At 49.3% G+C, this 243,793-nt stretch overlaps 1 protein-coding gene and 1 long non-coding RNA gene across 2 annotated transcripts; one reads left to right on the top strand and one right to left on the bottom strand.

Moving 5' to 3' along the window:
- The first annotated feature begins 18,081 nt into the window (after positions 1 to 18,081).
- LOC140595106 (uncharacterized) lies at positions 18,082 to 215,213 on the top strand. The gene is made up of 6 exons (XM_072733705.1): positions 18,082 to 18,369; positions 18,982 to 19,257; positions 19,337 to 19,769; positions 208,907 to 208,968; positions 210,301 to 210,438; positions 214,369 to 215,213. Exons 1-6 carry the CDS (start codon positions 18,082 to 18,084, stop codon positions 214,483 to 214,485), a joined length of 1,314 nt encoding a protein of 437 aa, XP_072589806.1. The 3' UTR covers positions 214,486 to 215,213.
- Positions 73,050 to 79,373, bottom strand: LOC140595204 (uncharacterized). The gene is made up of 2 exons (XR_011996680.1): positions 79,237 to 79,373; positions 73,050 to 73,445 (listed from the first exon to the last, which is right to left on the bottom strand). It is a non-coding gene; the product is annotated as an uncharacterized lncRNA (long non-coding RNA).
- Positions 215,214 to 243,793: the final 28,580 nt, after the last annotated feature.

The raw sequence follows: 243,793 nt of genomic DNA, 5'->3' as shown, positions 1-243,793 counted from the left end.
AGTGCAATTTACAAAATTAGTACCTTCCGGCTGACCCCACCCCGTGCCGCCTTCCTGGTGGCCCTGTGATTTCATGGGTGATGTGTTTGGCAGGATCCCTGCAGCCCACGCACTGCTGAGAAGTCAGAGCCCTTAGGGCTGGAAACCCAATGGAGTTCTGGATCCCTCCGCTCCCCCGACCTCAAATCCTCCCAGGGAGCCCTTTAGGAGCACCACGTGTGCACGGAGGTGACGCTAGGCATGGGCAGGGGGCGGGGGGAGGTGGCTGGATGAAAGAATGATCAAGATCTGATCACTATCCTTAAAGTTTTCTTGAGCTTCCTTCTTCTCCAAGAGTCCTGTGTGTTGGGTACTTTCCAGTTTCCAAAGCACTGCCCTGTTGACCCTCATACAACGTCCCTCTCGAGGAGGCAGGGAGGGTTTTGTAGATCCCATTTTACAGGTGAGGAAACCAAGCAATGTACCCACCAACCTGGTGCTGGTGAGGAGCAGGCTCAGGAAGGAAGCAGGATCTTTTAGTTCTCAATGCAGAGCTATAAAGCCTCAGAGAGGAGGAAATGTCCAGACTGCAGGCTGAATGGTCATCATGACACATGCCACATCAGTCTTTTAGACGCTGCAAGTACTTCCTTCATCTCACATGTGGCTTTTGATACATCATCTTCTTTTTCGAAAATTTGTATTTATTTATTCCTGAGACACACACAGAGAGAGGCAGAGGTACAGGCAGAGAGAGAAGCACGCTCCATGCAGGGAGCCCGATGCGGGACTCAATCCCGGGACCCCCAAGGTCATGCCCTGAGCCAAAGGCAGACACTCAACCATTGAGTCCCCCCAGGGCCCCTGGATTTTGGTGTTTCTCAAGGAAAGAAATTGAAAAGGCCAAGAAATGAGACATAAGTAAGCACTTGTGAGCACTGGGAAGATAGCCCTGTGCCCACCCGCTCTGTCTCTGTCTCTGTCTCTGTCTCTATCTCTCAAAGTTCTCCCACGCCCAGTATTTCTGGGCTCCTGCAGCCTGCAGGGTGATAGCTGACATACACTGAGCTCTTACTCCAGGGAGGCACTGTTCCACACGCCCCACCCGTGCATTCATTGCATCCTCGACAATCCAATGAGGTAGGCACTTTCTTATCCCCATTTTGCAGTTGAGGCAACAGAGATGTGAGCCATGCACCCAAGGTCACGCAGGGAGGAAATCGGAATTTGAAACCCAGGTGGTCAGCCTGCAGGGTCCTGGCCTGCAAGGCCGTGGAACAAGGGGCGAGAGAGGAAGCATGCAAGATAAGAGAGGTGAAGGGTCTTCTTTGAGGCTCTGTACTCCGCCCCAGAAACTGGGGCTTCATCTGGTCTTTGTGCAGCAAACGCCTTCCCTCCGTGCTGGAGCCCGCGGGAGAGAATGGAGTGTGTGTATCTCATTCCAGCTTCATGCCATGGGGCTCAAAGCTGTAAGATGTCGCAGTGAGACAACAGGCGTGGGCAGAATTGTGTCCCCAGATCGGGTTACACTGTCACAAACACTCACTGAGGCCTAGACTGTGGGTTGCACGCTGCTAAATTTGTGGGATCAGCGGAGAACACAGCAGTGGCCACCTCAGTGCGGCTCATGTCAGGGGCCTCCGCAGCCTGCCAGGTCTGCCTTCCACAGCTGTGCACAGAGCTGTCCGGCGCCACACGCTGTTCGGACACCTGACCCTCATCACTGAACAGAAGAGATGAACAAGACTGCACTGTGGACTTCACTCTAGTGGGAGACAGATCATAAAAATAAACATCATAAATGAATAGCTCATAGAGTGCGTTAGAAGCTGGAGAATGCTCCAAGAGCACAGTGGGGTTGTGGGAGGACAAGGAAGGGCCTTAAGTGGAATGGACAGATCCAGCCTCCCTGAGATGTCGCCACCCAGTTAAACCACTTGCAGTTGACTCCTTCGTTTGGGGTATGATTTGGGGTGGGAATGGGGGATGAATTTTAAAATGTCTAATATGGTTCCTTTGGTCATAGAAAATGAACCTGCTTGGAACCTTTGGGGGACCTTGAGTTGGCTTTTGGTCACACTGTGTTTGAGATGCTCGTAGCCCCCCCAAGTATAACGTCCAAGAGATGGTGGGACATCTGGATCCTTGGCATCAGAAAGCAGCTGGGGCTGGAGGGGCAGACTTGGGGTGTCAGCACAGGAGCTGGTCAAGTCACCTGGGGAGGGCCTGCTGTGTAGGAAGCTGCTGTGGAGGGTGGAAGGCGGATAAACACATTCCAGATCAGGTGGCTGGAGGCGGGTGCACAGAAGGGAGGGGGCTGGGCACAGCCTGAGAGGGAATGACCAGAGAGGTAGTAGGTGGTGCATGGAGTCCTGGGAGCAAGGGGCAGAGGGGCTTGAGGAGGAGGGAGTGGTCGGGGCCTTGTCAGATGGCCTCCTGTGTGGGACTTAGAGCTCCCAGGGCTGTCAGTGGGAACTGTCTCTACAGGGGCATGCTGGGGAGAGCCAGAGGGCCCAGAGGTGAGGGGGAGTCACCAGGTGGAAAGGGGCCCTTTGGGAAAATTGCCCTGGGTGGAACACAGAAGCAAAGATGCGAGGGTGGCAGAGATTGCTGTATGTTCATACCCCAAATGGAAGAAGCCACCATGGTGGAAGGGGTGTAGAATATTTAAGGGTGAGTACAGAGGGGGAAGCAGTTTTCAGGACAGAGGGGTTGTGTTGATGGGGGGGGCAGGGGGAGACACGTGAGTACCCTGTGACTCTTCAGGCCCCTTCACATGCAGTCAGGACCCTATAACACCATGAAACAGACAGGACCAGGCCTCTGTTTCCCAGATGGGGAACCAGGGCACAGAAAGGTGCTGCACATGGCCAAGGTCACACGGGGGGACACCTGCAACTTATGATGCCTCGTCCTGCCTTCTGAATTTCTCCCTGCACTTTCCAGATGCACCTTGGACCATACAGGTGCCTCCCAGCCTCCCAGATGCCTCGGAAATGAACACTTGAGACAGTGAGTGACTTCTAGAGGCAGGACGTGCGCTGATCCTGGTTGGCAAGAAGAGCCTGAGGACCACGAGCTGGTGAAGGGAAACTGAGTTTCTGCCAGATGTGATGGCAAGAGGGCTCTCCCCGCAGCTGGCACACTCCACTGGGGGCCACTCACTCATGCTACAGGCATCTGCTGAGAGCCTCCTGTGCGCCTGGCTCTGCACCTGGCGGGACTGGGAGGGGAAGTAGCGTGAGGGATGGAGAGCCTGGACGTCGGGAGGGCTATGCAGTGGGAACGACAGGGGTGGCAGGGTTGGGTGCCGATTTACGGCCTTGCCAGCCAGGGCAGGTGGAATCGGTGAGGTAAGGGTGAGATCCCTGGGCTGGGATTCCAGAGACCTGGCTTTGGCCTGGACAGAGCCGACTTACTGGATCAGCCTACCCCTCAGCATCTGCCCGAATACAGTGCTGCCCAACAGAACACTCTGTGAGGATGGGAATGTTCTGTTCTGAGCTGAGCTGTCTGGGATAGTGGCCACTGGCCACACATGGCTACTGAGAACATGCAATGTGGCTCTCTGGACTGAGGAACTGACTTAAATTTCATTTAATTTTAACCTTAATTTTATTGTAATAGCCACATATGGCCAGTTGGCTATTGTGCTGGTTGGTACAGCTCTAAGTACTTGGTGACCTTCTAGTGACCACATTCACTGTCCATGTTTGTGTCTGGATCTCACTTTCGGTCCATGCAGCATCCTCACCCCCTCTCCTAAACACCATATCTCATCCCTGCCCTTCTTTTTGGTTCCTGTAACTTCAGATACCTTCCATACACCTACCATCCACAAATCTGTTTCTCTCAGACTTCCTTCCTGGGCTTCTGACCTAATTTCCAAGTGCTTTCTGGATGTCTCCACCATAATCTCAAAATAAATATGTCCCAAGATAAGCTCATTATTTCACCCCATTTTTCCAAACCCCTTTACAAAAATGTCTTCTTTCTCTATTTCTGGGTTAACAACTGGGGAGGGGTGTGTTCTTAAAATATTCCCTCTCCTTCCATAGGTAATAAGTCACTAACAGCTATCGAGTCCAGGCCAGATCTTTTCCTGAAATCCCTTTCTCTGTGTCTCCATCATTCGCACTATTATATGTGCAGACCTGGTTTTAAAAGTTGTGAGTGAGGGCAAAATGCAGGGCCCCAAGGGGGGATGGGGAACCAGTATCCCTTCTCAGGAGACTGCACCCCATCTACAGATGGGTGGGTAATCCTTAAGGAATTGCAACCAAAGAGAAGCTCCGTGCCTGCATTCCTGGTGGGCAAGAGGGTCCTGCTGAGTCCCCCTGGTGGCACTGCCAGTCCCAGAGCAGTGGTAGCCACTGCCTTGCCCTACCCCAAGATGCCAAAGGGCATGTGCCCAACCCTGGACCTCCCTGAGCTTGCCTTGGCCTCCAAAGGGGATGGTGGCCAAAGTGGAATGGGCCCCCTGCCCCCAGCAATGAGATGGCAGTCAAGTTAATGGGGGTGGGGGAGTGGAAACTGGGTGGAACCAGGGGCCAGGGGGCAAGGAGTCGATGGCTGAGAACCCATCCTAAGGAGGCCGTGGCAGGTGGGGCCGCTCAGGAGCAGAGGTGCCAGGCCCTCTGTATGCCTCTGTCATCCCACGGACTCTATTCACAAAACACCATGTTGAAGATAACAGGATGGAGAATTTCAAGCTGGTGCCCTCCGAGCACTGAACTCCACTTGTGGGACCCACCTGAGTGCAGAGTCCTGGGGTGGTTGCTCTGGTCTGGTAGTCCCCCTGCACCTGTCCCAACCCTTCATGCTCATGGTCAGTCTCAATCTCTGTTCTTTCCCAACTGCTCAAAGCAACCAGATCCACCTGGAGTCACTACCTAGGGTTACAGTTCTATTCGGAAATGCGCCAGTGTGTGATGTGGCCACAGTGAGGGGAAGTGCTCATGGAGTTCTGCAGCAGGAATTAGAGGTGCTAGATGTCCTGCTGTTCCTGCACCAGTCCTGAGCCAGGTGGCAAGAGTGGCCCCAACAGAAGCACTGCCCAATGCTGCTGCGGCCTGGGGAGCGTGCTGTTCCCCCCCAGGATGGCTGTTCCAGGCTCCCTGCCTTTTACAAATCCTTAGCTCTCCATCCCAGAGCCTCCTGTGGTCTAGCTTCCAAACAGAAGCCGGGATTCCTGTGTGCTCGCCTTCCCGAGAGCCCCTGTTTTGCTGTGCTGCAGGGGCTGGCCCCACGCCCTCTCCGCACAGCTCTCCTCAGAGTTTCAGTTGGAAGGAAAGAGTGGGCACTGGTGGGGGGGAGCAGCCCTTCCCTGGCCGCAGTCCTGCTCATGGTAAGTCATTCCTCCCCTCTGAGCCTTCCAGCTCCGAAGTTCGATTCCCCTCATTCTGCCATCATCAGAAAGCCCTCAAGTGCTTCTCTGAAAACAACCCTTCAACCGGTGCCATAACCTTGATGGATAACACCACATCCTTGCCTTCATTTCCTCTGTCTTTTTCTCCCATCCAGCCTTGAACTGAAGACCTAAATCATCTTCACTGTCTCAGGACACACACACCTCTAGGAGGAGAAGGAAGGCAGGGGAAAGAGGAGGGCATGAGTTAGCATTTGCACCTGTTTAAAGTAAATTACTATCATGGTAAAATATACATAATATAACCTGTAACATTTTAACCACTTAAAAATGTATAATTCAGTAGCATTAAGCACATTCCCAATGTTGTAGGACTATCACCACTACCCATGTCCAGAACATACTCATCGTCTTGAATACAAATTGTATAACCGCGGAATATGGACTCCCCATTCGTCCCCTCCATCATCCCTTGGTGACCACCAACCTATGTTCTGTCTCTTGGATTCGTCTCCTCTAGGAAGGTTATGTAAGTGGAATTATTCAGTATTTGTCCTTTTGTGGCAGATTTATTTCACTCAACATAATGTCTTCAAGATTCACCCGTTTTGGGGCACCTGGGTGGCTCAGGCATTGAGCGTGTGCCTTTAGCCCAGGTCATGACCCCTGGGTCCTGGGATCAAGCCCCCGCATCAGGCTCCCTGCCTGTGTCTCTGCCTCTCTCTCATGGATAAATAAATAAAATCTTAAAAAAACGTTTCACCCATGTTGTAGCACGTCAGAATGTCCTTCCTAAGACCATATCACCTTCCATTGTCTGTAGAGATGACACTTTGTTTACCCATTCATCCACAGATGGATGTTTGGGTTGCTCATTTGGGTTGCCTACCTGTTCTTTTTAAAGAAAAGTGTTTCTGGATAATCCATTTGAGCCTGGGGTGGGGTGGTGTTGAGAGAAGAATAAGCATTAGACCCCCCCCCCCCCCCCGCCACAGTAGATGGGATCTCTCAGGAGCCTTCCATCTCAGGAGTGAATCCAGGAAGAGGCAGAAAGACAGAGGCAGTGGCCCATGGGGGCTCCAAGGCAAAGTGCCATGGCTTTAGGATGCAAGAGGGGAAGAGCAGTGGGGGCAGATGGGCGAGTGGCATGGGCACAGAGTGACCCTGAGGACCTGGCTCTCAGCTAAAGGAAGGAGGGGGAGGCACAATGTGTCCAGGGAGGTAAGTGGAGAGATGTGGTAGTGACACCCTTGCTCTTGGTTAAGAAAAAGCAGGGGGCCAGGAGAAAGTTGGTAGGGGAGTGTGCAGAGGGCCCACTACATAATTTTCAGGGCCCAGTGAAAAATGAAAAAGCAGAAGGAAATGCAGTTTACAGGGACTAAAATTCAGAGCATTCCCCTTTCTTCTGCTGTGTCTCTCAACCTAGGGCTTTGGGTTTCTTTTTAAGACTTTATTTATTTATTTGAGAGAGAGCGAGAGAGAGAGCACACACAAGCAAGCGATAAGGAGGAGCAGAAGGAGAAGCACAAGCTGAATTTGGGCTAAACATAGAGCCCAACAAGGGGCTTGATCCCATAACCCTGAGATCATGACCTGAGCTGATACCAGGAGTCAGACATTTAACCAACTGTGCCACTCACACGCTCCTCTCAATTTAGGTTCTATTTTTTTTTTCTATTCAATATTACAAATAAGGAAAAAATCAGACATTGAAATTATTTGCACAGATTTTGCCAACCATCTTTATATTGTGCCAGTTATATATTCATTCATTTACTATTTTTATTTTTTGAGATTTTAAAAATATTTTATTTATTAATTTAGAGAGCTCGTGGGAAAGGGCACAAGGAGAGGGGAGAGAGAGCATGGGGTGAGAGGGGCAGAGGGAGAGAGAAAATCTCAAGCAGATTCCCCGCTGAGCATGGAGCCTGATGCAGGGCTCAAGGAGGGGCTCAATGGGAGGGCTCGATGCAGAAAGGGGCAGTTCCACACAGAGCTCGACCCCATGACCCAGAGATCATGACATGAGCTGAGATCAAGAGTCAGATGCTTAACCCACTGAGCCACCCAGGCACCCCTGTTTCTGTAATTTGTCAAGGCTAGATGCTTTATTCATGCACCGATGGACGCTTGGTTTATACCCAGCTTTTGGCTGTTGTGAATAAGCAGGGACAGTTTCAATGAAAATGTCAAAACATTAACTCCTATGCAAAATCACCAAAATTACCTAATTCATAGTTCATAGCCTGTATGTGTATGCCTATCTCATTCTTACCACCAGCAGGAAATGGTGGATGGAACCAAATCAACAATGTTTATTTCACTTTTGAAAAGACAAATCTACCTCTACCTCCAGTTTACCAGTTGATGGAGGAAGGAAGGGAGGGCTGGAAGGAAAAGGAACTTCGGTTGCCATTTCTTTTCCTTTCTTTTTATGCCACCATTTACATCATAAGTGGCTGGCTAATACAGAGAAGTAACACAAAGAAGGAAAGGATATGATAAGGCTCCTTGGGCATTTGTGTTTCCTAGAAATGCCATTGTCATCCTTCTGTATTTGAAGCAAGCTCTGGTCTGGACGGGAAGAGTGGCCCTTTGGGCCATCAGGGCCCTGCTCATTCAGCTGTTGCCGTGTGGACACAGGACGTGAGCATGGAGCACAATGTGTGGAAGCTCAGCCAGACTCGAAGACAGGATGAAGTGAGGGCATCATGGAGCCACACAGTGGGCATGGCCAACACTGCATGTGTGGCAAAGGGCAGAGACACACACATTCAACATGTCTCCTCTCTTGTGACCACGTTCCACTGCCCCATTGGTCTTCACTTAGAACACACAAATCCATAGATAAATTTATTAAGAGTTTCCAGACAGTGATAGCAGAGCAGTGAACCAAGTGTGGGCCCTTCTGAGTGTGGGGTCTTAGGTAATTGCACAGGTCTTGGAGGAGGATCCAGTAAAAAACCCACCCAAAAAGAAGGAGGGACGGACAAGCACGAGGGAACCAAGGGTGTATCCAGAGCAACCCTCCAGAGCCCTAAGAGCATGAGCTGAAAGACACAAGAAGAACAGCGAAATGAAGAAATGACAACCAATGGTTTATAGTAAGAATGGAGGCAGAAGTACTCCCAAAATTATATAGAAGAACTAAAATTCCATGGCTTTCCAGGGCCATTCAGTGTGACAGAGACCTCCCTCCTCCCACAGACCTTGAGTGCTCCAGGGCTTTGGAGCTGAGCCCATGAATGCTCAGAAAGAGACCTTGCCATCCTCAAGAGCAAGTGGAGTTACAGAGAGTATTTTTTGCCTTAAGAACATGTATACAAGGGGCTCCTGGGTGGCTTGGTCAGTTGAACATCTGAATCTTGGTTTCAGCTCAGGTCATGATCTCAGGGTCGTGAGACTGAGCTCCATGTTGGGCTCCACACTGAACATGGCACCTGCTTCAGATTCTCTCTGTCTCCCCCTCCTTCTACCCCCCCACCACTCTCTTTCTCTCTCTCTAAAATAAGTACATAGATTTTCGAAAAACAAATAAACACATAAAAACATGTTTGCGATATGTTTTAGAAAGCTTTCTCTCCAATGTATGTGATAATATGCATATATTTTAAGTTCCAGTGGCAGGAAAGTGAACTTCACATTTCTAGAAACCACAAAAATGAGAGGCTATTGTTGTTTTCACAGCCCATAGACAATATTTAAAGCTCTAGATAATTGCAGAGATAAGTATTTGGAGAAGAGGAGCTGTGTCTTCTATTTCTCTTGTGTAACCAGTGGTGCTTGGTTGAGACGCACCTTGGATGTTGGTAAATTGTGTTGAAGGGCTGTGTATGGCTTGGGGAGGGATTCAAAGTGAACCTGGTGGGTGGTCTCACTAATTCTCCTTCATTTAAAGTTGGTTCTCTCGCAAAGCTCATAGAAACATAAAAGAGATCTCAAAACACGAAGTATGGCCTGCTTTGTGTTCTTCTAAAAACTACTTATACTAAATCGTTTCCATTAAATGTTAATTCTAACAAAACAGTGTTGAATGAATGAATGTAAGAGGTAGAGGAAGGAGACAGTAATTCCTCTTTCCGATTCCTCACCTTTAACATGATTGTTGTAAACTGTATGGTGTATTCCAGCTTCAAGCTCTATGACTCTGGTAATATTTATAAATGCAACTAAGATGGTCACTACTTGATAAGAGGAAATTAAGTACGTTTGGGTAACATGGCAATTTATTTACTACCAGGTATGAAACCCAGTACAGTGGTGTTTACCAAACAGAAGAGTAGGAAGACACGTTCATTTCTTTAACCAGGAATCGCTAAATGCCTACGGTTGCCCCATGCTAGGCCCAGCGTAGGTTAAAGCAGAAGCCACCATCACCAACCTCAAGACATATGCATAAAGCTATTGGACACAATGTCATCTAGAATAAGATTACAGGAGAGAAGGTGGGTGCCCAGAAGAGTGGTGTCCCTGAGGGCTCTTGGGCAAGTGAGCTTGCATGATTCCTAGTTGTCAAGCGCCGGGGGTGGGTGAATCTGCTTGTCCACTCAATGGGAAGAATTATGGAATCTTTTAATGAATCATTCATTCAGCAAAATATTTCTTGAGCACCTACTAAGTGCCAGGCACTGTGCTAGGAACTGGACATACAAAGGGGAGCAAATGGAGTCCTATCCCCAAATTGCTCGAATGGTGATTAAGGACAGTCAAGGTGACCAAAGGCAGTGCAGTGCGGCAGTCAGGGTTGGAAGCACAGCTGCATGCTCCCTGGCTACCGTTCTACTGCAACTGCCTTTCCTAACTGGTGTTGGCAAAGCTTCCTGTTGCATCTAAATATGGCCTCGGCATTCTTTTTGACACAGCAACCAAGCAATTACGACCCATCAGTCAGACCTAGACCAAAAGATGGAATCTATTTGCTTCCCAGGCAGCAAAGGACTAATAACACTGCACGCGTTTGTGGTGGGAGCACAGAGAAGCTGTTGGCTAGCACTTTTTTGGGTGGGATGGAAGTGAGAGGTCACAGAGTTAACCTCAAAGAATGAATGGATTCTGTAGGTCAGAAACCACCCGCTCCCTTTTCACTGCCTGCGTGGTTGCTGGCTTCTCTGCAACGTGGGGAGAAGGTAATGGTCCCTGGAAAGCATGACTTCCTTTTCTGTAACGGTGGAGTCTCTCAGGTAGACTCTGATGGAAGTAGCACCCCTGGGAGGAATGGAGCCTTGAGGTAGGTAATGTGGCTGAGCCAGCCTTTGGAGGAAGTCCAGGTTGCTGGCCCAGCCCCTGGGTTTTCTTTGGCAGAAGAACGTCCAGCCTCTTCACGGAGGTGGTGCCAAGCAGGCCAGGCACAGTGAGCTCATGGCGTTCCCTGGGTCCTGGAGCTAGAGACCTAGGGCGGAGGGAAGTGGAGGGCTGGAGATAGCTCTGTTGGCTTGGGGTTTGCAGCAGGCAGGGCACTGGGCCAATGGAGACAGGAAATCTTCTGGGCTTTCAGACATTGTGTCATATGATTGTTTATTTGGGAAGAGGAAGCCATCCAGGGAGCACTGATGCCCATCATCACCTCCTGGGAGAGAAATCCAGCTGGCGCACGTGCTACCTTCCTCACCTACATGCCCAAGGAGCACATGCATGCGTACACACACACACATGTGTGAGGCACACATTCCCTCATCCCCTGCGCCACCACCCTCAACCTGGTGCACACAGGTGAGGTGACTTTGCCACGTTCGAAGAGACATACCAGAGCGCCAGAGCCCTGTGCCTACATTTCTATCCAGATTGCACTACAAGGGATCCAATTTTCTAGTGTCTCATTGGCAACTCATGACTTGGTAAACCTCAGTTTCCCCATCTTTAAAATGCAAAAAGGAACACTTTTTCCACCTTCCACCTCAGAAAACAGACAGGAGCCTCGAGGATCAGAACAGCCCCATCTATATGATGAGTAAACGTTTGTCCTCATGACAGCCAGGAGGCTAGATCCTTCCCGAGTCGCAGCATACCTTTCCTCGTCTCCATCGTCCTGCTGGACTCTTCCAGACATCCAACAGCCATCACCTCTCCATTCTCACTGCTTCTGTTCTTAGACCTGGTTGTATGCACACCAGCCTCTGCAATGGCTTTCTCCCCATCTCCAGGCACTATGCGCCCTAAAGGTTGGCTCTGATCACATTTCTCCTCTCTTCAAGCCCCTGAGACTTCCTCCTTGATCACAGACTGAAACTCTAATTTCAAATTCCCTCCTGATCTGAATTTACCTACCTTTCCGTTTGTACTTTCTATTTTTCCCATATCAGCTACATCTGCTACAGCTGCACTAGATTGCTGCTTCTGCAAACTAACTTTGCAAATTCTTACCTTTGTAGATTTGTTGCATTGCCTTTACATTGGGATGTGCTTTTTTTCAAGACTTGTCACATCTGTTTAACTATTTGGAAAAACAACAGGGTAAGTTCCTTGCTCTGACTGAAGGAGTCTAATGAAAGTTTGATCAAGGAGGGAGTCCTTGTCAGACCCTCACGAATAGGATCCTGCCCCATATGTGAGCTCCCGGAGGCCCCTGGCTTTGGAGTACCTTCATCAAAATTTCCTAAATTTCTTCATGTGCATGAGATCAGCTGGGTACGCTGCCCACAACCCAGACCAGAACAGCCAGGCCCTATTTTTCCCCTTCAAGAACTCCCTGACCCTCTACCCCACACATGGGGTGGACTAGAATGTCCCAAAGAGCTCCAAGACTCACACCAATAGAGTGGTTCCCGCACTCTAGGGTAAGATGGCCTGGTAAGTAGATAGCTCCTACTGAGGAGTGTGGTGTTTGTTTTGTGTATTTATGTGAGATTGGGCCACCAAAAAGGTTCAGACATGCTGATTTGTGGTGGCTCTTAAGGATGCACGGTGAGTTTGGGGCTCTAGGTTACTGATGGTCCACTGCTGACCCTTGGCCTTGAGCCATGTCTATGTACCTGCATATCTAGCTCTCACTCTTATATGCAATCAGGCCACGGTGCTGCTGCAGCTGCTGCTACTATTGGTCTATAACATTTGGGGGTCATGGGTCCGGTGGCAGGCACCCTTTATCCCATGTGTCCCCACCCCAGCATCCAGGGAAGCCACCCTGTGTTCTCAGTAGGCTCTGTGCCACAGAGCAGAAAGTCGTCTAGGGATGGGAGTGTTTTTTGAGACCACTGCTCTAGAACGCCTATGGGCATTTCTCATCAGTGTCTCTCTAACCTCTAATTAATATGCAATGTCATGCTTTTCCAGATCAGTCTTATCCCATGTTGGACAAAGGATAGACATTCCTTGCATAAGTAGTTTCTCTTCTCATTCCACCCACAGGCTCCCACTTTCCTTCCCGCTGGTGGCAGTCTGCAGAAAGCAGGACATATTACTTTTCTAGGGTTGCTGCAACAAATTACCATAAACTCAGTGTCTTCAAACAGTAGAGATTTATTCTCTTACAGTTCTGAAGGCCAAAAGTCTGAAATCAAGGTGTCAGCAAGGCTGGTTCCTTCTGGAGGCTCTGAGTGGAAACCTGTTCAGTGCTTTTTTGTTAGCTTCCATGTTGACAGCAATCCTTGGTATTCTTTGGCTTCTAGATGTATCATTCCAATCTCTGTTCCATCCTCACGTGGCATTACCCTCTGAGTGTCTCTGCATCTCCAAGTTTCCCTCTTCTTATAAGGACACCACCCACTGGATTTCGGGCTCACACTGATACCTGATACCTTATCTTAACTTGATCACATCTGTAAAAACCTTCAAATAAGGTCACACTTACAAGTTCCAGGTAGACATGAATTTTAGTGGTGGGGGTGATGGGGGTGGTTGGGGGGAATATCCTTCAACCAAATATACATCCATTTGGTTAACAATAAAAGAGACCATGTGCTAAGAATGCAGTGATTACAGCCTCAGGAGTTTAAGAGAAGACAGGGGTGGAAAATGTATTGTTTTAGATTCATACTATATAATTCCAAACAGGAAATTTAACATGATCTGGAAGTGAATGATGGCTCACATTTGCCTGCATACTTTGGGTAAGACTAGCATGAAGTCCTCATCAACAAAGCACAGTAACAGCTTTTGAGAGTCATTGGAAGTCAGTGTTCTCAGACCAGGGGATGGATGATGCAATGCTGTGAGTCCATGGTATTAGGGAATTGCAGAGGCAAGAAGAGCTGCACTGTTTCAACACAAATAGGTTCTGAAGAGACATGGCATTATGAGTACTAATGACATTACCACCTTTTTCTCAGGGTGGAGAATATGAAATAAACTAAGAACGGTATATTTGGCGCTAGCGAACACGAAAGGAAATGAAAAAGTGGATTCTGGACTTGAACAGGAAGAGAGGGTGCCTGGACCCTATGGAGAGTCTTTATGTGCACTGATGAAACAATAAATAAATATGTAAATACCTCTTCTCTACCCATCATTCTAAATCTCCATCATTAAGTCACTATACTTCACATGGGCCATGGATTTTGTAATGCATTTTGAAACCAGGTTGTTTGTGTAGACAGGCACATTCCAACAAATATTTGCCTCGTGCCCTGCACATCCTAAATAAAAGCAGTCCTCTTCTTTCATGCAGCCTCTGAGCAGAGTGAGGGCTCTCAATTAAATCATATCCTCAGGATAATTGCACAGCACTGACCTGGTGCTTGGCTAACTAAGGGAAATTCCAGGTGCGGGGGCCCTAAGTGATTTCCACCTGGGAATTCTCAGGAGAGGAATGAGGCATGAAGACAATACAAACTCAAGGAGTGGGGCATGGAGAAAAAGCATAAAAGTATTATTATATAATAATATATATACTATATAATATGTATATGCGATATACTAACTGCAGAGAAGTAATACAATGGCATTTTGAAAAATTTGAGGTAATTAGCAAATTGTTTCTCTGATCCTCATAGATTTAGACTGAATCAGCTCTGAGAATTGTCTTTGAAGATGTGTGTGGGAGTGTGCATGTGTGCACACTGGCTTCAACAATTACTCGCACACCTGCAACTCAGACAACTGGGAAGATCTTGAAGGAGGCTAAAACTGCCTGTGGACCTCACCTGCCCTGGCTTGCTCAGCTGCTCCGCCATACTTGAAATGCCAATGGCCATCATTGAAGAGCCCCATTGGTGACCACTCAACTACCACCACCCCAGAGTGTCACACAGATGTCTTGACCAACCGAGGCTTGTGAACTATATGTTGGGAAAATGATGGGATAGAGGCCCCAGGGAAAGCCCATCCCCTGAGGTCAGGGTCTAGGCTTTCCTGTGGAGAGTCATATTGAAGGGCAGATGAACAAAGTTGGCGCCAGGTTGGAAGCGAGGTGCACCTTCAAGGGACCCGCTGTGGAGGGTTGAATGCCTGGTGGCTCTTCCCTGAAATGTGGGGTAAGTCATCTCTTGCAGTTTTGGTTGTCCAGTCTCACATTTTAATTCTCTTGAGCTACTGCAATGCTTTATCAAATCTGTTAGCTAGTAGAGTTCTGTAAGCCCTCATGTTGCAAACAAAAGAGATAGGTATGCAGGGTGTGGCTTGCCCACATCAGCTTCTTCTTAGGGCTATTAGGGGCTGCAGCATTTTTTCAAGGGAGGTAGTAACTGGGGTTTTGGGTTAGGAGCTAATGGGCAAGGTGGGCTATGGCCAAGCTGGGACATTGAGGAAAAATTTCTGGAGGAATGATAAATAGAACTTGTATATCCTCAATATTTTCTAGGGCAAGCTGGCCCCTGGAAGGGGGTGGTGGTTGTGTGCTTGGATTACACATGTACATTAAAAAGAAATCGACTATTAATACATTTGAATTAACCACGGATTAATTAAGGTTATATCTGGTGGGCAATTACAGATGGGTTTTAATTTTTTCTATATTTTCTTTGGTGCTGTTAAAGAAGAAATTGTTCTAACACTTGTTAAAGTGGTAAGTAGGACTCCTCGAGACTACTCAAAAGGGGTATTGCAACAGGGGAGAGAGATCAGGCCCAACCACGACAGGAGAGGAATGAGGATTTGTAGCCAAGAAAGGGTAGGGGTCAGTGGATGGAAAATTATTAACATCAAGGGTAGGTGGATTCTTGCTCAACTGATCTAACAGGATTCTTGCTACAGGCAAGCTGGGGCTATCCGAAATCAAGGGTGGGGGGATAAACTGACTTAGCAGGATTCTTGCTACAGCTGGGTTTGGCAGGCTGAAGATGGGGCCCAAGGGTGAGGCCTCACCAGAAAGAGGGATCAGAGGAACCTGTGTAAAGGTTGAGCAAGGAGATTGTCTTCATGACCCCATATGGACCATTACACATATGACCATTTAAAAGAAGAAATTAAAATTGATAACATTTATTTTTAATAATAAGAATAACCTCCTAATAGCTATGACAACTGAATGCAATATACCATCCTGGATTGAATCCTGATCAGAGTTTATGTCTTTCATTTTTGCCATGAATGAGATAATTGGCGATAGCTAGGAATGGTTTAGATGAGATAATACTATCGAAGGCGATTTCCCGATTTTAATTATGTAAGAATTGTTGGTAAACCTTCATTGAAGGCTTTATCAGTAAAAGACCATCATCTGTTCAGCTTACTCTCAAACAGTTTAGGACAACCATGCATATATAGAGAGACAGCAAGATAAAGCAAACATGGGAAATGTTCGCATTTGCGGAATCTAGGTGAAGGCAGATGGGAATCCTTTGTATTAGCTTTCTAACTTTTCTGAAAATCTGGAATTATTAAAAAATTAAAACAGGGAGATGTAAACCATCCAAACATAAAGGACTGAGTCATGTGCCACCTCTTCCAGTCTCAGTTTCTCTCCACTGAGACTGGGTCCTGCCCCACCCTGCCTCGTGGTGACCTGGACCATGGTTATCTTATAATTCTCTTCAGCCTTGACTTCCTCAAAGCCTCTTCTTTCTCCTCTAGAGGCAGCACGGCTGGGTAGAATGCAGCCGAATTCCTGAACTCACAAACCTGGGTCCCAACACTGCCTCCATCACTTCTCCTCTGTGGGACCTTGGTCCTCACCATTGCTACTGACGCCAGATTTCTCATCAATAAATGATCACGAAATACATTTCGCATGGTGGTCAGGAGGCACATACAACAGCGCCTGTCATGAGTTCTGCTTCTAGAGGGAGCTCTGTAAATGCTAATTCCCGTCCTTTCCCCCTTCTCTGGAACCAGCCCTTCACTATCCTTGGGACATAGGCAAAACTTGGAACCCACTTCTCTGATCATTTCTATGACGTTGTCCTGACAACTAATATTGATAATTTACTATAATGTACTCCACCATGCTCAACACACAGTAGCTCCTTAATGCATGCTGTTCACGGGGCAACACCTGCCCGCAGCTTTTCTCATCTGGTCATTCCAGGATCTCTATGGGATTGAAAATTTCCCATTATTATCCCTTTTGTATAGATTTGGAAACTGAGGAGATGAGTGACACGCTTTTCTACGTCCCATGGCTAATAAGTAGAAGAGCCTGTAAATCCCATCACTTATGGCAAAGTCCACCGTTGCACTTACATATAGACAAATAAACTGCCAACGACTCTTCCAACGTTCTCTGGATCTCTGTCCTTATGTGTTACCACCATCTACTCAACCGTTCTAAAATGACGCTTCATTCATTTGATTTATTAGTCTTTTAATGAGCACCTATTAAGTGGTAGGTGTATTAGGCGCTGAGGATGCCAAGATGAGGAAGGAGCTCAAAGTCTTGTGGGAAAAAAAATCAAATGAACAAAAATCATAAAGGTGGCGTAATAGCTGCTTTCTTCAAAGACATTCTATATAATATCACCAATGCAGACCATTCTCATCCTGATTGCTCTTCCGTTTATAAAACTTTTGCCTGTGCGATTAGGCTCAGTAACACTGAGGCTCACTGTCAGGAACATGGAGCCCTCCTCCCGTAGCTCATGGCATGGAAAGCCATTCAGTGGCCAAAGCAAAAACATCTGCTTGGAGCCACCTGTACCCAGAGAAGGAAAATCTTTCTGATTTAGAGACATTTCTAATTTAGTGCAAAATCCCTCTTTTGTCAAAGAAAACACCCTTCACATGGCTGTAGCTGCCCTCAGCCCCAGAATCGCAGTCCTACCGTCTGCAGGTGCCTTGCCATTCCAGGGCTGAGATCCTCAGGTACTCCCCAGAAGCTCCCCCCCCCCCCCCCCCCCCGGTGCTTCTGGCTTAGAAGCTTCCCCACACCGGCTGGGTCAGCAGTACCCCAAGTTGCCAAAGGCCCTTTGATGAAAGGAAAGGAGCGTGACAACCTAATGTAGGAGGGTGATGGCTTCTAGGGCTTGGAAATCTGATATCCTGAATCTGAAACTCTGTTTCTAAGACTGACTTCCCTAGACAAGCCCTTGGACAGTTTGGATACGGTTGTTATTCAAACTGTTTAATGAATGACATTTACTTGTTAGGAAAAGTCAGGTCTCTCTAGCAAATGAAACATGATCTGCACAACCCGATGTCCCAGATGCCCCTTTCACGCGTGCACCTTGCTGTCCAGCGTCACATCCCGTTCCAGAGTGTTTTCCTCCTCTCCTCGATGTGGTGCCTAACAACGTGCATTTATCACACGACGAATGAAACGGTCAACAAAACAAAACAAAACAAAACAAAACAAAACATGCCAATGAGCGACCGTCGCAATCAGTGCCAAGCAAAAGGTCCACGCATTTATTTTTGTGACTTCTGTGATGGATGCCCTGGCGCATCTCCAACTTAGAAGACGTTACCCGGACGGCGGCGGCCCCGCTGCTCTCGCGTCGGTGGCCGGAGCAGGGAGCAGGGACGCGGAGGAAGGGACGCGTTTTCTCGCCGTCCCGGACGCCCGGCGCGGCTCGGGAAAGCTCAGCCCCAAGCTGGAGCCTGGGGGCCGCAAGCTTGCCCGCGGCGGGCCTGACGGAGGGGCCCGGAGAGGACCGGCCGACACCCGCAGGTGGGCGCGCCCGGGCCCCGGGTGCCGACGCCCCAGGGCGCAGGGGGTGCGGGCCACCGCCTAGAGAGGAGAGCCGGTCCCTGGCTGCCCCGGGCTGCTGGCGGCTGCCTCAGCGTCCCTCCCCGCCGAGGCCCCCGCCCCCCTTCCCCGGGGCCGGCCCCTCGCGCTGCCCGTCAGCGCTCGGCGCAGCGGGTCCCACCTGGACTCTCCCGCGAGCCCGGGACCGGCGGGGGCGGGGCCGGGCCGTGGGGGCGGGGCCGGGGCGGGGCCGTGGGCGGGGCCGGGCCGTGGGGGCGTGGCCGGGGCGTGGCCGGGCCGTGGGGGCGGGGCCAGCATCGGATGCCTCGCGAGGCCGCCTTGTAAGGCCGCTCGGGGCAGTGACCCGGGGCCGCGGGGTGCGGGGCCGCCGCGCGGGAAGGGAGGGAGACGCCGCGTCCGAGCGGCCCCGGGCAGGGCTCTCCCGCGGGGTGCGGCGCCCCAGCGCCTGCGAGCCCCGGCCGTCTCCGGCGGAGACCTGCCTCGCTGCCTTTCTGAGTCGCCGGGATCCCGAGAGCACTGGGGAAACTTCTCGCCCTCGCTCTTTCCTCCCCGCTTTCGGGTGGGAAAGCATCTGCCGAGTTGTTTGATTTCCTCCCCCAACCGGACTCTGTAAAAATAGCCGAGCGCGGGGCGAGCGAGCCAGGCTCTGCCGCCGCGCTGCCCCGGGCCGGGTGTGGACCTAAAAATACCCGGCGGCCGGGAGCCGGTGCTCGGGCGCGGGGGCCGGCGGCCGCAGAGGGCGTCTGGAGACCGGAGAAACGGCGGCCGCCGGGCCCTCGCCTCGGCCGGGGCTGTCCCTTTAAATCCTGGAGGAGGCAAAGAGAAAAAAGGAAAGAAAGAAAAAAAGCTCCGAGCGGATGGCGGCTCTGCCCGGCCCCCCTCCGCCCCCGCGCCGGTCCTGCCGGCCGCCCGCCGCCTCCGCGCGCCCCGGGCGCCCCCGCCGCGCCGCCCCCCCACAGTTGCTGTCGAAATAGAAATTCCGCGGAGCCGGGGAGGAGGTCGGGGCGCAGCAAGTGCGAGCGTGGCGGGCGCGGAGGGGGCGCCGGGGAGGCGGCCGGAGACATCCGGGCCCTTCCGCCCCGTGCGCCCCCGGAGCGGGTGGCGCGGGGGCGCGGGGGCGCGGGTGGCGCGGGGCGCGGGGCGCGGGGCGCGGGGCTGACAGCCGCGGCGCGGGAGGCGGGGCGCGCGGAGGGCGGAGGCGCGGCGGGAGGGAGGAGCTGCCCGCGCGCCCGCCGCCGCCGCTCGGCTCCACACCCGCCGGCGCAGCCCCGCCACGAGACTCTGACAGCGCGGCCCGCGCTGCTCGGCGCACAGGCACGGACCGCGGCACGGACCGCGGCGGCGGAGGACGCGGGGACCGCGGCCGGCGCCAAGGGCGGGAGGCGCGCGGGGCCGGCGCGCGCGGAGGTGAGTGGCTTCGCGCGCCGCGCTCGGGCGCCGGCGCTGGGGTCACGGTCTCCGCCGCACCTCGGCGGCCCGGGCGGGGCGGGGGTCGCGGGGCTCCCGGGCAGGGCGGCTCCGCACCGCCGCAGCGGAGCGCCGCCTCGGGGCTGTGGCGAGGAGGCCGGCGGGCTGCGCGCCCCGGGGCGCCGGCGGGGGCAGGGGCGCCCCGGCGCGGCGGGCAGGAGCTGGGGGCTGCGCTGGCTATTCAGGGGCTCCGAGCGGCGGCCATGCGGCGGGAGGAGGCGGGGGAGGGGGAGGCGGGGAGAGCCGGCCGGGAGCGAGCCAGCGAGCGGGCGCCGCGCCTCCTGGCTGGCACCGCGGCCCGGAGCGAAGTGGCGCGCGGGGCGGCGGGGAACTTGTGCGGGCGCGTGCGGCCCCGGGCGCGGCGGCGCCTCCGGGCCGGGCCGGGGCGGGCCTGTCGGCAGCCACAGGTGGTTTCTGCCAGAAGTTTTGCCGCACTTCTGCGGGGAGGGCGCGGGAGCATTTTGGAGAGTGACGGTTTACCGGGAGTTTGGCATCCGCGCCTCACACCGGCTCCTCCTGGAGATTGGGGAGGGGCCCGGAAAGTCGGGGACCCGCACCCCGCGACGCGGCTCCCGGGCTTCGTGGCGGGCCCTTCCGACCCGCGCGGCCGTCGGGCGGGAGCTGCGAGAAAGGGGCTCAGGCGCAGGGCCCCCGCGTGCCTCGGGAAGGAGCCGAGGCCAGCCCGGCCGTGCGCCCGGCCGGCAGCCCGCGCAGGGCCCCTGCCCAGGAGCCGCGCGCCGCGCCTTCGCTCCAGCCCTAGCCGCGCGCCCCTGCCCCTCGGAAACCCGAGGGTCCCTGGCCGCTGTGCTGCTCTGTTGTTCGCGCTGCCTGTCTGATTTCATTAGGCGGAGAGCTAGGAGGAGCCAAAGAAAAGCAAAGCGGCAACAACGCTTTTCCTTTGAAACCAGCTGTGGAGGCCGATACCCAAACTAGGCGAGGAGGGGCCAGGGACGAGGGGAGCCGGGCCTGGGGTTTCTGGGGCCTCTGGGGGCAGAAAGAAGAAGATGAAGGTGGGAAGGGAACACGCCTCAGAAGAGGAAGATGTGCAGAGAGAGAGAGAGAGGCTCCAAGAAGTCCGGTGGTTTGGCCCAGTTCCCCATTGGCCTGCTGTCGAGCCCAGGGTAGCGAGGTTAGAACCACCCTGGTAGGTCGGTCCTGGGCTGAAAGAAATCTTTATCCTCGGCATGGGTCTGATACCCAGCTGGTGCAAGTCTGCACAGAAATGCCTGAGAGTTGGTTGGAAACACGGAGTCCTTCATCCCTGCTGCCCCTGCACCCACTCCCTGCTCCCCCAACCCCACAGAGTACCGGAGTAGAAAGCAAGTGTGCCCTTTGCTTTAAAAGAAAAGGTCACAGGATTTTGGAGCAGAAAGATGCCCTAAAGATAGGAGGAACGCTCATTTTACAGTTGAGCAGCTTCAGGCCCAAGGGAAAGTGACCTGCCATGGCAGTTAGTGATCCTGGGAGACAAAAAAAATGACATCAGCCTCCCAGACCAGGGTGGACACAGTTCCCTCAGCAAGGCCTCGCAGGGCCTGAGGTCCGAGATGCCACCCCACACCCCGAGCCCATCATGAGGTCATTATCTGGTACTTTCTATGTCCATGCTTGCCAACTAATGTGGTATATTTCCTATTCTCTGCCCTTGGCTTAAGAAAATAAAAAAATGAGGACTATCACTGAAGATTTCAATCTGACTCTATTCCAACTTTTCCTGCTCCCTCCTCACCCCAAATTCCTCAAACTCCTTTTGTAACATAATGCAGCTTGATTGGCCAAGATGAGTTTGCAGCTTGTCTCATTGTGAAGCACCCTCTTTCCGTAGGATGCCAGAACTCTGTTTTCCTGGTAATTAGGTTTTACAGATATTTTTGAAAGGGAGCCCAATTCTGGATCAATTACACTTGGACACAAATGTTGTGCTGTTGTGGATACCAAATGAGAAAGATGAGCAATTATCTGGGGGTGTTGGAATAAATGTTGTTATGAGTATTTGACACAGCTATTAGACATCAATGAGTGGGTTTTCAGTAAATGCTTTTTATGCCGTATTTTATTGAGCAAACAAAGTGTCTTAATTAAAAAGAACTAGGAGTTGGCCACTTAGATCTTAGCCACTTGTTTCTTACCAGTGTGTATGGATGGGAATGGTTCGAATGGTAAACAGAATGATGGTTGGGAGCTTTCCCAACCCCCACCCCACCCCACTCCCACCCCTACCCCCACCAAAATATTCTAGGGCAACGCTCATCCTTGGGATCCACTGTCGTGTGCAGTCCAGTGGAACCATATTAAATCAAAATACGTCTGGGTGCGGTGTATGCCAGCCTGTATTAGTCAGAAATGTCTGGTGAGAGAGAATGTTTTGTAAGTTTTATCGCTGTCAAGGGCACGCGGTATCAAGAATTCGAGGCCAACACAATGCCACCAAATATAATTCTTCTGCTCTTGTGAACAGATAAGAATCAGTGTCCCCACAGCTGTTCTTGGGCTCCTGTGGGAGAAACCAAGGTCTGACGTCATCACGACAATGCAGGGTTACAGTAGACAGTGCCTTTTGGCTTCCATGTATCTCAGGTCATGGCCATCCCCACAATGGTAGGGAGTTCCGCTGTTTGTCCATCTTACAGGTGGGGGAGCTGAGGCAGAGAGGAGAGGGTGCATTAACACATTCTGGACATGTAGCTCAGGGTTTCTGGGGTGGCCAGGTGGGTAAGAGGCCCCCCTAATCATATTGCCCCCCTGCCTCTATCCAGTGCTGCCACTGCAGCAGGGTGCGGAGGTGTGGCGGGGCTTATGGTTATAATTGATGGGAGGCCACCAGCTCTGATGGGGGCCGGCAGGGCTTTCTGCCCCACCCCCACAGTGGGTGAGCCGTTTCCTCCCTCTTATAGCAGGCTGTGGGAACTTGGGGGAGGAGGGACCAGCTGGCTGAGGCTGGGACGGGGGTGTGGGATCTGTGCCTGAGGAGGGCTGAAAGAGTCCAGGCTATTTATAACCCCTCTTCCCCTCCTGGGAAGAAGAGACTCAAGGGTCTGGAGCCACCCTCTGTGGTGACTCCTCCCCAGGATGGCCGTGCCCTACTGGAAGAAATCTGCCACCCAACTGCATGGTGGGTATTGGTGCGAACCCTGACCCGTGCTGAAGAGGCCCCCCAGGAGGGCTCTGGGGAACTTGAGCTGCTCTGAGGTTTTAAGATACAAAGATTTCCTAGAGTCTCTATGTGTGCACTTTTTCTCAGGCACTGACCTCTCCCGCCAACCCCCGTCACCACTGTTTGCAGAGAAATGAAGCATACCCCAGAGATCTCACAGAGCAGAACTTAAGAATCTGCAAAAGTGGGGGTCCTTGGCTTTTCTGCATAACGGTAACAGTGATTTTTATGCGAGAGGAGATTGTGAAAGTGGCGTATCACATGTGGTTCCCCCGGACCGTGAGCTCAGGCGGTCGTGTGTGGTGCTGGCTGGGCAGGTGTGGGGCTCTCCCCGCCCCCCCCCCCCCCCCCGCCCAACCCTACCCTGGACCAGCCCCTCACAAACACCCGAGTCTCTGTTGTCTTCAGAGAAATAGTATCTGCCATTCCACTAGTCATAGCCTTGTCGCTGCAATGGGGCATGTTTCCTCCCTGGGCTGGTGGTCGGAAGAGTGAGGGTGGGCTGTGGGGGAAGCAGCGAGGCACAGTGCTCATCTCTCTGTGTAGCTCCTCGCACTGAATTAATCCTCCCATCGGAACCATTCCAGGGGCTTGCAGCAGGTTTTGCCAGGGAGAGAAGGCAGGCGGGAGGCCCGGGGTGCAGAGGTGGCGGGGGGGGGGGTGGGGGGGGGTGGGGTGGGAGGCAGCTCCGGGACCACGGCGGTGCCCGGTGAGCCTGGCGCGGGCATCACAAGCGGGGGGCTCCCGCCGGCAGGCTGGTGGGATGCTCACTGTCACATCCTCAGCATGCAGCACTGTCCTGGGTATTGCACACGTTCTCTAGGCCAGTGCCGGGGTCGGGGGGCACTGGTGGCGGGGTGGGCGTCGGTCAGGGTTGCTTCTTCCTTGCCATCAGCAGGGTTCCTTGGTGTCGGGAGGGCGGGGAGGCACGATCAGAGTGCATGTGAGAGGAGCCCTGGACCCAGTGGGTGGGCTATGGTGCTGCCAGAGATGCCGGGAGCAGGGGACAGTGGTGGCCCTTCCCCAGTCCCGCCTCACCAAGCATGCACAGTGGGTTTCCTTTCAGTAGGCAGGTGAGATGCTCCTTTGCTCACCCTCCTGTGGCTCCCACCTGCCTTCCGACTCTCCGCTCCCGGGACAGCACCTGCTGGGCCCCGGGGTTCCTGGAGCACACCATCATGCTCCCGCGCTTGTCCTCGCTTGTTCTTTCCATCTGGTGCGCTCCTTCCCTCTGATCTCCCCCCATCTGGTCCCCGGCCTTGACGTTTGGGTCCCCCCACCTTCCTCCCGTTGTCAGATGCTTCACAGCACCCACCTGTGTCTGGGATGCGATCTTGGTTCTCTTCTTGTTTATCGCTTGTCTTGCCCACTGGAATGTAAGCTCCAGTAGGGCAGGGGCCCTGCCTGTTCTGGTCCCCCATCATCTTCCCCACCCCAAAACAGTGCCGGGCAGGGAGTGGTGCCCCAAGAAATGAGTGGGTCTGCCCGTGAGTGCTGGGGCTCTGTGATGACGAACCAGCCAGGTGCCTCAACCTTGGGACCTCTTCAGCCTGGAGGCAGGAGTGAAACCTGCTCCCAGATGCTCTGCTCATGGCAAGGAGGGGAGGTGGCCCTGACAAGGCACAGCCGGGGGTGGGGGGTACAGTCAGGCAGCTGGTGGTAGCCCTGACTCCACAGGGCTGGTTGGCTTTAGGCACAGGGCTCCTTTTTCTGATGCCGTGTGAGGAGTCAGGGGCCCAGGCAGCTGACCCACCTCCAGGACTGAAGTTCCTCTGGCTTTTGCTTGGCTGCCACCTCTCTCTCTGTTTATTTACTTCTTTGGTGAGCAAGAGTTCCAAGCAGAATGCCATCCTTGGAGAGTCAGGAATGTTGTGTTTTTCCATCAGCACCATTCATTTGCTGCCTCCTCAGAACAGCTGTGGACAGCTGGCTGCCAGCGTGGATGCAGGGAGGGCTTCTCTTCAGGGCCAAGGGGTACACTCAGCCCTGCAGGAATGGGGGATTTCATCTGTGCTTCACACCCTGCTGGTTTCCAAACCCCACTGAAATGGTGCCTGTAAAAACAGATTCTTGAGGAAATTAAAAAACGATTAGCATTCGGTTTACTGCTCCTTCTCTGATTATAAAAGCAACGCGAGTCAAGGTAGAAAATTCAGAAAGTGTAGAAACGTTGTAAAATTAAACTCCCAAACTGTGACAACACCGCGATCTCGGTGCATTTCCTTCCAGTCTTTTTTCTGTTCCCGCCAAAACACACACACACACACGCCCACGCACACGCACACGCCCATCCCCCTGCACATTGTTTTCTGAGCTTCTGTCAACCCAGGCCATCTCTTAATAAACAGAAAGGCTTCTTCTCCTGAGAAGCCTGAGCCATTCCCACTGTGAACCACTGATATTTAGAAGAAAATCTATTCTCTGCATCTTCTCCATTGATGGGGAAGATTTTAGTGAACTTTACCTAATGGAGTTTAAATGAGGAGAACAGTCCCTGCCTCCAGCATGTGGAGGATGTGCTTTGGAAGGGACCTCTCATTCCTGGCCTCTCTTGGTCACCGGGTGAGGAGCTACTGGTTTATGGTGTTTATGTCTCCGGTTTATGTCTCCTTACAGAGCATTCAGTTGCATTTCTCAGCGCCATCAGGTCTCTAGAAATGTATTTTAATAGATGTGTAGCCTTCTCTCAAGTCACATGTCACACTTTAACCATTACACACCTGTAAGAAAATGAACCCAGAGCACATGAACTGATCATTCATTGACCCCAAAATAAGAAGAGCAGGAGAATCTTGAGAAATATGAACCCATGTCATTGACTTAGTGTGTTTAGGGCATGGCTGTTTAGAGACAACCTTTGCTTCTTCGGGAGCCTGGGGGCTTTGTTGCCACGCAGAATCCTTCCTGTGGGAGGAGGGACCACGATTAGGCCGGTCCATGTCAGGGCCTCTTTTGGGACTGAGGTTGGCTGGGAGGGAGCGCAGGGCGCTGGGGGTAAAGGGATGAGGAAGAAGATCATTACATCCTGGGAAGCAGGAAAGGGCCACATGAGAGGCAGTTCTCTGACTTGGTAGTTTTGGTGGGTTTTTGGAGGAGGTGATGTTTAGATGGAGTCTTGATATAAGGGACTGGAGGGACCTAATTCCCTGAAGGCAAGAAGTAGAGGGCACCCAGACAGGAGAGTTGGCTGTGGGCAGACTCAGAGTTGACACAACAAGGGTTCGTGAGCCCAGGAAGAGGGAATGGCAAGAGCTGGGGGCCCTTCAAAATGGTGGCTCCTCATGAGCCCAGAATCTAGTTCTAGGGGAGGACAGGTCGCCTTGGGCCCCAGGGCTCCACTCCGTCTCTTGGCTGGTATCATCGCCATACAACAGGTTAAGAAACCGAGACCTCAAGAAGTCAAGTGATGGTGAGGAGCATGGGGCTTGGAACTGAGGAGACCTGAATCCTTATGGCTTGGCCACTTTCCTGAGGTCACCTTGGTCATGGTGTCAAATCTCTTAAAGCTTTAGTTTCTTCATCTGGAAAACTATGAACACCAACTTCATGAGGTGGGTGGGAAAGGAGAGGACATGATACACCACACAAAGCCCTCAGCCTGACTCCTAGCAAAGACAGGCATGCATCCATGAAAGCCACTGTTAGTCGTGGGTTCTGTGAATTCTGCTCCTAACCTGAAGGGAGGAGAGTGAAGAATGAGGTTGGGGGCACCCAAACATCCAAGAGTGTATCCTTCTTCCTCCCCAAGCTACCACTATACTTGAAGAGCTAAAAATCCTGTCTCTAGGAAAGACGACCGCAGGGAAGCCACCGCTCATGTAGGTAGAGTCTGTGTCACCTGAGGGCTTCCAGAATCCCTTTCTCTGTCCCCGCTATGGAAGGGGAGATACACTTGTGGGAACCACCCTGAGACTTTAGATGTCGCTGGCAGGGGTGCATTCTTTACTCCTTCACTCCTGGACATGGGTCGGTCTTTAGAATAGAGAATGTCTGGCCACACAGAGAGTGGCACATAGGGCTGGTTGGTTTTGCTGATTGGGAGCTAACCGGGTAAGACCATATGACCTGGAGCAGCGCAGCCTGGTGAAAATATAGTGCGAGTCATCTATGTAATTTTAAGTTTCCCAGTAGCCACATTAAAAAAAAAAAAAAAAGTCAAAGGAAACAGAAGGAAAAAGGAAATGCATTTAATTTAACTGAATGTGTCCAAAGGATCGCCGTTTCTGCAGGTGCCACCAGGCACACTGTGGGGGCTCAGCTGGCCCTGGGGCTACCCAGTCAGCCCATGGCCTGGGCCGGGGGTGGAGGGGGAGCAGTCTGGGGAGGCTGGTGTTCCCCAGGCTGGGAGTGGGGTGCACACCGCGGGCAGTGCGCCAGGCCTCTGGACAGGACGGCAGGAAAGCCAGTAGTTGGGGAGGAAGCAAAGGCCCTCGAGTCCTGGCTGGAGCCCGGGCCCGGGGCAGCCCTCTCACCTTCACCGGCCTGAGTTTTGCCATGTGCAAAATGAGCTACCCCTGTGGTTCCCATGAGCAAAAGGCAAGCAGAATAAATTCAGTGCCTTCCCGAGTTGGAAGAGGGTGGAGGTGGGCTTGAAGAGAAATTTAGGGCAGTGGAGAGGATGTCCAGGCCCCCACGTTCTCAAGCATCCATAGAAAGTTCTGTCCGGACAATTTGTACACGTAAGCCTCTTTAGCAATGCCAGGACCCAATCACCACCAGTCAGTTGCCCTTGTGATTCTTTTTGCCTTAGATTCTTTATGTAAACGCTGTGTTTTGGGGATAGAAGTGGCCGAGCATGACTATTATTATTGTTTATTTATTTATTTTTAAAAGGACATGTTTTCATTGTCTTTAAGTCATGAAGCGTCTTCTTGTTCCTGGGTCATCCCAGATGGCAGTGTGAATGGCAGCCATAAAACGGGGGAGGGTCCACGCAAGAAATATTAGAACAAAAAAGGAAATATTTCAGCTCTGTCATAACTGGGCACTCGGCCTGTCCAGAGAGGATGTGGGAAGAGGAAAGAAAAAGGCAGCAGGTGTGTTTGGAGGGAAGGGTGTGTCTGCAAATGTATTTTAAGCTCCTGAAGTGAGACACATTGGTTTTATTGCACTCTGGTAGGGAGGGATTTGAGGTTTTTATCTCCCTGCCACAGACTCCTATGTGGTGGGTGGGGCACTCTCTTTCTCCTTTTATTATTTTTTTTTTAAAAAAGGTTTTTTAATAAAATATTTTATTTATTTATTCATGAGAGACATGGAGAGAGGGGCAGAGACACAGGCAGAGGGAGAAGCAGGTTCCCTGCAGTGAGCCCTATGCGGGATCCTGGGACTCTGGGACCATGCCCTGGGCCGAAGGCAGATGCTCAGCCACTGAGGCCCCTGGGCGTCCCTCTTTCTCCTTTTAAAGGACATCTTTTCTTTTTAAAGTAGATTGTCACCAAATAACTAGGTGTATCCACCCGAGGGCCAGCTCCTCCTCCCATGTGGGGAAAAGGCTGGCCTGCACTAAGAGCTGGTCCAAACACTCACCTTTCACAAAGGAGGAGACTGAGGGTCAGAAAGGCCCCTCCACTCCCAGGTCATCCAGGAAGGCAGCAGGGGCGGCCACCCCTGCCACGGCATCCTTTCTGCCACAGAAGGGTGCCTCCCAGATTTTGTCTTCACGTTTTACAGATGACTCAACAACAGGCTGCCTTAAACCATTTTTTAAAGGAGGAATTCTCTCTTATGTTTTCCTAAACTAGATTTTTTTATTACTCTTCCACACATTGTTTGCTTTGAATTTTTAATTTAATTTTTTTGAATAGGTCAACACTTACATGGTTTAACATTCAAAAGGTACAAAAGGGTATTCAAAATGGAATATCCTTATCTCTCCTCCTCTCCTGGTTCCCCCACATGGAGGTAACCACTGTCACTGGTTTTTCAGTGTGAAGAGATGTCATGAATATACAGGAAAATATATCTCCGTGTGCCCATGTGTATATCCACGTATGTCTGTATTTTTGAAGTTTTTTACCCAAATGGGAGCATTCCATACACACTATATTTCACTTTCTACTTCACATGCAACACTAAATTTCTGGGACATCTGATTATCTGACTATAAAGAACTTCTTGATTCTTTTTTTGCTTGTTTGTTTCAACTATGTAGATTCCATTGTTTGGGTCTTCCTTGACTTTGTTAACCAGCCCCCTCATAGATAGTCATTTTGGTCGTTTCCAGTCTTTTGCTTATGTAATAGTCTTGGTTTTTACCCAATGGTTTTTATAAAAAAAGATTCTATTTAGTTATTTATTTGAGAGAGAGAGAGAGAGAGAGAGAGCATGAGGAGAGGATAGGGGCTGAGACACAGGCAGAGGGAGAAACAGGCTCCCTGCGGGGACCCCGATGCGGGACTTGATCCCAGGACCCCAGGGCCACGACCTGAGTCAAAGGCAGACACTTAACCCACTGAGCCACCCAGACGTCCCCAATGATTTTATTTTATTTTTTAAATTAAAGCAGTCCTTGGAGTTTTTTGACTGCAGACAGATTGATAGCATTTTAAGTTTTCTGATTTACTGTTTGCAGGATGCCTGGAAGATGTTTACATGTTTAAGGGTTAAGAGTAGAATAAATAATTTTTACATTGAACTTTCTGGAAAAATGAATCATATGGTCAACATTCATTTATTAAACCAATGTTTCTTGGGGTACCCAGGTGGCTCAGCAGTTAAGCGTCTGCCTTCGGCTCAGGGCATGATCCCAGGTTCCTGGAATCAAGTCCCACATCGGACTCCCCACAGGGAGCCTGCTTCTCCCTCTGCCTGTGTCTCTGCCTCTCTCTCTGTGTCTCTCATGAGTAAATAAATAAATAATCTTAAAAAAATACTTCACACCAGTGTTTCTTGAGTTCTACTCTGTGCTGGGCACCGGGCTCTGGGCCAGGCAGTTGGTGGGGTGGTGGGAACAAAGAGGACAGGGCACACAGGTAGGCCTGGCATTTGGGCATAGAGTGTGGGGGTGGGAGCGGTACATCTGGGGGTGACTTCACTAGGAGAAGAGAACAGTTAATGCAGCCTTGGGGGCAGCCTGGACAAAGGGACACAGAAATCATGGAGGGGGAGTTGGTCTCTTTGGCTTGGGGCTAGAGGTGCAGAGCACTAGGGAGCAGGCTCTGGGCTGCCTGGCTGCATGAGCAGCACGGTTTCCTGACCACAGCTTGTGGTACCACGTCCTTGCTTTTTCTCTGCTGCCTCTATAAGTCACTGCCCATCTGTTCAGATTCCAGAGCCTGTCTTCTTTCTACTGCACTTAAATGGACTCCAAGTTTCCTGGAGATTATTCCAGGAGGGAGAACAGCCTGTGCAAAGGAATGGTGGCAGTACCAACATGACCTGTGTCATGCTCATCGAAGAAGTAGCTCCTCAGTGGAAAAACCTGTGTAGGAAGCAGGAGGAAATACATTTGGTGAAGGGGATCAGACCTGGAGAATTGAGTGTAGCGAATCTTAACTGTTACACTGCTTTTCCCCTCTGTTCAGTTTACTTCAGGTGGTTTTTTTTTTTTTTTTGGTTTTTTGCTCAGTTCTGGTACACTTCAGGGGATGCCATACTATAGAGATCCACGTTAAATGATAAGAATTTAGGAAGAAATAATCCACGTCATACTGACTATTAAAAACATGTTATTTCAGTCTAGAACCAAACTGGGATTATTTTTATTCATTGACCAATATCTTAGTCTTAAGGCATTTTAGGAAATTGCCTTCGGAGCTACTTAAATCACTGTTGTAAAATTGCAACTCCCAGCACATAGGAATACCAGGTCACTAAAATAACAGGGGTGTGCATTTATCCATGTTTTAGAATTCAATGTAGATGGAGCGTTCCATATTTCAACTTCTTTGAGAGCCGCTTGCTCACAACCCTGCGGTTCATGGTCAAGGATGAGAATTCCTCTTTTGTTATTTTCTGTGTGATGTGGGCCACGTAATATGTGTTGTTGGGGGTGATGCATAGACAGAAACAGAAGAAAGGGCTTGGGGGCCAGTGAATCCTGTATAATGGTTAGGTTGTGAGATGTGCTAGAGAGATTCAAGGACCCCATTCCAAGGCCCAAGTTTGCATAGGCTTCCCCTGGTGGATTTATATCCATCTTTTTAATCTCAAGGTTTCTCTGTCCTAGTGTTAATTTACACATAAATACAAGCCACTTGAACAAAAAAAGCCTGCCTGTTATTTTTCTGACAGTTAGGAATCTGTGCCTTCATGAAGACTTGGTAGATTCAAGGCTCACTGTTGAGCAATGTCCATCTCAGGCTCCTGGCTTCAACTTTGCAAAATATAGAAAGCTCCCCAAGGGAAGGGAGATGCTTCCCATTTCCCGCTAACTTCCGATGTCAGACGTGCCTGTGTCCATTTTGTAAATTATCTCCTAACTCAGATTTCAGCGGGTTTCCAAGAACTCAGAAATTGTGTGCACAAGCTGGGTGGCACAGATGAGAAGGTGGTAGGAGGGGTGTGGGGGTGGTGGGTGGGGCGAAATCCCAGGCACTGTCCTGCCAGCCACTGGAAAACCAGCGAGCACATGCTTGCCTTTGTCTACCTGAAGCCCCGGATAGTTTCCTAAACTGCTTTTAAGGGGAGGTGGAGGTGGAGAGAAGGATTGTAAAAGTGAATTATTTGATAAAATAATATTTCTGCTTACATTATAGAAAACTAAATCACACTGCGTTCTGCCTTCGTTGCTTTGCCAGAAATTTCTCATGAGAGATTCTGATGCACCAGACTGAGCCACTTCGCTGAGCGTCACTTATTTGCAGAAGTCATTAAAAGCCATTGTTTAACTAAAGGCTTTTCTTTTCCTTCCTTATGATTTTCAAGACCCTGCATTTGCACAGGCCTGACTCAGCAACCTTCTATTTTGGGAATTTGTTACCTCTTCTCAGATTCTGGACTGCAGTTCCCTAGTTTCCTCTTCTTTGCTCAGGACGGGCTATTGCCTAGACTTTGACTCCGGGTCTGAAGTCGTCTCACCACAAAAGGACACATCTTTTTACTGGGACTCTGCCCCAGCCCCCGGGGTACCTGGGTGACCTAGTTCCCCTTCTTGCCGGCCTCAGGGACAAACTCACATTTCCACCCTAGTAAATTGTCACATTCCTTGGGAAAGTCGCCGTGTAACAGAGCGGTCAAGCCTTTGAATAGGACACACCCTGTGTGTGCGCCCACGTGTGTGTGCGTGTGCATGCGTGTGCACCCATGCCCACCCCTCGTCCCCTCCCATCTCTCCCTCCTTCCCTTCTTAGATGGGATCAGAGGAGGTAAACACCCAGTATAGTGGCTGTCACAGAGCCCGGCGCTTCATAAATATTATCAACTATGAGGAATAATATCACATCATGTTCAAAAGGAATGTGTAGCGCCAAGTTCCTTTGTAGTCGCGCCTGAGAATCCGAAAGCTCTCTTAGCCTAGTGACCCATTCTATTGTTTTTTTATACTCCACCCATACACACACAGCACATTAAGAGTCTGTTCATTCTTGGGATGTGTGCGAAATTCCAATTCCTGTCAGAAAAATTTATGTGTGGTTTTAGAGGGGATAATCGACCAGTTAGTATGTGCGCGTGGATTTTATACACATACGCGGCGCCGTTTACAGCACACATTATAACATCTTCAGTCTCTGCCAAGAATGTGTATTTCTTAGCTGTGTGCATTTGCATATTATGGGTTCATAATTTCAAATAGCTGTAAAGATCTCTACAGAAAAATGTAGTCACTGTACTCTGATGTTCTAAATCTCGATGTAGTAGTAGAACTTGGCTAATTTTTGCCCTTGCTAATGTACCAGCCCTATAATTTTTACACACACGCACACACACGCACACACACGCATATCCTTACCTACCTCTGACTTTACCCTACTTCTAAGCAAAGATTTACTAGCTGGGAGCTGAGTTATGCTGCCTATCCACCGGACTTCATTACCTTCCCCAAATATATCATATGCACGGCACAGTGTACTGTGGTCTTATTATAGATGATTACAAAGAAAAGATTTGTCACAATAAATGAACCCTCTGCATCTGATATTTTCCTGGTTTGGGTCCCTTGCTTCCCACCCTCACCCCCCTCCCTGCAGCTTGAGTCATCAGCCTCACCCCTGGTGTAGCTGAGCTCCCAATAAGCGGAGAGCTCTTCACAAATTGCTCCTTCAAGCCAACATCACCAGAACACCCAGCTACCCACACCCCACCCTCTATCAATCATTAGAGAACTTGCCATTGGCAGTTGCTTGATTTGACCAAACAAAACAGAGCAGCGGGAAGTAAAGAAACTGAGATAGTTTCAAGGTCTTCCAGGTATAAGTCTCCTGAATTTTAAAAATGGCCTGACAGGAGATTTTCTTTTTGGAGTTTATGAAAAAAAAAAAAAAAAGGGTTGCCAACCTGAAGTCTGTTCTACCCCATGTCAGAGTAGGGAGTATTACATAGTAGAATCACAAAAGTCTTCAAAAGTGGTCGACACAGGGAAAGTGCTCTCTGCGCCCACTGTTGCTTGGCTAACCTGGGGATTGCTGGGCCGCGGACCGGCCAGGGCTGCGAAGGGGTTCCAGCGGCTTCTTCATTGTGTGGCCTGATTTGCTCATTTGATGTTCCATCAGAAGGTAAATGCTGTAAAGAGTGCCCTGAAGAGTGGGAACCGGATGCCTTTTTGGGTGTCTAGGAGGGTCGCCACTTCCTAAAGGCCCAGGAGTATCATTGTCCTGCTAAGTGGCGTCATCCATTGACTCAGATGCCCCTAGTTGCTGCTTATGATCACTTCGCTGCCTCTTTGGTTCTGCCCTTTGTTCTCATTTCTGCTTAGGAGCATTTGCTTTAGTCCTGTGTGTGTGTGTGTGTGTGTGTGCACGCGTGTGTATGTGATCATCTCCATGTCCTGACCAAAGTTCCTTTACTTTTGATTGCAGAACAATCAAATAAAGTCTTTACATTTAACAAACTATTATTATTATTTTTATCATCATTATTATTATTTTTAAGGAAGCTCCACACCCAGCGTGGATCCCAATGCAGGGCCTGAACTTACAACCCTGAGATTGAGACTCTTGGGTTAAAATCAAGAGTCAGACACTTAACTGGTTGAGCTACCTAGGTGCCCCTAAATTTTTTTTTTTAAGATTTTATATATTTGTTCATGAGAGACACAGAGAGAGAGTCAGAAACATAGGGAGAAGGAGAAGCAGGCTCCCTGCAAGGAGCCTGATGTAGGACTCCATCTCAGGGCCCCAGGATCACACCCTGAGCCAGAGGCAGATGCTCAACCACTGAGCCACCCAGGAGTCCCCCTAAAAAATTATTTTCAAAGAATATTTTTAACTGCTTTATCGAGGTATACTTTCTATGCCATAGAATTCAGTTTGTTTTAGTTTTACAATTCAGTGGTTAATTTTTAACAACATATGTGTTAAATTAGTATGCATATGTTAGGAGAGGGGGTGTCAGGCAGAGACTGGGAGGGAGAGGAAATGGGAAAGGATTCTTTTTGTCCAACGCAGCCCACCCTGGGGTGTTCTCTCAGTCTACCTTCCGTGCAGAAGGGAGCCCTGTGGCAGGAGGTGTGGTCAGGGTGGGCCCATGGGGCATTGGGGGACAGCTGCTAGGAAGCACCCCCCCCCCAGCTGATTCCACAGGGTCCTGCCCTGGCAGGTGAGGCTTTTCAGCTCTTGGACAACAATAGTTCCTCCCTGGTCATGCCCAGTTCACCAATGCCAAGGTATTGTCACTTCAAAAGCTTATTCATTAGCACATTTGGCCAAAACCATTTCCTGTTCTTGCTAACAGACTGTGCCGAAGTGGATGTCTGAGGTCATCCAGGCCCATTGCCCAAGATATACATACAACCAAATATCACCCCTGGAGCTCCAGTAAGTGGCCCAGGGACACTCATTGTTCACTGGCCGGGCTGGAACTAGATCCTGGTCGCCTGCCTGTGTAGCCAGTGGCAGGGCCCTCTCTTTGCTGCCCTCCCAGAATGGCCTCAGGTGGGCACAGGAGAGGTAGGTGGAAAGGCAGTGTGGAGGTCACCGAAGGCCCTTTTAACTCCTTACAGGGGTCTGGTGGAGCAGCCCCTGAGCCTGGCTCCAGAGCTGTCTGTTGCTGCTTTAAGGCCCTCTCAGTAAGGACCTCACCCTCTCCCAGGCTGATTTTCAAGCAGTTCTCATCAACCAGCAACCCTGAAAGGGGTACAGATCAAGTGAAGAACCGCCCAACTTAGACCTGTATTCCAAAAGCAGCCAATCCTTTGATTATACCTGAAAACTCCAATTAGGCCAAACAGAGAAACACAGCCATAGCTCGCACTTGGACTTCTGCGCAGAAGCCACTGTTTAAAATCCTGGTTGCATTCTGTTGGGGTGTGTGTGTGTGTGTGTGTGTGTGTGTGTGTGTGAAAAGTTCTGAAAAAGCTGTATTTTCAGATTTAAAAAAAAGCATATCATCTTGAAGAATTCAAAGCTTTGAAAAAAAGATAAGCGAAGAAACCAATTGTATGTAGATGTAAGTACTTATTAGACACCCAATGTATGGCAGAAAGGGGAGATCTTATGCTTTGAAAGGGGAACAGCCTTCCCTCTGATCCAAGGGCTCATCATAGGGAGTTCTCCCTGCTGGGATGCTTACTTAGAAGGCCTTTTCTTTCAGTCTTTGCCAGCTGGTGTGGAGCAGAAAGCCAACTAATGGGGCAGAAAGCCAGCCCTCTCTTGTGCAGAGAGCCAGAGGGGGAGAAGTAGGTAGATGGCCTACTCTGAACACAGGAGCAAAAAGTCGTGATGGTAAAACAGTGGATTTACATCCGGGACACTTGAATGCTTGAGCCAATAGGAGCTAGATGCGCAAGAAGACAGGAGTGAGTCTCTAAATAGGGTCCTTGTACCAGTGACCTCAGCGTCTCCTGGGAACTTGGGGGAAATGCACATTATCAGGCCCTACCCTACTGAGACACCCTGAACCAGAGACTCTAGGGATGGGCCTAGCGAACTGTAGTGTAATGAGCCTTCCTGGATAGTCAGACTAGCTCGCAAGTTCTAAATGGGGGTTCTGTTAGGCCAAGATCCATCGATAAAAGATGGGGGTCAGAGTATTGATTCTGTATTGTTTTTGTGAATATGGTAATTTAGTAAAAGAATTTTTATTATCCTATAGTATACATAGTTGACTGAATGGCATATCAAACATCCAGTGAATTGGATATTATCCAGTTGGCCCTTGAACAGCATAGGTTTGAATTGCGCAGGTCTACTTATAGGCCAGATTTTTTTCAGTAAGTATAGTATAGTACTGTAAAGGTATTTTTTTTGGAATTCTTTCTTTCTTTCTTTTTTTTTTTTTAAGATTTTATTCATTTATTCATGAGAGACACAGAGAGAGAGGCAGAGACACAGGCAGCGGGCTCCACACTGGGAGCCCGATGTGGAACTTGATCCCAGGACTCCAGGGTCACGCCCCAAGCCAAAGGCAGACACTCAACCGCTGAGCCACCCGGGTATCCCTGGAATTATTTTCTTTCTTTTTAAAGATTTATTTATTTATGATAGACACAGATAGAGAGAGAGAGGCAGAGACACAGGAGGAGGGAGAAGCAGACTCCATGCCGGGAGCCCGATGTGGGACTGGATCCCGGGATCCAGGATCGTGCCCTGGGCCAAAGGCAGGCGCCGAACCACTGAGCCACCCAGGGATCCCCTGGAATTATTTTCTTAATAGCATTTTGTTTTCTCTAGCTTACTTCATTATTCTTACAAAATACAGTATATAATACATATACAAAGTATGTGTTAATCAACTGTTTCTATTGTTGACAAGGCTTCTGGTCAACAGTAGACTATTGGTAAAACTTTTGGGGAGTCAGAAGTTATATATGGGTATTTGACTGCATGGGGCATTGGCACCCCCAACTACTGTGTTGTTCAAGAGTCTACTGTTCTTTGCGTTGTAACATGTGAAGTCTGGAATATTTCCATGCATTTCTGATAAAGTCTTATCACAGGTGCTTCAAAAAACAAAGCAAAAAGTAAAAATCCCACAAACTACCCTCAGATCACAACAGAGGCCTTGCAAGTCAGACTGACTGGCTCTACCTCTCACCAGCAGTGGGAAGCTGAGCAGGTTCTGTAACACTTTGAAGCCTCATTTTTCTTGTTGAGTAAAACCAGGGTAGGGACACCTGGGTGGCTCAGTGGTTGAGCATCTGCCCTTGGCTCAAGGTGTGACCTCGGGGTCCCAGGATTGAGTCCTGCATCGGTCTCCCTGTAGGGATCCTGCTTCTCCTTCTGTCTGTGTCTCTGCCTCTCTCTGTGTGTCTCATGAATAAATAAATAAAATCTTAAAAAAAAAAAATCCAGGGTGAAAATTACCTGTTTTATGGTGTCCTTGAGAATAAATAAGACCACAGGTGCCACCTAGGCCGAGTTTTACTCAGAGCCCCTGGTAGGCAGGCTCAGACAGAGAGGGTCCCTTCCTGGGGGCTGGCTCCAACCTGAGGGCAGTGCCATCATGAGGTGACAGTGCCCCCAGACGACTGTGGTTTGGCTTGTCGGGAATTGAGTGCTAGCATTGGAGGGGATTTGGGTGACCTGGGCCACTCACTTTCATTTTATAGAACAAAGAAATGGAAGGCAGAGATTTGAAGTGGGTTATGGGCAGAGAGGCCCAGGGCCCAGGTGGGCGGCAGCCCAGCCCAGTGGCTTTCTCGCTCATGCTGTTCATTCATGGTCCTCGCACGTTTTACCCTGTACCCCACGAAGGCCACAGAAAGGCTCCTTTGTTCAGCACAAAGGGCCCTGCACAGAGAAAGAGCCCAAGGGGTGGCCAGCTCTCACTGGGGATCGCCACTCTAATGTGCATGGGTTTTCCCTGTGTGGAGAGTAAGGCCTGCAGAGGGATTCGGGGGCTGCCCCTTTGGAGACGGGCGTGTGCCTGGCACAGCTGATTGACCTTGGAGCTGGCGGCGTGCTCATCTCATTCCACCCTGGGGGCCAGAGGGGCTTGGTATTTCCTCTGAATATGAGGCCCTTGGAAGATTTTAAGTAGGTGAGTGATTACAAGTTTTATATAGTTAATTTAATTTATTATTGTTTTTTTTTTTTTTTTAAAGATTTTACCTATTTATTCTTGAGAGACACACAGAGAGAGGCAGAGACACAGGCAGAGGGAGAAGCAGGCTCCCTGTGGGGAGTCCAGTGTGGGACTTGATCCTGGGACTCCTGGGTCACATCCTGGGCTGAAGGCAGGCGCTCAATCACTGAGCCCCCCAGGCGCTCCCTGTGATCACAAATTTTAAACAACCACCAGCAGTTATAAAACCTTGGCCTCCAAGACCAATAGTTTATATGTTACCCCTGGGACCCTGACTGGAGTGGTAGTGGGTTGGTGGGGGGATTACTTTGCATTTCATTCATTACTCTTTGTTACCGTGTGCATTACTCTGGCCACGTCTTACTTTTCTTCTGTGTGTATGTGAAGAAAACGAATTAAAAAGTGAAGCATTTCTCTAGACCAAAGAAAAATAAATTTTGTGGAGAGCACATGCTACTTTGGAAAAAATGATCAAAATAAATCGCTCAACAAAAGAAGGCACTGTTCTTTTGGTATGATGCCATTGTGATAGAGATGTATCTATGTGTAGAAAAAGTCTGGAGTAACAAATATTAAAAATATTATGAAGATTAAAATTTTCTTGCTCTAGCCTATCTGTGTTTTCCAGTTTTTCTCCTATGAACGTAAATTACTTCTGTAGTTGGAAAAAAAGAAACATTATTGATTTTAATTAAAACAGGAAAGAGTACCAGTATCTTTGGACAACACAGCGACCCTGTCTAATAGGGCCTCCAGTCCAGCCTTTGTTCCTGAACGTCAACAGTTTCATCTAACATCAGTGATGGGATCTTTCAATACACTAAAAATATTTTTCTGCAGGAACTCATCTGACCCCAGCTCACCAAGCATAGGGCATACCCCCATGTGGAGAAGGGATTCTAGAGAGTCCTGCAGATCGATAAGACAGATAATTCACTCATTTTGCCATTCATCTAAAAATCCGTATCAAGGGTCTTCTGTGTATCGGGTACTGTGTTGGGCTCTGCAGATTCAATAGTGCATTAAGGAACATGGCTGCTTGCTTTTCCTCTGAGCTCTCCTTTCTGGCAGAGGATCCAGTTATTTGATTCTCATTAGGAGAAAGCCTCACTGCACTTGAACGTGACTCCAGCAGGCCGCTCCTGCAGGGTTTGTACCTAGGGTAGCGGGGAAGGAGGTGAGGCTGGGGGCCCACTCTGGGGAATACTCAGAGGCATCTTGACCCTCACTGCCACTTATGAGGTTTCTTAAGCCAGGCACTGTGCTAAGTGCTCACGCTTATTTTTGATTTTTGCAACAACTCTCTAGATGGGAGAAAAACTGGTGTCAGGAGTAAAGGACCTTGTTCAGAGGATCACGCACCTAGGAAGCCCCAGAATCAGGGATGGAGTCTATGGCTCCATAGACATTTCATCTGTCCCAGTGTCCCTACCTTGCTCCTCCTCCTCCTCCTCCTCCTCCTCCTCCTCCTCCTCTTCTTCTTCTTCTTTTAAAAAAAGATTTTATTTATTTGAGAGAGAGAGAGAGCGAGATGGTAATAGACATATCTAGTGAGAGAGAGAGAGAGCACAAGCAGAGAAGAGAGAGAGAAACAGACTCCCCGCTGAGCAGAGGGCCTGACTTGAGACTCAATCCCAGGACCCTGGGAGCATGACCTGAGCTGAATGCAGATGCTTCACCGACTGAACCATCCAGGCACCCCCACCCCCACCCCCTGCTCTTTTATAACCCAATCTACAGAGGTGGCCCGGGCCCCTAAGCGCTTGTAAGGTCCTCAGGCAGGCCCACCACAAACACATACATGTGCACAGGTACACACACACCCACAGAGGAACAGTTAAAAGACCTGAGCATCATTCTATGAATAAATGACAAAATGCGCTTGTGCAACATGCAGAGTTCACCTGCTGCCACCAACCTGAGGCCCGCACAGCACATCAGTTCAGATTGCAGAGCAATTATTTAGAAAGCGTGATGACTCAGACAGGGCTGGGCTGAAGCGTAACTTGGTCCAAATAAAGACTGGAGGCTGGGGGTGGGGGGCGGGGGGTAGGCCAAATGAGTCCTGTAAACAAGATGAGAGAGTGCAAGGCTTGAACTCTAGGAGAATGTAGTTTTGAGCACCTAGGTGCACCTCCAGACAGCCCTCCATCCCCGCCTGTTCCAGATTAGTCATACCAAGTACTTCATGAGAGATGGAGTAAGTTACCCAAATGTCCCTCTCCTACAAACAACAGCTCCTATGATATCAGTTGTTTGTCAGTCTACAGAAGGTATTCTCAAATCAGCTTGCCAAAGCCAGCTTCTTCCATGGATTTCCCAGTATATGGAAAAGGAAGTGGTAGCAGCACTGCTGTATTTTGTAAACACTTAAAAAAAAAGTCAGCAGCAGTTTATTCTGCTCTTTCTATGTGCTCAGCCCAGTGCTAGGTGCTGTGGGGAAGTCTGGGACAAGACAGGATACCCAACCTTTATTTTTTTAAATTTTTTTTTATTGGAGTTCAATTTGCCAACATTTAGCATAACACCCAGTGCCCATCCCACCAAGTGTCCCCCTCAGTGCCCCAACCCCAACCCCCCCCTCCCACCTCCCTTTCTACTACCCCTTGTTCATTTTCCAGAGTTAGGTGTCTTTCATGTTTTGTCACCCTCACTGATATTTTCACTCATTTTCTCTCCTTTCCCTTTATTCCCTTTCACTAATTTTTATATTTCCCAAATGAATGAGACCATTTAATGTTTGTCCTTCTCCGATTGACTTATTTCACTCAGCATAATACCCTCCAGGTCCATCCACATCGAAGCAAATGGTGGGTATTTGTCATTTCTAATGGCTGAGGAATATTCCATTCAGGATACCCAACCTTAAGAAAGTATGTTCCCTCATTGGGGAGAAGATGTGAGTGTCGGTTGGAAAGATGGAAAAAAAAATACAAGACAGCAATGAAATCAGGTGGCACACGGGTATCGTCGGTATCTAGGAGGGGGATAGCAGGGAGGGTGGATGATGGGGGCAACTCTGGGACTGGCGTGGGGTTTGAACCGTGGCTGGGATTTTGACTGGAAGGAGGCATTGGGCTTACAGAGTGAGGCTGCACAGCTAATTAGAGCAGTGTACAGAGTGCAAGCCGTGCTCTCGTTCTCCCTTTGTCACATGGTGCTATTTATGAGAGCACGCTATCAGCTGACATGCCACCTCTGATCAAGTGACCCTGCTTGTTGGCATCCCAGACACAGGGGCTCAGGCCCACGGCCTCTTCCTGCTGTCCCTCCCTCTCCAGCCATCTCCCTGCTTGTGTCTCTGGCTGGAAGGAAGACGGAGGCAGAGATGAGAAGATCACAGACCCGACTGTTGGTGCAGCTTCCCGAGTTTCCGGCAAGAGATTCAGTGGAGGAGGCAGCTGGCTGTATGGCAATGCTAGGGTGAGACCTGAATCTGCAGCTGGCTGCGGATTCCAGATGACCACGTTTTCTAGCTGTCTCCATTACAGAGGCCTCTTTGGAATAAATCCCATTCGTTTTGAGCATCTACTGAAATGGGGGCTGGCTCGGTGGCTTGATGCAGTACATTTCCTACTGGTCTCTTCCTCTCTAACCCAACCTGTGGGTTTTCCTGGAATGCTGTTTGCCTCACCCTGCCTTTCTACCAAAAGACCTCCAGTGAGTACAGATTTCTGTCCTCTACATTCACTCTTGACCAGGCCCTTGAGTCTCATCATCTCTGCATCTTGGCATTCCCTGGCCTCAGCTGGTTTGGTATGCCTGAACATGGCAGGGCATTTCATTATAGCCTGTCAACCCAGACTGCATGTGAATGCGGCTCCTGTAGCTTCTTTACCTGCTCCTTGTCTGGTAAAATCCGGCTTATCTTTTAACATTCGCCATGCATGCCTCCCACTCCAAGAAGTCTTCCTAGATCATCCCACAAGAACTAATTGCTTCCACTGCCCTATAGGCTGAGAAAGGAGAGAGAGGATGGAGAAGGCGCATGCAGGGCATCTGGGAGGGTTTAGAAGGTTGGGCAAAGAGAGGCTCCAGAGAGGTGCAGGAAATTTGGAGTAGGGGGTGGGGGTGGAGAAAGAGCCCCTTGAGAAATATTTCTGTGAGTTATCACGTGGTGTCTGATGACATTCAAAGCAAGACAAGACTGGAATCTCCCTTCCGTTATTGCAGGTTGTTGGACTCTGCATGTTTGAGAGTCTCCTCACCGAGACTGGGTGATGTGGGGCCCTGGATATATTCAGGTTACCTATCTCACTATCCCAGCGTATGTACACTCAGGCCTTACTGCATCATCCCACATACAAGGTTCTTTTGTGTATTTCCTGCACTTCTATGACCTGGGTTTTCCAGAACAGCTCTGATTTGTGGTTTGGAAAATATGGAGACTGTGAGTATACCCAGCCTCTGCAGCTCAGATCATCTTCCCCTCCATGGTAGGCACCCTTGCTTCTCTGTTCGCCTCTGCTGCACTAGCTAGGGTTAACCCTTGTTGAATGGTTGAGAGGAATGGGCTTAGGATCCAAGTTCACCTGGATGTTGCATTGGCACATGTTTTTCCCCCCCGGGGACTCTCAGCATCTGTCCTCTGCTCTTCCCTCCATTTCCCCTTTCCACCTTTCAGCATCTAGCCCAGAAGATTCCTGCGGGTGGTGGGGGAGGGGGCAGGGCTTGGTCAACCTGGGCCAGCATTGATTGTCCGCAGGGTGGATGAAGGAGCCTTCTCAATCAGAGTGCAGCCACCGGATGTTAACCGAGAGAACAGCCTCTGCTTAGGAGACACCCCTTCCTGATTGCATCAGACAGGGGCTGGGATGGCAGGAATAATGGGCAAGGACTCAGAAACAGAGAGGGCCAGGTCTCTAAGATCCTGGCCTCCCCGGGCAGGTAGGATATGAATCTTCAACTCAACCACAAGGGGTTGGAAGGACTACATCTGTGGGGGCCAGTTGGGGGAGGAGAGAGTCTCGTCTTCATGGCCTTAGGGTAACTGAAAGGCCACTCTGAAGGGACTCTGTGGAGACACATGGGCCGTGTTGTCAGCCGCATTGGCTGCATGCAGTCTGGCCGCGTGGGCTGGCGAGGGCTGAGGAGCATGCAGCGCTGTGCATGTTTGAAACCACAAATCACGAATCTGCAAATATCAAGGGTTTCCTGTGTATTTCTGAACTGCTAGCTGGAAGAGGTTAAGGGGACTTTCTGTATGCTTCTGTATGTATGTCAGTCACTTGCCCTTCTCCCTTCTGCTCCAAATGGTGAGTGTTTGCTGGGCCAGCCTGCCTCGGTGTAGGGCATATTTTACCCCCTCATAGAAGCACTTGCATTTGAAATTGTAATGGGGGTGGTCTTGTATGGGGCCACCCATCCGCTCTGGCTATACCCCAAAACGGGATCTGTAATTGCTGGGCTGTGTGACACCAGTTGGCCAGGACGGGCACTGAAACTCTGACCCTAACTCCTCACCATGGTGTTCTAATCCACTACCCTCCATCGGCCTCAGCGGAGGTTGCCGGGGGCTTCCTGACTGCCACACGGTGCAGAGTACTGGGGTTGCCACCAGGGCCTACGAATGTCTCCAAGGCCTATAAGAACACTTGAGACGCAAAAAAGGAAAACTATGAACTTCGAACTGCAAAGAGATCTGCAAGCCAGAGAGTAGTAAAATTGTACAGAGTATAATATGACATCTGCAGCAGCTCACCTCGGATCCTCGGTCATGGCAGCACACCTACTCAGCGAAGGATGTGGGTACAGTTGATAACGGCAGCTAGCTGGGCTGTGGGGTTATATCCAGTACCATGACCTGCCATCCAGCTGTGTCTTCTGGTCTTCCTCCATCCCTTTCCTGGCTTCCTGACTATACCCTCCAGGTTCACTGGGCTTCTCTCTTGGGGGTGTGGCAACAGGGAGTAGGGGCGGTGCTCTTATTCTCCACCCCGATAAAGCCTTACCCATGGTATTTTCAATTCCCCTGCTTCCCGCTTCCTGGAGTGGCAGGAGCTCAGGGGACAGTCTGACTTGGTAATGCTGCAAGCTGAACTGGCCAAGCACACTTACCTCAGTCAGACAGTGGGGAGACGTGTCCTACCATAACCGGGGCTGTGGCAGGCTCATCCCAGGGCGGGAGTTAGCCACAGCTAACCCTTATTAGGCCTTGTTTCCTATTTCTATCCTTCTTCCCTTTACATTCCTCTTTGCAGCAGTTCCCTATCTGAATTCAGCCATCTGCGTATGTTTGACCTCAGCCCATTGGATCTACTTCCATTGATTGAAACTCGAGATAATACAAAAAGGGCTGAGGGCACAAACTGATCCCTCCTCCCCACTAGTTCTGTCCCTTAGGGTTATTCAGCCCCCAGCATTATCTTCCTAAGACCCAAGTTTAAAGTCCAGCCCCTGTATCATAGCATGAGACTTTGTTCAGCCTGGCTCTGGGAGCTCCCTTCTAGCCTCACCCAACACCACATCCTGGGCATATGCTGCTGTTTCCTAAAGCATGGTAAATTCTTCTATGCCTTTCTCATTCTACCGCCCTTCCAACACTTTAAAAATATTTAAAAGATTTTGAACAATTCAGATGTCAAAAAGTATCACAAGAAATGCAGTGAAAAGTATGCTCTTACCCTTTAAGCCACACTAGTTTTTAGAAGATTGTAGTTGAATTGATTTTCTACAAAAGTTTTTTATTTTGGGGGCGGCTATATTAGGAGTTATTAATGAGGGAAATTCTGTGTTGACCTGAGCCAGTAACCTGGTATGAGGGTTGACAAGCTGACAGTTGACTGATGATCTTTTGAGACTAAGATACTGTTGTATCTCCAGTTTTGATTATGTTATGGAAATCAGTTGTGATGTAATGCCTATAAATGAAAGGTCAGGCCAAACTTGAGTTCCTATGAAACACTGATTGGCTCCCATTTTTACATCTTTCAAGATGGCAGTGTATGCCTTGTGAATATAGATGGAGAAAAGGAAGGTTGGCTTTTGGTCAGCTTCACTTTATATCAGTTTAGGCAAATTTATATTTCCAAGGTCTGTTATCCTGAGAGCTACTAGTACAGTTTTTCCTAAATTGATCTGTGCATAGGCAAAAATTTTAAACGTTATTTGGAGTTATGCGTAGTTGGTAAGGCCAATCACCCACACGGTAATAACACGGATGCATTCTCAAGTCATGTGTGTGACTTCTGAATTATATTCTGTTATGGGTTTCCATGTTATTATCCTTTTGTGGCTTGCATAATACAGGGTTGACTAAAAGAAAGTGGAGAATACTTAGGTTTTACTTATGTAGGAAGTAGTGTCATCACTGTGGATGTATGACACTCGGTGGTGGGTTTTGAAGGAGTATTAATATAACAGTAGCTGTCAATTTCTTTGTTTTAAAGTAGAAAGATTTATACACTCTCTTACTATCAAAACAGAGTGAAAAGTAATCATGGCACAGTGAAGTTTAGCAATTAAGAACTGCTTGGCCTCATTGTTGTTATTTGTCATCTTTTAGTTATTTTAATCAAGCGGCTTTACAACTTATTATAAAAAATACTAGGCCCTTGCTCCCCCAACCTCCATTTCCTCATCTCTGCAGGCAACTGTTTTCAGTTCTTATTCCTGAATATTACACTAATGTCCACATTTCTAAATAACATGCAAAAATTGCTACTTCTTGATTTTTAGGTTTGAGACCTTCTCTGCTGGCTTCTGTTTGGTGCAGGGTGAACATTTGGCTCTCTTTCCCTGCACCTCACCTTCATCTGGCACTATAATACATATATGCATTCACTAATTGTATTATTGTTCCCAATCGAATCACTGCCTCCCTGTAAATGGATAATATGCCTGTTTACATTGTCATGTGACCAGCATCCCTATGGGAGGAATAATATAATTGACGTTGAGCTTGGCCATGTGATTAGCTTGGTCAATGGGATGTGAGTGGGAGTGATTTTGCCACTTTTGGTCCGAAGCTTTAGGAGCCATGGTGTGGTCTATGTGAGTCATTTTCTTCCCTCCGCCAAGCAAATGGACATGCCCTCAAAGGGGCAAATGGACATGTCCTCAAAGCGGGCTGATCCTTCAGCCTACATCCTACAATGAAGGAGACAATGTGCTGTAGCCATAGCTGACATACATGAGTTAGAACTGCAATGTTATATGAGTTAGAACTTTTGTTTTTGTAATGCATTGAAGCTTCTTTTGTTGTTGCCTTATAACCTAGCAAAATCTGACTTCTGAATATTTATATCAGAATATATATATATATATTCATTTCCTTCATCCTTCCAAAATATTTATATCATAGTTTTTGTGAGATGAAAATGGAATGTTTACATTGCTATGAGTATATACATCTCTTTCCAGGTGAACCATCTAGTATCTCTGTGATGCTGTTCCTTTCTTGAATCACTCTTTGTTTTCCCTAAAGTTGATCATTGCATTATTTTTCATTTGTTTATGATTACATGTTCTTGTTACTAATTCAACCCCTAAATTCCTGCCAGTAGTCTAAATCTCTTCTCAGAATGTTTAGATTTAATTTCATTCAGAAATCTTTCTTTGCATCTCTGAAGTTCTCCAATCTGGACTGATTGATCTCTAGACTTGGTGCATAGCTATCATCTTGGGGTCAACTTTCACCATCCTCCTTGAGATTCCCTTGGACTCTCTCCTGTGTTGAATTTTCTGTTTTCCATTCTCTGTGGCTTCCTGTTTCTTGGTTTACACCCCTGAATGTTGGATCACATCTTTCAGTAGCTTTCTAAGAAGAGGTGCATGGGACATACTTCATTTGAAACTTTGAATGTCTACAGGTGTATTTATTCTGCCATCACACTTGATTGACGATTGACTGGGTATAGAATTACGGAACTTATTTTTCTTTACAATTTTGAAGACATTTTCTCATTATCTTTTAGATTTCACTATTATTACTGGGAAATCTAAAACTATCCTAATACCTGATCCTCTATGTGGTCTGTTTTTTTCCCTCCACTCTGGAAGCTTGTAAGAGCTTTTTTAAAAAATAAACTTCTAATTTTAGAACAGTTTTAGATTTACAGAATTATTGTGAAGATAGTAGAGGGAGTTCCCAGATACCCCATACCTAGTTTCTGATTTTGAGCGATTTATATTAGTATGGTTTATTTGTCACAATAAACTAACCAGTATGTATACATTATTATTTACTAAATTCCATTCTTTATTCAGATTTCCATAGTTTTCCCCTAATGTCCCTTTCTGTTCTAGGAGCCTATGCAGAAGACCACATTACATTTAGTAGTCATATCTCCTTAGATTCTTCCAGGTTGTGATGATTTCTCAGATTTTCCTTGTTTTTACTGACCTTGACAGTTTTAGGAACATTGGTCATGTATTTTGTAGAATGTCCCTTAATTGGAATATAGCTGATGTTTTTTTCATGATTAAACTGGGGTAATATGTTCAGGGATGAAGAGCACAGATGTAAAGTGCCATTGTCATTACATCATATCAGAGAGGTACTTATTATCAGTATGACTTGTTATTGTTGATGTTAGCGTTGGTCATCTGATTTGAGATAGTGTTTGTCAGGTTTCCCCACTTTACTCTTTTTTTCCCCTCCCTTTCCATAATTTTCTCTTTGAAAGAAAATCACTTTGTTCCCTTCCTTAAGGACAGAGTATCTACATAAATGATTTGGGATTCTTCTACACAGGAGATTTTTCTATTTTCTCCCATTTATTTACTTGTCAAATTATTTGTTACTGTGTATTCATCTTATACTTTGGGTATAATCCAATGCTACATTATTTTTTTGCTTAAATTGTTCCCAGTTTTTGCCACTGGGAGCTCTTTCAATTGTTTCCTGTATTCCTCTGACATACCCCCATCACTCTATGTGTGTGTGTGTATGTGCATGTGTGTATGTATGTGTGTGCATGTTTGTTTGTGCTTCTGTGTGTGCATGTTTGTGTATCTTAGCATTTTCTTACTCTCTGGAATTATAAGATGCTCCAGGCTTATTTTGTGTTTTTCCTGTTCCACTCCTTCAACCAGTCACTTTTCCAAGGAGACGTAGTTCCTTTTACTGGAAAATAGTATTAGTAGCCAAGATCTTGCTCTAGATTTGCTCATTGCTACTGGAGTATCATTGTTGACAGGCCTTCTCAAATGTCAGAGTAAGAATATATATTCTGTATACTAACCCAAGATTATATACATATCTGTAAATATTTCTATATTAAGGTAACCATGAGTTCATACTGATATCTAATTACCACATGGATCAGTCTAGCCTTTGCTTATTTGTAACTTGGTGTTCCAACAGTGAGAAATTTTGCTTCCATTTATTAGTACTCAGTTACAGGATACCTGTGTAATAATGTCAGAATTACTAACCTATACTCTTGTGGGAAACAACTATATTAGCTAGAGTACAGTGCTTATGTATAGTTTCTTTTGCCTTTAGTCTCATGTACTCTTACTTATTTCCAAAGCTGCTTAGGTTAGCACCTTATTCCTCATCCCCTTTAGTGAACTATATATAAATAATACATTTAGATTCTGTTGTCACATTCTGCATTCCATCATTCCATCCTTGGATAGCTCCATCTCCGAAATGATGAAAAAAAATGATTTTTATACCTTAAATTTTACTTGTCATGCTTGTAAAGTTCTGTAGGTTTCGACAAATGCTTAATGTCTTGTATTTATCATTAAAGTATCATACAGAAGGGTTTCAGCATCCTAAATATACCCTCCACCTGTTCCCCTCTCTTTCCCCCGAACCCTTGGTAATCGCTGATCTGTTTACTATTCCTATAATTTTGCTTTTTCCAGAATTTCATATAATCGGAATTATATAGTATGTAGCTTTTTAAAATTGGCTTCTTTCATTTAATGATATGCACTTAAGATTCATCCATATCTTCTTGTGGCTTGGTACTTCCTTTCTAATTGTTGTTGTATAATATCTCCATTCTATGGATGTGGTACAGATTGTTTTTCCCTTTACCTATTGAAAGACATGTTGGTTGCTTCCAGCCTTTGGCAATTACAAATAAAGCTGAGTAAACCTTCATGTACAGGTTTTTCTGTGGGCAAAACTTCCAAATCAGTTGGGTATACTCCTAGGAACATGATGATTTGTGTTTTTTTAAATATTTTATATACTTATTCATGAGAGACACAGAGGGAGAGAGAAGCAGAGACACAGGCAAAGGGAGAAGCAGGCTCCATGCAGGGAGCTTGATATGGGACTCGATCCTGGGGCTCCAGGATCATGCCCAGGGCCGAAGGCAGGTGCTAAACCACTGAGCCAACCCAGGGATCCCCTGAACGTGATGATTTGATTGTATCGTAAGACTATGTTTAGTTTTATAAACAGATTGCCAAAACGTCTTCCAAAATGGCTATTCCATTCTGTATTCTCTGGCAATGATTAAGAGTTTCTTGTTGTTCCACATCCTTGGCAGTGGTTATTGTCAGTTTTTGGTTTTAGCTATTCTGATAGGTGGGTGATATTATTTCATTGTTTAAATTTGCAACTTCCAATGACAAATGATGTTGGGCATCTTTTCATACACTATTTGCCATGTGTATACATACCTTCCTTGGTGAGATGTCTGTTCAGATCTTTTGCCCATTTCTTAATCAGCTTGTTTGTTCTCTTATTATTGTATTTTAAGAGTTTTCTGTATATTTTGGATATAAGTCCTTCCTCAGATATGTGTTTTGCAAATATTTACTCCCAGTTGAGACTTGTCTTTCATACATCAAAAGTTTTTAATTTGAATAAAGGCCAACTTAGCAGTTTTTTTCTTTCAAATATCTGTGCTTTTCAATGTTTTTGTGATACTTGTTGTATTTTAAAAGTCATCAGCAAACCCAAGTTCATGAAGATTTTCTACTGTTTCATCAAGAAGTTTTATAGTTTCACATTTATTTGAGTTTATGATCCATTTTATTTTTTCATGTTAGGCATAAAGTCTATGTCTATATACATATGTTTACATATATATGTCTATATGTATTTCCAAACATTGCAGCATCCTTTGTTGACATGACCATCCATTCTCTATTAGGTTGCATTTGCTCTTCATCAAGGATAGTTGACTACATTTGTTTTGGGCAATCTCTTCTGTTCTGTTGACCAATATATCTTTTCTTTCACTAGTATCATTCTGTCTTGATTATTATAGCCTTATAGGAGGTTTGGAAATCAAGTAGCATGAGTCCTTCAACTTTGTTCTTCTTCTGTATCATGTTGGTTATTCTAGGTCTTTTGCTTTTTCCATATAAGCTTTAAGATCAATTTGGCAATGTCTACAAAAGAGCTTTTGGGGATTTTAATTAAGATCGTATGAAATCTGTAGATAAAGTTGGGAAGGATTGAGATCTTAATATTGCGTGTTATAGTCAAAAAACATATTTTGTTCTTGATTTTGTTTTTTTTACGTCAGTATTCTGAGATGTTATAATGATGTTCTGTGCCTTGCAGTGGATCTATTTTTATCAGTTGTGCTCATATTTTTACTCAAGGCCCACTTGGCAGGCCCCTTCAATCTGTAAACTCTGGGTCTTCAGTTCCAAGACATTTTCTTGATTTTGTAACTGATTTACTTTTCTTGTTTATCTCTCCCCTATACCTCCCACACCTGCCCTGTTTCCTCTTTCTAAGATTCTCATTTGGGTAGTAGACCTTCTGGACTGAGTCTTTAGTTTTCTTAATTTCTTTTTTCCATCTCTTCATCTTTTTGCTTCATTTTCTGGGAGATTTTCTTAACTTTACCTTCCAACCCTCTATTGACATTTCATTTGTTATATTTTTAATTTACAAACATTCTTTTTTTTTCTGAATGTTCCTTTTTATAGCTTCCTGTTTTATGATTGCAATGCTGTTTTCCTGAAAAAAAATTAATATATTTTTTGCAGGAAAGGTTTTTTTTTATTCTGCATAGTCTCTGTTTCTTCCAAGTTGTTTGTTTTGCTCTTTATTGTTCAATTTTGAAGGTTTCTTCAGTTGTCCAGTTATTCTTGTTTATCTGCGCATATTTAAGAATCACTGTGCAGGTGGGATTTGATAACCATGGGCTTCATTGGAGGATGATCTAGCTGAGCCTTTTTTTCTTGTGTAATATTAAATGTTATGAAGTCTTTCTTAAATCATGCGATTTTTCCATGAAGTTAGGTTGCAGCCCTCAGAGACGGCTCATCCTGTGTCTTGCCAGGAGGCTGACATCTCGAGAGTTGGTGCATTGAGTGCCCAGTGGAGGAGGATGTGGAGGCTCAGTCACCAGAATTCAGTGTTCTGTAATCCCAATGTTCTCAGCACGGTAGGTACATTCTCAATTCTTCCTGCTGTCTCCCAGTCCAGAAAGTCTCTGTTTATTTTGAAGAACAGCCTTCCATCTTCTGGGTGAGGCAGGGCTGTTGCTAGTCAAGGAAGGAACTTGAGTTTTAACTGCTTCCTAAACAGATTGCCAACCAGCCTTCCTTAACTCTTTTCTCCTGCTTTCAAGACAGATGAATACCACCAATTTCCAAGCTGTGAAGAGGGTTTTGCAGGATAAATTAGATTGGTTTCAGCTTCCCCTACTGCTGACTTAGAATGCAGTTTTTTTGGGATTCTGGGGCTATTTACTACTTGCCCATCTGATTTTCTAGCTTCCAAAATTCTGTTACTCTTATCTCTTCTCTGGTTTTCCCCACCCCTGTGTATTTATGCTTAATTTTTAAAGTAAAAGTTATTCTGCCAAGGTTCGGGGAGGAAGTGGAAGTAGATGCACATGACTGGCCATATTTACCTGATAAAGGGCCAGCAACTAACCGTTCTGATTGGGCCAGGCTGGGGCCCTAGCAGTTGTTAAAGATTTTGTATATTCTCCTTGTCCAGATGCACTTTCTCCCATTCACCCCTCAGGCCCAGCTCAGATGCCACCTGCTCTGTGCTTTATCTTTTCTCCCCTCTTCTGCTGTTCTTCCCTCTACAAGAAGAGTTCACCACCTCTTCTCCCAAGGTCATATAGGCTTTGCACTTCTTCCCCTCACTGCCTTTATTGATGGTAACTTGTGCAGCTGTCTTGCCCTCCTAGGCCGGGAGCTTCTGGGAGCCTACCTTGTGTTTGTTTTAGATCTTCACCACTTGACCCAATGGTCAGATTTCAGTAGATTTACAAAAGGATTGTGGCATGAACAAAAGCAGAATCAGATGCTTTCTGGGGTGATGGGATGGCTTGGACCATCCCTCCCCCATCCCCTGTGATTGGCCTGCTGGGCCAGAGTCCTGGAGGACTAGATCTCAGCCCTGCTTTCAGCTCCTCGATTCTTCTTGGGAACCCTTTTTCTTAGCACTGACCTTTTCCCTAAAGACTGTCCACATGCCTAAGTTTGTGATTAGGAATACTGAGAACACAGTAGGGCTGAGTGGGGTTGCTACATAATGATCTCTGCCCTCTTCTGTTTCTGTGCACCAAAGGCAGGGCCGTGCTGCGTGGGGGACTGGTGCAGAGTGTGCAGGAGGGTGTCATTATTCTGTAATTGATGTGCAGGGCAGCTCTCTTCCCTGAGGCAGGCCCAGAGCATTAGCAGAATGACAGCAGCATTACAGAGCCCAGCCACCTGGCTGGACAGGTCTTCCAGTGACACAAAGGCAGGGGGTGAAGCCGAGAGGGACTCTATCCCCAGATGCGTAGATGTACTGTGACAGCCTCTGGGGCTGCAGGCGCTTGGCTCTGCTGTACTCCCTGGGCGGGAGGCTGTTCTCCTGGGCTCTGACAGAGGTGGGAAGGACCCAGAAAGTCATGCTGACTGACAGCTCTGCTTCCAGCAATGGGGCCTGGCCTTGGGCTGATTTCAGGCAACTAGGGCCCTTTCCTCAGCCTCAGACTACATGCCCCCAGATGGTAATTAGCCAAGTGCAATGGAGCCACCTGGGATGCTGGAGTTTTGCAAGCGATCTTCCTTTCAGGTCATACCTGCATAGTGTGGCTGGAGAGGCCTGGGAAGCTCTTTCCCTTCCAATCATCCTCCTGGTCATATAGGGTTCTCTTGACAGCCCGTCTAGAAGTGGATGACTTTGGAGGGTCAAGACATTATTCTATTTAAAACACAGATAGCCTTAAGAACGCATTATGTGAGTATCAGTCACTAACACCTTAGCGTGGATTGGTTTAGCATACTCATTAAGCCAGGGGAACTGGCAATAGGTGTTAGATTGCCTGAGTCCAGTGTTTTTCAAGCACGGCTCCAGCGCCAGCAGCATCAGCATCACCACGGAGCTTGTTAGAAATACATTCTCCTGTCCCACCCCAGAACTTCAGAGTCAGAAACTCTGGGGCTTGGGCCCAGGTATCTGTATTTTTATGAGCCCTCCAGGTGATTCTGGTGTACGCTATGGTTTGAGAAACACTGCTCTTCAAGATTAGGAAGCTTCCAGAAAGCCCAAGAAGGTAACGGACTTGCCTTAGGTCATGAAGCTTGTTGACGGCAGAACTGTCATTTTCAAAAGACAGCTGGTTGCCAGGACCTGGGGAGGAATTTACACTGATGGTGGGGGCAGCACGGGGGGCGGGGAGGGGGACCTTCTCCATGCAAGTCCCATAGCAGGAGCATTATCTCATTTGAACCTCACCACAATTCTGCAAATTGCTCTGTTTGGAGAGGAGGAAGTTGAGGCTTAGTGTAGCTGAATAATGTAACTCCAATAGAGACAGGATTTCAATCCGGATTTTTCTCTTCTACACTTGTCTGCGTTTGTGGTGTATATGCACGTGCCCATGCATAGACGCTGGAGAGTTTATGTTCAGGCCCCACGGGGTCAGGGTGGTCACTGTGGCATTCCAGGGGCATGCATCTCTTGGGGGGCTTCTCTCACCTGCTACCTTTCCAGTCGTGCTTCTGGTTGGGTTGTGACTCCCGTCTAGAGGGACAGCAGGAGAGACTCACCTGGGCTTTCTTCCCACTGTACTTCCAGCTTTGCTTGGGAATTGGATTTCCTGGTTGGTCTCATATTTCTGAGTGTCCTTGCTGCTCAAGGAAGGGCCAGAGCCATGCCACGTGTGGCCAGCGTATCAGTCAGGAGAGACTGGGGTGAGTGAGGGCTTTCCCACACATCTGGGATGGGAAGCAGTGCTTCTTTGGAGTCGGAGCCCAAGGGCAACAGAGCGTCCAAGTAGGGTGGGTGGGGGAGCAAAGGCAGAGCCAAACAGAAGAGGAAATTAAAGAGAGGCTTGAGTCTCCCTCCAGCTTCCTTTGCTGCATTTTTGGCAGGGATCGGCAAAGCTGGCCTGTAACTTTCCAGGCCTTCTGCTCATTGTCTTGCCCAGAAATACCAGATAAAAGAAACCAAGGAATGAAGAGCGAGGAGCCTGAGTCCCACCCTCAGGCTGTTCCACCAACACTAACCCTCTTTCAGGGCAGCCTGGTATCTGCCAGAGGCCAGCTGTCCCTACAGCTCTAGTCTCTGCAGAGGGACGCAGGGGTGTGGCGGGGGTTGCAGTGAAGGCATGTCTCCAAAACTGCCCTCACCACTGGCCAGATGTCTATCCCACTGCTGTCTTGGGCCTGAACCCCCACCTCCCACGCCCCAGGAGCATCGTTCCATTGGGTCTTTAGTCATCTCATAGTAAAGACGGATGCCTGAGGAAGGGTAAACCCTTGCTGGGATTTTAGTTCAACTCCCAGCCAGGGGGTGTCAGTGGAAATGGGCCAGGCAGTCTGAGTGGAAGCTTCTGGGGAAGAGAGGGACCATGAGAGGAGCAGATGGGGAGGCAGAGATGGCTTCACCAGGCTCAGGACCATGTGACTAGGATGATGAAAAAGGGATTACCTTGCTCAGAGACACTGGGCCAGTGGGGGGCAGAACCAGCCAGACCTGGCCTGTGGGCTTCCAGAATAGAGCTCATTTAGAGCCCAGTGTAATGATGGGTCAGTCATTTTGTTCCTTACCTCAAGTCTCCTCTTTTTGTGAAGAGTTCTTGCAACTTGTTTGAATTTCTCCTTCGAGAAGAGGTGACCTTGGGGCACCTTGGGGGCTTAGTGGTTGAGCGTTTGCCTTCAGCTCAGGGCATGATCCCGGGGTGCCAGTACTGAGTCCCCCATCGGGCTCCCTGCAGGGAGCCTGCTTCTCTGCCTGTGTCTCTCATGAATAAACAAAAATCTTAAAAAAAAAAAAAAAAAGAAGAAGAGGTGACCTTCTCCAGAAGGAGTTTAACGTGGGCTCTATTTGAGTGGTTGTTAAACATCTTCTGAAGATCTCCTGGGAGTCGGATGCTGAGGTAGGCTTTAGGGGGGAGAGAGGTGAAGAAAACCCTTTCCTTGCTCCTGTGGAGTTCACAGCCCAGTGGGTAACACACACACACACACACACACACACACAAAAGCAAAACAAAGCTAAGGTGTAGCTGCACACAGAGGCTCTCTAGGATCTGTTGATGCGGTACCTGTGGTCAGGAGGAGGTTGCCCCCAGCTCATGTTGGGAAAGTCGGAGCTGGGGATGCTTGAGCTGGGAATTGAAGACCGAGTGAGAGTTTGCCAAGCACACACAATTGAGAGTGAGGAGACCTAAGGGCATTCCAGGTAAAGTGGACATCTCAGGCAGGAGGGGACACAATCCTTCCAGAACCTGCAAATATGGCTAAATCACAGTACCTGACAGGGTGTGTTTAGGGGTGGGCCTGGGACCAGGCTGGGGTGAGGGTGGGGGTTCTGGGCCAGGCTGCAAAAGGTGTTGAATGTAGCCTACCCTAAAGGTTTCCGCTTTATATCCTGAGAGGAGCCACTGCAAAGTTTTATTAGCCAATCACTGCTAACTGTCCAGAAAGCAGCCCCTAACATTTTAATGGTTTACCCTCAATAAAGGTTTTAATTCTCCTCCCATAGGAGGGAGAGAAAGCCAGCGCAGGCAGCCAACCTGGGGCCTGGAGGTGACACCTGCACAGCTGCTGGCGGGAAGGAGGCCCAAGGCCCTGGCCCACCTGCACAGGTGGCGGGAAACCTCGGGGGGCACCTACGTGCCTAGGGGCCCAGGGCCCCTGCCCCGGGTGTTAGCAAGACGCTGCGGTCCGACGTGTGGTTCGGGAAGTTCACTGTGATAGTGAACAGATGAAGGGCTGCAAGCGTGGAGATAGGGAGGCTCTTCCCCTTATCCGGCAGGCTCCGCGGCTCTCTCCGATGCAGCGGGGTCAGCCGGGCGGCCCTGAAGGAAGGGGGGTGCAGACAGCAGTGAGGGGGGGCGGTGCGGCAGGCCTGTAGGGCGTGGGCCCGAGCCGAGCGGGTGGGCGGCCCCCGCTCGGGGTGAATGAGCCCCATGTCCCCTGCCCTCCGTGCTCTGGGCCCTTTGGAAGTCCTCCGCTAACATCTGTGGAGCGAGTGGGCAGTTGCTGAATGAGCCAGGGTGTGAGGGAAGGAAGGGGCTGGGGGGGGCTGGGCGGCATCCCTGGGAAACCGACGGCGGGCGGCCTGTCTTCCAAGGTTGTGAAATCTCCCGCCTTCCTCCCCTTCAGGGCCGCCGATTTGTATCTCTGAGGGGTAATGAAAGCTGCCACGTTGGACGGAGCTGTCAGGTATTTTCAGAGGAAGTTCTTGCTCATTAACTTCTGCATATCTGTGCTCATTTTAATCTGGCGCCTGGCTGTGTTCCCGCGGCCAGCTACCTGGCTGCGCCGTCCTGCCCAGCCGCCACCCTGCCGCACGTCAGGCCCTTGCCCGAGTTCTGGCTTAAACTTGGCTCCCATGGGATGATCTGCGGAAGTCATCCTGTACCCCAGGGTCTCAGTTTCCTCCTCTTTTGGTTGGGTGTGGGTTTTTAGGTGATCTTCAAACTCTGATGTTTCCAGCTCCACAGGATGTATCCTTAGGGTACAGCGATGTTCAGAACAGTGCTTTCTCACCCAGCGGCAAGAATGCTGTGAGGCTTACCTGGGGTTTCCAGAAGGTGGACTCGGGCTCAGCAGCGCTCACCTGGGGCTACAGAAACTGGGGGGTGTAGGTATCAAATGTGGGCCTCCTTCTGTCACCGTTTTGGGAAAGGACCCCTTTGAGAAATGGGTGAAAGCCGCAGTGTACCTCTGGGTAGACATGTGACACTACCACATCCATACCCCCTTTTGCATTTAACTTCATAGGTTTGTGGCTCCCCAAAATGCAGCTTGGATCATCTCATGCCACCTGCCTGCTTTTCTTTCCCCAGTGGATTCTGCATTGATTGATTGATTGATTGATTGACTGATTTTACAAATTCTGTGTTTTCTCCTGAGCCAAGCTGTGGAAAAGCCTCTGGAGGCCAAAAGAAAGTCCTCAGAGCTTTTTTCTCTGACCTCCTAAGAGACTGGGATAAGGCCTCTCCAAAGAGAGGCAGAAAATCACATCAAACTTAAAAATCAGTGCAAATTTATATGGCAACACCTGAAGGCTGTTGGTAGGCGAGGGGTGTGTGTGTGTGTGTGTGTGTGTGTGTGTGTGTGTGTGTGAGAGAGAGAGAGAGAGAGAGAGAGAGAATGTATCAGCACTGTTACCTTCATAACACACCTTCTGGGAGGGATTCTTTACTTTTTTAAATTAAGCTTTTTATTTTGAGATAATTGGAGATTCCCATGCAGTCGTAAAAAAATAATACAGAGGTACCTCATGTGTCCTTAATCTAGTTTTCCCTGATGGCAATAACTCTCAAGACACTAATGCAGTCAAGATGTAGAACATTTCCATCGCCACAAGGATCATTCCTGTTTCTCTTTTAAAGCCACACTAGCTTCCCTCCCCTGCCCTCCTTCCCTGCTCATCCTCTGAAAACCACTCCTCTGTTCTTCATTTCTATGATTTTATCATTTCAAGAATGTTAGATAAATGGAATAACGCAGTATGTATATAAACTTTTGAGATTGGATTTTTTTTTTACCCAGCAGAGTTCTCTGAAGATTCATCCATATTGATAACGTGTATCAATAATTTTTCCTTTTTATCACTCAGTAGTATTTCATGGTGTGAGTGTACCACAGGTGGTTGTAACCAGTCACCTGTTGAAAGACATCTGATTCCTCTTTTTTTTTTTTTAAGATATTTATTTATTCATGAGAGACTCAGAGAGAGAGGCAGAGACACAGGCAGAGGGAGAAGCAGGCTCCCTGCAGGGAGCCCCATGTCGGACTTGATCTTCAGGCCCTGGGATTACACCCTGAGCAGAAGGCAGAGGCTCCACCACTGAGCACCCCTAGGCGTCCCTGGATTCCTCTTTGTCTCCTGAATTACTTAGACATAGGTTGATTTGTTTCCAAATGTATGGAGGTTTGCCTGTTATCTTGCCCTTACTGATTGCTAGTTTGATTCCACTGAGATCAGAGGGCATGCCTTCTGTGGTTTAAATTTTTCTAAATTCATTGAGGTTTGTTTTATGGCCCAGGATACAGTCTGTCTTGGTGTATGTTCTATAGGCACTTGAGGAGAATGTATGTATTGCTCTCATTGGGTGGAGTATCCTAAAATTTTGATTAGGTTTTGTTGGTTGATAATGTTTGTTGAATTATTCTATATCCTTACTGATTGTCTAGTTATCTTATTAATTTTTGAGAGAGGAGTATTGAAGTCTGCAAATATAACTGTAGCCTTATGGACAGTTGGCCCTGGAACAACATGGATGTGAAGTGTGCGCATCTGCTCACATGTTTGTTTTTTTTTTTTTTTATAAAGACAGCACAGTACTGTAAGTGGATTTTCTCTTCCTTATGATTTTCTTAGCTACTTTTTCTTTTCTCTACATTACTTTCAGAAGACAGAGTATGTGGTACATCTAGCATACAAAATACCTAGCATGAACTGTCAATGCTACTGATAAGGCTTCCGGTCAGCAGTGGGCCATTAGTAGTTTACTTTTTAAGGAGTCAAAAGTCATACTTGGGTTTTGACTGTGTAGAGTGTTGGCACCCCTCCTCCCTACATTGTTTAAGGGTCAACTGTGTTTCTCTTTTCAGTTCTATCAGGTTTTGCTTCACATATTTTGTGTCTCTACTGTTTGGTTCATGAGCATTTAAGACTGCTGTGTCTTTCTGGATGGTTTGACCCTTTATCATTATATAATATCCCTCTTTCTCTCTGGCAATGTTTTTGCTCCAAAGTCTGTATTGATATAACCACTCTTGCTTTCTTTTGATTAATGTTTGCATGATATACGTTTTTTCATCCTTTTACTTTCAACCTGCTTATATTGTACAGTTAAAGGGAATTTCTTGTAGACAGCATGTAGTGAGTCATGTTTTCTAATTGGTGGCTTCAGGTTATTTATATTTAATGTAGTGATTGATATGTCAGGCCTTCATTATACAATATCATTCTCATGTTTCTCCTTTTCCTCTTTTGTTTCTGTTTTCCTTTTCCTTTTCCTGCATTCTTATGGACTACTTAAACCATTTTTAGAATTCTATCTTGACTTATCAATAGCATTTTCCAGCTTATAGTTTTTTGTATGGTTTTTGTTAGTGGGTGTTTTATGTCCTACATTATGTGTGTATAACTTGTCTCTGTCTACTGGTGTCATTATTTTACCAATTCCAAAGAAATGTAGAAACCTTACTTCCCTTTAAATCTTTTTATCTCTTCCTGTTGGTAATGTCATTGTCTTAAACATTTCCTCTATATACATTTAGAACTACAGCAGACAGTGTTAGAATTTTTGCTTTAACTGTCAAATATAATTTAGAAATCCAAGAGGGAAATAGGGTTTATTTTATGAACCTATACTTTTGCTTAGCATGTTTTTTCCTTCCTGACATTCCAAGGTTTCTTCTTTTATTTAAGTTTATTTTTGGGTTAGCCATTCTTTGGGGAGCGGGGGAGGCCTGTTAGCAACACATTCTCTTCATTTTCTTTCATCTTGGAATGACGTGGTTTTCTCCTCATTCCTGAAGGATACTTTCAGCAGATCTAGGAGTCTGGGTTGAAAGTTCTTTCCACACTTGAAATAGAATGTACTACTTCCTTCTGGTCTCCATGGTTTCTGATGAGAAATCTGATGTCATTCTTGTTCTTTCCCCCTATAGGTAGGTGTTGTTTCTCCCTGGCTGCCTTCACAATTTCTTCTTTGTCTTTAATTCCAGAAGTCTAGCTATGATAGGTATTAATGTGGATTTCTTTGAGATTCACTCAGTTTCTTGAACTTGTAGATTTATGTCTTTTTCCAAATTGAGGTGGTTTTCAACTACTGAGCTCTGTTTCAGCCTGCCCTCTTTCTCCTTTCCTTCTGGGACTTAAGTGAGAGGAATGCACTTTTGTTATGGTACCACAGGTTCCCAAGCTTTTGTTTGTTTTTCAGTCTGTTTCCTATTTTTCAGACTGGGTTCTTTAAAGATATATTGTTATTAATTATTAATTAGTTGCTTATATTTTATTGATTATTTTTATTTATTGAATATGAATTATTGATTGTTAAATTTTTTTGCTCCATCTTACAGTGCAATGATTCTTTCCTCCCCCTTCTCCATTTTGCTATTGAGTCCACCCACTAGATTTTTTGTTTCAATTACCATATTTTTCAATTCTAACATTTCTGCTGGTTCTTCATTATACCTTATATTTCTTTGCTAGACTTTGTTTTTTTTTCCATTGGTTTAAAACATATTCATAGTTGCCTCTCTTTTTTTTTTTTTTAGGGGAGGGTGAGAGAGGGGCTGAGGGAGAGGGAGAGAGAGAAGCTTAAGCAGGTTGTATACCCAGTGTGGAGACTGACATGGGGCTCAGTCTCATAACCCTGAGATAATGACCTGAGCCAAAATCAAGAGTTGGATGCTTAGCCAACTGAGTCACCCAGGCACCCCTGTAGTTGCCTCTGAAGCACTTTTATGATAGTTGCTTTAATATCTTTGTCAGATAATTCTAACATCTCTGTTTTCTTGGAGTTGGTCTCTACTAATTATATTTTTCCTTTGGTTTGAGATCTTCCTGATCCTTGGTATGATAAGCAATTTTTGGTAAAACAGTGGACATTTGGGGTAATTTATTTTAAGACCTCTGGATCTTATTTCAGTCTTCATTTTAGATTTTTTTTTTTTTTTTAGTTTGGGGACACTGCCTCATTACGGTGAGGCTTGAAGTCCTGGTGTCCCACTCAGCCTCCACAAATACTGGCTGGGAGAGGTTGGAATGCTTAGTTACTGTTCCTCATGTGACTTTCACTAACAACATGGGTGCTGGGGGTGGCCTCATCATTGCTGAGCAACGGTGAAAATCCTGAGTTTCTGTCAAACCTCCTCTGGCACCACTCCAGCAGAGATGGGTAAGGGTGCCTCTTTACTGCTCAGTGGGGGTGAAAGTCAAGGCTCCACACTTAGCCTTTGCTAACATGGATATGAGTAGGGCCTCAGTTTCTCTTCAATGTTTGGCTGGATTGGAGTAGTTACTGTCTAGAAATGTCTTTCTAGGCTGCCCCTTCTCTAGTATTTTGGCTAGAAAGAACAGACTTTTGTTGTTGTTTTTTTCTCTCTGTGCCCATTGATATTTACAGGTTGCCAGCTTCTTCAGCTCTGAATCTGGGATATATGAAACCAAAACGAAACCCGAGAACCTCATCATCTTCTTGTTACTCGGGTCCCAAGTTCCTATACAGCTGCTTCTTGTTACCTTTCAGATTCATCTCATGTTTGTTTTACGTACAATGCCCCAGGTTTTCAGTTGTGTTGACAGGGTAGTGTGGGGAAAAATACATTTATTTCATCTTTCCAGAAGTAGAAGTTCTCTCTATTTCTTTTTCTTTGTTAGTTTTTGGAATTGTTGAGAATGTAGAACAGGTACTTGGGAAGATTTTAAACAGTACAAAAGGGGTACAGTGAGACATTCCCTTTCATTTCTGTGCCCTGGTAGCAGCCACATGACTCCTTTACCAGAGACAGCCAATGCTACCTGTGCCCTTGTGTCCTCCTCAAGAGAGTCTGCGTGTGTGTGTGTGTGTGTGTGGGTGCATGTGTTCACACACACATGTGTGTTCTCATACGTGGTCCTGTCTCCAATTTAAACTTCCACCAACCATGGATGGAAGTGGTTATGCACACTCTGGTTCAGCAGCACTGTGTTATTTAAACAAATTTGCTAATCTGACATGAGAAACTGGATTTTGTAGTTTTAATTTGCATTTCCTTCAAATTAATGAGTGAGGATGAGCATCATTTCAGATGTGTGAAATGCATTTGTGTTTCCTGCTTTGTGGACTGACAATTTAATTTCCTCTTTATTGTACATTTCTCTATTGGGTTGTTGGCCTTTCTTCTGGACTTGTACATGTTTGCACATGCACATTATTTATGTAGTAAGGAAATTAGCCCTATGCCTGCCATATATGTTGCAAATTTTCCCCCTCACTTTTCATTTGTCTTTTGAATTTATTTTATTTTCTGGTGTTAGGTATTTAAAATTTTTGAAATCAGATGTAGTCTTTTAAAAAATATGACATTTTGATTTGGGTCATTCTTTGAAAATCCTTCCTATTTAATACGAGCATTTGCCTACATTTTTCTTCTAGCTCTTTTCACAGTTTCTTCTTTATTAATTTCTTGTTTTGATCCTTGTTGCACATGATTCACTTTTTTTTTTTTTTTTAGGTGATTCCCGAGTTGTCTTAATACAATTAGTTGAAATGTCTATCTTGTCCCCAGTGGGTTGGAATGCCACCATGATTTATTGTGGGTCTTCTCTGTGTAGGTGCTTATCTGCCTTGTCAGCAAGTTGCAGATGGCAGCTGGTGGCCTGGGGAGGCTGTGCTGTGATAATCTTGGAGTCATCTGCAAGAGAAGGAACACTTTTAGAAAGGAATAAGGAGCAAGCATGTCTGCTCCACCTTACCTCAGACTGCTCTTTGGCTCGATCTCATGCAAGTGGGCTGAGTCTATTTTAAGGATGTTGTCCAACCATCTTGCCCCCTGATGGTAGGAGGTCCTTCTGTTTGTTCCTCTCATGAGCTCACAGGTCCTGCTTTTTTTTTTTTCTGAAATCTCTCCTACATCCACCATTCAGTCCTGCTACCCTCTTCTACCTCTGACACCTGTGTACTTCAGGCCTTCACTGATGTAGCCTATTTTTTGAGCACCTTCCTATATGTTTGTTTTAGTTCTCTCTTGTTGCCAAACAAATCACCCCAATCCTAGTTACTTAAAACAACACACATCTGTTAATTTACAGAATTGTTATTTCTGTGGGATAGGAATCCCAGCACAGATTAGCTCGGTCCTGGCCTTAAGGGTCTCCAGTGAGGCTGCATTCAAGGTGTCATTTTCCTTGATTGGATTGGGTTCTCATCTGGAGGCTCAACTGGGGAGGGATCCATTTCCCTTCTCAAGTGGTTATTGGCAGCATTTAATTCCTTGTGCCTAGAGAATTCATGGCAGTTTGATAAAGGGAGCCTCTGATGCCAGTCTAGTAGCAAGGCAGATGGAGTTTTCTGTAACGTAACATGATTATAGGAGTGACGGCCCATCCCCTTTGCTGTATTGTATGGATTAGAAGTCAGTCACAGGTCCCACCCACACCTAAAGGAAGGGACCTACTTTTAGATAGGACCTTTAGGAAGCAGGGCTCACAGGCACCCGTAGAGTCTGCCCTAGTGGCTCTCCTTCCTTTGGCTCACCATGGAGTCAGATTAATTTTCCCAAAGCACAGCTCTGACCTCACCAGTCTTCTGCTTAAAAGCCTACAGTAGTTAAAGTTTGGGATTTCTTATATTCACATTCAGGACTCCCTGCAAGAGCGGTCTGGCAGTTATCTGTCAAAATTGCCAGAGTACAAAGCCTTTGACCCAGACTTTATCCCAGAACTATACTGCCACATGAGTGACATAATGAATGCACAAGTGTAATCACTGTGAAACTATTTGGAATAGCAAAGGATTGGGGGCAACCTAAGTGAAAGGACTGGCTAAATATGTAACCATATAGCCCAGCAGTGGAACACGACCCAGCTATGAAGCGGAATGAAGCAGCTCTTTATAAACTTATGTAGTGTGATCTTTACAGTGGTTCTCCAGGTGTGGTTCCTATACCAGCAACAACAGTAGCAGCTGGGAACTTGTTAGGAATGTACCTGCTCAGGCCTCACCCCTGACTTACTGAATCACACTCTGGAGTGGGGCCTGGCAATCTGTGTATTAGCAAGCTAACCAGGTAATTGTGGTGCATGCTCCATTTTGAGAACTGTGGGTTTACAATATTTGTAAAGAAGCAGAAAAAGGCAAAAAGTGTATATATTATACTATGATTTGTGCACAGAAGGTAAAAGAGGTATGTATTTATTTGAATGTGCATGAAATATCTCTATAAGGATGCATAAGACATGGCTAACATTGGTTGCCTTTGAGATGGGGAGTTGGATAGTGGGGAGCAGGGATGGGAAGGTGACTTTTCACTGTATGTCCTTTTGTACCTTGTGAATTTAAATCATGTAATGTGTCACTTCTTTAAAATATTAAAATACAAAGGCCCCCATCAATCAAACCTCAGCCTTTCTCCCGAGCGTTCTCTCTCACCTCTCATGCGGCTTCTTCAGGCCAGCCAAACTTGTCTCTTAGCTGTTCCTGGGGTTTGGGTTGCGTTTCCTGGCCATAGACCTTTGCTTAATACTGTACCCACATCTGGAATTCCCTTTACTCTTCTCTGCATAATCAAATCCAGTCTCAAAGGTCAGGCCCAGATGCTGCCTCCTTTGGGATATTTGTCTGACCCCTCCCTGCAGTCAGGATGAACTGGCTCTTCTCTTTGGCTCCCCACTCTGTGCCTCCCCATCCTCACCACATGTCTGTCTTCTTTAATGGACTTTCAGCTCTCTGCAGGGAGAGACTTGGGACTTGGCCTTGCACATCACTGTGTGCCCTGTGCTTGCACAGCTTGCCAGTTGATATCTAGGAATCTTTCACCAAATAACTGAGCGATTGAGTAAATGATGGCTGTAGAGATGGGAGACGTGGAGACGGGATGGCATGGACAGTGGACAGACCTAAGGAATGGTAACTGCCCAGGGAGGGGAAGAATGGATCTGGGCAGGAAAGATGGGGATGAGGCTGAAGGAGAAGCCAGTAGTGGCTGGGTTTCCCCCTAGGTTGGATTTGGGGCTGAGCCATCAGGGGTGGGGGGCACCCTTCACTTGGGAGCACATGGGATTTATTTTGTTTTATTGGTGGAGGGAGAGTTCTTTTCAAACAGCAGATGTGCTGTTGCAGGAGGGGTGGTGGGTGGGTAATTGGAAGGTAGAATGTGGGTCTTAACGAGACTGCACCCAGGCTGGCAGAGGGGCGGGCTACCCTACCTAGGGAGGGTTTTCGGAGTAAAGCTAAGTCAGGGTGAAGCTATTTTTTAATATTAAAAAGAATATGTGCCCCCTTGGCCATGCTGTTCCAACCCCCCATCCCCCATCTCGAGAAAGCATCTGACATTTCCTGCACATTTTAACTTTCTAACCAAATAATGAAATAATCATATTGGCTCCCAGTCACAGGATTCATTTTCTCTCATTCCTGGGCTTCAAAATTCATCTCATATTTTAATCTGTTTTGAGCTCTTTTCAATTGCCTTGGAGACAGAGCCAAAGGTTCTCCGAACTCTTGTTGCCTGGAGTTGTTTGGTTTCGGTTCCTGTGGGGTGTTGGCTTTAATAACATGGACCATCCTACGGCGGCAGCAGGAATTCTAGGGGGGTCAGGGTGGGGTGCGGGCCTCACACTCCTTGGCTCCTCGACAGTGAATTAATATCTAGATTCTGACTCTGGGGATCCTCACTTTCTGTCTTCTTCTTCTTGAATGTACCCTCTTTTCTCAATTGCATTAATGCTTAAAATCCCAACTTCTCACTGAAATTTTCTCACAGTTACTCTAGGCCGCATGGTCGCTCCCTCCTCTGGACATCGAGCAAACGCAGAAGCACCATGGCAATAGCAACCAGTGGCATTTCAGAGCACAAATATCTTTGAGGCACGTTCTGAGCACTTTACGTGGATTAATTCATTCAATCCCATGCTCCCCTGAAAGATAATTTTCCTGTTAGTGTCCCCATTATTCTGATGAGTAGCTTGAGGTAAAGAGATGAAGTAATTTGTCCAAGAGCCGGAGTATACCTCAGGCCACTTCCAGCCAGTTTAACTCTTGGTGTCCCTCTTGGTGTGTAGCATGCCCTAGCTTCCCAACCTGCCAGTGGGCCCTAGCGGTGGGCGCTGCACATCTGTAGGTGCTGTGCCAGGTGCCACAGAGGTCTCACCGTTAATTACCTGTGGGTTGTTGGAGCTCCTTGTCTCATGAGAGACCAGAGAGGGGTGTTGCTTTAGAGCAAGAAGCAGGGAGCCTTCTCCTTGTCCTTCCTTAGAGCCAAAAGGCTGTTCTAGGTGTGGTGGGTGGAGTGGCCCAAAATTTACCCATGGTTCTTATTTTAGAGGAAAGTGATAAGGTGACACAGTGATGCAGGTGACAAGGCTCCCCTGGGGGACTTGAATCCTGCGTGTTGCAACATTGTGAGGGAGAGCCATCAAGAAGCACCCTGTGACCAGAAGGGGAGGAGAGCTCACTGGAAAGGGTCCTTTTTTGAAAATGAGGGAGACTGTCTAGGGGGAGGTCTTGGCAATAGGTAGGGACCAGAGTCAGCCCTCCTCCATCTCAGGGCTCCACACTGGCAGTGGGCTCTGGTCCTCCAGTTGGGCTATTCCTGTTCCATGAAGATGACCAATCTTGGGCATCTTGAATCTTTGAGTATCATTTACTTCCTCTGTAAAAGGGGGAGGAATATCAAAATCAACCTTCCCTTTCCCTATGGCAGAGCCTTGGGAAGGTGAAATGGTAGTGTGCCCATCAGGGGTGACTACTTCACAGTTGACGCAGTATTGCAGTTCAGTGATGGCAGCCACTTTCTCTCTGGTTTTCTCCTCCTGACATCCTGGCCGATGGGCTTGTGTGTTTGACCCACTCCAGACTTGCTGAATCACAGCTTCCCACCCCTGCCCTTCTCCCTGTCATGGGCTTGTCCCATGAGCCCTCCTGGGGTGTCTTTTCCTCTACATCAGAGTTCTGAACCATCCCTGGGCAGCCTCCCTTGATGCCTTCAGGGCCCAGACCCCACCCTAGAAGTTCTTTTTTTTTTTTTTTTTTTTTAAGATTTTATTTATTTATTTGATAAAGAGAAAGAGTCCACACATGCATGAGTGGGGGAAGGAGCAGAGGGAGAGAATATCCAAGCATACCTCCACTGAGCATGGATCCGGACTCAGGGCTCAATCCCATGACCCATGAGATCATGTCCGGAGCTGAAACCAAGAGTTGGATACTTCACTGACTGAACCACCCAGGCGCCCGTGCATTCTGATCCCACGGTTCTGGGTACAGCCCGGGTTTAGTAGGACTTTAAAGGCTTCCCCAGGGGTTCCCGTGTGCCCTGGCTTGAGGCCCACCCACCACGGCACAGCAAAGGGCATGCATGAGTGAAGAGATCTGTCAGAGCCACAGGGCAGCATCCATACCTGGGAAAATTCTAAAAACATGGTTACTAGAGGCTGTGCGATGTATTGGGCCTGATCCTCGGTATATTTTGCAAGGTCACAGCAAACTAAAGGGCTACACTAGGTTTTCATGTGGAGCAAAATGTCCTCAGGGCCCGAGCCTGAGGCCGCAGGGCCGTGGGCAGGGGCGGAGCTCAGCCCGGAGCCCTGGCTGCCGGGGCTGCCTGCTTTGCTTGCCTGCGCTCTGAGTCGGGGCCACCTACCCTCTCGGCCTTCGGCATCCGCATCTGTCACTGGGCATGGGAGTGCCCGGATCACGGACTCAGTGTGAGGAATAAGCGACATCATTCATGAAAATGTTTTGAGAAACCAGGACTTCTACACATGGAAATACTGCATGAAAACAGTTGTTGCTCTGCATTCTGTCAACCGTGACTCTCTGGACACCATCCCTGAGGAGCTTGGCCTGACACGAGGAGACCAGATGTCCCAAATTCCTGGTCTCATGCCCACCATGTGCATTCCAGACCTCATCTGCTCCTGGCACCCTTGACCAGCCCCTGCCCCCGGCTCCCATTTTCAAATTCCATCACCCTCCACCAGCTTCTTCCCCTCAGGACAGAAACAGACTCCTCTCTCTGACAGGAAAAATCAGGCACACCTGTGACCTCCATCTAGCTTCCATCCTGCTACCCCTGCCCTACAACCAGGCTTCTGGAACGTGGAACTCATGTGGAGGCCTCCCTTGTCCTCACCCCTCTTACCCTTGCCTAGGCAGAGGCCCCCAGTGTCCCATGGCCAACGAGCTGCTGCATCTGTGTCTACCAGAGGTCTCTGCAGTGGGTGTCCTATGGACCACGCCCTTCGTGACGCTGTCCTTCCTCAGGCTCTTTGTTCTCCCTCGCCCTCTCATCCTGACCTTTGCCTGACTGTTCGGTCCTGGGGTTTCCACTTTGACGTGTTTCTCAGACCTATAGCCTCCTTCCAGAGCCCACAACCACAGCCTCGCTCATCTGGCACCAGGGCCAGCGGTCCAGCCTCTTAAGGAGTCCTGACCTCCTTCTCCAGGCTCCCTCTGCTCCCCAGCGTCAAGTCCAATACAAAGCCCTATGTGACCTGGCCCCTGCCATGTGTCTCCAGGCTCATCTCCTCCAACTCCTTTTTCTACGTTTACGTTCATTCCCCGTGTCATGGTGAGTTGTGGCTTTGCGACTTTCCACATTCTCTAACATCACTTCTCAGACCCTCCCTGTCCGCCATGGCCCCAACCACATCCTGGAGAAGGGCTCATTGAATAAATCTCAGCTCAAGGCCAGATCCCTCAAGAAGCTTCTCTTGGCTCCTCTGCACCAATCCCAAATGAGATTAAGTCTCTCCTCTCTCCTCGCCTTGCTCTAGGGCCACTGTGGCTCCAATATGCTGCTTTTAGAGCTCACCTCATGCTGTGTGAGGCATGCAAGCTTTTGTCTCCCCGGGACCTGGGAGGTCATTGAGAGAAGGGTTCATGGCTGGGGCTGTCTCTTTCAAGCTCTCATCCTCAACTGAGTAGAGCTGAGTGCAGAATTGGGACTCAACAAATGTTTGTAGAATTGAATTGACTGATCTGCAAGGGATAACTTGAAGTGTTGTGATGGGCCACAGTGACTTCTAGATGCTCAAGAAAGGGTCCATTTAGCTTCATATTGTTCCTGTATTCCATTGCTTGGAAAAATAGCCTCACATGGGCTGTGTTGCTAATTCATAGTTAGCTAGAGTCTTGAGATTTCCAGATTGCTGTGTTCTGATCTCGGCAGACTACAGGAGCTTCCTTAATAGAGGATCCATTCAAGACAAATTCTAGATACATACACATCCCAAGATGCTGTGGTTGGGCCTGTGGAAGGAGCCAGAACACTCTAGCTCTGAGCCAGGGAGAAGCTCCAGTGTCCTGTGTGCTTTTCTGGATTCTTTTTTCCTGGGTGTAAATCCCTTTCCTGACAAGCACCCTAGAAGGGCAGTGGTCCCTGGTCTCTGGCCTCGCTCTGCCCCTCCCCCACCCCACCTCAGCCCATATTATTTTTTTTGTTCTTGTTTCACACCACCCATGGCTTCCTTTCCAGTCCTCTCCCACCTTGCTGTGTTTGGGCAGAAGGGAAAGGATGGTTTGTTGAAGTCACAAAGCATCCTTGTAGAACGGATGCCGTCAGCTTTTGATTGGTTTTCAGGGGGCCAAACTGGCAGGGCAGGCCTTCTCTGGCCTCCTTTTATACTATTGATATGATGGAAGGTCCGAAGGTCCGGCGTTTGTTACATTCATTCTTGAAATTTCCCTTTGTGCGTTCAGCCTTCTCACCCCCTGTTCCCCACCCACCCCACCCCCCCGCCCAGGGGCAGCTCACAACTGTCACTTTGCCATTACACTAAAACCTTTACTTTGAACTTCCTGTTCTATGGAAAAACGTGTAACATTATACTTGAGGATGTTGTTATATATTGTAAGACTGTAATGTTCTACATTGTAATAATGTCCCCTGTCATTTTCTTTGAAAATCCTGTTTTGATCGTCTTCCTGGTTCCCTGATCTGAAAGCTTTCCTTCATCCCAGGGTGAAAATGACAAATAAGGGGAGGCAGTTTGGCCGTCACAGGGTAGGGAAGGGGATGAAGCTCTGCTGGAGGAACGTTGTGCACCAGTGCTGGGTGGCTGTGGGTATGCATTTCCAGGAGCTGTGTCCTCTGGCCCTTGGCAGGGTTGCTCCTTCCTGTACTCGTCATTGTGGGCTGGGGCCACGAGATGAGTTCTGGCCAGTGGGTCGCGAGGGGTGTGCTGGGTTTCACTTTCAGGTGGCAGCCCAGGGCCCCTCCAAGCTGGCAGGACCGTGGGCCCCGTTCAAGATGCTGGCCACTGCATCAGCTTGAACCCCGAGTGGCTGCCACAGGCACAGTGTGGTGGCCTGTCACGGTTACTGAGGCACAACCTAGCCCATCCGGCTGGCACAGAGGTTGGTTCTTTGTCTGGAAGAGCTGTGCTGTGTAACAAAAATGCAAACAGTGCACCAGTTGCTTAGGGCCATAGGAACACGAACAGGTTGGAGCATCACTGGACACCTACTGGGAACGTGAAACCCACTCTTGATGTGTTGGGCCCCTGAGATTTCGGAGTTCTTTGTTTTACAGCCTGCCTGCCAAATCCTGGGAGGTGGGGAGAGCCAGGTCAGGGTTGGGTGGAGCGAAGTTTGAACATTGGTAAGACCTTTCTGGAGCCCCGAAAGCTCCTCATTTTGGCAGTCACCTTTTGTGCCACTGGGGAAGGCCAGGTGGGTGGATGGCACCATCCGGGGGACCCAGCGAGGATTCCCTGGGCCCATGACCCACAGACCCAGCAGGCTTGTTTCTCCTTGGAGCTCTTCTTTGTCTCTGTCTCATTGTCACCTTTTCTATGTGTCAGTATCGGGGCTCTAGAGAGGCCGAAGTGGGGAAGTGTGAGCTCTGTGTCCCGTTTCCCAGTTGTGTTTCTCAGGGGGTTGGGTCTGAGCAGAATTAGCAAGAAGGTGAAGTGTATCATTATGACACTCCCTCAGGCCCCACCCAGCCTCTGCCCCCTCTCCACCTGTTCTGCAGGTGGCTGTTTGCCTTACATCAGAATGTGTACGTTCTCATGTCCCCATGGGACACACCTTCCAGGGTGTTTCATGGTGACAATCTGGCAATGTGGTGGATCGATCCCAGGGCATATGCTAATGCAAGAGTGCGGGCTAGCTGGGGGCTTGTTCCTCCTCAGACAGTTTTTGAGGCTCCCGTGTGCCCAGCACCGAGCACTAAGGACTGAGGGGAGACAGAGGGCTCTGCCTCCAGACCCTTGCAGCCCAGTGGGGGAGGGGCAGGGCTGAGCAGGTGCTGTTTAGACGGGGAGTGTAGGGTACTGTGTGTTAGAACTGGGGATGGGATCTAGGCTGTGAGTGCTGTGGGGGCCTGGATGAGGAGGAAGTGCTATATGGGCAGGAAAGGTCAGGGAATGTTGAGTCCCTGACCGAGCCTCAGTTTCCCCGTCTGACAAATAAGGAATGTGTGCTCACTGCTTTTCAGATTGCCGATGATAAGAGTTACCAGAGACTTGTTCAAAAGCAGGATTCCCGGAGATTCAGATTCTGGGAGTCTGGAGTGGTGCTGGGAAGGGTCCCCACTCCCAGTTCTGCTGCAGGACCCGGATGCTGGAGGCTTAACCCTGGGTAGCCTGCAGAAAGTGTGGGGACTTGGAGGAGGGTCTCTGAGATGGCCAAGTGCTTGGTAGGGACATAGGGAGTCAGGGACACTCTGTTAAACTCTAGCTGCTTGCTGGCCGGGGAGCAGAAGCAGGGAAAGGATTTTGGGACAAGAGCGTCCTTTGGAGGAGAGCGGCCTGGCTGCTCCGTGGTGCATTTTGTGTTCCGCATTGGCACAGTAGAGATGAGGCTTCAGGCTGCCGGGGAGGCTTTCTGAATGAGCTCACTTCGTGTCACTTAGTGATGCTTCAGCACAACCATGGAAGTTAGCTCTACAAGACACCAGTGAAGTGGGCAACCTCAAATGGGCCCCGCTCCCTTCCTGCTTGGAAAACCCTGCTAATCAGATTAGTTCAGCAAACCCAGGAGGGTGGCTGAGGATCCCGTACCTTGGTGGTTCTCACCCTTTCTGTGTGTCAGAATTGCCTCTGGCTTCTAGAAAGGGTGCTGGGGCCCACCTCCAGAATGTCTGATTCAAGAGTTTGGGGGCAGCCCGGGTGGCTTGGCAGTTTAGCGCCACCTTCAGCCCAGGGCGTGATCCTGGATACCCGGGATCGAGTCCCATGTCGGGCTCCCTGCATGGAGTCTGCTTCTCCCTCTGCTTGTGTCTCTGCCTCTCTCTCTCTCTCTCTGTCTCTCATGAATAAATAAATAAAATCTTTAAAAAATAAAAAAGAGTTTGGGAGGGTGGGAGGGTGACGGTGGGCAGAAAATTTGCATTCCTAACAGGCTGCCAGATGCTGTGCTGCCCCTGGGCCAGGACCACACTTGGAAAGCCAATGCCAGATTCTCAGCTCCCTAGCCTGGGCCTGGGGATGGTTTCAACAGACTTGGGACCCAGTCACTACCCTTGGGGTACTTATATTCTCACTGGGGATCTACTCCCACCCACCCTGATCAAGAGAACAGTGAGTGTCAAAGTCCTGGAGTACACCAAAGACAATAGGGTGGAGGGCTTTGGGGAAGAGGAGTGTGCAGTGGTGGTGGTGGTGGAGAGTGCCTACCAAAGCCACCGGGAGGTTGGGCAGACCTGGGTTACCGTGACGTGCACTGCATGCACAGGACCTCGGTGGGAACACATGCCCCAGAGCTGTGCGGCAGGTGTCTCCAGCCAACAAGAGGCCTTCCAGGCTGGGCCCCGGGTGTGGGGGCCCCAGATTGAGAAGCCCAGAGTAGGCCTGGAGCACAGTCAGAAGGCAGGGGCTGAGGAGAGTTCTCAGCCGGGGCAGGAAGGAAAGAAGGCTTTACAGGAGCAGGGCCCCATGGAAGGCCTGAAATGCCTCAGTGAGGAGCTCAGACTTTATTCCATGGTGAACTAGGAACAAATCAACAGCAATTTGGCTCCCCAAAGCAGACATCTGGAAATTGACTGTTTTACATTTTGAAAAACAGATTTTCAGTAGTAGCTCGTGGCCAGTCTGTGTGGCATTATTTCAAGGCTGCATCTCAGAGATTTCTCTGCTGCCACCTCTATCCCGCCCCCCCAACTCTGTTTCTTCCCCTGCAGTTCTTGAGATTTCACCATTAGAGGTTATGTCCTTTGGTTCAGAAATATTACTCTCTCCATAAAATTTTCATGCTCCGAACCAGAAATGCTCAAGAAGGAAAGAAACTCATGTCAGCATGTTATGCCAGGTCACTTTGGAGGAGGTTTCCACGGTAGTCTTCTTCTGGCACCTGTGGGAAGCAAACATAGGACAGGTAAACTTTGATGAATCTGGAGGCAGTTCGGGGAAAGGCTAGGTGTGGCTGAGGCGGACTGTCACGGTTTGCTGGTCAGAGAGGAAGCAAGAGACACAGCAGGTATAGGGAGTGCCCTTTTAAGACTGGTCAACAAGAATGTTCTGGATGGTGTGAGGCCAGAGGGGCCTGGAGGCCCGTGGCATGAGAGAGGGTTAGTGTGCTCAGGAGGCTCACAATAGCTCAGCCCAATGTCTTTGGTCAACCCATTTCCCTTCGTTTCCGTGGAACACCGAGGGCCGTGTCCTGCTCTGATTCCAACCAACTCTGACACAGCAGCCTTTTCCTTTCCTGCTCAACTGGGCAGTAGGTTGGAATTGGTGCTAGATTGGCCGTCAGGAAGCAGGAAGTAGCTGTGCCTCTCAAGCCGTGTACCCAAGTTCATTGGCTGTGAGTGCTCTGCAAACTATGTGGGAAGAGGAGCGCCATCCTAATTGTATTTGGGAATGATGAGCTGACAAGGAGATCTCAGGTGAGTCCTTCTGCCAGGTGATTAATCACCTTATTTTCCCATTTCAAAGTTGGGTTCGCATATCAGATGGTCTCTGTAAGGGAGAACGGTGTCTACAGAGCACATAAAGCTCTAGCACACAACAGTTAGGAGCCAGGTCATTAATTGTGTTCATGATGAGATTGGTATGTCAACCTAAAACACCTGTTCATTTAAATAGGCCTTGGAGAGAGGCGGCGTTTTGCCTGCAGGTGTGAATCACACAGGTGTATTCCTAGGCAGTCCCATCTTAGTGCTTTTGTAGAATGACAGTATCTCAGAAACGGGAGCCTGATTTCTGCTACCATTGAATGTGTCTTGTTCCACATAATTCACTGGGCGAAGGAAAAGCTTAGAGGCCTGGGAAGTGGTTTGGAGTGCAGATAAAGCCTTTTTTGGGGGGGTGGAATAAGAGGTCCAGCCTGGTGGCTCTGCCTTCACCTCTCCCACCCATGCTATGGTAGGAGATGCAAGGATGGCCCTTAAGCCTGGCCACTTCCAGGCTCTGTGATGGCTGTGGGCAGGTCGTGCAGTCCTTCTCCTCCTCCTCTCTGCTGACAGTGACCTGCAGTTATCAGGGGCCACTAAGAAGATATGCATGGAGCCAGGAGCAAGTAGATGCCTTGTCGGTGCAGGTCAGCCCTGCCCAGCAATCCGTGTTGTCACAAACGACCGCCACCCTTCAAGAAAAGCCTGAGTGCACTTTCCTGGAAAAGTCCAGATTAGGGTCACTGCATGGTTTTGACATCAAAGATACGAAGAGTTGGAGGAAACTGGGGGACAGGGACTCTCCTACCACCCCAGAGCAGGTCAGAGGCTGAGCCCAGGCTGCAGCTAGCCCCCCCAACACTGCTGGTATAAAGAGCCAGGGGAAGCTCATTCATCAATCAACAAATCTGGGGAAAGGGAAAGATTGAAGAAGGAAGAGGGTTTTCTGCACAGCTTGAAGCTGTGGTTTTAGGCAATGCTGGAGCATCTTGCTGTGGTAAACAGAACACTCTGCTTGGAGTGGGAAGACCTGGACACAGCTGTCAGCTCAGCCCCTGTCATCTGGGTGATTCAGGGCTTGAGCTATCTGCACCTCTGTTTTCGTGTCTGTGAATTGGGTAGGACTGTCCTTACTTGTCTCAGGGTTGCTTTGAAGATCAGGGGGTACTAGATAGGAAGCTCTCTGTAGACTGCAAGACACGGGCACAAGCAAAGGCTTATCATTGTAACCGTTTCTAATTCCATACTGCTTATAGGATTTCAGAAAAGTTCCTCACCTTGCCTGTTATGTAGCATACGGCAGGGTCCTGGATCTACCTGTTCCACTCACTGCCCCACTGCTGGCTGGCCGAGGAGCTAAAGAAGACTGCTCCGTGACAGTGTGACTCCTCTTAGGGGTGGGCATTTCCTCAAGGTGAGACTTCCACTAAGAAGAGTGCCTCAAACCATGGGCCTTTGGGGCCAGGGTGGCATTTCAATTCAAGAAACCCTGTTGCAACCCGATTGCCTAGTATGAGGAGAAGGCCTACTACAATGACCGGCCCCCACTAGGACTATGAACACCTGAATAGGTGACATCATCAAGGCAGGAAGCTATTGTGACTATTTCTGGGACTCCGTTTCATTCACTCATCAAACGTGTGTTGAACACTTAGTAGGGACCAAACCTCAGAGTGCTCACCGCCCATGGATGCCAAGCCAGGTAGACAGACAAGGTTACGCTTCAGGTCAGAAATGCTCTAGGAACATGCTTTGGGGTGCCTGCTGAATCCTGGTCTGTGATCTCCTGGAAGAGGGGACGCTTGAGCTAAAGCTAGAAGGCCTAGTAGAGGTTGGATAGAGGTGAGGAAGAGGGGCTGGGTGGAGGGCATGGCACCTCTAGTTCTTGCCCCTCTGGCCAGGCAGGGCCCCTCAGGCTCACCTGTGGGGACTTCGATCTCTGCTCTCTCCCCTCTCACCTCCTCTGTGCTTCACCAGAGAGAAATCTCCCAGTGGGTAGGATTCCAGGTCCTGTGCTAGAGCCTGAGCTCGCTCTACTGGTAGGACCAAGGCTGCCCACCGGAATGGGGACTTTTGGGGCTTTCCTGGTCCAGCAACTGCTGCTGTGAAATCTTAATCAATCGCTGTGATTGAAGTTTCATGTTTTCTGGAATAAGTGATTTATCTTTGAGATATCATTTGACTTCAGCACATAAAAGGGTCATTCAATTTGAAGCAACATTTCCACCAGGAATGGATTAACAGCAAGAATACAGTTCTTTCTTAACACGGGTGCAGCTGGGACTTTGGAAACCCAAATACACTTATAATCTCCTCTTGGAGCACATGCTGGGAGTCCCTCCTTTAGATGGTGTTAATATGCTTTTCTCATGGGGAAACCTGTTGTCTCTCAGCACAGTGGGATGTCTGTGTAGGAGGGGCAGTTTGGCTCTTCAAGATGCACAAAGCCACTATTCTTTTAAATCCTTTGAACTTGAGCCCTCCCTTTGCTGGCTACTGGCTTCATCCTCCTCTCTCGTCCAGCCCCGCCCCCCGCCCAAGAGTCTAGGTGATTGTGAGCAATGATGATCCCCAAAAGCTTTCTGAGTCTACCCCTGGAATGAGCACCATGGGGACAGGGAGGAAATGTAAGCCTTGGCGTCCCTGCCAAAATGAACTCATTCCTATATGGGCCTGGAGGAGGGACTGTATGTGTAAATTGGTTCAGCTCTAAGGAGGGCAATTCAACAGTAGCTGTGAAATTTCCATGCACACATCCTTTGACCCAAGAGTTCTACTTCTATCCTGCAGATCCAGGCACCTACAGGAAAGGGCATATTTGCAAGACTGTTCGTTGCAGGGCTGTTTGTACAAGCAGGAGGTTAGAAACAACATAAATACCCATCAGCAGGAGCAGGGGTTAATCAGTTATAGTGCAGCCATATGATGGAATAGTATGCAGTCATAAAAAAGAACCAGGATGCTTTCATATACTGGTCTGGGATGATTTCATAGGTATTATGATAAGAAAAGGGTGCAAAACAATATAGTGCCGCTTGTGTAACAAAGGATAAAAATAATACAAATTGCTGTTTATTTATATGGGCATAACATCTCATGGGATAGAAACATGAGGAAGTTATTAACAGGAGCCTCAAAATGAAAAAGAAATGGTCTCTGCCCCGCAGGCTTCCTGGCAAGTTTTGCAGTATCTCTCCTCTCTTTAAAACTAGCTTCCAGGAAGGAAAAAATAAAACAAGATGAAATCAGATAACAAGACAAACTATAAGAGATTCTTAACCATAGGAAACACACTGAGGGTCGCTGGAGGGGAGTGGGGTGGCAGGATGGGGTAACTGGGTGATGGGCACTAAGGGGGGCATGTGACGTAATGAGCGCTGGGTGTGATATAAGACTGATGAGTCACTGACCTCTACCTCTCAAACCGATAATACACTACACGTTAATTGCTTGAATTTAAACTAAAAAAGCAAAACCTGGATTGGGAAAATAATGAAATAAAATAATAAAATAAAATTGAAATGAAATGAAATGAAATTAATAAAATAAAACTGGCTTCTGGGATGTGTGTGCTATGTCACCCCCACCTCCCACATTGGCCTGTTGGTCGTGGCATTTCTAGGACTTTTGTCATCCTCATGGTCTTGGGCCCCAGTGGGCTGGACTTGCCCTCATTGCCCTGCCTGTGGCCAGCCTGCCTTGAATACCTCTAGAGCTGGAGAACTCACCAGCTCTTGAGAATTTTGGTTCTACCCTGAACGTTCCTCTTAAAGCACTTAGCGTGGGCACCGTTCATCTGGGCATCACTCAAGGATTGGGTGACTTTGGGCCTCTGCTTTGGGAGGTGTTGTCCGCCTCCCCTCCTGAGGCTGCACACTCCCTGAGGGAGGGGTCTGTTGTCTGCTCATCATCTCCGGAGGGCCAGACGTCTAATAGAGACTCACTGCAGACCTGTTGAATGGGGGACACCTGGGGGGCTCCATGGTTGAGCGTCTTCCCTAGGCTCAGGGCGTTTCCCCGGGTCCTGGGATTGAGTCCTGCATCGGGCTCCCTGCATGGAGCCTGCTTCTCCCTCTGCCTGTGTCTCTGCCTCTCTCTGTCTCTCATGAATAAATAAATAAAATCTTTTAAAAACACACACATACTAAAAACCTGTTGAATGGAAGCACGTGTGCCGCGTCCAGCGCTTGCCCTGGGCAGTGCCAGGCAGCCTTTAGGAAGGATGCAAGAAACAAACAAACAAACATACAAATGGAGGCTTGGTCCTGGAGCCTAGTTTATAAACAGGAAATCTGTCATTGTTCTCTGCCATTTCCTGTGTCCACGGCCATTCGTATAGGCAGTGAGGGCAGCGTGCCTTCCTCTGTGTCACGAATGCCAGGGTGCGGCTGGCCTTGCGTTGCAGGCCCCCCCAGCTGCTCATAGGTGCCTCTCTGGGGCTGCCACCGCCCCCAGCCACCACGGGGCAGACCCAGCGCCTGGCCCTGCCCCATTCCCCCTCCCGCTTCCAGCACCCGGCTCCATCCCTGCCTTCCTCTCCTGGCCCCACACAGCCCCACCTGAGGAGCCTCCTGCCCCCACCTCCTCCTCCGCCTCCGCCACCGCGACACCGGGAGCCAGGCTCTGGGGCGAGGGGGCACGGCCGAGGACGTGAATGCAGGCCCCCGGTCACGAGTGGCGACACCTTGCTGCCTTGCCCTTTCTGAACCGCAGCGTGTCCCCTGTAGACGTGGGGGCCAGTCTCAGGCCTGCGGGCCACGGGGATGTATGGAGCTGAGAGTGAACCCAAGCCCACCTTCTGGTCTGGGCCCTGTGCCCACGGCGGTGGCCGAGAGGAAGTCCTTCCGGGGAGACCTGTCCACAAAGCCAAGTAGGGCCCAGTTTCGGCGGGGGGGGGGGGGGGGGGTGGCTGTGGTGACTGACTCGGCCCATCCTTGGGAAGTGCCTGGCTCCTGGCCATCGTTATTTTGCAAGGTTTGTGCTCTTTTATTCTCTTGGCTCACTTTTTTGTGGTTGCCAGCCTTTTCCCCAAGCCTGACCAGCAGGGATGTTGTAGGTTTGCAGAGGCCCCTGCCCAATAGGCTTCAGGGTGAAATGGTGGGTCGGGGCTGTTGGTCAGGCAGGACTGGTAAGCGTGCCCTCGTACTGATGCCCAAGTTGTCCATCACCCCACCTTCTCCCCTCGGCCTCCCCCAACGTGCGTCTCCCAGGCCGCCGCAGCCCCCATTCCCTGCCCACCTTCTTGCTGACCTCAGCATTTTGGAGGCCATCTCCCACCGTGGTCTCAAAGTGGCTTTGATGCTTCCTCTCCAGCAGCTTCCTCCTCCTGTTGTGGGCAGCCTGGCCTTGCCATCAAGGCCGTCTTTCAGAACCATCCTCCTCCAGGCTTGAAAACTGAAATCCTCTTTTCTAACCACCTCCTCTGGGCTTTCTGCTGGTATCCCCCAGAAGATTAATGCTGGCGTGGGCTCCACCGTGCCCGGGACAGGAAGTTCACATGTTCTGGGGAAGATGCATAGGGTTGGTGACAAATATAGAGTTGCCTGCTCGGTGGGAGAAGAGGCTGCTGGGATCCCGGTGTGCAGAGGTGACAGTAAGATCTTGTTGAGGGTAGCTGGCTCCCACCTGTCATGGAGGGCCCAAAGGCAGAGGGCATCGAGCTTGGCGATACCTTGCCTGGGAGAGGATGGGAGGGGGACGTGGATTGTTCCTCTAGATATTTCTGATCTAGGGATGAGCTTTCATCTGGCTTAGTGCCTTCAGGTGGCTTCCTGGGGGAAGCAGGGAAAATGAAATACATTTTGTTGCCTAGAAAATCTTTGCATGTGAAATACCTCATCTGTGTTGCTAGGTAAATGGTGATTTCTTTTGGCCTCCTGGAGCATTAGGACCAAAAAAAGACCACCAGATTCCATAAACCCGTGTAAAGATGTGTATAGCTGACATACTTGAAGCTCAGAGATGTGAAGTGACCTGCCCACATCTCCACAGCCAGCCGCTGGTGGAACCGGGCCTTGATCTTGGATCACGAGAGAGCAGAGTGGATTTAGGAGCTGGGGAGTAGGCTTGGGTTCAGACACTGAACTTTGGGCAGGAGTGGCCAGACCAGAGCTGGGGCCTCCTCCCACCTCCCAGTGGCAAGAGCCAAGGCCCAGATAGGAGACTGGGGGGCCCTGAGACATCTACCCAAGAACAAGTCAAAGAGATGCTACACAGATTGGGATGGAGGTCCGGGTGGATGGAGGGCTACTCTTGCCAGGAGTGCACAGGGCAGTCTGGGGGCAGGGAGCTGGGAGTGGCTTGAGCATGCCCAGTACATAAGTGAGCCACAGGCATCCCCTGGCTGGAACGTTTGACTCCTACTCTAGAACAGCCCACCTCCCCGTGTGTTAGGAATTGGTTTGAAAGGCAGCTCATAGCCCTGACTTGGGAAACACAGAAGGAAATGCTAAGTGCACCTTGTAATCTTGCAGGAATCAGCTCCTAGCATCTGATTTTTGCTTTCTCTTCCCTGCAAGAGAGGCAGAGAGGGCTCCAAGCCTGGCCTGTCCAGCACAGCTTCTTACTGAGCATCTATCTACAGGCTTCCTATTTTTATTCTTAATAACCGTAAGCTCAGGGTCACCAGGGTCTCCTTGTTGCTATAGTGAGAGGTGATAGCGCCAGCCTTCCGAAGCACTGGACCCTTGGCTTAGAGGAAAAACAGAATCTGGGTTGCTTTATTTTTGGGTTTGATGGAGAAGATTTAATGCACTGTGCTCCAGCCCTTGCAGCAAATGGCAGTTTGTGCTCGAAATACATCAAACCTCCATAACACAGCATCACTGATGATTGGGGGAAGCGGGCAAATAAGAATACATAGAAGATTAGTTTTGATTTGCAAATGTGGTAAAACTTCATCTAGAAGACGACAAAGAAATAAACATGCACCTGATGGTGTGTCATCCTGCCCTGGTGGTCCGGCACTATAGCCTTCTTATCGTGTTTCTTAGATGTGCCTTTGGCAGAGTTGAAGACACAGTGTGCATATAATTGGCAGCAGTCCGCTTTTTCAGTTAACATGTAGTAAGCATCGTTCTGTATTCCTACGCTATGCCAATCAGTGTGATTTTCATTGTTTGGATCTGGTCACATAATTTCATCAAACATCCTCCTGCTTTTCCTCTTCAGCATCTCTTGAATCCACCTTTGGTTTCTCATGGTTGAGATGGTTCTTGTACCATCTCAGTCAACATTTTATTCCTTTTTTTTTTTTTAATTTGAGTAATTGGTCTGCCTTGTTCATGTCCCCTACACACACACACACATACACACACACACAGACACACACACACACACACACACACACACGGATTTCCTCTACTCTCCAGCCTTGCTAATCAAAGGGTGGTTCCAGACCTGTGGCATGGGTGTCCCGTGGGAACTTGTTAGAAATGCAGAATCTTAGACCCCACCTGGGACCTCCTGAATCAGAGTCTGCATCTGTATTTCAACAAGATCCCCAGGTGATTTCTAAGCACATTAAAGCTTGGGAAGCACTGATCTGAAACACACATTCCCCTCGTGCCTCTGGGATAAAATCCACACTCCCTGCCAGGTGTGCAACTTGCTGAGCGGAGACCAAATGGAGAAAAGGTAGGCGTGAATGAGGGAGGGCCAGATCGGCAGGATAATCCAGGTGGTGGGCTACAGTGGGCCAGGAACCCTGGAGAGGTTGGGGGGGGCGGTGCCTGGGAAGAAAGTCCTACATGGTGAACCCATGGAAGATGCAGGATGGAAAGCTGAGGGCCCAGTTGGCTAGCAGAGGTGAGAGTGTGGGCTGGGGCACTTGCAGCAACCAGCTGTGGCTACTCCCAGTTTATAGGGATGCAAGCTGAGGCACAGAGAAATTAGGGTGCCTGCCCAGGGTCATCACCTAACAGGCGGTGGAGCTGGGACACAAGCCTGATCTGGGGCCCAACCCTTAAATTTCCCTGCAATGCAGGGTAGAGTGAACGACAGGAGAGAGAAAATAATAAAAGGATATTAAGCTCCTCCCATGAGCTGGCTACTATTGCATTTTATTGCATTTAATATTCACACCCATGTTGGATATGGGTATTCTTACCCATGTTACAGAGGAGGGAGTTGATTTGCACTAGTAATAAGCAGTTTCCTAAGTTCACATAGTTGCTGACAGTGGAATTCAGGATTTGAACCCAGGACATGGTGGTCCTGAAGTGATGCTTTTTCTACCTTGCATTTCATCAGTGAAGGATGGAGTCAGTCTCTGCTCTCAGAACAGCTTCTCTCCTTCCTACCTGCTTCCTGGTTCCAAAACCCTACCCCTGGCCCAGGGACACAGGGGAGAAATACAGGGCAGGTCTTAGATGTTTTCCCCTCAATACCTAAAAATGGTGGACTGCCAGGACTAGAAGGTACCTGGTTTAGCATTTAATCCAACTCATCTTATAGGTAAGGGCACTCACGCCCAAAGAGCTCAATGACTTGTCTAAGGTCACACAGCCAGCTAGTTACAGACCCAAGGCCCTGATCCTGGATTCAGGGCTTTTTCCACAACTCTGGGCTGTCTTTGTACCTGTTGCCCTGGGTGCCGAGGAGTCAGGGCACTGCCAGGCAGTTAGCACCAGGCCAGGTCAGTGCAAGCTCAGCGTTAAGCTTTGACTAGAAGGTGTGATGGGTAAACTTTCATTAAAAAAAAACAAGAAAACAAAAAACCTAACCAATAAAACTAGTGTCTGCTTATTGTTAAAAACCCAAGCAGTGTCTCTAGAACCACCTAAAAGCACCCTCTCCGGGCCCTCCCCAACCCTGCTCCCCAGGGGTAACCACTTAGCGCTGTCTCCAGTGGCTCCTTAATTTCCCTGCCAACCATTGGGTTTTGTAGGATCCACGCCACATCGAGGCTATTTTTAACGAGCATCCCAGGCTTCAGGGGGTTGAGGAGAGGGGAAGAAAAATATTCCATTTGTATATTTTTAATCCGTGTGCACATTTGAGCAAGGCAGTGGCTTTCCTGTCTCCACTGCCAAGGGTTGCGGGCAATTGATTAGACTTTCTGGATGCAGGGCAATCCTTTCTCTTCCCTTAACGAGGCTGGAAGGCCAGGGAGGGGTGCAGGCGATATTTCCAGGGCTGATGGCTGTCTCAGCTGGCTGCCTCCTGATCCTGCCTGCCCCCAGCCCTCTCCCTCCCGGCTGCCTCAAAAATCCTGGCTGGGTCTCCCAGGGCAGAGGAGGCCTGGGAACCTGACTCTTTGTGCCAGGCTCATATTTAGAAACGTCTCCAGCCAGAGGTTGGCGTCTGTCCCGCTTGGACTCTAGGCAGGGGGTGCAGTCACATGCGCTGCCTTCGAGTGGGCAGATTCTGAGTGGGCAACAGCCCGCTTTGAATATAAACACACTCCTTTTATGCCGAGGAGCTGGCATCCGAGCCTGTGCTCCTGGGCCCTGGGTGAGGGCAAGCACCGGTAGCCGGGTGGGCGATGGAGAGGGAAGGAGGACAGCACAAGGCTTCAACTGGGTAAAATGGTGGTGGAGGAGGGGCCCCAGCTCCCCACCCCGCCCCCCCACCCTGTCTGTCCCTCTGTCTCCTGCACTCCTTTTGGGGGGTGGGGGTCAGAGCACTGCCCCTGTCTGAGTAGGGGGTCTGGCAGTGTCCTGACCTGGGCTTTCCTTTATCCCTGGGCGGTGAGGGGAGTGGGGGTCCCTGGTCTATTCAGGGCTGGTCTTGGGGGGCAGTTGGGTGGGACGAGAGTGCAGCTGGATATGGAGCCGCCATGGCAGGGCCTTGCTCCATCTCCCTGTCTGACAGCAGCCAGCCCATCAGCCTTTGCGGATGGCACCTGTAAAATGTGGCTCTCATGGCCTCAGCCCCGAAGGCTTGCTCAGCACTGACCACAAAGGTTCCACAATTTCCTGCTCCCCGTTTCCTCTTCCGCAGCAGCATGTGAGGATGGACGAATTAGACTGAGTGATCCGGGCCTTAAATGGGAGCCTCCTGGAGAACAAGCCTCATGCCTCAGCCCTGTAAAAACTCCTTTTGCTTTTAAAACAGTTCCTCGGGAGAGGGGCTGTCGGGCTCATTCAGCTCACCTGATACTTCTTGGGTGCCTGGAAGTGCAGACCCTGTGCTGTCCCAGCCCCGCGGGAGCAGCGCTGGTGGGGACCCAGGGCTCTCCCTTCATCCCACCCCTCCGCCCTCTGCAGGCCTGCCACCGGCCTCCCAGGACCAAAGTGGCTTGCTCAAATCCAGCTCTGCCTCGCTGCCAAGGGGCTGCAGCCGAATCTTCTGAGAGAATCCAAATGCAGCAGCAGGATTTCCCTCCATCAGCCTGAAACCAAGGCCCTGCCAAGTACTCAGGCAATGGCTGGCAGCCCCCACCTCTCCCTGCCCTGTCCTCCCCTCCCCTCCCCACGTCTCAGGGAAGAAGGGCTCCAAGCAGTGGTCAAGAAGGCTGAATAGATATTTTCTTTGTATCTCCTGGGAGCAACATGGTAAATACGCAATAACTGGATGAATGAACAAACAGATGAATAAGCAAGCGGAGCAAATGAATGAACAAACGGAAAAGCGGTCTCAGCTCCAAAGGAACTTAGCATTTGGAGGAAAACACCAGGGCTTGTAGAACGGTAGCACTGTGGGGCTGGGGGGACACCTGGGCTGGGGCTCCCCACCTTCTTTGGGGAAAAAGAAGTGCGGGCTCCGAGCCTGGAGGGGCTGGTCTCCCGGAGACCACGGAGGTCAGAGGATGGTGAAATTGCCCAGGGTGAGTGAGAGCCAGAGCCCCGTGCAAGGCTGCCCTACTTTCCATCCGCTGCTGCCCTAAGTGTCCCTCGTCCTTGGGAAAAATTGCCTTTTCATATGGTTGGGAGTGGACGGCGCAATTTTTCTTCGAGGGTTAATTGTTTTGCTGACAGCACAGATAATTAGGAATGAGAATCCTGGAGTGAGGGCGACAGCACCATCTGCTGTGAATGTGGTTCAGTCCCACCTTGCAGGAGGGCCCTCGAGCGTGCCTCTCCTCGTCCTCCCTACCCCCAGCAAGAATTTATGAGCTTTAGCTGCTTGCCTCTGGAGCTATAGCTGCCAGATGACTGTGCAGCCGGCGGCAGAAGCCAGTGACTGGTTTCTGATGGGTTCAGCTGGCTCTCCGTCTCCCGCACATAGTAGGACTCACTGAATTGCTCTAAGGGTGGCTGGAGACCCACTGGGCTGCCTGGGACTCAGAGAGCTAATGCCAAGGGAACAGTGTGCTGTTCTTCCCAAAGCCTGGTGTTCGGAGGTCTGGCCTGCTGTTGACTCGAGGTGGGTGTGTGGGTCTGCCCTGGGCTCTGTGGATGTCGTTGGTGTTTGGTCATTGTCCTGCCTAGTTCCATGGTTTGCCACCTGTCCAGGGTTTTCAGGCTTGTGGCCTGTATTGGTTAACTGCTCTGGAAGGAGCTGGGTTGGCCCCACCTTCTATTTCTAGGTAGGAATTTCCAAGTGGCAACTTCCTCACTGTCAATAGGAGCAGAGCAGCTTTGGTATCAAGCAAGGAATCCCATTGTCCAGGAGCAGATCTTTCTTTATATGGGTGGAAGAACATTGTGGGTTTTTTTTTTTTTCATTTTTATTATTTAGGAATGTGTCCCCTGTAAAAAAAGAACATATAAAAAAAGAACATATAAGAACATGTATATGCTTTTTGTAAATGGTGATAGTAATTGCCTTGCTTGTTCCACGTGATAAACAAATAACACCCCCAGTGATGCCTTGCCCAGAAATGCCTTGGAGGTCAGAGCTATAGAGGTGGGTTCCCCAGGAGGTTCAAGGTTGGCACAGCCCGCACACCCCAAAGCTGTGGCTAGTTATCACGGCTAGTTTCCTCTTTGCCTGAACTGTGCCTGTTAACTAGAAGCCTGTTCATTCCTGTCTTCCTATTTATCACTCTCTTCTCTGTGTGCTTCCTCCTCCCAGACTTTCCTCTCAGGGAAGAAACCAAAGGCATGACTGTCCTCATCTTGTCTCCGTCCTCCCACAGCAGGCCGAGTGTGTCTGTTCCTTCCCCTTCCCGTTCCTGTCGATCCCCCCCCCCCCCCCCCCCCCCCCCCCGCCGAGGTGCTATGAAGTTAACCTAGGACCAGGGGAAGGATGACGACTGGGAATCAGGGGTTCCTGTCTTGGTTCTCTCACCCTCTTACAGTGTGCCCTTTAGCAAGGTTCTCAAAATCTCTGTGCTCTGTGTCCTCATCTTTAAGATACCCCTTTACATTGCTTTTCTGATACCAAAGAGGGCCAGTGGACATAAGGGCAGCTTGAAGGGTATGAATCATTATGTGTGTTGTCAGACATTGTCTTCATCATGCTGAAGGATTCATGGGACCTGGAGGTGCCTGGGGGGGGTTCTCCACCTGCCACAGCTCCTTCTTAGCTGTGGATTCACTGAGGCTCAGGGGAGCCCAGGGTTGGGGCGGAGCTCAGGATCACAGCCATCTGGAGAGCAGGAACCCTCCCTCTGCACCTTCAGAAGTGGAGGCCATGACTGGTCAGAGGTACAGGGCTGTGGCTGGTAGGGACCCAGTCTCCAGAGGTGAGCAGACCTCCTGCCCCTTAGAGTGCAGGCCATGGTCTTGGCTCAGAGATATAGTCACTCTGCAAAAGCCAGTCTGTGTCCCTTACTCCAAGAGGCTTTCATCTCCACCCTTGTCTCTTGCTCTGAGCCCAAGGGGGTGAAAGGAGGTGCATGAGAAGCCATAGGTGGGCGGCCTGCCTGGAGCCCCCAAACCACAGCAGGCTGGAAGCCTCACCCTGGGGGCCTAGGCTGCAAGAGTTAAGGAATGTCCCCTTTAGATGTGGCTCTGCCTTTTGTGATCTCACCAGTGGCAGGAAAGCACCCAGTTCCTTCTTCTTTCCTGGGACGGTGAGGTTCTGTTGGTGTTATGAGCTGAATTCTGAATACTGTGTAGCATGAAGGGTGGGTCTTTCAGGCAGACACAACGAAATAGAGGTAAGAAAACAGGAATGAAGGACATCCTGGGGGCAGGGCTGGGGGGTGGGACATTGGCCATGAAGACCCCGGTGGAGATAAAATCCGTATGGTCACCAGGAATTGCAGGACCTAATAATAAAGAGCAGAAGAGAATGGCTGGAAAATTCTAGCATGGTTAAAACTTGGGCATGTGTTTCTGCTCATGGTAGGCAACAGAGGCCTCTGTTCTTATTGCAGACCCCTTCTGAAGCAGCTGGGAGCTCAGAATGTGTTGCCACCTCTGAGCAGCAGGCCAGCCAGGAAAGCAGGAAGGGATGGTTTGGAGCCCAGCCAGGGCCTGAGGAGTGAGCATAATCTGCAGACCGCTGGCCCTGGAGCCCCCGAGAAAGGCAAGCTCTACCACTGGGGAGACTTGAGAAGAATCGATGCTTTGGCCCCCAGCAACATGTACATGGTGTAATGACAGGTAATGAACCCGAGGCTCATCTATCCTCTCTGAATGATATGGCAGGTAGGAGAATGCATCAGCCTGCCGTAGACATAAAATGTCAACCCTTAGAAAGATAACTATGCAAACAAAGTGCCGTGAGTCCTGATAAGATGATAGATGGGTGCTTTATAGTTATTAGTTTCTGCCCCATGCACTCGCTGGAGCCAGGCATCGGAAGATTTAGCATCAGGTGGGTTCACTTCCTATGCCTTATGGGAAGACATGATGCCTTTATTTTTTTTATTTTTTTACATGATGCCTTTATAGATGTAGCTAGCACCTCCCATTTGAAGAACTCGAAGTAACACATCAAAAAGTCATTCCCCACAAGCTCCCCTGGGAAGCAAGGACTTGGTGCCAGTGGTGAAACTGAGGCAACGAGGGGTGCAGGAGTGCTTTCATATATCCATGAAGTGGGGACACATGAGGGATAGATCGGGAGACCTCACTGGCTGGGAAGCCTTCCTGATTGAGATTTCTCCAATGTCAGGGTGAGGCGATGGGTAGTATTCCTTGTAGAATATAGGGAAGGGGGACTTTATGGAACCCTCCATCCCTCCACAGGTGCTAGGTCAAGTAGCGGACGATCGAGGGTGGCTGGGGAAGTCATGAGTGCAGGTTTGGGAGCACAGGAAAGGGCTGGCAAATATCCTGGTTCTAGAAGTCGACCCTGGGAAGTCAGCCAAGCAGGAAGCATCAAGCAGGTCCCCAGAGCCTAGAAGGCAGAGGCTTGAGGCTAGAAGAACAGGGAGCCAGTAGGACTGGAGACCCCAAAGGTGAATTCTGATCTGATGGAGGGCCTGTTCCCATTGGTCATCTGGTCTTTATTCTGTGTGTCATACAGGGTACCACTCCGGCAACTTCTAGGGCAGCCTAGGGAAGAAGCAAAAATAGCTTAGGGCCTTGGGAAACTGACCAGGGCAGGGGAAGGACCAATGGCCTGGGGCAAGAGGCCCGAGGGTGTGTGGCAAATTCCATTCCAGTGCAGGCCAGTGTCAGGATCCATAGGGTCAAGCCAAGGGTGGGGAGGGGCAGAGTATTAGGACTTCTGGGTGGCCTTGTTCTAAATCAGGCAGAAAGAATAAGATGAAGAAGGAATTTAGAAAGCTGAGCCCAGCTCTAGGAAATGGGTCAGCCACAAGCACCAGGCAGGCCCAGGACTTAGCTCCTGTGTATAAGGAAGTAGAAGGGGGGCTGAGCTCTGGGGAGCCAGCAAGGATAGTCAGGGGACTGCTGTGCTTGGAGGGGCTCAGCCAGGGCGGCAGGCAGCTCCTCTGGGTTCCCCAGATGCCAGCACACTGGCCCTGGACTGTTCACAAACCCCCCTCTCAGTGGGGAAGGAGGTCTTTATGTCTCAGACTTGACTGGGGACCTAGGCAGGGCTGACCCCAGAGGGCCCCATGGTGACAGGTGATAGGGGCAGAAAAGGTCCAGCCCCACAGGGTAGTGTGTGAGGATTTTCATCATGTGTGTGGTTTCATGAAGGTAGCGGCAATATGCTTCCTGACCAAAGCAAAAGAGAGCAAAGGATCGGGTCTGTGAAGAGGTTCTTGGCCTAATTTATCAATATTACCAAGTACCTGTTGTGTACTGGGCACTGTGCGAGGTGCCAGAAATGCAAAGAGGCGTGAGGCATCTTTGCTGCCAAGGGAAGGAATATGGGGCACAGGAAGAAGCATGGCAGTGGGGACAGAACCAGGACTATGGGAGCCTTGGGCTCCCATCTCCAAGACAGGGACAATACTTTCTCACTCACAGCCTGGTTGGGAGAATTAAATAAAAGAAAATATGCAAAAACACTTAGCACAGCAGCTGGCACCGTACTAAGTGATCAATAACTTGAGTTTACTTGCGTTGTGCTGCTCTTGGCAGGGGTGCGAGTAAAGGAGGCTGGGAGAAATGCATCCTAATTCCCAGCACTTCCAATTGCTAAAGAGGTCTGAGGTCTGGACTCTGAAAACCTGGTTTTCAGGATTTGTCTGGCCATGGAAGATGTAGCTCAAGGTGGATTCAAACACTCAGAAATGGTGACTGTGTTCATGTGCTTTGGCAGTTTGCTGGGCCTAGGGTTCCTTATGGGTGTCGAGTAGGATGGAGGGCGGGATGGGTGGGTCCAGGAATTTCCAGAAGCGTTGAGAAGAGAGGACATTCTCGGAATGCTTGGAGAGTCTTGGCTCCTCGGCTCGCAGCGCTGTTCCTGGGAGCGGGGCAGGGTGAGCCGGGTGTAGAAACCAAGGCAAGCCTTGGGTCCTGCAGCAGGGCTGCCCAGGGGAGTCTGGGCACCAGTCATAGATGTACACACATCTGTACACACATGGGATTTTAAATTTTCTAGTAGCCACATAAAAATGGTAAACAAACGTAAGAGAGTAAAATTAATTGTAATATTATGTGTTTCGTTTAACTCCAGGGGCCCAAGTATTATTATTTAAATCTATAACCAATATGCAAATTATTAATAAGATATTTTACATTCTTCTTTTCATACAAAGTCTTTCGAGTCCAGGGTGTATTTGAGATTGGCAGTGCCCCTCAGTTTGGACTAGCCACATTTCAGGTGCTCATGTCAGGTGGCTTGTGGCTACTGTACTGGACACCTCAGGTCTAGAATCTAGAATATCTTGCCATGGGGCACCTAGAGGCCAGGTGTATCCTGAGCTTAACAATAGGACCTACTATTATGTCCTCTTCTTACGGCATGTCTGTAATGCATCCGAGTGGAAATTGGCTTCAATAATCCGAGATGTCTTGCATCACTTGTTCTAGATGGTGATTTATATTTTCTGGAACCAGCGCTGGCTGTGGGTCTCCCCAGCTGGCCCTTAGGACCCCAGCACCTGCCAGTTTGAGGCTGACCTCAGGCAGTTCCTAAAGCTTTCGAGCTTCCAGAGGCTTTGTGGGATGCGGTACTAATCATTTGTATCGTGCTGGGTAACGATGAGGACTTAAATACCATCACCAGTGATTACTCTGTGACATTCGCTGTCAAGATAGAATCCTTGCTCTTTTTCTAAATCAAATGGAAACCAGTTTGAGTTCCCCAAAGTTTGGCAGAAGTTTCCTAGCAGGCATTTCTGTAGTTCTGTCCATTGTATGGTAATTATAGGGCTTTGCAGGTCAGGAAAAATGGGGTTGGAGGGTGAGGCCTGGACCCCAACCCATGGCACCAGTCCTGCCTGGGGCCCCTCCTTCTCCAGATCCACATAGTCGCCTTCCATAGGGAATGTCGGAGCCCCTAGGCCTTCATCTCTAGGGCTTGGACACCACCACTGGCTCTGTTCAGCAGTGAGGGTTGCCGGCCACTCTAGGACCTCTTATGTAAGCTGTCGTCCTAAGTGTCTTGGGACCCACCTCAGGGATCCTGCTCCAAAAGCTGCATGTCCTTCAACTCCTCTGTTTCCATTCCCCTTTGAGACAAAAGCCCACGTCTGCCTTTCCCCAGTCCTCGGCATGCAGGTAACTGCCTCTGAGGCAAGGGAACCCACGGCCGCAGAGTGTGCTGCTCTTTCTGGGGACAGGGAGTCTGCATTTTATTATTTTGTGAATGACATCTGCTTCAGCCACCGGCCCCCAACCACAGCAAGAAAATGGAGGTTTGGGGCGAATTCTGCCGGAGAGATGGAGGTTTAAAGAGAGCGTGTGAGGCAGATCTCATGTCCTCCTGGGCTGGTGTGGAAGGTCAGGGGGTGTCTGCTGCGCTGGAGTCAGTGCAAAGTCGACGGGACAGATAGAGACTCCAGGCCTGGGGGCTGAAGCACTGTTTTCAAGGTTGGATCAACACTTGGTGGCGTCTGATGGGGTCAGCAGTCCTCTGATGCTCACTCCAGTGGCCCATGGGTCCCTGTGCTGCTGCCTCTCTAGACAGGAGGTCCTGTCCCTGGGAGCAGCTGGCTCCTGCCTCCTGCTGCTTCTCCCTGGGGCCCGAGTTCTCAAAGCTGTCACGAATCTAAAAGGATCCTCCAAACCGGTGTCACTGTGACTTAACATCTATTTTAAGAGGTAGTCTGTGGCGCATCTGGAGGACAGTGAAGAGGATGTTTCACAGAATCAAGCACATTTAGAGACAGAACCATGGCTCTTTCAAAGTTTGCTGGGTGATCCTGTGCAGATCGCTCACCTTCCCCGGGCCTCAGTGTCCTCATCTATTCAGTGGGCATGAGAGAGCGTACTGCAACAATGCCAACTCCACATGCATTTGAAAAGTAAGAAGTGCTTAGGAATCTTAGTCACCAAAGATCGAAAGTCTTACAGCGGCACCTTTTCTTTCCCTCGCCAGGCCAAACAGTGTGCAATTCTATTAAGATTGGCGTCTCTGTTGCTTCCTGGGGGCCCATAAGGAATAGTTTCTGATATATCCCTTTACGGTTTTGCAGCAGGCAGAGGCAGAAAGCCACATTGCCCTTGCCTGACAACCTTCATATGGGTATTTAACAATTTTAATTTTTCATGATTCCTCTGATAAAAATAGTGCCTGACTAAAAACAAATACGTTTGTATTTTCCATCTCCTTAATTAGTTTCTAATTTGGGGGTTCTTATTAGCTTAAAATCATCCTGCCGAAATGGTCCTTGGATGATAAAAAATGTGAAAACCACAATCAATTCTAGAGAGATCTTGGTATTTAATTATGCTGATTGGAGCACTAGAGACCCCTGGCAAAACGAACCTCTCAGAATAAGCTTGATTTGTGTAATTTGGTTTTTAAAAATTTTGGATGCATATTTATCATCTTCAGCTATGTGTTCTTGTTCTCCTTGAGATTCTGACTCCTCTTCTAGGAGATGGATGGAGCAATCTACATGCTGCTTGAGACCTGGGATTCCAGCTGAGTGCATAGAGTTGCTGATAGGGCCTGGCCTGAAGGGAGCACAGTGCCCCCAGCTTGACTGGTCATTTAAAAATGTATTTTCTTAAAAAAAAAAAAAAAAGGAAAGGAAAGGTTAAACGTCACAGACAGCCTAAAAAAGGATATACTGATAGAGTACTGGACCTTGATAGGGAGAGTCTCCATGAAATCTTAGAAAATGGGCAAATCACAATGGGTTAGAACCAAATTTTAGGGTGTGATATAATTTTGGAGGCACTGGAAAGATCTAGTTGCTCAAAAAGTTACCCACACCCATGGATCAATATTAGCTTTGCTAAAAGTTGGACAACCAGGTATAATAGGAAGGACACAGCATCACCTATGATATTCACTTGCCGTAAACCTGAACCTAAATCTGCTCAAGCCTGTAAATCTAACTACTATTTTATGCAAGAACTAGAGGAACATGCAAGACACCACAGCAGGGAAGCCCTCACCAAGCCACGCCAAGACCTCAGGATAAATGCCCTCATTTTGCTAATAGTAGAGTCTTCTTCTTCTTTTTAAGGATTTATTTATTTGAGACAGAGAGAAAGAGAGAGAGAGAAAGCATGCATAAGCAGGGCAGAAGGAGAGGGAGAGAGAGAGAAAAAAGCAGATTCTCTGCTGAATGCAGAGCCCGCCATGGGGCTCAATCCCATGACCCTGAGATCATAATCTGAGCTGAAATCAAGAGTCAGATGCTCAACTGACTGAGTCACCCAGGTGCCCCGATTAATAGAGTCTTAAGGAACACACCAAGCAAACGCACTCTGTGGATCTGATTTGAGTCCTGATTTTGGGCCTTCCTGCTGTAGACAGACCAATCTGAGTGCATCAGGGATGTTAGGTCCAGGATGGGCATTGGATATCCAGGAATTATTATGGACTTTTTAAGGCATGTACTACTGTGGCAGTGTTAGACCCTGACATGATATCTGGGATTTTCTCTAACATATTCCAGAGAAAAGAGATGAAGCAAAAATGGCAGATTGTCGTATATTGTTGAAGCTGGTTTTGTGATTGGTGACGGACACCTAGGGTTTTATTATGTTCTTCTATTTGTGCATATCTGAGAAGTTTAATAATGAAAAGTAGAATAATAATAGAGTAATAATAGAATAATAGGAGGAGGAAGAGAAGGAGAAGGAAAAGAAGGAGGAGGAAAGGAAGAAGTAGAAGAGGCAACATCCCTCCTAGCTGGCTGAGCCCTGAACTTTCACCATTAGAGGTTTATTCATCCAGCTAAAGCCTCCTTCTCCATATATCCTGCTTCTCCTGGGAGTGTGAGTTCCACTTTAGAGTCACAGCAGGTCAGTGGAACGTTTCCCTAGTGCAGGTTACTGTAGGTGTCTCATGCAAAAGAGTTCCAAGTACGGTCACATTTGGAAAAGGCTGTATTGAGCTAAGCCAAACAGATTTCTTTGGAGCCTTGGCTCTACGGATACATGCCGTGCATCTTGGGTGAGAGTGGGCTATAGCAATGTGGAGTTTTGCAGAATTATTTTGTCATGTGCTTCAGAGATGATAGAAACCTCCAGCCCCTTCAGAGAATATCAGACTAAGGTCAGAACCCTGGCTGCAGAGCTATTTCTATTTACTCTAACTAGTCATCAGTTAATCACTCACACTATGCCCTAGTTTTCTCATCTGTAGAGTGAGCTTAATATCACCTAACACGTGCTTTACAAGAATATTAAAGGACTTTGCACACAGTATAGAGCCCAAGACCCACCGTTAAATTGTGTGATTTTTATCTGATGCTGCTTTCTGAAACTCCGTCCACGAGTGTTTGCTTGGAAGTTCATGGCTCTGGATATGGGGTGTGGCACGCATCACCTCAACAGTGGACTACTGGGGTGTCCCATGCTCAAAAGATACAAAGGTGGTGAAAACAAGCTCCCTGCCCTCCAAGAGCTCACACCGGAATGGGGGAGGCAGTGAGAATATAAAGGGCGATGGGGACCAGCAAAGCCACCTACCCCTCAGCACAAATGAAAGTTTCCAACTCAGAAGGAGAGGGAAGCACTCTTGGTTGGGGTGGTCTGCCAAAGGCCACCTGAAGGTGGCTGTTGATTGGGCCTTGAAGCTGTGGGAGATTTGCATGGGCCATCCCTCTGTGGGTTATGGATCACTTGGTTGGAATGCTTCCCTGTCTCCTGCCTCCACACGCCCACATTCTGCAGCTGAGCACATAAACCTTGTTTGGATTGCAGTACTTTCTGACTTGGGGCCCAAGTCCTCCCCATCCGGAACAGGGGTCAGTGCTCCCCCAGCCCAGCCCTCCCAGCCACTCCCATCCTCTCCCCTACTCTTGTCTCCACTTCTTATTTCCATCTTCCCACCGGAGCCCAGAGGAGCTGGGATTACTCATCCCATCCACACTCATCACTCCTGCCCTCTCTTTTAAGTTAAAAAAAAAAAAAAAAAGTATAAACCACGGAAACAAAGCAATAAATGATGACTCAGAGACACCCAAGCTTTCATGTGGAAATGTTTCTCACCATCAAACCATTCCTTCGGGCAGTGAGAGAAGACAACCTGAGTGGGAATTGTGGGAATGGTGGACAGCAGTGGTGTAGGTAGACGTGGAGGGGTTCGAGGCACCCTTGGGAGCTGGCCTGGTTCCCTGGGTGCAGAGAGCTGGCTGGGGGACTTCGACTCCCTTGGCAGGGTGTGCATGCAGTGATTTGGGATGTGAGTAGCAGTCCAGAGAGCCCACCCTGTCCTTTGGTCTGCACAGTAGAAATGAAAAAAAAAAAAAGGACCCAGGAGCTGGGGTGGGTGATTTGAGCCAAGGGGGCCAGCTCTGTGCCACGTGAGGATTCAGAGACACGGAAGTGTGCCTTGTCCTCCAGAGTCTATGTGGGCAGAGCTCAGCCCACTCCTGGCACGTCTTAAAGCTCAGGAAGCTATTGTCAGTCCTGATAGTTGGGGGAGGGACTTGCCTGGTGCCTGACACGAAGTTGCACCCCCCACACCCCCCTAGTACCCCCGTACCCCCCTGCCCCCCTGCCCTCCTACCCCCCGCCCCCCCACCCCCCAGCGTGGCTTTCACAGCAACTGCACACATCGGCTTTGGGGTCTGAGAGCCTGGCTGTTGAGTCCTGGCTCCGTCGCTTGGGCGGGTGGTTTGGCCTTCCTGAGTCTCCGCGTCCCTGGTGTAAGATGGGGTAGCCAGGCCTCCCTTTCCCAGCGGCTCAGGGGAGGAAGTGAACCGATCCTGAGAGAGCCCTCTGCCCCGTGGACCCTCACCAATTTTTGGTTTTCATCCCTACCCCTTCCGCCGCTGCGAAGTAACAAGACATCTGACACGCTTCCCCAGCCTCCGTTTCCTCATCTGTGAAATGGAAAGAATTAGATCACCTGCCCCACTGACGTCACTTAACAGGGCAGAGTGAGTTGAACCGGCAGTGTACGGCACAGCGTTTCAAGGAGGAGAAAGAGGTAATGAAACATTTACAAAACGCATCCATGTGCCTCTTCCTGTCAGGTATGCACGTGGATGAACGCCAGACTCCGAGGAATCCCGAGAGTGGCAGAGTGTCCCCAGCCCTGTGCGGGGGGGGGCCCGGGAGGGGGCGGGGAAGCACCTGACTGAGCTGCTGTATGTACTGGGCTCGCGGGCTGTTTCACTTGCCCAGGGGCTGTTCAGCTGCTTTTCGCTTTTCAGGCTTTCAGGCCCGCCGCCCCGCTCTCCCTGGGGTGCGGGAGGAGCACGTGGGGCCAGGCCCAGCCGATCCGCCTCCAGCTGGCCTCCGAAACTGCCCAGTGTGACCCTGAGCAAGTCCTATAGCTGCTTCCTCTGACACAAAAATGAAGGCTAAAGAGTGCTGGCTCCAGGACCGCAAGAGGATCCAGTAGGACGATGAGTTAAAGCCTTCCTCCGCTGTAAAGTGGTGACCAAATGGAATTTGCCACCATCCTTGTCACCGTCAGCCAGGCCTTCAGAGCCCAGTGGAACAAAACATTGAATAGCGCTTTTAATTGAATAACATGCCGCCTGCTATTTCGCCTGCTTCTGGGGGAGACGGCTAGGACTATTTTTCTATTAGACACCCCTTCAAGAAGCCTCCCTAACTCCGATCCTCGCTGTTGGGGCTGAGATCAGCCATCCATTTATCCACTTATTCTAACTCGCTTTATAACTCAGCGCTCACTCTAGGTTTTGATTTACAGTTAATGGTTCATCTTTGAATGAACGTTTGTCTGGAATCTTCCATCAGTCAATGGTGGTGGTGTTGACCTGGCAGCCAGGTAACGAGTCCTGGAGCGCTAAGTCTATTATTATTATTATTATTATTATTATTATTATTATTTTAGCCAATATTTCCCCTGTTTATCCCCCCATCAGCCACATCAAGAACCCTCCCCAAATATATACTCATTTCATGTTAAGGCCACATGGTGTGGTGTAAAGAACACAGGGATTAGTCAGGAGATGAGGGCTCTGAGCCCAGCTTTGCTGCTAACTCACTCCTGTATAATGCTAAGTAAGAAAATATTGACCTCTCTGGGCCTCAGTTTCTCATCTACCAGAAAGTGCAGAGTTGGGAGGGGAGTTCTTGCCCTGAGCCTCTGACTTAGCAAACCAGCCCCACGAAGTGTATAATGAATGAGAGAGATCTATGTCCAGATCTGCTTCGTATAAGAAAAAAAATAGAAGTGTTTTGCTGAGAAAGTGAAGGGAATTTTAATATGCCCTCCCCACTTAGAGACTAGCACGGCAGCATTACACCTATATTGTCACTGCGGGTCTGCAGAACAGATCCAGATGGCCCCAACATGGGATCAAGCTATATATCATGGTTTGTAGCTTGTGTGTTTTTATTTAATATATCTTAAAGAAAGACCTACTTGTACGAATCACTCTTGTTTTTTTTTTTTTTTAAATATGGTTTTCTATAGAATGAATATAATTTATTCATGGGCTAGAATTAATTTCACTAATGGACATCTGGGTGGTGGCAGTGAGTTGTAATGGATCTGATGGTTGGCCGCCCCTCCTATTCCGGGAGCGGGTCAGAGAGGAGCCTGCAAGCAGAGAGCATGTTTCCAGGGCCAAGGCTGCAATCCTTGGTGAGGGTGCTGCTCCCCAGGCCTGGAGGCACAGGGTCAAGCTGGGAACGCAAGGAGGACAACCTGGGGTGGGGTGGGCCAGAGCTGGGGGTGGGCAGGAGCCCGACTGTGTGAGCAGGGTTCTCAGTGCGGCTTGGTTGCTCTGGAACCACAAACTGTCAGCAGCTGAGACAGCCAGGAGTCAGGGCTGGCTCGGGGGGCGGATGTGGGCACAGCCCCACTGGGGTGGGCAGCCCTGGATGGTGCTGGCCTGCTGTGGGCCCCAGGCTTCACCTGCTCCCTCCGGTGCTGGGGCAGGGAGGCCGGGCCACTGGCCGGCCCCAGCAGGCTGCCCCTCTGTCCTCTGTTCCCAGCCTTTGTGAGGCTGGAGGCTGCTGACACACCCTCAGCTTCTGAGTACACTGGGCTGTGGGACCCCAGGTGAGGTGGTATTAGGGTCCATTTTTTGGAGAAGGGAGACATTGGTGGCTCTTGTACCTGGAATGATTTCCCTTTTCTTCTCTCCTCTTATGTTTGACTGAGTTAGAATTTTTTTTTTTAAAGATCTATTTATTTATTCTTGAGAGACACAGAGAGAGACAGAGACACAGGCAGAGGGAAAGGCAGGCTCCATGCAGAGAGCCAGATGTGAGACTTGATCCTGGGATCACACCCTGAGCCGCAGGCCGATCGATACTTAACCGACTGAGCCACCCAGGTGCCCCAGCTTTCTGGTTTCTACTTCCAGGGTTACTTTATGCTAAAATGGAGAGACTTCAGTATGTATGTTTAGTTTTCCACCTTACCATATGAAATATGGCCCACCGTATATTCTGTACCCCACTTTTTCTTCCCTTACCCATATTAGTACACAGGGTGCTTCCTCAGTTATTAATTTATTTGCTTATTTATTTTTTAATAGCTGTATCATAGTCACCAAATGCATGGATAGATTTTTTTTTTTTAAACAAGCCCCCTAGAGAGGGACACTTGGCTCCCTTCCAGGTTTCTGCTGGTAAAAACAGGAGTGATCTCAGTATGAACTGTTGTGTTGCACGTGCATATATTCTAAATAGCAAACCACCCCAAATCTTCTTCTAGACGTAGGCAGAGTATGCATTATGCATGAGCCAAAAGGTGAACAAGACTTTGCTCTCAGGTTCCTGTGCCTTGTCCAAGTGACTCAGTCCCCCCAACCCCCACCCTGCTCCTTAGCATCCCATAGTCACCAACATGTTTGCCAAGATGCCATGTCCTTTACCTGCCAACCTGTAACTTCAGAAACAGTCTGTACTTTCAATTCCTCTGGTGGTTTCCAGAGACTCCATCTTGGGCCCTAGACGTTTGAAATCTCTGGAAGGGTGAAACTCTGGGAGTCCTGAACCCAGTGATAGAAGCATCATGGCCTGGACCAGTGGGAAGGTGTGGGCTCCAGTCCCAGATGCTGGGTGTCTTCCCTCCTCTGTTACACAGGCAAGCTGGGGGGCCTGACGTCCTGTCCCATCCTGCCGTTCTATGATCAGAAGAGCAACTGAACTGTGATGAGAGCATCTTAAACTCCTCAGGCCCTGGCTAGCAATGAAGTGTCACTTGCTCAACATGGGGCTGCCTGCGTGCTGGTGTTTCTTCACCTCCCTAGGTGGCTGGAGTGCTTCCTTTAACGTGAAATCAAAGCATCGATGAAGCTGGCTTGTACATGGTAATAAAATGATGCCCATGTGCAGACTCCCATTACTCATAAGCACGTTCATTTGGCTACAGATTTGTGGAGCCCTTTCATTGCCAGTGCATGAAAAAGGGATATTTCACACATGTTTCACATTAGCACTGTGATTTAGCTTCCGAGTGAATAAGAATCAATGCCACAGCCAACTGCCACCCGAGAGCCCATTTATATTGTATTACAGGCTGCAGTGGCTCCACCTTTGACTATGATCTTGTCAGATCTGATAAGGTAATAGTGATAATAACTTCCATTTTCATACCGGGGCCCTTTCCCCCGGGCTTTGCTGCCTGCCTGTGTGCCTTCTCCGAGGCCTGTGTGTTCCCATCCTGGGTGTGCCCTAGGTCAGTGGGACCCTCACTGCAGGAGAGGGGTCTCAGTGCCACTTGTCAGACAGCCAGTTGGTAGGTCAGTCAATTCAGTCCAGTGTTGTCATGCATAGGACCCAAATGCAACAGGTTCACATCCTGTGCACCCTTGTCCTGCACTCAGCACCACCCTCAGCTGTCCACCCAGCGTCCCCACTGCAGCCCCACCTGTTCCCCTAGACTCTGCATGTTAACTCTCCCTGGAACCTGGCACTTCTCTCTGTCCCCTGCCGCCCCCCCCCCCCCCCCCGCCCCAGGACCAGCTCCATGGCCCAACCTGCCCCCTCTCTGAATTTTCTCTTGCTGCCCTGAGCCCTGATCTTTCCAGAGCCTACCATAGTTGCTCCGGGAAATATTCTCATCTGATTATGTCACCCCCTTATTTAAACCCTCTGCTGGCCTCTTGGTGCTTCTAGGACAAAGGTAGAAATTCTTGCCAGGATCCAGACGGCCTGCCCACTTCCTCAGCCTTCTCCTGCACCCTCTTCCCTTTGGCTTCTAGTCCAAGCAGCGTTCCATGTTCTGTTCCTCCTGGGGTAGATGCACAGAGCTCTCTCTCTGGGAGCTGGCTTCCCTCGACCTCATGGGTTTAACCCCTGCACACCCATTATCGAGCAGCTAGGTCGTCCCTCCCCTGACCCTTTGTGCTGGGTGAGTCCCCTCTTAGTCCTGATCACAGTCATAAATACAAAGTCTAATGAGCTATTTGATATCTACTTCCTCACCAGAGGGTAAATTCCGTATCTTACTGACAGCAGGGATCCTAGCACAGCACACAGAGTATAGGAGGAGCATATAGAATGAGGGGAAGCATGAGCAGGCTTCGTCCTGGGGGGCAGGGCCAGGGGACGCAAAGGATACAGGACACCCAGTGAACATTCTTTCCATAGCAAGAGCGTCAGAAGAATGGCACAGTTGTGGAATGACAAAGTTGTGGACACGACAAAGGTCGTGTCAGGCCCAAGCCCCTCTTTGAGGGAGAGAGAACAGAACTGTGGCTCAGACTGGGGTCCCTGGGGTCAAACTGCCTGCCTTCTGGCTGTGTGTTCTTGAGCAGGTTGGCCAACCTTTCTGGGTCTCAATTTCCTCATCTGTAAGATAGGGACAATACTTTTTCTAGAAAAACGTTGTGTTCAATGAGAAAGCTGGTGCAAGGCGCTTGGCACGGGGCCCACCGTGAGCATGTATTGGCCGTTATTATTGTATTTTGGAGCATGACACTGAAGCCCGGGGAGGTTAGGCTTCCTAAGCAAGATCACACAGTTCCGAAGGTGCAGCCTGGTTTCCCGGACGGGTCACTGGACTGAACTGCCTGTCAGAGGTCACTTGCCCAGTCCTTGCCCTTGAGAGGCTCTGGTCTTACTGCTATAACATAGTGGTTCTCAACTGGGGCAATTTTGCCTATCCTCCCCTCTCCAGGGGACATTTAGTGATGTCTGTGGACGTTTTTTATCACCATAGAGGTGGATGGGTGGGGGGGCTCCTGGCATTTAGTGGGGAGAGGCCAGGGATGGTGCTCCACATCCTACAATGAACAGGAGCCCCATCCCCAGCAAAGAAGCCCAAGATGTCACCAGTGCCAATGTTGAGGAGTCCTGCCAGGGTGTTCACAGGAGGGTCCTGGACAAACTAAGCCCATCAGAAGCTGACCCAATAAAGGGTACCCTCTCTAAAAAGACCAGGAGGTGCATAGTCAGTCGGTCCGTGCCCAGGGGAAGTGACCTCTCTTGGAGGCTGAGCAAGAATCGAAGCCTAAGACAGAACTTAGAAGCAAGTAAGAGTCAAATAGCTGTTTGGAGCCGAGAGAGAATGTATGAGCAGCAGCCTCATCAGATGTGTGTGCAGCTTGGGGAGTATGAGCCGTTTTTCTGAGTGGCATCTTTGGCAGAACCTCACGCACAGCAGCACCCACCTTCCCCTGTTTGTTTGCCAAAGGGCCTTTGGCTCATTGGAGATTTCGGGGCATTTTTGCAGAGATGTGGCTCCTGGCTAGGGCGGATCAGAGAGCAGCCCATCAGTGCTACCCATCTGCCAGGGGCTCTGTGAGCAGCTGCCCTTGGGAGGTGTGAGGACTCAGGGTAAGTGTAAATCACACTCTCTCCGGCTTCCCCACCCCCAGGCTGGCACCATTTTCACCTAGGAAAAGTCTAATAAAAATGCATTCCAAGTTCTAGTCCTAAAGGAGGAAGGACAGGGAGGAGCTGGGGAGGGGAGCCAGCCTGGCACAGCCTTGATTAAGTGTATCTGAGCCGAGGGCTTTTCTGGCCTTAGATGCAGCCCCAGGGCCCCTGGAAGCAAGTGGTCCTGGGCGTCCGCTCCACTCTCCATGTCTGCAGGGCAGCCCTGGGTCCTCCTCACCCACCGGATGAGTTAGATAAGCACCCTCTGCTCATCCCGGGGTTGATCAGGCCTTCAGAGGGTGCCTCACTTCAGGCGACGATGCACCAGCCAGGGCAGGCGGGAGCTGGCAGGCATGAAGCACCTGTAGGGAAGGGGTTGGGGAAGCTACAGCAGGCCCCTGGAGCAGAGGCTCTCGGCCCTGACTGCACAGCAGTGGCATCACCTAGAAGCTTCGAGAATAATCTCAATGTCCAACCCCCGACCTATTACAGTAGCCTTGGGGGTGGGGGGTGGGGGGGACTCAGGCACCAGCAAGTTTTCTAGGTGATTTCAGTGAGCAGCTGAGGCAGAGAACCACTGGTTTAGAGTGGCCCTGGGCTCTGTGAGTCTAGCCCCTTTAGGGCCTATAATGTGGGCACAGGGGAAGCCCTGGGTGGGGTACAGGGGAGGCCCTGATGGCGAGGAGGAAGTCTGGGAGCTGGCAGGGACCCCAGCTGGGGAAGGAACATCACCTGTGTGGCCACACAGATGCCTGGGGTTTGGGCCAGGTTAGCTGCAGGAGGGTTTGGGAACAAGCGTGAGGACCTCCTTCCCAGAGGTGGAGGCTGCCCCACCACCTGCCCCACCATTCCGAGCCAGGGTGGGAGGAGCAGGGCCCAGGCTGCCAGCGCACCCCTGCACCTGGCCAGGCAAGGGAGTTGGGGCTCTAGACCAACTGCTGTAGGGCTCACAGTAGATTATGTTTTGTGATTCTTTGGACATGTGGACATGTGTCTGGTTGTTGCTGCAAACCTGGGGACCTGAGCACCTGGGGACCTGGGAGCCTGGGGGTCTGGGGGCCTGGGGACCTGGGCGGAGAGCTGTAGCCCCGTCATCATTCCATCCCGGGTTTGAGCCCTTCCCACTTCTGCTGCTGTCCTCAGCCCCGACCTGGGCTTCTACAATAGCTCCCCGGTCAGCACTCCAGCCGACCGCACTCCGTAGACCACCCTCCAGGCAGCAGCCAGAGAGGTCCTTTTAAAATGTATGGCTCAGTCTGCTGAGCACCTGCCATGTCTGCCTTTGTTCAGCTCAGGTCGTGATCTCGGGGTCCTGGGATTGAGCCCCGTGTCTCCTTCTCCCTCTTCCTGCTCATGCTCTTTTTCTCTCTCATTCTCTCTCTCAGATAAATAAATAAAGTTAAAAAAATTAAAATGTATCAGATTGTTCCTCCTTTGCTCAGAGTGAAAGCCAAGGTTCTCAGCATGGCCTGCCAGGCCTCCACATCCTCTCCCTCTTCCCTGGGCTCACTCCTCTCTGGCCTCACCAGCCTCGCCAGCCAGTTCCCAGGTCCTCTTGCCTCAGAGCCTCTGCTAGATTGTTCCCTTAGCCTCGGAGCTCCATCATCCTCTAGAAGCTCAGAATGCACAAGCCTCCTCCTTCCCCTTCCTCAGGGCTTGGCTTGGATGTCACTCTCTCTGTGACACCTTCCCAGACCACCTGCTTCCCATCTCCCGCATCTCCATTTCTGGCCATGACACTCATAAACGACTCCATGTATCGTGTGTGCTGTCTCCCTACACTCAATTGTGAGCTCTGAGTAGGTGGGGATTTTTTTTTTTTTTCTATTTCATGCGCTGGTGTAAACCCAGAGCCGAGGACAATATCTAGCCTGCGAGGGGCACGCAATACATTTGTTTGTGTTTTCCCCCTTTCATACCATCGATGCTAACAACTGGCTTAATCACAGTCTTTGTCTCATGTCTCTCTTGGCCCATGCATGCTCTTCTTTTATTTAATTATGTAGTTATTTAGTTATTTTTATTCACGGAGTAAGCACCCAGAGAGCTCACCATCCAAAACAAAGCAAGGATTTGACAAAACCTACATCCAAACATCCTGCCTTGCACCAACCCTGTGTCTCCCCACTGACATGATCATCTTCCCTAATTTTGACTTCATCAATTTCCTGTTTTCCCTTTTGTCTAGTTTCATTGTATCCATACATTTTCTTAAAAAGTATATCTTCTTGTAGTTATTTTTAGCCTTAGAGCCTATTATACTGTATATAACCCTTAAAGTCCTTTTCACTTAATATTGTATAAGATCCACCTGCCTTGTTGCATGTGCCGTGGCTCATTCCTTTTGATGACAAAAAAGATTGGTGGAGTGAATATTTAACTTTATGTCCTCCCATAGTGCCAAGTTTGTAATAATAGCTCACATCGATTAAGTACTTAATCTGTGCAAGGCACTCTGTTGCTTTATTAGCCCCACTTAACAGGTGGGAAAAGTGAGGCACAAGAGGTCAGCCCTGGCCTAAGGTCACAGCAGCAGGGCTCAAGAGGCAGAGGCAGGATTTGAACCCACATAGTATAGCTCCAGAGGCCATGTCTCCTGTCCCTGTGCCATACCACCTCTCTGAACAAACAAGTGAGCTTGCTCGCTTGCACACACACTCACCACCACTGCCAGCACTCTAGGAATCCTGCGGAATGCCTCTCAGTTACAAATCAAGGTTCACAAATACTTGTTAATTGATGGAAAATTTTTATTAGGGGAAACAAACCTTAGCATCTGATGCTTGCCAAGAGCTATCTATCTGTCCCAGTCTATTTCTGTCCATCTCTTCTCCAGGAAAAGATGGAGCCGCCCGGGCCTTGTGCTTTTTACAGAGGCTGGTGGCCCAGGACCCAGTGGAACAGGCTATGCCCTTGGGCTCGGCTCCCACCTGGGGAGCAGGCTGGGACAGCACCCCTGGCCTGGGGGAGGGAGAGGCCTGTTGAAGGCAGAGCCCCGGGTGCCTGCAGGGGCCTCACTCAGCAGAGCTGGGCATGCAGTGACCAGAGTGGGCAAGAGCTGCCCCTTCCAGGGGCCCCTGGCCATCAGCTACACCCCCATGGTACTAGGAGCACCCTCTCAAGGGTGAGACTCCTTTTAAGTTGAAACTAACGGAAGTGATGGAGAACTGGAGGCCGGGCACAGGATTGAGCGAACAATAGATACTGCCCCAAGAACAATTGCCTCTGCCCCAGGGGTCACACCCGGCAGGGCCAAAGTCAGGCAAATAAATGGTCTTTGTGGCAGCTTTGGTCCTGAGCCCAGCGTTGAGCTTGTGTGAATTGCGTTTGACCACAGGGAGGACAGGGCCATGGATTTTGCCCTTGTGGTGTGAGGAATGCCTGCCCACCATGCCAGCATTTGCCCAGGCTGGGTGCAGAGCTGGTCTGGAAGGGCTGCCTGGGACTTGCCTCACTGAGCTACAGGGGGAAGGCAGAGGAGTCTTCCCAGGAAGCCAGACACCTGATAACCACACAGGGCAGAGACCAGATACTTCCCCCGGAGGGGGAGGGGGAGGTGGGAGTAGAGGTAGATGGTGTGAAGTAGGAGGTTCCACATCTGGTGAGAGGGCAGGAAGGGAGCAGAAAAGCCATGACATGTTCTGCTCTTTGCTATCAACAGGGTGCGGCAGAGAGCAGAGGACGACTGCTGGGGCCTCTGCTGCTCACACATTCACCCCAGCCTCAGTTCCCCCTGAGCACCTGTGGGCCTAGAAACCTTCAAGCTGAGTGCAGGTGCATGGCGCTGTGGGAGGGCACGGGGCCCATTGGCAGTGTGTTTGCACTTACTGAGGTGGGGTGGGGTGGGGAGGCAGAGAATCCTCCAGGAGGGGGAAGGGTGGCCTGAGCTCCCGGGCTGCACCCTAGAGGAGCCCCAGGTGCCTCTAAAGTACTGACACGCTGATCCACCCAGACCAGGAGTCAGAAGGTCAGGGGAAGGGCCCCCGGGTAGGTCTGTGTTAAAGTCTCCCCAGATGATTCTTCTCTTTAGCCAGGGCTGAGATCCATGGAGTCAGACACGTTGCTGTTTGAGTACCCGCTCCCCATAGCTGTGGGACTGAGTACTGACCTACACCATCTATAGGATGGTGATAGTGCCATGTGCTGACATCGGGGGCTGCTGTCAGAATCACGGGGAACGTTGTGTGTAAAGCCTGCACATGGCTGCCACCTGCAAGGTTTCTATACAGTCAGATCCTTGGCAAACGGGCTCTGGACCTGGCATCCTCGGAGCAGGATCCTTGGGGACATGCAACCTTTGGGGAGACATTTTGTTTCTGGAATCTGAGGTCTAGGGGAGGCTGACCTGGAGGCCTGGATCAAATTGGTGTAGACACCGTCTTGTGCCAGAGCCTCAGGTCAGAGATGATGATGATGACGCCTGTGTCCCTGAAGGTGTTAACTTTGGTTATGGTGTCTAGCTAGGGTAGCATTTTAGCTGGACCTGGTGGAAGGGCAACATTTGTGAAATGTCTCCTGTGTGCTAGATGTGATCACATTGATTCATTCATTCAATTCTCAGAGCAGGCATGTGTGATGGATACACGTATCCTTTTTTTACAGAGGGAGAAACTGGGGCCCAGGGAGGCCTAGCAACCTGCTCAGAGTCACACAGGAGAACCAGGTCTCTGCATTGTCACCATACCATAGTCCCCCCTTCCCTGAGTTATAATCCAGGGCTTCCTCCCCAGGCTGAGGGGTTGCAGGGATGGACCCTGCAGAGATGGGGTCTGGGCTCCTCAGAAACCCATGCCCTGAGTTCAGCTACATCTTCTTCCTAAATCCATACATGGATGGGTTATTCTTTTCAAAGTCTCCCCACCCCAATCTTTGTAAAAAAACAAAAAAAAACTTCCTCTGTTTTCCATGAAGGTTTTTTAGAACATTCTTTTAACAATTCCAATTCTTCTGCATCTGTAAGCACGGGAATAAATGAGTGAGAAGTGTTCTTTTGAGGCCCAGTACAGGCCCCAGGTGCCCAGAGTGGTTGGTGGTGAAGCTGGGGTCTGGATAGCAAGCCTGGGGGGCCTGGTTGCCAGGTCTGGAGGGTTGGAGAGTTGATGATGTGAATCTCCAGGGGGGAGAGGGGTGGGGGCAAAAAAGGGTGCTGATCCTCCCCGAGCAGGGCCCAGCTGGGGGCTTCCAAGCACTTGAGTTGTCATGAAAGTCTATTCTGGGGGCACCTGGGAGGCTCAGTGGTTGAGCATCTGCCTTCGGCTCAGGGTGTGACACCAGGGTCCTGGGATTGAATCCTGCATCAGGCTACCCACAGGGAGCTTGCTTCTCCCTCTGCCTGTGTTTCTGCCTCTCTCTGTATCTCTCATGAATAAATAAATAAAATCTTCAAAAAAAAAAAAAAAAGAAAAAAAGGAAAGTCTATCCTGATCCATAGGGCCTGTCTCCAAGGGGTGTTTATTTTATTTTTTTATATAAATTTATTTTTTATTGGTATTCAATTTGACAACATATAGAATAACACCCAGTGCTCATCCCATCAAGTGCCCCCCTCAGTGCCCGTCACCCAGTCACCCCCACCCCCCGCCCACCTCACCTTCCACCACCCCTAGTTCGTTTCCCAGAGTTATGAGCTCTCATGTTCTGTCTCTCCAAGGGGTGTTTATAGACCTCTTTCCATTCTGTCACACTTTGGCAGGGGAGGCCCACAGAGCTGACTGAGCCCACCTGTTGGAGCTGGACTGAGTTCCCCCAGCCTGGAGAGGTAGGGGCAGTTCAGGGCAGTTGGATGGGGTGGGGCGGGGGTTGAACTCTGCAGCCCCTCTGGAGAGGGTGATTCACCTGTGCCCGTTAGGAACTGCTGTTCCTACTGAGAGCGTGGGGCTCAACACAGGCTCCCATCTGCCTCCTTACTTCCCATTTGCCTACACTGAGGACACTGAGTCCCAAAGCAGCAGGTGTCTTCTTAGGGGTCATAAGGCACATTAGTGACCAAGGTGGGGGGAGGGGGGAGGATCCTGAGTACCAAACCACTGCTCCTCGCACGCGGACAGGGCGGGGGTGGGAGGACAGGGAGGAGGAGAAAAACAGAAAACAGGATGACCTCGGACGTCCAGAGCCCTCGTGAGGATAACCTTCATGTTCTTGCAAATCCAAGCACGTGATATTGCAGGTTTGCCTTCCTCACCAGATTACACAAACACTGCGGTCATTTTCCTGTGTCCTGTAAGAGCTTTGAATTTTCAAAAGTCCCCGAGTCCTGTGAGCCTAGTTCAGTCTTGGTGTGCCAATTTATCTCCAGCAGATTTCCAACTGTTGACAAGTGGCTGGTGCTTTTCTCAAGGTCAGCTCTCCAGGTACCTGCTTTATGCAGAAGTCGCTTTGCTCCCAGTGTCTCAACTCAACTGGCTTCTGCAATCACGCACATTTGTCCCGGCCTTAATTGGCACTCTTGAAGGCATTCCCCAGGCAGATGACACGGCAGGCTCTGACAGCCTGGAAAGAGGACAGGAGAGGGCTGCCATGCCTGCGGTCACCGTGCCCTCCACAGAGGGCTCTTTTCACCCCAAGTGGCTGTGCAGACCCCAGGCGAGGAGGGGCAGCAGAGGGAAACCATACCCATTAACAGCCCTGCTCAGGACTCTTCGGCTGGCTGCAAAAAACGCTTGCCTGCATGCTTGTGAAGTCCCAGAAGAATGTTAAAAAATGAAAGCCAGGGTTGGGGCTAGTACTTGAGGTAGCCTGCAGTTTTGAACCTTCTCCAAGTTGGCAGGGATCTCCAGAGGGGTGAGCTGGCTTGGAGGGGAGGGAACCCCTGTAGGTTCTTCCCTCTGATCTGCAAGAAATCTCAGCGGGAGGCTTCCCAGAGGCTTGTTGGAAGGGCTAGGTCTTGCTCTTGATGGGGACTCAGGGCTGCCCATATCTGCCACTGCCTGTCACCCCATGAACTAGTTCCAGCAGCTCTGGGCCATTATTTGTGGGGACCCCACACACTTGTCTCCTCTCTCCCCCTTCACTGGGCTCTCCAGGTAGGCTTGCCAGATATAACAAAGGATGCCTGGTTAAATTTGAATTTCAGATAAGCAATGACAAAAACTTGAGTGTATGTGTCCCAAATATTGCAGAGGACCTACTTACACTAAAAGAAAAAAAAAATCATCTGTCATTTATCTGAAATTCAAGTTTAACTGGACATTAAGCTATTCCACCCACAGAGAGATCGCCCTACATGGGCCTAGGCTAAATAAAAGAGGGGTGCCCGTTTGTCTTCCATGACTCCTGTCCTCTGCAGGACCCATTCCACTTACCAACGCCCTGGAGATTGTAACAAGATTCAGGTCATGCATGGTGCAGTAGGTCTGGGGCACAGTGGACACTCTGCATTTCTTTTTTTTTTTCTTTTTTTTTTTTTTTTTTTTCTTGACACTCTGCATTTCTAACAAGCTTCCAGGCCACTGCTGCTGGTCCAAGGACCAGACTTTGAACAGCAAGGAGACAGGGTGGTGATTACAGGCAGACCTCATGCACTGGTAAGGGGTGGGGATGGGAGAAGGAGGTTTGAAAACATTGTTGGCTGTGGCTCATGCCACAATTCTGAGTTAATTTGCTTGAGGTGGGATCCACACAGGGGACTTTTATTTAAATAAAAAAAGATTTTTTATTTTGGTAAAAAAACAACAAAATATACCATCTTAGCTATTTTTAAGCATACAATTCATAGTGTTAAGTATATTCCCATTATTGTGAAACAGATCTCCTGAATGTTTTCTTCTTGAAAATCTGAAACCCTATACCCGTTAAACAACTCCCCATTCTCTCTTCTCTCCAGCCCCTGGTAACTACCATTTTACTTTGTTTCTATGCACTATGTTAGATACCTCCTATTTCATCATGCAGTATTTGTCTTTTTGTAACTGGCTTATTTCACTTTGCATAATCTCCTCAAGGCTCATCCAGGTTGTAGCATGGGATAGGATTTCTTGCCTTCTTAAAGTTGAATAATACTTCATTTTATGTATGCACCACATTTTGCTTATCCGTTCATCTGTTGATGGTTGTTTGGGTGGCTTCCATCTCTTGGCTATTGTGAATAATCCTGCTGTGAACATGGGTGTGCGAGTATCTCTTTGAGACCTTGCTTTCAGTTCTTTGGATATATACTCAGAAATGAGATTGCCAGATCATATGGTAGTTCTGTTTTTAATTTTTTGTAATTAAATATTTTGAGGAATCTCCATCCTGGTCTTTATCATGGCTGCACTAATTTACAATCCCACCAATGGTGCACATGGCCTCCAATTTTGCCACATCTTCTCCCCAGGTGATTCTAATTCCCAGGCAGGCCTGAGAACCACTGCCCTCGGCTCCTTTTTGGTAGTCTCTCTTCTCTACCTGGCCTCTGGCCTTGCTAGGTATACAGTGGATCTATTCCACGACTCTAGGAGGGTTTGTGAATGGGGTCCCCTGGAGTGAGGCATGTCAGCCACGACTGGCCTGGGAAGCAGAAAGCCTATTTTTAAATTCACATATTGTGTGACTCTCGCCAAGCCACTAAACCTCTCTGAGCCTGAGGCCCATGCTTATAAAGGGATGGAGTGGTATTAACAGATGAACCATGTATGCAAGAGCTTCTTGGGCCATAAATAGCCCTGAGATTGTCAGATAGAATGCTAGTAGGAACTGAGCAAAGAAACTACATGAAATATCAGTGTCCGTTCAAAGAGGCCACTTATTGAAGCACCCGATGGCATCATGGGAGACTTTGTCTGCTCACCACTGCCCCACCATCTAATCCAACACTAGCATCATGGCGGACACAGAGCTGAACCAACAATTGTTGAGATACTGTTCCTGAAGCCTAGGGGCAGATGAACTCCCAGGGACCAGGCACGTGACATGACCAGAGCTGACTCCTGTGGAGCACTTCCTATGTGCCAGGTGCTTAGCTAAGCTCTTTATTTATTTAATCCTCCCAACATTGCTGTGAGGGAGGTACTGACATCTCTTTGCTGTTCACATGAGGCACAGAGAATTTAAGTAGCCTGCCCAAGATTTTGTAGCTAGAAAGCAACAGAGCCAGGATCTGAACCCAGACACTCTGCCTCCAGAAGCCAGGCTGGCACACATGGCCCTGTATATATAAAGAGCCATGTGGGTGTTAAACCGTGGTATAAAAGTCATCACTTGGACGCTTACGGGAGGAGTAGGATACAGTCGTGACACAGTAGGGGACATGGTGAATTGTGGTGGAATGGGCGACCAGGCAAGGCCAGGAGGGGCGCTGGACACACCTCTCAGGGAAGGACTAATGCTGGGTGGGGTGGGATGAATGAGTGTGTCTGCTACTTGGACCACCTCAAGGAGATCCCCTGGGCTGGGAATGGGGAGCCAGAGGGGCAGGCAGGGAGGCAGCCAGCTGGTAGTAAGACCCAGGAGAGGACAAGGGACTCCTGGATGTGGCTGATCCAGACACGTGAGCTGGGTATGGCCTGAGAGCAGCTTTGATGGCCTCTGATGGAGGTCAGGTGGTGGCTCCTTTCTAAGGGGGTCAGACCTGGTGCCACAGAGGAGGAGACCCTCATGCTGTCCTTGAGAGATGGATAGGGACTGGACAAGCAGATGGGAGATGCTCTAGCAGGTGGGAGAGCCCCAGCACAAGTATGGATTCTCACCCTAACATGAGAGAGTGACTCACTGGGGAAATTTGGAAATCCAAACAGTCTTGTTGGGAAGAAACATTTAGTCCGAAGTGGCTGCTTTTTCTACTTGTCTTTAATCTCATCAATGAGGGAAAAATCAGAGTAAAGGCAAAATTTTATGGCATGACCACCATCAGCCGAGCATGCCTTGGGATCCTACTGCTCTCTGGCTTTCCCTGTGGGGCACAAGGTAAGACGGTAGATTTGATGTCACACATACCTTAGTTTGAATCTCATCCCAGCTATTGAATGGTTGTGTGTTCTTACTCTACCTCGCTGAACCCCAATTTTCTCATCTGTTGCACAGGGATTGTCCTAAGCATTGTATCATGTAGAGCAGCCTCTCTGGCTTCCATCTTATAGATGCCAGCAGTGCCCTCCCAACTCCTGAGTTGGTGACGACCAAAAATGTCTCCGGGAATTGCCAAATGTTCCCTGGGAGGCAAAACCGCGTTTGACGGAGAACTGCTGTTAGGAGTCCCTGGGTGTCTTTCAGGCTCAGAATGGCTCAATTTCATTCGTTCATTTTTTGATTCATTCACTCGGTAGATATTTCCCATGTATCGGCTGTGTGCAGGGCACTGGGCGGTTTGGTGTTGCGTGAGGGGAGGCCGTGGGGTGAGAAAGAGGCACCCGCACTCTCTTAGGACGGGCTACACTGAGGAAGCACACAGTGCTGTGGCAACACACAAGAGATGCTTCATCCTGGACTTTTCACCAGGGGGCGGGGGTGGGGTGGGTGCTGAGGGCAGTCAGAGGCCCCACAAGGTAAGGACTTGCAGGTGTCAGAAATCCCACGTTCCTACTGTTGACGGAATGAATTTTGGAATGGTCGTTAAAGCCCGCGCATGACATAATTTAGTGCCCAAATTGGCTGAAAAGTTGTGCACTAATTCGTTACGCAGAGGGGCGGTAACTTTGTGTTGACATTTGGAACCAGGCAACCGGGAGCCTGCTGATGTGTCTCCTAGGAAGACCCAGGATGCAGGGGACAGGCGTGTTTATTAGGTCACCTTGCAAGAGAAAGCAGTTGCTACTGCCTTGCGTTGCCAGTTGGGATGTGCTCCCATTTCAGACTCACCAGGGCCTGGAGACCCGGGCTGCGGGGGGAGAGCAGGGGAGGAGGAAGCCAGGCACTTTGAGGCAGATGTGCCGAAAAACGTGTCCTGAAGAAAAAGTCAGGAACACAGTGTGCCTACCCGGGCCTGTGGGCTGGGGTGACAGTGCCTTTCCTGGGCATTCTGACATAAGGCTGCCTGCCATCCTTTGGAGGAGAAAAAAAAAATAGAAAAAAGTCTTTCTCACACTCACTTTCGTAAGCAGTAGGGAAGAAAGAAAGGCTGTGTGTTCCAACAGTAGCCTTTCTTTACAAGTCTTGAACATAGCTCTTTTTTTCAACTTGAATCCACTTCTTACATTTCTGGTTTTAAAATCCAGGCCTTCATGAGTCCTCTGGGAAACAGGAAGTGGGAGGAATGGTTTTCACTTGCTCAGGAGGAGTGGCAAGAAACAAAAGCTCCTAGGACGACAAGGATGACAACTCTGTGATAGTAGCAGCAGCAACCGTTGTGATCTAAAAAGAACAGTTCCCATTATCAGGGAAATAGCAACCGGGGTTTGAGTGTCTGCTCTGTGCCAGGCGCTTTGCATCTGTGGCTCCTCCCAGGTCCCTGCAAGATCGCTCACACTGTCCCATCTCAGAGGGGGGACACCGAAGCCTGATGTTGCCTGATGTTGCCCGGGTGGCACGTAGTCATGAAGCTAGGATTCGCATCTTGGTCTCAGAAGACATGAGAAAAATAAACATAATGGAGTGAGTTTTTCCTAAGGTGGAATTTATCTCCTTTGAAGGGATTGTCCTTCATTTTGTACATTTATATTCTTATATTTTTGGTAATAAGATGTACTTTCTCTTATGGCGACACTGGAGACAAGATGCTGGCAATGTGAGCAATGAGTCCCCTGCCCTTCACAAATTTTTGTTTCACAGGACTGTGTAATTCGCCAAGCCTGGTAATTCCTTCATGAGTGAGATGTTCAGGGCACATAGCCCCACCAGAAACAACCACTCCTGCCATGTTCTATGAGACATAGCCACTATCCCCACTTCTCTGCCTTTTTTCACTTTTGCTTAGGGTTGAGGATTTGCCAGAGGGGAGGGGACAGGGGAGGAGGAGAAAGCAGGGAAAATGATAAGTGACAACCCTTAGGGCAGCAGTGGTTTTCTAAGAAAAGATCGTAATTCTGTAGAAAATTGTTGGAGAGGGGAGTACAGTCCAAGCAGGCATATGCAAATTAGATGCAAATAAGGCACAGCCCTCCTATTTCATAACCTGGATGTAGCCCTTGGGAAAATGCTAATGGAGACCAGTGGTCTCAGGAAGTCTCCCCCGGTTATCTCCAGGAGTCTGGCCCTAATTAAAGAGTATTTTCTCGGCAGTGAGGGGCTCCAGTGATCTTAATTTTCACCCTCTTTCCCCCTCCCTCATCTCCATGGGCCTCCAAGCCTCAGAGGGCTTTTCTGATGCCATGGCAGGTGGGGTAAGGAACATGACTGAAGACTTGGCCTAGAAAGTTCTGGAGTCCTCAGGTAGCCCTGACCTAGTAGGACTCCTGGGGTCCCAGGCCAGTTTGACTCTGAAAGTCTTGGTTCTCAGACTGGCTTGGTTAAAACAGATTGGGCCCCAGCCTGGAGGTACAGATTCACAGGGTCTGGGATGGACCTAGGACTTATCATTTCCACCATGTTCCCCAGTGATGCCGATGTAGAGACCACAACCTTCGAGGACCACTTACCACTGAGGACCACTAACTGTCACCAGTCGGCGATGGAAACAGTACAGAAATGAAGAATAAGCATTCAGAAACTTGCATTGAAGTTTGACGTCGCTGTAACAGCCAAGCACATGATTATTTTTCTATCAATTCAGTTTTGTTTTATTTCACAAAAGGATTGGTCTAGGATGGTCCAGTAGTTAAGAAGAGTGTCCCATCCTTTGTCACCGATAGCAGTCTGGGAACTCTGGCTGAGAGGGCCCTGCCTAATGGCCCTGGGTCAGGGCAGCCCCCAGGTTGGTAGGACAACTGGAATGCCCAGCAAGAAACTGAGGCAGGAGGGCTCTGGGCAGGCTGGGCATGCAGTGGACTGGCCCCAGGAGGTGTTTGGAAACATGTGGTGGGGAGGTGGGGAGGGGGATGGGGAAAGGACAGGGTATCGGTTGTCAGAATGGCTGGTGGTGTCGGTGAGGGGGGATGTTGGCATTTGATAGCTGAGGGCTGGGCGTAGCCACCACAGAAACTCATGCTGCCCTAAATGCCGCTAGAACCCCTTCGGGGAATGATAGCTGGGGATGTATAGGTCTAAGAGGCCGGCCTGACTCCAGACCTCCCTGCCTTCTCTTGGGGGTGCGGGTCCTGGGGGCAGGGAGTGGGGAAGGAGGCAAGCTGGTCAGAACCAGTGCTTTTTGAACATAGTAACTGTGTGTGTGTGTGTGTGTGTGTGTGTGTGTGTGTGTGTGTGTTTGGCCTTACCTGGTGAAGTGGGTACATCCTTGATACCTCATGGGTACCTCCTGCTTTTTCCAAAACCGGTTTGCAAAAGCTCCAGCGTAGAAGAGGGGTAGGTGGGTACAGGGTGGTGAAGATAATTCCTTTTTAAAAAGATCAGTCGGACGACTTCCTGCTCCATAACAAAAAAGTATAAAAAATGTCCTGTATACACGGCTCCCTAAAGTAAGGGATGCCCGTGCTTACAGAGGAGGGTAACAGAGTGTAAAGGTGTCGCACGATTCCAGGTGGCCTTAGGAACCGCTTAGAAGGCTCACATGGCAATAAATACCACAACAATAAGCAATTCTGCTTGAAAGGGATCCGGCCTGAGTTTGGTTACTGGCCCTCACCAGAACCTGGCCTGGGCAGGTCCTTCTCAGCACGGGGGAAAAAAAGCTGAGTAGCTCCAACCCCACCATCTTTGTAGATAATGTTTTGACATTTTATGGTGACAGTGTGAGCAGTAATTAGTTGTCTTGTGCCTTTGGGCATGTGAGGAGGACACTGGCTTTTCAGGCTCAGAGTTGTAGAAAGCAGAGCCTGAAGGATGCTTGGCATGCATCAACCTCTCCTTCCACAGGGTGGAAACTGAGGCTTGGGAGGCCCCCAACCTGTCCCAAGTCGAGCTTGTGTGAAGGCAGGCAGCAGGCCTATTGTGGGAAGCTTACCATGTCATTAATGGGATTTGGACCAATTATAGGAACAGGAAAGCCCCTTGTTTGTGTCTTGTGCCAGGCATGAGATTCCTCAGGAGGGTGGAGGGAAGGTGGTCAGAAGTGGCAGATAGTTGGCAAACCCTCTCTTGCCAGGCCTGCTCTGTGGAAGGCTGGCTCACAGTTTTATACTGTGTGCCTCAAAGGAATTCCGATGCAGTGTGCATATCTGCCCAAAGTACCCCACCTGGTTTTCCTCTGGGATGAATTCTTGTTGGTTTTTAATGCTAGACTGCAAAGAACCTGCTCTTCTGTTTTCCTCTGCAGCGAACACCACCTAGGGAATCAGTGCTGCATCCAACGTGGCCTTATTCTAGGGAGGTGGGTGGGGGGCAGGCTCCTTCTGGGGCCTGGGGATGGTCGTCCAGCCGGGGCAGGATAGCCACTGATTTGGGGAGAGGGGAGGAGATTTGTTATGTGGTAAGACCAGCACATCTGAGTTTTTGTAGCCAGAGAACTTTCAGGCACCTGGGGGCTGGATCCTTCATTAATTCAGCAAATATTTATTTCCCAGCCACTGTGCTAACTAGGGGTACAGGAAGGGCTGGTGTGAGGGGTCAGGGAGGAGATCTGGGAAGTCTGGGAATACCCAGGACAGGATAAGGAGGGGGTCCTCCGGCAGGGGTCATCCCTCTGCATGCTCGTTCAAGGAAGTGTCTGTGCAACGGAGGGCACTCATTGTTTTTTAAAAATTGTCTTGCTGGGGCCCCCAGGTGGCTCCATGGTTGAGCATCTGCCCTCAGCTCAGGGTGTGACCCCGGGGTCCTGGGATCTAGTCCCATATCGAGTTCCTCGCAGGGAGCCTGCTTCTCCCTCTGCCTGTGTCTCTGCCTCCCTCTCTTCTTTGTGTTTCTTGTGAATAAAATCTTTTTAAAAAAATAAAAATAAAAATTGTCTTGCTAAAATAGAATAAAATTTCTTGATCTTGAGTTGCTGCCAGCATGAGGATAGTACTGAAGTCTGAATTTCTGTTTGGAACTAGTGTTTGTTCACAGAAATTTTAAGGGATAAAAACCTTGGGGTTGTAACCATGGTGATACCCAGAGTTCAGGAGCTGGATTTCTTCCTTCCAGAATGTGTTTCTGGGAGTTTCTTTTTCAAAAGCAGGTGAGCTGAGGCGACACAGCATAATGGCTTTCTTACTGTTTCCTGTGGATTCCTCATTCATGTGCATGCCACCAGCGGGGCCGCGGGGAGTCTGGGCCAGCGACTTGGGCTCTCAGAGCTCAGTGTCTCTGTCTGTACCCCACCCTTAGGGGGAAAGCATGTAGCCTCGACTGGCACGCGGGCTTCCCTGCAGCTGTCAGCTTGGAGCGTTCCCACTCAATTTGGGCATTACGCGTCCTATTGTACCAAGAGTGGTGCGTTTCCATTTGACATTTTCTCCGTGTCAGTATCGTCTCCAGGAGGGTCACGTAGCACCCGTGAGTGTCCCACCTCCTCATGCACCCACTGTGGCTCTCATGGTGCTGGACACGTGGCAGGTGCCCTACAGATTCTCAGTTAGTTCCATAGTCTCCTTCAAGCCACGGTCTGGGCAGAATTTCCAAGGTTAGCCTTTTATTTTATTTTTTTAATTTTTATTTTTTAAAATTTATACATGAGAGAGAGAGGTAGAGACACAGGCAGAGGGAGAAGCAGGCTCCATGCAGGGAGCCGAATGCGGGACTCAATGCAGGACTCGGTCCCAGGACTCCAGAATCACGCCCTGGCCTAAGGCAGGCACTAAACCGCTGGGCCACCCAGGGATCCCCCCAGGTTAGCCTTTTAATTCGCCTGTGGAGCGGCCACACTGCAGGCCCTGGAGCTGGGAACATTCCAGGGCAGGTGAGTCCTGCCTGAGTCACCGATCCCCAGCAGCTTTAACTGTTTCGTTGGGGACCTGGAGCTCTGGCCTCTCCACGTGGTCTCGGGCAGCAGTGGCCAGGTCACCCAGCAACAGCCACTCAGATAATTACATGGGTTTCAAATTGTTCGCCACTTTACGTCCTCAAAGCAATTTCAGAATCAATTTGAGGTTTGACGGGGAGCTGGTGGAGGCCTGGCAGACCTGGGATGGCGTGCTGGGCCTTCTTAGTGCTCGTTATAATTCCAGTGGCAGGCCCTGCACACCTGGGGAGCAGGGGCACTGTCTTCTCTTGCAACTCGGGGAAGAAAAATCAATCAATCAATCAATGAGAGCACACCTAATTAAAGGTAACAAAGACTCTGGGCGCCTCTCCCCTCCCCGCGGTGTCAGGCCTGTAGAGCGTGAGAAGGAAAACTAGCTTTGTCTTAAACAGGATTAAAATGAAGTCCTGGTGCCAGAAATCAAATCTAGCAAGACTATCGTTTTAACAACAGGTGCTGCCTGACGCTGAGGCAGGGAACCACTTTCCCGGGGCGGTCTTAAAACGGATCTAGATAGTTCCTCTGTTCTTGGAAGAATAAGGACGCAAGGCCACTGCTGTTTTGGGACCGGGGACACACTGAAGCCTTCGTGTGCTGTAGATCATCACGGGCAGGCTGCCTGAGTTATGCCTTGGGCTTGCAGGCCCTGCACACCGAGACTGTGAGGATCAAGGTGTGGGCTCCGGATCCGGGCTGCCTGGGTTCATGCCTGGCACTGCTACTCCCCCGCTGGTTGTGGGATCCTAGGTGGGTGGCCCCAAGACCCTCTTCTGCAAAATAGGGGTGGTCATCATTCCCACGTCCAGACTCTTGGAAGGATTGCAGGCTGAGGCTGAGCACACTCCCCAGCATAGATTCTGTTACTCTATCCCAGAGCGTTTCCCTAACAAGGTGGCCAGGAAAGCCACCCTCCACGTTGCAAGGGGCGAGTCATGTCTATTTTTGGTGTCACTTTGCAAAAGGGATTCTGAGTTGACCCCAGTTGATGGAGCAAAGTGGAAGTGGAGCCAAGCCTGGAATGGAGGCCTTGTCTGTGCCTGGAGCTATGGCTGCATCTCGCCCCCCTCCCAGGCACCCTGGACTCTGGTTTCCAACCTTCTTCCCAGCCCGGCGGAGATCTTTCACCTCAACTGCTGTTCTCACAGCCAAGAGAAACTCAGAACGTCAGCCCTCCCGGGGCACTTCGTATTTGATCAGGGTCGGCCCCTCATGCGACAAAGATGGACTTGTGGAGTGTTGAGAACCTGCTCATAGGTTGGCAAGGTATTTTGGGGAGGCAGGGAATGTTCTTGAGCCCCTGCTGTCATACCACGTCATGGCGTTTTGTCTCTTTGCTCTTTACTTCCTGCAGTCCCTGCCTTGTAGGTCCTTGGGATTAAAAGAAGCATCAGGGGCAGCCTCAGTGGCACAGCGGTTTAGTGCCGTCTGCGGCCCGGGGCGTGATCCTGGAGACTTGGGATCGAGTCCCATGTCAGGCTCCCTGCATGGAGCCTGCTTCTCCTTCTGCCTGTGCCTCTGCCTCTCTCTCTCTCTGTGTGTGTGTCTCTATGAATAAATAAATAAATAAATAAATAAATAAATAAATAAATAAAATATTTAAAATAAAATAAGCGTCGGAACCTCTGAGATCTCCTCAAAGGCGGGGCGGAGAGTCTTTGGTGACAATGGAGTCACTCCCTGTGTTGGCTCTTTGGATCGCTTAGAAGCAGACTGTTAGGACTGGCCTGTCTTCCTGCCCTCCTCCAGTCTAATGAGAGAACAGGTCAAGAGGTAAGATGGAAACGCTGTATCATGGGGCATTCAAGTACACAGAAGTCAAGAAATTCAAAGATACATTCTCCACGGTGGTTGCAAGTGGGTGCCACTTGCACGTCAGGGCACCCCCAGTGATAGATGGGCGAGGGAGAGGGCAGCTGGACGCTGTGGCAGCCTGTCCCACACACCTTGAGCCTCCAGCATGATGGCGCTGCATCTGCTCTCCCCGCTCTGGTACCGCTCTTAGCCCAGTGAAAACTCGCAGGACTAGACACTTTCAAACCACCCACCGTGCTTGGATTGTGTGCAGTGGGGCTACAGAGCTGGGACAGACCCTGCTGACCCACAGGCCGGGGGATGCAGCAGCATGTCAGGTCAGAAGAACAGGACTTTCAATAAATGGTTCACAGACACTTGCTGGGGCCAGAGCTTTCCTGGGATTTGTCTTAGTTGCCAGTGGGCCTGGAAGTCAGCTCTGGAGTGTGGTTGTTCTGGCAAAGGCCTCTGTGGAGGGATGCTGTGAGGTCCCCCCTGAGAGGTTCCAGTTCTGGCTCAAGCACCAACATGCAACCAATCTGTGCTCGCTCACCAGACACAGAGTGGACATCAATCTGGCTGGACTTGGCCGGCTGTCCGTTATCGAACATGTGGCAAAGAGAAAAATTACTATTTTACCTGTTGGCATTAGGGCCCTCCCAGGGAAGGAGCTGCTTTCATTAGGAACTATCTTGATAGGTCATTTGGGTGAGAGATGAGGCCTTGAGGGTGTGAGGAAGGAAAAAGAAAGACTATATATATAAAGAAGAAGGGCAAGTGGGAAGTCTCTGTTTGGATCCTGGGATTGTATTACTGGAGATGGCCAGGGGAACATCCGAGAACAGGGCTCTCTGCTCTGCCGTTCAGAATTCCTGCTGGCCTTGCTCTGTCCTGAGCCCTCAGTCTCCTTCCTCCCCACCCTGCCCGTGTGCGCAGTGATGGGGCATTTGGGATGGAGACCACGAGCCAGCTGGACGATCGCAAGGCAGAGCCAAAGGGGCGTCCTCAACTCATGGAGGAGGGAAGGGAGCTCTGCAAAAGCCAGAAATCAGCGGTGGAAGGAGTGACAAATGTACCAACACAGAATCCTCAGAAAGCTGGCGCTGGGCATTGGTTCCCCCACAGGTTGAGGGATGACACAAGGAACCTATCTTCTCTGGACAGGATGGAGCTGGTTTTCTGGCGAATCCAGTGCTTATCCCCGTGGGGCCAGACCTCAGGGTGCTCCCGCTGGTTGGTCTGGAAGGAAACAGCTGAGGCTCCTCTCCCCATCTCCCACTGCTCCATTGCTTTGCCTGTGGTCCCCGGTATGCCAGGTCACCGGTCCCTGGATCTCTGCTTTAGGCAGCTCCAGCACGGGGCTCACTGTGCTGCAAGGCAGATTCCACCCTCAGGGAACCATCACCCTAGGGAGGTCTTTGTGAGCTCGAGCCATACCTTGCACCCATTGCCTGCCCCGGCCTCCACCGCCACTCACCGTGATCCTCCATTGTGGTCGCTCTCTGTACAGACAGCCCTCCTGAGGCCAGGGGCCAGCCGTCCTGTCCTTTGAGTCCTTTTCTGACTCGATCTCCTGTCCCTCTACCTTTCTCGTTGGCCCACAGACCGACAGTGGCGTTCCTTACTTGTGACAGGTAAAGAACACACCTGGGTCCTGTGAGAGCATGTGTGGTGAACAGTCAAGTATAGATGTTTTTTGATTTTCTGGAAACTTCCTAAAAGCCTGGTCCAGGCTATGCCCTGCCCATGCCCTCCCTGAGGTAGGTCCTCAGCCCAGGTAGGCCCAGGCCTTGCAGCAAAGCTGCCCTGTGGGCTCCTGACCTATCCCGGCCCTGGCGGGGCCTCCCTTGTTCCCTTGCTGTGCTCCTCCTGGCCCAGGTCTGCCTGTCTGCTGCTTCCCAGCGGCCCACCAGGCCTGTCCAGTGTGCGAGCAGGAAAGCCACTGCATAATACCGGGGTTTGGAGGGAACTGGAGGTAGCCTGCCCTCCTACGTTCTCCGCATCTCCTTTCCGGATGTGGCTCACCCCCGCACAGCTCCTCCTGATGCACCTGCTCCGTCCAGCCCCGCATCATTCTGTGGGCAAGCTTGCCTGCTTAGCCTCTGCAGGGGGTATGGAAAGGGCCCTGGATGCTCCCGGCCCTGCTGCTCACCACCCCGGGTGGGCCCAGGACCTCAGGAGCCTTGGCTGGAAAATGAGCTTGGATTAGCTGCCCAGCTCTGACGCCAGATGGCTCCTACGTGGGACAGAAACATCTGCCTTCCTGTTCCAGAGCCTGGTGGCTCCCCTGCCGGTGAAATTCAGTTTCACGGGGCAGACGGCCTTCCCAAGCCATTTGCCAGGCAGAGATGATGGACGCACCTGAAACGTCCAGCCTGGTGTTCTCAGCTCTGGCTGCACGTGAGGGTCCCTAAGGGAGCTTTTAAAACAAACCGATGTTTAAGTCCCACCCCAGGGGGTTTGACCAATGGGACTGGGTGGGGTTGAGGCATCTGTATGTGTTAAAAGCTCCCCAGGGGACCCTCATGTGCAGCAAGGTTAGGACCCCTGCTCGGGCGCCACCGTGCTGCGGGCTTAGCTGCCTGAGGTGCGGTTCCCAGCACAGCAGCACCAGCATTAGCGGGAGCCTGTTAGAAACGCAGGCTCTCGGGGCATTTCTCCACCAGAATGGGGATCACACCAGGTCCCTGGTGTTCCCGTGTAAGGCCTTGTAAGACCTGTAAGAGGTCTTTGAGGATGCCCTTTCACCTGAAATATGAGTTACCTCTACAGATCCATTTTCGGTGTAGACGTGGGATAAAAAAATTTGTATCCATGGTCAGTTAATGTTCATGTGTGGGGATATAGAGGTGACATCTACACCCTGACCGTTTTCACTTTCCAAGGGGGCCATGCTCTCTCTCCCCACAGGGCCTTGGCATATGCTGTGTTCAGCCTGACGGGTCCTCGTCCTCCTCTGGCCTCTGCCATCTGCTCTCCCACTGGCCGAGGGGACCATGTTGTCCCATCCACATCGTCTACCACCCTCATCCCTCACCTCTCCCGTCTTTCCTCCGGTCCCTCCCCTTGGTTGGCACCATAGCCTTCCAGTGATGGCTCCCAGGATGATTTGGGTGGAGGTGGAGGGAGAGCCATGTCTGGTTAGTGGGGAGACCCAACTCCCAAAGCCAGTTGGACTCTTTGTCTTCTTTGTCACTTTTGTGTTTATGTAACAAGAGGCCGAGAATATACTTTCTCAATCTGCCTCACAGGCGCTTTGTGAGGGTCACGTCAAGCAGTGAAGGCTGAGATGCTTTCTTAACATCAGGAGAGTCTGCGGATGGAAAGCACAGCACCAGGTGTGGGCAGGAAATGGGGGCCGAGGGCTGTGAGAGTGTAGTAGGTGGCAGGGAAACACTGACCCTCGGCCCATGACAGTGCGGGCGCATTTCTTTGCCCTCCTGAGTGTGGAGCCTTACATGTTCAGAGAAGTCCTGCCACCTAGACCCAGGAGAGCCTTTCCCCCTCCTTTAGCCTTCCCCCTCCACTCCCATTGCCCGTTGCCCCGGCAAGGCCCTCCTAGGTCACCACTTCTGTCCCCGCCTTCCCAGGCCTGCCCACCAGCTCTGGGTCAGGACCTCTAGGTGGGTGGGAGGTACACCTCTGTTGCAGCCATAGGCCTGGACTGCTTACATAGTCTTTAGAGGAGCATGGGTGATGAGGCTGCGTGGGGGAGCCTGGAAGGCCTCTCCGCCCCTTGGAAGGCAAGCAGCCAGCCGGCCCCTGATTCTGAACTCTCTGGCCATAGTTGCAGTGCAGAAGTGCACACACACACAGAACCACGGTGCTTGTTCTTGCCTTCTTGCAGGCAGGAGAAGAGCCCAAGCATCCAAGAAAAACAATCTGCAGAGCTGGGGAGGGACCCAGGGAGCAGAGTGCACACCTGGGGAAGGGGCCCAGATGGGGCTGCGGGATGAGAGCTCCTTTCTGCCACCCTGGCCCACATTTCCTGTGTGTGGCCTGGCCCTCCGAAGGGACCCTGGCCCCTTGGAGGGCTCCCGTGGGGCCGATCTGCAGAGCACCTCGGGCCCCTGGGGCTCCCTGTCTCTGGGTCTTGGTGGCCTCCTTTGAGTATGATGACCGTAGGACAAGGATCATCTCTGGAGCACCCCTTGCTCTGAGTGGAATGGATGCAACACTGGCTGAGGCTGGCCTTGGAGAAAGTAAAATGTGGGGCAGGGTCTCCCAGCACTCCCTAGGGAGGGGGGCCCTGCAGGTCGGCCTCCCAGGCTGGAAAGTGGGTGTCAAGGCAGGAGGTCCTTTTTTTTAAAATTTTTATTTATTTATGATAGTCACACACAGAGAGAGAGAGAGAGGCAGAGATAGGCAGAGGGAGAAGCAGGCTCCATGCACCAGGAGCCCGATGTGGGATTCGATCCCGGGTCTCCAGGATGGCGCCCTGGGCCAAAGGCAGGCGCTAAACCGCTGCGCCACCCAGGGATCCCATGGCAGGAGGTCCTTAAATAGTTAGATGCAGAGCGCTGGCCTGCCTTCTGAGCCACAGCCTCCCGGGGGGGCACCCACAGCCATCCTCACTACCAAGAAAAGGCCGATGTCCTCAGTGAGATGGACAAATGCTGTCCCCAGCTCCAGTTTACAGAAGACAAACGAGGCAGTCTGGACTCGCAGCCTCCCCTTGGTCGGAGAGTGCTCAGTGACTATCTGAAAGGAGCCTGAGTTTGCATTTCTCAGCTGCCCTAGGCATGGAATGCGTGACACAGGCCATACCGAAATCCAGGTGGGCGTTTTCATGCAGGACCACCTCTGGGGCAGCGAAAGCCTGACCCAACCCAACTCACATTTTATCCTCCTAATGAGTGTGTACACAGAGGAGAGTTCATGAAGTTAATGTTTCTGCCCTTCTTCAGGGACATTAGGAGGCATTGAATTTTAGCGGTGATGTATGCCACTTGCCACAACTTCTGATGGGAGGGGACAGTGCTGTTTGAGAGCCAGTGAGGTTTCAAACATCCTGCCATTGCCCAGCCCTGTGGCATGGCCAAGTTGCTGCTCCAACAGCACCTTATTTGTTAGGGTCACGAGGAAGGAACTATGAAAGCTCACCGTGTTCTGGGTGGACTTCAGTGGCAGCTCTAAAGCTGCCGAGTGCATCCCAGACCGGGAGGGATGTCCTCAGGTAGGAAGGGGTGTGGGGCGGGGAAGTAAGAGTCAGTGCACCAGAGAGCTTCACCCTGAGGAGGGAGGAACGGAGGAGCAACAGGCCCACAGGGCCTCCACGGCAGGTGTAATGCTCTATCTATAAAAACCAAATCCAAACCCAAACACAGCATAGCCATAAGATGTGACAGTGCTGGAGGTGGGTTTGGGATGTGTTATGTGACTCACTATTTGTTACTGCATCTGGAATGGGTTTTATAATCAAATACGTAAAGGAAGAACACAGGGTGTAGGGCTGCGTGTGCAGTAAGCCACTGCCTATGCAAAAGGGACCATTATGGATTTCTGGTGCACTGATAGGATCTCACGGGATGCAGGGAGCACCATCCCCTGCTTCTCCCTCTGCCTGTGTCTCTGCCTCTCTCTCTCCCTCTGTGTCTCTCATGAATAAATAAAGTTTAAAAAAAAAAAAGAAAGAAAAGAAGGGTTGGGGGAAGAGATTTGCAAAATGCTGGAGTTCAGGCTGGACACCTGGTGGTGAGAGTTTGGCAGAGACCCTCCAGGGCTCTCCCAGTGAGGAGCCCTTGCTGGGAGCAGCTCTCTGAGGGCATGGGAGGGTGGCCCTGGGGAGGAGGCTGCCTGCCAGGCTGGCACACGGTGCCTGGGAAGCCCTTCCTGTCGTCCTGGGAGCAGCCCTGGGCCCTCCTGCCACCTCCCAGCCGTCCAGAAGGCTTCCGCAGGGGCTGGCAGGCTGACTGGGGATGTGGGGACCTGAATGGTGGCAACGAACGGGGGTCGGTAAGGTCCAGGTGAGGGTTCTCACAGGGGCAGGTCCCAGCAGGGCCTGCAGTTGGAGGGATTGGAGGGAACACACTGGTCTGCACACAGGACTTCCTCTCTGGGCACTGCCTCTCTGGTGCCAAGGGGATGGGGTTTATGCCGTGCAGCCACGTCACTGATTTACCAAGGGCAGACTGCCTTCCTAGATTTTTTCATTTCTGGAAAGTGGACCCCTTCTCCACCCACCTCCGCCCACCACCCACTCAGCCAGTGACTGTCTCCTGCTGCTGTCAGGCCTGGTACAGGGAGAGAAGTGGCGTCGGAGGGTGCAGGGCTTTTCCTCTGGCCTGCCATCTAGGGTTAAGCTCCTTGTGGATTTGAAGCTGCTTTATGCCTCCTTGAGCCATTTCAGCCCCAAACCAGGCCAAGCACATAGATGGAGTTCCAGGATGCTTCATTGAATTAGATTTGGCCACCGAGAGCAGCTGACTCCTTCAGGCTAAAAACACGATAGCCTGAATCTTCCTGGGCTTGAGTCCTGGGAGGTAAGCTACTCTGTGGGTGGCCAGGGAAGGGAGAAGCTTCCAGCTCCTACCACCACTGGATCCCACCCTCCTCACTCACAGGGAGGAAGCATCCTGGCAGGAGCACTGCTGGACTGGAGGTCACCTGGGACCAGGAGTTTGGTCCTCTGCCCCCACAGGATAGCACTCAGCAAGTCTGAGAAGTCGTCAGGTGTGAGCCCCGGGCATTGGAGACAGCCCCCACCCGGAGCAGCTGCTTTCAAAGTGTGGTCCCAGGGCCTGCAGCCTCAGTACAGTCTGGAGTCTGGGGTTGGGGAGCTTCTTCAGGTGCAAATCCTCAGGCCCAGGGGTGAGGGGTGAAGGGAGGCTCTACGTGCAGGCAATCCAGATGTGTGTTGGAGTTTGAGCCCTGGGCCTCTCCCCTGTGCAGGAGGAAGGGAGGCCCAAGAGTAATTTAGGGAACCTCCATCCTGAGCGATGCCAACTTCCAGGCTCAGTCCTGGGCCTACCTTCTCAGGTCCCATTTCTCCAGGAGGAACAGGAGGCCCACACAAAGAACTGTCGACAGTCCATCCTTCCTACAGCGGCGATGGTGCGTGGAGACCAGGTGCCCGGCCTCCTAATTCCTATTCAGTGCTTATGGTTATGTAACTGAAAAGGACAGTGGTGCTGGGCAGGGTGCTGAGTGCTGGGGAAGCTACAGGCCTGCAGGGAAGGCATCTGGGTGGGCATTTGGAAACCAGTAGCTCACTCCACTGACACGTGGAGCAGTGCCCACCTCCCCTGCCATGACCCTGGGGCTGCAGTGATCACCTTGCAGGTGCTGGAGGGGGTGATCCTCTTCATGCGGATGGACGATGATAGGGATGGGCCACCCTTGGCCACATGGAAACCGGAGCCCAGCAGGTCAGCAGAATGCTTGCCCTGAGGTGAGGGCCCTGTCTCATTTAGGGACAGAGCGGGTCCGAGTGCCCGGTCTATTTCGGCAGGTGGAGGGAGAGTCGTGTGCCTGGCACAGCCTCGCAAATGGCCTTGCTCGGGGCTGCACCCAGTGCTTCAGGAGCAGCAAGGACAGCTGAGAACTTGTGCTCCCTCCCAGTACCAGTACCAGAGGAGCTGGCCTGGGGCACCTGTCAAGGAGATCAACGTGTGGAGGCCCATTTTATAATGTGAGCCAAGCTAGAAACAGGAAAAAAAAAAAAAAAAAACCCACCTGGGAACGGGGCCTGGGGGTGGAGGGGTGTGTGTGTGTGTGTGCGTGCAGGATTAATTTAATTAAGTCCTGCTTTGGGGACCAGGCTAAATTTAGCTGCTGCCTAGGTTGCTGGTTTGACTCCTTCTCTGCAACTCCCTCCCATCTGCCCGTTGTGCCTCCTGCAGGTGATTAATTCAGAATTCTGGGCTGGAGCACGGACGTACCTGCTGATGGCTGAGCCCCATCTTTGGCCTCTGCAACCTGCTGTCCCCTTGGGTCCCTGGGTGGGGTGAGGGGCAGTGGCTTCTGAAACCCCAGAGCCACCTCTCCTCGGGAGGCAGACCCTTCGTCCCTCCTACATGACCCCCGAGATGGCCACTGCTCCCCCAAGGTAGCACCGCCACTTTGGGCCAGGCTCTCTATCATTTCACTGTTCTCAATGGAGTTTAAAAAATGCTGCTAAATCGTAGTGATGTTCTGGACCAAATGACTGACACTGCTAGACTTTTGTGGCTTCACATTCTAGGGAAGAGGGGAGAGGTTCCGGTGCTACAATTTTTCTTCTAGTTCCACCCTTTGGATGACTCATACTTGTTTTTTTCACTCTTCAGACTCTTCGTGCTCCTGATTCCCCTCCTTGTTATCAGGTGGGGGGGCAGGGCGGTCATTCTTAAGTTTGTTAGCATCTCCACCAGGTTTGAAATAGGTGTCCAAAAGAGAAGGGGACGAGATGGGGGGTGCCATGAGAGGTCACAAATACCAGACGGTAATTGACGGTGGCGTGTGTGTTTGTGTGTGTGTGTGTGTGTGTGTGTGTGTGTGTTCTCCGTTCATCACATTCTCACTGAGGGTCTGCAGACCCCAGGCTAACGTCAGGGGAGACACACTTCCTGGCCTCAGTGCGTTGGCCGTCGAAGGAGGCTGGATGCCACTGCTGGGTGGTGTGTCCGCAAGGAGCCTGCCCCTGAGTGAGGGATGAGATTGTTAGCGATCACAGCAGTTGCAGATTTCTGGCTTTGTGCCATGAGCCAAGTCAATGGTTGAAATCATGAAAGGGCTTTCTTTTTTGCACTTTACTGTTTTTCTTTTTACTTTTTTTTAAGATTTTATTTATTCATGAGAGACACACACACAGAGAGGCAGAGACACAGGCAGAGGGAGAAGCAGGCTCCTTGTAGGGAGCCTGATGGGGAACTCGATCCCAGGACCCCGGGGTCATGCCCTGAGCAAAGGCAGATGCTTAACCACTGAGCTCTTCCAAGAGCCCCACTTTACTGTTTTTCACACCAAATCTTGAGCTCTTCTCTTTAGTCCCTGTGGCAAGTCTTGGGGGGATCCAGCTCTTCTGGCCACACCCAGGTATTAATGAACGGATTCATTTTTAGGTACTGAAAAATCCCACCCAGTTTAAAACCCAAGCCTCAACATCCCATCCAGTTTCCAGTTCCAGACTTTTCCTCCCACCTGCCACACTCCAGGGCCCCTGCCCAGGTTTGGGATCTGCCCAAGAGATGGGGTGGGGCTGGCATCTTCTCTTATTGGCTTGTTCCTCCTCTTCCTTCCTGCTGCCTGCTGTTTTTGGCCTCTCCAAGGTCAGGTGCAGGGGAAGGACATAGGAAGAATAGAGCAGAGTCCTATGCAGCTGATTCCGGTGTGAAACTGGGCCCCCCTGGGAGGCAGGAGCCTCAGTACAGGCTGTTTCTCTCCTGGGTACATCACTGGGTCTGGGCAGCTTGGATTGACGGGGGTAGGGGGGGGTGAGCCCCTGAGGGGTGAAAAGCTTTGTGGTCGGTCAGACAGGCCTAATCCCAAGCCTCAGTCTGTCCTCACTAGAAGTATGCCCTTGGGCAAGTGACTTAACCTCTCTGTGCCTCAGTTTCCCTGCCACAGAAGGGGAAATAGACCTGTTTCCCGGAGGGATTGTGAACATTTGTGGGCACGCAGGTGCAGTGACTGGAGACTTCGTGAGTGCTTACCAATGTGATCATCTTTAAGAGACCGAGTCCCCATTAAAGTTCTCAATAGCTGGTGTCTGTGTCCTGCAGGGTGTGAGTTAGATCTGCCCCTGGACTTTAGCAGTGCCTCCTAAGTGCTGTTTTCCCTGCAGCTGCTTCCTTGCCCTCACAGTGACACTGCTCCTTGGTCAAGAGCACTGCAGATGACTCTGACTGCAGAGATCAGAATCACTGTGGTTATGGAATGGTGCAGTCTTTTGATTAGTGACTGTGACTGTAAATGACTTTAAAGCACTTTCCAGATTTGCAATGCCATATAAACGTTGAGATGATTTTACAGCCAGGTACAGATGCCATCCATCCCAGTGAGTAAGGAGGCCATGGCTTTCAGGAGCCTGGGTTTCCTCCAGCTTTCTCCTCTGGCTTTCTTTTTGGGGCTGGTTGCCAACCAACTTCCGAGTTTCCCTTGATTTTTAATCCCCTGGGAGAAGAAGCCTTTTTATGGGAATAGCTTTTCCGGTTCATTGAATTCAGGCCAACTGGAGAGAGGAAGATCCAACTGTCTTTCCTTTTCTAGAATCCCTGGAGGCTTCGGTCCCTGGCTCCCCTCTCCCCATGCTGTCCTCACTCAGTTTGTGGGACCACCTAGGAGCCAAGATGACAGAAGCTGGGGTGGGAGGTGCCCTTTTCTAGAAAGGTTTCACTAATTTGTGGTCTAAGGCTGCTATATAGTGCCCTGTTTCCAAACCAGATGCTCTTTAGCCAAAGCCTCTAAACTTAGCAGAAGTATATACTATACTGTTGACACTGAGTGCACCAAACCCAGGGCTCCTTTATATTTTGTCCTGAGAGCAGAAACTTCTGGAGTGACTACCTAGAGTTCAGGCTGGGGAAATGATAAGAGGCAGCCCATGTTTTTGAATTTCCAAATGAATAAGTACTACTTGAGGAGTCTTTCATTTTAAAGAGTCTGGAGAATGTTGTTTTCACCATTTCTAAGAAGTGACAAGCGCTTGATATGTCATCTTGGTCTGGAAATTTTGACCTTCAGCCACTGTCTGTCCAGGCTTTGGAGGAGGAAGAGAGCAAGGCAGGTGTCAGGGGAGGGGTTTCAGACCCAGTGGAGCCAGGGAGAGGGGAGTGTATGATCATCCAAGCACCCCCTGAGGTAAGGTGGTGGGACCTTATTTTCCTTCAATGGGGAAGAACATGAAGGCCTAGGAGGCTCTGGCCTGAGCACAGAGATGACTAATGGTCTAGCTCAGGGCACGTCCTTTTCCTTCTTCCAACAATAGGCCCGATGGCCTGCCTTGGGAAGGAAGAACAGGCTGTCCCCAGGGTTCCCCTCCATGTTCCTGATGACCCTCAAAAATACTCTGAAAGAGCAATTCTGATCAGCAACCCAAGATAATTAGGATCTGCCCTCCAGCAAGTGAATCCGAGGACAGGACACATCCTGCATTGGCATACCACAACCTGGCATGAAGGTTGCAAACCCCTTCCACCTGCAGAAGCCATTGCCTACCTTCTCCCACACTACAGAGGCTGGTTACCCTCAGGGGCTTGGGCAGCCCAAAGGGAGCACCCCTAGTGTAGCAAGGTTGGACAGATTTCCCAAGGGCTCTGGTGCTGCAGCCCTTGGACCTTGGAGCACACAGCCCTAGCCAGAACCCAAAGGCATGAGGACTGCATGGAGCCACCCATGGTCCTGTGGATGGTTTAGTTCTCTTTCCTCCCTTTATAAAAACATTAATAGCTATCATTTATTAAGCGCCCACCACATGGCAAATTCTCTAAATGAATCATCTCTTTGAAAGCATGCAACAACCCCATAACGAGGTACTAGCATAACTAGTATAACCTTGTTTTTTAACCCATGTGGAAACTGAGCCTTAATGAGATCAGGGGACCAAGGCACATAAAATACCTATCCGTATTGCTGCATAAACATCAAGTTCGTTCATGTTAACTGCTTTATAGCATTTCATTGCATGAATGTCTGTGTTGTATCTATCTTTGGTAGTAGCTACTATTAGGATTTCTATGCCCAAACATGCACATAGGTCCACTTAATAAAGCCCAAAGATCCATATTGATATATGTGCCCTCGAATGTAAGCTCCATCTGGGTAGGGTTTATTTTTTGTTTAGTTATTTGTTCACTTGCTGTGGTAGCCTCAGCACTTGAAAGCATGCCTGGCACATAGTAGTTGAATGAATTCATATGTAAATACATAATTATGTTCTGTGGAGTTAAACAAAAATTGTATTCCATTTTCTGTAGGGGATTGGTTTTCTCTGTGTTACTAAATACATTTCTGTGACAGTACATATAGATCTGCCTCCTTTTTTTCCATTGCTGCATAACATTTCACAGATCATTCAACCAATCTCTTGTTGGTGGACGTTTATGTTGTATCTGATTCTTTTGCTGTTATGACAAGCATCTCCTGGCGCACAAATTGTGAGAGACTGAAAATGAAGAATGTATCTTGAAGGAAATACGCTGGGTCTTAGGAGACACATGTCTCTAGTTATTAATGTTTACATTGCCTGCTTGCTTTCCAGTGCTTTTGAAAACTTCGTTACACTCCCAGTAGCCCTCATCAATGCCTGTTACTATGTCATGGATGGGAAGTGGTGGTCAATGAAGTTCAACGAACAGTTTCCAACTTTTTATTTCAATAGGTATGAATTCTTTCTAATAACAAATGATATCTATTTTTAAAAATAGTTTTTTCAGGTGTGTAGTAATACAGTTGATGTGTATATTAAAGTTTTTTAAAATTTTTATTTATTTATGATAGTCACACACACAGAGAGAGAGAGAATGGCAGAGACATAGGCAGAGGGAGAAGCAGGCTCCATGCACCGGGAGCCCGACATGGGTTCGATCCCGGGTCTCCAGGATCACGCCCTGGGCCAAAGGCAGGCGCTAAACCACTGCGCCACCCAGGGATCCCAGTTGATATGTATATTAATCTTATATCTAGCAACCTTCCTATTCTTAATAATTCTAATGTATTGACATAAATTCTTTTAGATGTCTATAAAAGACTACATTATACTCAGATAATGATAGTTTCATCTCTTCCTTTCTGACTTGTACACACTTGATTTCTTTTTCTTACTTTCATGTACTACCTAGGCGTAGTTGAATACGAGCAGAGACGACAGCAGCCTTGTGTTGTTTCTGATTGAAGGGAATGCTTCCAGTATGTCGCCATTAAATATGATGGTTGTAGTATGTTCGATAACCTTTATCAAGTTAGGGAAGCTCCATTCAGTTCTTAGCTACATTGTATCACACGCTTTTGTCTCCCTCTTCTGAGATTATTCTATGATTAATCTCCTTTAATCCATTACTCTAGTGAATTGCACTAAAGACTTTCTGATGCTAAGTTATTCTTCCCAATTGCTTGGAAATATTCAACTTGATGGTGATGTATAGTACATTTTAAAGATATATGTCCATATTTGGTTTATCTATTATTTTTCAGCTTTTCTGGATCTTTATTCATGAGGGAGATTGACCTATAATTTTCCTTCTTCAGACTCTCCTGGTCTGAGGCTTTTATTAGCTTTACAAAAAGGGTTGTGAAATAGGCTTTCTTTTCTTATGCTTAAGAAGATTATGTAGAAGATGAAATGGTTTACTCCTGGTATATCTGATAGAACTTGTCCATAAAACCATCCTGGCCTCTGGTTTCCTTTGTGGGAAGCTTTTAAATTACTTATTCAGTGTATTTACTGATTGTAAGACTCGTCAGATTTTCTTTTTGTTTTAGAATTTGTTTTTATAAATTCTATTCTTCCAGGCATTTGTCCATTTTACTGAAGTTTTTGAATAGATTGGCCTAAAGTTCTTCATATTATTTTCTTATAATCTTTAAAAGTCATTGTAGTAACTGAGGTTAGCTTCCCTCCTTTCCTAATATAATTTGATTTTCTTCTTCTCCTCCTTCTCTCTTTAGTCAATTTCCCCAGAGGCTAGTCATCTATTTTAAAAGCGACATCTTTTATATTTTTTATTTTTTTAAAAATTTTTTTTGTTTATTTATGATAGTCACAGAGAGAGAAAGAGAGAGAGGCAGAGACACAGGCAGAGGGAGAAGCAGGCTCCATGCATCGGGAGCCCGACGTGGGATTCGATCCCGGGTCTCCAGGATCGCGCCCTGGGCCAAAGGCAGGTGCCAAACCGCTGCGCCACCCAGGGATCCCTAAAAGCGACATCTTTTAAAGAGACATCTATTTGCTTTGTTAACTTTTTATATTGTATCTCTATTTTCCATCCTGTTAATTCTCCTTTTTCTTTGTCCCTCTTTATATTCTTTGGTTTTATTCTGTTGATTTTTTTCTTCTTAGTTCATTATTAATTAACCTTCTTTTTTATGATATAAGAATTCAAGGCTATAAATTTCCCTCTACATACTGCTTTATCTGCATCCTACAAGTGTGATAGATGGTCTTTTCATTATCATTCAGTTTAAGTATTTAAAATTTCTGTTGTGGTTTTGGTCTTCAATTAGTATTTTTAAATTTACAGATATAATTTTTGTTTCTGTTTGTTCTTTTAGTTATCTTTCAGTACTGATTTCTAATCGAATGTCAAGGAACATGGACTATGTTATTCTTTGGAATTATTTGACATTGCTTTATATCTGGTCAGGTTATATTCTGGTCAAGAATATAAGTTCTTATATATGTCCTCTAATTTGGGGTTCAAAGCTTTGCAGTAAATCAAATTCAATCATTCACAGTTAGGAGTCCAAAACTCCCATATTCTTGTGTGTTGTAATCTGTTTAATCTTTCAATTACTGTGAGAAGAGTTTTTCAATTTCCAAATCTACTGCAATGTCTGGCTCACTTCTCCTTGCTCTTTTATCACATTTTTCTTAACATATTTCGAGAATATCTTATTACATACATACAAATTTTGAATTATCATATTTTCCTGGTGAAATAAACATTTTGTCAGCTACATGGATAAACAGGTACATGGTTACCTGTTTATCTTCTAGAAATACCTTCATTACATATTTGTTGGTGTGATTTCTCTCTCACTAAGTTTTTTTGAAAAAAAAGTCTTCATTTCACTCTCCTTAAAGGATCATTTTTTCTGGGTACACAATTCTGGAGTGTCAATCATTTCAACACTTTGAATACTTTCTACTGTCTTTATTCCATTGTCATATGTCTGGCTACCCTGGTGGATCACTGCTTATTGATAAAAGGGACAGTCCACTAGGACATATAATAATCCTGCATCTTTGTGTGCCTAACAACATAGCTTCAAAATAAGCCAAGCAAAAATTGAAAGGAGAAAAGAACAAATCCATAACTACTGTAGGAGATTTTTTAGCACAGCTTAGAGAAACAGGCAGATCAAGGAGGTACAAACTTGTGAGGCTATAAGAAGTTCAAACAAGACAAGTAACAAGCATCAGCCAGTGGATCTCTATATAACCCTGCGCCCTACACATGGAAACTACTCCTTCTTTTCAGGCACACATTTCTAGTAACTGAGCATGGACAAGACCACTAAGGAAGCCTCAGCAACATGCCAAAGAACCAACATCACATACACATTCTCTACCACCATGTAAAGTAACTCGAATTCAATGATTAAAAAGCATTTGCCTCTGCCTTAACCAGTAGTCATTCTATAGTGGATGCTGGCACCAAGAGGCAAAACTCAGGGCAGGATGGGGTAACCTTGAGGAAGGAGGCTACTAGAAAGCATGCATGTGTCCTTTTTGTTCATGACATAAAGGGTAACCTGATGGTGATATTTATAGCCTACATCTTCAGAGCATGCTCAATGGTGTCTCCTTTGCAGCTGAATACATCAAGGTGAGGTAGCCAAGACAACTCTTATTATACTCATTTTACAGATGAAAGAGTTGGTGAATAGACAGAGGACCTCACCCAGCAAGGTGCTGGGAGAAAAAAAAAAGTAAATTGTGGGGCTGAGATTGAATTTATGTACTTTGACTTCAGATTGGTTGCTCTTCCAATTGCATCAGCTATGAATACTTTATATTCACCTTCAAGGCTTCTGACAAGACTAAGATTCTTGAGAGCAGGCCCTAAAACCATGTTAATTAGTGTCCTCAGTGCCTGGCAATGGAAGATTTCGGTAAATACATGTGGAATGAATGTGAATTAAGTTATTAATTTCTGCGTGGGTATTCTGTGATACATTGTAGGAAATTTGGGGAAAAATAGAAAGCTGAGAGAAGAAATTAAAATCTCCTGAATTCCTTTCATTAAGGATTTTATAAAACATATTTTAGTGGCTGCAACAAATATATGTGTGTTCACCATGTAGGTTATTTTCACATTTTTCTCTTTTAGAAATAATTTTGTGGAAGCTACACTGCACACTCATTTCCTGAAGATAAACTTCTAGAGCTAGAATTACTAGGTCAAAGGATATGCAGTTTTTAGAGGTTTTAATAAACATTGCCAGATTCTTTTCCTTAAAGCTATACTAATTTGCCTTCTCCAGTGTAAGAAAGTGTCAACTTCTCTATACTCTCATCAATATTTTTTTCTTTTTTAGCTTACCCTTTTTTAGGGTAAGCTTTTATTGAGGTACTATATACATAGAAAAAATGAGACATTATAGATACATGGTTCAATCAATTTTCACACTGTGATATACTAATGAACCCAGCATCTAGATTGTGACATAGACCATGACCAGCTTTCCAGAAGCCACTTTCCAGGTGTTATCATGATCCCAAGAGTAACCTTTTAACATCAGAGCTTAGTCATGACCATGTTTGAACTTCATATAAATGGAATCATGTAGCACTATTCTTTTGTGTCTTCATATAAATGGAATCATGTAGCACTTCTTTTGTGTCTGCCTTATTCCACCCAACATTATGCTTGGGGATTCATCCATATTGCTGTGAGTTGTTGTAGTTTGTGCACTCTTGTTTCTGAATTGCATTTCATTATGTGAATGTAACAGAATTCACTCATCTTACTGTAGATAGGCATTTGGATAATTTCTAGGTTGGGACTGTGAGAACCAGTGCTGCCATGATCATGCTTGTACATAACTTCTTGTGAATGAACATTAGCATTTCTGTTTGCTATGTACGAACGATTAGAATCACTAGGTCACAACATGAAGAATTTTTAATTTAATTCTTTTTTAAGATTTTATTTATTCATGAGAGACACATAGAAAGAGGCAGAGACACAGGCAGAAGAAGCAGGCTCCCTGCAGGGAGCCTGATGTCGGACTTGGTCCCAGGACTCTGGGATCACGCCCTGAGCTGAAGGCAGACACTTAACCGCTGAGCCACCTAAGCGTCCCAAGAATTTTTAATTTTAAAAAGTTGCCTAGGATGCTTGGCCAGCTTAGTGAGTAGAGCATGTGACTCTTCATCTCAGGGTGTGAGTTTGAGCCCTACAGTGATTATAGAGGTTACTTAAAAATAAAATCTTTTTTAAAAATTTGCCTGGTAAACTAGTACTTAAATCAACAAATAATAGCTAATAGAGAATTTCAGACCATCTGGGAGTTGGGTGTTAGCTGGACCAGGGGCCTTGTCCTAGATTTCTCATATCTTGCTTCATTGGGACTGCCAGCCCAAGTATGCATAACTGTGTAAATGCAATAGACCCTTGTATTTAGAGTTCATATATGGAAGTGGAGACACTCCTAAATATATAAGTAAATGTGGTCAGGTTTGGGAGTGGAGCTAGTCATGTGGTTGTGCAGGTAACTATGACCAGAGACTGGGAGGTTCCTTTGTGGGAAATTTATTTTCCAGATGTGTTCTGATGGACTGGGGACAGATTGTGCAGGGTGTGGGAAGCCCAGCCAAAATGTTGGGGTGTTTATTCTATAGGTGGTAGGTTGTCATACGACACTTTTGAGCAGGTTAGTGCCTTCACAGAAGGATGTTTTAAAACAAATAAGAATATCTCCAGAATCCAGTTCATGCTGGATAGAAGGGCACTGACAGAGGAGCTACAAGACTCCAGAGAGGGGATCAAGGAGTGTCCTCTTGTGGGTGAATCTGCTGGGGCCATGTTGTTGTGTGCTGCTATTTCTCTGGCTTCCCCATGTGCCTTTCCTGCCCAAACCTCCTTCACTAGCACCAGCAGCCTTCAGGAGGTACGCTACCCTTACGTGGGCTCCTTAGGGAAGGACCACGAGTATCTTGCTTACCACCCTATTCCCAGCACCTAGTACAATGCCTACACACAGCAGGTGCTCCATAAATGTTGGTGGAACACTGCACATACCTGATTGCCCCTCTCTGTCAGCCCCTTTTGCATGGCTTACGTCTGTTGGTCTATAATCCTGGCTTTGTCCCTGGCCACTGCCTTGTGTTCGCTGTTTCCTTTCTTCAAAGCTCTTGAACCTTGCATGTAGGTGAGGGTGCTGGGGCAGACTCTGCAGAGGCAGGACCATCACTTCCCCTCTAAGAGTTCTTATCTTCCCTCCTCCCAGCTTCTGGGAACATGAGCCTAGGTCAACATCTTTGTGGCAAATGCTCCAGATGCCTGTGTTTTGTGCCGCCTCCACCTGTGAAGCTGCAGTGGGGAAGCAGTCCAAGGCTCAAGACTGATGGTATCTTCATTTTAACAGCAACCACGTACAGGTCATTGGGGGGACTCGCCCCTTGCCCCCTCCCCCAACCTCCTAACACCCTGCCCAAGTCACGCAGTGCTGGTGCCGGAAGATGGAACAGCTCCAGATCCTGTGTGGTCCTTTGTCTTGGTTTTATTTGGTGCTTTGTTTCCCCAGTGGAGTTTGGACATGATTCTCTGGGGATAAGAAGCTGCCATGTCTTGCAGGATCTGCCTGCAGCCAAATGTGAGGGAACCCTGGCCCCACCTGAAGCTCTGTGCGAAATCAGTGTGGCCTCTTTTTCCTTTCCTTTTTTTTTTTTTTTTTTTTTTTTTGTGATGTTGACCATGAAATGACTGTGGGGAGGTAGGGAGCCTGACGCATCCAGGCAGGCAGCTCTGCCAACCTGTCACTGCGACTGGAGAGGGACCAGGGCTCGTGAGTACTGGCTGTACCGGATTTCCTTCTAGGGCAATTTTTTTTTTTTTTAAACGGGGAAGCAGGAGCAGCTCTCTCATGGAATAGACAGTGATCTGTGTTTTGAAGAGAGGGGCAGGCTCCCTCTGGACCCTGTGATGGGTCAGTTCCATGGACTTCTTCCCTGCGAACACGTGTGACACACATGGGTTAGTGTGTTGGCAACCTGTTCGCCTCCCGGTGGGTTGAAGAGCTCTGTGAGTCTCAAATCAATTTCCACAGTCCCCAACAAGATTCTCCAGGTGACTAATTTAAAAGGCAAAACAAAACAGAATAAGAAAACAACAACAACAAACCCAAAGCCCACTACAGTCCCTCAGGGAAGAACCTGTAAGGAGTTAGTGGATTGCAGAGAGCAGTGAGTGGATGTTACTATTACCTATTGATATACGGCAAACCACCCCCGGATGGAAGGGCTTGAAACAACCGTTTGCTCCTGATCCTATGGCTTGGGCACTTGGGCAGGACTCTGTGGAGGCAGCTTTTCTTTGTTCCATTTGGGTCACTCAGCTGAGGCTGGACAATCCAAGGTGGCACCCCTCCCTTGTCGAGGGGGCCTGGGTATGGGCTCTTGGTGGGGAACTTGAGTCTTCTCCACACAGCCTGGTCCTCTCACAGCCCCTCCATCCCCAGGACCTCTCTCTCCTGTGGCCTCTCTTGGTAGGAGAACAGCCTGACTTCTTTATGCAGCTGGACACTGCTTCTGTGAAAAGTGGAAGCTGCAAGGTCCCTTCAAGCCCAGGTCACTTTTGCCACACCTATCATGTGACACAAGTCACATGGCCAGTCCTGGTGAAGGGGAAGGGAAATAGTACCCACCTCTTGATAAGTGATTGTTGTGGCTGTCTTTGCAAATAATCTGTCACAGGGAGACACCCGAATCACTTCTTTTTTGCAGCCATTTTTACATCTGAGCCCATATTTCTCTACTCACCTCATACCTGCTCCACCCAACACCTGGTGTCCCGAAAGAAGATGTGCTACCTTGCAGATAGGAGGTTGATTTAAAAATCAAAACCAGGAGCACCTGGGGGCTCAGCGGTTGAGCATCTGCTTTCAGCTCAGGGCGTGACCCTGGGGTCCCGGGTTGGAGTTCCTCATTTGGCTCCCTGCATGGAGCCTGCTTCTCCCTCTGCCTATGTCTCTGCCTCTCTCTGTGTGTCTCTCATGAATAAATAAATAAAATCTTAAAAAACAAACCCACCAGCATAGGAAGAATGTCATGGTACCGGCCATGAGCATTCATATGTATTCTTGCAGGTGTGCTCATGGAAGCACTGTGCCAGGTTAGCTAAGGCTGGTCAGGCATGTAGTGATTAATCAATTCACTTCCCATTGCCAGAGATCAAAACTTTCTTTTAATTAAGTCTCTGTTTTGCTCACTGATTCTTTCCCTGAAGTAAGTCCTTCTTATCAGTAGGAAGAATAACTCCGGCTTCAAGTTGGAAATGACCAGGCCCCAAGACGAAGTCTCGATGAGAGGAAAGGTTAGTGAATGGGCAGCATGTGACGAGAGCTGGTGTGTGTGTGCCAGGTGAGGGCTACTGGGGACACTTTTGCAAGTAGCTTTTTGGTGAGGACAAGAGCAGATGCCCACTGACCTAACAAACACCCCAAACAATAGAGCCTGGGCCCCCACCAGTAGACCAGACTACTCTTTGCCTTCTTGCAGACGGTCCAATGAGTGACTGAGTCTGGGGAGCAGATGGTGGCTTAGGTCACGTTAGGGCCAGGAGACTGGGGACAAGCGGATGGAACCAAGATATATGTTGGAGGCACCCTCAACAGAATTTGGCGAAGGTTTTTGATGCCAGCAGTGGCAGGCAAGGGTGGGTACATGGTGGCTGAGGAGGAGGAGGGGCAAGTCAGGGAGGACTCCCAAAAGTTTCTGGATGGGGCTACTGTGTGGACCAAGGCACACGCATCAAAATTGAGAAGACTGGGAAAGGTTGGGTGAAATATGTACAGCCTAGTTTCAGAAAGCAGAGTTTGGGATGCCTGGAGAATCATCCCGGTAGAATGCCTGAGAACAGTAGCCAGTTGCAACTCTTACAAGAGAGGTCAGGGTGGAGACCCACCCGTGGCTTCTGTGAACCTAATTTGGCTACCATAATGCTGTTTGGGTGAGAAAATGGGGTTCAAATTCAAAATACCAGATTAAACAAATGCACTGTAGAACATAACTATTTGGAAGCTGGGAGTAGCTGTGTACATTTATCCCAAGGGCCGATTTGGGTTGTTAAGAAATAGTAGTTTGGTGTAGTCAAAAAAGTATGAGATTAAAGATCCTAAAATACCAGTTCTTGACTCAGCTCCCATCACTAATAACCAGGTGTAACTAGAACAACTTACCGTCTTTGCCTATCTGTTTCACACACTTACTGTGACATGAAAAGTATAACAAGCCATGAAGTTTACAGAAATTATCGTTTTATTCAAGTTACAATGAAAATTTCTTAGTGGGATATCAGTGACAAAGTGGATTGTTTCCCTTTTAGATAGTTTTACTGTTCTCCCTTCTTAGCAAAATACCACCTGCTTATCTTTAAAAAAAGAAAAGAAAAAGAAAAAAGATATAGAAAAACAGAAACGAGGAGAAAACCACCCACATTTTCCCTACTCTGAGAAAAAAAAAAATACTCTTAATAGTTTGGAATATGTTCTGCAGGTAATATTTGCATGGAATTTTAAAAATTAGAGATCATTTTAAATGTGTAGAAATATACAGAGAAATTCTGTAACAATTACCATAAACCATGAGCCATCATTGATCAATCAGCATTTTTTAAAGATTTTATTTATTTATTCATGGGGGGTGCAGAGACACAGGCAGAGGGAGAAGCAGGCTCCATGCAGGGAGTCCGACATGGGACTCAGTTCCGGGACCCCAGGATCATGCCCTGGACTGAAGGTGGCCCTAAACCGTTCAGCCAGCCACCTGGGCTGCCCCATTCTTAGCATTTTGTATTTGATTTGGATTCTTTCCTTTTGAAATAGAATGTAGATACCATTAACCCCCCCCTCTTTTCAATTCTTCCCCCTCCCTCCTAAAATAAAACAACTATGTGAAATGGAATTTCATTGTTGTCTTTAACTTCACTGGGTAACAAACTGATTTTTTTTTCACTTATAGGTAAATTGATTGAAGAGTCTACCCTACTGATTTGTCACATTGAGCTTATCATATACCAACTTGACATCTATCTATGAATTTCTTTCTGTGATTGCTGATTCTTTTAGGCTTGTTACCTCTATAATAATAACACGAAAGTCTTATTACTAAGTTTTTAAATAAGTACTGGTATATAATAGAGAAAGTCTCTCCAGTATTTTTTTTCAAAGTTGCCATAGCAATTTTTTGCTCTTCATGTTTCCATATGAATTTTATGATCTCTGTCACATACCACAAAAACTGTGATGGTAATTTTTAAAAATTGAGATACAATTGACATGCCATAAATGTCACTCTTTTAAGGTGTATGATTCAGTGGTTTTTAGTGTACTCATAAAGTTGTGCAGACATCACTACTATCTAGTTCTGGACTATTTTCATCATCCCAAAAAGAAACCCCAAACCCATTAGTAGTCATCCCCCATTTCTTCTCATCCTTGCTCCTAAAAGCCACTAATCTATTTTTGTTTCCACAGATTTGCTTGTTCTCTACATTTCATATAAATGGAATCATGCATGTAGCCTTGTGTGTCTTGCCTATTCCACTGAGCATAACGTTTTCCAGGTTGATCCACGTTATAGTATGAATCAGTACTTCAGTCCTTTTGTAGGGCTGAAGAGCATTCCATGATATGGGTATGCCACATTTTGTTTATCCATTCATCAGTTGATAGACATTTGGGTTGTTTCTACTTTTTGGTTATTATGAATAACCCTGCTGTGAACATTTGTGTGCAAGTTTTTGCGTTGACACATGTTCTCATTTCTTCTGGATCTATACCTAGGAATGAAATTACTGGGGCAGATGGTCACCAACCAGACATAGGTAAGAGCTTTATGTTTAACCTTTTGAGAAGCTAGCAGACTGTTTGCCCAAGTGACTGCACTTTTACCTTCTTAGGTAGCGTGAAGTAGGTGTGAAATGGTAACCTTTGTGGCAATTCGATTGAAAATGCATTAGTTTCCGGATTGATCTGGGGATAATTAGCATCTCCATGTTGACTTTTTCATCTACGACCCAATATGTATATTTGCATTTGATCGGATCCTCTTTTATACCCTTCTGGTCATCTTGCTGAATTGCTTTATCATTCAGGAACTATGATACCGTCTTAAATAATGGAAGTTTTGTCTCTTTCCAATTATTACACTTTTGCTTTTCTTGTCTATTGTACTGGATAAGACTTTGAATTAGTGATGAATAGCACAGGTGTGAAAGTGGCATTTTTTAAAAAAGTTTTATTTATTTATTTATGAGAGAGAGAGAGAGAGAGAGAGAGGGAGGGAGAGAGAGAGGCAGAGACCCAGTCAGAGGGAGAAGCAGGCTCCATGCAGGGTGCCTGATATGGGACTCGATCCGGGGTCTCCAGGATCATACCCTGGGCCGAAGACGGCACTAAACCGCTGGGCCACCAGGGCTGCCCGAGAGTGGCATTTCTGTTAGGCTCCTGACTTTAATGAAATACATCTACAGTTTCAGAATTGCATGTGATGTTTGCCATTAGTTTTTAATAAATAACTTCATCAAATTAAAGAAGTTCTTGTTTATTCCTAATCTGCTAAATTATCATGAATAGATAATTTTGTCAAGTGGTTTTCCTTCAGCATTTACTAAGTTGACCATACATTTTTTCCTCTTTAATCTCATAATTTGTCATATTACATTAAATATTTTCTGATGATGAATATTCTTACATTTCTAAGAAAAACTGTGGTTGATCCTGTTGTAATTTTTATACACTAATCAACTTGATCTGAGACTATTTTAAATAGGATTTTTGTATCCATTGTCATACCTGAGAGTGCTATAATTTTCTTTTATTTTACTACCCTGCAGTTTATTAAGGTTTTGCTAACCTCATAAAATCATCTTGCTGGTTTTCCTTCTTATTCTGTTCTCTGAAACAGTTGGCTTTGGATGGGAACTAGCTATTCCATAAAGATTTAGCATAACTTGCCTACCAGACCTTCTTAGCCTCTGCCTTTGGGGAGGGAGGTGCAAATTTCTAATCACTTTAATTTCTATTTTGGTTATTAGTGCATGTAGGCTTTTTACTTTTACTTTTTTTTTTTAAGATTTTATTTATTTATTCATGAGACACACACACACACAGAGAGGCAGATACACAGGCAGAGGGAGAAGCAGGCTCCATGCAGAGAGTCTGATGTGGGACTCGATCCTGGGTCTCCAGGATCATGCCCTGGGCTGAAGGCAGATGCTAAACCACTGAGCCACCCAGGGATCCCCTCTACTTTTTCTTGAATCAGTTGTGATCATTTACATATTTTTTTTTTAAGAATTTTTATTTATTTATTTATGATAGTCACAGAGAGAGAGAGAGAGAGGCAGAGACACAGGCAGAGGGAGAAGCAGGCTCCATGCACCAGGAGCCCGATGTGGGATTCGATCCCGGGTCTCCAGGATCGCGCCCTGGGCCAAAGGCAAGCGCCGAACCACTGCGCCACCCAGGGATCCCCATTTACATATTTTTAAAGAAAATCACTTGTGTTTTTCTTTTTTTAAAAAAGATTATATTTATTTGAGAGAGAGAGAAAGAGAGAGAGAGAGAGAGAGAAAGGGAGCACAAGCAGGGGGAGGGGCAGAGGGAGAGGGTCTCAAACAGATTCTGCACTGAGCATAGAGCCCAACACAGGGTTTGATCTCACGACCCTGGGACCATGACCTGAGCTGAAGTCAGACGCTTACCTGACTGAGCCACCCAGGCACCCCTCACTTGAAGGCACCCCTTCTAACTCGGTTAGTACTTTCTCTTTTGATTTAAGAAACATCTACTGTTTTTGTCAAGATATCTCCATTTAAACCCCATTGCTAATTTTTTTGTCTTACCACATTTCTTTTTCTTGCTAACAATTTGTCTTCCAAAGAACTAGCTTTACCTTTTGATAATTAAATTCCCTCTTTCATCAATATATGACCTTAGGTTTATTATTTCAGCTCTTTTACTTAAAAAAAATTATTTATTTATATCAGGGGGGAGGGAGAGGGAGAAAGAGACAGTGCGAGCACATGTGCATGAGTGGGGAGAGGGACAGGGGATGGGAGACCAGAAGATTCCCTGCTGAGCTCAGGGCCTGAAGAGGGTCTCTATGATGGGCTTGATTTCAAGACCCTGAGATCTTGACCTGAGCTGAAACTAAGAGTTGATACTTAACCATCTGAGCCACCCAGGCGCCCCACAGCTCTTTTGTTTTCTTTGTGTTTATGTTGTCATCTTACTAACTTCTTGAGGTGAACTTTTAACTTATTTTTAAAAACCGTATCTAAAAAAAAAAGTATCTATATTTATCCCCATCTCCCTTTTTTAGTCTAAGAGTAACAGTATGAGATCCACGATCTTACCATTATGACTTTTACCTGGACTGTCTTTTTCTGTCACCTTCTTTTCAATCTCTTTATGTTACTTTTGGGTGTCTTTATAACAATATTTAGCAGGATTTTTTTTCCTTTTTTTTTTACCCAATTATAAGGGTATGTCTTTCAGTAGGTGATTTCAATCCAATTTTATTTTTTGTGATTACTGGTATAGACTTTTTTCTGCTACCCAGTTTTTCATATTGTTTGTTTGTATATAACTTTTGGTTTTTTTCTCTCCCTCCTGCCTCTTGCTGGACTCATCACATTTTTGTTACTTACTTGTTCTCCTCTCCTGCTTCAAAAGCTGTAGATTGGGTGGACTTTTATTTTTCAGAGCCTACCCTTTCCCTTAAAAACAAACAAAAAAATCTTTTTTTCTTTTTTGAGAGAGAGAGAGCACACTTGAGTGAGTGGGAAGGGGGAGAAGAGAGGGACAGAGAAAGACAGAGAGAGAGAGAGAGAGAGAGAATCCCAAGCAGGCTCTATGCACAGCATGGAGCCCAACACAGGGCTCAATCTCATGACCCTGAGATCTTGACCTGAGCCAAAATCAAGAGTTCAGATGTTCAACTGATTGAACCACCCAGGTGCCCCAATACAATCTTAGTTGTACATTTTTTCCCTAACAAAACCTTAAGCTATTTAACTTCTTTCTATGCCTCTCAAGCAAGGAAAGGCCCTTAGCCCAGTTTCAATGCACATAGAATGCTCTCTCTTCTCTCTACTCTTTGTTTGTTATCCAGAATTTAACTCCACTTACTTTTTAACTATACACAAAATCAGTAGTTCAGAACAATTAGTAATTAATAAATCAACCCACCTATTTTTTCAGTTGCTGCACTTCCCATTTCTGTTTGTGTTGTTTTACATTCCCAGCTGTCTCTCTCTGCTTGCTTCTCTTCTTGCTGAGATAGATCTTCAAGCATTTTCTTCAATGAGGGTCTACAGAGGATGAATTAACTCTCAGTGTTTTATGTATGAAAATATCTTTGTGTTTTTTTGTACTTATTTGTTTATTACTGCTAAATTCTTGTTTAACTGGATATAGAATTTTAGGATTATAGTTCTTTTTTCCTTTTTTGAAGATACTACTTTATTGCCTCCTGGCATCTGGTATTACTAGTGAGTCTGCTTTCTTCTATAATTATGTCCTTCATGAAGTCTTAGCTTTTAAGATTTTTAAGACTTCTCCCTTTATTTGGGGCGCCTGAGTGGCTCAGTTGGTTAAGTGGTTGACTCTTGCTTTCGACTCAGGTCATGATCTCAGGGTCCTGGGATCCAGCCCCTTATGTGGCTCTGTGCTCAGCATGGAGTCTGCTTGAGATTATCTCTCTCCCTCTCCCTCTGCCCCTCCTCCTGCCCATGTACACTCTCCTTCTCTTTCAAAAAAAAAAAAAAGAAAGAAAAGAAAAGAAAAGAAAAAAAAAGAAAAAAGATTTTCCCTTTATTTTTTATAAAATAAAAATACTGTTTCTACTTTGTGCCTAGGCATGCATTTATTTTTATGTCTCCTGTTCATGACTTTTTAATTGTCCTAAAAAATACGTTTTTAATCTGGTGACTCTAGTTTTGGTTCATAGCTAGGAAACTCTTCACCATTAGCTTTGGGAACATTGCTTTTCACTATGCCTTTTGTTTGCCTCTTTGGGGATGTCTATAAGATGTGTTGGATCCTATCCATCTACCATCTATATCTCTTAATTAACTTTTATAGTTTTTAAAATCTCCACCTCTCCATGTTTCATTCTAGATAAATTCCCTAATGTTATCTTACAATTCACCAATTTATATTATAATGATGTCCAGTATAGATTTTATAATTCATAACATTTTACTTTTATGACCCTACTTTTAATTTTCAGGATTTAATGGCTCTTTTTCACATAGAGCTATTTTTATTTTGGTTCTATGTTATTGTTTGGTAATTCTTTTTCTTTTCACAGTGGTAATTCTGTATTTGTGGGTAGTGAGGGGTGATGCTTTGCATTTTTTTTCTAGATTTTTGTATCATTTTTGTTTCTTATTGGGTCCATTCCTCTTCCAATAGTCGACTTTGTTGGCTGTCTTTCTTCATCTTCTCTCCTTTGCCATGCTTTACAGTCTCTTCTGAGTACAAGGCTACTTTTCTTCCTCTGCCCAGTGCTCAATCTTCCCTGTAGAGTGACTTTGTGTTTGCCTCTACCTAGTTATTTATGACCTTTGGGGAAATATCTGGTCCTCTACTGACATCGCATGGCTTCCACCTGCTAGAATATTGCAGATCCAGTCACTGAGCCAGTGGCTGGCCTGGCTCAGATCCTACTGTGAGGTTGTGTCTGAGTTCTCTGGTTTCCCAAGGTACTTGGCCCCAGAGAGTGGTCAGAAGCAGCACTACTGAGCTACCTCCTATGAGCAGGGGATGAACACCCACCCCTGGTTTCAAGCAATGGCTCTGGCCTCTTGCCTGGTGTAAGGACTTTATGCCACAGGGGCTGGACTTCTGGTAGCCTCTTTCTGCTGCTGGACCCCATATTTTCCAGGCCCACAGCATCAGTCCTTTTTGCTACTTGCTTTCCTATTTTATTTCTAAGTCCTGCTGCTGAATATGACTATGTTCTCTTAATTTTTGCTATAAAATATATTTGGGGATGTTGGCAGGGTGGCTGACACAAAGCATGAACATATAACAACCTCTTGAGTGGAATTCTTGCCAGACATTTTCTAACGTCTTTTATATACATAGGAGGTAACACTGTAGATACTGGTATGTATCTTGCTTGGTTTGGTTTGGTTGTTTGTTTTGACTTAATACTTCTGTAACGGGCAGTTATTATAAACTATGTGTAAATGTTTCACTGTTTTCTGCTTGTATAAAGTAGTTTTTCTTCACAGATAGTTTTAAAACATCTAGGTAGGTTTCTTTGAAATATGTTCAGGTATAGGATGTTACTAAGGAGTTTGGTCCAGCTTGGCCCCTTCCCCATGAGAACTAAGGTGATTCTTCTGGCCATTGTGGATAAAAGGGCCCAGGCTGTAGGGATAGTCAAGAGCTCTCTCTAAGAATCTGGTCCCAACTGCCTAACTAATAAAAGGAAGGGCCCTGGGGGCCATTGACTTTGGAGGCCATTGCGAGATCTTTGGGACAACAGATGGTCTTTTCTCACCAGCTAATGAACCTTCAGTGTGGACTAGAGACCTCTAGGACAGAGGCTTATAAAGAAATGACCCTAGGAATAAACCATTGCCAGAATAATATATCCATCAAAGTGACTTCTACCTTCAATATGTGGGCTTCCTTCTATCAGCTCCCAGGAGTTTCCTGAAAGCCTTTAGATGTGGTCCTGGCTGTTCCCATAATTTCAGTTGCCCTAGAATATGGGAGTTGAACATCTTTATTGTGGGGTTCATGCTTTGATGACAGTACTTTGGTCTACTCACTGTATTAGTACACAATGTGGAGAAGCTCTTCGTGTTGTGCTCTTTCTACACAAGGCCCTTTTCTACCTCACCACTTCATCCTCAGCTTCCGACATGGCCCCTGATTACATGTGTACATATATGTATGTCACTATCTATTTGTATGTCCATATTCCTATCTAAAGCTGTACCCATACCTACCTACATTTATATCTGTATCTTCACAAGGACTTCCTCCTTGACCAGGCTTCAGCCAGGCTCCTCTGAACCTCTTCACTAGCCTTCAACCTTGGCCCACCCAGCCCAGTTTAGCAAAGAACCCTTCAGAGCCTTGATACCTGATCACTCTTAATATCTGATCAAATTCCTCATCCCCACCTCGGTGTTTAAGGCCTTGGTCTACCTTTAGCAAGAACCCCCCCTACCCTTGATATGTAAACAAGGTCTCTCAATTATTTCCATCCACTGGCCCCCTCACTCTGCTCCTTGACTACAAATCCCAGTTGTCTCTGCTGAATGTGGAATTGTGCTCAGTTTTTTTTTTTAAGATTTTATTTACTTATTCATAAAAGACACACAGAGAGAGAGAGAGAGAGAGGCAGAAACACAGGCAGAGGGAGAAGCAGGTTCTGTGCAGGGAACCCAATGCAGGACTCGATCCCAGGATTCCAGGATCACGCCCTGGGCCGAAGGCAGGAGTTAAACCTCTGAGCCACCCTGTGCCCAGTTTTATACTGAAGACTCTCTCTCATACCACAGTAGCTTGAATCACACCTGTCCCACCATTTTTAACAAACGTCCAGTGTAAAATTTTTCTTTTCGGCTTCTGGATCTAGATCTCGGTACATGTGAATAAAGTAATAAATGAACAAAGTGGGGTCAAATGAAATTAATGCAGGAACATACCTGTAGTTGAAAAGTGTCCTATTGAAAATTAGGTGTCCATTGACACTTAGCTATGCAATTCTTGAGACAGGTGTATGGCTTGTTATTTCCAAACATTAAGTGTCCTATTGACACTTAGCTACGCAATTCTTGAGACAGGTATATGGCTTGTTATTTCCAAACATTTCACTTCAAATGTGCCCTCATCCGTCTATGGAAAATATCTGCCAGGTGCTGTGCCCAGCGGCTGAAATGGCTGTGTCTTGAATGCAGGCCTATGGAAGGTACTCACATTTCACATATGTAAGATAGAGACATTTAGAAGCTGGAAATCTAAAAGACCTCTTGACCTGCGAACCACAGAAGGATGTGCTCAGCAGAGCTCTTGGAGAGAAGCTAGTGTGAGTGGGAATGTGAAGGAGAATTTGGTTTCCTTTATTGGTTACCATATTGATAAACATGAAGAGCCAATTGCAAAAAGACTTTGCTATCAGAACAAAGTATATTTCAATTGTGCAAATTCCCGCTGAACGTGTTGCAGCAGGCCGCAACTGATCGTCTTGATCAGTTTTAGTGGAGTAGAACTGTTGAAGGGGACTTGTCAGGTGGTGAGCACCTGCCTTCTCTAAGGCTGGGTGAATTGTTGCCAGGGATCGGTTAGTTGTTGTCAGTGAAAAGGCGTGGGCAAGAAAAGGAAAAGTTCCTGGCATGTAGTGTCTATGGTGCTGAGGAGAGTAGCTGGTGAGCAGTGGAAGGGACTTGGCCAGAAGGAAATGACCTTGTATATTGATCTCATTTGACCTACTTTAGAAACAAATCATGTACCAAAGAGGCAGGTGCCAAGGTGTGTTCACTCTGGGCTTATTTGCAGGAGTGAAAAATGAATAATCTCAAAAAATTTAAATGTCTATCAGTACAAGCCCTTTAATAGAATGAGGTGGAGCCCACTAGACAGGATAGTAGGTCTTCACCATGGTTGATCCAGTGCCATTTTTTATAACAAATACAAATATCTCGTAGCCTGAATGAAACTCATGAATACATATAAACCTACCTCTGCATAAGGTTTTTAAAAACCCATTCTGTAAAACTAATGATAATATAAGAGAGAAGTGAAAGTACCTTGTAATCAACTGTGCGTATTTTGCTAAGTCAGTGCCCAGGCAGGACCAGACATAATGAAGATATATGAAGGGGTCAGAAGCTTGCTCTGTGCATAGTCACACAGGTGGCTTGTGTGGACAGCTTAGTACCAACAGCAGTGTTGTACTTGTGATGAGTTTTCTCTTCAAATGGTGAATAACTCCTGATAAATGGTGAACAAAACAAAGATTTCTTTGCAGTGCTTGGATGCAGGGCAAGTCTTGGCTGTGTGGGATCATGGATATGTTGCACCCCCACGTCCAAAACATCTCAGGTGTGATAAGCCCTTGTTAAGGACCTCGGGCTCCTGCCCCACCTGCTTATATTCTACGAATGAAGAGACCAGTGGGCTGAGAAAGAAAGAGGGCTTGCCTATGGTGAAAGGCATAGTGGGAACTAGAACCCAACACGCTTTCCAGAGTACGTATTAAGTGCTTCCTGGATGCCATCTGCCTGCTAAAGCTCAGCAGGAAGAGCACTTGTCCTGGGAGGAAAAGGCCTACATGTTAATGAGTCCTGCTTCCGCCAGACCACTTAAACCTCTCTGAGCATAAGCACATAAGCCTCTCTTTATTTTGTTTTGTTTTGAATGATTTTCTTAGTTGGAAATAATCTCAAATTTCCAAAATTGACAAATATAAAACAACCTCCTTCCTCCCTGAACCATCTGAGAGTGAGTTGCCAACCTGCTGCCCCATCACCCCAGACTATTCAAGTGTGTAATTCCTGCAAACGAAGACATTCTCCTTCAGAACCACAGCACAGCTGGATGATCAGGAAATTAGCATTGACATACCACGACTCTGTCATCCTCAGACCCTTATCAAGTTTTGCTAAATGTCTCAATAATGCGCTCTGGGCAGCAGGGGCCAGTTCAGGATCACATGTTGGGGCTCCTTCCAGTCCAGGATGATTTCTCTTGTCTTTTCTCTTATTCTCATGGTCTGGCCTACTTTTGAGGAACACGGGATTTTGGAAGCACCCCTTCTGGGTTTGTCTGATGTTAGCATGATTGGATTCACAAGGTGTATCATTGTCAGGACAGCTGCAGAAGTAAGGCTATGTCTTTCCACTGTCAGTTTTATCAGAAATGAGATCAAAGGGAAAACTGTGGTCATTTATTATGTTCCTGCCACAGGCTGGCACTGGGCCACATGCTTCATCTGTTGAACTCATTTCGTCCTCACAAGGGGAACAGTCCATTACGCTCACCACTCTAGCTAGAGATGAGTAAACAGTGCCTTAAAATTGGGTAAGTGACTTGCCCATGTGAAGTGATCATCGCAGATGAGCAGAGGTTTGAACTCAAGCATTCTGGCTTTAAAGTTCTGGGAGCCTACTGACTATTTTCAGAGATAATCAGGGCCAGACAATAGTTAAAGGAGTAAAGACAGATTTGATACAGGAACTTGCAGTTGGGGAGAAAAGAGACTTCAGTATGGGACTGAGCTCAATGCCAAATACAAGGAAACATAGGGATTTATAGCCGAGGAGCTGGGGGATGGGTCACTGGATGGAAAATGACTAAGAGGAGACATCAGGGTAGGGGGATTCTAGCTAAACTGACTTAGCAGGAGTCTGGCTAAAACTGACCTAGCACAGACAGGGCCAAGGTCAAGGTAGAGGCAAGAAGAGACACCTAACTAAACTTGGTGAGCAGAGCACATCACTCTTCATTGGCCTCATCCAAAGCCTTGTGTTGTAGAATTCCATTATTTAACACACATACATATCCATTTTCTCACTAGTTCACCTCAGATAATATTCAACAGGCCCCTTTGGCAGATGGAGACTCTGAGGCTCAGAGAGGTCATACGGAGCTCGAACCAGCCACATTGTCTGTCAGCGATGGGACTTGAACAGGGCCTGCTGCCTCCCTCATTCCTAGCACAGGCACCAAAACTCAGCTTCCGTTTGGACACAGGGCAAGAATAAGCTGTACAGGTTCCGTTCAGATGGAATTGAGATTCTGAGCACAGCAGATCAGGAGTTGAGAATGAAAATGTAGGCTCCCCCACCTGCCCAGTTTGGGGCAGCCACACCTAGCCAGGTTGCCTGGCCGGGAGGCTGTTTGGCTGGGAGAGGGAGGAATGTCCACCCCCTCTCTGCCCCAACGTGCCTGTGCCTCTAGCCAGCCCTTCCAGGCTGTGGGAGGCGGGCCCACCAGGCTGGCTCTCAGTGTTTACTGACACAGTTGTAAATTAGACTTCTCCTTTGTGAATGAGGATTACAGGCACCCTGCAGAGAAGTTCTGTAGCCTCAGGAACCGTCAGGCTTCCACCAGACTTCCACATTTGCCTTGGCACTCCCTCCCCCTGGCTTCACCCTCCTCTCTGGGTCCCAGCCCGCTGCCCCTTTCTTGTATCATGTCCACATTCCAATGCCTTATGGCAGCCTGAGGGGCTCCCAGGAAGGACCCCCTAGAGGTCGTGATTCTCAAAATGTGGTTTCCCACCAGTAGCATCAGCACTGGCTTATTGGGAACCCAATTTCGTGGGCCCTGTTCTAGAAACACTGAAGCAGAAATTCCAGAGAACCGTGGTCTAGGAATCTGTTTGAATAGAGCCTATGGGTTATTGTGCCACCTGCACAAGTTTGAGCTCCACTGTGTTAAAGAGAAGGGGACCTCACAGGAGCCCAGAGATGAGCAGCCACTTCTCAGTTCCCCATGTGGAAAGCCTTGGCTTTCCCATTAACCAGAGTTCCTCTGGTTCCATCCTTCCCCAAGTGCACAGGGTCAAGTCAGGGACGTTGGGGCATGCAGCGGTGGGGCCCAGGTTGGGGCTGCTCTTGGGGCCAAGATTGGCCCTGACCAGTAGGAACTGCTCCCTTGAGAGAGCAGGTTAGCCTGGAAAACTGCTGAGGACAAAGGAGAGATTGAGGGTTTTATCTATTCAGGGGAAAAAGTTGTGTCTGCTTTAGAAAAATGTAGAATGAAACAAAAACAAAAAACGGAGACAGATCGTTTCCAACAGATGGCCCCAGGAAGATGGCCATCTTGGTGCCCACGGGCAGCTCATGGTGAATTCAGGTCAGCTTCTGGGACAGTGATGTCCATTGTGCCGCTGTATCCAGTGTCACTGACCCGCCAGAGGTCCCTAGACACCAGCCCTCAGGTTCCTACGAGTTACCACCAAAGTGTTCACCAGTCTGAAGGCAAGCAAGAAAAAGACAATTTTTAATGAAGCTCAATTTATCCAATTAAAGGATCGTTCTTTATTTTGAGATCGGGCCCCTCCACCACAGGGTTCTATCTTTTAGGAAATGATCAGGGTTTATGGTGGACACAGAGTAGAGAGTAGATGCTTTCTGATATCATAACCACAGTGAACCCAGCAACCTATGCCAGAAACACCCGTTCTTATGTTTACACTCCTCAGTTTAAGCTGGAAACGTAGAACTCCTGCTCCAGTCTAGTCCTACCATGTTCCCCTCACCCAGAGAGGTTAAGTGAGAGGCCCTAGGGTGGGTCCCTCCCCCGGAGAGGTGGGCCTGGCTCCTCTGTGAGCTCGCCCAGGGGCTCCTCCAGTTCTCATCTGCACCTGGGCCCTCCTCCTTGTTCTGCTTGGAAGGTGCTTTTCAAGGCCCTCTGTGAAGGGAGAGGGTTCCGGGCCGCCCTTGCAGCCCGCTACTGGGCACAAGCCTGTGGGGAGTGTCTGCCACACAGAGAGACAGTTAGTCACCATCCCCGCATGAGCCGACCAGTTGGTGGGGGCTGGCCGGGTTAGGGGAGGGTGATGCCAGGGAGACTGTCGCCATGGTGACTTGGTGGTAGCCCTCCCCAGCTTCCCTAATCCCAACCCCGGCCGCCAGCTTCTCGAAGCACTGCTTGCCAGCACATGGAAAAAAGCTGTTTTGCCACCTCTGTGAAACTGGGATGGTGTCTGACAGCTGGAACCCAGCCACCCAGAAGAAGACCCCAGAAGGTCCTTCGTCAAGCCTGAGCTGGGGAGAGCAGGACTGGCTTCCCAGAGCGGGCGGGGCGAGCCCCGGCTGGAACTGTGAGAAGTGCTGTGACACGGAGCCAGCTGTGAAGGGACAGGCGGCGAGTGCTCCTTCCTTTGTTTCTCTGATTTATCCCAGTTCTGTTCACACAGGTGATTTGCTTCTGTGGTCATCTTAAACAATGAGCAGCTCCGTCTGATTCACCCCATGATTACAGCTCAGCCTTCGACTGTAATTGATGTTAGTCAGGCTGCCTAACGTTCTGTCTTACGAAGACCGGCTCATTAATTGACTGTAGAGATGTCACCCACACGCTGGCCTAAAAGCGGTGCTGACTCAGCAAGAGCAGGCCTGCAGATTTCCGCTCTTTCCTTGAGGATGAAATCCCAGCGGTGGCATTGCCCGGTGATAGGGCATGAAGATCTCTAGGGGCCTTCATATGCTTTGCTAAATATTTTCCTCCAAGGCACCGGATCTGACTGCCATTAGCCACTTCTGGTTCCCAATTCTCTGCAGTCCTACCAGCATTTGATTTATGGATTCCCTGTTTTGTGCTAATTTACAGGTATTAAGTGGTGCATTATTGCCTGGCTTTGCATTTGTGGGGGGCGTGAGTGGTTAAATCTGCATATCTCTGATGACTAATTCGTATGTTGGCTTATTTGTATTTCCTCCTGTGTATTGTCTGTTTATGTCCCTTGTTCCTTTCTCCTGAGCATCTTGGGTGGCTCTGTGGTCACCCAGCAGCCCCCCAGCCTGTGGACTGGCCGGGCACAGGTACTCAGTGGCTAGAGCACACAGCCCACCAGTCCGCTGCACTGCTCACCCCCTCGGGGCTCTGCTGTGGAAGGCGGGCGGGAAGGGCAGGAGGGCCAGTCTAAGGTTGCCCTAGAGCTCAGCTGCATGCTCCAGTCCATTTTTGAAGGTTCTTGGTTCCATCATCTGAAAAAAAAGAGGGAGCAATGAGGTTACCTTTGTGTCTGTTCCAGCTAATCTCAAACTCTGGTGACTCTGGGGATGGGTGCAGAGCCGAATATGGTGTGCTGCTGCACCATGGGGGTGGTGCTGCTTGCACAGGTACTAGGGACCCAGGGGACAGAGGGCCATGTGGGCCATGGCAGTCTGGGGATGGAAGACAGTCCCAAAGAATAGGTAAGATTTAGCAGGATGGAGAGATAAGAAGGACTTGCAAGATGGGGGAAAGCATCCTGCTGTGTTCGTGGGATGGTGGAGGATCGAGTCAGGCCAGAGCACAGGGTTCCCGTAGGAGCTGGGGCTGTTCTAGGCCAGGGTGGAAGAAAGAGGGGGCTGGGCCAGGCCAGTTAGAGGTGATCCATGAGTGGGGCACAGAAAGCTTTCCAGCAGGAGCATGGGGGTGACAGCAGCATCACAGGAGGATTGGGAAGGCTCTGCCAAGGGTGGACAGCTCTCCGGGGGAACCAGCGGAGGCCCGGGGCTAGTAGGTTCTGTACCAGCAGATGTTGGCTGTGGGGCACAGTCGGGCTTTGTGAGGGGTCCCGGCTGTACACTGGGGGTTTGGCCTTGGTGGAGCCTGAAACACCCTCAGTTTGGCCCTGTATTTCTGGAACATAAGATACTGGCATGCAGTGAGAGGGATGTGCATCTTCTAGTGCAAGATGGGTTGGTGGTTGCATGTTGAGGAGTCCCTATCTGTTGGAGGCGCCCAAGGGAAAAGAAAAACTGAGTGATGTTTTTGCGTATGCTGGCAATTTTGGAATGTCTGTTTACGAGGCGGATCCCTACTTATCCTAGGTAAGACACTACTGACGCCATCTCTTAGCATTTTCACAAGATTGGTGTGAATCTCGATGTATATACTGCCTGGTGTTTCTCTTGGAGGGTTTCCAGCGAGTAGGCCTTACCTCCTCAGTGAGAAAGGAAACTCTCTGAGGGCAGATCACTGAGTCTTTGCCCTGGAGTTTCCAAAAGTCCTGTCTGTAGAGTGGAGACACGTAAATAGTCAAGACGCACCTGTTGCTTGTAGTCTCTCGGGTGTCCCATCTTTCAGCTTCCACTGCCAAGGGACTAGATGCATGATGTGACCGAAGGTACCCTAAGACAGGGAGCCAAGGACCAAGGAGCCCATATCCAGCTCTGCCTTCCTCCAGCCCGGTAGCCTTGAGCTGGTCATTTTATCTTTCTGAGCTTTGATTTCCTTGAGTGTGAACTGAGACCATCATGGAAACTGTTTGTAAAGATGTCTCAGGTTCTTATCCACCTTCATGTTCTTTCACATGCTCATGGGACTTCCCCAGGACCCGCCTCCCAACCCTGTGACTGGACACACCCCACACGTGCCAAAGGATAGAGAAAACCACCTTCGTTCCCTCTGTCACCTTCCTTCGGGCCCTTCTGTCTTACCCCCACTCACCAAACCTAAGAAGGCACCAGTCCAAAGCATTCCCAACCATCTGGTGCAGGAAAATAGATCCTTACGATGATTTGGAAGATTGAGAGTGGCCACGGCCCCAAATGCCTTTTCATGACCCCACATTCTGCTCAGGGCAGTATGGCGGGGGGAAGCCACCTGATGTTGGCTTTCCAAGGAGGAGTGGTGGGGAGAGGCCAGGGTGTGTTGGCAAGCCAGGCGGAAGTGCTGGGTGGGAGTCCAGGGTCAGCCTGTGGGGCATCCTTCAGATGAACTCTTCTTCTGCACCACAGTGTCCTGTGAGGACACTGCCCTCTGCAGTCCGTGACTCAGGGCTGGCTTTCCCACGTAGCTCCTGCAGCTCTGGGCTGTTATTATACACTATGGCAATAATCATCACCATGATAATAACAACACTACATTTGTTTGGTCTCTTAACTTGGAAATAAATAAGACAGCCTATCTAGTGTGAGCTCCAGCTCCAGTCCCGGTACCCCATCATCACTTAATAATGATTACGGAGTGCCCCTCCCCCCCGGGCAAACGGCGCCCTGCCCGGCACTCGAGATATTAAATCCACCTAGAAGCAGGGTATAATAATGCTGACCCTGCAGGGATGTTCCAAGAATTAATTCCTGCAGGCTCTCCGTGCTGCTCTTCTCCGACACATTCAATCTTAGGAACCCAAGAGTTGGTGACGTTTATGCCATGAATTAAGACATTCTGCTGTTGCCCCTGGAACTCTTCATTACAGTCCTGAGTCGATCAATGGCAAAGAGGAATACTATTTATTAGTTAAGTGGATGCTATTGAATTCTTAATTTAAGTGGCTTTTAATTCACTGTTTTACTTGCTGTCCTTCATTTTGCCCTTGTTCATACAAATTTGCCCATTAAAGCCCGGTGTGAGGCCACGCTGCTGCCTTTTATCATGCTCTTGTGTTTTTTTGGAGAACAGTGTTCGGCTCTCAGCATGAAAAAAGCGAGATTCTCAGAGTGGGCAGAGAGGCCAGACCTCTTGTCCTAGGCCTGGCTTCTCTGCTATCTGCTGGGGGAAGTGGGTGGTCAGGGAGGAGGGGTGAGCGAGTCACATGGCCTTCCAGATAAGGTATGACAGCTAGTTTGGCCTTCACTGGCTTTTCTTGCTTTGGTTTTACCGGCTTACAAATCTTACTGCAGTTCTCCCACCTAGATATGAGTCACAGAGATGGTAAGTGGAATGTCTCCCTGACCGGAAGGAGTCTCAGACTGGCTCCTGTGTGATGGCTCCTGGTGTCTGGCTTGGCTCTGTTCTGCTGGATACCCAGGAGCAGCTGATAATAGCCACTCCTCATTGCAGGGCACATTGTGTTCAACAGCTTTACTGAGGTGTAATCGAAATACAATAAACTACATATGTTCGAGTGTACAGTTTTATAAGTTTTGGTTTATGTTTGGTTTATAAGACACCAGTACCATAATGAAAATAGTGAATATATCCTTTGCCCCAAAAGGTTCCTTGTGCCCTTCTAAAATCATACCCTCTTACTCCTTCCAGTCCCCAAGAATGTTCTGTGATAGATTTCAGTCCCTGCATATTATTTGCATTTTCTAGAATTTTATATAAATACAGTCATATAGTACATGCTTTTTTTTTTTTTTTAAATCTGGTTTCTTTTACTCAACACAATTATAGGAGATTAACCCATGCTGTAGCATGTAACAATAGTTCATTCATTTTTATTGCTCAGTAGCATTCCATTGTATGGATATAGATAGTTACTTACCGTTCACTTGAAGTTGCTCTAGCATTCATATAGGCATCTTTGTATTGGGTGTATGTTTTCATTCCTCTTGGAGAGCGAGAGGGTAGGATGAGTGGATTAGGTGGTAGGTAGATCTTTAACTTCTAAGGAAACCGACAAGCACTTTTCCAATGGGATTTTACCACTTTCCACTCCCTACAGCAGTGTCTTGGAGTTCCACCATCCTGCACCCTCCTTAACGCTTGGCATGCTTAGTGCTCTAATTTTAAACATTCTAATTATTCTGTAGTGGCATCTCATTGTGGTTTTAATTTGTATTCCCTTTTTACCGATGATGTTGATCACCTTTCCATGTGCTTTTTTTTTTTTTAAAAAAAGATTTTATTTATTTATTCATGAGAGAGAGAGAGAGAGAGAGAGAGAGAGAGAGGCAGAGACACAGGCAGAGGGAGAAGCAGGCTCCATGCAGGGAGCCCGACGTGGGACTCCATCCCAGGTCTCCAGGATCACGCCCTGGGCTGAAGGTGGCGCTACACCACTGAGCCACCCGGGCTGCCCTTTCCATGTGCTTATGTGACATTCGAGTATCTTCTTGGATGCAGTGTCTGTTCAAGTTTTTGCCCATTTTGGGGGAAGTTGCTTTTTTTTGAGAGAGAGAGAGAGAGCAGTGAGAGGGTGATTGGGGGTGGAAGGCACAGAAAAGGGGAGGGACAGAAGGAGAGGGAGAGAGAGAATCATAAGCAGGCTCTACGCCCAGCATGTAGCTCAAGTGGGGCTCAATCCAGGACCCTGAGATCATGACCTGAACCAAAATCAAGAGTTGGATGCTTAACTGACTGAGCCACCCAGGTGCCCCTTGATTATCTTATTATTGCTTTTTGGGAGCTCTTTATTACAGATGCAAGTTCTTTATCAGATATATAATTTGAAAATATTGCTCCCAGACAGCAGCTTGTCTTCATTCTTTTAAAAAGGTCTTGCAAAGATCAGAAGTTTTAAATTTTGGTAAAGCCCAAGTTTTCAATTTTTTTTTCTAAGTATCCTATCTAAAGTATCATATCTAAGGCATCTTTGTCTAATTTAAGGTTAGAAAGATGTTCCTCTATGTTTTTGTCTAGAAATTTTAGTTTTGGGTTTTATGCTTAAGACAGTGAAACATTTTGAGTCAAATTTGTATAGTATAAGGTGTATATCTAAAGTTCTTTTTTTTTTTTTTTTTTTGCATGTGAATATCTAATTGTTCCAGCACAACTTGTGGACAAGACTATTCTTTCTGTACTGAATTGCCTTTGTGCTTTTGTCAAAAACCAGTTGTTCAAATATGTATGGGTCTGTTTTTAGATTGTCTTTATGGGAACACTTTTAACTTTAAACTTAATTGTGTTAATGGGTATATTGGCTATTAAAATTTCTCTTTCTACTTTAGATTTAGTTTCAAGTTTTTAAAGCTCTGTTAGTAGGTGATGATCATTTAGAATTGTTGTATCCTCTTCCTCATAAACTGACCTCTTAACCCTGATAAAATAATCTTCATTCTTTTAGTAGTAGTTTGGTTTAAAATCTACTTTGTTTCATATTAATATAACCATTCTTTTGATTAATATTTGCATGGTATATCTTTTCTGATCTTGCTATTTGTATTTATTTCCCTTTTTATATTTAAAGTAGGTTCTGGGGGTGCCTGGGTGGCTCAGTTGGTTGAATGTCTGATTCTTGATTTCAGCTCAGGTCGTGCTTTCAGGGTTGTGGGACTGAAACCCACGTCAGGCTTCATGCTGGGCTGGGAGCCTGCTTAAGATTCTCTTGCTCTCTCTTGATCTCTCTCTCAAGAAAAAAATAAATAAATAAACAAAAATAAATAAAGTGGTTTTGTATAGGCAGCACAGAGCTGAGTCTTCCTTTTTTATCCAGTGTAGCAAACTCTGCCTTTTAATTATAGTGTTTGGACTCCATTGTTTGATAATGATTATTGATGAAGGTTTAAATCTATCGTCTTTCTATTTGTTTTCTATTCATTCCATTTCTGTTCCATTTTTCCCACTTTTCTACTTTCCTCTGTAATTAATTTTATGATTCCATTTTATCTTTTCTGTTCACTTTTTATCTATAATGCTTTGTTATTTTAATACTTGTTTTCAGGTTAATAAGATAAATCTTTAACATTGCAGTCTGCCTTCAGATGACATTATACCATTTTGTGTATAGTATACAAACCTTACAACAGTGCATTTCCATCTGTCTCCTCCTGGCTTTTATAATGTCATCGTATATTTTACTTTTACGTATGAAAAAAGCCGTATACTACATAGCTATTATCTTTTGTATAAATACTCAATTACCTTTTAAAATATAGCTATAAATTCAGTTACAATTTCCAGTATTATCATTGCTTTGTGTGGGCCCATGTTTCTACCCAGTATCATTTTTGTTCTGCTTAAAGAATGTTTTTTAACATTTTTTTGTAGTACAAGCCTGCTGATAATGATTTTTTTCAGCTTTTGTATGTCTAAAAATGTCTTTACTTCACCTTTGCTTTTCAAAGATATTTTCACTGTGTAGAAAATTCTAGGTTGACATTTTTTTCTTTTAGTGCTTTGGAGATACCTCACCATTGTTTTTGCCCACATTATTTTTAAAGTTTGTTTGTTTATTTTTAAGTAATCTCTACACCCAACATGGGGCTCAAACTAACAACCCCAGGATCAAGAGTCGCGTGCTCTTCTGACTGAGCCAGCCAGTTGCTCCTACCTACTTTATTTTTTGTAAGAAATTTGCTATAATCCTTCTATTTGTTGTTGTGTATTCACAACAGAAATAGAAGAACCCAACTAGGGTTTTCTAGTGTCTTTCTTCTCTGGCTGCTTTTAGGATTTTCAATTTGTTCTTGATCCTGAAAGATTTGAATATGATTTGTCTTGGAATACTATTCTTCATACTTCTTGTGGTTTAGATTTGTTGAACTTCTTGGATCTGTGAGTTTATAGTTTTGTTCTATTTTATTTTTAAATCAAATTAGTGATTTTTCTGGCCCTTATTTTTTCAAATGTTTTCCTCTCTCTTTTCTTTCGAGGACTCCAATTACACATATATCAGGCTGCTTGAGGTAATCCCCACAGTGCACTGATGCTCTGTTCATTTTTTTTTTCATTCTTTTTTCTCTGTGTTTATTTTTAGGTAGCTTTTATTGCTATGTATTCAAGTTCCCTATTTTTTCCTTTCCTTTTTCTTTTTCTTTCTTTCTTTCTTTCTTTCTTTCTTTCTTTCTTTCTTTCTTTCTTTCCTTCCTTCAGCAAGGTCTGATCTGCTATCAATCCTACCCAGTGTATTTTTCATCTTAGACATTATCATTTTCATCTCTAAAAATTTGATTTTGGTCTTAAAAAAGACCAAAACTTAAGATATTTAAATTTTTATTTAATTTTATTTAAATATTTAAGGGATTTATAAAATATATATTTATTAAATTCAAATTAATTTTAAATTTTAAATTTAAGACAGATATTTAAATTTAAATTATTTAAGATAAAAAATATCTTACGTTTCTGAACATATGGAATACACTTAAATTAACTGGCCCATTGTCCTTTGCTAATTCTAAACTCTGTATTAGCTTTGCTCAGTTTTGATTTTTTTTCCTTCCTGTTATGGTCCATAATGAGACCTGCTTATTTTTCCTGATCTGGTAAGGTTTTATTGGATATCAGGTGTTATCAGTTTTATCTTCCTGTGTGCTGAATATTTTTTGCATTCCTTTAAATATTTTTGAGCTTTGTCCTGGGATTCAGTTAAGTTATTGGGCAGAGTTTGATCCTATTGGACCTCTATTTATTTTATTTTTTTAAGATTTTATTTATTTATCTATGAGAGACACAGAGAGAGAGGCAGAGACACAGGCAGAGGGAGAAGCAGGCTCCATGCAGGGAGCCCAACATGGAACTCGATCCCAGAATCCTGGGATCATGCCCTGAGCCAAAGGCAGATGCTTAACCACTGAGCCACCTGGATGCCCCTGGACCTTACTTTAAAGACTTGTTAGGTGGGATTAGATCTGTACATTGTCTAGGACTCTTTCCCATCCCAGCATTAAGACTGTTCTGAGCATTCTCACCGATGCCCTGTGAATTATGTGGTTTTCCTGTCTGGCCAATGGGAATAGCACTACCCCTGCTCCACAGGAGTGTCAAAAACTCTTCCTTCTAGCCCTTTTGGGTGGCTCTTCCTCTGGCTCTGGGCATTATCCTCATATGTGTGCACTGATCTGTATTCTGGGGAGTACATGAGGGAACTCTGCAGATCTCTAGGGTTTTCTGTGTGTATGACTCTCATCTCTCTGGTACTCCGTATGTGAACTGGAACTGCCTTGATCTCCTTGGCCTCTCAGCTGTCTCCTAGGCTCAGGGAGAGCACCACGCTCTACCTCAGTTCTACCTTCTGCTCTGTGGCCTAAATACTCTCTCAAGGCTGTAAGTGGGGCAGTTGCAGGGCTCACGTATTTCCTCCCTCATCTCTCAGGTATCATTATCATTTGTTGCTTGCTGGCCAGTGTCTTGGAATGATAGGCTTTGTGTGTTTTGCCCAGTATTTTCTTGTTTCAAGCAGGAAGGTAAATCTTCACCCTGTTTCTCCATCTTGGCTAAAAGTAGAAGGCTTCCCTGAGGTTTAATTACTTTTAAAAAACATTTTTACATTATCTTATTTTGACCTGACTATATTCTTGGCATGGGAGGGATTTTTTTTTTTTAATCTTACTTTATGGATGAGGAAACAGATCTGAAGAGAGGACTTTCTCAACGTCACAGAGAGATTCAGTGGCAAGAGAGAGAAGTAGAATGTTTTGAGGTCCTAATATAACTGACATTGTATTACACTCTGTAGATAAGATGTCCTAACTCTTGACACATCTACAGCCCCATAGCCTGATGAGAACATGGAAGCTCAGGACCGTGAAGGAACTCTCCTCAAGCCACACAGCTAAAAGTCTATTTTGAACCTACAATTGAATCTAAATCTGGTGGTGCTTTATAATACAGTGTCCCCATTCTTCTGGATAAGAGGTGCTCTCTTCATTTTTTTAAAGGTTTATTTGTAATTTCATTAGCTTATTATCTTAACAAACATTTATTGACTATCTTTTATGAACCAGTCACAATGTTAAGTTCTGGATAAAAACATGGGTAAAACCAAGTATGGAGCCTGCCTTCCAGAGGCCTTATCTAGTAAGAAAAATGAGAAAAGAGTCCAACTAAATGCCATAAGTTATTTTATGTACTTTGTTATGTTTGTTCATTTTTTCCAGGCATTTAATTTTAAATGTGTATCAAAGTTTTAGTTTAAGCAAGTTGCAAGGAAAGAGGCTTAAGCAAGCCTATTCAGAGATTGTCCCACAGAAAAATTTTATAGGAAAACGAAAATGATTAGGTTATCACTCAGACTGGATACAAGAAAGGATTGTTTCCAGATCATTACATTCTGACTGACAGTCAGCTGAGTGGGTGGGTAACTCGCTTCCCAGAAGAGGTCTTAATCTCATTAAAGTTTATCAGAAAATTGCTTAAGCATTTTATCAACGTTAATTTCTTCCCAGAAGGAGGTTAGGAATTACATCATGCAAAAAGGTTCTATCCCATACCAGAATTGGGACCATATTTCTTTATTAGGTATGTGTACAGAATAGAGAATAGTGGAGGGAGGGGTGCCTTCCACCTGGGGCAGCAGCACAATCATTACTAACATTGTGTGAGTGTTTTTTATATACAGGTCCCATTCCCTTTGCTTGGCAGATATTAATTCATTTAATTCTTGCATGGTGCTGTGGGGGAGGAGCTTTCATTATCTGTGTTTTTACAAAGAAGAAAGTGAGGCACAGAGTTTGAGTACTTTGCTCAAAGTCTAGGAGCAGGGTACTTGACTAGGGTGTGGTGGGAAGGCCAGGAAGGAATGTTGGGGAATCTGTTCTTCAGGTAGATGATGGGCAGGAAAGCATGGGCAGAGTGGACCTCCACCCAATTCTGTGCCATCAAGCTATACATGCTGTCAAGGATGCAGAAGGTCTTGACTGATGGGCCTACTTGCCTCCCATGCATGATGATGGGGAAATTCCTTTGGGGATGTGTCTTTGGCTTAAGAGGGTGGGCAAATCAAGTCCACACTGTGTATTCAGACCGTGTGTTCTAGTTTGGGCAGAATAGAGATCTGTCTCAACCTGGAAACTTTCAGAGATAAAAGTAAAATATCTGGCCCAGGTAAAAACCACATTCACTCTGCCGGCATTCAACAGGTGGCATGAGTGGTTGTGAGAGTCGTTTTCGCTCTAGCCTGAGCATTGCTTTGTGTATTTACTGGATGTGTTTCTGCAGAGGAAGTGTAGAAAGTGGTGGTAAGTGGGGTCCTACTAAGTTAGTGTAAATACAAGTAAAGATAATAAAGGCTTACAAGGCCATATGCAACTTGGTAGTTTGTACAGTGTTGCTTCAGGCACAGAATGAGTCTTTCACCTAACTTGTTAGAAATTATAGGAGCTTCTGGGTGGAAATTTAAAGAGAACATTTAAAAAATAATATTTCTTATAACTCACTATAAAACTCCACTAACCTCAATGCAACTGCTATATTATTTTTACATATTATCTTCCTAATGTATGTACATGCTGGGCATTTTGTGCATGGTACCTACCTACTATTTTATATCCTGTATGTTTTCAATGACCAGTGGGTCATAAACATTTTTCATGTTTCTGCATAATTATCATTTTAATGGCCACATAATATTCCATTGTGCTGAGGTACCGTAATTTATTAAACCATTCCCCTTAATGTTGGCCATTTATGTTTTCAGTTTGGGGCTTTTATAGATAACACTGCAGTGAGCATCTTCTTGCAAATAGCTTTTTTGCTGCTGTTGAATTTCCATAGGAATAATTCCTAATAGAGGAATTACTGGCAAAGGACACAGACATCTATATGGCTCTTCTACATCACTGAATTACTTTCCAAAAACGTGATTTAATATAGTGTCATCACTCTGGAATGCATCTACTAATTTCATCTCAACTTCAATAGCAGTTAGCAAAAACATTTTTTTATTGTTGTTGCTAATTTGACAGATGAAATGGTATCCCAATTTGCTTTAATTTACATGCCTTTGTTTACTAGTGAATATTACTATTTCTCAATGTGTTTGTTTATATTGTATTGAATTATCTATGAATTATCTGTTCATTTATCTATGATGGTCTTGGTGTTTTTCTTATAAATTTAAATGGGCTCTTTATAGACTATAACAATTAATCATTTTTGTCTTGTTGATTCATATGTTTACCCTAGTCTGTTGTTCTCTTTTTAATTTTCATTTTCATTGTAGAGAAGGTTGATATTGTTATGCATGGGGATTGTCAATTTCTTCATCTGTGAGTACTTGTTATTTTTCCAAAGAAGAGAAAGTAATTCCTCTATGGATCTTTTGAGTATTTTGTCTGCCTTTAATCATTTATTCAACACAGAATTAAATAATGCCGTTTACAGACCAGCAGACCAGATATTCCTCTCAGCTCCAAAGATAGAAAATTCTGATCATCTTTGAGTTCACATTTTAGTGAGAAGAGAGGTAATAAGCAAAGATGTAACTAATATGTTAAACAGCAGTAAATCTTATATATATATATATATAAGGAAAGAAACACAAAGGAAAGATTTAGTGCTCAGGAAAGGCTGACTCACAGAGTGATATTTTAGATAGAGAGGACTGGGGTCAGTTGATATCATTTAAGCTGAGACCTGAATGAGGTGGCAGAGGGAATAGCAAGTGCAAAGGCCCTGAGATGGGGGGGGGAGGCACCTCCAGCATACTGAGAAAGTCAGGAAGCCGTGTGTTTGCAGTGGAGTAAGATGAGATAGAGAATGAGGAAAAACGAGGTTGTCACCAGACGATATGGGGCCCTTGTAAGGACACTAGGTTTAAACTCAGTGAGTTGAGAGGCCACTAGAATTGAGAGAACATGAGAGAAACAACCTGTTACACCTTAACAGGATCACTGGATATTTTTTTTTAAATCATTTTGGCCAATTTTCCTGGGTATATAATCATATCATATGCAAGCAGTATTTTTTATATCTTCTTTTTCAATATTTTTCCCTTATACCATCATTATCTCTTATTTTTTTGATAAGAACTTTCAAGACAATGTTAAATAATTCTATTTTATTAATATTTCAATAACAATGGTAATAGACATCTTTACATGTTCTGGAGTTTGGAGGAATTATTTCTAGTTTAGTTTAAATATGAATGCTATGTGTTATTTTTTTATTTTTTTTTTAAATTTTTTTTTTAAATTTTTATTTATTTATGATAGTCAAAGAGAGAGAGAGAGAGAGAGGCAGAGACAAAGGCAGAGGGAGAAGCAGGCTCCATGCACCAGGAGCCCGATGTGGGACTCGATCCCGGGTCTCCAGGATCGCGCCCTGGGCCAAAGGCAGGCGCCAAACCGCTGCGCCACCCAGGGATCCCAATGCTATGTGTTATTAACAAGAATTTTTTTATTCTTAAAATTTTATTAGAAATGATTGTTGGGGTGCCTGGATGGCTCAGTCGGTTGAGTGTCTGACTCTTAGTTTTGGCTCAGGTCATGATCTTGGGGTTGTGGGGTTCAGGCCTTGTCAGGCTCTGCTCTGGGTATGGAGCCTGCTTGGGATTCCCTCACTCCCTCTCCCGTTGTCCCACCCCTTACCCCTTAAAGAATGATTGTTGAATTCTATAAAATATAATTTAAGTATGCATTAAAATTATAAAATGCTTTTCCTACTTAGCATCTTGATATGATGTGCCATATTAATAGAACACTTGTATGAATCAGTTCTTCCCTGCAGACCTACGGTAAGCCTACACATCATGGTATAATTTCAGTGTATTGGAAATATTGATATTATTTTAAGACTCCCATCTTTGCTCACAGTTCAGCCTGGTGCCCTTTGTCCCTGCCTCAATCCTGGCTCTGACTGTAGTTGAGGGAGTCCTAGGACAGAGATGGCCGTGCAAAGGCTCAGACACTGAAGGCACCTGATGATGTTGCCTTCAGGGCACAACCGCAACAGGAGATGGTGTCTCTTAGCCCCTTTTAATTTTACTTTTATTTTTAGCTTTTATCAAAATGTGTTTCCATAGTTTAAAGAATCAGAGTTCAATATGACCTATTACAAAAATAGCAGTCCTCTCTCCATGCTACCTCATTTCCCGTTTGACACATACAGGAACCACTTTCTTTTTTGCTGCTTTTCTTTTTAAATTTTAATTTCTCTAGTAATATACTTTTACATATACCTTTTAATTTTCCTATTTTAAACATTATTATTTTAAACATTATTATTTATTGTATTTCCTCTATGGAGAATGATGATTTAGCTCCCTTTACCCTAGATCCACACCAAAACCAGAAAATTCTCATATCTCTATCCTTATATCATAATTACAGTTAGATAAATATGTACATTATTGTAATCATGTAGGCTAGTCTCACCTGAGCCACGTAGTACACTATATGATTCCTTTCTGATACAACTTTTTGTTTCCCTGGAGTTATTAATTACCTTTGGTTTGCTTACATGTTTGTTTGGTTAGTTTTCTGTGTACATATGTCTTTAATTTATCTTCAAATGTTCCTATAATTTTTTTAAGAAAGATTTTATTTATTTATTCATGAGAGACACACAGAGAGAGAGAGAGAGAGAGAGAGAGGCAGAGACACAGAAAGAGGGAGAAGCAGGCTCCATGGAGGGAGCCTGATGTGGGGCTCGATCCCGGGACTCCAGGATCATGCCCTGGGCTGAAGGCAGGCGCTAAACTGCTGAGCCACCCAGGGATCCCCGAAAATGTTCCCATTATTGGGTAAATACCTTCCAAATCCTTCTAAATATATCAAACAATCTTTCAGTTTCATCTCCTGTTGAAATCTCTCTGTAGGCTTCTGATCTGCTCTATTCTTATCTGGATACTGCATAGATGTCAGCCTGAGATCATCATTCACCATCATTCTAATGATTCCCTTTCTGTCTTCTGTTTGGAACTGCTGTTTCCTGGATACATTATTTTATTTCTTGGTTTGCACTCTTGTTTTAATGGAACACATCCTTGGGTAGTTTCATGGGAAAAGGTAGTTTCATGAGACTCTTCTTCCTCTGTTCCTCTATCCTTTTTTGTTCTTATTTTTTACTTTTCAACATAATATACCACATAGAAAACTGCATCAAGTTTGTAATACAGTTTAACCCATGGTTATAATGCAACACCAAATAACCACCATCCATGTTACGAACCCCATGTTAAGAAACTCTTTCCCTCCCTTGAATGGTAACTATTAGCCTTATTTGTGTGGCAATAATTTCCTTCTTTTTATTTTACCAGCATTTTAATTTTTATCATTTAGATTTGCTTGATTTTGAACCTAAAAAAGATGGAACCATTATATGTGTATTCTTTCAGGTCTTGTTTTTTTGTTCAACATTATGTTGTAAGAATCATCCATTTGGTTATGTATAGTTACAGCTCGTTTTCTTTTTTCTTTCTCTCTTTGTTTTTAAGATTTGTTTATCTTAGAGAGAATTAGTGGGGGGCAGGGATGATGGAGAAGGAGAGAGACACACAGAGAGAGAGAGAGAGAGAGAGAGAATCTCTAGCAGACTCCTCACTGAGCATGGAGCCCAACTCAGGTCACGATCTCACTACCCTGAGATCGTGACCTGAGCTGAAATCAAGAGTCAGAGGCTTAACTGGCTGAGCCACCCACATGCCCCTGTAGCTCATTTTCATTACTGCATTCCACTGTATGAATATATAAGAATATGGACTAATTTTTAAAATTACTTCAACTCTTGGGTGGCTATTTGGTTCCAGTTTAGGCAAATGCAAGCTGCTATAAATCTTAGCATGTAACCATGTAATACACATCTCTATAGAGTATATAGCTAGATGTGATAGCCTATCATAGAGTATGTCCAAATCACACCAAACTTTTTTCCAAAGTGGTACATCAAAATATACTCCCACAGTCAGGCAAAGGCTACATACCAAATTATATGCCCCATTGCTCCCCGCCCCCAGATGGTATTATTAGATCTTGAATTTTTGCCATTCTGACGTGTATATAACAAGGTTTTCATTTCCTTTATGACTGAGGTTAAACATCACTTCTCATATTTATTGGATATTTGAGATTCTAGTACCCTCCTCCCTTTCTCTTCCCCTTCCCCACTTCTGTTGTTTGGAGTCCTACATCCCCATGTGTGCACTCATCTATGAGTTCTCCAGCTAGTCTCCATGCTCTCAGTATCCATTCTGCTCCTTCTCATAGTTCATCCTTGATGGGCTGTCCTCGTCGTTTGCTAATTTGTTTTTTTATAACATTTTCTGCTGATTTCTGCTCTGTGCCTTATTGCAGAGGGATGACCCCTTCAAACTGAATTCCCCAGGTTCCCTTGGCAACTAGATTTTTGCTATGTTTGGTCAATGGAATATATTAAACAGAGACTGAAGGAATTTTAGGAGGGGAAAAGCTAGAGTATTTCTTGCCCACACTCTGCTTTGGGCAGCATCTCCAGCAATGGCTATGGTTTTCTTAAGTCCTCAGTTCCAATTCCAGCCCACAGTTCCAGCTGCTGAGCTCCAGCAAACACCACCTTCCCCTTGCCCCTCCATCCCTCGGGGTGGTCACAGCTTCCTGCTGTTGCTAATCTCTGAATTGCCTTATCATCTTCTGTTTGTCTTTTCAGTCCTTCTAAGACTTTTATAACGAATTCCCCATATTGAATTCCTTCCATGGAGCTACCTCACATGGGCTTTACTTTTCTGCCTGGGCCTTGACTGATACGGGCTCTCTGGATCAAACTCCCCAATGAATGAACTGTCAGATTCTTTGTTACCAATGGGATAGAGTTGAAAATCTCTTATTTAAGACTTTCAGAATCTAATCCCACCTTAAAATTTCACAGTTGACCCTCACTATTCACAGATCTCACCTGCTGTCCTCATTGGACTTGTCTCTTCCCTCCCACCACCATCTTTTGCTATAGGTAAGTCAGGCTAAAAAATTGAAGCTCTCTCCTTCCCTTCCCACATGGTAATCTTCTCTCCATATTTCAAGGTCCAGTTCAAATGGTATTTCTTCTATGAAGTTTTCTTCCAGGTGAAACAAGAGCATGAACTCTGTTCCCTGAGGCTAAAGAGGGTTTTATGTGACTCCTTTGTTAGTTTCCTGAGCTCTAAGTTTATCTCTTTCCTTAATGTTCGTACATCTATGCAACAGGAATTTATCAAGCCCTATCATGGCCAAAGCCCTGTCTGAAATTTGTGAGAATAGATATCCAGATAAGTGCTTAAATGGCTTCTGGGAGAGTTGACATTGGTCTTTACACCCAAGTGTGGATTAACTTAATTGGAGTGATTTCCTTCTAGGATCTAGATAGCAGTTTCTTCTGGAGAAGAGGACTGGGGATTAGGGTTAGACAGAGACCTACTTATCATCTTATATATTTATTTTCCAATTTTTTTCTGCCTTCAATATGTCTAACTTTTGGCTAAAATCAGAAATTAAAAACATATTTAAACAGTTGTAAAAGATTGCCTAAGACAATAGAGATGTTATAAAACCATTTGCTACCATATGACATATGGTAAGCTGCTATAAGCCCAGAAGCCAGGCTGCTTGTGGACCAGTGGAGTAGCAGAAGAATTCCAGGGAGAAATGATTTTTGCTGCGTCTTGAAGTTTGAGTAGGATTGAGATGAGGAGAAGAAAGGAAGATACTCTGAGTGCTTAAACCTCTGAAAGCAGTCCCACTGAGGCTCATGTGTTATGATCCATGACTCTGGAGATTGATACATGAGGAGAGACCCTCACTGGCACAGATTGCTATTAGAAGCAGTAGAGTGGGGATAATGGTGCATAATGGATGGAGCTGACCCACCATCTTGAAATGACAGGCCAACCCCAGGTTGGGAGGTTCCGAGGTGGCAATGGTAGGATCTCTTAAATGGATTTCTGCATCCTCTTAGCCATTGGCCTTTGCCACAAGCAGCTTCCCATCTCCCTGCAGTTGCTGAGATAATTTAACCAAACATTTCCCCTTATGCAGAATTGCAGATGAGCCTTGGTCCTCTCCCAGAAATCGTTTGAAAACAACATGGCTCTTAATACCTAGACCTTGGTTTTCAAAACTGCTAACAATTTGCTTGTGTTGTGGCTGGGTTTCTGAGTACAGATAAGTGCTTCACAAGTGTCCTCAACTATTAGCAAGTGCTGGGGAAAGCAGGTGGTGTCCAGCCAGCTAGAGCAGGGGTGGTAATGTAGGCAGTGAAATTGCACTGGCTGTTTCCAGCTCACTGGCCTTCCTGTTAGAATATCCAAGAGAGGGAAGGGCACTTACCGTGCTTGTATCTGAGCTTCCAGGCCTGATATTCAAAGCCACTCACCATCTGAGTTTTCCTTTCCCATTCAATGTCCCTGCTTCCCCTACCTCATGACCTATTCCCCTGTCACATTTTCTTCTGCATGCCTTGCTTGTTTTCATTACTTTGCCTTGTTTATGACACTCTCAGCACACTCAGCTAGGGGGTGGGTCATGATGAAGGTGTACAAAGGTGATATAGGATCTACCTGTCCTCAGTTAATTTTACGTCTTTATTGGGATCCTGGGATAAGATTTAGGAGATACATGCATAAGAAGCTAATAGGAATAACAACCAATGTTTGATTGGGAGAAAGCATGGGAGAATGGAAAGTCCCACCGTATTAAGTGGGAGGCAGGGGACCTGAATGTTCACTTCAGTTTGGCCATGGGCCTACTGTGTGTTTCTTTGGATGGCTGCAAAACTAATTACCCACAACTTCATGGCTCCGAACAACCACCTATTTTATTGCATCTCATGATTTTGTAGGTCAGGAATTTGGACAGATCTCAGCTGGATGATGCTTCTGCTCTCTGTGACATTGACTGAGGTCATTTTGTGGTACTCAGCTGGCAGATGGTTTGGTCCAGAGGCAGGGCCTAAGATGGCTTCAGTCTTATGTCTGGCATCTGGGCCGGTGTATTAGTTTCCTAGGTCATTGTAACAAAATAGCAGAAAGTGGATTAAGCCAACAAAAATTTCTCTTCTAAAAGTCTGGAGATTAGAAGTTTGAAACCAAGGTGTTGGCCGGTCTGTGCTCTTTCTCATGGCAACTAGGGAAGAATCCTTCCTTGCCTTTTCTAGCTTCTGGTGGTTGCCAGCAGTCCTTGGCTAAAAACCTGGCTTGTGGCTGCTTCAATCCCATCTCTGCCTCTATCGTTGTGTGGCTTTCTTCCCTCTGTGTCTGTATGTCTGGGTCCAGATATCCCTCTTCTTATAAGTTCACCATTCGTTTTGGATTTAGGGCCCACTCTAATCCAGTATGACCTCAGCTTAACTTGATTATATACACAAAGAAGACTCTATTTGCAAATAAGGTCACATGTACAGGTTTCAGGTAGACATGAATTGGGGAAGTGCAACAAAGTCAGCTGGAAGTTTGGGCTCAGCGCCTGCCTGTGACCTCTCCAGAATGGTATCTCATGGGTAGCTGTGCTTCCTAGATCGTGGCTCTGGACTCTCAAGGAAGGTGTCTCAGGAGACCCACGTGGAAACTGCAAGGCTTCCTATGATCTCTCCTTGGTAGTCACCGAATGCGTTTCCTCCACATGCCATTGGTTGAGTGGTTCACAAGACCAGCTCATATTCAAGGGGAGGGGATTAGAAAACACCTCCTGATTAAAGGAACATTAAAGAATTTGTGGCCATCTTTAACCAGCTACCCTGGGTGATTTTTACGGAGGACTCCGTTCCATGTAGCATGGTGGCCATTTTCACACTTTACCTCACTGAGCCCTCCTAACCATCCAGAGTCAGGCTCTGCTCATCCTCCAAGTGTGAAACCAAAACTCACAGGGATTAAACAACTTGTTCAAAGCCACATGGCTGGAGAACTCTGCAGCTAGGATTCCAGCCCTTGGCTGTCCCATTCTAAAGTATGTTCCCTCCAGGACACCCAACTGGAAAGTAAAGAGAGCCAGTTCCTTGTTAGCCCTAGAGATCTAGAACTGCTCCAGAGACCTTGGAAGGCATAAAGGTGAGCCCGCTGTGCCCCCAGCACCACAGATTGTCCGGGACTGTGGTAACCACGACAGTAGTAAGGTTTCCCTGGGCCCAGACTCCCCACCAGGAGCACCACATGACTGCTAAGCCTCCCTTTCCCATCCAATGGCCCTGGGCTTTCATCAGTGCAGCCATTGGTCTCACCAGCTGTGCCCCCCTGGGCAGGGGAAGTGGCTGCTGTCCCTGGGGGGAGGAGGCCAAACCATGGGTCTCCTACATATCAACTCTCCCTGCTTCCCCTTCCTATAGCAGCCTAGTGAATTCTGCCTTTGTGCCCTGAGTTTAGATGAGGTCACTCGATGGGCAGGCCCTGTAGAGGTGGGGACACTGTAGTGGGGCTCCGTGTAGAGGTGGGGACACTGTAGTGGGGCTCCGTGCTTCTGGCCTCAGGCCACCCTTTCCCCTTGGAGCATCAGTACTGCTCAGCTCTGCCCACCGACAGCCCACACCCCTGCACAGAAAGTGGTAATGTCCCCACCATCCCCATGCCCATCTCCACCTGTGCCGTCTGGCATGGTCCCTTCAATTCCTTTCAACAAACATGTCTTGAATACCATTAATGGCCAAAAATCTGTCCTACCCACAGGGTGATATACCTGCCACGGCACTGGTGAACTGGAAAGAGACTGGAAGCATCATTTTAAAGGGGAGACTGAGGAACAGACAGAGGAGGAAACACCCGGATGCAGTTAGAAAGTGGTGATTGAAGCTCAGCCATCCTCCTGTTGGGTCCAGAGCTGCTTCCCCCGCCCTCTGGTCCCTGATCCTCTGCAGCTTCAGGGTGGGTTGAGGCGGACATTCCTGCAGCAGTTCTAAACACATCAGCTGAGGGTCCTTGAGGAGGGGATCCACTTAGTGCAGTGTGCTGAGTGGGTGGGCAGGGTGAAGCTTCGGAGCCTTCTTCAGGGGAGAGTTGTTTGATGAGCCCCTAAGAAGGAATGTTGATTCCTGCACTTAGTTTCTCTTTATTGCTAATCTGCACAAAGAAACGTTAATGATTTTAATTGTGGGTTTGGGTTAATACATCATGTAAATGATTTTATTTAGAAAATGCAAACTAATCCCCTTTGTGGAAAGTCTCCGTCTGTGGGGCCCTCCCACCTGCTTGCCGGCTGGATGAGGGGGGAGGGAAGAAGAGAGGTGGGGGGTCGCTCCCCTCCCAGGCAGCTCCCGGCTTCCCACTAGGCCACGCCTGCGGGGCGGGGCGGGGGTGGGGGGTGGTCGTGCAGGACTCGTTCCCACCACCTGGAGGCCCAAAGGTAAGGTTGGCTGGCCCTGGACCCAGCTCCCTGTGCCAGCCTTGCTGCTCTCTGGGCGAAAGCGGGGGAGGGAGGCTGCAGGAGCCCTCACCCCCGCCCCCTCCCTCCCTGCTCCTTCCCAGGGAGCCTCGACAATTCCCGCCAACAGAACTGATTATTCCTCAATTTGTTCCAACCTGAAAATAAAGACAGATAAAGTGAAAATATTCCGGGAACAATGCCAAGCCAAAGGCATTAAATTATTAAGCGATCTCTATCTGAGTAATGGATTTATGCCCTTTAACAACTTTAAAAGAAATATAATGTTTTCCAATACCCTCTTTTAGGGAACTTCTTATAAATGAACTGTCCATTTTATTAGTATTAAAGGAAATGAGGATTGAATCAGAACTTCCAGAGCAGGTGATTATCTGCAGATTTCTGCCTAGGATTGGCAAAATTAACAACATGGACTAATCCACGCATTTTTTTTTTGAAGGGCACTTTACAAGATACTGTACTGTAAATTGGAAAATGTATAACTATCCATCAAGGTAAATCTTGGGAATAAAATAATTAGAAAGCACACAACCATAGCCAGGGAAGATTGGAACTAAAATTAGATGTGTGGCTGTTTTTCGACGTCACCAGTGTGGGTGCCGGTGTGGCCCAGGGCAGTGGAGTGGGTGGAGCAGACTGCAGGAGGACGGCGGGCACAGGGGCCATCCTGGGGGGCAGCGAGCACGTCGTTTGGACAGGAATCCGGCGGCCACCCCGCCATCTCTCCCCGCTGCCCTGACCCTGGCTGTCTTCACCCCCAGCCTGGCACCGCTCTCCTGTGCCTGTGTTTCCAGATGGTTTGGAGCTCTGTGGCTGCCCCTGGAAAGCCTCCTGGAGTCCTTTGTGGGGGCGGGGCATGAGGGGAAGAGGGAAGATCTGTCCTTGTGTGTCCAGTGTTCCCATGCTTGTGCGTGGGAGACGGTGTGTGTGTCTGTGGGGTGTGTGTGTGTAAGGATGTGTGTGTGAGCACGTATAAAGGGGGTGTAGGTCTGCGAGTGTGTGCAGACGCTGATGTATGTGCAGGTGCATGTGTGGCTGTGTATCTGCGTGCGCGAGTGTGTGGGTGTGGGTCTCTGCGTGTGTACGTGTGTGGTGAGCATCCGCTAAGCTGGGAAGCCACCTCCATCTTTGCTTCTACTTGTGCCCCGAGCCTTCTGACCTCCAAGGAAGGGCTGTGGACGGGCAGAGGGAGCTCTTCCCACGGCGGCCCCCCTTGGCAGCTGCTGTCAGCGGGTGGGCGGTGGCAGCGATGATGGGCTGAGTGAAGGTGGGGACGCAGGAGGCCAGCAGTCCCATAGCCCTCTCCCAGGGCTAGGCCCCCGAGCCGCCTGTGCCAGCGGACGGCAAGCAGAAGCCGGCTGGGGAAGGGGTTGCTCCCCAGGCCCGCCCCGACAGCCACCGGCGTCAGAAGCAGCCAAGGGCCTTGGACGTCTTCTGGCCCATTCCTCCCGTGGTCTGAGGAGCAGCCCGAGGCACCCAGCAGTGAAGTGCCAGCGTGTGGGTGAAACGCCTGTTGGTTAATATGATTGTCACTCCGCTTTGCCGCCTGAGGCCCTGCCTTCCCACTGGGTTGACCCAGGGGGCGGGAGGGGGGAGCCCTGCCACTGAGAACACCTGCACCCCGCTCCCATCGCCCAACCCCGTCATTCGTCATTCGAGGAGAGGCAGAGCATCTTTCAGGCCCAGGTACGCTCCCCAGCATCCCTCAGCCACTGCGCGTTCTCCTTGATCCCCGTTCCCTTCCTGCCCGCTGCTGCTCACAGGGCTGGCCCTCCCTCGTCCAGCAACCGCCCGAGCTGGGCTTCATGTGTGGAATAAAAAGTTGTGCCCTCACATGTCCCCTTCATCAAGATGTGCCATCTCAGCTCCTGCTGGTTCACTTTGAGAGCGAAGGGGACAAGGAAAGGGAAGGGGGACCCTCCTGCATATGTTGTGCCCTCCAAGCAGCTTCTTTTTGCTGTTTTTTTTTTTTTAAATACTTCTTTCTTTTTCTAATTTCCGCATTTCCTCCATAATTACCAGAGGGCAAAGACTGGTCCCATGAAGATCTTTATAGTCAAACAGAACTCCTGCTTTTAATGAGGGTCGGAAACAATTAGCAAAACTCTGAAAGGTGATCAGCTTACTCCCTAGAACTGTAGGTTTCTGTCAGTAATAATAACAACAAACAACAATGTGAACAACATTGGCACCTTTGGGATCATTTGCAATGCAGGAGAGAGAAGCCAGGAGCAAATAGGTGGATGAAATCTAAAGATAATTCCTAGTGTTTGGTGGGGGCCCAGCAAGTGAGACCATGAGAGATCCCTTCCCTCCTCAGTGACTAGAGAACTGGCCAAGAGGGCAGGTCAGGCTGGCTCCCCGACAAAGTTTCGGATGTAAAGGTGCCTGCTGCCAGGGCCGACTGGGAATTGATGGGAGGAAGTTTGCACAGGTGCCCTCTGAACTGCCCAGCACTGCAAATGTCAGGGGGCGGCCGCTGCATTCCTGCTGGCCAGGACACAGGAGTACCTAGCCCTTCTCGGAGTGTACACAGATCCCACGGCCTTGCGATTCCCAAACACCTGTCTGAGCCCTCCTTGCCCAGGCAGCCTCCTCAGGGCTCTTCTGAGGGTAGCTCTCCTGTGGCTGAAGACAGAGGGAGGGCTACCACTGTGCATTGGGGTGCAGAGGAGAACACTCACTAGCTGGGCGAGGACAATCGTGCACTCAGGGGCCATGTAGCCCCCACTCACCGTGGGTGAAGCCCCAGGCGGCATCTAGAAGGTGTGAGGTTGTGGGACATGCATTCATTACCCACCGCTGTGCTTCCCGGCCAGGACCAGCCTTGAGAGGCTCAGCTTCCCCAGCCCTGGATTTTGTGGTCTGAGAAGTGGGGAGGATACCTCGATCACCTGCCTCGGTTACACCGCAGGATTGGTGGGAGAGAATAGATGCGGAAATGTCTTTTAAATGTGGAAGACTCTCAGACACGATTGGTCTAGTCCTGCTCTCCATGGGAGGCAGTCGTTCCTTCTACTACTTCTTCCCGCCTGAGGCCAGGGTCCCTCACTGGGCAGGGGGCGTCCTGCACCTGGGCAGTTAATCCCCCACCCCAGGTCATGCAGAGAGGAAGCTGGCTGTGCCTGTTTCATTGCACTTCATCCGCCTCCTGGGCTCACAGAAGTGCTTGCTAGCGGCTGGAGAGAGGAAAGACACAAGACGCTGGCTCACTGGCCCACTGGCTCCGGCAGAGATAGGAGACAGGAGGCCCAGACTCAGGGCCTGCCACCTGGGGAAGGCCCACTGCCTTGCCTTTCTGTGTCCACATTTTCTCAGCTGGAAGGTGGACTTAGAAATATTTGCTCCCTCTGATTATTCCAAAGACTACATGATTTAACACCTGTAAAGTGCTTAGAAAAAGTACTCGACATTGAGTAATTTTAAACTGTCAGTATTGGGAACGCTTGGTTTATTTTCCTGCAACGTTGGGCAGAGACCCTCTGAACTTGGATTTAAGATCGGACTGGCTGTGAAAGTCTGAAGGTTGGGATGGTGGACTCCTGGGACTGTCAGGACAGCTCTAGGGGAAATTGGGGCTCCGTGGGGTCTGCCCTCAGCACTTTGGGATCTAGTTTCATGCCCCTCATTTCCCTAGAACAGCCTCGCTCACCCCACATCTGAAGGGAGGAACTAAAGCATCACGACTGAGCTGCAGCTCAGTGTCACTGAGCAAATTCAGGGTTCCTGCGCAAGACCAAGATGCCAGCCCTGGGATTCCAGCCTTGGCAACGTGGCCAATGGGCATTAATTCATCTCCTCTCTGCCCTAGACCCGTGCCCCACCAGGAAGCACCCAGGCCGTGCTGGACTGGAGAGGGAGCCAGGGCTGGTGGCTGATGGAGGGCTCTGGCCGGGCACCTTCTCCAGCAGGTCTCCCAGATGGGAGTCGGTGAAGCAGGGCCTTTGCTTCTGGTCCAGGAGCACCTGTTGCCGGGTCCACAGGCCTCACTGCAGCAGAGGAAGGCTCTGCAGCACATCTGTAGGCTCCGAAACTCGTGGTACAAATGCTGACTGCCCCCATCCCCACCGAGCTGCCAGGCCATCTTCCAGGGCTGTGTTGGGAAGCTGGGGGGCCCGTTCTCCCCCCACGGGGCCTCAGTCTGGCTCTCCCCACCTGCATATCTCTCCATTCATACCCCGCTCTGCTCTGACACCAGCTACCCAAACAAGCACCTGATCCAGTCACTCTGTAGCTTCCGTGCCTGACCCATGGTGGAGGAGGGGGGATGCGGTGTGCAAGATGCCTTGTCTCTGTCTCCTCATCCTGCTACATGCCTGCCTCTCCACTCTTTGAGATGCTCCTAGGGATGGAGGCATTGCTGCATGTTAAAATGCAGGCCCTGAGGAGCACCTGGGGAGCTCCATCAGTGAGGTGTCTGCTTGGGCTCAAGTCGTGATCTCAGGGCCCTGGGATCGAGCGGAGAGTGCTTATCCTTCGTCCTCTGTCCCCCCAACCCCCTGCTCCTCCTTGCTCTCTCTCTCTTGCTCACTCTCTTTCAAAGAAATAAATAAAATCTTTTTTTAAAAAGTGCAGTCCCTGAGTAGGCCGTCATCGCCATCGGTCCCGGGTATGGACAGCTGCATGGAGCAGAGCTGGCCGCCTGGGCCTCCCTGTCCATCCCGCTTGCAGACTGTGTGCCTGGGAAGGGTGTTGAGACCCTGCGCCTGCCCACAGCATCCTCATCTGGGCTGGGGGGTCAGGGACGTGATGGCAGTGGCCGCCTCACTGGGAGGCGGGAGGAAGGAATGAACCACTGCGTGCAGATGCTCATCCTGAGGCTCTGTGCGTTGTCGCCTGCTCTCCACACACATTAGTGTCGCGGTCACCGTCATCCTCATTTCCTCCCGCTGGCGAGGCTGGATTTTGCCGGGAGGTGGAGGTGGGAGCGGCAGTGTGTGCGGCGGGTGCAGGGAGGGCAGACCTCAGCCTTGCGCTCTTGCTGTGGCATCTGTGACATAAGAGAGAATCAGAATCTTTAACCCTGAAGTATGATTAGCGCGCGGTGTTCCATTGCTTGCAGACGTAACTAGAAAGGCTCGCCGTTCTGTGCGGTGCTCATAGCTCATCTGGAGACAATCGGCATCTCCTCCCTGCACCCCAGTCCCCAGCGTGAGGGCCGAAAGGGACATGGGTGGAGAGGGCTTAGCGGCCGGGGCTGTTACGCAGGAGAGGGCGGCTAGTGACAGAGCGAGCCCCAGGGATGGGGTGAGGTGTGTGCACTCCGTGTCAGGGGCCTGACGGGTGAGACAGAGCCCTCGGGGTGGGTTTCTAGGTGTCTTGCGGAGGGCTGCCTGTCATGGAGGGTCCTTCGCTCTTGGCACCCAGGCGGGTTTCTGCCCAGTCAGCTGCCACCAGCTAGGCACCCGAGGGAAGGCCGGAGGTTGCCAGAGCCCCGAGGAGGGGCAGGAATTCCCACAGAAGTCTTCCTAGGGCTACCAACCCCCAGCTGGACTACAGCCCTGGCCAGGAGGCAGAAGCTTCCAGATGATCGGTGGACAGGGCAGTGGGTCAGCACCATGAGGGGTAGGCACAGCGGAGGCAGCGTGAGTGCCCCTCGAGAGGGTGCCAGGGCCTTTGGGGAAGCCTCCCAGGGTGGAATGGGTCTCTGCGGGTGGACAAGGATGGCCAGCCGAGGCTGAGAGGCGCGTGAGGGACGGTGTGGCCGCCGCAGACAACTGCGAGGACTCCGGTGTGGTTGCGGTGGGCAGTACGCAATGCGGAGGTCGGGGAGGAGCCCAGAATGGGTGACAGGTAGACTGGCTTTGACATGGTCTCTGCTTCTGTGGTAGGAGAGGCCCCCGTGCGGTTTGAGCATCAGATCTGTGTCTTAGGACTATTTCTGCAGGTAGTGCCATGGCCCTATCTTCCAATAAGGTCACATTTGCCAGCCCTGGGGGGTTAGGACTTCAACATGTGAATTTGGGGCGGGGAGACAAAATTCAACCCAGTAGAGATGGTGAAGGTCTAATGGCAGAGGGGGTGATGGGATGGAGACGAGTCCTGGATCCCACTGATGTCGGGAGCTGGGCTCTGCAGGCTCAGGGTGGATGAAGGTGGAACTGAAGAGAGGACATTTAGAATGACCAGCTTCCAGGGGCTCCTGGGGGGGCTCAGTGAGTGTCTGCCTTTGGCTCAGGTCGTGATCCCGGGGTCCTGGGATTGAGTCCTGCATTGGGCTCCCTGCTTAGCAGAGAGCCTGCTTCTCCCTCTCTCTCTCTGCCCCTCCCTGCAGCTCATTTTCTCTCTCCCTCCCTCTCAAATAAATAAAATCTTAAAGAAAAAAAAAACAGAATGACCCTGCTTGTGACTGAGAAGTCCGCTCAGGAAGCCAGGAGGAAAGGATTTCTGCTCATTCTGGAAAACGGGCCCAAGGCCTGGAGGCCTGCTTTCTTACACCGTCCGGCCCCCAGGGAGTGAGTGCCACCAGCCAGCTGCCTCTTTATCCCCTCAGTGCCCATCGCTGATGGTGTTGGCTCACTGGCGCGTGGCTCCCATGCTCGATCCTGAGCAGCTCAGTGTGGTTACATAACTTCATTTCCATCAGCTCTCACTCTCTCTCTCTCTCTCTCTCTCTGTCTCCCCCATCAGTCTCTCCAAGGCAAGACTGTGAGAGGAGCCCGGGGCAGCAATCTCCACTCCCTCTGGTTTCACTCATGCCAAGCAAATCCACAGAACAGCTAGCTCTTCCTCCTTAAACTGGCTGCCTGGCAAAATAGATTTCTCTTCAGCACAGGAAAGGGCTTAAAAGCCATCAGAGCTGCCCGTGGTGCAAGCAGGCACTTGCCTGCTGAGACGGTGAGCCCCCCACCCCCATGCTGGCGGACTAAGTCCCCCCAGTGTGGAGACCGTGCGCTGGGCTGGGGCCCGGGCGGCGGGGGGCGGGGGTCTGCGAGTCTGCGAATGTGGACTGACTGATGGTGATAAGCTGGTTCCTTAAGCAGGATTATCGGGATGGGTCTTTTTCACCCACATCTAAGAGGGCATTTATTTAGCGTTTTATGCCATATCCACCTCAACACACAAGAAAGAAGGACTGGTGGCGTCCTGAGTTTTTAAAACACGAGTACAGGCCGGGCAGGATAGGTAAAGGTAAAGGTAAACATGGAGACCATGCGATCCAGCAGTTCCCCTTCCGGTAGATGCCCGAAGGGAGCGAGGGCAGGCACTTGAGCTACTTGCGCCAACACTGCTCATGGTGACGTGATTCACAGTGGGCTCAAGGTGGGCGCACCCAGGGGTCCATGAGCGGATGACTGGATAAACAAAAAGTGGTCTATGTGAACAATGGAATCTTCTTCGGCCTTAAAGAGGAAAGAAGTTGTGACACGTGCTCCAACATGGATGGACTTTGACAACATTACACTGAGTGAAATAAGCAGTCACGGAAGGACACGTATTGCATGCTTCCCCTTACGTAGGTATCTGGAGACGTCAAAATCACAGAGACAGAGAGTGGAATGGTGGTCGCCAGGATGTGGGGGAGGAGGGGTTTGTGTCCAGTGGGTGCAAGGTTTGTCTTTGGGAAGATGAAACATTTCTGGAGGTGGATGGTGGTGATGGCCGCACAGTAGTGCGGATGTGCCTAATGCCATTAGACTGTACCCTTAAAAATGGTTAACCTGGTCAATCTGATGTCACCTATATTTTACCACAATAAAAAAAAAATGAAAAACAAAAAAACAAGAACTTAGAGGAAAAGAAGCCACTGGGCTTTCCAGGTGGCCGCTGTGTGGTGGCTCTCCCGCCCAGCCCATGCCCGCATGCGACGTCTACTGTCCCTGACCAACGGGCTGACGTGTGTCTGAGAAGAAGGCAGTACCTCTTGACTCACCTGGTCCTTCCTCTGCCACTCACGCCGTCCCAGCTGTGCATTCTGACAGCTGCGTGGGGCCACCCACCCTGGGAAGCTCAGCCCGGGATGGGGCTCCTGTGCCCTGACATGGCCCATTAGCTGCTCTTCCTGGTTTTGGTGCCAATTCCCATCCCGGCCCCAAAATTGCACCCACAAGAGAGGTTAATACATGTGGCTTAAAGCTTCTGCTTTCAGGGCCCTGTTCTCCCTGCTCTCGTCTAAAATTCAGCAGCTTGCTTTTCAGATGTGGTATCTGTTTGGTGTGTGCTCCGTTTGCATCAAGGGTCATGAGGCACCAACGAACAGGGAGATGTCAGCAGGAGGCTGGCCAATCAGAGCCGTTTGTTCCCAGTGCCCACGGGACAGGCCCTCAAAGACGAGGAAGTGCAGGCAAGGGTGGGTCCTGCTCACACCAGCTAGGGTGTCCCAGTCAGCCTGAGCAAGCATCACCCAGGAGGGCGAGGGCCCCCACGCATGCTTCTCCTGCAGCAGGCCCTCTGGGTCCAGGTACTTTCCTGGCACTGGGGGCCTGAGCCTGAGAAACCAAAGTAGAGGCAACCATGTGGTCAAAAACCAAGGCCCCAGGGGAACCTTGGGTGGCTCAGCGGTTTGACACCTGCCTTCGGCCCAGGGTGTGATCCTGGAGTCCCGGGATCGAGTCCCATGTTGGGCTCCCTGCATGGAGCCTGCTTCTCCCTCTGCCTGTCTCTCTGCCTCTCTCTGTGTGTCTCTCATGGATAAATAAATAAAATCTTAAAAAAAAAAAAAAAAAAACAAGGCCCCGGAGATGGAAAAAGCTGGACAACAATGCACTTAGGGTTGTGTTTAGGCCTGAAGCTGCCCAGGTCTGCTTTCCGTTCCTCCGACATAGCAGCCTCGTTCCCTCCTTCCAGAAAAGTCTTTGTGGGAGCTGCTCCCACTCATGCAATCCTGTTCTGGTCTTGTATGTAGGCTGCTCAATCCTCAGTGTTCGGGTCTCCACTCCGATGTGCCCTGGTCCTTCCCTGACCACCGGTCCAGCTCAGGACCACTCTGCGTAGGCTCTTTGCAGAGCACTCCCCACGGAGCACTCCACACTTCCACCGTGTCCTTCGTTGTCTCTTTCCTCCTGCTTGAAAGGTTCAAGGCCACTTGTCTGTCTCATTCATGCTGCGTTTGGGCCACTTTGAAGAGCAGCTGACATTCAGTGAGTCAAAGTCAGGCTAAGCCCCTCATCCTTGGGACTGGGTTATTTCATGTGAGAAGGGGACATTATCTCTGGTGAAGGGAATATTGGATCCTCTCGGGATGAGAAAGCAGCTGAGTGGGTAAAGCAGGGGGAACTGGAGAGCACTGTTTCTCCCACTGGCTAGCAGGGGGGGCCCTCCTCTGTGTGTTGGGGCCAGCCCCTGTGCCTGGCTGGACTTGGACTTTATTGGCTTTTGGTGATGGTCCAACCTGTGGGGGCAGAGAAGGGCACTTGTGACACCCTGAACTTGGCCTGTATTCTCCTGTCCCAAACCTAGGTGAACTCTCCTTTCTTACTTCCACCCCATCTTCTCCTTGGTCTGGGACAGATGCCCTCTCTGCTCTAACCTTCTGGCCTTACTCACTACCAGACCAGCCACTCAGAAACGAATCAGGCATGAACTTGTCCCATCTCTTCTCTTGGCTCAGGGTTTTGTTTTGTTTTGTTTTTCTTATTAATTAATAAACTTGATTTTTAAGAGCAGCTTTGGGTTCATAGCAAAACTGAGCAGGACGTACAGCATTCCTATAGACTCGTAGTCTCTACACGCATGGACACACACACACCACGCAGCCTCCCCCATCATCATCATTTCCCACCAGAGGGTACGTTTGTTACAACCAATGCACCTCCATTGATGCATCATTAACACCCGAAGTCCACAGTTCGCATCAGGACTGGCTCTTGATATATACATCTTACAGGTTTGGACACTTGTATCCATTAATACTACACAGTAATATTTGACTGCCATAAAAAAAATCCTCTGTGCTCTCTCTACTCATCCATCCCTCGGCTAACCCTGGCAACCACTAGTATTGTTTTGGGTTTTTTTTTACTGTCTCCAAAGTTTTGCTTTTCCAGGACATCATATGGTTGGAATCCTACAGTATGCAGCCTTTCAGATTGGCTTCTTTCACTTGTCATATGCATTTAATGTCCATGTCTTTTCCTGACTTGGTAGCTCCTTTCTTTTTAGTGATGAATTATATTCCGTTGTCTGGATGGACCCAGTTTATTTATCCCACCACCTGTTGAGGGACATCTTGGTGGCCTCCAAGTTTTGGCAAATTTTGGATAAAACCACCATGAACATTCTTGTGCAGGTTTTTATGTGGACATAAGTTTTCAACTCATTTGGATAGACATCAAAGAACACAATCGATCGCTGGATCATATGGTAGGAGTATTTTTAGTTTTGTAGGGAACTGCCGAACCATCTTCCAGAGCGGCTGCACCATTTCGCTTTCCCACCAGCAATAAATGTGAGCTCCTGATGCCCCACATCCTCATCAGCATTGAGGGTTGTCAAGGTTTTGGATTTTGCCATTCTAATAAGTGTATGGTGGCATCTTGTTTTAATTTGCAATTCTCTAATGCCACATGATACTGAATATCTTTTCATGTGCTTACTTGTCATCTCTATCTTCTTTGGTGAGGTATCTGTTTCAGGTCTGTTGCTATTTTTTTTTAATCAGGCGGCCTATTTTCTTATTATTGAGTTTTAAGAGTTCTTTGTATATCTTGAGAATACTTGTCCTTTATCACATGCGGCTTTTGCAAATATTTTCTCCCAGCCTGTGGCTGGTATTCTTCTCTTGAAATTGTATTTCACAGACCAAAAATTTCTATTTCTCTGTTCTTTCACCAGTACCACACTGTCTTGATTATGATAGCTTTATAGTAAGTCTGGAAAGTCAGGAACTGCCAGTCCTCCTCTTGTTCTCCTTTGAGATTTCGTTGGCTATTCTGGGTCTTTTACTTTTCCTTGTAAACTTTATGGATTTTTAAAGAACAGCTTAATTGAGACAGCATTCATATATCATGCGATTCACTCACCTTAAAACATAATTCCATGGTGTTTAGTATATTCATAAGGTTTGCGATCATCACCACTATTCCATTCCAAAACATTTCATTGCCCCAGAAAGATACCTGCACCCAAAAGCTGTCGCTTCCCTCTCCCAGCGCCCAGCAATCATTTGGAGTATCTATCTGGACATTTCATGTCAATGGAATCAGGGAATATGTGGTCTCTTGTGACACTGGCTTCTTTTACTTTGCATGAGATTTTCAGGGTCCATTCACATTGTAGCATGTATTAAAACTTCATTCCTTTTTATGGTTGGATCATATTCTACTGTAGAGATATACTACGTTTTATTTATCCTTCATCAGCTGATGGCATTTGACTATTTTGAAGAATGCTGTTGTAGATATTCGTGTACCAGCTTAGGTGTGAACCTCTATTTTAATTTCATTTGGGTAGATGCCTAGGGGTAGAATTGCTGGATCGTATGGTAACTCTGTATGTGGCCTTTTGAGGAACGGGCCGAATGTTTCCCAAAGTGGCTGCACCATTTTGCATTCCCACCAGCAGCGCAAGAGGGCTCCAATTTCTCCAAAGCTTCACCAATGTTTGTTATTAGTTGACTTCTTGATTCTAGACATCCTAATAGGTGCGAAGTCGTGTTTTGTTGTGGTTTTGATTTGCGTTTCTCTGTTGGGTAATGATATTGAGCCTGTTTCCTGTTTTCATGTTTTCCTGTGCTTATTGGCTGTGTGTGTCTCTTCTTTCAATTATCTATTCAGATATCTTGACCAGGTTTAAAAAATTGTGGGTTTTTTTTTTTTTTGAGATTTAAGATGTCTATATGTACTAGACATAAGTTCCTTAGCAGGTATATGATTTGTGGATGTTTTCTCCCATTCTGTGGTTTGTCTTTTCAGTCTCTTGATGATGTCTATTGAAGTCCATTTTTTGTTTTTGTTGTGTGTGTGTGTGTGTGTGTGTGTGTGTGTGGTCACTTGCTTTTGGTGGATATGACTTAGATTTTTAAATGAAGTGATCGGTAAGATGGTGTCATGCTAACTCAACCAAATGTTACATTTGTCAAGGGCCGAATTCATATGAAATTCTTTGTTTTATCCCTCCAGTGTCTGGACTTGTTAATTTGATTTGGCTCTGGCTTGTACCTGGTGTCAGAATGCAAACACTCATCTCATGGACGTTTCCAGACACCAGCTGCCTCTTCAGACTCTTTAGACTCCATGCATTCACATTTTGAGCCCGAGAACTGAGTAACAGGTGCCAGCATGAAACACCCATCGCCTCCTCGGCATCAGAGAGGGTTAAACAATATTGCATTGAATGAGACCTCTTTCTTTTCTCTCTTACTCTGTAATATCCATCTCTATATAAATATATCCAGGGGAATATTTTCTATTTTGCCTTATGGGCAACAGCTGCTGTTTTTGCCAGGCTGTCATCTATTTAGTTGTTGCTTTTTCGACTTTATTTTTAAACAGTTTAACATGGAGAACAGCAACACTGAGCGCAGGACAGATGGAGAGCAAATCCAAATAACAGACTTCCAGAGCCACCCTAATAGAAGTGACTGGGCTGGGGTGGGGGATAAAACCAGATTGCCGGATGGCTAAAAGCAAACAAATATCAATAAATCACACACTGTGTGGCAGTAAGGAGGAGCAAATAAGGAAGTGGCACACCTAGGCCATCCTTCTGCCACCAAGGGTCTGCTGTGGGTTTCCAAGGGCTTCCGGATCAGGACAGGATGAACAAGAAGTGCTGACAAAGCCCTCCTGGGGCAGGGGACAAATTCCACACTTGGTGGGTGGAGACATTAAGGGACCTGCAGGAATTAAATACAACCTGAAGCGACATCTCTCTTATCTGGGTTAGGTTCCAGGCTCAGTGCCAACTAAGATATTTTCTCTTCTTTCTCTCTTGGGGAATGAGTAGAAGTTAGAACGAAGTGAGTTTGCAGATTGGGGTTTTTTAAAAAGGAAGGAGAGAAAACTCATTTTATGAATTTCCTCTAGAGCCACACTTGCCACGATCCAGGGCCTGCTACCAGCCTCTGCCATCCCCGGTGCCACGTGTGTGTATGCGCCCTACGGTGGCCTGAGGACTCCCCCTGCCCAAAGCCACTGGTGTTTACTTATCTTGTAAAGTGGACTAAGTGCTGGTGAAAGGTGCCTTTTTATCCTTGGGACTGACCCTTGATGCATTAGCCTTTTTACCGGAATACCGCTCTGTCCCCCAAGGCTCCTGGGTACCAGGAAGGTCGCCCAAAGCCAGCTTTAGTCCCCAGTTACATACCCTGACTGGTACTACCTTATTCTTCTCCTGCCTTCCCATTATATTCCTACCCTCCCTCTTCTGCTCCCTCTCCAGGCCTCCATCCCTACCTTCTTGGTAAGGGGCCCAACCCTAAAATGTACAGCTTGAAGAATTTTTACATAGGCAAACACCCTTGTAATCCAACCACGACCATGTTTTAGAGCATCCCATTCTCCAGATGGTTGCTCTTGTCTCCTTCTGATGCGCACCCCTCTGACACAGAACTACTACCCCGATTTCTATTATCATACAACAATTTTACTCTTCTGAACTCGTATAAATGGAATTGTGCCCTATTCACTCCTTTCGTATTTCACTTGGCATGATATCCGTGTGATCTCCATTTTGGAGACTATGCCAGTTCATTTCTTTTTGTTGCTGTGTCGTATTCATGGTGGGACTATACCATAATTCATTTACCCATTCTATTGCTGGTGAACATTTGGGTCTCTTCTAGAGAACATTTTGACAATAAAGTCTATGAACATTCTTGTTGATGTCCTTTGGTGCATATAAACACTATTTCCATTGGGTATATACCTAGAAGTGGATTTTCTAGGTCCTAGGACATGTGTATATTTATTTTTCATAGGTATCGCCAACCACTTTTTTGAAGTACATAATTGTGTAGCTGTACATTCCTACTAGTTCATGTTTTTATTTTAGCCATTCCGGATGGTGTAGTGATATGTCACTATGGTCTTATTTTTGTGTTTGAATGGTTTTATGTCTCTTGACCATTTTGAAAGCCTCTTTTGTAAAGTACCTCTTCAAATATTTTCCCATTTTTTAATTGATATGTCTCTCTTTTTCTTATTTACAGGGTTTTTGTGTGTGTGTGTGTGTGTGTGTGTGTATTCTGAACATCAGTTCTCTCTCATATAACTACTCTTGTAAGGGTTTCCTTTTTATTCCTTAATGGTGTTTTTTGATTAGCAGATGTTCTTAACTTTTATTGTGCCTAGTTTGTTGGTTTTTTCAGCTTTGGTTAGTCGCTTTCCTGCCTTGTCTAAAGAAACTCTTTGCCTACCCAAGGTCATGAAGATGTATTCTTCTATGTTTTCTTTTTGTAGCTCTGTTTTTGACCTTTCATGTTTAGGTGTCTGATCCATCTCAAATTAATTTTTGTTCAGTGTGAAGAGGAGATAAAGGTTTATATATTTTTTAAAGATTTATTTATTCATGAGAGACACACAGAGAGAGGCAGAGACATAGGCAGAGGGAGAAGCAGGCTCCCTGTGCGGAGCCTGATGCAGGACTCAGTCCCTGGACCCTGGGATCTCACCCTGAGCTGAAGGCAGACGCCCAACTGCTGAGCCACCCAGGCATCCCAGAGGTTTCTATTTTTGATACAGGTATCCAGGTGACTCAGTGACATTATTGCAAACACCATTTTTTCACACTGAATTGTGGTGGAGCCATTGTCATAAGTGATTCCACATGAGCATGTCTGCTTCTGGAATCTGTTCATTGGCTTACTATCCTTGTAGCCATACCACTCTGTCTTATTACTGAAACTTTATGGTCCTGATATGCAGTAGTATGAATTTTCTATCTTTGTTTTTCATTATTGTCTCAGCTATTATAGATCCTTTCAATTTCCATATAATTTTTGAGTTACTCAGGGTTGCATACGCACACAGGCACATGACTAAATTTGCTGCACTTGCATCGAATCTTTAAATCACATCGGAGAAAACAGACAACCTGTTGGTTCTTTCAATCTATGAACATAGTACTTCCACTCATTTAAGTCTTTGATTTCTCTCAGCATTGTTTTATATTTCTTAGTATAGAGGTTGTACTATATTTTATTGGATTTCTTTCTTAGGTATTTTATTTATATGGTTGCTATTTAAGTACTATTGAAAATCTTTTTGGTCTTTCATTCATTTGTTGTTAGTCTAGAGAAAATACAATTGATTTTTGATTATCGACTATGTATCCAGCAACTTTGCTAACTCCATTTACTATTTCATGTCTTACCAAATGATAAAGTAGCTGGAGGAGGACACCTCCAGTCCTTTCTGCAGAATACTGTGCTTCTATAAATATTCACTGGCTGTCCTAAGAGTCTTCCCATCGCAGGAGGTGGGGAAAGAGGCATGTTCTGGGGACCTTGGGGACCCTGACCACTGGTCCCTGGGTAGGCATAAACCCTCTCCAGCTTGCTTCCCACCTACTCTCAAGCTGGTTTGCTGTTTTATTATTTATAGTCCCTTGCTGGCATTAAAATGGGTATTTACCTCTTTGCTTAATGGCTAAGAGAATTGAAGCAGCAGACCAAACAAAAATCACCGGTGGGCCTGGAGGAAAGGAAATTTACACCACCCTTCACCGCCCCCCACCCAAGGTATCTCAGCTGGGTTTCTGTGGGAGGCTCTGGCTTGGAATGGGCTGTGTTGGCAGAAAGGGTGTCAGTGACACTGAGGAGTGAATGTAAGGAGGTTATTTTAGGCCTTGGAACACATAGCACAACTAATCACCAAATATGCACCAAAGTCCTAATCTGGGCAACTCTTTGCTTGGCCCTCAATTTGGGATAATGCAAGGTACACAGTACAGTCTTTATCTTCCAGGATTGTGCTATAGGTAAGAAGTTAATGCCCAAGCCACCCAAAGAGGAGGGGTCCCTAAATTGAGGTCAGGAGACCTGTATTGAAGTTCTGGTTTAAAAAAAAAAAAAAGTTCTGGTTCTATCACCAATGATCTTGAAGCCTTCCAACATGTGCCTTCCCACTCTCCATGGGCCTTGCTCCCAGTGCAATTATAAGAGGGACTTAGATATTCTCTATAGTGCCATCCAGCTCTGAGGGTCTAACTTAGACACAATCTAGAAGGGAGCGTTCATGACCAGTGTCCAAAGAAGTAGTAGGAATAGTAAGAACTAGTATATTTAGTATTTTCTAGCATATTTAGCTAGAAAGACCAGTGTGAGTTGAGTATTGGGAAGGCTCAAGGGGGTGGTGGGTCTTGAGTCAGAGCGTGGGCAGGGGAACAGTAGAGTGGGTGGTGAGGGAGGGGGCCAGCTTCCCAGTGTGTCTGCTGTTCTGTGGGGGAACTCTTGCCAGAGCAGCCTCTCCCCAGAGGAGAGATCTGGGTATACATCAGAAGTGGAAAGGTTGCAAAGGCTGGGCACCTTGGAGAGAGTGGGTGGGTACCATGAGGTAGCCTCTCATCTACCAGGTGGGTGAGGGGGGCTTCACATTAACTGACAGATTGGGACATCTGGCCTGGCTCAGAGACCCATGTAGAATGGTCAAGGATGGCTTACAGCTGTCACTGAAAAATTACTAGAGAAACCTTGGGTAGTGAAGACCGCCTTCCATAGAGGCTCTACTCCTCTCAACGTGGTGATGCAAAGACCACTTGGAGGATGGTCCTTCTTTATGTAGCAGTCATGGAGCCCCTGTCCTGCGGCTGATGCTGGGGATATAAGGATGAGTAAGACCCAACTCCTGCCTTCAGAAATGATTGATGAGATGAAGGGATGAGTTCTGTGCCAGATCTAAGCCAGAGGCCACAGGAACACCCAACCCAGACTGTGGGGCAGAGGAGGAGGCTACTGCTGCAGCTCCAGAGGGGAGGTGGTCCTCAAAGATTCAACCTGGAGGTGGTCACAGCTTCACAGAGCTGGGTCCCTGCTGTTGGCTACTCTAGACAATGTTTCTAGAATCAGGAGGAGATGAGAAAGTCCATTCTTCCATGTCTTGGAGCATTCTTAAAATGGACCCAAACTGCTATTTTCTTCTTAGCAGCTTCAGGCTTCCCTAAGTGGGGTGGGTTTTAAGCCAAGAGCTCCCAGAGGAGCCCTCCACGTCCAGCATCAGTGAAGTATGTGGTCCCTGGCCTGTGTGGTTCCGGTGGTGCTGCCTGAGATACCACTTTGAGTTAGGACTTTGACTCCACTGAATTGTAACCACCTTAGGAGACACCCTCTGTATTGTTTTCAGCCACTTACGCCTCAGCAAACGGACTGTGACTTTGCTAGGAAGGTGAGGGCAGACGGAGGCAGCAGATGAGGGCCCTGGGCACAGAAGGGGTGAAGACTCATAAGGCAGAGGAAGATAGGACCAAAGCCAGACATTTGTGCCCTAACACTCCAGGGCCTGACCATCGTGCTGGACCATGGGCATGCGGGTGAGGGGCCGGGGCAGGTGGCGAGGTGGAGGACAAGCTGAGGAGCATGGCTGGGGAGGTGGTGGTGAGCTCCAGCCTGGAGATTCCTGAAGTGAGGTGTGCACCTCCTCCTTGAACCTCATCCCTGCTTGGGGCCATGGGTACTAAGCAGTGTCCCCCTGTCCTGGCTATGTGGGCACCCCTGTCTCCTGGGGCAGGCTGCAGGTGAGATGGTGTCCAGTGACACCCTCTGCTCAGGCTGGGCCAATGTCAGCAACATGGTCGATAGTTGGCTCTGCCCTTCTGCGTCCTCCCAGGGGGCTGTGTGGCAGGAGCGGGGGTGGGGAGGGCTGGGAAGCAGTGACAAACACATGTATCCTCCTTGAAATCGGAGTTGAGGACAAAGGCAGGCCTGACGGGGGTGGGGTGCCCTAACTTCTCAGCATCAACACCCACCCCCCAGCCCACCGTCACCTGAGTCTGAGGAGCTGGCTCACCCTGCCTGCCTTTCCAGCCTGACTGGGCTCCCTTTCTCTGTACCACTCTTACCCCCACCCCCAACCCTCGCTAATTCTCCTCTCACCTGGAAGGTTCAGCTTCCCTTTGTCTCTCTCAATCTCACACCCCCACAGCATCTCAGAGTGCTGACTGCAATCTTTCCCAGCCTCCCCAGCCTCAGCGTCCACCGTTCTCACCACACAGGCAGATACCTCTGCTCGCTGCGGCCCCCTGATTCCAGCCTACCCCCACCTGGTTTTGGGCTGCCTCTGCATGCACTATCCCCAAGACAATGCAAGACCACAGAAGGCAGATTGTCCCCCTGTCCCACCTCTTCCCCAGCTCCTGCACCCCATCCCTGATGCACAAAGGAAGGGGTGTGGGGAGGAAGCACGTGGTCCCGCCCTGGGGTGTCCCCCTCTCCCCCCCACCAGTGAAAGTCCCTGTGCCAACTCTCAGCTCTCCACTGACCTGCTCAAGACTTCTAAGTAGGCAAGCCCCTCCCTAAGTAGGGGCAAGCCCCTCCCCTTGGGATAGGGACACAGACAAGTCACAAAGGATGAGGACAGCCTGGGGGGTGGGGGAGCTGCACCCATGAAGGCTAGAGATGGAATTAATACAGAGAGCCTAGGTGACAGCTGGGTATGCCTTGGATTTCTGCAGCAGCCTGGGCTTTTTCCAAGGAAAAATGGAACAAAGGCTGCTAGGAACTCTGGTGCCAGTGAAGGCCTGGGGCCCAGAATGAGGAAGAGCTGCCTTTTATCCACACAGCTGGGTGGGGTGGGGGGGGGGGGCACACGGGTGTTTGTTAAATTATTTTATGCCTTTTCATATGTCTATACTATTTCATAATGAATTTTTAAAAGAAAGAGATGCTTGGGGGCCAGGACAAAGGAGGTGACTCTGGAAAAGATGGAAGGAAGGGGCCGAGGAAAGCCAGAGCAACTGGAGGGTGGGTGGGAGGAGGGGCAGGGTTCCAGAAAGGGGCACAAAGAAGATGCATCGAAAACCCAAAGTTGTGAATCACCGGGGCTCCATCACGGGCTTGTCAGGGCATGGACGGGGATGGATCCGAGGTAACAGTATCGTGGGAACGGCCAACAGAGGAGATTTGGTCCAGTTTATTAGGATGCAGAACAATCCCCTCAGTGGCCTGCCAGTCCCCTGGATTTTTATTTTGTGAATGTGCTTCCAGGCACCAAAGCATGGCTATTGGGAGAGGGTGGGGATTTCCTTTATCGTCTTTGTTTAAAAAGAAAAAAATCATTGAAAAAGAGGTGACTGTCCTTTTGAGCATGCCCGGTGTTGAGCATCTGAATCTCTGAGGAGCAGAGATCGTGCACCCTGGGGAGAAGGGGGCCCCTTGGAGAGGGAGTGGTCTGCTTCGTGAAAACGATGTACTTCAACAACAAAGCCTCTAGGGGATGGAGGTGAGACCCGAGGTGTTAGGCTGTTCAGATCCCCTGGTGTAAGGGAGCTGAGTTCACCTGCACAGGTGCACAGCCTGTCCTGCTCTGGGCATGTCCGCATCTGCACCCACCCCGAGGCATGGGCAGCCTCCCCCGGCCTCTCCCCTGCGCTGGATGTCAGCTGCCCTACAAGGAACACACCCACTTATTTACCTGCCCCCAAGGCCAGTTGGACCACAGGGCTGTGATTTAGACTTTGCTATTGGACGGAGGCTGAGAGGCGATGAGAGCGAGGCTGATGGCCCCTCTGGCCCATGCTTTCGTGAAGGCAGAGTGTTTCTGATCACAGGATCCTTTTCCTACTAACGGGCATCTTTCTGCGGGAAGACTCTAGCCTAGTGACTCTGTGGATATTAATACTATTTATATGAAAGCTGTAGTAGTAGGCCAAAAACTGGCCCCTGGTTCCAGATTTTATACCAAGTGCCTGTGGCCACCCTGCTGGTGGTTGATGTGGTGGGGTATGGACGATCCTGTCCCTTTAGGCAGGCTTAGATCTGCCCTCTTCATCTGGCACAGGTACAGCCTCCACTATGACCATTGACCTCATGGGGCCGCTCTCCAGCTCACCAGGACTGTGTGTGTAGTGTGGTCCCAAAATGTGTCTGGGGAGAACTACCTGACATGTGATGCAGGGAGATGCAGGTGATTTTGTCACATGTGCCTCTAGGGCTTCTTTGATGGCTCTTCCTGACCCATCCACTCAGTAGAGACTCTTGGAAGATCCCTATGCCTGCCATGTGGAGGTCCTGCTAGCTGTGGACAGGGGCTTCCAGTTATCGTGCGTGGCTGGAGCGGGGTAGAGGAGCTCTTCCAATGGGAGTAGGAGCTGAGAGCCATTAACAAGAGCAAGTAGAACATACTAGAAGCTCCTGGCGCTGGAGAGGGGCCTCGGAACCCCAAAGTAAGCAGTGCCAGGAACTGGCTGCCCAGGGAGGGTTGGTGAGTGTGTGCCCGAAGCTGCAGCCAAGAGCCCGTGATGCAGTGGTGTGTGAAGCAGGATGCAGTCTGGTCCATGTACCAGAAATCCCAGCCAGAGCCTCCCAAAGATCAAGGAGAGACTGCCAGTTAAACATGGTGACTTGGCCACATTTATCTCTGCCCCCTTTCTAATCATCCCCCCTACCCATGGCCTTGGGCAAAATGGCAAAGCCCAACTCCACAGGACAGGGGAGCACAGGGAAGAGAAGTAAGACCATGGAGGCTGGACAATCAGTAGATGGATGTTGTAGCAGAGACGATGTCTGGAACCCAAGTGAGGGTAGTGAGAAGAAAGCTCTAGAAGCATCCATCTTGGTCTTGCCTCAAACTCTCAAATAGACCAGAAGCAGGAATTTTAGATACTTCCAAAGATGAGGCGAGGCATGGGTTTGAAAACATGACTTGCTTGAAAGTCTGCATCAAGAATTTTTATCAGACCCCAGATCCCCTCCCACAACGTCTCCTCCTTGGTTTAGGGGTGGGTTCCCAAAGGACATGATCCAGGGAAGTTCTGGACTCTAAGACACCTGAGAGCAAGTTTGAGCACTTTACTCAAAATGAGAGAATTTATGATATGACTGCATCCTGGAGACGTGGGACTTCCAGCTGTTTTGCAGCCCAGTGTCCGTTCCCCGGGCAGGATGATCACAAGCTGCCCTTGCAGGCAGACTGACCCACCAGGTATAAAGGCCTCCTCATTCATTGGATGAGTGTGTGTGTGTGTGTGTGTGTGTGTGTCTGTGAATACACATGTGAATTCGTACATGTGCATAGGTGTGTAAGGAATATATATGTACGTTTGTGTGTTCATGTTTATATGTGTGTATATGTACATACATGTGTGTATGCATACGGTCCCCCAAAGAAATGACCAGAACTCTATCCAGTCCCCCAAAGAGAAATCACCAACTTATGAGTGTCTCACTCTTAAGAATTAATATGGTCAAGGATCACCTGGCATTTGTTAAAGGAAAACTTGTAACAGAGAAGAAGAAAGAAAAAAGGGGGGACAAAAAGAAACCAAGTTCACAGGAAAAAAAAACAAGAGCTCGAGTTAGTAGAGTCAAACCTGAGCAGAAGAAAACTTCCATAAAAGTGTAATTAATGTCCTCAGAGAAGTAAGAGGAGATAGTGCATCCATAAAATAAGCCCAGGGGGTTGTAAAAAGGGAATATTAAAAGAATAAGGAATAACTCTGAGAAATTAAACATATCATAGCAGAAATTAAAAGTTCATTAGGAGATTTGAAAGGTAGGGCTGAGGGACTTTCTCAGTAGGGAACGAGGACAACACCGTAGAAACTAGGAGAGGAAAAAAAAAAAAAAAAGAATATGAGAGGCTCGATCCAGGAGGGCTGCCAGGAGGGGGTTCCAGAAACAGGGAGCAAAGACGCCGTAGGCTCAGACGCCTTCCTGAGCAAGTTATCAGGAAGTTATTAGGACAGGCATGGTCTTGGGTGATGTCCCTCCTTCTCAGAAAACTACACGGGGAAGATCTGCACCATGGACACACAGGAGCATTAGACCCAGACACGAATGGTGTATGTGGGAGACAAGAGAATGGACGCTGGAAAATGTCCACAGCCGCATCTCCAGGGCTTGTGAAAATGCGAAGCGATGGGCAGGAGGGTATTTGGGATGCAGATAGCATGAGGGTGGTCACCAGGGGGCTGGGGGGGGGGCAAGGACAAGGCCGGAGTGCCAGTGACAGTAGTGCTGTGTGGGGAGGGCCCTCCCAGGTTGCTGGCTTTGAGGGTGGAGGCAAGGCCACGAGCTAAGGGACGTGGGCATCCTCGGGAAGCCAGAAAAGACCAGGAGATGGATCCTTGGGGGGAGCGCAGCCCTGCCAAGCCCTTGATTTAACCCGGTGAGGCCCATTTCAGACTTTGGAACTCCAGAACGGGAAGGTCACAAATTCTGTTGTGTCCGGCCACTTTGTTGATGGCGATAGAAGTCCATGTGGTACAGGAGCCGGACACAGAGGGACTTAATTAAGAATTTCCAGGTGACGATGGGCAGAAGGCTCAGCTCTGGGCTGGAGGGGGGAACCCCAAGTGGGGTGTTAGGCGCACAGGAAACCATTTTTAACACTGGGGTTGGTAAGTTATGCAAGAGAAGAGCTATTACCAGGTAGCCCCTCCATGCGCACTGTCTGCACAGTCAGGGACACTGGAGGCACTGGCGACTGATTGACCCAAGGTGGTGGCATCACTCTGTTGGGAAATGCAGAGACCAGAAACAGGCATTTAGTAGAGGTGGCCCAAGAGCGACAAAGCCTCAGATTCCGTTACAGAGCACTAACTGGTGACGGCCCCAAGCGGGAAATCCAGCAATAGTGGCATGTGGCGTGTGCCATGAAGTAAAGTGTGTCCCCCACCCCTCAGTTCATAAGTTGAAGCCCTAACCACGCTCCCGGCCCCAAGTGAGGCTGTATTGGAGGTAAAGAAGTAATGAAGGTTAAGTGAGGTCACTCGGATGGAGCCCGGGTCCCTTAGGATCAGTGACCTTGTAAGAGGAGATGGCAGAGAGCTCATGCCCCCGTTACTGAGTGAGAAGGCTGTTGGCTGCCTGCAAGCTGGGAAGCAGGGCCACTCACACCATGAACCGAACTGCTCGGCCCTCTGATCTTGGACGTCCAGCCTCCAGGGCCACAGGAACGAAACCTCCATGGTTTAAGCCCGATCTGCAGCATTCTGGTATGGCAGCCCCAGCTGGTGAACGCGGAACGCGGCGTGTCACTTAGGAGCACGGCAGTGCAGAGCACAAGAGAGCTGAAGCAGTTGGGAGTGGCGTCCCTGGGAACCGGGACTCGGTATGGGGAGGCCTGGGAACGGGACCGCTGGTTTTCATGGTTGGCCCTTTATTACTTCTTTTTTTTTTTTTCAAGCCATGCATAGGCATTAGTTTGATTTTTAAAATCGACGAATTAAAAAACACTAAAGGGGAATGTAAATGAGAAGTCCAGAAGCAGGGTGATCTTCGGAAGTCATTTCTTCAAGCCTGCAGTTCCATTTTCCTTGTAGCTCAGCATTGCCCTCGGGCTCATGGTGACGAGATGGCCACAGCAGCGTCAGACCCTACACGCACCCTCCACATCTCTAAAGATGGAGCTTTCTCCCCAAGACGTCCCCAGCGAACATCTACTTGCATCTTGCATCATAGAATGTGTCCAGTCACCATGACCAAGCTGCTGAGCTAAGCTAGTTGACTTAAGCCAACCACAGCTGCCCTTGAAGCACACTGTCAATGGGGGAAGCAGGGAGTAATTTGAGGGGGGAATTGGAATTCTCTTGCCAAGGGGAAGGGGCAAAGAATGGCGAATGACTCCAAATAGGAAATGTCCACTCTCCTCTGGAGAGTACTCCCTCTCCTGTGACTTGTAGATGCTACTGATACTTGAGGTTGGCTGGTTGGTGGGTTGGTTGGTTGGTTGGATGGCATTTAAGTTGAATGTGAACTTTTGCTCTCTATGGGATCCCTGATATAGGGAAGGCTGGATACAGGGAAAAAGACTTTGATGAGGAAGGTTAAAAAGGGGGTGGCATCCCATGCCATGTCAGGGATTTGAGAACATGGAGAATAAAAGGCCGAGGTGGGGCCGTGGACCCCACCTTCTCGGCGGGGGGGTGTGCACTACTGTGACTCAGCTGGTCAGGGTCTGAAATCTCAGCCTCAGGAAGATTGGGTGAGTGGGGGATGACTCCTAGACGTTCCCGAGACTCCTGGCCTCTCTCCCCAGCCAGCCTGCCACACGTACCAGAGATGACATCATTAGAAACTCACATTGGTGTGAGGAATTCCCATGGCCTCTGGGAGGGCAGTGCATTTAGCTATTTATTACCTGTCGCTAAAGCTGTCCAGCTAGTCTGGAGATCCTTCATGGACTGCTGCAGCCAGAGGAAGCCAGAGGAAGCCCTGCTGGGGGCAGGGAAAGGGGGGGGGAAGCAGCCGGAACAGAGTTGGGGTGAGGGCCCGGGGGAGGGCGGTGGGGGGCAGGATGGCCGAGGGTACTTAGTCCCTGGAGGATGAGCCTCCACCTGGGGCTCCTGATAAAGGTTGCTGGCCCAGTGTTTCCATTCTCCCTGACAGACGCCTGCAGCGGGGGGACACTTGGGTAGGGCAGGAAGACGGCTGTCCCAAGTGTCCATCGTGTCTGTGCCTGCAGCTGAGTGGAACACTTTCCTAGAGGCAGCTGGCTTGGTTCCCAAACCTGTTTATGCCCATGTAACTTGCTATTGTAATTATGCCATTTAATTAAGTATTATACAAACCAGTCAAATAGCCATAGCAAAAAAAAAGAAAAAGAAAAAAAGAAAAGAAAAAGAAAGAGAAAGAAAGAAAGAAAGAAAGAAAGAAAGAAAGAAAGAAAGAAAGAAAGAAAGAAAGAAAGAAAGAAAGAAAAGCTTTGGGAAGATTGGCCGTGTTGCCAGAATGTGGTTGGGTGTTAGGGGTGGGTGAAGTCGCTCCAAGAGGTTGGGGAGATATCCCTGAAATCAAGGGAAACTTCGGCACCCGGGCCATTTTGCCAGCGTATTTCATTTCTCGTTTGGCTTTGGGGACACTGCATTTGGAAACTGTAGGCAAGACTGGAGGGGCGTGACCTCGGCGGGAAAGACGTAGGAGGGAGAAGCGAGGTTCAAGAACGGGCCTTGGCCTTGCACCCACGGTTTGGTGAAGGAAGGTCTGGAGGTCTATGTGGTTAGCTGACCAGTTGGCTCAGGTGCTGGGGCCGCCACTGGGGCTTGGCCGCAGGCTTGGGCTCCTGCAGACTTGCTCCCGCCCCCACCCATCACAGGTGTGCAGGCCCAGGTTACAGGTGGGGCCAAAAGTGCGGAGCTGGCAGGTTGGGTGTAGCCAGGGAAGAGGTCGAGGATGGCTTCAGCCCAGGCCAGTCCCTCTGCCCCCCATGCCCCTGGCAGCCCCAGTGTCTACCTGGGTGCCTGAGCGAGAAGCTTCGGTCCAGCCTCTTTCTGCCACCCCCGCCCACACCCCCACTATTGTCACAGCGGGATGGGGTGATTCCATAGCTGCTGGAGACGCAGGCCTGGAAGACACTGGTGTCAGAAGGTCTTTATCTGTCCTCATGGCTGCATCTGCTGCTGCTCTTCAGACGCACCATGTGCTCCAGCTGGACCTGCTAGCTCGGTGGCCTGATTAAGCGGCACCAATCTCTGTCTCTGTGTCTTTGCCAGGCTTTCTGTGTTTTAGGCTGCCTTTTGCCCCTATGGTCGATGTCCTCCCCATCCTTCAAGCCTCTGCTTACTACCATAGTGTCGCCTCCAGGAAGCCTTCCCTAATTACCCCCTGAACTTTCGGAGCACACCATCCTCCTGCACTGTCTTTTTTTTTTTTTTAAGGATTTATTCATTTATTTGAGAGACAATGTGCGGTGGGGAGGGGCAGAGGGAGAGGAAGGGAGAGAATCTCAAGCAAAGAATCTCTGCTGAGCACAGAGCCCGACATGGGGCTTGATCCTACAACCCTGAGATCAGGACCTTAGCTGAAACCAAGGGTCAGACGCTCAACTGACAGCGCCACTCAGGTGTCCTGCTATACTTAGTCTTGACTTGCCTTGTCATCTTTCTAAGATGGGAGGGATTTTAGATGGTAAGTGGAGGTTCTCGCCCAGGTTCATTGACCAAACCACACCTGCCCCCAGCTATGAAAATTGAGTTCTTCTTGGGCCCCATCTGGATTTTTTTTTTCGGTCAGGCATTCTTACCCGATGGTCACCACCCTGCAGGATTGCAAAAATGTCACCAGGAACAGTCCTGCAATGGCCATGGAGATTCAGGAGTATTTGCCCTGAAGATGCCTTATAAGCTGGCAGGAGAGAATCAAGGAACCCCTGAAGGGCTACAGTAGGAACCCCCTCCAGAGCCCTGGGTGCCCAGCACTACGGGGCAAATTGCAGGAGTTCAGTTCAACTCGGTTCTTTCCAGCAACTTTAAATCAGAGACTCTCTGTCATCATCAAGGTCCTGGGACAGTGGTGCCCATGCTCCTGGGGAGCTGCTGGGGAGCTGCTCCTGCCAGAGGAACTACTCTGTCTTTGACATTTTATCGCATTTCATTTGTCTTTGTGCATGTGCTCACTCTCTCTCTCTATCTCTCTCTCTCTCTCCCTCTCACATACACACACATACACACACATATACACACACATACACACACATACACACACATACACACACAGTGCTGAAAGAAATGAAGCATCTGGGCTGACTTCCTGTCGGAGGTGGTATCCACAAGGATCTGAGTGGGGAGCCTTGAGGGTTGGCAGGGTCAGACAAGAGCGCTCACACTTCATGCGGATAAGTGTCATGTTTCCTCTGGGCCCCTCTCAGGATCCTTTCTGATGCCTCCACCTAAGAGGGGAAGCTGGCTGGTGGAGGCAGACCTTTCTTCCCTAAGTGATACCGCAGAAGTTCCAGAGAAGAGCTCCAACTAGGTTTCTCTGAGCCCCAGAGGCTGGCTGACCTGCTGGTTGATCTGCTGGGTGGCCTGCTGGGTTACTTGGGCCACCTACTGTCCTTACATCACTGACTGCCCCCTCCCACTCTCAGAAGTGTCCCTGTTGGGACAATAAAATGCGTGACTTCCCTTCCTGATGTTCTGTGTTGGGTGGCAGTGGCCTAGGATAAGGGGCCAGAGCTGGAGGAGAGAGTTTCAGAGGCAGCCTTCTCCCAGGGTGTCCCTTCGGCTGTAAGGGCCCCTGGTCCTCTTCCCAAACACCCCCCACACCACCTGTGCTACATGGGTATCAGTCATTATTGCATGTCGTTTATGTATAAGTCATCCACGTGACTGACACACAGTAGCCGATGCAGTTCAGAAGGAAAAAGTGATGCAAGTCTCTTTTCTGGGGGGGATGGGGGGTGGGGGTGGGGATGTACCTTTCCACCTGAGAGGGGACTGGAAATGCCTTTTCTCTGAGAGAAAGGAAAGCCGGCCTTAAGTAATCCATTGCAGTGGACACCGGATGGACATAGAACTTTCTGGAAAACAGAGCTAGCTAGAGGAAGGAGAGGGGGTTACAGGACACAGGGCACCGGGTCAGGGCCAGGGGCAAGACCCAAGAGGCAGGACGAGCTGTCGAGGGGAGGCCTGCCTCCCTGCTTGCCATCTGGAGCTCTGAGTGCCCCCGTTATGTGTCTCCCATCATTCCTCACTGGGGCGGCCCCAGCTTTGCTCCCACTGCCCCGATGCTCACCCACTGCCAGCTTCGGTCCCCCCAGCCCCACTTGGCAGCAGACCAGGTGGACAAGGGCGGGAGGGCTGGTCCCCCGTTGGGTGATTTGCACCCATGTGTGTCCCTTGAGTGCCATTGGCCCGTGGCGTGGCTGCAGGGAGCCCCACCCCCACCCCCCGTTGAACCCATGACAACCACCCGGCTTGTCTCACTCCTGCAGGGGAGCAGCTCGGCCTCCAGGCCCAGCCTGTAGGAAGGCCTCACACACGTGCTTTCTTTTCCTCGTGGGAGGGGAACCCTCTTCTGTTTCCAAATACCAACTGTCATTTGCTCTTACAAAGCTGAATCTTTTTTGCCTGCCCACATTGTGACTGAGCATCTCTTCTGCTCTGCCAGCCAGAGGGCCATGGGAAGGACCCCCTCGGCAGGCACGCTCCCCCTTCCTACCCTGGCAGCTGGGCAGGGGGCAGCTGGGGGCCAGGGGGCCGCTGGGGGCCAGGGGGCCGTAGGGGGCTGCCCTCTCTTTCAGCTGCTCCAGGCCCTTCCCCGCTGGCCGACCTTGGTCAGATCTGCCCGCCCCAGGGACACTTCCCTGAGGCCAGAAAAAATAAAATGTGTGTGACTGAGTAGCCAGGCTGGGCCGGGCAGCCTGACTAGGGAGATGGGCCCTTCGATCCTTGGACAGGCTCTCCTCCCCTCCCCTGCCTCCCTGGGCCGGACCCCACTGTTGGCTTTGGCTCTCGGCTCAGCCTTCCCTCCTTTGTGGAGTTATTTTAAAAAGGCTAAGGTCACAGAAATTCAGACTTCTAAGGGGCCATCCCCCCAACACAGTGACTGAAGGAAGATTCAGTAGCCTTAGAAGATGCTTTTCCCAGCAACACACACACACTGCCCTCCTTTCTCAGAATCAGACCAGCCCAAACCGCTTGCTGTCCAGCTGTGTGTGTGAGGGGGGTCTGGACCTCAGTGCTCCCGAAGCACCCCTACGTTGGGCCCCCCGGGGCTGAGGGCTTCACTGTGCTTTGACCTGCCTGCTGCCACTCCAGGCTGCTCAGAGGTGACTCCATGCACTTGCCACCCCATCTCAGGCCACTTCCAGGTAGAGCAGGGGCTCGTGCATCCTGCTAGATGGGGGCTTGGGGCCCAGCAGGCCGGCAAGTGCCAGTCATGCCGGGGGGGGGGGGGGGGGGAGGCCTCTCAGAGCTCTACCGTCTAGACGTGGCCAGGGGCCCCGTGACTGAACGCAGTGTCTCCCCTGGGGTGTGTTACATGGGCCTGAACTCTGCTGTTTACTGTTCAGCTGCTCCTTTGCTGGGGGTTTAAGGAGGCTTATAGTCACACTCTTTCCCCAGAGGGGGAAAGCAAGAGGCATTCAGATGGTTACTATTTAATTCGGCGAATGTTTATGGAGCCTCTATGATATTGGTGTTGGAGGTCGGGGATGCAGGAGAAGCCCAGGAGTCTGGCTGTCGGGGAGGCTGGAGGAAGGTTGGAAGGGTGGAAGACACACAAGGCTGTGTGTTCCAGAAGGATCAATGAAGGCGGAGTCACTGCCCAGTAGCCAGAGGTGTCCAGGTTGCAGGGGGTCTTGCTCCTGTTGGCCTCCCCACTCAGCCTCCCCACATCGCCTCTGACATCTCAGCTGGACACCGGATGCAGTTGTGCTTCACCCTGGGAGGACTGGTGTGGATGGGCTGGGACACCACTGGATGCCCAGTGGGGCTTTGTGGTGCCCTGTATACCCAAGGGCTCTGAGTATTTTGTGTTTTGGTGAGGTTGATCCTAAAAAAAAAAATTAATAGACTTGATCATTTTTTTAGAGGTGTTTTAGGTTTTTAGGAAAATTAAGCAGAAAACAGAAAGTTCCCATTTGCCCCCTAACCTCGCCCTCCTCCCCAGCCTCCCATTAGTAACCTGTCCCAATCGTGTGTATACATTTGTTGCAGCTGGTGAGCCGATATTGCCACGTCATTATTGACTAAAGTGCATAGTTTATAGGAGAATTTACCCCTCCTCGTACAGTTTTATGAATTTCGAGAATGTACAGTGGCATGTATCTACTGCTGTGGTGTCGTGCAGGATAGCGTCACTGCCTAAAAATCCCCTGGGGTCCACCTACTTGTTCATCTTCTCTTCCCCTGGTGACCACCGGTCTTACTGTCTCCAGACACTGTAGCGCCGGCAATGTGTGGTGTGTCAGCCTCTCGCGATTGGCTCCATCTTCATGGAGCTGACGTGCCAGGGGAACTCTGGTCCCCGAGCTCACCTGAGAACACACAGGTGCCAGGCCCTGTGCCTCTCGTGTTCCCTCCATGTTCTCACTTAATTCTCACTTCACCCTCGTGAAGTAGGAAACAGGCACCCTCATCCTGGCCTGTGTTGCTGGGGAAAATCGGAGGCAGAGAGAGGTTAAGTCGCTTGCAAAAGGTGGCACCACAGGTTCAGCCTTGCCCCAAACCATGACATGTGGTAGCCTCCTGAGAGCCGCAGGGCCGGGCAACAGGGACTGTGATCTTTCTGTCCCCAGTGGTACCTCCTGTGTGGCCTCTGCCCCTCCCTGGGAGGCTCACAACCCAAGGCTAGGAGGCAGAGCTGATGACTCAAGTGTCATCGAGGGGGCGGAGAAGGCAATGTGCCTGTGCTAGCCACCGTGCAGGCCACGCATGCTCACCCAGGGGCTGCCGTGGGGGCTCACGGTGAGCAGGACCCCGCCGGAGCCTACATTCGCACCTTTGAGGGTGCGTGTCTGCAGGCCCCAGCCTGGGAGTCTAGGCACCTGGGTCCTGGTTCTGATTTTATCTTTGGCATGACTTGCTTGGGGTAAATCATCTCCCTAGCTGTGCATTAAGGGATTGATAGGGCTCCTCCAAGCATGGACGTTCTGCTTTTTCAAAAAGCCAATAAAGACCCTCAGGAGAACAACATCAGTTTGTGTTGTGTGCTGACTGTAAGTGCTGTGGCAGCTCCTAGAAAACAAAGATTAGTGCAGACAAAATATAATAATAATTTGCACTGGTTCTCAAGGCAGCATCTCCGCAGCCCTTCTGATGGAGGAAGGGCGCTTCTCCATGAGCAGAGGGGCCATGGGAGGTCAAGGCCATGTCTGCAGTCAACTCTGGCCTATACCTGGGCTGGGGTTTGCCCCTCTGGGGTATCCAGGGCCACCGTGGCCTGACATCCCAGGCTTTGGTTCATTTGGGGCATAAACTGCACAGCCCCCAAACCATGCTGTCTGCTGGCCGATCCCTTCGGGGTGACGTCGTGCAGGCCGAATTTCACACTAGACTCACAGGCCGTGCAGAAATGATTGGGAAGGGCCTCCGCGTCCAAGGGCTCGGTTTGAGTGGTGCCTCTGAGAAGGTTACGCAGCTTCTCTCTGCCTCCAACTTCCCAGCTCCCAACCATCCTGGAGGGAGTCTGCGGGCAGGAGATGCCTTTTCACAGTCTGCATCCCCCCGGGGGCAGCAAAGAGCCCCGGGGATACAGCAGGTGCTCAGTAGATGCATCGAGGCTATCCTGCCTGCCCAACGAGCAAGTGGGAAAATACTCTTTCAATAAGAACGCATCACCCAAATATTAGTTAATATTAACTAATCCTGATGTTGATGTTTGTATTAGGATTGGACTGTGAGTTCCACAGCCCTGATTCATACCCAGTCTCCTTGCTGCTGCTCAGGCCGCCAGGGGTCTGGAGGTGGGAGCTGGGTGATGTGCGCATCCCGCCTTCCGGTGGGCAGAAGGGAGGTGAGGCGGCAGGGGGCAGGCCCGTGGGCCTGTGCAGTCTGGTCGGGGGCCCACCGTCTGTCCCCGTGACAGCAGGCTGGAGGCAGAGCCCGCCACTCCGTGAATGCTGCTTGCCCCGGCGCCTCGGGAGAACCAGCGGCATCTGCCTGCGGGGGCCTGGCTCCTGACAGACCGCACCAGCCAGTCCTGGAGCCAGGGGCCGGGCGGACAGAGCCCAGATGCTACCCCTTGGCCCATTCCCAGCCATTCCTGGAGATTCGAGAAAACAAGTCATTAGTCCGGAGCGTCCCTTAATGATCTAATGAGCGAGAACCAGGTAGCTGGGTTGTCGGGGTTTTGAGAGAGCCTCCAGGTCAGGATCCGGGAAGCCACCTGAGATCATTAGAAGGCTCCTGTCCTGGCTGCGGAGCACTACCTGGAGGGGCAGGGGAGTCCCACACCTGGGAGGATGGGAGGGCTGGAGAGGGGACTTAACCGTTAGCTTGGAAACTTGCTAACATCACATGCTTACCTCATATCATAATTTTTTTTTTTAATTTTAAGTTGGAAGGAGCTTAGCGATCACTCCTCTTACAGGTGCTGAGATGCAGGCTCTGAGAAAGGCAGAGGCTTGTCCAGAGCTCTCATTCATGGGCCTCCTCTTGCCTCAGGAGCCTGGATTTCCCCCCCCCCCCTTTTTTTTAGCTCATAACACTGTTTTTTGAGCTTTTCAAGCACATTCCAAGAAAAAAACAACAAAAAAACAAATTCAGGACACTGAAAAAAACCAATCCACACTATTCACTTTCACTTGGAGAAGCTGTTTGCTCTAATGACCTTTCCAAATTAATGCAATCTGTAAATCTCCGTCGTTTATCGTGCACTGCCAGTTCCACCTCTAACTGACCTGAGGCATCTGTCGCTCCAGGGCTCAGCGACCCACCGGTGTGCTTCCCTCCACCGAGGTCAGGTTCCCTGGGGAGGGGAGCGGGCAGCGCTTCCTCCCAGAGCCAGGAAGGAATGGCCCCTTGGATGCTCAGCCCTGAGCTGCAGTCTTGGTGACAATCCCCGCAAGACTTCGGGACATGAACTCAAGTCCCTGCACCACGTTTGGCTGGGGTCTGCAGCATTCAGAGGAGGCGGAGGGCGTGATGACAGGGGAGGGGCGGGGCAGGGGGCCGGCTCAGAGGCAGCACAGGGCAGAGGGAAGAGTGTCGCGGGGCAGAGGCTCCTGGAGCAGGAAGCAGGCAGAGGACGTGAGGGGCGGGGCTGGTGGGCAGGCAAGGCCACGTTCTGGGGGGCGGGCAGTGTTGCCTGGACTTGAGGATGCGGGAGCAAGAAAACCCTGCTGGTGGTGCTCAGCTATCTCCATTGGACCCTGCGCCATGCCAGCTCCCATGCGGACGAGCCTTGGTTCCCTGCCCGGAGTCACCCTGTCCAGGGCTTCCCTGCCAGGAGACACCTTGTCCGGGGGTTCCCTGCCCAGAGTCACCCTGTCCAGGGGTTCCTGCCCAGAGTGACCCTGTCCAGGGGTTCTCCTGGGCCCGGTGGTGGCCTCCCTGCTGAGCTTATGAATGACGAAGGCCGTGTTGACCTCCAAGGTGAAGATGGACAAAAGTCTTGTAGACTGCATGTGTTGGACTGACTACTGGAGTGTGTGTGTTGGGGGTGGGGGGTGTTTCTAAAAATCGTAGTGAAATCTAGATCACAAAGGCGACCATGCCGACTGTTCTCAGGTGTACGGTATACGGCTGTTACGTATATTCACACTGCTGTGTGACCAAATGCTGCCTCCCCATGTCCCCTCCCCACAGTCCTTGGTGATCCCTACTCTATGATGATGTCAGAGTAAGTGGAGTCACATGATGCTTGTCTTTTTGGTGCCTGGCTTATGTCACTTGGCGTGACACTCTCAAGGTTTATCCGTGTCATAGCACATGCCAGATTTTCTTCCTTTTCACGGCTGCATGATATGCCGCCACACGCGGAGACCACATTTTGCTTATCCGTTTGTCTGTCAGCTGACACCCGGGGTGCTTGCACGTCCTTTGGTGAGTCACACTCCCGTGAACGTGGCTGCGCGAGGGTCTAAGTCCCTCATGGGAGTGTGTGGAGCTTTTTAAAAAGGAGCTTCGGGTTTTCAAATGATTGGGGCCGATCTCCGGGCCATCGCGGCCGTGGCGCCACAGAGAGCGGCTCAGCCTGCCAGGTCCCCTGTGCTGAGACTCTGTGCCTGGAGCGCGGCTCTCCGTCCCTGTCTGCCAGGGACCCACACAGAAGTCTGGCCTGTGCGCATGCGGCCATCCCCACACCGCGTGTCAGCGGCTTCAGGCCCCTCTGCCTTCGTGTCTCATCCTGAAATCCATCAGTCGTGTCGAATTTGCCCCTCACTGAGGTGGCAAGTGCTTTGTGCTCTTGCTTGGTAGGTCCTCTCCCGCGCCTCCTAAGATGTATTTAGCCAAGACTGTAGAAGCCAAGGGACATCACTCATGCCCTGTCCTCCCTTCTTGTCCTCTCCCCTCCCCTCCAGCACCCTCCCCAAACCCGCATGTATCTGCAGAAGAGCTAAAGGGCATCCTGTCTTGAAGCATCACTACCTCTGGGCATTAATTGCCTCTACAGATCCCAAACTCACTTAAAGTGCATTAAAGTGGTGACACACTCAGGCAGAAAGGCAGGGGAATTCACAGTTCAGGTTGGCATTGTCATTAACTCAAGTCCTCCCTGTCAACTCACTCCCGCACCGAACGTCCCGCCTGGCCTTACAGTCAACCTCCACGATGCATTTTCTGGCCTTTGTTGGTGTGTGTCAGCTCTTGAACATTATTTAAATGTATTTTGGAGCCCGTGCATGCAATTACCATTGTGTTATTATTCAGAGCCAGATTGTTAAGATTCAAGCAGCTGTACAAGGAGATGCCCTGTGCTGTGAGGTCCAATTTAGGAGGGCCTTCCGAGCTGGCGCACGGGGTTGCTAGGCAACCCCATGCTACAGAAGAGGAGGCCTCACTCCGGAGTGGGAAGAAGCCCAGCGCCTTCAGGGAATTGGAGGCAGTGGTCAATCGGAGGCTGGCATGGCGCCACGGAGGGGGAGGGAGGCATGTGGGGCGCCAGGGGCGCCCACCCAGCCAGCACACTGTGTTCCTGGGAGGGGAGAGGGCCGTGGGGAGTAAGGAGGAGAGAGGGTGCAGGAGCCCGAGGTCGGCCAGCAAACTGCCAGAGGATACCAGAGCAGATGCTAATATGCTTCTCCATTCCTTTCTTCTCTTTGCAGGAAATGAGCAGGTTTGCAGGGAAACTGCTGGCCTGAAATTTAAGAGGAAGGCATCACTGCTGGTGAGTATGAATTTCGCTTGTTTAGGTCTGTGGTTTGACACTGTTCCTGGGAGTGGGCGGGTTTCCCTGTTTTGGGGAAAGGAGCATGACCTTGATGGCATCGGTTCTGTAAGGTGTGTCTGGCTGGGTGGGGCTGGTCTCAGGAATGTAAGGGCTCGTTGGCATGGAAGGTGGATGGTTGGAACCCAGGCTCTGCCCTCCAGCCACCAGTGCAGGAAAGAGAGTCACTCCCTTGGGGTCGGTTGGTTGGTGTTTTGGGGGGAAAGCGAGACTCTTGGGTGGGCGGGGTAAGCACGATGCGCGTTGTTTTGCCCTGGAGCCACAAACAACCAGTTTGTGCAATTCCGAGTTCACTGCTAGGTGGGCCCTACTTAGAACTGTGAATTCTCCTACAGGCCAGTTACCAGTGTGTTAAACGAAGAGCAGTCATACAACCCAATCCGTTCCTCCAGCTGAGATTGTTTCTAATCGCCAGGTGCCTGGAACTGGCTGGAGGCTCTGAGAGGCAACAAGAAAGACAGCAGCCTAGGCTCTATTTCAGAAGCACTTTCAATCCAGAGTAGGAGGAGAAGAGACCTGCAGGTGACATTATTAAAGATGTTTGTGACCAAGCACACGGTCCGCTCTGGTGCCCACACCACAGCCAGAAGTGCTGGGGACAGGAGTACTTAGGGCACACTTCCTGGGGACAGAGGGGCTTGAGCTGGAAGAGAGGCCAATGGAGGAGGGACGCCATCCGAGGGCGGAAGAAACAGGTGCCAGGCTGGGGATGCTCAAAGACCCGTGTGGAGGGTGTCACAGCCACAGGTCTGAAGGGGAGGGACAAGGATGCTGGTGACACTGGGCAGGACCAAGTGGTAAAGGGCTAGAAGTGGCTTCACGAATGGTTGATGTGTAAGGACTCAGGACAGAGCGAGGTATCCCTCATTTGGGTAAATAAAATTAAGTTTCTACCCGTCTGTCTGTGATTCGTGTGAAAGTGGCCACAGGGATTTTCCACCAAATCCGAGGTTGTGTGTGAGATCAATACAGACACTGGATGCATTACAGGGAATCCACACTGGGGAGCCTCCCTAGATCTCAGAGAGAGAGAGAGAGAGAACGAGAGGGATGGCCCTCTCCGGACAGCTGCAGCTAAGGGCCGCCAGAGGCCCGTGAGGTCAGCAAAGAGTCATCCCGAGCTCCAGGTGGACAGTCGCCAGGATGGTGCTCCCCATGTCCACTCACTTTTCTGCGGGGCTGCTTCTCGCATAGGGAGCTCTAGGTACGATGCCCAAGATGAGGGGCAGCTGAGATTTAGTTAGTTGATCAGGCTTAATTATCTGTTCCCAGCAAGCAGGGGATGCTGGCATGTTCTCAGTCTCAAGAGTCGAAGCCAGTATCTATGTGGCATTAGCAGCTCACAGCATGCTCGCCAGCATCCTCTCCTACGGGCTTTGCAGAGGCTCTGGAGGTACTTCCATTTTGCAGGTAAGGAAACTGAGGCCAGGAATAAGTATTTCTCTTGAGCCCGCTAGCTAATAGGTGATAGAGCTGACCCTCTGGTGCTGACCCTCTTGGTGCTGACCCTCTGCTACGCGTCACTGGGTCTCTGACTGTGGGACAGGCCTGCTGGGTCTGCCCCTGGCTCCTGCTCACTCGTCCCGGGGAAGAGGATCTGGGTGGGCCCTCAGGGGTCTGGTTGTGGGGGCTCTCTATTCTGACCAGTTAGCATCTTGCTTGTGCTGGCCTTCGTGGGGTGTACAGGGTCACCTGGCAATCTTGGCCAGGCAGGAAGGTGGTGATGGCTCTGCTCTCAGAGAAAAAAGCTCATGTGTGTGCATTTCTACCACCTCTGAAGGAAGGAGGCCTCCCTTTGGAGCCGATGTTTGGCCGATTCAGGTCGAATTCCCAGAAGCAGAGCTTGAGGCAGAGATTCAGGTGCTGTGATGCATCCAGGGAGCACTCTTGGGGAGTACTTGTCAGGGAGAGAGGAGGATGTGTCAGGACAAGTCTTTCCCTGGCTCCTTCCATGTGAATTGCAGTGCACGGATAATCTGGCTTGGCAACCAGGGGCAGGCCTCAAATAACCCTCATTCACCACCGGCTATTCCCACGATGGTGCTGCCGGTATAGCTTCCAAGGCATGCCCTTGACCAAGAGTGAGGGTCTGGAGAACATCACATGTGAAGGCAGCGGGGGAGGAGGTGTCCCAGCCAGAGAAGGGGATCTGGCCAGGGGGCAGCGTTGCATCTACTCCTCTGCCTGTGTACACCCCAGCTGTGAAGACAACCAGATGTGGTTTTTCACTGGACTTAGCAGTAATTTTTATCGTAGTAAGCTTGCATTTTAACAGCGTAGGTATTATGATAGAAATCAGTAGTACCAGAATCCGTCTTCACTGAAATAAGTATGTGCTTTTTTTTTTTAAACTGTCACTTTATTCTCAATAGGTCATACAGTCCCATGACTCTAAATGCAAACATACCAAAAGGTATACAGTGACAAGTCTCCTTCCCATGTCTGTCCCCAGGTGGCCTGGCTCCCCTCCTGGTGACACCCGACGTTACCAGAGCTTGGGGCTGCTTTCCGAGGACAGTCTATACACACTGACAGCGGGGGGGGGGGGGGGGGGGGTAGATGTCAAAGCTTTGGTGCGTCTAATGCAATATAGTGAGACAACCGCTGTCGGTGTCTTCCTTCCAAAGCAGATGAGCTCAAATGTGCCTTTTGTTTGGAGAGAAAGAGAGAGAGAGAGAGAGCAATCCACCCAGTCTGCTCTCAACAGAATGTTCCAAATGCATCCAAACCCGACACTTCCAAACTTTTTAAAGTCACTGTATATACAATCTATGTTGGAATTGCAAATTTTTACTACTTCCTCATTAAGGCAAATCACCGATAAAGAGTTCGAGATGCTGTATTACAGCCCTTGAAAGCCTCAAATATTTAAAATAATGTAAAATTTCACAGAATTCACCACCTAGTCCCAATTATTCCAGCCTCACTGTATTTATTGCCTAATGGCATTTGCATATTGTTCGATGACTCACTGCAATGGGGCTCGTTACTCCTGTGTGTTTAGATGCCCTTTAGTGCCAGCACCTTGTAGACTCTTTACCGTGTTTTCCTTTCATGGAGTGACTGCCAGGATTCAGAGGTGCTTTCCCAGCACAGGAGCTGGTCAGTGATGGAGGACCCTCTCCAGATCGGGGAGCTCCCTGTTATAGGAGGTGAAAGAATAGCCAGGACACGTGTCTACAAAGTCACACAGGAAGTGTACCCCCTGAGTGCCGGGGGGCAGGGGGCAGGTTGGCTACCCAGGTCCTGTCCTGGCTGAGTGTCCTATCTCTGGAGCTTCATTATCATTATTGCCTTGATAGGCCCTTTACCTTGTTTGAAATCCAGGCCATCGTGCTCATGCTCTGTGAGCTTATCTTCCCAATTTTGGTTTCCTGGGTGCTGCCTAGTGCCTATAAATGGCCAAATAGAGCTGACTTTGTAATCTCATAGGCCTGGCGTGTGTGTGTTTTTTCTTGCAAGCAAACTCCCCCCTTTCCCTTCTCTCCTTCATGTTCATACTCTCTCTGAGGTTGCCAGAAAAATCCTCTAACTTGTGCCTGACCTGTTTCAGCCCCGAGACTGATTTTGGTGGCACCCCCATGAGGCCAGGGGGTGAAAAAAAAGAAAAATCTAATTTCCGTCCAAGAAATGGAATCATTATCTTGATTGAAATAGTATCTTCCCTCAACCTGCAACCAGATAAAGCATCAAATTGGTGGGGTTTCCTTATCACTGCACAGTTTGCAGGACACAGAGTAATGGCCTGTCAGCTGCCTCCGGTGGGCAGGTTCTGAGAGGCAGAGCCCACAGCCCTGGGCCTGATCTGGATCATACAGTGTCTGGTGCAGCCTACAATAATTCCGTTAACGACAGCCCTTCTTTTAAAGCGAGCAGGCTGTGCCACGCCTGGAACAGCGCGAGAGACGCAACCACTGCTGTAACTGTGGGGGAGGTCTTTAATTAGACACCATTTAACCTATAGGGGCAATTGCCCGAGAGACTAAATGCTGTAGATGTTTATCTGTCCTGGAACCTGGTGCCCACGAGGCCTGCATTTTCCAGGACTGCAGTCAGAGTGTGGGGTATGGGGGTGAGAAGGAGGGCCGGGTCCTAGTTTTGGGTGGACAGCCAGAGGCCAGCAGACCAATGCCTTTGGGAAGGAAATTGAAAATGCAGTGGGCAGGGAGGCAGGAGGTCTGGGTTCCAGGGGCCACAGTCTGCTCGTTGTTCAGAGAGGGTGATGTGGGGGTGCCCGCAGGAGGAGGTGAGGCAGTGTTTGCACAAAGTCCAGAATACCAGCTGTACCCTCACCCCTCTCTTTCCCCCATGCCCTGAGAGGGGAGGCGCTGCTGTGTCCCAGGCCCTTTTGAGGGCTTACCCTGTGGCGGGCCTGTTCTAACCATTTTACATGCATCGATTCACTTAATCCTCACCGCAGTCCTATGCATTAGAAATTCCTATCATGGGTCTTTGGCCAGTGAGAAGGAAAAGAGAGGTTAAGTAACTTGCCCGAGGTCACCCAGCCAGGAAAGGGGTGGAGCTGGGATCTGAAGCCCAGCAGTCTGCCTGGAGCTCTTGCAAACTTAGAGTAGACTGCTTCGGGGCCACATGCTATAGTTCAGACACGTGGGGGCTTTCACCAGACCTTAAACGTCCATCCCGTGATAGGGAGAAGCATCTCTGTAATGTTCCAAAAGGCACAGAGGTGGTTCCTGAGTTGGGTGTGGGAGGTTGAATCCTGTTCTGGCCAAGGATCCTGGTCTTGGGCACCTGGGAGCTCTGACCCTCTCTTCACGTGGGATCCCGCCAAACGGTCCCCAGCGATCTGCGCACTGCAGGGCCCTGAGGCCCCAGGGGAGGCAGGGTTGGCCTGCCCCCTGTCTAGTTCATCCCCTGACTTCCTGCAGAGCCCTCCGGAGGCTCTTGGCACTGCCCTGTGGGCCAGGACTTCCCCAGAGAAGGAACCAACCCCCGCACCTGCCCCAGGCCTGCTTCATTCCCCTTGCCCCCCAGGCACTACGTAGGTGGAATGAAAGCCCCTGTCTTCAGAATCTTGTTTTCAAGAGGCCTGCCGGCCTGCCAGTGAGCGTACCTGATTACCATGGTAATCACCAGCCGAAGGCGTGATTGTGTAATACATTTCCATCAGAAATATGAACAGGTGTGCAGGGGAAATCAACAGTTATCAACAAGCCAGGTCTGGGGTGATTAATAGTGAATTTGGGATTGCTCAGAGAAACAAAAGAAAAGAAAGAAGAAATACCTTCATTTGTGGTCAAGGTCCTTCCTGCCCTGCCTCGTTCCCCCTGGGTCTGCTCACATTCCTCCTCGCCCTTCCTTCTCCTCCTTCCTTTCCAGGGCGTAACCGGCTGTCAAATACCACCTCCTCTAGGACGCCCTCCTTGGGCCACTCAGCCTCTGGGAAGTTTTGCCTCCTCTGACCAGTTGCAGCCCCCCACATTGGGCCCTGTGTAGTCTCCCTCCCTCCCAGCCAGCTGGAAACCCCCTCACCCCACCCCACCCCGTCGAGGGACATACCTGGTCTACTCTGCAGCTATGGCCACCAGGCATAGAAGCTGCTTAGCCAGCTCCTATCAGCTGGAGGCTCCTCAAGGCAGATGAACCCCTCACCCACACCGAGCTAAGAACCTCATTGCCTTCCTCGGGGTCCAATTAAAACGCCACTGTGACACGCCTGGGTGACTCTAGAGCTCAGGATGCCGAAAGCCAGATTTCGGTGTTCCTGAGGAGAAAACAAAATTTGCTGGCATCCTGGTATCCCTTCCAGGGACCAATGCAGCAGCGGCAATCCAGAAGGACAAATGCAGCACTTGTGACTCCTGTGCCTCCAGGTCACTGAGTCCTCACCTCCTCGACCCTCTTTCCAAACCAGTTGTTCTAGCTCTGGACATGGGAAACCGTGCTCCTGAGACCAGGAGGGGTCCTCCCGCTCCCACCTGCTGCAGGCCCCCCGGGGCTCCTTGGGAGCCAGTGTGAGGCTGAGGGGCTGTCCTGCGCGGGCCTCTTTGTCCCCGTGAGGGGGAGGCCGAGAAGCTTGAGGGAGGAAAGGCCTTCTTCACTCTCGAGGAGGACAATACATCAGAGAAGCCACCAGACCCACTCCAAGGATGTGAGAGGCATGAGCTAGTATTTTGATTTTTTTAATAGAATGAATAATAAAGAGCCCTGAGTGTGTCTTGGAACTAATTTTGAAGAACACGTGCTGCCACATGCTCCTCGAGTTGAATCGGATTCCTAAAGAGTGGATAACAAAAGGTTTAAACCGGGGGAAAAAAAGACATTCCTCCGCCAACTTTTCTCCCTTTTAATTCTCTTCTTTCGATGCTTCTCGGTTAACAGTAACTTTACGAAAAGATGAAATACAGTCAGAGCAGGAGGCGCTGAGCCTCGGGAGGACGCCTGAAGTGGCAGCTCCGGCTTTTGTTCTGCTGCATGAATGGCTCCAAGGTGGGTCCCCTCCCTGGGTGCAGTAAATCCAGGGCCTCGCGGGCAGACAAACGCAAACAACCGGGATGGACGGACAGACAAGGCACCACCTCCCTCCACAGGTGTCTGCCTCCACGTGGTGGGGCCAGGCAGGAAGCAGGTGGTTTGAAGAGAGTTGAGTCCAAAGGCCAGTGCAGGACAGGGAACCTATAGGACCTGGGGCAGTAGCCCAACCCTGGGGCCGAAGGGGCAGGGAGAGAAGGGATACTGGAAGCAGAGATGGTGAGGGTGCTGTGGAGGGGGCCACCCTGCCTGGGCTGTGCCCTGGGGCACCCCTGTAGTCAGGGAAACCAGGCATTCAACATCTGCCCTCCCTCCCTCTGTCCTCCGCCTGGGCCCCCTCGGGCTTCCAACAGAAAGGAGCACAGAGGGGAAATGACTTGTGCTGTGGTCCATAGGGGTCATGGACAGGGTGGAGAGGGGGTCTGAGGGGGCCAGTGGACACAGTGTGGCACAATGACTCTTCTCCAAATGACTGAACAGGGGCAGAGAGGGAGCCCAGCATCCTTCTCAGGACAGGCCTGGGTAAAGGCCAATTTTAGGGTCTCCAAGAAAGTCCCCGTCCAACGAAACGTGCCTCCTCCCCAGCCTATTCTCCAAGGGTCATTGTTCTTCCTACCAGAACAATACTGTCACAAAGAGTTCCCCTGCAAGAGGAGAGATGGGCCATACTGAAATGCCACATCCGATCCTACAGTAAGAGAAGGAGCTGAAGGTGGGGCAGGGTGGGGGTTTGGTGGGGTGACAGCTGGGGCAACCCTAGCAAGACGCCTGGGAGTCTCTAGGAGTGGGTCTTGTAGGACGTTCCAGCCCGAGGGTAGATGAGGAAAGTGGGTGTCGAGGCCGAGAGCACCGGGCAGCAAGGTCCCAAGGCCCAAGCACGACTGGGGGCCATCCACCTACAGAGGAGTTTTTGCAGGTGGCCGCCAGCCTGAGGCCACCCCAAGACCGCTTGCTCGTCCTGGGGTCATAGTCCTTCTGGAGACCTCCGTGGGCCTGGGAACTGCAGGCAGCTCCCAGGCCTGCACCCTGCAGGGGTTCCTGCTGATGAGAAATGAGACCCGTGAAGCTGTAGCTCACATTGACTGGCCACAGAGCTGATAAGCACTTGCCGGTGTCGTGTCATGTGTGTCCAATGGCCCACGAGGTGGGCATCGCCCTACAGCGGAGGAGCAGAGGCAGGGAGGAAAGTCACTGGCCCAAGGCCACATCTCCCAGATGGCTTGATTTTCTGAACTGCCTCCCAGCCTGGCTGCCTGCCAGAAGTCCTCTGGACAAGCAGAGAAGGTACAGAGGGACCTCCTCTGTACCTGTGGAGAAGGGAATGTCATTCAAAAGTTGGAGCGTGCATTTAAAATCATTTTATTTGGAAATGATTTCAAATGATGGAAAAAGTACAAAAATGAAAATAGTACAAAGATGATCTTTATTTCCTTATATCCTAGCTACATCTGTTGTTAAGGTTTTACCCCACTTCCTTTGTCATGCGTGCTCTATCATGCACACACATGCACATATGCATTTTGTCTGAACCATTGGAGGGTAAGTTACCCCTAAATACTCCAGTATGTGTCTGGTTGATCAGTAAATGTAACACAAGTACACACATGGGTCTGATTTACCAGCATACCATTTGTATTCCAGTTTTGTCAGTGAGCCTCCGAGAGCACCTTGCCCTCCAGGAGCAGATCCCAGCTAGGGGCAGGGGGTTGCATTTAGTTGCTGTGCCTCTTTGGCCTCCTTTAATTGGGAACATTTTCACAACCTTTCTTTGTTGTTTACGACCTTGACATTTTTGAAGAACACAGTCCCCCCTTCTTATTTTCAATAAAATATTCCCTATTTGGGGCTTGTCCAATGCTTCCTGGTGGTGAGATCCAGGTTACACGGTCTTGGCCAGAATCCTGCCTCAGCAGTCTTGGGTTTTTGGGTTTATTCTCATGCGATCTCACACTGGTGAGCCCTCCTGGTCCTCTTTGGTCCTCACTGGTGATGTAAATTTTAATCTCCAGGTCAAAGTATTACCTATTTCTCTCCGACATGGTAATTGTCTTTGTTCTTCCTTGAGACTAGTATGTGGTCTATGGAGAGACCCTTTGAAACCCCGCGTATACCCTGCTCCGCATCAGCTTTCCGCAGGGCTAGTATCTGTTGATGTCTCTTGCCTGATCCAGTCCTTACCAGGATGGCTGCAAAGTGATTTTTTCCTGGCTCCAGTGCTCCCTCCGTATTTATGAGTTGGCCCTTGGCATGCTGCAGTAGCACTGTATACTGAGGCGGTATACATTTACTATTAATAAGCAGTAAGATGTATTTGTCTGTTATCTGTGTGGACTGATGAGTTCCCGTTTTTCTGATAGTTTATTATTTCTCACTGTGCTCAATTATATTTTGGTGCATAAATTGGCCCAGACTTGACCGGTAGGAGCCTCTGCAAGCTGACTCTCATGATATTTGTAAATGCCGCCATCCCTGTTCCGGAGCACTTTCTTTACTTTCTGGAATGAAAAGAGGTTCCAGGCTCATCATGTACCTGCCATGAATGAGCCCTGCAACCAGTCATTTCTCTGAAATGCCTGGTTCCTTTCAGTGGGGAGTGGTATTAGAGACCAAAATCTGGGCTCTCAGAGTACCCACTACTGCTGGGTGTCTTTGCCTCTTTGCCCTTTCAGGAGGTGGAGCTAGGAAATATGTGCATGTGTGTACACATTATCTTTCGTATGTGCATGTACACATATATATACACACGCACATAAACGTGCATATACGCTCACCTGTTCATATGTTACAAGTCACAGTCCCTGTTGGTACCTCCAGTTCCAATCCACCTCTGCAGGGCTGCTGCTTGTGTCTCCCCCCGTTCCATATTCATATGTCCTTTCCCCACAGTGAAAACCTCAAAGCTGTCAACACATTCAATTGTTTGCTTCATCCTATGTTACATCAAGAATAACGTCAAGATGGCTTCACGGCTGCAATAAACAAACCTTGCCCTCCCACCTCCATCTCTGCTGCGTTCTTAAATAGCTCCATGGAGTCCTTTCTTTCTTTCCTTGGCCTTGGTGGGCTAAGAGTGCTTATTAGAAATACAGTCAGGTTTGTTTTTTCCACTTTGTTTTCAGTTTTAGGGATTCCCCCCTCCCCTTCTTATTGGTTTAAATTTTTTTAAATGGGTAGAATGTTAACATCCTTTCAAAAGGCAGAACTACACAAAAAGCTGTACTATGAGATGTGTCACTCTCTCCTGCATTCCCACAGCCCCATTCTCCCCTGCAGGGAACCAACTTAATTCTTTTATGCTTACACTTCTATTGCTTTCTGTAGAGGTAAACACATTTTTATGTATGTTTTTTAATTTTCCTTTCTTTTTTTACGCAAAAGATACCCTATCATATATGCTTTTTTATAATTCTTTGCTTTATGTGTTCAATATCATTTTCTGTAAGACACTCCACGTCAGTTCATAGAGGTCCTTTCACATTCTTTTTTATAGCTACACAGTACTCCCCATGTGTGCACACCATCATTTGTGCCACCACTATCCCCAGGATGACAGTTGAGGTGGTTTCCTGTAGTTTACAATTCCAAATAATGCTGCAGCACTCAGGCATGTGTGTTTCGGATGCTTGGGAGTGTATCCTCAGGGTCAATGTCTAGGAGTGAGCTTCTTGGCTTGAAGCCTTAATATGTACGGAGTTTTGTTAGGTGTTTCCAGGAAACCCTCCATGGGGTTGTACTGGTTTGCTTTCCACCCCATTTTCTCATGACCTTGGGACAGAAGGTGGTGTCAAATTTTGGAATTTTTTGCCAATCTCATGAGTATGAAATGGTACCTTAGTGTCGGTAGTTTGGATTTGCATTTCTCTTATTATGAGTGCAGTTGAATATTTTTTCTGTGCTTAAGGATAACTTTTATATTCCTTTTGTGAATTGCCCATAATTTGCTCATTTGCCACTTTCCAGCTGGGTTTTTGGTTCTTTGTCTCTCAATGTTTAAGACCACATACACACACACACACACACACACACACACACACACACATACACTAGTGATCTTATTTCTTTACCTATGATAGATGTGGCAAATATTTCCTCCCAGTTCGTTATTTAACTTTGACTTTACTTATGGTGTATGCCACAGAAATTATTTTTATTTTTATGTAGTCGATTCCTCAGTCTTTTCTTTGGTTGCCTCTGGGTTGTCAGTCACAAATAGAAAAGCCTTTTTGTACGTTGAGGTGATCGAAGAATTCACCCACGTGGAAACACAATTTTAATGGCTATATACTATTTCGTTGGAAAGAAAAATCATTGTTGTTTATAGATGCTAAGAGGCGAATTGGGATGGCAGGCAAATGCAGCAGAGGGCAGAGGAGGAGGGACGGGAGCATGTTGGAAGGGCAGGGGTGTGAAAGCCTGGCTCCCAGGTGGTTTAGGGATGAACAGAAGAAATGGGTCTCTGCCCCTCAGCCACAGAGGCTCAGGCAGGGAATCAGCCCCCCTGGGAGGACTATGGGAACTTCAAAGGAGCGGCGGGGAGGGATATAGGGGCAGGGCAATGGTAGGGCAGAGCTTCAGGAGTCCTCACCCTCAGGCTGTGTCAGTGCATGAGCGCCTCCTGAATGTTGCTGCTTGGGCACCTCACTGGCTTCCCCCAGGTCTTGGCTCTTCTCTGGGGAAAAGTGGGACCTGAACAGGGCCTAAGATGAAATGAAGGGTGCATGTGTGTGCAGACCGGGGAGTGGCGAGGCGTTGGGAAAAAGAGGGGTGAGATTTCATTCTGGAGGGGGTGGGAAACCACTTCAGGACTTGAAGACATTTAAGAAATTCTGTCAAGTTGGGGAAAATGGGGTCGGTGACTGTCTCTTCCCAGAGCCACTGTCAGAATTAGATGAGGTAATCAATGTAGATATTTTCCTTGGGCAGAGGGCCTGGTGTGGAGTGGAAGCTCGGCGAACATGAAGCTCTTGTACTTGCGGGTGTTTGTTGGGGGTGGGGGTTCTACTGATTCTCCTCATCGGGTCTCAAGTCTAGTGCCCTCGATACAGTGGGACACCAGTGGGACTGTTCAAATCATGGTGCCAGAGCAGGAAGTCTAATAAACAAACCTTGAAATAAACCATCTGTCCGCTCACTGGTTGAAGAGGAAGATGGCTCCAAGTTATCCATGTTATAGAAATGGAAACTGAGGCCCAGGGAGGGTCATGCAGCATGTTGATGGCTTACAGGAGGTCCCTGCTGTGCTCCCAGGAGTCCTCCCAGAAGAGACGTGGGCTCTCAGGCCCTCCCAGCGCATGGCCCTGGGGAAACATGTGCCGTGGGCCTCCGACAGAAGCTTCCCAATAGCCCTGAGTGGCCCGCTTCCTCCTGGGCCGGGCTCCCCTGGAAGGGAGGAAACCCCCAGCCAGGAGGAGGCAGCAGCCGGGTGAGGTGCCACCACAGGACCCCAGGCCTCCGTTTCCCTGGTCCTCCCGCATCAGCTGCAGCCCGACAGGCACGTTCCCCGCCCCACCCCCCCATGACCCCACGAGGCCGGCCAACCAAGTGTGTGGAAAACTAATAAGTCTGTGGCCCTGTGGCTGGAACCCGTCCTTCAGAGCTCGCTTATCTGCCTCTCCCCCGGGGCTCCTGATGATTGAGGCCAGGAGGTTGCCGGAATCTCTCAGACCACATTTAGGAGGCCAGGCATGGACACCGGCTCTCTACCCCTCCTCTGGCAGAGAGACCCCAGGGTTCCTGAGCAAAACACCTCCTCCCCCAGGGCCCGCAGGTGGCTGCCCTGAGATTTAAGACGTGCTGGGAAGCCCCCACCTCAGACCTATCTTCCCACTGGAGGGCTGCTGAAAATACTTCTTGCAGCTTCTTCAACCGCTGCCCATCGCTCCAAGCCTGTCCGGCCTTGGCGCCCAAGCCCATGCCACGTGTCCCCAGATACCCTTCTCGGTCCTTCAGAATGAAGAAGAGTTCCATCCCCCACCCCCACCACACCCCCAGCCGGCACAAGGAGGTCTCAGCTTCCTGGGCAGGCCTTGCCATGTCGGCCCTTCATCCAGGTGGCTGAGAGCAAGACTGCCTGTCCCTTTCCGTGAGAACAACCTGAGAGCTGGAGCTACTTCTCCTTCAGCTCTGACTCCTCCCCAAAGGCTGAGCCACCGTGTCTCAGACAGTGGGCTCTCAGTGTTGAGCTGCTGAAATGCAAGTGGAAAGACCGCAGTGTTCAGGAGCCGGAAGTATGCTTGAACTCTGGCCAGGCACTTGCTGAGTGTCCTGCGGAAGCCCCTTCAGCTCTCTGGGCCTCTATTTTCCCATGTATTAAATGGAATGATCATATCTGCTGTGCAAAGCTATGGCACCAATAAAGTCGGCTACGTGCCCAGCCTGGTGCCCCGTAGGCCCACGTCCATTCATTCAGACACTTATTATGTGCCTTCTTTGTGCCAGGCCGCGGGGCAGCCAGAGGGCAATGAGCTAAGGCCTGAGTACAATTCTGCACGCTGACATTGGGCCCCCACTCTGCCTGGGTCGTGCTGGAGCTGGTGCTATGCTGATGGGTGCAGCATCCCTACCCTCAAGGTGCCCGTGGTCTTTCCCATCATGGAGACTGTGGGTTTTCCAGATCCTTTCCAACCATGCAGTTACTGAGATCAGCCCCCAGAATTTAGTGACGGGTGATTTCCAGAATATACCTCACCGAGTTAAGGCCCTGGCTTAGGTGTGCAAATTGAGGGCCAAGAGGGAGGGAGGATTCTTTTTTTTTTTTTTTTTTAAGATTTGTATTTATTTTAGAAAGGGAGAGAGAGCACAAGCCGGGGGAGCAGCAGAGGGAGAGGGAGAAGCAGGCTCCCATGGAGCAGGGAACCTGGTGTGGGGCTTGATCCCAGGACCCTGGGACCATGGCCTGAGCCAATGGCAGACACCTCGCCGACTGAGCCCCCAGGTGCCCCCAGGAGGGGGAATTCAAGGAACAGGGCTGGCTTCCTGATCTCAGAGAGGTCTCTCTGTGTCACACCCATTGCTCTCCAGAAGGTGTTGAGATGGCCAAAGCAGGCCTCAGTCCCTGCTGTGGGGAAACTAGATGTGGGTCAGCCAAGGGAAGGGGCTGGGAGACTGCTTTGTCCTGCTTTAAGAGTCAGGCCTGGGAGCACTGTAGGCTGGGAGTCCCCAGGCATGGGGCAGGGGGTGGGCGGGGGGAGAGCAAGTGAGGCTCTAAGCCGTCTTGTGCCAGGGCGGTTGGACCTGACAGCCCCAGGTTCTAGTGCCCCACTCCCAGTTGGGTGGCTGACAAGTGCCAGTTAAGTGTGGGCTGTGTGCAGAGCCCGGGTTACACTCCCTGTGGAGTCAGGAAGTGAAGGGTTCCTGCCTCAGGCAGCAGACCATCTTTGGGTGGGAAAGCACCACACTCCCATGACATGGTGGCAGGGGGGCAACCACAAGCCCCTGTGGCCACACAAAAGTGTGACTCCCATCATCTGTCATGTGTGCGGAGAGGATGGGCCTGGAAGATGGGGTGAACCCAGGGAGGGTGGGCTAACCTAGGAAGGCTCTGGGGCAGGCACCTGGGTGCCCAGACCTCACAGGCTTTCTCAGGTTCTCACTTCCTTTGCTGAGGGGTTCATGGGTCTCCTCCTCCTCCTCCTCCTCCTCCTCCTCCTGGCCATCTCTGGATGTCTGAGGACCAGCAGGAGTGCCAGCCCCTCCCCCAATCCAACAGCCAAGCCACACAAACCCGAATATATACGAAAATGCTCATCTTTGGAGCTGTCCCTGGTTTGGTGTGCTCTCCCAGGGGCAACACTTCTCTTTGTTCTGGATGCCTCTCCCGCTTCTCCCAACCCAACATTTCTTGGGGGGGGGGGGTTGGACCTTGGGACCCCAGCTCTCTTCTCAGCCTACCTGTCCGTCTCTGGAGAGGCTGCCAGGCACACCGGGAGCTGTGGTGAATGGGTCCCCGTCCATCAGGTGCCCCTTGAGCAAGAGGAAGGAAGATGCTGGTTAGCCAGAGTAGGAGGGGGTGCTGCTGCGGCACAGACCTGTCAAAGGCAACCCGTGGGACCACTCCTCGCTGGTGGCAGTTAGGCAGTGAGGAGCGCCATCGGGTGTGTGCAGATGGTGGGAACACCCTTGATCACCGGCCTGAGCACTCACAGGTGTTGCTGGGGGAAGGCCGCCTTTGGGATGAGCACAGTTCACATTTGGTGAAAAGCTAATGGAATGACATATTAATTGCATATCTGACAAGTTAAGAGGAATAAGGGATGGAGGGAGGAGATGGGGTCAGGGAAACACAGAACCCTTCCCCATGCTCCCTCGTAATGGGGAGAGTGGGCAATTTATCTCCCACCACAGGACATTTCTGAGACCAAAGATGGCCATTATTATAAGGGAAAGCAAGTGTAGAATGAGACTTTCTCAGTAAACAGGAGACTTTGGGAGCCGGTATAATTGGCTGTCGGTTGTCCTGTTCATTTTGCCCGTGAGCAAAAAGAAAGAAGGCTTCACAGCCCTCTAGGTAATTAATGGGCTGTGTGGCCCTTAGGATATCACCTCACCCTCTGACTCCTGGTTTCTCTCCCATAAGTTTTATTCATTCATCCTGCAGGCATTATTTTGTGCCTTTCACGTACAAGGCAATGGGCCAACGGCTGGAAAGTCAAAAGTGAAATCACATGGTCTCATCTGGGGACCCGGAATGGTTAAGGAACAGTCGGGGGAGGCTGCCTCTGACATATGTCCAATTGAGTGGTACAGATAACGGTAAAGAAAGAGCAAGGTGGGGAGCATGTGCCCATTTTATGGAAGAGGAGCCTGAGGCTGGGATGGCATCACGTGCCCAACAGCACACAGCCAGGAAGTGCAGAACGGAGGTGCAAAGCCTACGCTGCCTGGCTGTAGCGTCTGTGCTCCTTCCTTACCCCTCGCCTTCCTCTTCTCCACACCTCGCTGGTTCCTCCTCCTCAGCCCCATCCAACCATCTGGCCATAGCTCTCATGGTGCAGACATGTGTGACATGGAGACATGGACCCCTGCCCCAAGGAGACAGGTCAGAGCCCCGCAGCAGGTCCCGAGGTGGCTGCGGGTCTTGGCCAGAGCACATCCCTTCCAGCCTTCTGAGCAGAGGGGGTGGCGGACAACAGCGCGCTCAGCACCCTGGGACTGCTCAGGGGAGTGGGAAGGTCTGCGAAGCCCTGGGCAATGCTGGATGCAAAGGATGGGAGACCAATGGTGCATTCTCTGTGCAAGCCCACCAAAACAGTGACTGGACCCGAGGGAGCGGGACCTGCCCGAGGTCTCACTGGCATGTGCCTGCATCTCACACCGTTAGCTTTGTAGCCTGGGTCCTTCCGCTAAGGCATTGCCCCCCTCACCTCTTCATGGGCGCCTACCCTTGGTTTTAATGTTTCAAAAGCAATTATTAGTGAGATTGAGTGGTGTGAGCGGTAGTAGCAGGCATTTCTACTTGATGCTTTTCCTTACCGATTTCCGAGAACTCCTTAGACCATCGGGTTAAAGGTAGGTCTGTCATGCACAAGTACCTTCTCCCACCCAGGTGACTTTCACCTCGGACTGTGGTGTCTTTAGGGCCTGAAGGTTTCTGACTTAGTCGAATCGTCCCTTATGGTTTATGGGTTTTGCAGCACGTGGAGGGAAACCTGCGCGTTGACCGTGTACTTGTCAAAAACACAGATTTGCCAGAGCTTCAAGGATCCAAAAGCTTTGGTACAGATATCCAGGAACGCTCTTGCAGCAAGCAAATATTTCCCAAGGGCCTCTCTGCCGGGAGGCCCAGGATCACTGTGGACCCGCCCAACCCTCATCCTAGACATCTTGCCCAGCACCCCAGATTTTGTGCCGGGCTCTGCCCTTTGCTCTCCTTTGCTTGGCTGATAAGCTCAGTGAATCAAATATTTGACTGTGCCCTCAGAGTATGTTTTCCTGGTCACCAAGGCCAAATCCGGGCACAGGGACTTGTTTTTCCTTTTGGTCACCCTGTCCTCCTCCCCTGTCCCTTCCCCGTGCTCCGAAAGGCATCTGAAGATTCTACTGAAGCTGTTTTATGGGGGCGGGCACCATTATCTGTTGCTGCTTTCATGGCAAACTTTTCACAGAGCCAAGTACAGAAAATTATCTTTTCAAACATACCCTTTGATGTAATTTTATAAGATATGCGGTAATTGCCCTAGAATCAGCTCAGAGGAACCTTGAAATCCAGTAGCTGCTGTGTTATAAAAGAAGCAAGAAGCCTGGGCAACCAGAAAAGCACTATTAATCCTGTTGGGGCTCATCCTTACTAATTCATTGTTTCTGGCAAGGGGGGGAGAAAGATTGCTTTGAAAAGTTTCTTGGAAGGACCCAGAATCTATTTGCTAGCGCGCGTGTGCACACGCACACCCACCTGCGGCACTGCAGGGATCTGCATTTAACATTTCAAGTGGGTAACTCAAACATTAGGTCTGTGCTGGGTTGGTGACTTTGGTGTCCCCATGTCATAGTGCCACATGCTTTCAGGGTCCTTTTTTTTTTTTTTGCTGGGCTGAGTCACAGTCAACTGCAAAGAAGCAAACATGGAGGCCCCAGTAAGGGAGCAGCTGGCAGGGAGAAGGAGCTGGGCCAAAGGCTCAGAATAGCTGGTTTTGGCGCCAAAGGGTGAAAAGGGCAGGGGAAATGGGTAGGCTGGGACCCGTGGGAGGGGCAGCCCGGACTGGGAGGGGAAGCAAGGGTGGGTGTGTGGCTGTGGCCTGGAGACCGCTTGTCCCTGAGATGTTTTCAAAGTGGAGATTCAGGAGTGGGCGAGAGGCCTGTGAGGGTGGAGGAACGGTCTGGACTTTGCCTCTGGCCAAGGAGGGACTGGACATAGGGCTATGTCCGGATAGCCATCGTGCAGAGGGCAGACACAGGCGGCTCTGGGGGATGGGTGGATTGGGCTTCAGCGGGCCAGGGACAGGCAGGGTTGAGCAGAGATCAGGGCTGGGCTCAGCCCTGGGCTTCCAGCTGAGGACGGGGGAAGAGGCTGCCTGGGGCATGGGGACAGAGCGTTGGGAGCCTCCCTCCTGCTCAGTGTACAGGAGGTGCCCACTCGGTGTGCAGGGGCCTCACTGGCTGCATCCCAAAGGGCTTGTTCCTGGTGGACAGCAGTCTCCAGGGCCACATCAGCAAAACCATCACCTAGTATTTATTGAGCACCTACTGCATACTGTGTGCTGGACAAGGCTCTGTGCAGAAGTCAAGAGATGTGTAATAAGCAAACATAGCAAGTACTAAAAAATTGGAGCCCTTGGCAGCCTCTCCCAGCTAGAATCCCAGAATCTGAGGAACTGGAAGAGATCTTTCAGAGATCAGTAGGTTGGGTCATCCCCAGGGCTTGGATTGCACACTGCCATCCTTGCCAACTGCTGAGTGAACCCTGAAGGCGCCGGCAGCTCGTCACCCCCAAGGCTCCTGCTTTCACCTTGGGGCCACACTGACCAGTAGAAGGAACATGGTGGGCAGGAGAGCACCAGTCAGGGGCTCCAGGCCCAGGTCCTTCACCTCTGGGCCCTGGGTCTTGGAGAGCCCCTCGGTGCCTTAGCCTCCTGGTCTTTGTCCCCCGAGCCGGCCACACAGCCCCAGCCCACCTGCCTTGCAGAGCTGTGGTAACAGCACCTCGCCCTCCAGGCAGGGATCAGCTGTTCACAGAGGGCTTTACCTGCCCATCTGAGCCATGGTGAGGAGCCCTGGACTTAAATGAGCAAGGGGATGCGTCTTTAGCCTCCACTCTGTTTCCAACTTGCTCCATCAGCACAGAGCCCTGCGGGGAAGCCTTGGTTGAGCCGCTGTTTTGCACTTTGTAGGTGAGCTAACCCAGGCTCAGAATGGTTAAGTGACACGTCCAAGGACACGCACATCCAGCTTGTGATGGTGGGCTGTCTCCTGGCACTGCAGACCCGTGTGCCTCCCACCCCACAACTCTGTGCTCTCAAGGGAGATCAAGAGACGATAGCAATCATAGGATCCACCAACTGTACGTACGGGTTCACTTACTGCGTCAAGCTGCGTCAAGCTCCTCCCCCAGAACAGCTTGGGAAAACAGCACAGCGGCCCTCATCAAGGGCCTGCCCCGTGCCAGGCCCATGAGCTACCATGTGCTCACCGGCCCGGCCCAGAAGCACCCTCTGAAGCACATAGGCAGTGCATCTTGCGAGCCCAAGAGAATCACTAAGGTGGCTCCCAGAAAGCAAGCAATGACCTGGAAGTGGTCTGTTCTGTTTTCTAAAAGCAACACATGTTTTTCATCCTTCTCCATAATCATCTCTAATTTTTAATGTGAGAGGGATTCTTTTTGCCCAGATAGTTGAATAAAACTGAGCATCAGAAAGATCAGCCACATCCTATCCTGTTTCTTCGCATCACTTCTGCTGTTCACCCCCACTCTCAAGTCACACACATGGGGTCCTCCTCATCTTCATGACAATGCCACCCCATGGGTATTTTCATGTCCCTTTAACAGATGAAGATCTGAAGCCCAGAGAGGTCAAGCAGGGTGCCCTGAAACACTGCACTGCCACTGCCCTCCTGCCACGTGGTAGATCTGTGAAAGAGACCTAGTGGTGCGAGCTGGGGAGGAAGGCTTCCTGAAGGAGCGGGGGACCTGAGCGAGCTGGCGGGGGGAGCCCTGACACACAGAACACACAGGGCTGCCCCAGTGACCTCAGGGGAGGAGGAAGTCCTGACTGGTACCACAGATGGCAGGAAGAGAGGGGGAGATTGCCGCAGAGTGTCCGGGCTCAGAATGGGGGCGGGGGGGCGCTGAACATTGGTTGGGCCACCCTGTTTCTCGTCGGGGGTACAGTGCCCAATGCACTCCATTCACGGCCACCTGAGACAACACAGCACCCAGGTTCCAGAGGCATCGGAGTCTCCTCTTCCCCTCCTCTCCCTGCTAGATGGGGATTCCTCTTTCTTTCCCCCCTTAGATGCTGCTTCAGTGGCCCTTTGGGGGAGGCCCATCCACCTTCAGGAGCCTAGCCTCCCCAGGACTGGCCCTCCCCATAAGGACACCCCCAGTCCCCGTGCTGGAATTCACACCTCCACCCTATCCCTGTATCCTGTGAGGGAGGCAGGCCTTTGTGGCCAGTGAGAAACTGAGAACCTGAAAAGTTGAAGAGTCTGGCTTCCTATTTCAGAGAACTGGCTTTGCAGACCAAGGACAAATGTTGTATGATTCCACTTGAGTGCAGTACCTAGAACGGACAAATCCACAGAGACAGAAAGGAGATTCAAGTTCACCAGGGGTGGAGGGAGGAGGCAATAATTGGGAAGTGATTGCTTAGTGGTTACCAGTTTTGTTCGGGATGCTGAAAACGTTTTTGAAATCATGGTGATGGTTGCACAGAGCCACGAATACAATTAATGCCACTGAATTATGCACTCAGATGGTTAAAATGGCAACTTTGATCATATATATATATATGTATATATATATATATTAAGATTTTATTTATTCGAGAGAGAGAAAGAGCACACAAGCCGGGGGGGGGGGGGAGCAGAGGGAGAGGGAGAGGGAGACTCCCCACTGAGCAGGGAGCCTGATGTGGGACTCGACCCCAGGACCCTGGGATCATGACCTGAGCTGAAGGCAGACGCTTAACCAACTGAGCCCCCCAGGTGCCCTGATCTTATATATTTTGTACCACTCAATTTTTTAAAGTCATTCTCAGGTAAAGAGGTAATCAAAGAACATCAGTCAAAAAACAATGTGCAGGAAATGTATCAAGCAGGTGTGCCAGACAGGTGTGCCAGAAACCCAGCTCTGAATCCAGGCCCCACAGGTATTGTTAGCTTTGTGGCCTGGGCAAGCTGCTCAGCTCCCTCTACCCGTGTTTCCTCATCTGTAATATGAGGTTATGGTGAGGCTTCTGTGGACTGGTGTGCATGCAGCTGGAACAGAGCAACAGAAGCTCTGTGATGGGTGGCTGTCATGATGATGGTGGCGGTGTTCGTCACTACTGTGAAGCAGCTTGAACTCTCGGAGTTTGGGGGTGGGGGTTGGGCTGGCCGCTGTCTGGGGCTCTGTGGGGAGGTTAATCTTGAGGGTAGGGAGAGGGGTGGGTAAGCCGGGGAGGACAACTGGGGAACCAGTCTAGGAAGCTCATGTGCATGGGTCGAGTGGCAGGTTCTGTCTCCTGAGGCATCCCCAGCAGATGGGGCAAGTACCAGAGCAGGTCTCCATATGGTGTGGGGTTTGATCCTAGAAGGGCCAGGTCCCCTCCTTCTGCTCTGGTTTGCTACCCGAATATGCACAAGGCCATAGAAAGTGGGTGATGCTCCAGGGCTACTCATGCCCATCCCTGAACACTCATGGTCTTCTCGCAAGAGTAGCCTACCTTGGAGTGTGAGCCCCCAAGACACGAGGAACTGGAATAATCGGTAACTGTTTGCTCTGGGTAGAGCCATTCAGGCCAATAGGACACGGGGTGCTCTCTGCTCTGAATTGCTGTGTGAACTTCACCTTGTTGGTGTGCAGCTGCCCTCCTCTGTGAAATGAAGTGTCTATGTGTCCTTTCCACCAGGAGTGCTGGTGCATTTTGTGACCTTACTTGTCTGTCTTCAAACAGAAAAAGGGCTGCCATAACTTGATCAGCAACAGGATTGATAGAATCGTTTTGGTTTAAGATTTACTAAGGAATGATACGGCTTGGCTCCCTATACCAGCTGGATGACTTGGGGCAAGTTGCCTAAATTTTCTGTGCCTCAGTTTCTTCGTCTAAGGACAGCAACAGTCCCTATTTGAGGGCTCGGTGGGGTGGGGGTGGGGGTGGGAAGGGAGGTGATGGTGAGGAATAAATGAGCTAATATGTGTAAAGTTATTAGAATAGTGCCCAGCCCGTAGAAGGTGTTTAGTAAACATCTGGAGCTGCTTGCATGTGAAGAGCACTGTGCGAGCTTCCCGAGCAATCCAGGGAAGCCAGAGGCCCAGTCTCTGAATTCTAGGGGCACGTTAGCCTTTGCTTAGTGATGCAAGATAGTCTCCCGTGATACAATACAACGAGAAAGTGCATCATCCAAGTGCATGAGTGTAAGTGCTGGAGGGGTTCTGGGCAGGTCAGGAAACGAGGAGGGCCATGAGAGCATTTGGCCCAGGTCATGGGTAGGCAGAGAATGAGAAAAGGGAATTCTACCTGAGGGTGGATGTGGCCGTGTGTGCACATGTGTGTTTGGAGGTCTGTGTGTGTTTGCTAAGAGAGCATGGACAGTGGCTTACCCCGGAACGGGGAGCCTGGGCCTGGGGACCCTGAGGCAGAACGAGGATCTGTGTCACAGCCACACACACCTCTCATGCCTGAGGCTGTGAGCGGGAATATGCCTGCACCGAGCACAGGAGCAAGCCCTTGTGCATAACCCAGGGTGTGATTAATTTAATTATTTCAAAAGCCCCTTTGGTATTTCATGAGGGTCATGCCCCAGCTGTGGGCTGGACTACAACGGCAGCAGGTTTCAATAAAATCAATTAATTTAATTTGATTTGGTTTTATGTACTTGGAGCTGGTGCCTCTTGAACTCGGTATGAAAATTATTGCAGAATAAAAATGCATATTAGTACTCAAGCCCAGTGTCCTTGGACTCTCTTCGGGGAGCCTGCAGTACTGATCACAAAAGCAAATGCCCCCTGGCCTGGCAGGAGCCGCTGCCCACTGCTCCAGCGTTCACCCCCACCGGCCTTGGACAGTGTTTATGGGGGTGAGGTGTCCGTCTGTATGGCTCCCTCTCTTCCAGAAGTGCTTTCTTACCTGGCAGTGAAGTGAATGCACTTCCATTTTGCTCTTATGAAAGGAGCTCTGAGGGGTTTGGAGTGGCCTCGGTCTCCAGCTCCTGGACTGCCGTTGTTAGCTGAATGAAATGGGGACCCTCTGCTGCTGTAGCTGACACCTCGACTGTGCCCCCTGAGGAGACACATGGACCTGTGCAAGCCCCCTCACTTCTCCGTGCTTTTGTCTCCTGTCCACGAGTCAGAGGGCTGGGTGCCCGCTTGCGAGGCTCCTTCCAGCTCAGGGTCCTGACCTGCTGGACAGCTGCGTGCCCTGGACAGCCCTGCCTCCTTCCTGCTCCCCCACAGAGGGCCGGGAGCCAGCTCCCTGAATGGCCCACGGACCGCACCCTGCCTGCACCTCCCAGCAGGAGCGGCTTCTCCCCCACATTCCTGCAGGTCAGAGCAAGTACTGCTTTCAAGAAGGGTGGAGGGTTACGGCTCAGGGGCCACCCTGTCATTTTACAGATGAGGGAACCCGTGTCCAGAGTCACACAGCCAGAGCCGTGGGCATGGAGGATTTCAGCCACATTCACCGTCATTATAAAGGGTGGGGATTTTGCTCAGGCTGCGTTTTCCAACTGTTCCTTTCATTCCTCTTTTTCCTGTTGAGATGGGAGAAGGCCAAGCCACCTCTGGGGCCTCCCCAGTGAAGCAGATGCTGACACCAGCCATTCCAGAGCCACTGCAGCCCTCTCCAACCCCTCGCTGCCTGCTGTCCTAGTGGGAGTGGGCTGGGGGTGCATTCCTCCGAAGCACCCCCACTGATGCCTCACATTCCACTCTGCCCCTCCCACAGCCCCTCCTCCCCACCTGGCATTCAGCACCAGCTCAGATCCCCTGACTTGGTGATGTGTTTTGCACATAAGTCTTCCCTCCTCAGCGCTCCTCCGTGGCAGAAACTGAGTCTGTCCTTTCTGTCTTCATTCTCTTTACTCCTCCAAGCCTCTCACTTGCGACAGGCACCCTGACGTGCTGAGGACTGCTGGGCATACTCTCCTCACAGCATCTGTTTAATCCCCATGCTGGCTCTGCAGAGTGAGAAGGATGGTCCCTATTTTTCTGTTGCGGGCCGTGGCTCGGAGAGAAGGTCGCACAGCCCAAGTGACAGGGCTGGGATTCAAGGCCGCGGTCTCACTCCCAGATGCCTGCACCATGCCAAGTGGCCTCCCCTGCACAGAATAGGTGTTCAACAGATCTTTAACGACAGATTATACCATACTTCCCTCTGCCAACAGCAAATGCCCCTGGAGAGATGATGGTGATGATTACTAATGCTACTACTAATAGTAATAATAATTTTTCTTCTCTACCAAGCAACTATTACTGTGTCATGCACCAAAACAATGCCCTGAGAGGAGGGTTCTGTGATCGCCTCCACTTTACAAATGCAACTACTGAGGCAGAGAGAAGTGACTTGCCTAAGGTCACCCAGAAAATAAGTGAGCTGGACTTCAGTGTAGCCTGCCTTTGAGGCCCAGGCCCCCAGCCTCCCCGCCCTAAAATCTCCAGGTGAACTGGAGTCCTGGGCTCTGCGGGGCTCCAGACAGAGTTCAGGTAGCCCGCCCGGCTGTCAGGGCTGCTGCAGCTGGCACTGCACCCCCCCCCCGCCCCCCGCTGATACGCTGATAGCCGCAGCCTGGCAGCGCCTGCCTGGCCTGGTGGGGGGTGCGGCAGGGGGACCGACCGGGCAGCGGGCGGGGCGGGGGGCCGGACTCGGTGTTCTAGGCCCTCGGCCCCTTCCACACCCCGCTGCCCCTCTCCCCTGGCGCACCCGCTCTCAGCCTTCCCCGCGGGCGAGCGGGGCGGGCAGGGAGGAGGGCGCAGCGAGAATGCCAAGGGGAGGCCGGGAGCACTGGGGCGGTGCCCAGAGGGCGAGGGGCGCAGGAGGAGGGCCAGGTAGCGCTCCGGGGAGGGGCGGGGAGCCTGTGGCCAGGGCTGGCCAGGGTTGTGGTTACATCACGTTCCCGAATCTGCTTTCTGGGGTGGGGGGGGGGTGGTTAGGAGAGGAGGGCGAACCAGCCTGAACCGGCCGGGCAACTCTCAAGGAGGGGCGTGGGCCCTGCGAACTGTGGGTGCTGCCCAGCACCCTTTATCCTCACCCTGCTCAGAAATTTTTCTGTGAATCCACCCTATTGGCTTAACAGTTCCCCCCATGTCTGTTCCACCTCTCTTACCCTGCCCTGCCGTCCTCCCCTTCTCTCCCCTCCCCTGCCCTGCCCTCCCCTGTCCCCCTCCTCTCCTGCCCTCCCCTTCCTTCTCCTCTCCAGATTGGCTCCTCCGAGGAATCAGTTAGCCAAAGGCAGGCACCAAGCTCTTGCCCTCAGCTGTCCCACTGCCACCCTCTCCTGGAGGACTCTGGTGCGTGCCCTCCCTTGCTCTTTCCCTGCCCCTCCCAGGGCTCTCTGGGGTATGGCAAAGGAGCTTAGTGAATCAGAGTTGAGGGCCCTCCCTCTGGCCCCAGCCCTTTAAGGGCCCTTCGGGGTCCCCCCCTCCTCCTGTGGCCTTGGAGGGCCTAGTGCCCACAGACCCCTGCTGGCAGAGAGGAAAGACCTAGGCAACCCCAGCAGGGTAAGAACCTCACTCTTCCCCAGGCTGTCTGCATTTTGCAGAGGTTTCTGAAATGGGATCTGCCCTGCCCCCTCACTCAGCAGTTAACTCAATTGGTGGAATTCCAAAGGCTGGACACCAGACTGGGGAGGGGATGTTCGAGGCAGGGGCGCTTTTCAAGGAGCCTGGGATCACATCCAGAAGGCCACCACCATCTCCCTCATGACACCCCCGCCCCCCACTGTCCTGCCCCTGTGTCTCTCTCAGTGACAGTTCAACTTCTAATTCATCCCTGGAGGCTCTGAGTTCTTACACTTCCAGGTGGCTAGCGGACACTCTCCCTGTGGCTAATGGGAGTTTCATGGCTTGCTGAGCTTGTGTTTGTCACGACTTTGCAGCTTTTTGACCAAGATTACCACAATCTATACATCAGGACTGTTAGGAAATTGTTTAAATAACTAGGATCTTTAACAGAACTGGACCACAGACATCAACATCCCAGTCCTGGTTTTTGTGGACGGAGGCCTTTGAGACACAGAGAGGTAAATGACCTGCCCAAGGTCACACAGCTTGTTGGTGGCAAAGCTGGGACTCTAATTCACCTCCTAGCTCTGGGTGCAGTGTGCTTTAATTTTAGGCCAGCTCTGTGTTAGGGACCTAGCTTAGCACCTGGGTGGCACGGAGATGAGTGACTGAGGCTTCAATGAGGAAGTTGGAGAAATACAGCATTTCACAGAAGTGAGAAGACCCCGAGGTCCCCCGGGAGCCTGGGACTCTAGCCCCTTCCCGCTACCCTGGTGAAACGTCTCTCCAGGGTAGCTGGAGACCACCAGCAGGAGCCTAGCATCCTCTTTGGTCACTTCGGGCCTCGTCATTGTGCCCAAGGAGACTGTGGGTCTGGAGGTAGGTGACGCGTGAGCCAAACTGGCAACTCCAGATCAGAGCGATCAATACCGGGGCTCTGCATTCATTGCCCTCAGCCAATATCTGAACAGATTGCAAAAGACCGAGGCATGTCTGTTCCTGCAGGGACTCTTGTCATCCTGAGGCCCTGCCAGGTATTGTGTTAGGAGACCACGATCCCACAGATCTGGAAGCACTGGGACTGGAGGCCCCCCACTGTTGACTCTGGGCTGCCCCAGCCTCTAGGGTCCTGCCTTCGGGGCATTGGCTGTGTGTGAGCACAGACAGGGTTGGGAAAGGCAAAAGGAGACTGGAAATTCAAGACAGTTGGGCTACAACAATCTACCTTAGGAAAGTATTTGAAGAGGAAAGGGACCGAAATTAATGATTAAAATAAATAATACTTTTTGTTGTAATAGAAGCTCATGAACTTGGACCTCACTGATATGGAATTTAGGATAGTTGAGCTTGGCTGTGGGGAGATTCACCTTTGCACTGTCTGTGAACACAGCTGGATGAATAGATAAACCGCGCACACGTGACTCAGAGTGGGGAGGAGGGTGCATGCATGCGACTTCATTGTGATGACAAATTTTGGCCGGAAGCAGGTCAGCTCTGCTCACCTTGGTAAACATTTTATTTACAAACATTTATTGGGTACCTTCCACATGCCAGATTCTGTGCTAAGTGCTAAATTAATAAGCATGAGGCAGGACCTGGGAGGGGGTGCTGCAGGGGCGTGGGAGTAGAGGGCGGCTGCAGGCGGGCGAGGAGTCTGGAGTGCCTGTGGTAGGGGCAGAGTGACTGTGGTTGCATCACATTCCCGATGGATCTTTAATATTTTGACTCCTGCTAAGGAAGACTCCTTATGAGGTAAGAATGATCATTCTTCCCATTTTACAGACAGGGAAACTGAGGTTGGTATCGGGAAACCACCAGGATTCACACTAGGGCAATCTGGTTCTAGGGTTTATTCTTTTAACTGCCAGATTTTCCGTGTTAGGACAAGGGGAGTTAGGATGGTGGGGAAAGAAAGAAAAATTAGGATGGCCTGTGACCCCCTACTCCCTCCAGATGCTTGGGATCTGGTTAGGAGAGGTAAACATGGGGCCTGGCATGCAGTAGGTGCTTAATAAGTGAATTAATTAGACCTGGGTTTGAATTGCTTGAGGGCAGATGTGGGCTTGAATGTCCCAGCATCCCCTGCCCCTGTGCTGCTGCTGATACATAACAGACATCAAATGACAGAGCACCACAGGACCTGAGGGTGGGGGAGACCACCATGCCAGGCATTTGTCAGTTAAGAGACTGGCCTGGGAGGGGAGAAGGGATACACCCACGGCTGCAGGGCTTTAGGGTGCAGGGCTCCCTCCGCAGAGTGCTCTCATGGGCTGCTTGGAAGCAGATGCACTGAGACAGATGCAGGCAGAGCAGTTGACTGGGCCTGCGTTTTCTCCAGAGCCCCAGGTTCTCACACACACCCCCACACCCACACCCCTCACTCCCGACCCGGGGACTTGCCTTGGCCCTCATGCTCTCCCTGGGACGGCCCCGCCCCTCCTCCCCCTGTGCTGAAAGAGGGCCTTCCAGGCCTTGAGCTAGGTGAACCAGGCAGTGAGGGGAAGACCATGCTGGACGCTCTTCCTCTTGGCCTCTTCTTGCTGTCCTCTGCCTTTGGAGTCTGCCCTCTTCCGTTCCCACCAGGGCAGGCAAGAGACTTAAGGACACTTTCTTTTTTAAAGATTTTATTTATTTATTCCTGAGAGATACACAGAGAGAGGCAGAGACCCAGGCAGAGAGAGAAGCAGGCTCCCTGCCGGGTTCGGGAACCCGATGCGGGACTCCATCCCAGGACTCTGGGGTCACGCCCTGAGCTGAAGGCAGATCAACCCCTGAGCCCCACCCTCTGGTTGTCCCAAGAGCTAAGGACCTAAGGACACTTATTCCATGTGTTTAGTGAACAAACAAACACCCCACCACACTGCCAGGGCCCACCAACAGCCATTCAGAACTGGACACACTTCCTCCAAACTCATGGATGGGAGGAGCCAAAGGGCCTCAGCACTCATTGCCTCCCCCTGCACCACTGCCCTCACCCCCAAGGCCTCCATTTACCGAAGAGAATGGCGAGGAACTGGAAGGAGGAAGGATTTGCCCAAGGACACTGGGGCCCATAGAGGCAGAGCATAGGCAAGAAAACAGGGTTTCCATGTTCCCGTTCAGACCCTGCTCTGAAGCATACCGGCCTGTGGCTTTTAGGAAACCCTGTTCAGCTTGTGGCCTGTTGGGGCCAGTGTTAGGAGAAAGCCAGCCAGGGCTTGTTTGCCTGACACCTTTGCAGCCCTCCCCAAAGGCAAACCACCCGTCATTTGTGATGGGTGCCCTTGGCAGCAACTACAACACATCCACCAAAGCAAAGAAGTTGAGAAGGAGGCCAAGCGGGGAGCTGGTGTTTGCTCCTGCTGGGAACCTGGGCACATTGAACTTGTCAGCTTGTCCGGCCCAGATACCATCTCGTTCCTGCTTGGCACAAGTTTATCGAGCCCATGTGTTCCTCCTTGGCAAAGGCCTTGAAGGGAAAGGAAGTGGGACTGTCCCCAGGCATTGGGGCAGGTGCCCGCTCCCCACCCTGATCCGTCTCTAGCCCCTCTCGACACCCCACCGATACCTCTCGGCAGGCGGCCAGCTGAGTAGAATTAGCATTTCTTCTGCAGGACTGAGCACAGACAGACACTTGGGATCTTGGGGTCTGTTTTTGTTTGGGGCTACGGAGTCAGGCTTTTACCTGGGAGTTTGTGTTTAACACGCTCTTACGGCATTTTGTAGGTGTCAGGGACTCTTCTAAGCACTTTACAAATATTGGCTCAGGTCATATGCCCAACACCTTTTCCAGAACAGGGAACTGAGGCAGAGAGAGAAGGTGCTTAGGGTCACACAGTGAGTGATGGCAGAGCAAAGATTTAGGGTTTGGCTCCAGAGTCCACACTCCCATCTGGGATTCCTGGCCGCCTTTCTGCTGGGACCACCAGAGTTTTGCAGTTTTGACAAATAATTGAACCCGACCAAATCTGTTTCCTCACCTCTACAGTGGAGATAATAGTAACCGTGCCTGAACCCCTGGAACAGTAGCTTTGGGAAGTGGGAACGGAGGGCTGGTTCTTATCTGACCACCTTCCCGGCGGCGGTTGACTCATCCCACGGCCTGTTTGTCCTCCACAGGTTAGCAGTCTCTGGCGGCCATGGCATGAGGGACCAGCAACTTGCCAGGAACAGTGCTGGACCTCTTTGCCTGCCGTGACCCCATGTTCAGCCCCAAACTAAGCATGCTGTCTAGTGGTTACATATACGGTATTTCTTTTATTATGGTTTTTATGTGATTTTTCTTGCTATTAATACCTTGTGTACCGAACAGCTCTCCTTGGTGCATATGGCAAAAGCCACGGGGAGGAAGCCAGCAGAGGCACCCATAGCTCTGCTCCCCCAGTTGGCAGCGACTTTGCCCTCACTCCCCCTCCAGAACTGCAACATGCCCAACCTTAAGCACTAGCTACGTGCTTTCAATCTCAAGCACTTTCAGCTAGAATTCTGGCCTGTGTTCAGAAGATGCCTGATTCCACCCCCAAAGCTTAAGGCTGGGGAAACCCTGCGAGTGGCCTATAGGGGCCAGGCCCAGTGCAGGACACCTGGAGTGGCCCCCAGAGGGCTCCGTCTGCTCTCTCTCAGCCCTGTTCTCTCCCCTCCATTACCCAACATCATCCCTGTGTCAGGAAACAAATTTTCCAGGAGTATTAAACTTTACTTTATAATTTTTGAGTCTCTACTACTCCCAAGTACCTTAACTCCAACCGCCCCTGCCTGCCCCATTGAAGCAGGGAAAGGGAGCAGAGGTTATGATGGTGGGAAATGGCATAATTTGAGCCCAGGGAAACGTCACAAGGCTTCTCACCCAGTGTTTGGACAGTGCCCGTGTTCTTAAGAATGAACGTAAGAGGAATTTTGACCAGCCACAGCAGCCAGAACCTGCTGGCCACCTCACATGGCCAAGGAAAGTGACTAAGGTTCAATTGGTCACAAGGAGGCAGTGGGACAATAAAATGATAGGCCCTTTTGTGCACTGGACCTTCTGTGTGCTTTCTCTGACAAATGAGACTTGACTTGATCCTCACACAGATTCTTGGGGGCAAGATTTATCCTCCCTACAGACTGGACGACCGAGGTCCGATGAGGGAAGTAGGAGGTCATAGGGAGCAAGCAAGGAAAGCGGAGCCCTGTGGGGCTGGTGGCTTTCCCCACTCTCGCCAGCCAGGCATCTCGGTACGGATCCCGTGGCTGTGCTCGTGGGGCGCACAGGTCGCGCCGGTGTTCATTTTGGCCTCCTTGTTGATCCTTATCTTCTCATTGCTTCATTTTCCCTCCTTATTTGTTTGTGTGTATGTTTATCTACTCACAATGTACTGCAGGCACGTGTGTACCCTGCTTCAGATCCTTTTGGAAGAAGATGCGTTATACACGCACGGTGGGACCCAGGATGTCGTTGTTAATCATTTCATAAGGTCTCCCATGGGGGATATATTTGCATATTAGCCAAGAGTTTCTTTAGGAAAACCTCAGACACACCCTGTTTCCTTAGGAACAGAGCAAGGACGTGGGCCTGTAGAGGCTCTGAGGAGACTTGCCTCTCCCACGGCCTGAGTACACCGCTATTTCCAATCTTGTTAGAGTCACATAGCTCAACTGGAAATTAAGTAGGCCCCCCAAAACTCTGGCTTTTCTAGTGTAGCCCTGTGGTTCTCAGCCTGTGCAGGGAGGAGCAAAGCCTGGAATCCTGAAGCCTCCCTCCCTCCCCACTGAGATGACCATATGCCATACCGATGTGTGACAGAATCAAGAAGGAAATAATTGAAAAGTTCAAAGAAATAAAGTCCATATGACATACTAGAGAATATTAGGGGTCCAGGGAAACCATATTTATTTGTCTTCCTCCTCTCCCTGGAACATGGCCAAGAAGTGGCAGGAAATAAAACCACATCGAACCAAGAGAAGTCACAGAACACCTGCTAGAACACTTGTTCTCTGGGGCACAGGTCACTGAGGGCCCACAGGCTCCTGTTTTACACACACTTCAAACTAGCTTAGTTTTCTCATTTCCAACCTATATGGGACCAGCTGGAGCAAATGAGAACGGGGGTGAAGGATGGCTAGTGAACACTCATGGTTGGGGGCTCAGGGAGGCAGCGCTGGCTGATGACTGGCACCATTGGGGTGACTTTGGGTTATGCAAGCGTCTTCGGATTGTTTAAGCAATTCCCATGAGGGACTTGGACGTTTTGCAGTAACAGCGTGGCTTGGAGGAGGACGTCTTGCCTAATCCGAGTACACAGAAGTTGGCCAGAGCCGCCTGCAGGTGAGAACTGAGGAGGCGAGAAGCAGGGGCAGGGATGGGGAGTGGGGTAAGAGCGCCTCGGCAAGTGCTCACCTTAACGTGGTTGGTGTGGAAAACAGGGTGGGGAAAGGGCCCTTTCCTAATCTAGAGGCCTAAACACATAACGTTTTTCTCAATGTGAGTGTATTACTTTCAAGATGAGGAAACTTGAAGCTTTATTTTCTGAGATGAAAGGCAATCCCAGAACCCAGAGGGCCCGAGAGGACCACAGAGTGGGGAGGGCGACCCTGAGAGAGGTGGCCAGGGTGAAGGTCGCCGGAGGAGGCCAGTTGTGGGCGGGCCTGGCCCCGGGAGCTGGCCAGCCGCAGTGTCCTGGCCCCGCTGTCCCTGGTCCAGCACAGCCCTCGTCCTGCCCCAGAGAACAAACCCCAGCGGAGTGCAGGCCCCCCTGGGCCTCCTGCAGGTGTGCTGAGCCCTCCAGGGACTCCTCTAGGCCCTGCAGAGGCCCGGATCCAACCCCTCCAGGCTTCCCTGCCTCCAGCTGACCGAGGCCCGCCCCGCCCCTGTCCCTGGGTGGCCGCCCTGCTGCCCCTGTGCCTGTGCCCGCGGCCTCGGTTCCCAGAGCCCGATGGAGAAGGGATGAGTGGGAAGCACCAGATTCCAGGCTGTGCCCTCACCTTCTTGTGAGCTCTGGAGGCACGGAGCTTGGGCCGCTGACCCGGCAGCCAGTTCCCAGCCATAAGGGCCGGCCCTCCTAGTGTCCTGGGCTGCACGACTGGGGCTGCAGTAGTGGCACTGTGCCCTCGCAATGCCCTTTTGTGGGGCGCCTGACCTCACCGCTGTAGATTTGGGTCAGTTGTCGTCTTGGTGCCGCCTGAACCCTAGCTGACATTTTATCCCTCCCTCCTCCCTCCTCCCCCCTCTTCCCTCCCTCCCTTCTCTCTCTCCCTCCTCCTCCCTCCCTCCTCCCTCCTTCCTCCCTCTGTCCTCCTTCCCTCTTCCTCTCTCCCTCTCTCCCTCCTCCCTCCTTCCTTCCTCCCCCCTCCATCCTCCTCCCTCTCTCCCTTCCTCCTTCTCTTCTTCCATCCTCCTTCCCCTTCCCTCCCTTCTCCTCCCTCCTTCCTCCCTCCCTCCCTCCTCTCTTCCTCCCTTCTTCTCCCTCCTCCTTCCCTCTCCCCCTTCCTCCTTCTCTTCTTCCATCCTCCCTCCTCTCTTCCTCCCTCCTTCCCTCTCTCCCTCCGTCCCTGCCTCCTCCCTCTCTCCCTTCCTCCTTTCCTCTCTACCTCCCTCCTTCCCTCTCTCCCTCCCTTCCTTCTCCTTTGACCCTAGCAATGAGCCCCCTGGGCCTTTCCCCAGCCCCAGTCAGCAAGGGGCCCTAACAAGGAAGCCAGCCCTTGCAGAGCACAGAGGGGTATGGGTGCTGGTGTGGGTGCAGTCCAGTGCCTCCACTTACTACTCAGGCAGGTTATCTGAACTTCTTGGACCTCAGCACCTTTATCTGTAAAATAAACATGCTAGTACTCACCTTGGAAGCTTTATTGTAAGGATACAATCAAGGAAATGACTGTAAAGCCTTTCGTAAGTTTTCTGACCCATACTGGGTGCTCAGCACCTGGGAGGTACACCATGACGGCCTCTACTAGTACGTGAGCCTACACAGCCAGCCCACATCATTTCCACTATATTCACTGAACTATCCCTTTAAAGGCCTAGAGAACAGTGGGCCCAGAGTATTCCAGGTCTAGTTTGTGGGTGGAAGATGGAGATGGGACAGGACCTGGCTGCCCCCCAAGGCAGTAGGTACCCCAGTCCAGGACTAGCCCACCCAGCCTCTGGTGGCCTCCAGTCACTTGTGACTGTTCCACTTTGGGGCTAGCGACTTCAGATCCTTGAGCCTCCCTCCCTTTGGTGCCGCATGAAAGGAGAGCTGGAGTGCTGCCCACACCCCCAGGGCTGCTGAGCAGTAAATAAGAGGATGCTCCCCCAGCACTCAGCCCGGTGCTGACACCTACCACCTACTGAGGGCTCCAGGAGGGCTTGCTGGGACTGTTGGCAAGTGACACCCATCTGACGCAAGAGCTGGCCCTGGAAAAGCTGTGAAACCAAATCCTGTGTTCCCACTAACTGGCTTCTTCACTTTGAGGAGGCTTCATCTTTGCCTGGGATCATCCTGGGAAGACAGTGACTCTGAACACCTCGGCGACAAGTACACCATCTCCCCCTGCTCCGCTGGCTCACGGGCTGGCTCACGGGCAGGCTCACGGGCACACGATGGAGCGCGATAGCTTACGTGGCACAAACGGTGATTCTCTACAGCACCTGTGTGCCAAATGTAGATTCTTTCTTAATTTTCTTTTCTTTCTTATTTCTTTCTCTCTCTCTCTCTCTCTCTTTCTCATATTCATGTATCCATCCCTCCATCCATCTCTCATCTCCTCATCTGACAAGACCACCTGCAAGTATTTCCTCTCTCCTTACCATGGGCAGATTACAGCTATATAATTCATGCACCAAACAGTTTCTATTTCCCAATGACGTCCACCTTTCATCTACATTTTATTTTTTGAACTTTTAGGACGATCATAAACTCTTGTGAAGATCTGTTAAGCTCTGTGGGCTTTCTTCCCAGAAGAAGGAACATGCTCACGCCCTCATACAATCTTGCATACTGACTAGTGGGGATTTTGTGAATTCTCTGAAGCCCCCTCCCCATACCCCCAGACACCCTGGTAAGGACCCCTGCAAACATAAGAGCTTTCTTATGGAGACAGCCCGCATCTCAGAGGCAACAGATAGCAGTTTAGGCAAGCACTCAAGGGCCCCCCCATATTTAGGCTCCTTTGACTGGTGTGCTGGGCCCCAGCTCCGTCCCATCCTATCTTTCCTCAGGCCAGTCCTTCCCTGGGGCTGTCACCTCGCCTTTCCCCCACTTCTTCCCTACCCTTAATCTACCTCTCACCCACAGTTCAAGTATGTGATGGCCTCCTCCCGAGAGATGGAGAGCTCAGGGAGGATGTGGAGCCTCAGCAGACAGGGGAGAGGCCCCGTTTTATAGGCAGGAAAACAATGAAATGCACTGAAACTTGAGCTCCTAGCACTTCAGTGCAAGCTGGCCAGGAGGGGTTGGGGACAGAGAAGGACATGCCAAGCGGGGCTTTTCCCTCCTGCCTGGTCTGAGTCTGAGGAATTCGGCAGTGGGCTGTGGTGAGACACCCTGCCTACCAGTTCTGGCACCTAGTGAGTGTGGAACTCTGGACAGGCCACTGGCCACTTCAACAACGCAGCCTTAGTTTCCCTATCTTTTTTTTTTTTTTTAATTTATGATAGTCACAGAGAGAGAGAGAGAGAGGCAGAGACACAGGCAGAGGGAGAAGCAGGCTCCATGCACCAGGAGACCAACGTGGGATTCGATCCCGGGTCTCCAGGATGGCGCCCTGGGCCAAAGGCAGGCGCCAAACTGCTGCACCACCCAGGGATCCCGTTTCCCTATCTTTAAAAGAGGTGCGCGTGGCTGGTGGGGGCTGGGCAGGGTGCAGGGGATGCTGGCAGTGGCGCTGTGGTGAAACATCAGATGTGCTTTCTGGAAAATGCAATTTAGCACTATCAGGTGAGGAGCCATAAAGGTCTTCATACCCCTTTCATTCATTTTTTTCTGGGAA

This window comes from Vulpes vulpes, chromosome 13, assembly GCF_048418805.1.
Source record: "Vulpes vulpes isolate BD-2025 chromosome 13, VulVul3, whole genome shotgun sequence".
NCBI lineage: Eukaryota > Metazoa > Chordata > Mammalia > Carnivora > Canidae > Vulpes > Vulpes vulpes.
This window is presented reverse-complemented; position numbering and strand designations above follow the sequence as displayed.

Excerpts from the sequence above, each read along its gene's own strand:
- LOC140595106 (XM_072733705.1), top strand. The coding sequence starts at position 18,082 with ATGGATGCCCTGGCGCATCTCCAACTTAGAAGACGTTACCCGGACGGC. Across the intron at positions 19,258-19,336 it reads CCCCCTCCGCCCCCGCGCCG|AAATTCCGCGGAGCCGGGGA; the intron begins GTCCTGCCGGCC and ends CTGTCGAAATAG. Across the intron at positions 210,439-214,368 it reads GAGGTACTTCCATTTTGCAG|GGCGTAACCGGCTGTCAAAT; the intron begins GTAAGGAAACTG and ends CTTCCTTTCCAG.